Here is a 247,500-nt window from a genome sequence, read left to right on the forward strand (position 1 = left end):
AGATGTCCAGTCCCATTGCCTTTGAGGTATCAAGGTCACTTAGCACCTTCTTCACCTCCTCAGTTGTGTGCATATCATCCAGCACTTGTTGGTCTATTCCCTGTTGGTGTGTCCCTCTGTCCTGTCTTCCCAGTGTCCTTCCTGTCTCCACTGTGAATACTTCCTTAAATCTCTTGTTGAGCTCCTCGTATACCTTTTGATCATTTCTTGTGAGTTCCCCACCTTCTTTCCTCAGCATGAACACCTGGTCTTTGTTGTCTTTCTCCTAATGTAGCTAAACAGCAGTTTCAGGTCAGACTTGACTTTCGATGCTATGTCATTTTCGTACTGTCGCTGGGCCTCCCTCCTTATCTGTGCATATTCGTTTCTGGCTCTTTGACCGATCTTGTTTTCCTGGGTCCTTTGCCTTCTATACCTCTTCCATTCTCTAATGCACTTAGTTTTTGCCTCCCTGCACCTTCAGGTAAACCAAGGACTCGCTTTGGTCTTCCCATTGTTTCTGTTGCCCTTCGGAACAAACCTTTCCTGTGCCTCCTTGCCTTTTGTTGTTACATATTCCATCATTTCATTTACTGACTTTCCTACCATTTCTCTGTCCCACTGCACCTCCCGCAGGAAGTTCCTCATACCTGTGTAGTCCTCCCTTTTATAGTTTGGCTTTTCCCCCTTCGACTCCTGTTACCCTCTCCACTTGTAACTCTATGTAATCAAAACTCAGGACTACGTGGTCACTAGCTCCGAGGGGCCTCTCATATGTGATGCCATCAATGTCTGAGCTACTCAGGGTGAACACAAGGTCCAGTCTTGCTGGTTCATCCTTCCCTCTCTCTCTGGCAGTGTCCCTGATGTGTTGATACATGAGGTTTTCCAGTACCACATCCATCATCTTGGCTCTCCATGTTTTGGGGCCCCCATGAGGCTCCAGGTTTTCCCAATCGATCTCCCTGTGGTTGAAATCACCCATAACCAGTAACTGTGCTCTGCACAATTGAGCTCTTTGTGCCACCTCAGCCAGTGTATCCACCATCACCCTGTTGTTCTCATCATATTCCTCTCTTAGCCTTCTGCAGTTTTGTGGTCTGTTACACATCACTGCAATGACTACCTTATGTTCCCCAGATTGAATTGTACCTATGTAGTCCCTTTCTCCAATCTCATCCATGCCTTCCATTTCCTCAAAACTCCATTGTTTTTTTATGAGCAGTGCAACACCTCCTCCCCCTCTGCTCCTTCTATCTTTCCTCAGGATCTGATATCCGTGGGAAGACTGCGTTTGTTATTGTCTCAGTGAGTTTTGTTTCTGTGACTGCTATGATGTCTGGGGACTTCTCGTTGATTCTTTCATGCCATTCCTCATAATTATTTGCTATTCCATCTGCGTTTGTGTACACCTTCAGCTTCTTGTCTATCATGGTGGACCTGGGAGAATAGTGGGGTTGGGGGAACAGGAGGGCCTATGGGGGTTTGTGGTGTGGGTGGGGTAGTGATGGGGGGTGAGGGCAGAGTGCCCATAGGGAGCTGCTGTAGCAGTGGGGTTTGTGATGTGGGGGTTGGGGGCAGAGGGAACAGTGTGTGGGTTTTGGTTGAGCTTGTTCAGCTGCATTGGGGTTGTCATGGAGTGGGTGGGGTTTGTGGTGGGGGGTGGGGGCAGTGCCCATAGGGGGCTGCTGTAGGGGTGGGGTTTGTGATGAGGGTGGGGCAGAGGAAACAGCGTGCGGGTTTTGGTTGAGATTATTCAGTTGCTTTGGGGTTGTTGTGGTTGGAGTCCTTCTGCTGGTGTCTCTGTAGGGTTCATTTGTCCTTCCACCTGAGTCTGGGTTCTGCTCATCTTCATCGATGCATCCCATTCCTCCTTCCATCTTTGTACCCTCTCTCTCAGTATCATCCTTTCCTGCTGTGTTCTGTTGCAATCTAGGTACACTCTCTGGTACTCTGGTTTGTCCTGCAGTCATGCTTTCACCTGCAGGACCCTGGTTCGAGCTGATTCTGCCTTGAAGATTACTTTGACAGTCCATCTCTTTCCTCTCACAAACCACCCAATTCTCTGAAAATTTGCCACCTGGGTCATGTCTCCCTCACCTATTGCTTTCATGATACCTTCGATCGCTTTCTTCTCCCCCTGGTTTCTTTCATCGTAGGTTTCCCCCTCGACTTCTTGGAGCCCGTAGACAAACACTGACCTCTCCCTCTCCTCCTCTCACTGTGTCTCTCCTTGCATCCTCTGAGGTGCTTTAGCTCTTTCCATCGAAATGTTCCTGGCTTCAACTCCTGCCATTACTGCAGCCCCTATGCTCAGTGGACTGTCTTCCCTGCCCAGCTGTTCCCTGCCATTGTAGTTGACTGTCAGAGTCTCTGCATATGTCATGTCTCCTTTGTTGTCTTCAGGCTTCTCATCTGGTCTTCCTGTACTCATCTTTACCTGAATCCCCTTGTCTGTGACTGGTATAGAAGTTCCTGATGTCATGTCTGCACTGTCATTTGTCTCTCTAGTCTGTTTCAGGTTTTTTAGCTCCTCTTCTAAGCACTTTATCTTATCATCTGCTGCTAAGACTTGTAGTCCCCACTTGCTGCTCTCTTCAGCTATCCTCTCCTCCATTACCCTGCCGAGCTCTGCTAGCTTCCATCCCCACTCTTCCTCCATTTTTGTGAGCTCTAACTCCCAATCTTCCCTCCCAGGTTCCTCCCTCCTGGGTTCGGCCTCCAGACCCCTGGGTCTCCGCCCTCTTGGGTTACCCTTTTTTTTACGACAGAAAGGAGCTTGTGTGAGAGAGAGGGGAATAGAGAAAGAGGGAGAGAGAACGATAGGGAGAAGGCTAGGGATGACTAGTGGAAAGGGAGGGAAGTGAGGGGAAGCCAGGGGGAGGGGTAGGACCCCAATGGAAATAAGTCACTCTGTCTGACTTTTTTGGGTTATCCTAGGTTCTCTACACATATGCTGCTATGTATGATAATTCTATGTAACTGTATTGTGTATACCTGAATAAATTTACTTACTTACTTACTTACTTACTTACTAGGAGGAAAGAGAAGATGAAAGGAAGGTGTGTGAGGAGAGATAGAGAGAACGAGAGGTGGAGAGAGAAAGATAGAGGAGAGGGAGGGGAAAATGGACAGAGGAGAGAAAGTTAGAGAGAAAGGTAGAGAGAGAAAGGTAGAGAGGGAGGGAGAGTGCAGGGGAGAGAAATTGAGGGAGAGAGAGAGGGGGTGGGGAGGGAGGGATGGAGGGAGGTAGGGGGTATGCAAGATGTATGTGTGTGTGTGTGCCCAGGAATAATGCTCCTCACTTCTAAGAATTCATACTGCTAATAAATACCAGTAGTAATACCAGTAATTCTAAAACTTACCAATAGTAATTCTAACACTTATCAATTCTACTTATAGAATACCGAAAGTAATACTAGGTTCTAAAACTTAGCCTCTCTCAACTTCTACAAATGTCTACCCATGTGTGTGTGCGTACTCACCTATTTGTACTCATCTATTTGTGGTTGCAGGGGTCGAGTCATAGCTCCTGGCCCTGCCTCTTCACTGATTGCTACTAGGTCCTCTCTCTCCCTGCTCCAGGAGCGTTATCATACCTCACCTTAAACCTATGTATGGTTCCCACCTCCACTACTTCACTTTCTAGGCTATTCCACGGCTTGACTACTCTATGACTGAAGAAATACTTCCTAACATCCCTTTGATTCATCTGAGTCTTCAACTTCCAATTGTGACCTCTTGTGTCTGTGTCCCATCTCTGGAACATCCCGTCTTTGTCCACCTCGTCTATTCCGCGCAGTATTTTATATGTCGTTATCATGTCTCCCCTGACCCTCCTGGCCTCCAGTGTCGTCAGGCCGATTTCCCTCAACCTTTCTTCGTAGGACAATTCCCATAGCTCTGGGACTAGTCTTGTTGCAAACCTTTGCACTTTCTCTAATTTCTTGACGTGCTTGACTAGGTGTGGATTCCAAACTGGTGCTGCATACTCCAGTATGGGCCTGACGTAAATGGTATACAGAGTCTTGAACGAATCTTTACTGAGATATCGGAACGCTATCCGTAGGTTTGCCAGGCGCCCGTATGCTGCAGCAGTTATCTGATTGATGTGCACCTCGGGAGATATGCTCGGTGTTATACTCACCCCCAGATCTTTTTCCTTGAGTGAGGTTTGCAGACTTTGGCCGTCTACACTATATTGTGTCTGCGGTCTTCTTTGCCCTTCCCCAATCTTCATGACTTTGCATTTGGCAGGGTTAAACTCAAGGAGCCAGTTGCTGGACCAGGCTTGTAGCCTGTCCAGGTCTCTTTGTAGTCCTGCCTGATCCTCATCTGATTTGATTCTTCTCATTAACTTCACATCGTCCACAAACAAGGACACTTCTGAGTCTATCCCTTCCGTTATGTCATTCACATATACCAAGAACAGCACAGGTCCTAGGACTGACCCCTGTGGAACCCCGCTTGTCACAGGCGCCCACTCTGACACCTCGTCACATACCATGACTCGTTGTTGCCTCCCTGTCAGGTATTCTCTGATCCATTGCAGTGCCTTTGCAGTAACCTCTTGTGAGGAACTGTATCAAAGGCCTTCTTGCAGTCCAAAAAAATGCAGTCGATCCACCCCTCTCTCTCTTGTCTTACTTCTGTCACCTTGTCATAAAACTCTAGCACGTTTGTGACACAGGATTTTCCCTCCCTGAAACCATGCTGGTTGTCAATTATACACTTGTTTCTTTCCAGGTGTTCCACCACCCTCCTCCTGATGATCTTCTCCATGACCTTGCATACTATACACGTTAGTGATACAGGTCTGTAGTTTAGTGCCTCATGTCTGTCTCCCTTTTTAAAAATTGGGACTACATTTGCCATCTTCCATACCTTGGGGAGTTGCCCAGTTTCAAATGATGTGTTGAAGATCTTTGTTAACAGTACACACAATATCTCTGCTCCCTCTTTAAGGACCCACGGAGAGATGTCTGGTCCCACCGCCTTTGAGATGTCAAGTTCGCATAGCAGCTTCTTCACCTCCTCCTTGGTTATATGTACCTCATCCAGCACTTGCTGGTGCACCCCCCTGCTCTGATTTCCTGGAGTCCTACTCGTTTCCACTGTAAATACTTCTTTAAATCTTGTGTTGAGCTCCTGACATACCTCCCGGTCGTTTCTCGTGAATTCCCCATCACCCTTCCTCAGTCTGATTACCTGGTCCTTGGCTTTTGTTTTCCTCCTGATATGGCTGTACAACAGCTTCGGGTCAGACTTGACTTTCGATGCTATGTCATTTTCGTATTGCTGCTGAGCCTCCCTTCTTATCTGTGCATGTTCGTTTCTGGCTCTTCGGCTAATCTCTTTATTTTCCTGAGTTCTCTGTCTTCTGTACCTTTTCCATTCTCTAGTACACCTAGTTTTTGCCTCCCTACACCTTTGGGTGAACCAAGGACTCGTTCTGTTCTTCCCATTATTTCTGCTTCCCTTGGGAACAAACCTCTCCTCTGCCTCCTTGCATTTTGTTGCCACATAGTCCATCATTTCTTGTACTGGTTTTCCTGTCAGTTCCCTCTCCCACTGAATGTCTTGAAAGAAGTTCCTCAAGCCTGAGTAGTTCCCCCTTTTGTAGTTTGGTTTTTCCCACCCTATTCCTGCTGCTCTCTCCACTTGGAGCTCAACTATGTAGTCGAAGCACAGAACCACATGATCACTAGCTCCCAGGGGCCTTTCATACATGATATCCTCGATGTCAGAACTACTCAAGGTGAATACAAGGTCCAGTCTTGCTGGTTCATCCTCTCCTCTCTCTCTGGTAGTGTCTCTAACATGTTGATGCATGAGGTTTTCCAGTACCACATCCATCATCTTGGCTCTCCATGTTTCGGGACCCCCATGGGGCTCCAGCTTTTCCCAGTCAATCTCCTTGTGATTGAAATCACCCATAACTAGTAACTTTGCTCCCCCATGTGTGCTCTCCTGGCCACCTCGGCTAGTGTGTCGACCATTGCTCTGTTGCTCTCATCGTATTCTTCTCTTGGCCTCCTGCAGTTCTGTGGTGGGTTGTACAAATTGTACCAAATTCAACTTCAATAACAAAAACATAAAGTGGGACCAAGTAAACCAAGTCCTAACCGATATAAGCTGGGAAGATATACTAAGCAACACAGACCACAACTTATGCCTAGAACAGATTAACTCGGTGGCACTCGATGTATGCACAAGGCTTATTCCTCTAAGAAAAAGGAGGAGTAGATGTAAAATAGAAAGAGACAGGCGCTCCCTTTACAGGCGACGAAAAAGAAAAACAGAGCGGCTAAAAGAGGTCAATATATCTGAAATGCGTAGGGAGACACTGGTCAGAGAAATAGCAAGCATCGAACTTAAGCTAAAAGAATCCTTTAGGAGTCAGGAATCGCGGGAAGAACTAAAAGCCATAAATGAAATCGAAAGAAACCCAAAGTATTTCTTCTCCTATGCCAAATCAAAATCGAGAACAACGTCCAGTATTGGGCCCCTACTTAAACAAGATGGGTCCTACACAGATGATAGCAAGGAAATGAGTGAGCTACTCAAGTCCCAATATGACTCAGTTTTTAGCAAGCCGCTACCCAGACTGAGAGTCAAAGATCAAAATGAATTTTTTATGAGAGAGCCACAAAATTTGATTAACACAAGCCTATCCGATGTTATCCTGACGCCAAATGACTTCGAACAGGCGATAAATGACATGCCCATGCACTCTGCCCCAGGGCCAGACTCATGGAACTCTGTGTTCATCAAGAACTGCAAGAAGCCCCTATCACGAGCCTTTTCCATCCTATGGAGAGGGAGCATGGACACGGGGGTCATCCCACAGTTACTAAAAACAACAGACATAGCCCCACTCCACAAAGGGGGCAGTAAAGCAACAGCAAAGAACTACAGACCAATAGCACTAACATCCCATATCATAAAAATCTTTGAAAGGGTCCTAAGAAGCAAGATCACCACCCATCTAGAAACCCATCAGTTACACAACCCAGGGCAACATGGGTTTAGAACAGGTCGTTCCTGTCTGTCTCAACTATTGGATCACTACGACAAGGTCCTAAATGCACTAGAAGACAAAAAGAATGCAGATGTAATATATACAGACTTTGCAAAAGCCTTCGACAAGTGTGACCATGGCGTAATAGCGCACAAAATGCGTGCTAAAGGAATAACAGGAAAAGTCGGTCGATGGATCTATAATTTCCTCACTAACAGAACAAAGAGAGTAGTCGTCAACAGAGTAAAGTCCGAGGCAGCTACGGTGAAAAGCTCTGTTCCACAAGGCACAGTACTCGCTCCCATCTTGTTCCTCATCCTCATATCCGACATAGACAAGGATGTCAGCCACAGCACCGTGTCTTCCTTTGCAGATGACACCCGAATCTGCATGACAGTGTCTTCCATTGCAGACACTGCAAAGCTCCAGGCGGACATCAACCAAATCTTTCAGTGGGCTGCAGAAAACAATATGAAGTTCAACGATGAGAAATTTCAATTACTCAGATATGGTAAACATGAGGAAATTAAATCTTCATCAGAGTACAAAACAAATTCTGGCCACAAAATAGAGCGAAACACCAACGTCAAAGACCTGGGAGTGATCATGTCGGAGGATCTCACCTTCAAGGACCATAACATTGTATCAATCGCATCTGCTAGAAAAATGACAGGATGGATAATGAGAACCTTCAAAACTAGGGAGGCCAAGCCCATGATGACACTCTTCAGGTCACTTGTTCTATCTAGGCTGGAATATTGCTGCACACTAACAGCACCTTTCAAGGCAGGTGAAATTGCCGACCTAGAAAATGTACAGAGAACTTTCACGGCGCGCATAACGGAGATAAAACACCTCAATTACTGGGAGCGCTTGAGGTTCCTAAACCTGTATTCCCTGGAACGCAGGAGGGAGAGATACATGATTATATACACCTGGAAAATCCTAGAGGGACTAGTACCGAACTTGCACACGAAAATCACTCACTACGAAAGTAAAAGACTTGGCAGACGATGCACCATCCCCCAATGAAAAGCAGGGGTGTCACTAGCACGTTAAGAGACCATACAATAAGTGTCAGGGGCCCGAGACTGTTCAACTGCCTCCCAGCACACATAAGGGGGATTACCAACAGACCCCTGGCAGTCTTCAAGCTGGCACTGGACAAGCACCTAAAGTCAGTTCCTGATCAGCCGGGCTGTGGCTCGTACGTTGGTTTGCGTGCAGCCAGCAGCAACAGCCTGGTTGATCAGGCTCTGATCCACCAGGAGGCCTGGTCACAGACCGGGCCGCAGGGGCATTGACCTCCGGAACTCTCTCCAGGTAAACTCCAGGTAAACATTACTGCAATTATCACCTTATGTCCCTCAGACTGGATTGTTCCTACTAAGTAGTCCCTTTTGCCCGTGCCATCCATTCCTTCCATTTTCTCAAACCCCCACTGGTTTTTAATGAGCAGTGCAACTCCTCCTCCCCCTCTCCTCCCTCTGTCTTTCCTGAGGATTTGATATCCGGATGGAAAGATTGAATCTGTTATTATTCTGGTGAGTTTTGTTTCTGTGAGTGCTATTATGTCTGGGGATGTCTCCTTGATTCTTTCGTGCCACTCCTCATACTTATTTGTTATTCCATCTGCATTTGTATACCACACCTTCAACTTCTTTTCTAAGATTGTGGTCTGGGAGGTGTATTGGGGTTGGGGAAGTGGGAGACCTGATAAGGAACTATGGGTGGTTGCTGTGGGGGTGGAGTTTGTAATGCAGTGGGTGGGGGCATTGGATGTGGCATGGGTGTTTTGGTTTAGAGTGTTTGGTTGCACTGGGGTTGACCTGGTTGGGAGGCTTCTATAGGAAGTTGTGAGGGAGGCTGTATTTGATCTTCCTGTGTCTGGGATCTCCTGTCTGTCTTCTCCATCCCCTCTCTTTCCTCCTTTCGCCTTTGTACCATCTCTTTCTGTTTCTGCCTTTCTGCTTGTGTTCTGTCGCGGTCGAGATACACCTTCCTGTATGCCGGCATGTCCCTTAATCGTGCTTTCTCCTGCAGGATCCTGTTCCGAGTCGATTCTGCCTTGAAGGTCACTTTCACTGGCTGGGTTCTTTTTTTTACAAACCCCCCTATTCTCCGAAAATTTTCCAGCTGGGTCATGTCGTCTTCTCCTATTGTTTTCATGATGCTTTCAATTGCTTTTTTTTTCCCTTGTTTTCTTGCTTCATATGTTTCCCCTTCAACTTCCTGGAGCCCATACACAAAGACTGACCTCACCCTTTCATTCTCCCACTGCATATCCCTGTGCATCCCCTCATTAAATTTGATTTCCTCCATTGCAGCTTTCCTTTCTTCAGTTTCACTAGGTAATGTACTTGGGCTCAGTGGCCTGTGTGTGTGTGTGTGTGTGCACACGTGTGTCTAATGTTACCCCTCACTAGCTACCCATTTCCCTCTCCTCACCCCTGATCAGGGGGAGACATGGTTAGGGAGAGGGGAAGGGGAGGGGTAGTTGGTATGTGGTTGAAAAGTAACTGTTACATGCACTCTGTCATGTAGGCTCAAATTTGTAATCCCATCTCTCTTTCCTAGTAATGTTACCTTCTCCACTTATTGCACTTTCTGGATTTAAGTACCAATTACTGATGGTTATTATCCTATTCCTTGCTCACACTGAGAGAGGACCTCCTCGCTTACAGTTGGCAGGACCTAGATAATTACCCGACCCCCAGCACCACGTTTAGCCAAGTACATATGTCTGGCAGCACTGAACTCATTCACTCTTGACTCCTGGTTACACTTCAGTTTCTTCTCTATCTGTATTTTGATCCCATTTACAATGCTTCAATCACAGCACAAGATTTGCACTTCACTGACTGCCTTGGGGTCACACCTTATCACTTATCATTTATGATGGCTGGCACTGATGCCTGGCCGCATGAGACCACGACTCAATGTTGTACCACTTGTTATTATCTAACATGCTGTTATTATCTAATACACTTGTTAGTTCTAATACACTGTTGTTATCCAATACACTTCCTATTATCTAATGCATTGCACTATCAAGATGTGAACTTTACTGATTAGTTGGACGCTTTCATTCTTTATTATGGACACCGTTGCTTCGAGAAAAATATCAACGTCCCAATTGCTAGTTATTTTTTTTCCTTTCTTTTCCCTCACTTTATGCACTACCTCATCTGTCCTTGACTTGCACTTAACTCTCTGGCTTGGATCACACTTATTATTTTGAATTTGTAGTAGTGTTGGCTTATGGCAACACTCCTGTGCCCGGCTCTAGGCCTACTCTCCCCGCTTCTGGCACTGATTTCACTTTCAAAATTATTTAAGTAATTTGTAGCCCTTGCCTCCCTTTTCTGGCTTAGGCAGCTTGTATTTCACTTCCCGACTTGTTCACTCAGCTCTAACACTATATGATCCCTCCAATATCCTTGGATAGGCCAGAAAGAGCCCAAAACCCGTGAACACTGTTACTCCCGCCGTGTGTGTGTGTACTCACCTAATTGTGGTTGCAGGGGTCGAGACTCAGCCCCTGGCCCTGCCTCTTCACTGAGTGCTAATAGGTCCTCTCTCTCCCTTCCCCATTAGCTTTATCTTACCTCATCTTAAAGCTATGTATGGTTCCTGCCTCCACTACCTCACTTGCTAGGCTATTCCCTTCCTGACTACTCTATGACTGAAGAAATACTTCCTAACATCCCTTTGACTCATGTGGGTCTTCAACTTCCAATTGTGGCCCCTTGTTTCTGTGTCCCCTCTCTGGAACATCCTATCTCTGTCCACTTCGTCTATTCCATGAAGTATTTTGTATGTTGTTATCATGTCTCCCCTAACCCTCCTGTCCTCCAGTGTCGTCAGGCCGATTTCCCTTAACCTTTGCACTTTCTCTAATTTCTTGACATGTTTGATCATGTGTGGATTCCAAACAGGTGCTGCATACTCCAGTATCAGCCTGACATACACGGTACAGTGTCTTGAACGATTCCTTACTAAGATATCGGAATGCTATTCTCAGGTTTGCCAGGCGCCCATATGCTGCAGCAGTTATCTGTTTGATGTGTGCTTCCAGAAACGTGCTCGGTGTTATACTCACCCCAAGATCTTTCTCCTTGAGCAAAGTTTGCAGTCTTTGGCCACCTAGCCTTTACTCCATCTGCAGTCTTCTTTGCCCTTCCCCAATCTTCATGACTTTGCATTCGGCAGGGTTAAATTCAAGAAGCCAGTTGCTGGACCAGGAGTCCAGCCTGTTCAGGTCTCTTTGAAGGTCTGCCTGATCCTCATCTGATTTAATTCTCCTCATTAATTTCACATCATCTGCAAACAGGGACACCTCTGAGTCTATCCCATCCATCATGTCATTCACATATACCAAAAATAGCACTGGTCCTAGGACTGACCCCTGTGGGACCCCGCTCATCACAGGTGCCCACTGTGATACCTCATCACGTACCATGACTCGTTGTTGCTTCCCTGTCAGGTATTCTCTGATCCGTTGAAGTGTCCTTCCCGTTATATGCGCCTGATCCTCTAGCTTATGCACTAATCTCTTGTAAGGAACTGTGTCGAAGGCCTTCTTGCAGTCCAAGGAGATGCAATCAACCCACCCCTCTCTCTCATCTCTTACTTCTGTTACTTTATCATAAAACTCCAGGTTTGTGACACAGGATTTGCCTTCCAGGAAACCGCGCTGGTTGTCATTTATACTTTTGTTCTGTTCCAGGTGCTCCACCACTCTCCTCCTGATAATCTTCTCCATGACTTTGCATACTATTCATGTCAGTGACACTGGTCTGTAGTTTAGTGCCTCTTTTCTGTCTCTTTTTTTTTAAAAATGGGAGCTACATTTGCCATCTTCCATACATCAGGCAGTTGCCAAGTTTCAAGGGATGTGTTGAAGATTGTAGTTAATGGGACATACAGCATTTCTGCTCCCTCTCTAAGGGCCCATGGGGAGATGTTGTCCGGTCCCATTGCCTTTGAGGTATCAAGGTCACTTAGCACCTTCTTCACCTCCTCCTCAGTTGTGTGGATATCATCCAGCACTTGTTGGTTTATTCCCTGTTGGTGTCCCCCTCTGTCCTGTCTTTCCAGTGTACTTCCTGTCTCCACTGTGAATACTTCCTTAAATCTCTTGTTGAGCTCCTCACGTACCTCTTGATCGTTTCGTGTGAGTTCTCCACCTTCTTTCCTCAGCCTGATCACCTGGTCTTTGTTGTCTTTCTCCTAATATGGCTATACAGCAGTTTTGGGTCAGACTTGACTTTTGACGCTATGTCGTTTTCATACTGTCACTGGGCCTCCCCCCTTATTTGTGCATACTCGTTTCTGACTCTTCGACTGATCTCCTTATTTTCCTGGGTCCTTTGCCTTCTGTACCTCTTCCATTCTCTAATGCACTTAGTTTTTGCCTCCCTGCACCTTCGGGTAAACCAAGGACTCACTTTGGTCTTCCCATTAATTCTGTCGCCCTTGAGAACAAACCACTCCTCTGCCTCCTTGCATTTTGTTGTTACATATTCCATTATTTTGTTTACTGTACTCGCCTATATGTGGTTGCAGGGGTCGAGTCATAGCTCCTAGCCCTACCTTTTCCCGCTCCATGGGCTTTATCATACCTCTTCTCAAAGCTATGTATGAATCCTGCCTCCACTACATCACTACCCAGACTATTCCACTTCCTGACAACTATGTGACAGAAGTAATAGTTCCTAACATCCCTGTGGTTCATCTGAGTCTTCAACTTCCAATTGTGACCCCTTGTTTCTGTGTCCCACCTCTGACACATCCTGTCTTTGTCCACCTTGTCTATTCCACACAATATTTTATGTGTCATTATCATGTCTCCCCTGACCATCCTGTCATCCAGTGTCGTCAGGCCAATTTCCCTTAACCTTTCTTTGTAGGACAATCCCCTTAGCTCTGGGACTAGTCTTGTTGCAAACCTTTGCACTTTCTCTAATTTCTTGACATGCTTGACCAGGTGTGGATTCCAAACTTGTGCTGCATACTCCAGTATGGGCCTGATGTATATGGTGTACAGAGTCTTATTCATATTCATATAGTTTATTTGGACATGATACATAGTTGTACAAGAATTATAGTAGTTGGGTGTACATGCCAAAAGCCCCTTGTATGCAGAGCATTATGGGCAAGCTTAAAATTAACTTAAAATTAACAAGCAATGAAAGGTTTAGAGGTATCAGAATGCTATCCTTAGGCTTGCCAGACGCCCATATGCTACAGCAATTATCTGATTCATGTGCGCCTCAGGAGATGTGCTCGGTATTATCCTCACCCCAAGATATTTTTCCTTGAGTGCGGTTTGCAGTCTTTGGACACCTAGACTATACTGTGTCTGCAATCTCCTTAGCCCTTCCCTAATCTTCAGGAGCCAGTTGCTGGACCAGGCTTGTAGTCTGTCCAGGTCTCTTTGTAGTCCTGCCTGATCCTCAACTGATTTGATTCTCCTCATTAACTTCACATCATCTGCAAACAAGGACACTTCTGCGTTTATCCCTTCCGTTATGTCATTCACATTTAACAAAAAACAGCACAGGTCATAGGACTGACCCCTTTGGAACCCCACTTGTCACAGGCACCCACTCTGACACCTTGTCACCTGTCAGGTATTCTCTGATCCATTGCAGTGCCTTTCCTGTTATGTGTGCCTGATCCTCTAGCTTTTGTATTAAGCTCTTGTTAGGAGCAGTGTCGAAGTCGTTCTTGCAGTCCAAGAAAATGCAGTCTATCCACCCCTCTCTCTCTTGTCTTCTGTCACCTTATCATAAAACTCCAGTAGGTTTATGACAGGATTTTCCTTCCCTGAAACTGAGCTGGTTGTCGATTACATGCTTGTTTCTTTCCAGGTGCTCCACCACTCTCCTCCTGATGATCTTCTCCATGACTTTGCATACTATACATGTTAGTGACACAGGTCTGTAGTTTAATGCCTCATGTCTGTCTCCTTTTTTTAAAAAACTGGGACTACACTTGCCATCTTCCATACCTCAGGTAGTTGCCCAGATTTAATGGATGCGTTGAAGATCTTTGTTAGTAGCACACACAGTACCTCTGCTCCCTCTCTAAGGACCCATGGAGAGATGTCTGGTCCCACCACATTTGAGGTATCAAGTTCACCTAGCAGCAGCTTCACTTCATCTTCGGTTATGAGTACCTCATCCAGCACTTGTTGGTGTACCTCCCTGTTCTGATTTCCTGGAGTCCTACTCGTTTCCACTGTAAATACTTCTTTAAATCTCATGTTGAGCTCCTCACATACCTCTTGGTCATTTCTTGTAAACTCCCCATCATCTTTCCTCAGTCTGATTACCTGGTCCTTGACTGTCGTTTTCCTCTTGATGTGGCTAAACAACAGCTTCGGGTCAGACTTGACTTTCGATGCTATGTCATTTTCGTATTGTCGCTGAGCCTCCCTTCTTATCTGTGCATATTCGTTTCTGGCTCTTTGGCTGATCTCTTTATTTTCCTGGGTCCTGTCTTCAGTACCTTTTCCATTCTCTAGTACACCTAGTTTTTGCCTCCCTACACCTTTGGGTGAACCAAGGACTCGTTCTGGTCTTCCCATTATTTCTGTTTCCCTTGGGAACAAACCTCTCCTCTGCCTCCTTACTTTTTGTTGTTACATAGTCCATCACTTCTTTTACTGGTTTTCCTGTCGAATTCTCTCTCCCACTGAACGTTTTGCAGGAAGTTCCTCATGCCTGTGTAGTCCCCCCCCCCTTTTGTAGTTTGGTTTTTCCCATCCTATTCCTGCTACTCTCTCTACTTGTAGCTCAACTATGTAGTCAAAGCAAAGAACCACATGATCACTAGCTCCAAGGGGCCTTTCATCCACGATATCCTCGATGTCTGAACTACTCAAGGTGAATATAAGGTCCAGTCTTGCTGGATCATCCTCACCTCTCTCTCTGGTAGTCTCTAACATGTTGATACATGAGGTTTTCCAGTACCACATCCATCATCTTGGCTCTCCACATTTTGGGACCCCCATGGGGCTCCAGGTTCTCCCAGTCAATCTCCTTGTGATTGAAATCACCCATAACTAGTTCCCCCCATGTGAGCTCTTCTGGCCACCTCAGCTAGTGTGTCAACCATTGCTCTGTTGCTCTCGTTGTATTCTTCTCTTGGCCTCCTGCAGTTCTGTTTCGGGTTGTACATTACTGCAATTAGCACCTTATGGCCCTCAGACTGGACTGTCCCTTTCGCCCATATCATCCATTCCTTCCATTTCCTCAAATCCTCACCGGTTTTTAATGAGCAGTGCAACTCCTCCTCCCCCTCTCCTCCCTCTATCTTTCCTGAGGATTTGATATCCAGGTGGAAAGATTGCATCTGCTATCATCCTGATGAGTTTTGTTTCTGTGAGTGCTATTATGTCTGGGGATGTCTCTTTCTTTCATGCCACTCCTCACACTTATTAATTACGTCTACATTTGTATACCACACCTTCAACTTCTTTTCTAAAACTGTGGTCTGGGGGATACACTGGGGTTGGGGAAGTGCGAGACCTGATAAGGAACTATGGGTGGTTGCTGTGGGGGTGGAGTTTGTAATGAGGTGGGTGGGGGCACTGGATATGGCACGTGTGTTTTGGGTTAGAATGTTTGCCTGCATTGGGTTGTCCTGGTTGGGGGCTTCTGTAGGTGGTTGTGAGGGAGGTTGTATTTGATCTTTCTCCTGAGTCTGGGTTCTCCTGTCCATCTCCATCTTTACCTCTCTTTCCTCCTTTTGTCTTTGTACCATCTCTCAGTTTCTGGCTTTCTTCTTGTGTTCTGTCATGGTCAAAATACACCTTCTGGTATGCTAGCATGTCCCTTAGTCTTGCTTTCTCCTGCAGGATCCTCTTCCGAGTCGATTCTGCCTTGAAACTCCCTTTCACTGGCCGGGTTCTTCTTGCAAACCCCCCTATTCTCCAAAAATTTGGAAGCTGGGTCATGTCATCTTCTCCCATTGCTTTTATGATACTTTCGATTGCATTTTTTCTCCCCTTGTCTTCTTGCTTCGTAAGTTTCCCCGTCAACTTCCTGCAGCCCATAAACAAAGACTGACCTCTCCCTTTCATTCTCCCACTGCATATCCCTATGTATCCCCTGATTCAATTTAGTTTCCTCCAGTGCAGCTTTCCTTTCTTCAGTTTCTTCACTATCTGTTGTCCTTGGCCCCAGTGGCCTGTCATTTTACCTTCTCAGCTTTCCCTGGGCTCTGCTGTGGTCTGTTAGGGCCTCCACACATAGCTTAACTCTTTCATTTTCTACAGTCCCCTCGATTGCTCCTGATGTGATTCTTTTTCTCGGGCTTCACAAAGGTCTGATAGGTCTTCTGTATATAGTTTCACTCCTTTATTTGTGTATGTGTGTCTATGAGTGTTGTCTGTGTGTGTGTGTGTGTGTGTGTGTGTGTGTGTGTGTGTGTTTGTGTGTGTGTGTGTGTGTGTGTGTGTGTGTGTGTGTGTGTGTGTGTGTGTGTGTGTGTGTGTGTGTGTGTGTGTGTGTGTGTGTGTGTGTGTGTGTGTGTGTGTGTGTGTGTACTCACCTAATTGTACTCACCTAGTTGTAGTTGTAGGGGTCGAGACTCAGCTCCTGGCCTCTTCACTGAACACTACTAGGTCCTCTCTCTCTCTGCTCCATGAGCTTCATCATGCCTCATCTTAAAGCTATGTATGGTTCCTGCCTCCACTACATCGCTCACCAGACTGTTCCACTTCCTGACCACTCTATGACTGAAGAAATGCTTCCTAACATCCCTGTGGCTCATCTGAGTCTTCAACTTCCAAGAGTGACCCCTTGTTTCTGTGTCCCTTCTCTGGAACATCTTGTCTCTGTCCACCTTGTCTATTCCATGCAGTATTTTGTATGTCGTTATCATGTCTCCCCTATCCCTCCTGTCCTCCAGTGTCATCAGACCGATTTCCCTTAACCTTTCTTCATAGGACATTCCCCTTAGCTCTGGAACTAACCTTGTCACAAACCTTTGCACTTTCTCTAATTTCTTAATGTATGTGCCTGTGTGTGTGTGTGTGTATGTGTGCATATGTGAGTATGTGTTGTGTTGTGTTAGTGTATGTATGTACTCGTCTAGACCCAACTCTTTGCTAGTTGCTATTAGGTCCATTCTCTCCCTGCTCCAAGAGCCTTATCATACCTCTTCTTAAACCATGTATAGATCCTGCCTCCACTACTTCACTCTCCAGATTGTTCCACTTCCTGACAACTCTAAGGCTAAAGAAATGTTTCCTAACATCCCTATGACTCATGAGTTGTTAACTTCCAGTTGTGTCTCCTTGTTCCTGTATCACATCTCAAATATTCTGGCCCTGTCCACCTTGTCAATTCCTCTTATTATTTTATACATCATTATCATGTCATCCCTATCCCTCCTGTCCTCCAGTATTATCAGGTTGAGTTTTCTTAACCTTACCTCATAGGACATGTCCCTTAGCTCCAGGACTAGTCTTGTTGCAAACTTTTACACTTTTTCCAATTTCTAGATGTGTTTGACCAGGTGTGGGTTCCATACTGGTGCTATATGCTCCAATATAGACCTGACTTACATGGTGTACAGTGTCATGAATGACTCCTTACTTAGATGTCAAAATCCTGTTCTTAGTTATGCCAGGCACTCATGTGCTGCAGCAGTTATTTGGAGATTTTATCATAAATAGGTACCATACACGTATCTTTATCCTGCTGATGTGTTGGGTAAGTGGCCTTGATGTGGCCAGGCTTATATCATTAGTAAAAGGTTATGGGCTTGGTTCTTGTTGGTTTTGAGGCAGGCATCATTTTTCAACTTCGCATGTCTTCGGATGAAATTCAGAGGTTCATCAATGAATCTCTGTCCATACCAAGCTGGTGGAAAGAAAGGAGGCTGCTTGGACAAGTAGTTAGCCTCAAATGCGTCTGCAAGCCTATTCGCCTCTATAGCAGTTGCCCTAGATTGTTCTTGTAAGAAACCCCTTATATCTGGTTCAACTGACTCAAAGAGATTGTCACTGAGGATCATTTGCACTAGCTCACTGAAATTCAAGACACAAGTGGCCTTGTACCACTTAGTGAAAGTTTTAGATTGTGTATGAAAAAGTCCACATGGGACTGACCCAAATGGCACTTGCTAAGTTTATTTTTCTGACTATAGTTGGCCTGGCTACACTTCACAATGCCGTAATTAGTGAAATCTTCATCACTCACACCAGATGTGAATTCCTGCACTTTGCCATATAATACTGTATGAGCTAGTGCTGCTGTATGAACCAGTGCTGCTGTATGAACCAGTGCTGCTGTATGAGCCAGTGCTACCCAGTACAGGAGTGGCCATCATAAGGCTCAAGCATGATTTTCTAAAGACTCAAAAAACTGTTCAGGCTCAGAATCAGAAGACTGGAGTACTAGCAGCACAGATTTCTGGATACTACTTTTGTCATCAATAGTGTGCCAAAACTCTCTCCTCTCCTTCTCTCTATCAAATTCCTCCTTAGCAAAGTCTAGCTAACAAAGCTGATTACCCCCTCGAAATGAATCTGATTCACCACCTGTTTCCTCAAGTGGATAGTTGTCTTGTTGCTCTGGAATTTGTCCCCCTCCCCATTATAATTAAACAGTCAGAGCAAGGAGTGGCTCTCAGCAGCTGAAGTCTCAGGTTGGAATGCCATGTTGTATACGTTCATGAAGCTGTGCAGCAGCAAGTTTGTTGATACTCTATACAAAAAGAATGAGCAATTCACCAGCAGCACTGTAGAGATAGTCTGGGCAAGTTTTGCAAGGTATATTCAGTCACCAAACGCCTAATACATGTCGATGGCATTACCAACCAGCACTTTAACACTAACCTTTGCAATACACTCAGTGCAATACACCGCAGTAGCACATGATGACTTTGCATATTTGCAATGCAACATTGTAGGCAGGCTTGTAGAGATAATGCAAAGAATGCAGCAAACAATGGATCCTGGAGAGGCACCCATATTATAAACACAGGTGTAGTCTTGTAGCCAGTATATCTGCTTATAGCTGCGTCAGTGCAATAACCAAGGCAGGAGTGAGCAAAAAGGCAGCAAAGAGTAAATACTTAATACATTTCCTTCACCAAATATGAATGCAAGTATACGTACAATGTATATATACTGTATACAGAATACAGTGGACCCTTGAATTTCATGATTAATTCGTTCCAGAGAGTCCGCCAGAATTCAAAATTCATGATTTTCAAAACCATTTTCCCCATAAGAAATACTGTAAATCAAATTAATCCATTCCAGACACCCAAAAGTATTAAAAAAATATTTTTTTACATTAAATGTACATTTATCTACACAGAAAACAATGAAACATGAAGAATAAAATAATAACAACTTGACATTTACCTTTATTGAAGAGTTGTTGATGTGTGGAGGACGGGAGAGGATGGAAGAGCTAATATTGTTTGAAAGGGGGATCCCCTTCCATACAGACTTCAGGTACCAAGTCCTTTTCTGGGGTTACTGCTCTTCTTTGTTTTTTAGTGCAACTAGGACCAGCCTGAAAGTCACTGGACCCCTGTCACTCAAAAAAATTTGTTCCAGAAAGGTCTGTTTCTGGCGTTTCTTTAAAATTTGCCTAAAATGAGACGAGACATTGTCACTGAACCTGTCACATACACAGCCTGCAACGGCTTTGTCAGGTTGATGTTCCTCCACAATTTTTTCCATCCTAGTCCACATTGCACACATCTTAATCTCTGAAGAAGGCAACTTCTTCCCTCTCCCTCCTCCTGAGTTGTGGTCTGTTGCTGTTGCAGATTAAGGTCTAGCAGCTCTTCAGTGGTTAGCTCTTCATTGTGGTCCTCCTCCACCAACTTTTCCACATCCTCGCCACTAACCTCCAACCCCATGGACTTCCCCAATGTTACAATAGATTCAGCATCTGGCATAGGTTCCTCAGGGTCAGCCTCAAACTCTTCAAAATCTTTGTCGAGGCCACATTCTAGCCACAATTTTCTCCAAGCAGCATTCATCATCTTGGAAGTCACTCCCTGTCAATCCTTACCTATAAGGTTTATGCAATGGAGGATACTGAAATGATCTTTCCAGAACTCTCTTACGGTCAATTCAGAGTCTGAGGTTATGTTAAAGCACCTTTGAAACATTGCTTTGGTGTAGAGTTTTTTGATGTTTGTAATGATCTGATGGTCCATAGGCTGGAGGAGAGGAGTGGTATTAGGGGGCAAGAACTTCACTGTGATGAAATTAAACTCCTTCACCATTTGCTCTTCCAAGTCTAGAGGATGAGCAGGAGCACTGTCCATTACCAGGAGGCACTTGGGTTCTAATTTATTTTCCAGGAGGTATTTCTTCACACTGGGGCCAAACACTTCATTGAACCAATCAAGGAAAATGTCCCTCGTGACCCATGCCTACTGTTAGCCTTCCACATCACACATAAATTAGCCTTCGCGACACTGTTTTTCTTGAACACTGGGATTTTCAGGGAGATACACCAGTAGCATTACCACACAACATGAGAGTTAGCCTGTCTTTCATAGGCTTGTGTCCTAGCAGTGCCTTTTCCTCCTGCATGATGCAGGTCCTCTTTGGCATTTTCTTCCAAAAGAGGCCTGTTTTGTCACAACTGAACACTTGTTGGGGGACGAATCCTTCAGCCTCTACAGAGTCCTTGAATTCAGTTACGAATTTTTCAGCTGCTTGTTTGTCTGAACTGGCAGCCTCACCATGCCTTACAACACTGTATGCCACTTCGCTTCTTGAAATTTTCGAACCAGCCTTTGCTGGCCTTGAATTCACCTATATCAGCACTTATTCCAGGCCTTTTCTTTATGAGATCATCATGTAACTGCCTTGCCTTTTCACAAATTATCGACTGTGTAACACTATCTCCTCCTAACTCTTTTTGTTTGATCCACACCAGCAACAACTTCTCAACATCTTTGATTATTTGCGATCTCTTTTTCGTTAGCATATTCACCCCTTTCACAACATCAGCTTCCTTGATTTCCTTTTTCTTCGCCACAATGGAAGTGGTGGTTAAATGGGCCTTCCTATACATCCTGGAGAGCTCCGCCACACTCCACTTTCATATTTTTCTATGATCTCTTTCTTTACTTCAATTGTGTTTCTCACTTTCTTTACCAAAGGGCTGGCACTAGCTTTCCTTGGGCCCATGGTGGCTTATTGAGCAGTTGCAAGCACTAAAACAAATGAAGTATTTTAAGAAATGTATCGTATGAACATGTGAGGTAATCATCACTCACCGAGATACAATGCCAGACTGACACTGAATGGTGTTTGTGTGCCCACGGTGGCTGGGAGGTCGCTCGGACGTGTTTCATATGACCGCTGATTTCTAAGCCAAATCACAAAAATCAAACCAATATTTTGACAAAAAAAGTCGCTGATTTCCAAAATTCATGATACTCAAGGGGGATGAAATTCAAGGGTCCACTGTAACAAATTTGCAAGGAAGAGACAGTGAAAACTGTGAGCAACCAGACTTGAGGTAAGTCTGTCAATGTTGCTTCATAAGTCAGACATTGCTTCAGAATTTTGGCAGACTTCCTTGTGATTGACTGGTTGAACAGAACTGTTTAGCATAATAAGTGGGCTCCCCTGTCATACCCTTAACAGCTGGTTCACTGACCTGAAGGGCATGCCTATAAAGGTGTGTGATATACATCAAATAAATGCAACATACTCTTTGATTGCCACACCATGCCTATGATGATCCTCTTCAAATCACTTGTTCTCACTAGGCTGGAATACTGCTGTACACTGGGACCATTTGAAGTCCCTTGACCTGTACTCCTTGGAATGCAGGCAAGAAAGATACATCATAATTCACACTTGGAAAATCCTAGAGGGACTAGCCCTCAATCTACCCACAGAAAGCACTTCCTGTGAAAGCAAAAAAATGGCAAGTGGTGCAACATCACCCCCAATGAAAAAAAAGGGTACCTTGAGTCTTTTAAGAGATAAATACAATAAGTGTCAGGGGAGCCCAAGACTGTTCAACTGCTTCCCAGCATACATAAGAGATATTACCAACAGACTTGAACAGATCTGAACAGATACCTAACGTCAGTACCTGACCAACTGGGCTGTGGTTCATACACTGGATTGAGTGTGACCAGCAGTTGATCAGGCCTTGATCTACCATGAGGCCTAGTCATGGACCTGGCCATGGGAGTGTCAATCCCTGGAATATAAGAACATAAGAACATAAGAATGGAGGAACACTGCAGAAGGCCTACTGACCCATACAAGGTAGGTCCTTATTAAAACAACCTCTACCCAAAGCTACCCAAGAATTAATTCCCGTACCCAATGACATTAATCAAACCCAGCCCCTCCCACTCATATATTTGTCCAATCTCTTCTTAAAGCTACCCAAGGTCCTAGCCTCTATCACCCCACTGGGAAGATTGTTCCACGCATCCACAACTCTGTTAGAAAACCAGTACTTACCTATGTCCTTTCTAAATCTAAATTTATCCAACTTAAATCCATTATTTCTGGTTCTTACCTGGTTCGACACCCTCAATACCTTATTAATATCTCCTTTGTTTATGCCCGTCATCCACTTATACACCTCAATGATATCTCCTCTCATTCTACGTCTCTCCAGAGAGTGAAGATTTAAGGCTTTAAGTCCATCTTCATATGGGAGATTCCTTACACAGTAAATCATTTTAGTCATTCTTCTCTGTATGTTCTCCAATGAGTCTATATCCATCCTGTAGTAAGGAGACCAAAACTGAGCAGCATAATCTAAATGAGGCCTCACCAGTGATGTATAGAGCTGTAAAATAACTTTTGGGCTTCTGTTACTTATACTTCTTGAGATAAATCCAAGTAATCTGTTTGCCTTGTTGCACACACACTTAGGCACTGCTGCCTTGGCTTTAGGTTTCTGCTTACCATGACTCCCAAGTCCTTTTCACACTCTGTATGATGAAGCTCTACTTCACCTAGTTTATAGCTTCGAGGGTTATTTTCATTACCAAGGACCAGTACCTTACACTTATCCACATTGAACTTCATCTGCCATTTTTCAGACCAAGACATTAATTTGTCTAAATCCTCCTGCAGTTCATTGCTATCCTCCTCAGAATGAATCATACGGCCTATCTTTGTATCATCAGCAAACTTGCTCATGTCACTCGTAATCCCTTCATCAAGGTCATTAATGTAAATTATGAACAAGAGAGGGCCTAAAACTGATCCTTGTGGAATGCCACTAATAACTAAGCCCCATTCTGATTTGAACCCATTAATGGAAACTCTCTGCTTTCTATTGGTAAGCCATGCCTCTATCCATGCTAGAACTTTACCTCCTATACCATGAGCTGCCACTTTTCTTAAGAGTCTCTTGTGAGGTACTCTATCGAAGGCTTTACTAAAATCCAAATAAACAATATCATATTCTTTATCACTGTCTACTGCCTCAAATGTTCTACTGAAGAACGTCAGTAAGTTTGTCAGGCAGGAACGACCTCTCGTAAACCCATGCTGAGATTCATTTATCAAGTTATGCTCTTCAAGGTGACTTCTAATAATGTCAGCTATAATTGATTCTAGTAATTTGCCAACTATAGATGTCAGGCTTATTGGACGGTAATTTGAAGGAGTGGACTTATCCCCTGATTTGAATATAGGAACCACATTGGCCATCTTCCACAACTCTGGCACAACACCAGTAAGGATGGATGCATTGAACACACTCGTTAATGGCTGACTAAGTTCCATCTTGCATTCCTTAAGTACCCTGGAAAATAACTCGTCGGGCCCCTGGGACTTGTTTAGCTTCAGTTTGTCTATTTGTTTGATAACCATGTCCCTTGTGACAGTAATATTAGTCAATTTGAATTCGTCAGGAACTGAATAATTGTTAATTTCTGGAATCTCATTTATGTCTTCATGTGTAAAAACTGACAAAAAATAGTCATTAAATATGGAACACATTTCCAGTTCGTTATCCGTCAGCTGTCCATTCCCAATTTTCAGAGGTCCTACTTTTTCCTTAACCTTTGTCCTATACACTTGAAAGAACCCCTTTGAATTGGTCTTTGATTCATTAGCAACTCTAATTTCATAGTCACATTTAGCCTTTCTAATCCCCTTTTTTACTTATCTTTTAAGCTGAACATATTGGTCAGTAAGGTTAAACTCTCCCCTTCTGATGCGCCTATATATTCCCCTTTTCTCCCCTAATAAATGCTTTAGCCTCCTGGTAACCCATTTGGGATCGTTATTATCAGATCTAATTTCTCTCTGGGGAATGTATATACTCTGAGCACGGTGTACAGTATTAAGAAAAGAATCATAAACGCAGATCCCTTCGTAATCATAAGTATGATCATCATCAATAGAATCATTAGCTAGATAACCCCAATCAAGATTTGACAGGTGTTCCTTAAGTCCATTATTATCGGCAGAACGAAAATCAGGAATTTTTACTGCATTATCATTATTCCTGTATTCCCAGTTAATGCTAAAAGTGATGGATTTGTGATCACTTGCGCCAAGCTCTTCAGTGATTTCCAGATTATTTATGAGTGTTTCCTTATTTGACAAGACTAGGTCAAGCAAATTATTACCCCTGGTAGGCTCTGTTACACACTGCTTCAGAAAACAGTCTTGAACTGTTTCCATAAAGTCACTGGACTCCAGATTACCGGTCAAAGAATTCCAGTCTATTTGACTAAAGCTAAAATCCCCTACAATCACTATGTTATTGTGTCTAGAAGCCCTAACAATTTCGTCCCAAAGAAGTCTCCCTCTATCGTGATCCAAGCCTGGAGGTCGGTATATTACACCTAGAATTAGCTTTTCTTGACCTTCTACAAACTCTACCCAAACAGATTCTGTTGCTGTTCCATCTATTTTTATACCTGTTTTTATGCAACAGTTAATATTTTCTCGAACATATAATGCAACTCCTCCCCCCTTCCCACAGCATCTATCCACATGGAACAACTTAAACCCTTGAATATTACACTCAGCAATCATATCCCGACTCTTTAAATCATACCACGTTTCAGTTAATGCAATGACATCGAAGTTCCCAGCACATGCTATCAAATGTAGTTCATTAATCTTATTTCTTGCACTTCGACTGTTAGCATAAAATACCATTATATGTTTTTTCTTCTGCACATTTTTCCTATTCATCTTTGTTTTTATGCAATTTCTGAAATTATCATTACCTAGGATTACTCCATGACAGTTACTATTAAGATTCTTAATATCAGAGCATAAGTCAATATATCCATACTCATTTTTTATCATTTCTAAACCCATACCTCTAACTAATCCTAGTTTAAAGTCCTAACAACCCCATCAACTGAGCTAGCAAGAAAACCCACACCTGCCCTGAATAAGTGAACCCCATCCCTGGCATACATGTCATTTCAGCCATAGAAGTTGTCCCAGTTGTCAATGAATGGTACTGCATTATCCTTACAGCAATTAATACCAATTGCTCTGGACAACCATTCAATTCCAACACCCCTTCTTGGCAAAATGCCACATATAACAGGGTGCCCCCCCTTCTTCCTAATTATATCTATTGCTGTCTTGAACCTTCTAACTAAGTCCTCACTTCTGCGCTTGCCTACATCATTGCCTCCAGCACTGAGGCAGATGATGGGATTGATCCCATTACCGTTCATGATGTTGTCAAGCCGGCTAACAATGTCCTCCATCCCAGTCCCAGGAAAGCAAATTATCTGTCTCCTACTCCTGTCCTTCAAGCAGAAAGCCCTATCCATATATCTAACCTGGCTATCCCCAACAACAACAATATTCTTACCTTCCTTGGTGTTGTTTGTAGTGGCGTTCCCAGTAGTCGATTCACATTCGTTGGGTAGCACTAAGAATGCATTGGATGTTTCCACAACAGTTTCCACAGCAGTCTCTTTCTTCTTCATCGTTTCTGGCTTTCCATTCGTCTTCTTGATCGTCAACTTCGTCTCATGCTGTCCAGCCACTGTCCACATTCCCTTCTTGACCTGAGGACTCGAAACAGGAGGACTACTACGAATCCTCTTGTTTTCCTCAGTCAATCGCCGTATCTCCATCTTCGCTACCCTCAATTCTTCCTTAAGCTGCTGGTAAAGTTGCTCGATTGAGGGCATCTTGGTTCAGTCCACGGGGAGCACACAAGACACTTCTTCACAGAGTTAAGTACAGGCCACCAGTGAATACCTCCAGGTAGACAGGTACTGACTCATAGTATCGTGTGAAATGATCTACCATCACACGTAAATGCTTATAGCCTTGGAAGAAATGTAGGAAATTGGTCAACAGGCCAATGATACTCTTTCTCATGGTTCAGTGGTAGTAGCATAAACCTGAATGTATTTAGGGCCTCCAGTGTTTAGAACATAAGAATGGAGGAACACTGCAGAAGGCTTACTGACCCATACAAGGCAGGTCCTTCCCAGAGCTACCCAAGAATTTAGTGCCATACCCATGACACCAGACACACCCAGCCCCTCCCGTACTCACAACACCAGACACACCCAGCCCCTCCCGTACCCACGACACCAGAAATACCCAGCCCCTCCCACTCTTGAACAAATTTTTTTACGTACTCCAAAATATGTTGGCATGTGAAAACAAAAATATTTCGACCTAGCTTGTTTGACAGAACAATCCATGCTAATAACATGGTACATGGAGATAAATGGTATAAAATACCAACACGATGGAAAAAATAAACACAAATGCAGTATACAGTGATCGTTTATTGACAACGTTTCACCAGCACAGTGGACTTTATCAAGTCACAACCAGATCTACCTGAGTGAATAGTACATGAGTCAGGTGGAGAATGCTGGGTAGGTTGGATCTGAGATGGACCTGTAAGGGATGGGCCACTCTTTCTAAATGGTCCAAGTCAGACCGAAACGTTGTGGTAAGCTCCACTCTCTTATGTGCGGGGTATTTGTGTACTGTTCCAGTCACGGTATTGTGCCTTCTTGTTATTTATGAGTGTTTGTTGTTGTGTAGGATAACGATGAAGAAGTGTCTTGGCAAGGAGCTCAGCTATGTTATAGAAGCTGTTGTTAGATTTTATTTATTTATTTATTTAATGTCTTTGCAAACAGTACATTGAGATTGTGTATATACAATAGTGGGTTGCAATGCAAAGAGAGCCTCTATTATGCCTAGGCATTATGGGCCAACTTAACATTATTGGCTTACATTCTACTTAATACTAAGGAGAAGTATATCATAGTTGTACAGTAGGATAGTAATTATTTCATAGTTGTACAGAAGAATATTAATTATAAATGAATCAAAATTTGTATAATACAAAGATATAGGTATTCTAAAATGCTTTTGTGAAAAACAATGATTCAATTATATTCCTGTCAACAATGGATAAAATGTTCAATATGATTGTTTCAGTTATGATGTGGTAGTACATAGGTGAGTAAATATGTACTGAGTATTTAGCATTTAGTCTAGGGTGATTAAGTGGCTTTTGAGAAGAGTCTTAAATTGATTTTCAGACTGGGTTACTTTAATATCTTCTGGTAATGAATTCCATATTTTGGGGCCCTTTATGTGCATAGAGTTTTTACACAGTGTGATATGGACACAAGGTATATCAAAAAGAGATCTGTGTCTTGTGTTGTGGTCATGCAGATATACAGATAAGTGATGATTGTTAGATATACAGATAAGTGATGATTGTTAGATATACAGATAAGTGATGATTGTTAGATATACAGATAAGTGATGATTCCAGGATTCTGCAATATTTAGTGTTGTCTTCTCTAGCAATAAGTTTTGCATTTCAGTAGTTGATTAAATGGTTGTTGAAGTTTGGGTGTTGAACTCAAGTGTTCCATGGATCGTCAGATCTGCCTGTGTACTGGTGTTCTCAAATACGTGTATGGAGGTCTCTGGATGTTTGGCCCATGTATAACTGGATGCAATCATTGCAAGGGATTATGTATACACCTGCAGTGGATTGAACCTTGTCCTGTCTATTACTTGTAATGTCCTTGATGGTGGTGGATGTGGAGGTAGATACTTGGAATGAGGTATCGGAGATGTTGGAAATGTGTTTGGTAATGCAGCTGATGGGGAAGACTATGTGTCTCTTCTGGGCAGTGTCTTCTCTGGGCAAGTTAAAGATGCCCGATGTCTGCAGTCTCTAATAAAGTGACGAGGATCCTGAAGTTTAAAAAAAAAAAACTTGTTCGATGAGAGAGCATTCCTCCTCTAGGAAGTCTTTGCTGCAGATTCGGAGTGCACACAGGAACAAGCCTATAATTACACCATGTCTGGTTTTGTTGTGATGGTGAGAGTAGAAGTGGAGAAGATGGTGTTGGTTGGTAGGTTTTCCATAGACTTTATAACAAAGTTCTTGGTCAGATTTGCAGAGACATCCGTAACAAATCTAGAGTTGAGAAAACTCAGTTGTCACCTTATTACATAATAAGTCACCAACAACTTTAAGTGAAAAATGAACAAGAATCGTTTTAGCTTTCAGCTTAGAAAACTAATCATCACTGACAGATACCATCTTTCTTGGGAACATTACAAGGCAACTGCCATGAGTGATGACACTGTCATCAGTTGCAGCAGTAGTTGTTGTAGTAGCATTAACTAGTAACAGCAGCACTATCAGAATAGCAACAGTGGTGGTAGCACTAACAGAATCATAAACAATGGTGGTAGCAACAGTGGTAGTGGTAACAGTGGTGGTGGCAACAGTGGTGGTAGCAACAGTGGTGGTAGCAACAGTGGTGGTAGCACTATCAGAATCATAAACAATGGTGGTAGCAACAGTGGTGGTATCAACAGTGGTGGTAGCACTAACAGAATCATAAACAATGGTGGTAGCAACAGTGGTGGTAGCAACAGTGGTGGTAGCAACAGTGGTGGTAGAAGCAGTGGTGGTAGCAGCAGTAGTGGCAGCAACAGTGGTGGTAGCACTAACAGAGTCATAACAATGGTGGTAGCAATAGTAGTGGTATACCTGGAGAGGGTTTCGGGGGTCAATGCCCCTGCGGCCCAGTCTGAGACCAGGCCTCATGATGGCTCAGGGTCTGATCAACCACACTCTTACTGCTGACTGCACACAAACTGACGTGCGAACCACAGCCCGGCTGGTCAGGTACTGACTTTAGGTGCTTGTCCAGCACCTTCTTGAAGACGGCCAGAAGTCTATTGGTAATCCCCCTTATGTATGCTGGGAGGCAGATGAACAGTCTTGGGCCCCTGACACTTATTGTGTTTTCTCTCAGTGTACTCATGGCACCCCTGCTTTTCATTGGGGAAATGTTGCATCTCCTGCCGAGTCTTTTGCTTTCATAGGGAGTGATTTTCGAGTCAAGTTTGGTACTAATCCCTCTAGGATTTTCCAAGTGTATATTATCATGTATCTCTCTTGCCTACATTCCAGGGAATACAAATCAAGGGACTTCAATGGTTCCCAGTAATTTAGGTGCTTTATCATACTTATGTGTGCCATGAAAGTTCTTCGTACACTCTCCAGGTCAGCAATTTCACCTGCCTTGAAGGGGGTTGATAGTGTACAGCAATATTCCAGCCTAGAGAGAACAAGCAATTTGAAAAGAATCATCATGGGCTTGGCATCCCTAGTTTTGAAGGTTCTCATTATCCATCCCATCATTTTTCTTGCAGATGAGGTAGATACATCGTTATGGTCTTTGAAGGTGAGATCCTCTAACAGATCCAGGTCCTTCACATTACTTTATCGCTCTATTGTATGGTTAGAATTTGTTGTTTACCCTGATACAGTTCTAATTTCCTCAAGTTTTCCATATCTGAGTAGTTGAAATTTCTCTTCATTAAATTTCATATTGTTTTGAGTGGCCCATTTGAGGATTTGGCTGATGTTCACTTGGAGTCTTGTGGTGTTTTCGATGGAGGTCACTGTCATGGTAATTCAGGTGTCATCCACAAAGGAAGACACAGTGCTATGGCTTACTTCTCAGTCTATGTCAGATAAGAGGATGAGGAACAGGATGGGAGCAAGTACTGTACCTTGAGAAACAGAGCTTTTCACTGTAGCTGCCTCAGACTTTACTTTGTTTGTTATTACTCTTTGTGTTCTATATGTTAGGAAGTTACAGATCCATCTACCAACTTTTCCTGTTATTCTTTTTTCATGCATTTTGTGTGCTATTGCACCATGGTCACACTTGTCGAAAGCTTTTACAAAGTCTGTGCATACTACATCTGTATTTTATTTATCCTCTACAACATCCAGGACCCTGTCATAGTGGTCCAGTAGTTGGAACAGGCCAGAGCGACCTGCTCTATACCTGTGTTGCCCTGGGTTGTGTAACTGATGGGTATCCAGGTGGTTGGCAATCTTGCTTCTTAGAACCCTTTCAAAAATTTTTATATGGTAGCACTAACAGTATCACAAACAGTTATGGTAGCAACAGAGGTGGTAGCACTAACAGCATCGTAAACAGTTATGGTAGCAACAGAGGTGGTAGCACTAACAGCATCGTAAACAGTTATGGTAGCAACAGAGGTGGTAGCACTAACAGCATCATAAACAGTAATGGTAGCAACAGAGGTGGTAGCACTAACAGAATCATATACAATGGTGGTAGCAACAGTGGTGATAGCAACAGTGGTGGTAGCAACAGTGGTAGCAACAGTGGTGCTAGCAACAGTGGTGCTAGCAACAGTGGTGTAGCAACAGTGGTGCTAGCAACAGTGGTGCTAGCAACAGTGGTGCTAGCAACAGTGGTGGTAGCACTAACAGAATCATAAACAGTAATGGTAGCAACAGAGGTGGTAGCACTAACAGAATCATATACAATGGCGGTAGCAACAGTGGTGGTAGCAAGTGGTGGTAGCATTAACAGAATCATATACAATGGTGGTAGCAACAGTGGTAGCAACAGTGGTGATAGCAACAGTGGTTGTAGCAACAGAGTGGTAGCAACAGTGGTGGTAGCAACAGAGTAGTAGCAACAGTGGTGGTAGCAACAGTGGTGGCAGCAACAGTGGTGGTAGCAACAGTGATGGCACCAATTGATAGTAGCAAGAGTCATGGTAGCAACAGTGATGGCAGCAACAGTGGTAGCAGCAACAGAGGTAGCAGCACTACCATCAACAGAGCTTGTATTACTGGACTGTTCCTTCACAGATGGCGGCGGTGACGGCGACGGCGGGGCAGGTGGTGGCGGAGCAGGTGGTGGCGGGGCAGGTGGTATCAACGGTAGTCGCGAGGTACACAAGAACGGTTGGCTCAAGAGGATGCCTAACCAAGAACGACGACTCTCTGTCATGACTCCTTTTGCTAAGGTGAGTGGTCCTGGACCCTTTGTTATTGGTCCTGAAACCTTTCTTAGTGGTCCTGGACCCTTTGTTTGTGGTCCAGGACCCTTTGCTAGTTATCCTGAATCCTTCGTTAGTGGTTCTTGACCCTTCGTTAGTGGTCCTAGACCCTTCGTTAGTGGTACTGGAACCATGTTAGTGGTCCTGGAACCTTATTAGTGGTCATGGACCTTTTGTTAGTATTTGTGGACCCATATTGTTAATCCTGGAGCTTTGTTAGTGATTCTAAACCTTTGCTAGTGGTCCTGGAACCTTGTTAATGATACTGGAGCCTTCGTAGTTGTCCTGGAGCCTTCTTAATGATCTTGAAGCCTTCATAATTGTCCTGGAGCCTTCTTGGTAGTCCTGCAGCCTTCTTAATGATCCTGAAGCCTTCATAGTTGTCCTGGAGCCTTCTTAATAGTCCTGGAGCCTTCTTAATGATCCTTGAGCCTTTTAGTGGTTCTGGAAACTTCTTAATGATCCTGATGCTTTCTTAGTGGTCCTGGATCCTTTTTAGTGGGCCTTGAGCCTTTTAGTGGTCCTGTAGCTTTTTTAGTGGTTTTGGAGCATTTTTTAGAATACCTTCCCAGTTTGTTTCATTTAGGACATGGTTAAGTTGATCCTACTAGATGTTTGTGTTACTGAAGTTGACTTTGTTGATGGCAGCCTCATAACTGATCACTTTATACTGGTCAGGAGCCCTGCACATATACATCTGTGTTTATATTATGTTGTGATCTGAGAGTATTGTCTTTGATACTCTTATATTTCCTACCAGGTCATTATTATTAGTGAAGATGAGGTCAAGTGTAGTTTCCAGTTTTGTTGGCTCCACTATTTGTAGCAAAGATTTAATAAGAAAGAATGAACACTGCAACAGGCCTACTGACCCATGCAGAGCAGGTCCTTGTCCCCCCCCCTGGATTAACCCAATGACTCACCCCCCCAGATTAGCCCAATGACCCACCCAGTCTGGTCACCTCCACTCAAGGAAGGAGCACGGCACCAGACCCAGCAGCACAAGCTAGTCAGGTCCAACTCACACCCACCCACACCCACTCATGTATTTATCTAACCTATTTTTAAAACTACACAATGTTTTAACATAAAAAGTCTGGGCTAAATGGTACTGCCCTTGATACTGGCCATGTAGCCAGAAACTGTAAGGCTGGAGGTGATGTCCTGGTAGTCAGTAAATGTGGGGCTGATAGTGCTGTCCTGGGAGACAGTAATAATGAAGCTGGAGGTGCTGTCCTGGGAGACAGTAATGGTGAAGCCGGAGGTGCTGTCCTGGGAGACAGTAATGGTGAAGATGGAGGTGCTGTCCTGGGAGACAGTAATAGTGAAGCTGGAGGTACTGTCCTGGGAGACAGTAATGGTGAAGCTGGAGGTGCTGTCCTGGGAGACTGTAATGGTGAAGCTGGAGATTTTGTCCAGGTAGTCGGGAATTATACGCAGGAAGGAATACATATAAATGACCTCAAAGGGGACAGGAACCGTAGTGGGGAAACAAGTGTAGTCAAAGATAAGATAAAACCAATATTGCAAACTAGAAATACCACAGGAAATAGCAAACAAGAGGACTCCACTAGCTATAGTGAGGATATATTACCAAAAACAACTGGTGGGAGCTCCATTGTTGGTGCTAGAGAGGATAGGAATAAGACAGGGAAACATGCACCAACAGGGAATACAGTCACAGAAACCCAAGGCAAACGGAAACCAAGCCTGTGCACGCACATACTTGGTATCTGCAGACATGGGAAATCTGGAAAAAAAGACAGGACGTGCAACTATGACCACCCTAGAAAATGCCATGCCCATATGACAACAGGAAAATGCAAACTCCCTTCCTGTAAGCTTTTTCACCCTGAAATGTGTACCTCTTCAGTACAGGAAAGACTGTGCTATAACTTAAATTGCCAGGCACACCATCTAAAGGGTACAAAAAGATACAAAACATCCACAGCCACTCAAGAGGGAGAGGTTTTTTAGTGCCAGGAAGGAAAAAAAAAAACTGGCAAGAAATGGCAGAAATCGTACACCAAATCCAGTCATTCCTGGAGTGGAACCACAGTCGATGGCCTCCACTCCAAACCAACAGATACAGATACTAATGCCGGAAAAAAAATCTCCCCCCAGTACCAACAATACCACCAGTCCGATGACATTCTTCTTTGCAAATATACAGGGTCTAAAGCCAGCAACAAACAACAAAATACCATTCATCCGTGGACTGCTTGCAGAGGCAAAGGCAATGTTCGCGGCTTTCACTGAGACCCACATAAAGGATCACTTGGACAACGAAATATGGATCCCAGGTTACAACCTATACAGATGTGACAGAGTGAACAGGCAAAAGGGGGGGGTTGGCCTGTACATTGCAGAGTCACTTGTTTGCACAGAACTGCTAAATGCCTCAAATGATGTAGTGGAAGTTTTAGCAGTAAAGGTCGAGAACCAAAACCTAGTCATTGTGGTAGTCTACAAGCCTCTGGATGCAACATCCCAGCAATTCCAGGAACAGCTGTTAAAAATTGACCACTGTCTGGAAAATCTTCCAGCTCCTGCACCCAACATCTTGCTCCTGGGGGATTTCAACTTAAGGCACCTAAAATGGAGGAATATAGCAAATAATATTGTTGCAGTAACAACACCAGGAGGCAGCTCTGATGAAAACTCACACTCACACGAGCTTTTAAATCTCTGCACAAAATTCAATTTAAACCAGCAAATAATAGAGCCTACTAGACTGGAGAATACACTAGACCTCATCTTCACTAACAATGATGATCTGATAAGAAATGTCACCATATCAAAAACAATATACTCAGATCACAACATAATTGAGGTTCAGACATGTATGCGTGGAGCCCCAGACCGACATAATGAGACTAGTCACGAGGGAGCATTCACCAAATTCAACTTCAATAACAAAAACATAAAGTGGGACCAAGTAAACCAAGTCCTAACCGATATAAGCTGGGAAGATATACTAAACAACACAGACCCCAACGTATGCCTAGAACAGATTAACTTGGTGGCACTCGATGTATGCACAAGGCTTATTCCTCTAAGAAAAAGGAGGAGTAGATGTAAAATAGAAAGAGACAGGCGCTCCCTTTACAGGCGATGGAAAAGAATAACAGAGCGGCTAAACGAGGTCAATATATCTGAAATGCGTAGGGAAACACTGGTCAGAGAAATAGCAAGCATCGAACTCAAGCTAAAGGAATCTTATAGGAGTCAGGAATCGCGGGAAGAACTAAAAGCCATAAATGAAATCGAAAGAAACCCAAAGTATTTCTTCTCCTATGCCAAATCAAAGTCGAGAACAACATCCAGTATTGGGCCCCTACTTAAACAAGATGGGTCCTACACAGATGACAGCAAGGAAATGAGTGAGCTACTCAAGTCCCAATATGACTCAGTTTTTAGCAAGCCGCTAACCAGACTGAGAGTCGAAGATCAAAATGAATTTTTTATGAGAGAGCCACAAAATTTGGTTAACACAAGCCTATCCGATGTTATCCTGATGCCAAATGACTTCGAACAGGCGATAAATGACATGCCCATGCACTCTGCTCCAGGGCCAGACTCATGGAACTCCGTGTTCATCAAGAACTGCAAGAAGCCCCTATCACGAGCCTTTTCCATCCTATGGAGAGGGAGCATGGACACGGAGGTCGTCCCACAGTTACTAAAAACAACAGACATAGCCCCACTCCACTAAGGGGGCAGTAAAGCAACAGCAAAGAACTACAGACCGATAGCACTAACATCCCATATCATAAAAATCTTTGAAAGGGTCCTAAGAAGCAAGATCACCACCCATCTAGAAACCCATCAGTTACACAACCCAGGGCAACATGGGTTTAGAACAGGTCGCTCCTGTCTGTCTCAACTATTGGATCACTACGACGAGATCCTAAATGCACTAGAAGATAAAAAGAATGCAGATGTAATATATACAGACTTTGCAAAAGCCTTCGACAAGTGTGACCATGGCGTAATAGCGCACAAAATGCGTGCTAAAGGAATAACAGGAAAAGTCGGTCGATGGATCTATAATTTCCTCACTAACAGAACACAGAGAGTAGTCGTCAACAGAGTAAAGTCCGAGGCAGCTACGGTGAAAAGCTCTGTTCCACAAGGCACAGTACTCGCTCCCATCTTGTTCCTCATCCTCATATCCGACATAGACAAGGATGTCAGCCACAGCACCGTGTCTTCCTTTGCAGATGACACCCGAATCTGCATGACAGTATCTTCTATTGCAGACACTGCAAGGCTCCAGGCGGACATCAACCGAATCTTTCAGTGGGCTGCAGAAAGCAATATGAAGTTCAATGATGAGAAATTTCAATTACTCAAATATGGTAAACACGAGGAAATTAAATCTTCATCAGAGTACAAAACAAATTCTGGCCACAAAATAGAGCGAAACACCAACGTCAAAGACCTGGGAGTGATCATGTCGGAGGATCTCACCTTCAAGGACCATAACATTGTATCAATCGCATGTGCTAGAAAAATGACAGGATGGATAATGAGAACCTTCAAAACTAGGGAGGCCAAGCCCATGATGACACTCTTCAGGTCACTTGTTCTATCTAGGCTGGAATATTGCTGCACACTAACAGCACCTTTCAAGGCAGGTGAAATTGCTGACCTAGAAAATGTACAGAGAACCTTCACGGCGCGCATAATGGAGATAAAACACCTCAATTACTGGGAGTGCTTGAGGTTCCTGAACCTGTATTCCCTGGAACGCAGGCGGGAGAGATACATGATTATATACACCTGGAAAATCCTAGAGGGACTAGTACCGAACTTGCACACGAAAATCACTCACTACGAAAGCAAAAGACTTGGCAGACGATGCAACATCCCCCCAATGAAAAGCAGGGGTGTCACTAGCACGTTAAGAGACCATACAATAAGTGTCAGGGGTCCGAGACTGTTCAACTGCCTCCCAGCATACATAAGGGGGATTACCAACAGACCCCTGGCAGTCTTCAAGCTGGCACTGGACAAGCACCTAAAGTCGGTTCCTGACCAGCCGGGCTGTGGCGCGTACGTTGGTTTGTGTGCAGCCAGCAGCAACAGCCTGGTTGATCAGGCTCTGATCCACCAGGAGGCCTGGTCACAGACCGGGCCGCGGGGGCATTGACCCCCGGAACTCTCTCCAGGTAAACTCCAGGAATAACTGTACTCGGGAGTTTATTCCACTCATCCACAACTCTATTACCAAACCAGTGCTTTCCTATATCCTTCCTGAATCTAAATTTTTCCAACTTGAAACCATTTAGACTCCATGATGAGGCCTCAATAAGGAATTTCACAGCAGACCTAGAGACTGTTCACTGGCCTACAGAATTCTCCATTGCCAATGGTATTGATGATTGGACAGACATTTTTCTTAACAAAATACTTAGACAATACAACAAACATTGTCCTATAAAAACGAAACAGATCACGAATAAATGGCTCGGTTGCCCATGGCTAACCAGCAGCATTCTGAAATCCATTGATAAGAAACACCAATATGAAAAGCAATATAGACAGGGCTTAATACACAAAGATATTCTCAAACAATATTCAACAGATCTCACCAAACTAATAAAAAAAGCCAAACAACTGTACTACTCCAGCAGATTCACTGACACAAGAGGAGATATAAAAAAGACCTGGAAAACACTTTCCCAGATTCTGGGGACCCACAAACTGAAAAAAACTTAAGAATATTGTTCTAACCAAACCTCATGAAACACCACTACATCCCACTGATACAGCTAACAAGATAAACAACTTCTTCTCAAACATAGGATCTAATCTCGCCAGTAAAATCCCACGTACCAATGCCCGTGCCGGGGACTACCTAGATGGGAATTTCCCAAATTCCTTCTATCTTGTACCAACTGAGCCCACGAAAGTCACCGCAATCATAAAGTCACTTAAAAATAACTTGGGGAATCTGTCTCACATGACTCACGAAATCGTAATGACACGATTGCAAACAAACCATACCCCGGCCGAGATTGAACCCGCGGTCAGAGAGTCTCAAAACTCCAGCCCGTCACGTTAGCCACTAGACCAGCTAGCCACAATAAGATTCGTCCAACTAGGTATATTTCTACACCATAGGAAGGTTAGCACAGGCACCACTGTGACCACAAATGCAAGTTTTTACAGACGAATCTCCAGCTAGCGTGGCCGTGACGAACTCTAGCTCAAGTCCCTTCACTGCCGTCAACATGACTCACGAAATCGTAATGACATGATTGCAAACAAACCATACCCCGGCTGGGATTGAACCTGCGGTCAGAGAGTCTCAAAACTCCAGCCCGTCGCGTTAGCCACTAGACCAGCTAGCCACAATAAGATTTGTCCAACTAGGTATATTTCTACACCATAGGAAGGTTAGCACAGGCACCACTGTGACCACAAATGCAAGTTTTACAGACGAATCTCCAGCTAGCGTGGCTGTGACGAACTCTAGCTCAAGTCCCTTCACTGCCGTCAACATGACTCACGAAATCGTAATGACACGATTGCAAGCAAACCATACCCTGGCGGGTTCAATCCCGGTCGGGGTATGGTTTGTTTGCAGTGGTGCCTGTGCTAACTTTCCTATGGTGTAGAAATATACCTAGATGGACGAATCTTATTGTGGCTAGCTGGTCTAGTGGCTAACGCGACGGGCTGGAGTTTTGAGACTCTCTGACCGCGGGTTCAATCCCGGCCGGGGTATGGTTTGTTTGCAATCGTGTCATTACGATTTCGTGAGTCATGTTGATGGCAGTGAAGGGACTTGAGCTAGAGTTTGTCACGGCCACGCTAGCTGGAGATTCGTATGTAAAAACTTGCATTTGTGGTCACAGTGGTGCCTGTGCTAACCTTCCTATGGTGTAGAAATATACCTAGTTGGACGAATCTTATTGTGGCTAGCTGGTCTAGTGGCTAACGCGACGGGCTGGAGTTTTGAGACTCTCTGACTGCGGGTTCAATCCCGGCTGGGGTATGGTCTGTCTCACATCCCACCATTATTGTACAAGCGAGTGGCCCATGCCCTTTCGCATGCTATTACATTACTTTTTAACAAGTCACTAGAAACTAGCACCTTCCCGACACTACTCAAGACAGCAAGGGTTACACCAATACATAAAGGTGGTGACCCTACAGACATAAACAACTATAGGCCAATATCAAACTTACCATTGCTATCCAAAATCTTCGAGAAACTCATGCACAGGAGACTATATTCATTTACAACGTCACAAAACACACTCAACCCCTGCCAATTTGGATTCAGGAAAAATAAAAGCACTAATGATGCAATTATAAAAATGCTAGACCTGCTCTACACAGCATTGGAAAATAAGGAATATCCGCTAGGAATTTTTATTGACCTAAGAAAAGCGTTTGACACAGTAGACCACGGCATCCTACTCCACAAACTTGACCACTATGGTATAAGAGGCCATGTGCTTGCATATCTTAAATCCTACCTTTCTAATAGGTATCAGTATGTCACCATTAAAGACACAGCCTCATCAATACGGCCACTTGATACTGGAGTTCCGCAGGGAAGTGTCCTTGGACCCCTGCTCTTCCTCATTTACATCAATGATCTTCCAAACATATCCCAACACCTGAAACCCATTCTCTTTGCTGATGACACGACTTATGCCATCTCCCACCCTAATCTTGCCACCCTCAACACCATTGTTAATGAGGAGCTGCTCAAAATATCGACTTGGATGACAGCCAATAAACTTACACTTAACGCTGGCAAAACCTACTATATTATGTTTGGTAGCAGAGCAGGTGTTGCGCAACTTAACATTAAGATCGACAACACTCTAATTGCCAGACATAATGAGGGCAAATTCCTTGGCCTATACCTCGACAACAACCTAAATTTCAGCACCCATACCCAACACATAACAAAAAAAAGTATCCAAAACGGTGGGTATCCTCTCCAAGATACGATACTACGTACCGCAAACTGCCCTTCTCACACTATACCATTCACTTATATATCCATACCTCACCTATGCTATCTGTGCTTGGGGTTCAACTGCAGCAACACACCTAAAGCCAATAATAACCCAACAAAAAGCCGCAGTAAGAATAATCACTAAATCCCATCCCTGGCAACACACCCCCCCACTCTTCATAGAATCTAAACTTACTCCCTGTTCAGAACATCCACATTTACTACTGTGCAATCTATATCTACAGGATCTTAAATTCCAATATTAACCTTGACCTAAAATTCTTTCTTGATAGTTGTGACAGGATCCACAGGCATAACACCAGACACAAACATCTCTGTGACATTCCCTGTGTTCGACTAAATCTTTACAAAAATTCAATGTATTTCAAAGGACCTAAAATCTGGAACACCCTACCTGAAAACTCTAGAACTGCAGACACATTCATCACCTTCAAAACTACAGTTAAAAAACATCTTATCTCCCTGATCCACCCCGACAACTAACTACATGATAACCACCTGGTGGTTCACAATTACACTCACTCACCCACTGACTATAAACCCAGAAATACTAATCTTAATTTAAAAATAATAAATCCTAACTAGTCATAAGTTTGCCTATGATACTCCAATATAGACACCTTGTATTGTGCCAAAACAAAAGCATTCACATTGCTAAACTCACAAATTATGATGTAGTCACTTAGCCTTAATACCATAATCTGTAAGGATTTAATGTTAAGAATTAATCTAAGTCTGCTCGAAATGCCTAGCCATGCTAGGTGTCCTAGTGGCCCCCTCTGTAATTAGTATTTTATAACATGTAAACCACACAATACCCAAAACCTGTAAACCCCACATTGTAACCCTTATAGAGAATAAACTTGAATTGAATTGAATTGAATTGAATTGTTGCAAGTCTTGTCTTGGCTGGAAATTTTCAGCACGCTATTTACATCCCCTTTATTTATTCCTGTTTTCCATTTATACACCTCGATCATATCCCCCCTAATTCTATGCCTTTCGAGAGAGTGCAGATTCAGGGCCCTCAGTCTATCCTCATAGGGAAGATTTTTGATACACGGGATCATCTTTGTCATCCTCCTCTGTACGTTTTCCAGAGCATTTACATCCATTCTGTAATACGGTGACCAGAACTGAGCAGCATAGTCTAAATGAGGCCTAACCAAGGATATAATAGCTCATGTGTGTGTGTGAATATTCATCTGAGCTGCTGCTGCCTCCTGGGGTTATCTCTGCTAAAACATTATTTGCTACATTCCTTCATTTTAGGTGTCTTAAGTTGAAATCCCCCAACAGCAAGATGTTTGGGGCAGGAGTTGGAAGATTTTCCAGTTTTCAGAACTGTTAGTTGAATTGTTGGGAAGGTTTTGTTTTTCAGTCTTTACTGCCAAAACTTCAACTACATCATTTGTGATGTTAAGTAATTCTGAGCAAATGAGTGACTGTGACATAAGGGCCACACCCTTCCTCTTCCTCCCTTATTACCTGTTCTTTCTGTCACATCTGAATAAGTTATAACCTGGGATCCATATTTCCTTATCAAAGTGATCCTTTATGTGGGTCTCTGTGAAAGCCACAAACATTCCATTTGACTCTGTGAGCAGTCAACTGATGAAAGGTATTTTGTTGTTTGTTGATAGCTTTACACCCTGTATATTTGCAGAGATAACTGTTGTACTGATTGTCTGTAACAACATAATTGTTCACAAGAACATAATTGCTGTAAGAAAATAAGATTGTTTGAAAGAACATAATTGGAAATAAATGATATAAAATACCGACACAATGGAAATAAAAACACAAATGCAGTATAATGTGATCCTTTATTGACAACGTTTCACCCACACAGTGGGCTTTTTCAAGTCACACACGGATCTACCTGGGGTTGGAAGGTACGGGAGTATTTATAGTCATGTTCAGAATGTTGAGGTCAGGTGGAGAATGCTGCATCTGATGATCTACCGGGTGGGGTTATAGAGTCTTGGGTAGCTAGGCAGGGGTATTGGACAAGTTGTGAGTAGACCTTCTGCAGTGTTCTATGTTCTTATGTGGGATAGCGATGAAGAAGTTTCTTGGCGAGTGGTTCAGCTATGTTATAGAAGCCATTGTTCTGGTTGAAATTGTTGGTTATAGAGATAAGCGATGATTCCAGGATTCTTCTGTATTGAGTGTTGTCTTCTGTGGCTATAAGTCTTGAGTTTCTGTAGTTAATTAAATGGTTGTGTGAATTGCGATGTTGTACACAGGCATTCCTTGTATCGTCAGTCCTGCTTGCATATTGGTGTTCTGAAATACGTGTTTGCAGGTCTCTTGATGTTTCGCCCACATATAATTTGTTGCAGTCATTACAAGGGATTATGTATACCCCTGCAGAGGATGGAGGCTTGTCCTGTCTACTACTGGTGATGTCCTTGATGGTCGTGGTTGTGGAGGTAGATACTTGGAATGATGTTTTGGCAAAGATGTTGGAAACATGTTTAGCAATGGAGTTGGTGGGAAGGACTATGTATCTCTTCTCGGCAGTGTCTTCTCTGGGTGTGTTGAAGATGTTTAATGCCTGCCGTCTGCAGTCTCTGATGAAGTGACGAGGATAGTGGAGTTTAGAAAATACTTGTTCAATTATAGTGCATTCTTCCTCAAGGAACTCGTTGCTGCAGATTCTGAGTGCACGCAGGAAGAAGCCTATAATTACACCACGTTTGGTTTTGGTGTCGTGGTGAGAGTAGAAGTGGAGAAGATCGTTTTGGTTGGTGGGTTTTCGATAGACTTTAAAACGAAGTTCGTGGTCAGCTTTGCAGAGCAGACCCCAGACCTGCCAGAATGTACGGCCTGCCAAAGACTCACAAGCCTGGTATCCCACTGAGGCCCATATCCTCGGGAATAGGCAGTGCTCCCCACCAGCTCTCAGGAATTCTCGCCAAACACCTCTCTAAACTCTTGGGCACTATCAGTCCAGCACATCTCAAACACTCAGGTGATCTTCTCAATCGCATTCGCAACATCAACATCAGGAACAAGAAACTTTCCAGCTTTGACGTGACTTCCCTATTCACCAAAGTACCTACTACACAAGCCATCGATCTCTTGCGCAGGAAAATTGACGATTCACTTGATCTTCCCATTCCAGCCAGTGATTTCATCGACCTTGTTGAACTATGTGTTGGCTTTACGTGTTTCTCTTTTGAAAATCACCTATTTCAGCAGACTTTTGGACTACCCATGGGTTCGCCACTCAGTGCAGTCCTGGCGAACCTATACATGGAACATCTAGAAGCCGAACGTTTCTCCACCATTATTCCTTCATCTGTCACCTGGCTCCGTTATGTTGACGACATTCTCCTCATAACTCCTAAACTCTTCAACATTCAAGCTCTCCAAGACAAGCTCAACCAGGTCGAGCCTTCAATCCAGTTCACACTTGAAGAAGAAGTCGACAACACTCTTCCTTTCCTTGATGTTCTGCTCTGCAAAGCTGACCACGAACTTCGTTTTAAAGTCTATCGAAAACCCACCAACCAAAACGATCTTCTCCACTTCTACTCTCACCACGACACCAAAACCAAACATGGTGTAATTATAGGCTTCTTCCTGCATGCACTCAGAATCTGCAGCAACGAGTTCCTTGAGGAAGAATGCACTATAATTGAACAAGTATTTTCTAAACTCCACTATCCTCGTCACTTCATCAGAGACTGCAGACGGCAGGCATTAAACATCTTCAACACACCCAGAGAAGACACTGCCGAGAAGAGATACATAGTCCTTCCCACCAACTCCATTGCCAAACATGTTTCCAACATCTTTGCCAAAACATCATTCCAAGTATCTACCTCCACAACCACGACCATCAAGGACATCACCAGTAGTAGACAGGACAAGCCTCCATCCTCTGCAGGGGTATACATAATCCCTTGTAATGACTGCAACAAATTATATGTGGGCGAAACATCAAGAGACCTGCAAACACGTATTTCAGAACACCAATATGCAAGCAGGACTGACGATACAAGGAATGCCTGTGTACAACATCTCAATTCACACAACCATTTAATTAACTACAGAAACTCAAGACTTATAGCCACAGAAGACAACACTCAATACAGAAGAATCCTGGAATCATCGCTTATCTCTATAACCAACAATTTCAACCAGAACAATGGCTTCTATAACATAGCTGAACCACTCGCCAAGAAACTTCTTCATCGCTATCCCACATAAGAACATAGAACACTGCAGAAGGTCTACTCACAACTTGTCCAATACCCCTGCCTAGCTACCCAAGACTCTATAACCCCACCCGGTAGATCATCAGATGCAGCATTCTCCACCTGACCTCAACATTCTGAACATGACTATAAATACTCCCGTACCTTCCAACCCCAGGTAGATCCGTGTGTGACTTGAAAAAGCCCACTGTGTGGGTGAAACATTGTCAATAAAGGATCACATTATACTGCATTTGTGTTTATATTTCCAAAGAACATAATTGTTTGTATGAACATAATTGCTTGTAAGAACATAATTGTAAGAATATAATTGTTTGAAAGAATATAACTGTTTGTAAGTATGTAAATGTTTGTAGAAAGAACATATTTGTTTGTTCTTCAGGCGTCCAGAGCAGAGAAAGTGTGGGTATCCTTCTGTGTTCACCATGAGAGTGAAGGATGGCTGGAGTTCTATGAGAACAGACGTTCAGCTTTCAGTCATAACCCCATGTACAGAACATCACTGAACAGATGCTTGCACGTCTCACCAGCCATACGTGTTCACCAGGACAATGAACACGTGTTCGCTATAACCATGGAGACAGAGGTTATCAAACTTGGTGCACAGAACAGGTTAGTTGGTACACCATGCACTGGTGCACTCTGGCATTAGATTAGTCAACTCTATGATATGTTAGGCACTCTGGCACTAAGTACACTCTCTGGTAAATGTTTTGAACTCTGGCACTAAGTTAGTACACTCCCTGGTAAATGTTTTGAACTCTGGCACTAAGTACACTCTCTGGTAAATGTTTTGAACTCTGGCACTAAGTTAGTACACTCTCTGGTAAATGTTTTGAACTCTGGCACTAAGTACACTCTCTGGTAAATGTTTCGAACTCTGGCACTACGTTAGTACACTCTCTGGTAAATGTTTTGAACTCTGGCACTAAGTTAGTACACTCTCTGGTAAATGTTTTACACTTTGACACTAAGTTAGTACACTCTCTGGTAAATGTTTTACACTCTGACACTAAGTTAGTACACTCTCTGGTAAATGTTTTACACTCTGACACTAAGTTAGTACACTCTCTGGTAAATGTTTTACACTTTGACACTAAGTTAGTACACTCTCTGGTAAATGTTTTACACTCTGACACTAAGTTAGTACACTCTCTGGTAAATGTTTTACACTCTGACACTAAGTTAGTACACTCTCTGGTAAATGTTTTACACTCTGACACTAAGTTAGTACACTCTCTGGTAAATGTTTTACACTCTGACACTAAGTTAGTACACTCTCGGGTAAATGTTTTCAACTCTGGCACTAAGTTAGTACACTCTGGTAAATGTTTTACACTCTGACAATAGGTTGGTAAACAGAAGCCTGGCACTAAAACATTTCCCATGCTTCAGAGAACAGATGCTGGAGTGGATAGATGCCCTCAGGACCCGCCTGAGAGAATTAGGTGTTCTGACACCTAAGGACAATCTATACAGCAGGGAACCTGAGTCTCTGAGGTCGCCCCTACTGAGGAATCCTAATTCCCCTCTCCCACCGACACCTACTGCCTTCCACTTCCCTCCACATGCGCTGGAATTCAGAGGTATGCCTATATGGAATGTTTCATGGCCTCGTAACTTTACTGGGAACGAATATGTTGAGATTTAAATAGAAGTAGGTACCTGAATATTAGTGGACTGTTATGGGGTAGCATCCTGGGGGGAGGACTTTTGTCCACACTAGCAATAAGCCACAATCCTTGGTTTTCTTGGATTAACCTGGGTTAACCCTCCCAGATCAATAACGGCAGGAAAATCTACATCTACTGCTACTCTCCCTGCTAGAACAACTAGGTGCACAGGCTCTAGGTTGTAGAACACCTAGACTGGCTCTAGTAAACATAACATCAGCACACCTTTACAGCTGAACTAACATGACTCATTTTTTCTTTAGAATTACGAACACAGGTAAATAATGGCCTGTGAGACCTGGTCATTATGGGAAATAAAGCAAACAAAACTCAACAGTAGACTATAATTTATATATGCCTTCACCAGATGGTATATACAAGTATGTACACTATGTACAATATGTATAGATAGAATAATAAGTGTACACCACAGTGACAGATGGCAAAGCAGAAGCCAGAGAGTGTGCACTGTGCTCAACCAGCAGCTAGGCGTCTCTCTTGATTTTGTGGCTGGCGCCACTTGGGGTACTGACATTGTTGTTCACCAGGTTGACTGTGAGTTTGATGTCGTTGCTCACCAGACGACTTAGTTGGTTGGCATCGTTGTTCACTTTCAGCCTGCCACTTCGTCCTCTAGTCAGGGAATCATTCATGACGATCTATATTCATGCCAGGCTGTTGGGAAAAAGAATTAGACAGCTCGGACAAGGAGCGATTGGCGTCAAATGCAGGAGCCAACCTGGCTGCTTCTAATGGAGCAGTCAACAAATGATCTTCACGGCTTTAACCTCTGGTCCAACAGATTCCAGCAGATTATCCACTAAAAGTAACTGCACCAAGTCGGAGTAATTGACGACTTAGTCAATTTGTGAAATTTTTGAACTGCTGCCTTACAAAGTCTACACGAGACTGACCCAGCTGACACTTGCACAATCTGAATTCTCCTCTGTACTTGGCGGGAATACACTGATATGCCCCAAGAACCGTTGTTTTAACAACTTGATAATCAGCAAAATCTTCATCATCCAAAACAGCTGTGAACTCCTATGCTTTGCCATACAATGCTGTATGCACAAGTTCTGCCCAATGCTCCCCAGGCCACCTCAGTGCAAGAGCCTGGTTTTCAAATGCCTCGAAAAACTGTTCAGGCCTGGACTCAACAAAGCGAGGTACTACTGCCTCCTGCACAAAAGTTGTAATCAAGCCTGCTTAAATTGCCTCCTCTCCTTCTCTCTATCAGACTCCTTTTTTGCAAATGCACGTTGCTCTCTGGTTGTTTCAAGACTGAGTTTAGCTAACTCAAGCATCACTGAAGCTGACTCACCCTGAGAAAAACCCGGTGCACCACCTGCTTCACAAGACTGCTGGTCTGATTGCTCTGGTGTTGGCCCTCCAACATTACAAAGGAACCTAAGTGGAGATCAGCAATTAATAGCTCCTGTAGCAGGAGATACCTCAGTTTGGTGCACCATAGTTGCTTCAACCTTTAATTTAGTACGAATAGCATCACGAGGCTACACAGCAGTAAGATTTCATTGGTATTCTATGCCAATGGAACAAGCAATTCACCAGCAAAGCTGTAGAGATAGCTTGGGTAGATTAAGTAGAGTATACTCAGACACCAACTGCCTCACCCATTTTGGTGGCATAACCCACTATAAAGCGTTATTTGCAATGCATTCAACAAGCAGCAATAGCACAGTATGACTTGCAGGATACACACACAGTAGCAGGACTGACAGACAATACAAAAAAGCAATAGCAAGGCAATCTGAAAAATACCAAGACCAGCTCTAGCTCCAGTTCCAGCTCCAGTTCCTGGACAGAGCTCCCATATTACGACCAGGTCTCACAGGCCATTCTTTACTTGTATTAGTAATATTTAGTGTCTCCTATTATCTCTGCTAGGAAAGCAGCTAGGAACTCTAGATTTCTAGAGATACTATGGTACCTATTATTCTATCACCACAGAGGATGCCAGCAGTCTACACTCGATGCGTGTTGGTCTGAGTCCGGCTGGGTCTATGACCCTCTCTACAGCCTCTGGTCTCTCAGCCATGTCGGCCTTGTCTTCCATGCAAAGCCTCAACTCAGTGTCATCAGGTTCCGACCCTAACACCTCACCTTCCTCTGTCGTCACCTACGTCAGGCACCACCACGACCCTTCTCTAAACAGGTAAGCATCTAATATATCCTTACCCACAGGTGCTAAACCCTCAGAGGCTCTGCAAGCACTCAGTTAATGTGACATAATTGCTCATCTCTTTTAGGAGGTCATCGTTCAGAGCGTCGCTTCCTAGTTCACCCACTACACCCTCCACTACTGCTGCCTCCCTCACCTTCCTCAGGTCTCCTCCAGGCCCACAGGTAAGCCACCTACCTCTAAAATTACACCAGGTCCACAGGTAAGCCAGGTTTGTAGGTAACCCAGCTCGCATATTTTTTAGCTCCCCAACATGGGGAACTATTCTAAGCTCCACAAGTTGGTAGATAAGAATAGTTCCTAAGTTGGACTTACTGGTTATTCCTCCTTACTGCTCTCACCTAGCCGTGCTTCGTTGTGCTCCGGGTTTTCTCGTGTTTTTACGGTCGCTCTTACGTGCTAGAACTTTAATTTGTGTCATCAATCCTATACGATACATCCCTCTAGCGCCTGAAACCAATCTTGGGCGGAAAACATTATATACTGAGTCAAAAAGGGAGAATTAGTGTGCACTACCTAGAAGAGTTTACTGCCAGAGGGGAATCATAGGCCTGTGTCCCGTGTGGAAAATATAATAATAATTGAACTTTTCGTGTCAGAGGAAAGAAAGTCTCCCTGATAACATTGAGTATACATAGTGTATAGCGTATACTACAGTGGCTCCCTAGTCATTTGAAAACAGGTGAATTTGTAAATGAAGTGATAAGCCTATAGAGGCAGGTGCCAGAAGTCGCCAGAAACTTACCACAGGTCAGCTGTTTTAATAATCTTCCTGGCTTGCTAGTGTACTCGCATATAATCTAGTGATACCAGTGAATAGCAGAATACAGTGTTGTAGTAGCAACTAACCAGTATTATAATGGTACTTAGTGCAGTGGAGTGACTTTCATTAGTTTCTTTTTTCTTGAAATACCAGACGTATACTGTGAATTTCATATAACCTGTAGTTACCAGCGGTCGCAATATACACAACGAGAAGCAAATATTACTACAGAAAAAGCGTCCTTCCTCCAAAATTTCCACCAGTCAACTATAGTGATAATATAGCATTTATTGTGGTGGAGACGGAAAAAAAACAATAGAAAAGCTAGATACAGCGATTGATAAACAAGGGTTGAGGTCGACCGTTCGTCACTGTAGGAGCTGCCAGCAGTCACCGGCTCTTCAACACGCAAGTTATACTTTTGTATCAATCAAATCACATATTACTCGGGTAGATAATTTCCAGTAGATCCTTCATGTGTTAGCTCAAATCACCGACCAGTATGTTTTAAATAAGCGATCACTGATCAGATCAGATCGACTGGTCCGAACCCTTGACTGGTCCGAACCCTTGACTGGTCTCAAACGGTTTCGTTGGACAATAAAGCAGACTGTAAACGGATGGGGTTGTAGGCGCCCTTATAAACACAAACATTAAATATATATCAGGAACGTGCACAGTAAGCTGTCCAATATACAAAAACAGTTAGAAACAGAAATACAAATAACTAGAGCTTCATTTAAGGAGGTTATTAATAGAATATTCAAGAGGTTGCTAGTAGAATTGCAGTAAATCAACCATTCAAATCATTATGAAGCTGTGTGTAGTCTGTGGTCAGTCAAACAAACGGGCTTCCACATTGATAAATTGTCATTTTTGTGGAAATTGGTGTCACGCCCCTTGTGCAGATATCCAAGAACTAGCTACAAGCAGTATTAAAACAGGGAAATGCTTTTGGGTATGCCCGAATGAGATAAATCTGTGGACTAAAATCACAAGGGTATTAAAAGAGGACAACATCAAAGCTGCTTTCATAGAAAACCTTGAAGCTTTCTACAACAGATGGGAACATAAAAAGTCTGGGCTGAATGGTACTGCCCTTGATACTGGCCATGTAGTCAGAAACTGTAAGGCTGGAGATGAAGTCCTGGTAGTCAGTAAATGTGGGGCTGATAGTGCTGTCCTGGGAGACAGTAATGGTGAAGCTGGAGGTGCTGTCCTGGGAGACAGTAATGGTGAAGCTGGAGATGCTGTCCTGGGAGACAGTAATGGTGAAGCTGGAGATTTTGTCCAGGTAGTCGGGAATTATACGCAGGAAGGAATACATATAAATGACCTCATAGGGGACAGGAGCCATAGTAGGGAAACAAGTGTAGTCAAAGATAAGATAAAACCAATATTGCAAACTAGAAATACCGCAGGAAATAGCAAACAAGAGGACTCCACTAGCAATAGTGAGGATATATTACCAAAAACAACTGGTGGGAGCTCCATTGTTGGTGCTAGGGAGGATAGAAGTAAGACAGGGAAACATGCACCAACAGGAAATACAGTCACAGAAACCCAAGGCAAATGGAAACCAAGCCTCTGCACATACTATGCACTTGGTATCTGCTGGCATGGGAAATCTGGAAAAACAGATGGGACGTGCAACTATGACCACCCTAGAAAATGCCATGCCCATATGACAACAGGAAAATGCAAACTCCCTTCCTGTAAGCTTTTTCACCCTGAACTGTGTACCTCTTCAGTACAGGAAAGACTGTGCTATAACTTAAATTGCCAGGCATACCATCTAAAGGGGACAAAAAGATACAAAACATCCAGGCCATGGGAAAACCTGGGTAGCCACAGCCACTCAAGAGGGAGAGGTTTTTTAGTGCCAGGAAGGAAAAAAAACTGGCAGGAAATGGCAGAAATCGTACACCAAATCCAGTCATTCCTGGAGTGGAACCACAGTCGATGGCCTCCACTCCAAGCCAACAGATACAGATACTAATGCCGGAAAAAAAATCCCCCCCAGTACCAACAATACCACCAGTCCGATAACATTCTTCTTTGCAAATATACAGGGTCTAAAGCCAGCAACAAACAACAAAATACCTTTCATCCGTGGACTGCTTGCAGAGGCAAAGGCAATGTTCGCGGTTTTCACTGAGACCCACATAAAGGATCACTTGGACAACGAAATATGGATCCCAGGTTACAACCTATACAGATGTGACAGAGTGAACAGGCAAAAGGGGGGGGTTGGCCTGTACATTGCAGAGTCACTTGTTTGCACAGAACTGCTTAATGCCTCAAATGATGTAGTGGAAGTTTTAGCAGTAAAGGTCAAGAACCAAAACCTAGTCATTGTGGTAGTCTACAAGCCTCCGGATGCAACATCCCAGCAATTCCAGGAACAGTTGTTAAAAATTGACCACTGTCTGGAAAATCTTCCAGCACCTGCACCCAACATCTTGCTCCTGGGGGATTTCAACTTAAGGCACCTAAAATGGAGGAATATAGCAAATAATATTGTTGCAGTAATAACACCAGGAGGCAGCTCTGATGAAAACTCACACTCACACGAGCTTTTAAATCTCTGCACAAAATTCAATTTAAACCAGCAAATAATAGAGCCTACTAGACTGGAGAATACACTAGACCTCATCTTCACTAACAATGATGATCTGATAAATGTCACCATATCAAAAACAATATACTCAGATCACAACATAATTGAGGTTCAGACATGTATGCGTGGAGCCCCAGACCGACATAATGAGACTAGTCACGAGGGAGCATTCACCAAATTCTACTTCAATAACAAAAACATAAAGTGGGACCAAGTAAACCAAGTCCTAACCGATATAAGCTGGGAAGATATACTAAGCAACACAGACCCCAACTTATGCCTAGAACAGATTAACTCGGTGGCACTCGATGTATGCACAAGGCTTATTCCTCTAAGAAAAAGGAGGAGTAGATGTAAAATAGAAAGAGACAGGCGCTCCCTTTACAGGCGATGGAAAAGAATAACAGAGCGGCTAAAAGAGGTCAATATATCTGAAATGCGTAGGGAGACACTGGTCAGAGAAATAGCAAGCATCGAACTTAAGCTAAAAGAATCCTTTAGGAGTCAGGAATCGCGGGAAGAACTAAAAGCCATAAATGAAATCGAAAGAAACCCAAAGTATTTCTTCTCCTATGCCAAATCAAAATCGAGAACAACGTCCAGTATTGGGCCCCTACTTAAACAAGATGGGTCCTACACAGATGACAGCAAGGAAATGAGTGAGCTACTCAAGTCCCAATATGACTCAGTTTTTAGCAAGCCGCTAACCAGACTGAGAGTTGAAGATGAAAATTAATTTTTTATGAGAGAGCCACAAAATTTGATTAACACAAGCCTATCCGATGTTATCCTGACGCCAAATGACTTCAAACAGGCGATAAATGACATGCCCATGCACTCTGCCCCAGGGCCAGACTCATGGAACTCTGTGTTCATCAAGAACTGCAAGAAGCCCCTATCACGAGCCTTTTCCATCCTATGGGGAGGGAGCATGGACACGGGGGTCGTCCCACAGTTACTAAAAACAACAGACATAGCCCCACTCCACAAAGGGGGCAGTAAAGCAACAGCAAAGAACTACAGACCAATAGCACTAACATCCCATATCATAAAAATCTTTGAAAGGGTCCTAAGAAGCAAGATCACCACCCATCTAGAAACCCATCAATTACACAACCCAGGGCAACATGGGTTTAGAACAGGTCGCTCCTGTCTGTCTCAACTATTGGATCACTACAACAAGGTCCTAAATGCACTAGAAGACAAAAAGAATGCAGATGTAATATATACAGACTTTGCAAAAGCCTTCGACAAGTGTGACCATGGCGTAATAGCGCACAAAATGCGTGCTAAAGGAATAACAGGAAAAGTCGGTTGATGGATCTATAATTTCCTCATTAACAGAACACAGAGAGTAGTCGTCAAAAGAGTAAAGTCCGAGGCAGCTACGGTGAAAAGCTCTGTTCCACAAGGCACAGTACTCGCTCCCATCTTGTTCCTCATCCTCATATCCGACATAGACAAGGATGTCAGCCACAGCACCGTGTCTTCCTTTGCAGATGACACCCAAATCTGCTTGACAGTGTCTTCCATTGCAGACACTGCAAGGCTCCAGACGGACATCAACCAAATCTTTCAGTGGGCTGCAGAAAACAATATGAAGTTCAATGATGAGAAATTTCAATTACTCAGATATGGTAAACATGAGGAAATTAAATCTTCATCAGAGTACAAAACAAATTCTGGCCACAAAATAGAGCGAAACACCAACGTCAAAGACCTGGGAGTGATCATGTCAGAGGATCTCACCTTCAAGGACCATAACATTACATCAATCGCATCTGCTAGAAAAATGACAGGATGGATAATGAGAACCTTCAAAACTAGGGAGGCCAAGCCCATGATGACACTCTTCAGGTCACTTGTTCTATCTAGGCTGGAATATTGCTGCACACTAACAGCACCTTTCAAGGCAGGTGAAATTGCCGACCTAGAAAATGTACAGAGAACTTTCACGGCGCACATAACGGAGATAAAACACCTCAATTACTGGGAGCGCTTGAGGTTCCTAAACCTGTATTCCCTGGAACGCAGGAGGGAGAGATACATGATTATATACACCTGGAAAATCCTAGAGGGACTAGTACCGAACTTGCACACGAAAATCACTCACTACGAAAGCAAAAGACTTGGCAGACGATGCAACATCCCCCCAATGAAAAGCAGGGGTGTCACTAGCACGTTAAGAGACCATACAATAAGTGTCAGGGGCCCGAGACTGTTCAACTGCCTCCCAGCACACATAAGGGGGATTACCAACAGACCCCTGGCAGTCTTCAAGCTGGCACTGGACAAGCACCTAAAGTCAGTTCCTGATCAGCCGGGCTGTGGCTCGTACGTTGGTTTGCGTGCAGCCAGCAGCAACAGCCTGGTTGATCAGGCTCTGATCCACCAGGAGGCCTGGTCATAGACCGGGCCGCGGGGGCGTTGACCCCTGGAACTCTCTCCAGGTAAACTCCAGGTAAACTGCTTTCAGAGCAGAGATTACTGCTTGAAAGAACTTCCTGCTTCCAAAGAACCTACTGCTTGCAAAGAATCTACTGCTTGCAAAGCAGGGACTGTTTGCTTTCACAAGACTGTTGTTTATCTGTGGTCCAATTACACACACACACATATATATGTGTGTGTGTGTGTGTGTGTGTGTGTGTGTGTGTGTGTGTGTGTGTGTGTGTGTGTGTGTGTGTGTGTGTGTCTGTGTCTGTGTGTGTGTGTCTGTGTGTGTGTGTGTGTGTGTGTGTGTGTGTGTGTGTGTGTGTGTGTGTGTGTGTGTGTGTGTGTGTGTGTGTGTGTGTGTGTGTGTGTGTGTGCGCATCAATAACAGCCCCACGCAGCACGTTTCAACAGCACTGCACAGGCACACGCAGGAGACCACTAAGGCACACGTCTGAGAATGCCTGCCTGAGGTTTGAGGAATAGAATGTGATGCTACAGTCAAAAGTAAGGTCGAAAACTGGTGCACCAGCTCATCAATAGAGGATGAAGAAGGGTCCTCAGATAAAGCAGTAAGATGAGATTATAAGTCCCAATTTCCTCGTCGAAATTAATTATAATAATAATTATAATAATAATTTATTTTGACATGATACATAGTTGTACAAAGGAATGTAATACATAACTGGGTGTACATGCCAAAAGCCCCTTTGTATGCAGAACATTTTGGGCAAACTTAAAATTAACTTAAGATTAATAAGATAATAACAGTTCATATGGTCATTAGATGAGTTACGAGTACAAGACAAATGAGTATTATCAGGTATTATCTAGTACAGAAATTCAGTACAGAATAATTACAATATTCAATTACTTTAATAAAAATTACAATAGAACAATTTAAAATAATTTACAATATGATGTACAGTGGAACCTCGGTTTTCGTGATTAATTCGTTCCAGAAAGTCTGATGAAAACCGAATTGTAAGAAAACTGAAGCAATATTTCCCATAAGAAATAATGTAAATTCAGTTAATCCGTTCCACACACCCAAAAATATTAACAAAAAATACATTTTATAGAGAATAACTATAGTTTTACATACAGAAAACAATGAGAAATAAATATAAATGACTAATGAAATGGATAAATGAACATTTAACATCACTTTTACCCTTTATTGAAGACTTTTGTTTGCATATGGAAGACGGCGAGGAGGGGAGAGGGAGGAGGAGAGGTTATTGTTTGGAAGGGAAATCCCCTTCCATTAGGACTTCAGGTATCAGGGCCCTATCCAGGGGTACTTCCCTTCTTTGTCTTTTACTGGCACTAGGACCAGCTTGAGAGTCACTGTACCCCTGTGGCACAACATCACTTTTACCCTTTATTGAAGACTTTTGTTTGCATATGGAAGACGGCGAGGAGGGGAGAGGGAGGAGGAGAGGTTATTGCTTGGAAGGGAAATCCCCTTCCATTAGGACTTCAGGTATCAGGGCCCTATCCAGGGGTACTTCCCTTTGTCTTTTACTGGCACTAGGACCAGCTTGAGAGTCACTGTACCCCTGTGGCACAAAAAATCTGTCCAGAGAGGTTTGTTTCTGGCATCTCTTTAAGATTTGCCTAAAATGGAACAAGGCATTGTCAATGAACATGTTGCAAATACGGCTTGCAACAGTTTTGTTAGGTTGCCAATAGGATGCAGTAACAAAAAGGGGCCTGGGAGGAGGAGGGTTATCACGGAACGAAGACTCCATGAAAGAAAAAAAAAAGAAAAGAAAGGGACAGTGGAGGGACAATCACTAGAAGGTATGAAAGGGTCGTAAGTTCCTCCACTTATCTGAGAGGACCTTGAGACCACCAGCAGTGCAGATGCAGCGTGGAACCCGTGTCATACCCTACCCTTCATCCCGGTAAACCAGCGCTCTGGGATAGCAACCTCGCATCTACCGAGCCACCTCAGCAGACAAAAGGAAGGGTGGTTGGAAACCCACCACAAAGCATAACTCCTTTGGCTGCCACCTCCCAGAACTGACAGGTAGCCTCTGGAGATACATCCATCACCTGCAGGACACCCTGCCTCACCCCCCAGAAATCCGGGAAGGGAGCAGGGCACCTCCGATAATCCAGATTCTACGGCAAACTACACCACACCCAAGAAACTCCACAGAGCAGGATGAACCCTGGTACACTTCACCCCATCTAGAAGCTGTAATGATAGAGGGGACCACCCCAGAGGCTACAAACAGGATGAGGAAAAGGGAAGGTTGGGAGGGGAGAGGAAAGGGAAAAGGGGGAATGGGGAGGATGGGATAGGGAAGGGGAGATTGGGGGGGGGGTAATTAGGTTCGGTCTGAGGAAAGAGACCAAAAGGTCTAATTCCTCAAACCAAGAGCCTCTTCACCATGCCAAGAACCCCCATTGAAGAGGAGTGTTGTGTTAACCTTCATATTCTTCTCCAAGTCTCCTGTTGTTTAGCAGAGGGTTGTATATTCTGGAAATTAGTTTTGTGGTGGTTGATTGATGCAGTATTGTTATGCAGGTGTCACCCGCAGCAGCAGCAGCAGTGAGAGAGCATGTCACTGTCATCAACGTACCATCAACTACTTCAGTGTTCAGCTTCGACAGTGTCGGTGCGGCACTAGAGTCCAGTGGTGCCATGGCCAACTCTGAGCTTTACGGTGCTGTCTACCCCACCGACCCAACCCTTGCTGGCTCCACCGATGCCCTCGACATGGTTGGGGACCCGACTTACTCCCTTGCTGACCCTAATGCTGTACACCTCAGGGTGGGTAATTCTCTAGGGGCAGCAGGGCGGCCCCCGCTCCCCCCAGGCCAGCGGGCCAGTGGGTACGGTGGACTGTGTGGCACTCCTGGCATCAGTGCTTATGGCAGTTCTGCAAGTGCCTCTGGTCTTGCTAGTGGTGCTTATGGTGGTGCTGCAAGTCCCTCTGGCATCGCTGGTGGTGCTGCAAGTGCCTCTGGCATCGCTAGTAGTGCTTATGGTGGTGCAACAGGTGGATCCAGTATGGCTCCCTCTGGCGGTGCTTACAGTGGTGCTGCCGCTGCCGGCAGTGGTGGAAGCTGGAGCAACGTGAACCTGGATGAGGGTTCATATGAAGCACTCTTCCTGGCCAGTAGTATGCCGCCCATGTTGCCACCCACCTCACCGCCCACACTGCCACAGGCACCACAGACTGGACTACTCCGGCGTCGCTCTGAACAGCGACGCTCAGGACGACGTGACCACGGACGTCGCGCAGCTTCTGTAGGTCCCTCCATCACTCCCAAACAGCCACAACAACCACAACAACAACAACCACAACAACAACCACAACAGCAACAACAACAACAACAGGTACGTATTCTCCAAGCTATACTTAAAAAATGCTCATGTTCTGACATATGAGAATTATTACTCTGCAGCTTCATGTTTAGGTATGGAATGGTCAAAAATATTACCTGCTTGTTTCAGCAACAGCAGCAGCAGCAGCAGCAGTTCCAGGTGGGGCAGGATGGCAGGTTAATGAGTCTGAGAGAACAACAGGTGGTGAGGCTACAGAGAGAGATATCTCACCAGGCTGGTGTTAGACTCACTCTAAGAAAGAAAGACTGCTCTAATTCTGTGGCTTTTGTTAATATATGTAACCAGGTCAGTCTCACTTTAACTCTCTCACTCTAACACTCACTCACTCTCTCTCTCTCTCTCTCTCTCTCTCTCTCTCTCTCTCCCTCTCTCTCTATCTCTCTCTCTCTATCTCTCTCTCTCTCTCTCTCGTTATTACTGTATATGTGTACAAGTGTATATGTGCATGTGTGTACAATATTACAGGTGTACATGAGTAAAGAGACATATATGGTTGTACAAGAGGTGTACATGAGTGTAAAAGAGGTATACATGAGTGTACAAGAGGTGTCCAGGAGTGTACAAGAGGTATACATGAGTGTACGAGAGGTGTTCAGGAGTATACAAGAGGTGTACACAGGTGTACAAAGATATACATGAGTATACAAGAGGTGTACATGGGTGTATATGAGGTGTCCAGTATACAAAAGGTGTACACGGGTGTACAAGAGATGTAGACGAGTGAACAAGAGGTGTACATGGGTGTACAAGAGGTATTGAGGAGTATACAAGAAGTGTACATAGGTGTATAAGAGATGTACATGAGTAACCAAGAAGTGTACATGCATATACAAGAGATGTACATGAGTAAACAAGAGGTATACACTAGTAAACAAGGTGTACAATATTACAGGTTTATGTGGCCGGCTGGAAGCAACGTGAACACCCCTACCTTCACAACACCTTCCACATAGGTGATAGGTTGCTCAGTGTGTCTGGTGTACCTATCACCACAGCTGCTGACGTACACACCATCATCAAAAACGAGTCTACGCCTATGGTTAGTACCTATTTCTTACCTTAGTTGGCATTTGTACCTATTTACAGGCCATAGGTAACACCTATGGCCTTGTAATGGGTTCATACCTATTTCTATTACATCTGTATTAACATTGATGCTACAATAATAGATGACATCTGTACCTATTACGTACCTGTCAACAGTAAGGTTTGAACATAATTTCTAAAATAACATTATCAAGAATGAACATATAGGTTAGTACCTACTTTCTGTCACAGGTGAGGTCTGTACCTATTAATATGCCATAGATAAAAGTTAGAACCCATGTTAGTGTACTTATTAAGTTACAGTTATAGTCAGTATCTGAGTATACCTTATCCCTGTCACAGGTGATATCTGTACCTATTTACCTGCCACAGGTAGTAATGAGTGATGTTTTGCCCCCTCAGGTTGAGTTCATAATAAGAAGAGTTCCTTATGGCAAGGTGTTCGCTCTTAAGAGACAAACAGAGGGACAGACTCTTGGTTTATTACGAGAGGGCAATACTGCTGAGATAAGAGAGGTAATAGTGTAAGAGAGAGCAATACTGCTGAGATAAGAGAGGTAATAGTGTAAGAGAGAGAGCAATACTGCTGAGATAAGAGAGGTAATAGTGTAAGAGAGAGCAATACTGCTGAGATAAGAGAGGTAATAGTGTAAGAGAGAGCAATACTGCTGAGATAAGAGAGGTAATAGTGTAAGAGAGAGAAATACTGCTGAGATAAGAGAGGTAACAGTGTAAGAGAGAGCAATACTGCTGAGATAAGAGAGAGAAATACTGCTGAGATAAGAGAGGTAATAGTGTAAGAGAGAGCAATACTGCTGAGATAAGAGAGGTAATAGTGTAAGAGAGATCAATACTGCTGAGATAAGAGGTAACAGTGTAAGAGAGCAATACTGCTGATATAAGAGATAATAGTATAAGAGACAGCAATACTGCTGAGATAAGAGAGGTAACAGTGTAAGAGAGAGCAATACTGCTGAGATAAGAGAGGTAACAGTGTAAGAGAGAACAATACTGCTGAGATAAGAGAGGTAATAGTGTAAGAGAGATCAATACTGCTGAGATAAGAGAGGTAACAGTGTAAGAGAGAGCAATACTGCTGAGATAAGAGAGGTAACAGTGTAAGAGAGAACAATACTGCTGAGATAAGAGAGGTAATAGTGTAAGAGAGATCAATACTGCTGAGATAAGAGAGGTAACAGTGTAAGAGAGCAATACTGCTGAGATAAGAGATAATAGTATAAGAGACAGCAATACTGCTGAGATAAGAGAGGTAACAGTGTAAGAGAGAGCAATACTGCTGAGATAAGAGAGGTAACAGTGTAAGAGAGAGAGCAATACTGCTGAGATAAGAGAGGTAACAGTGTAAGAGAGAGCAATACTGCTGAGATAAGAGAGGTAATAGTGTAAGAGAGAGAAATACTGCTGAGATAAGAGAGGTAACAGTGTAAGAGAGAGCAATACTGCTGAGATAAGAGAGAGAAATACTGCTGAGATAAGAGAGGTAATAGTGTAAGAGAGAGCAATACTGCTGAGATAAGAGAGGTAATAGTGTAAGAGAGAGCAATACTGCTGAGATAAGAGAGGTAATAGTGTAAGAGAGATCAATACTGCTGAGATAAGAGGTAACAGTGTAAGAGAGCAATACTGCTGAGATAAGAGATAATAGTATAAGAGACAGCAATACTGCTGAGATAAGAGAGGTAACAGTGTAAGAGAGAGCAATACTGCTGAGATAAGAGAGGTAATAGTGTAAGAGAGATCAATACTGCTGAGATAAGAGAGGTAACAGTGTAAGAGAGATCAATACTGCTGAGATAAGAGAGGTAACAGTGTAAGAGAGCAATACTGCTGAGATAAGAGATAATAGTATAAGAGACAGCAATACTGCTGAGATAAGAGAGGTAACAGTGTAAGAGAGAGCAATACTGCTGAGATAAGAGAGGTAACAGTGTAAGAGAGAGAGCAATACTGCTGAGATAAGAGAGGTAACAGTGTAAGAGAGAGCAATACTGCTGAGATAAGAGAGGTAATAGTGTGAGAGAGCAATACTGCTGAGATAAGAGATGTAATAGTGTAAGAGAGAGCAATACTGGTGAGATAAGAGAGGCAATATTGTTGAGAGAGTAATACTGCTGAGATAAGAGAGGCAATATTGTTGAGAGAGTAATACTGCTGAGATAAGAGAGGCAATACTGTTGAGAGAGTAATACTGCTGAGATAAGAGAGGTAATAGTGTACTGCTGAGATAAGAGAGGTAACAGTGTAAGAGAGAGCATTACTGGTGAGGTAAGAGAGGTAATATTGTTGAGATAGCAATACTGCTGAGATAAGAGAGTTAATAGTGTACTGCTGAGATAAGAGAAGTAATAGTGTAAAAGGGAGCAATACTGCTGAGATAATAGTGTAAGAAGGAGCAATACTGCTGAGTTAAGAGTTGTGGTATTATTATTATTACAAGACTGGTCTACCAGTACAATAAGTAAAAGTTGACATTATTGGGACAGATAGTGGCAGGTGGCCTGGCAGCACAACACGGGGTACCCGCCCGGGCACACACCATGGATGGTCTCTCTCTCTGCCCCTGGGTACTGACTGAGATCAACCACAGACCGCTCAACCTCTTCTTCAAGGTATAACTCTAAGTTGCACTCTGGCGACTGCAACTTCCAGTGTTTGTTGTGTAGTTTTGGTGGTAATGTGTGTGTCTTTTGCCTGTTCTGTTTACATTATGTTTTATACACTGCTAACATATATGTGTGCTTGTAATACAGCTAACATGCAAGTGTGCTTGTAACACAGCTAACATATATGTGTGCTTGTAACACAGCTAACATGTATGTGTGCTTGTAACACAGCTAACATGTACATGTACTTGTAACACAGCTAACATGCAAGTGTGTTTGTAACACAGCTAACATGCACGTGTGTTTGTAATACAGCTAACATGAAAGTGTGCTTGTAACACAGCTAACATGCAAGTGTGCTTGTAACACAGCTAACATGCACGTGTGCTTGTAATACAGCTAACATGCAAGTGTACTTGTAACACAGCTAACATGCACATGTGCTTGTAGCACATCAATAGATCTAAACTTACTCCCAGTTCAGTACATCCACACTTACTACTGTGCAATCTATATCTACAGGGCCTTAAACTCTAATATCAACCTTGACCTAAAACACTTTCTTGATAGTTGTGACAGAACCCACAGGCATAACACCAGACACAAACATCTCTACGACATTCCCCGTGTCCGACTAAACCTTTACAAAAATTCAATGTATGTCAAAGGCCCTAAAATCTGGAATACCCTACCTGAGAACTCTAGAACTGCAGACACATTCATCACCTTCAAAACTACCATTAGAAAACATCTTATCTCCCTGATACACCCCGTCAACTAACTACACGAATACCACCTGGTGGTTCACACTTACACTCACTCACTCATTTCACCATAAACAGAAATATTAATCTCAGTCTTAAAATAATGAATCCTGTGATACTCCAATACTGAAACTATGTACTGTGCCAAAACAAAAGCATTCACATTGCTAAACTCACAAACTAGTATTTAGTCACTTAGCCATAATACCAACTTACCTCATAATTTGTAATATTTTACAATTAAGAATAAAACTAAGTATGCCCGAAATGCCTAGCCATGCTAAGCGTTCTAGTGGTACACTCTGTAATCACAATTTTACTACATGTAAACCAAACAATAACCAAATTTCTGTAAACTCAGCATTGTAATCCTTATAGAGAATAAACTTTGAATTTGAATTTGTACTCTTAGCAGAGGACAGATTATGTTATACACAGCTAACATATGTATGTACTCTTAGCAGAGGACAGATTATGTTATACACAGCTAACATATGTATGTACTCTTAGCAGAGGACAGATTATGTTATACACAGCTAACATATGTATGTACTCTTAGCAGAGGATCGATTATGTTATACACAGCTAACATATACACTCAAAACAGAACACAATGTGTACAGATATATATATGTATCTTAGATTTACATAAAAACATTCACTAATAATTGCTTCTGCTTCATTTGTCTTTTGTTTTTAATACAATGGAACCTCGGCTTACGAGTGCCCCAACATGCGAGTTTTTCAAGATACAAGCAGTCACTCAGTTGATTTTTTGCTTCCAGATGCGAGCGCAATTTCAAGATGCAAGCAGACCTCAAGGGAGGTTCCTTGATGCTGGTGAGGGGCTCTTGATCTTGATTTAGGGAATTGGATCTCAGTTGTTTGTTGGACTATCTTATTGAAACTTGGGCAATGTATGATGGAAAGATGCTTCTTAATGTACACCAAAAATGAAAGAAATCGGACCATAAATAATGGAGTTCACTTCTCAGCCATTAGCCGTCCCTTAGCTGTATATTTTCGTATAGTTTTTATGGCTGTGTTCTTGTTTTTTCAGTCTCATTTGATAGAATGGAAAAATATTTACATAAATAATTATGATTTTGATTGGTTTCACAACGAAAAGTACCTTGAAACTGAGCTCAAAGTAACAGAAATGTTCGATTCTTTGGCGATGTTCAAGAGTAAACAAATGACGTCACTGTCCAGTAGCTGTCCAACAGGCCATTCCTATAAGCAGTCATAAATGGGTTGACGTTATTTATACAACTATTACAATAATGCAGTAGTCTTCTATTTTTTGTGTGAATAAAAATTACAAATGGTAAGCAAGAGTATTATTATAAGAATACGTATGTACTAATAAATAATAATAATAATAACAATACACCTACCATCCGACTTATGACCTGCTCGACATACAACCACTCGACTTACGACCATGTTTTTTATGCCAGATTTCTGGGAAAAAAACAAGTGTTTGTGTTGTACACAGTGTTTATCCTAAACCTTATGGTATGAAATACAGTACTAATAGCATAAAAAGTAAAGTAAAAAATGAAATACCAAAATAAAACAATAAAATAAAATCATTAAAACAAGAGTGATGTTGATATTCAGTAGTAAAGTTCGACTTACGTCCATTCTGACTTATGACCGGTTGGTCGGAACCAAGCTTGGTTGTAAGTCGGATGGTACCTGTATGTATATAATAATTATATAATAATATACGTAATATAATAATATAAATTATTATCAGAATATGTACATACTAATAAATAATAATACTAATAATACTGTACATATAATAATAATAGTATAATAATATAATATAATAATAATAATACAATACGTATAATAATAATACACCTACCATGCGACTTACGACCGAGTTCGGTTCCGAGAAACCGGTCATAAGTCGAAATGGACGTAAGTCGAACTTTACTACTGAATATCAACATCACATTTTCGTGATGTTGGGCCACCCTGCCTTGGTAGGAATCAGCCAGTGTGATAATAAAAAAAAAAAATTTTTGTAATGACTTTATTTTATTGTTTTATTTAGGCATTTCATGTTTTACTTCACTTCTCACAGTGATAAACATCTACAGAGTTCCACAATCAAACATTAGCCAATTTAGTCAAAACCTAGGAAGTATGATAACTGATGCACGCATGAACAAAGATCACTTACTACTCTCAGGTGACTTCAATATAAATCTCCTGCAAGACCAGGACCCACACGTTACTGAATTCACAAACACAATGAGTAACTGCATGTTGCTACCAACAGTAACAAAACCTACAAGAGTTACGGAGACTAGTGTTTCCCTACTTGACCACATCTGGACCAACACCATATCCCCTTTAAAATCAGGCATAATTACAGATAATACCACAGACCACTACCCTACTTTCCTCATAACAACTCTTGGTAAATTACCCCAAGACACTACTAAAGTCACCTTCAGACTTAACAATGAGGCAGCCATTAATAACTTCACAACAGCACTAACAAACATTGACTGGCACACTGAGCTAGAAATCTATACAGATATTGACGAATGTTTTAATAATTTTCTAAAAAAGACCCAATACCTCTATAACAAGCACTGCCCTAAAAAAAACTAAACAGATGACAGCTTAGAGACTGAACAGTCCCTGGCTAACACCCAGCATTCTCAAATCCATAAATACAAAACACCGATATGAAAAACAGTACAGAATGGGTCACATAACCAGAGACCAAACAAAACGTTACTCATCAATCCTAACCAGCCTGATAAGAAGGGCAAAAAAATTGTATTATGAGAACAGATTATCCAACTTACGAGGTGATATAAAAAAGACCTGAAAGACCCTATCAGAAATTCTGGGAACAAAAAAGATATCACGAAATAGCGAAATAAAATTAGCAAAATCAGATGAACCCCAACTCCCACCAACAGAAACAGCAAACAGACTCAATGATTTCTTCTCCACTATAGGACAAAACCTTGCCAATAAAATCCCAAGCTCAGATACCCCACCAAATGACTACCTCACTGGCAACTACCCGAACACACTGTTCCTAGCTCCGACTAACCCATACGAAGTCTCCCTTATTATCAACGCACCAAAAAACAAGGCAGGAGATTTAAATACCTTACCACCCTTTATATACAAAAAAATGTCACAAGTACTATCACCAATCATTGCAACACTCTTTAACAAATCCATTGAATCCTCCACCTTCCCTACAGTTCTCAAAATAGCAAGGGTCACCCCGATCCACAAAGGAGGAGACCAAACAGAGTTGAATAACTATAGGCCAATATCCAATTTACACCCTCTCTCAAAAATCTTCGAAAAATTAATTCATAAACGAATCTACTCCTACCTCATCTCCCAAAACATACCCAACCCCTGCCAATTTGGATTCAGGCCTAATAAAAATACTAATGATGCTATTATACACATGCTAGAACATATATACACTGCAATAGAGAAAAAAGAAGTCCCACTGGGGATCTTCATTGACTTACGTAAAGCTTTTGACACAGTTGACCATGACTTGCTCCACGTAAAATTGTCACACTATGGTATAAGAGGGCACTCCCTCAACTACCTCAAGTCATACCTCAGCAACAGAAGCCAATATGTGTACGCAAATGGGGCAAGCTCGTCCGCACAACCAATTACAGTTGGTGTCCCACAGGGAAGTGTCCTTGTCCCTCTTCTCTTTCTCCTATACATAAATGACCTACCAAATGCTTCGCAATTACTCAAACCCACACTTTTTGCAGATGACACTACATACGTCTTCTCTCACCCGAGCCCAGTCACGCTAGCCAATACTGTAAATACCGAATTACAGAAAATATCTACCTGGATGAGGACTAACAAACTTACACTAAACATTGACAAAACCTACTTCATTCAGTTTGGTAACAGAGCTACAGATGTCCCTCTTAACATAACAATAAACGGATCACCTATCACAAAGCTAACAGAGGGAAAATTCTTAGGAATCCACCTTAATAATAGACTCAAATTTCATACACATATACAACAAATTTCTAAGAAAATTTCCAAGACTGTAGGCATACTATCGAAGATACGGTACTATACTCCACAGTCAGCCCTCCTGGCCCTTTATCACTCTCTTATTTACCCCTATCTCACCTATGGAATTTGTGCATGGGGCTCAACAACAATTAACCATCTCAGACCACTAATTACCCAACAAAAGGCTGCAGTTAGAATGATAACAAATTCTCACTACAGGCAGCACACTCCACCAATATTCAAAACACTCAACCTACTCACCATACAAAACATCCATACTTATTACTGCACCTATTACATACATAGAACACTTAACTCTGATATTAACCCTCCCCTCAAACATCTCCTTGCCAACCTCAACAGAACACATGACCATAACACAAGGCACAGATCACTCTTTGATGTTCCTCATGTCCATCTCACGCTATGCAAAAACTCAATGCACATAAAAGGCCCTAAAATCTGGAATTCATCACCTGTAAATATAAAAGAAACACTACCTGTTTATAAATTCAAGTCTCTTCTCAAAGATCACTTACTCACCCAAAACCAAATAAATACTGAATAACTGAACCTTATAAATTGTATATCCTAAATGTTTCTCACAATTATATCACATAAATGTTAAACCTAGGACCCAATCTAACTTTGTTATTTTTTAAATACACTACCTAACAGAATACTCCATTCTACTGAATGTACAGCAATGCATGCAACTATATGACCTGTCTTTGTAATACTCATTTGTGCTTTATAGTTATCTGTTTACAATAATGTCTTATCACTGATTTCATCATTGCTTAGTTAATCTTAAGTTAATTTTAAGCCAGCCCATAATGCTATGCATATAAGTGGCTTTGGCATGCTGCTCTTACCTGTATTTTTTTGTACCTCTGTATGTATGCTAAAATTACTAAATAAATAAATTACTTTTTATGCTGTTAGTACTGTATTTTATACTGTAAGGTTTAGGATAAACACTGTGTATAACACAAATAGTAGTTTATTTCCCAGAAATTTGGCATAAAAAACACAGTCGTAAGTCGAGTGGTCGTAAGTCGAGCAGGTCGTAAGTTGGATGGTAGGTGTACATGCAAAACAACCACTTTGAAAGAATAGAGAAATTCCAAGCACTTTCGTGACTACTCACATTATCAAGGAACTGTGATCTTATTGCATAATAATAATATATGTATAATGATAATGTACTATACAATAATAATTATAATAGACAGCTTCGAAAGGCCGTCACTAGATGGCAGTGATTACCCCAACAATGATGGAGCGGTTGTGGCTGCCTCCACTTCTCACATAATGACATTTTATTCATTCTAGAGTATATATCAGGTTTCTATGTTATTTATATTGTTTATTATGTTTATTATATCACAAAATAGCGAAACTGAATTAACAAAACCAGATGAACCCCAACTCCCACCAACTGAAACAGCAAACAGACTCAATAATTTCTTCTCCACTATAGGAAAAAACCTTGCCAATAAAATCCCAAGCTCAGGTACCCCACCCAATGACTACCTCACTGGCAACTACCCGAACACACTGTTCCTAGCTCCAACTAAGCCTACTGAAGTCTCCCTTATTATCAACACACTAAAAAACAAGACAGGAGATTTAAATACCTTACCACCCTTTATATACAAAAAAGCATCACAAGTGCTATCACCAATCATTGCAACACTCTTTAACAAATCTATAGAATCCTCTACCTTCCCTACAGTTCTCAAAATAGCAAGGGTCACCCCAATCCATAAAGGAGGAGACCAAACAGACTTGAATAACTATAGGCCAATATCCAACTTACACCCTCTCTCTAAAATCTTTGAAAAATTAATTCATAAGTGAATCTATTCCTACCTCATCTCCCACAACATACTCATCCCCTGTCAATTTGGGTTCAGGCCTAATAAAAATACTAATGATGCTATTATACACATGCTAGAACACATATACACTGCAATAGAGAAAAATGAAGTCCCACTGGGGATCTTCATTGACTTACGTAAAGCTTTTGATACAGTTGACCATGACTTGCTCCACATAAAATTGTCACACTATGGTATAAGAGGGCACTCCCTCAACTACCTAAAGTCTTACCTCAGCAACAGAAGCCAATGTGTGTACACAAACGGGGCAAACTCTTCTGCACAACCAATTACAGTTGGAGTCCCACAGGGAAGTGTCCTAGGCCCTCTTCTCTTTCTCATATACATACATAAATGACCTACCAAATGCATCACAACTACTCAAACCCACACTATTTGCAGATGACACTACATACGTCTTCTCTCACCCGAGCCCAGTTACGCTAGCCAATACTGTAAATGCCGAATTATAGAAAATATCTACCTTGATGAGGACTAACACACTTACTCTGAACATTGACAAAACCTACTTCATTCAGTTTGGTAACAGAGCTACAGACGTCCCTCTTAACATAATGATAAACAGATCACCTATCACAAAACTCACAGAGGGAAAATTCTTAGGAATCCACCTTGATAATAGACTCAAATTTCAAGCACACATACAACAAAGTTCCAAAAAAATTTCCAAGACCGTAATCATACTATCGAAGATACGGTACTATGTTCCACAGTCAGCCCTCCTGGCCCTATATCACTCACCTATTTACCCCTGTCTCACCTATGGAATTTGTGCATGGGGCTCAACAATAATAAACCATCTCAGACCACTAATTACCCAACAAAAGGCTGCAGTCAGAATGATAACAAATTCCCACTACAGGCAGCACATTCCACCAATATTCAAAACTCTAAACCTACTCACAATACAAAACATCCATACTTTTTACTGCACCTACTACATACATAGAACACTTAACTCTGATATTAACCCTCCCCTCAAACATCTCCTTACCAACCTCAACAGAACACATGACCATAACACAAGGCACAGATCAATCTTTGATGTTCCTCGTGTCCATCTCACGCTATGCAAAAACTCAATGCACATAAAAGGCCCTAAAATCTGGAATTCATTACCTGTGAATATAAAAGAAACACTGTCTGTTTATAAATTCAAGTCTCTTCTCAAAAGTCACTTACTCACCCACAACTAAATAAATACTGAATAATTGTATCTCATAAATTGTATCTCATAAATGTTTCTCATTATTGTATCTCATAAATGTCTAACCTGTGACCCAATTAAACTTTGTTATTTTTTAATTACATTACCTAACAGAATACTCCATTCTATTGAATGCTCAGCAACTTAGTAAATGACCATATGACCTGCCTTTGTAATACTCATTTGTGCTAATTTGTTATCTGTTTATAATAATGTTGTTACCACTGAATATATCATTGCTTAGTTAATCTTAAGTTAATTTTAAGCCTGCCCATAATGCTCTGCATACAAGAGGCTTTGGCATGTTACACTTTAATAACTGTATTCCTTTGTACTTCTCTGTATCATGTTCAAATTAATAAATAAATAAATAATTAGATGAATTGTGACAGATAAACAAGCCATAGAGTTGATATTAGCGAAATACTCTAGTATTCTGTCATGCCTCCGGAGAGCCGGAATGGATTAATTGCATTTCAATTAATTTAAGTGAGGAAAACTGACTCAGCATGCAAGCAAACCGGGATACAAGCAAAGTCATGGAATAGAATACACTCGTAACTAGAGGTTCCACTGTATTTTAAGTGGCAAAATATTAACCCCATGGGTGTGTGTGTTCTTCCTTAGCTGTGTCAGCTTACACACACTTGGGAAAGATCTTCCAATGTTTACTGTGGGAATGTCTGGCCAGCCAGTAGCTTCTTCAGTCCATTGTAGAGAACAGTGGGAGATGAGGAGGAGTTTGAGATGATAAGTCCCTCTGTAATAGACTGAAGAAGCCACTGGCTGGCCAAACCTTCCCACAATAAACATTGCCAGATCTTTCCCAAGTGTCTCATTCGTCAAAGATGACATAGCTTTGATCCAACGTAATGGACCTGTGCCACCATACCCTACCTAGCCCCCACCTGCCCTATGTAGGTTTACTGCTTCATGACTTATTTCCATTGGGGGTCCTTGCAATAACTATTATTTATATTTACTAGTTAAAAACACCTAAATATCTTAACTATGTAAAAGCAGTTACAATAAGAGAAAATATACTAGGGGAAAGGTAAAATTAGTTATTTTCACTGACATTAAAGATAGGATCAGATTATAGTATATACAGTGGACCCCCGCATACCGATTTTAATCCGTGCAAGAGGGGTCATTGGTATGCGAAATAATCGGTATGCGAATGAATTTTCCCCATAAGAAATAATGGAAATCAAATTAATCCGTGCAAGACACCCAAAAGTATGAAAAAAAAAAAATTTTACCACATGAAATGTTAATTTTAATACACACAAACTGAAAAAGGCATGCACAATTACATGACACTTACTTTTATTGAAGATCTGGTGATGATTGATGGGATGGGAGGAGGAGTGTGTGTTAGTGTTTAGAAGGGGAATCCCCTTCCATTAAGACTTGAGGTATCAAGTCCTTTTCTGGGGTTACTTCCCTTCTTCTTTTAATGCCACTAGGACCAGCTTCAGAGTCACTGGAGTTCTGTCGCACAACATATCTGTCCATAGTGGCCTGTACCTCTCGTTCCTTTATGACTTCCCTAAAGTGTTTCACAACATTGTCAGTGTACAGGTTGCCAACACGGCTTGCAATAGCTGTGTGAGGGTGATTTTCATCAAAAAAGGTTTGCACTTCAAGCCACTTTGCACACATTTCCTTAATCTTTGTAGTAGGCAACTTCTTCAATTTCTCTCTCCCCTCCTCTGAACCAGTTTCCTCAGGTCTGGCCTCTTGCTGTTGAAGTTGATCTATCAGCTCATCAGTGGTTAGTTCTTCATTGTCCTCCTCCACCAACTCTTCCACATCCTCCCCACTAACCTCCAACCCCAAGGACTTTCCCAATGCCACAATGGATTCCTCAACTGGCATAATCCTCTCAGGGTTAGCCTCAAACCCTTCAAAATCCCTTTTGTCTACACATTCTGGCCACAGTTTCTTCCAAGCAGAGTTCAAGGTCTTCTTAGTCACTCCCTCCCAAGCCTTACCTATAAGGTTTACACAATTGAGGATATTAAAGTGCTCTCTCCAAAACTCTCTTAGAGTCAGTTGAGTTTCTGAGGTCACTACAAAGCACCTTTCAAACAGAGCTTTTGTGTACAGTTTTTTGAAGTTTGCAATAACCTGCTGGTCCATGGGCTGCAGGAGAGGAGTGGTATTAGGAGGCAAAAACTTGATGTTAATGAGTTTCATGTCCCCATAAAGTCGCTCTGCCACGTCTGTAGGATGACCAGGGGCATTGTCTAACACCAGGAGGCACTTAAATTCTAATTTCTTTTCAGTTAGGTAATCTTTCACATTGGGGGCAAATGCATGGTGTAACCAGTCATAGAAAAAGTCCCTAGTGACCCATGCCTTACTGTTTGCCCTCCACAGCACACACAAATTCTCCTTGAGGACATTCTTTTGCCTGAACGCTCTGGGAGTTTCAGAGTGATACACTAATAAAGGCTTAACTTTGCAATCACCAGTAGCATTGGAACACATCAACAAAGTAAGCCTGTCTTTCATAGGCTTATGTCCTGGGAGTGCCTTTTCCTCCTGAGTAATGTAGGTCCTGCTTGGCATTTTCTTCCAAAACAGGCCTGTTTCATCACAATTAAACACTTGTTCAGGTTTCAGTCCTTCAGTCTCTATGTACTCCTTGAATTCATGCACATATTTTTCAGCCGCTTTGTGGTCCGAACTGGCAGCCTCACCATGCCTTATCACACTATGTATGCCACTACGTTTCTTAAATCTCTCAAACCAACCTTTGCTGGCCTTAAATTCACTCACATCAGCACTAGTTGCAGGCATTTTTTTAATTAAATCCTCATGCAACTTCCTAGCCTTTTCGCTTATGATCGCTTGAGAGACGCTATCTCCTGCTAGCTGTTTTTCATTTATCCACACCAATAAGAGTCTCTCAACATCTTCCATCACTTGCGATCTTTGTTTCGAAAACACAGTTAAACCTTTGGCAAGAACAGCTTCCTTGATTGCCTTTCTGGTGCCCACAATAGTAGCGATGGTTGATTGGGGTTTCTTGTACAACCTGACCAGGTCGGCGATACGCACTCCACTTTCATACTTATCAATGATCTCTTTCTTCATCTCTATTGGAATTCTCACCCTTATTGCTGTAGGGTTGGCACTAGAAGCTTTCTTGGGGCCCATGGTCACTTATTTTCCAGAAAAAGCACCGAAAACACTGTAATAATACGAAATATTCCGATTGTATGCTTGGATGTTACCTCGGAGGCTGGCTGGTAAACAATGCCACCGGCGGCACATGTGAGGCTGGCTGAGGGCGCACACTGGACGCGTCTCGGACGAAAATCGGTGAGCGGGTTTTTAAGCGGTATGCGAGGCAAAATTTTTGCGATTAAAGCAAGCGGTATGAGGATTAATCGTTATGTGATGCCATCGGTATGCGGGGGTCCACTGTATATGTTAGATATACCAGAAATCACTCTCCTCCCTTTCTGTAGCCTTATTCATGATTTACATTCTGGCTGTCTTCTTGAACTGGCTCATGCTATGACTGGCTTTGACATGTACAGGCAATCTATTCCACTCTTTTATTGCTGTATAGAAAAATGACTCTGAAGCCTGACCACTGAGTCTAGGTACTGCAAAGTTGTTCTCCCTTCCCCTAGTTCTACAATTGCATTGGTTCCCGGCCTTAACATAACTGGCAGTAAGATATTGGGAACTGATGGACTGAACACATCGATTCCAGGCAAATATCGAACTTAAGCTGAAGGAATCTTACAAGAGACAATAATCACAGGAAGAACCAAAAGCCATAAAGGAATTTGAAAAAAAAAAAAAAACTTCTTCTCTTATGCCAAATCTAAGGGAAAACAACATCCAGTATTGGGCTGCTGCTTAGGCAGGATGGGACATACACAGATGATAGCCAAGAAATGAGTGAGATACTAAAGTCCCAGTACGACTCAGTGTTCAGCGAGCCACTGCCCAGACTAAGGGTCAACAATCCAAGTGAATTCTTTATGAACAAAACCCAAAAATTGGTCACCTCAAAAATCTCAGATATTATTCTAACTCCACAAGACTTTGAAGAGGCAATTAATGACATGCCCATGCACTCTGCCCCAGGCCCAGACTCGTGGAACTCCATGTTCATCAAGAATTGCAAGAAGCCCCTATTGCATGCCTTCAGCATTTTATGGAGAGGGAGCATGGACACAGGGGGTCATCCCGCACACACTAAAAACAACAGACATAGCCCCACTCCACAAAGGTGGCAGTAGAGCAACTGCAAAGAACTACAGACCAATAGTACTAACATCCCATATCATAAAAATCTTTGAGAGGGTTCTATGAAGCAAGTTAGCCAACCACCCAGATAACCATCAGTTACACAACCCAGGGCAACACGGGTTTAGAGCAGGTCACTCCTGCCTGTCCCAGCTACTGGACCACTATGACAAGGTCCTGGATGCTGTAGAGGATAAACAAAATACAGATGTAGTATACACAGACTTTGCAAAAGCATTCGACAAGTGTGACCATGGTGTAATAGCACACAAAATGCGTGATAAAGGAATAACGGGAAAAGTTGGTAGATGGATCTACAACTTCCTAACAAACAGAACACAAAGAGTAAAGTAAAGTCCCAGGCAGCCATGGTAAAATGCTCTGTTCCACAAGGCACAGTACTTGCTCCCATTCTATTCCTCATCCTCATTTCTGACATAGACAGAGATGTAAGCCATAGCTCCATGTCTTCCTTTGCAGATGACACCCGAATTACCATGGCAGTGACCTCCAAATTCAAATTCAAATTCAAATTCAAATTTATTTATTTCTTTGCAAGTAGTACATTGAGATTATTTACAATAATTGGTTGCAATGAAAAGAGAGCCTCTATTATGCCTAGGCATTATGGGCCGACTTAATTTATTAGCTTACTGACTACTTAACACTAAAGAAATTAATCATAGTTGTACAGTAGTTCTATTAATTATAGATGAATCTAATTTATATTAACCAAAGGATATATTCATACATTCAAAAATGCTTTTTGTGAAACATGATTCAATTTATTCCTGTCGACAATGGACAGTAGCTTCAAGAATAAATATTGAAATTTTGTTATTGGGATACTGAGTATTGAGCATTTAGTCAAGGGTGATTAAGGGTGGGAAGAGTCTTAAATTGATATTCAGACCGGGTTACTTTAGTATTTTCTGGTAATGAATTCCAAATTTTGGGGCCCTTTATGTGCACAGAGTTTTTACACACTGTGATATGGACATGGGGTACATCAAAAAGAGATCTGTGTCTTGTGTTATGGTCGTGTCCTGTTAAGGTTGGTGAGGAGAAGTTTGAGTGGAGGATTTATGTTTGTGTATATTGTTCTATGTATGTAGTAGGCACATGAATAAGTATGGATGTTCTTAATGGTGAGCAGATTTAGACTTTTGAAAATTGGTGGAGTATGCTATCGGGAGTGGGAATTTGTTATCATTCTGACTGCTGCCTTTTGCTGGGTTATTAATGGTCTCAGGTGATTTAATGTTGTTGATCCCCATGCACAAATTCCATATGTGAGATAAGGGTAGATGAGTGAATGGTACAGTGCCAGGAGAACTGGTTGTGGAACATAGTACCGTATCTTTGATAGTATGCCTACAGTCTTAGAGATTTTCTTGGTGATTTGTTGCATATGTGTCTGGAACTTGAGGCTACTGTCAAGGTGGATTCCTAGGAATTTTCCCTCTGTGAGTCTTGTGATGGGTGATCCATTTAGCGTTATGTTAAGTGGAACATGTGCAACTTTATTTCCAAACTGAGTGAAATAGGTTTTATCAGTATCCTGGGTAAGTTTATTAGTCATCATCCAGGCAAATATTTTCTGCAATTCGGCACTGACAGTGTTGGCGAGTACGAGTGGGTCTGGGTGGGAGAAGACGTATGTAGTGTCATCTGCAAATAATATGGGTTTGAGTAGCTGTGATGCATTCGGTAGGTCATTGATGTACGTACATGAGAAAGAGGAGTGGTCCAAGGACACTTCCCTATGGGACTCCTACTGTGATTGGTTGAGTGGAAGTGTTTGCATCACCTGTGTACACATATTGGCATCTGTTACTAAGGTATGACTTTAGGTAGTTGGGGGAGGAAGTGGCCTCTTATACCATAGTGTGTTAATTTAGGGTACAGCAGTTCATGGTTGACTGTATCAAAAGTTTTACGTACATCAATGAAAATTCCCAGTGGGACTTCTTTCTTTTCGAGAGCGGTATATATTAGTTCTAGCATGTGTATGATAACATCATTTGTGCTTTTATTATTCCTGAATCCAAACTGACAGGGGTTTAGTATGTTGTGTGACATGAGGTAGGAATAGATCCGTCTATGAATTAATTTTTCAAAGATTTTAGAGAGCAGTGGTTAGTTAGATATTGGTCTATAGTTATTCAAGTCAGCTTGGTCACCTCCTTTGTGGATCGGAGTGACCCTCGCTATTTTGAGGATTGTTGGGAAGGTAGATGATTCAATGGATTTGTTAAAGTGTTGCAATAATTGGTGACAATATTTGAGAAGCTTATTTTGTACATAAAAGTTGGCAAGTTGTTTATCTCTCCTGCTTGTTTTTAAGGGCACTGATGATGAGTGAGACCTCTGTTGGGTTGGTTGGAGCTAGGAATAGTGTATTCAGGTAGGTGCTTGTGAGGTAATCTGATGGATGGGTGTTTGAGTTTGGGATTTTGCTCGCTAGGTTCTTTCCAAGGTGGAGGAGAAAACATTGAGTCTGTTTGCTATTTCAGTTGGTGGGAGTACGGGTTCATCTGATTTTGTTAATTTGATTGTTTTGTTTTTGGATAACTTTTTAGTTCCAAGAATTTCAGATAGAGTTTTCCAGGTCTTTTTCATATCACCTTTGATGTTATGTAATCTATTTTCATAATACAATTTTTGTAGATCTTATCAGGCTGGTAAGTGCTGATGAGTAATGCTTAGACTGGTCTCTAGTTATCTGACCCATTCTGTACTGTTTTTCATATTGGTGCTTTGTGTTAATGGATTTAAGGATGCTTGGTGTTAGCCAGGTACTCTTCAGTCTCTTAGCTGTGATCTGTTTAGTTTTTTTAGGGCAATGTTTGTTATATTGGTAATGGGCTTTTTTTTTAGAAAAATATTTATACATTCATTCATGTCTGTATATGTTCCGAGCTCATTATGCCAGTCAATGTTATTCATAGCTGCTATAAAGTTGTTAACAACTGTCTCATTATGTAGTCTGAAGGTAACTTTAGTAATGTCTTTGGGCAATTTACCTAGAATGGTTATGAGAAAGGATGGGTAGTGGTCTGTGGTGTTGTCTGTAATTATGCCTGATTTTAAAGGGAATATGGTGTTAGTCCAGATGTGGTCTATTAAAGAGATACTAGTCTCAGAGATTCTTGTAGGTTTAGATATTGTTGGTAGCAACAAGCAGTTGCCCATAGTGTTTGTGAATTCGGTTACTTGTGGGTCCTGATAAGAAGGGCAAAAAAATTGTATTATGAGAACAGATTATCCAACTTACGAGGTGATATAAAAAAGACCTGGAAAACCCTATCAGAAATTCTGGGAACAAAAAAGATATCACGAAATAGCGAAATAAAATTAGCAAAATCAGATGAACCCCAACTCCCACCAACAGAAACAGCAAACAGACTCAATGATTTCTTCTCCACTATAGGACAAAACCTTGCCAATAAAATCCCAAGCTCAGATACCCCACCAAATGACTACCTCACCGGCAACTACCCGAACACACTGTTCCTAGCTCCGACTAACCCATACGAAGTCTCCCTTATTATCAACGCACTAAAAAACAAGGCAGGAGATTTAAATACCTTACCACCCTTTATATACAAAAAAGTGTCGCAAGTGCTATCACCAATCATTGCAACACTCTTTAACAAATCCATTGAATCCTCCACCTTCCCTACAGTACTCAAAATAGCAAGGGTCACCCCGATCCACAAAGGAGGAGACCAAACAGAGTTGAATAACTATAGGCCAATATCCAACTTACACCCTCTCTCAAAAATCTTTGAAAAATTAATTCATAAACGAATCTACTCCTACCTTATCTCCCAAAACATACTCAACCCCTGTCAATTTGGATTCAGGCCTAATAAAAATACTAATGATGCTATTATACACATGCTAGAACATATATACACTGCAATAGAGAAAAAAGAAGTCCCACTGGGGATCTTCATTGACTTACGTAAAGCTTTTGATACAGTTGACCATGACTTGCTCCACGTAAAATTGTCACACTATGGTATAAGAGGGCACTCCCTCAACTACCTCAAGTCATACCTCAGCAACAGACGCCAATATGTGTACGCAAATGGGGCAAACTCTTCTGCGCAACCAATTACAGTTGGTGTCCCACAGGGAAGTGTCCTTGGCCCTCTTCTCTTTCTCCTATACATAAATGACCTTCCAAATGCTTCGCAATTACTCAAACCCACACTATTTGCAGATGACACTACATACGTCTTCTCTCACCCGAGCCCAGTCACGCTAGCCAATACTGTAAATACCGAATTACAGAAAATATCTACCTGGATGAGGACTAACAAACTTACACTAAACATTGACAAAACCTACTTCATTCAGTTTGGTAACAGAGCTACAGATGTCCCTCTTAACATAATGATAAACGGATCACCTATCACAAAACTAACAGAGGGAAAATTCTTAGGAATCCACCTTGATAATAGACTCAAATTTCATACACATATACAACAAATTTCTAAGAAAATTTCCAAGACTGTAGGCATACTATCGAAGATACGGTACTATGTTCCACAGTCAGCCCTCCTGGCCCTATATCACTCTCTTATTTACCCCTATCTCACCTATGGAATTTGTGCATGGGGCTCAACAACAATTAACCATCTCAGACCACTAATTACTCAACAAAAGGCTGCAGTTAGAATGATAACAAATTCTCACGACAGGCAGCACACTCCACCAATATTCAATACACTAAACCTACTCACCATACAAAACATCCATACTTATTACTGCACCTATTACATACATAGAACACTTAACTCTGATATTAACCCTCCCCTCAAACATCTCCTTGCCAACCTCAACAGAACACATGACCATAACACAAGGCACAGATCACTCTTTGATGTTCCTCGTGTCCATCTCACACTATGCAAAAACTCAATGCACATAAAAGGCCCTAAAATCTGGAATTCATTACCTGTAAATATAAAAGAAACACTACCTGTTTATAAATTCAAGTCTCTTCTCAAAGATCACTTACTCACCCAAAACCAAATAAATACTGAATAACTGAACCTTATAAATTGTATATCTTAAATGTTTCTCACAATTATATCACATAAATGTTAAACCTAAAACCGAATCTAACTTTATTATTTTTTAAATACACTACCTAACAGAATCACTACCTAACTGAATGCAACCATATGACCTGTCTTTGTAATACTCACTTGTGCTTTATAGTAATCTGTTTACATTAATGTTTTATCACTGATTTCATCATTGCTTAGTTAATCTTAAGTTAATTTTAAGCCAGCCCGTAATGCTATGCATAGTATAAGTGGCTTTGGCATACTGCTCTTATCTGTATTTTTTTGTACCTCTGTATGTGTGCTCAAATTGGAAATAAATGTTGAAATCTCCTGTTAGCAGCAGATGGTCTTTGTTCATGTGTACATCAGTTATCATGTTTCCTAATTTTTCACTAAAGTGGTATATGTTTGACTGTGGTACTCTGTAGATGTTTATGACTGTGAGGGGTTTTTGCAGGTCTTTTGATTAAAATTTGGCTATGACATATTCACCGTGCTCATCCCTTGTGCAAGATTTTTTTTATTTTTTGAGTGGTGACATGTACTTAGCTCTATGAAGACCTGTTTGTGTGCTCTCTGTGAATCTGAACCAGGATGCCCTCTCTTGAGCAACTTTATCAGCAGCTGAAAGAAGAGCTTAGAGTTGCTAAGCTGGAGACATGGCAATTAACGGAGGCGAACAAGAGAATTCGTAGTAATCCTCCTGTTGTGAGTCCCCAGGTTAAGAGGGGAACTTGGTCAGTGGCCGGGCAACATGTAACCAAGCTGAGGATCAAGAAGACTGTTGGAGAGGCAGAAACAACAAAGAACAAAAAAACTACTGTGGAAACTTCCAACCCATTTTCGGTGCTACCTGACGAATGCGGGTGTTCTACTGGGAATGTCACAATGGGCACCAAGGAAGCATTGGCAGACGTAAGTGAGACATCCCTAGAAACCCCAACGAAGACCATTGAGAACGTCTTGACGAATTCCACAAGTGAAGGTGTAGTGCTACCTGACGAATGTGAATCGATTACTGGGAGCATCATGACGGACGATGCCAAGGAAGGTAAAAACGTTGTTGTTGGGGATAGCCAGATTAGGTACATGGATAGGGCATTCTGCTTAAAGGATAGAAGTAGGAGGCAGAGAGTGTGTTTTCCTGGGGCTGGGATGAAGGATATTGTTAGCTGTCTGGATGACATTATGAGAGGTAATGGGAACAATCCTATTATCTGTCTCAGTGCTGGAGGCAACAATGTTGGCAGACGTAGGAGTGAGGACCTGATTAGCAGGTATAGGTCAGCAATAGAGATAATTAGGAGGAAGGGTGGGAACCCTGTCATATGTGGTATTTTGCCAAGGAGAGAAGTTGGAAATGAATGGTTGTCCAGGGCAATTGGTGTCAATTGCTGGCTGGACAAATACTGTAAGGAAAAAGCAGTAACATTCATTGACAACTGGGACCTCTTCTATGGCAGAAATGACATGTATGCCAGGGATGGGGTTCACTTATCTAGGTTTGGGGTGGGAGCACTGGCCAATGCAGTGGAGGGAGCTGTTAGGTCTTTAAACTAGGAATAGTTAGTGGTATGGGTTTTGGCGGGAAAACAGTGAAGTCCCAGTGTGGTAATATGAGTACAGTGGAACCCCGGTTAACGTTATTTTTTCATTCCAGAAGTATGTTCAGGTGCCAGTACTGACCGAATTTGTTCCCGTTAGGAATATTGTGAAGTAGATTAGTCCATTTCAGACCCCCAAACATACACGTACAAACACACATAAATACACTTACATAATTGGTCGCATTGGGAGGTGATCGTTAAGCAGGGGTCCACTGTACTAGGAGAACTATTAACCCTTTGGGGGTCGGCAGATCCTCTCAGAGACTTGTTCTCAGGGTCGGCCAAATTTCAAAAAAAAAAAAATTAATTTTTCTTATGAAAAGATAGGGCGTCTTTTCCCGATCATAATGACACCAAAAGTATGAAATTTGATGGAAAACTTACGGAATTACGCTCTCGCGAAGTTAGCGGTCTCGACGATGTTTATGCATCGGCGATTTTGACCACTTTGAGCCCTATTTTCGGCCAATTCCAGTGTACTAGTTGACAAAAATCATAACTATTTTGCTAGAACTACATTTTTTCTATCAAATGAGTACAAGAAACCACCCATTTACTGATTTCAACTATCCAATAAAGTGGTCAGAATTTAGCAATTTTGCCAATTTCACACAAATTTCAAAAGATGCCAATTTCCGAATAGGGTCCAGAATAAACAAGAAAGACATTCCTGGTACTAAAATAACAAGTTCTCTGTTCGTTAGTCACATCCCCAGGCCCCTCTTATATTTCTTTGGCTTTCCACTTTGAATTTTTATTCTTACAAAAAAAATAAGATTTACTGTTATGCAGACTACTGCATTAGTGTACAAATGGTATAAATAATATCAGCGCACTTGTGAAAGAATATTAGATTCACCAGTTGATGTGTATTGGGCGCTTGGCATGAGTTGTTTACTTTTGAACTTTGGTAATAATCGAACATTTCTGCTACTTTGAGCTCAATTTCAAGGCACTTTTCATTGTAAAACCTGTCAAAATCATCTCAATTTCTGTAATATGTCTTCCATTCTATAAAATGAGACCAAGAAAACTAGAATACAACAATAAATACCATATGAAAATGCAGTGCAAAGTCGCTGTTTTAATCCAAAAACACGGTCAAAGTTTTTTTCTCTCATTACGCACTGTGTGCTGCAGGATTTTTTTTATACTGCGCACACTGACCACATAGACCCATTCTTTCATATGTAGGCCTACCAGCTTTCTCTCACTAGATTTGAGGGCGCTAGAATTTAGGCGTACTAGTACGTCAAAAACCCTGGGTCGTAAGCCATACTAGTACGTCCAAAACCCCCAAGGAGTTAATAGGCAAAATGAGGTGGATATTGGAAAGCCAGTGGCACTAGGTGACAAGAACAGTAATAGGTTTAGTGGAATAACAGAAAGGAGCAGGAAGGGTAAAGAGAAAGGAGGGTCCTTAAATATATATTACACAAATAGTCGTAGTGCTAGGAATAAGATGGACAAGTTGAGATTAGTTGCTAGTGCAGGTAACATTGATGTATTTGCCTTAACTGAGACGTGGTTCAATACGAAAAATCGGGACATGCCTGCTGAATGTCACATACAGGGTTTTAAATTGTTTCAAGTAGACAGAAGTATAGGGAAGGGGGTGGGGTGGCACTGTATGTCCAAGACTGCTTGAACTGTTGTATAAAAATGGGTATTAAGTCTGAAGTAACACATACAGAGTCTGTTTGGATAGAATTTTCAGAGGGACATGAAAAATTTATTTTAGGTGTGATATACCATCCCCCAAACTTAGATAGAGACCAAGGGAGACTACTATGGGAGGAAATTGTTAAGGCCACAAGGCACGATAACGTAGTAATTCTAGGAGACTTTAACTTTAGTCATATTGATTGGAATTTCCTGGCTGGGAATTTAGAATCAAACGACCTCTTAGAAGTAGTTCAGGATTGTTTTCTGAAGCAGTTTGTGACAGAGCCTACAAGGGGAAATAACCTGCTTGACTTGGTTTTGGCAAACAAGGAAACCCTTGTTAATAATTTAGAAATTACAGAGGGACTCAGCACAAGCGATCACAAATCAATTACCTTTAGCATTGAATGGAAGTATGATAGTAGGGATAATTCAGTAATGGTCCCAGATTTTTGCTTAGCAGATTACAATGGGCTTAGAGAACACTTATCATCTGTGGACTGGAGTAACGAAGAGAGCTATCAGTATGACAGCTTTCTTGACACAATACATACTGCCCAAAGGACATTTATCCCATATAAGGAAATTAGATCGAATAGAAATGACCCAAAATGGATGAATAATAGGCTCAAATATCTTTTAGGACAGAAAAAAGGAATTTATAGTCATATCAAAAGAGGTGAAGGTCATCTTATGAATCAGTATATTGACATTAAGAGGGACATTAAAAAGGGGATAAGAAAAGCTAAACGGGACTATGAAATTAAAGTTGCTATGGATTCGAAAACTAACCCGAAAAGTTTTTTCCAGGTTTATAGAACAAAAGTTAGGGATAAGATAGGTCCTCTTAAAAATAACTCTGGGCATCTTACTGACAAGGAGAATGAAATGTGCTCTATTCTTAATAATTATTTTCTCTCAGTTTTCACTCAGGAGGACACTAACAATATCCCAGTAATAAATTTTTATAGTGGGATTGAAGATGACAAATTATGTAATATCATAGTCACTAGCGAAATGGTTATCAAACAGATAGACTGACTGAAGCAAAATAAATCCCCGGGCCCTGATGAACTTTTTTCTAGGATTCTAAGAGTGTAAAATGGAACTTTGTGAACCACTGACTAATATTTTTAATATTTCTCTTCAAACAGGTGTAGTGTCTGATATGTGGAAGATGGCTAATGTAACTCCTATTTTTAAAGCAGGGTACAAGTCGTTACCGTCAAATTACTGCCCAATAAGCCTGACCTGAATTGTAGGCAAATTACTAGAGTTAATTATAGCTGATAATATAAGAAGCCATCTGGATAAGCATAGCTTGATTAATGATACTCAGCATGGATTCACGAGGGGCCGTTCCTGCCTAACTAATTTATTAACCTTCTTCAGTAAAGCTTTTGAGGTCGTTGATCATGGTAAAGAATTCGATATTGTTTATTTAGATTTTAGTAAGGCTTTTGATAGAGTACCACACCAGAGACTGTTAAAGAAAGTGGCAGCTCATGGCATTGGGGGAAAAGTGCTGTCATGGATCGAGTCATGGCTCACTAATAGGAAGCAGAGAGTATGCTTAAGTGGGGTTAAATCTGAGTGGGGATCTGTAACAAGTGGCGTACCACAGGGATCAGTTTTAGGCTCGTTGTTGTTTATAATATATATCAATGACCTTGATGAGGGTATTACTAGTGATATGAGTAAATTCGCCAATGATACAAAGATAGGTAGGATAATTGATTCAAACGCAGATGTTAGGGAACTCCAGGAGGATTTAGACAAACTCTATTCTTGGTCAGAAAAGTGGCAAATGCAGTTCAATGTAGATAAATCCAAGGTTCTTAAGCTCGGGAGTGTCCATAATCCTAGCATAACCCTAGTTAAATAATGTAGAACTTAGCCGTACAGATTGCGAAAAGGACTTGGGGGTTATGGTAAGCAGCAACCTTAAACCAAGACAGCAATGCCTAAGTGTACGTAATAAGGCAAATAGATTATTGGGATTTATATCAAGAAGTGTAAGCAACAGAAGTCCAGAGGTTATACTGCAGCTTTATACATCATTAGTAAGGCCTCACCTAGATTACGCAGCTCAGTTCTTGTCTCCATATTACAGAATGGATATAAATTCGTTAGAAAACATTCAGCATAGAATGACTAAATTAATACAAGCATTAGAAATCTTCCTTATGAAGAAAGATTGAAGACTCTTAAATTACATTCACCTGTTAGACGAAGAATAAGGGGAGACATGATCGAAGTGTATAAGTGGAAGATGGGTATTAATAAAGGGGATATTAATAAGGTCTTGAGGATATCTCTTCAAGAGAGAACCCGCAGCAATGGATTTAAATTAGACAAGTTTAGATTTAGAAAGGACATAGGAAAGTATTGGTTTGAAAATAGGGTAGTTGATGAGTGGAACAGTCTACCTAGTTGGGTTATTGAGGCTAGGACTTTGGGTAGTTTCAAATTTAGGTTGGATAAGTACATGAATGAGAGGGGGTTGGATTTGAGTGGGATTTGCATATGAGCGGATAGAGTTATCAGAACTTATTTCTTCGGTGGTATTGAAAATTGGGTTTGGCAAATATTTTGTTAGTGGGATGGATTATAAAGGACCTGCCTAGTATGGGCCAACAGGCCTGCTGCAATGATCCTCCTTTCTTATGTTCTTATTCAACCAACCAACGGCATTAATCCGTTCCAGAGGGCTTGCTGTTGGTCGAGTTAATTTTCCCCATAAGAAATAATGGAAATAGAATTAATCCGTTCCTGACACCCCAAAGTCTGAAAAAAATTTTTACATGAAATATACATTTCCTTATATGGAAAGGGATGCGACATGCAAAATAAACAATAATTAAATGCCACTTAGCTTTATTGTGGAGTTGTTGACGAGTGATGTGCCAGCAGCAGGAGAGATTCAGGATTGTCTATTGCTTGGAAGGAGAATCCTCTTCTATAAAGACTTCAGGTACCAAGTCCTTTGGTGAGGTTACCTCCTTGGTTTTTTAATGCCACTAGGACCAGCTTGAGAATCACTGGACCACCCTCTACCACCATCACTACCACCCTCTACCACCATCACTACCACCCTCTACCACCATCACTACCACCCTCTACCACCATCACTACCACCCTCTACCACCATCATTACCACCCTCTACCACCATCACAACCAGTACCACCCTCTACCACCATCATAACCACTACCACCCTCTACCACCATCACAACTAGTACCACCCTCTACCACCATCACTACTACCATCACAACCACTACCACCCTCTACCACCATCACTACTACCCTCTACCACCACCACTTTTGTATTTTTCTACAAACTTTTTCTTGAATTCTATCATGTTTCTCACATCCTTTACCAAAGGGCTGGCTTTAGAAGCTTTCGTGGGGCCCAGGTTGCTTATTTAGCGGTTACAAGCACTAGAAACGGTGGAATAATCCAAAATGTATGGGAGGCACACATGGAAACCGATTGCAACAGCTTATAAACAATGGCACACTGATGTCGTTGGTTAAGTTTTTCGCCGTTGGTTAAGGCATTTTTCTATGGCAAAAAGCACCGTTAGACAAAATTGTCGTTACTTAATGCCGCCGGTAGTTGAGGGTCAACTGTATATAGCTGTTCCACCCCCTTGCTGGTCTGTCCTACAGTTGTGTATGGCCGTGTAACCAGGAATGGCATAGACATCTGTAATATCAGGCTTTAGCCTGGTTTCTGTGAATATGATGATTGGCATACTGGAATGAATAGAATGGAATAATGCTGTGAGGTCATCATAATGTTTGCTCAAGGATCTGACATTGTTATTAAAGATAGTTATGTTATTGTTTGCTCTGAGTAATGTCTTTGCTTGGTCTGCTGTATAATAATTACAGTTGCTGTTTGATTCGTGAAATTCATTTAGTAAAAAGTTTACATCAGGGTCAATGCCTGTAGTCATAAGAATGACTCATCGAAGACACCACGAGACTCCAAGTGGATACAGGAAGGCCCCACTTATACGGCGGGTTAGGTTCCAGGCTACCGCCGTAAAGCGGAAATCGCCGTAAAGTGGAACACCCTTTTTTTCCACTTATAAATGCATACAAACACTAGATAACAAGTTTACACTAACATATATTAAGTTAGCAATAGAACCAGGCATCAAAAAACAATAAAAAGGTACAATACACACATAGTGCACTCATTACTTACCTTAAAATATTTATAGTCTTAATCTAGGGTGAGACAAGTAGTATTTATTGTAAGAAATCAAGTGTGGTATGTATTGTAATAGCCAGGCTACCTCACCAGGCCACCCCACCCACACATACTATTCTATGATATTTAAGCATCCCAGAGCGATAAAATGTATATACAGTTCACTCATTACTTACCTTAAAATATTTGTAGTCTTAATGTAGGGTCAGGAGTAAGTAAATGAGATAAAACGAATAAATGAGAGAGAGAAAGAATGAGTACATGAGGTAACAGAAGCAGAGTTATGTAAACAAACCAGGCTCCCACATCTTATATTTATGTTTATTTATTCTATTGTGGGGTGTATTTATCATCTTTTTATGTTATGTATCGTGTTTATTATATAATTTTGAAAAAAATATCATGGCTGGATTAATGAAAATGTGTATATTACCGTAATATACGACATTTAATGAGACTCCGTGACTATTGTTATTATGGCGTCACTTGTGGAAGTCGTCTGCTTCCACAGCTCACATTTATGTTTATTTATTCTACTGTGGGGTGTATTTATCTTATTTATATGTTATGCATCGTGTTTATTATATAATTTTGAAAAAAATATCATGGCTGGATTAATGAAAATGTGTATATTACCGTAATATACAACATTTAATGAGACTCAGTATTGTTATTATCACCACTTGTGCAAGTCGTCTGCTCACATCTCACATTTGTTTATTTATTCTACTGTGGGGTGTATTTATCTTATTTATATGTTATGCATCGTGTTTATTATATAATTTTGAAAAAAATATCATGGATGGATTAATGAAAATGTGTATATTAACGTAATATACGACATTTAAATGACTCGATGTATGTAAGTTTATTTAGGTACAGGTATACATAAGTATAATTATCAGAGTATATATAAAATATGAAATAACTTTTAAAAACATTTGAAATTTTGGAGTTTCCAGACAAAATGGAGAGACTTAGTGCTTACTGAGCTCATGGAGAATGTAAACAAACAGGGTGGGGCACGGTGACCGTATTAGAAAGTCAGGTGGGGGGAGCCGTATAGTGAGTTTTGGTCATAATTTGAAATGTCCGTATTAGCGGAACGCCGTAAAGTGAAACGCCGTAAAGCGGGGCCTTCCTGTATCAACCAAATGGGCCACTCAAAACAATATGAAGTTCAATGAGGAGAAATTTCAACTAATCAGATATGGGAAACTTGAAGAAATTAAAAATGTGTCAGGGTATATGACAAATTCTAACCATACAATAGAGCGGAAAAGTAATGTGAAGGACCTGGGAGTGATAATTATCAGAGGATCTCGCTTTCAAAGACCACAACAATGTATCTACCTCATCTGCTAGGAAAATGATAGGATGGATAATGAGAACCTTCAAAACTAGGGATGCCAAGCCCATGATGATTCTCTTCAAATCACTTGTGCTCTCTAGGCTGGAATACTGCTGTACACTAATGGCCCCCTTCAAGGCTGGTGACATTGCAGACCTGGAGAGTGTACAAAGAACTTTCACGGCACACGTAAGTATGATAAGGCACCTAAACTACTGGGAATAGTTGAAGGTCCTTGATCTGTATTCCCTCGAATGCAGGTGAGAGAGATACATGATAATATATACTGGGAAGGTCCTGGAGGGATTGGTACCAAACCTGTACACGAAAATCACTCCCCACGAAAACAAAAGACTCAGTAGGAGATGCAACATTCCCCCGATGAAAAGCAGGGGCACCACGAGTACACTGAGAGACAACACAATAAGTATCCGGGGTCCAAGACTGTTCAATTGCTTCCCAGCATACATAAATATCCGCTAGGAATTTTTATTGACCTAAGAAAAGCTTTTGACACAGTAGACCACGGCATCCTACTCCACAAATTTGATCATTATGGTATAAGAGGCCATGCGCTTGCATATTTCAAATCCTACCTTACTAATAGGTATCAGCATGTCACCATTAAAGACACAGCATCATCAACACGGCCACTTGATACTGGAGTTCCGCAGGGAAGTGTCCTTGGACCCCTGCTCTTCCTCATTTACATCAATGATCTTCCAAGCGTTTCCCAACACCTGAAACCCATTCTCTTTGCTGACGACACGACTTATGTCATCTCTCACCCTAATCTTGCCACCCTCAACACCATTGCTAATGAGGAGCTGCTCAAAATATCAATTTGGATGACAGCCTGTAAACTTACACTTAACACTGACAAAACCTACTATATTATGTTTGGTAGCAGAGCAGGTGCTGCGCAACTTAACATTAAGATCGACAGCACTCTAATTGCCAGACAAAATGAGGGCAAATTCCTAGGCCTATACCTCGACAACAACCTGAATTTCAGCACCCATATCCAACACATATCAAAAAAAGTATCCAAAACAGTTGGGATCCTCTCCAAGATATGATACTATGTACCGCAAAATGCCCTTCTCACACTACACCATTCACTCATTTATCCATACCTCACCTATGCTATTTGTGCTTGGGGATCAACTGCAGCAACACACCTAAAGCCAATAATAACTCAAAAAGCCACAGTAAGAATAATCACTAAATCCCATCCCTGGCAACACACACCCCCACTCTTCATAGATCTAAACTTACTCCCTGTTCAGAACATCCACACTTACTACTGTGCAATCTACATATACAGGACCCTAAATTCCAATATTAACCTTGACCTAAAATGCTTTCTTGATAGTTGTGACAGGACCCACAGGCATAACACCAGACACAAACATCTCTACGACATTCCCCATGTCAGACTAAACCTTTACAAAAATTCAATGTATGTCAAAGGCCCTAAAATCTGGAACACCCTACCTGAAAACTCTAGAACTGCAGACACATTCATCACCTTCAAAACTACCGTTAGAAAACATCTTATCTCCCTGATAACTACATAAAAACCACCTGGTGGTTCACACTTACACTCACTCACTCACCCATTTGACTATAAGCACAGAAATACGTATCTTAATCTTATAATAATGATTCCTGACTAGTCATAAGTTTGCCTGTGATACTCAAATATAGAAACTATGTATTGTGCCAAAACAAAAGCATTCACAGTGCTAAACTCACAAACTAGTATTTAGTCACATAGTATTTAGTCAGCTTACTCCACAATTCATAATAATTTAGGGTTAAGAATTATTCTAAGTTTGCCCAAAATGCCTAGCCATGCTAGGTGTTCTAGTGGCCCCCTCTGTAATTAGTATTTTATTACATGTAAACCACACAATAACCAAAATCTGTAAACCCTGCATTGTAATCCTTATAGAGAATAAACTTTGATTTGATTGACTGATAAAGGGGATTACCAATAGACCCCCTGGCTGTCTTCAAGAAGGCACTGGACAGGCACCTAAAGTCAGTACCTGACCAACCGGGCTGTGATTCATACGCTAGCTTGCTTGCGGCCAGCAGTAACAGCCTGGTTGATCAGACCCTGATCCACCATGAGGCCTGGTCTCAGACCGGGCCGCAGGGGCGTAGATCCCCGAAACTCTCTCCAGGTAAACTCCAGGTAAACCTCAAACTCCTCCACTCCTTACACCTTTCTGCTCTGTATTGGACTGATGAAGCTACTGTGTGGTGAAACGCTTCTTCAATAAAGATTCCCATATGTTGTGTAAGTGTCTCCATCTTCAGGCTTATAGCTGCTGACATCAGACCTATTTTTCTTGACGACAGAAGTAACTCTGGCCTCCTTGAATCCCTCCAGGATAGTATTTGTGGCTATGAACAAATTTATTATGTGCTTAATGGGAATTGGTAATTCAGAGGTGCCATCTTTCAGGAACTTAGGCAGGATGTTATCAGCACTGGTGCTCTTAGTTGGGTTTAATTTACTTAGTTCTTTCCATACGAAGTCATAAAATACTCCTACTAGTTGGCAGCTGTCTGGGATGGTGCCTTTATTAGAGAAATATATTCTAAATTTATCAGAGTCTGTTAAAGGTATTTGATGCAACTGGCAACTTACTTACTAGTGTTGATGCAACGGAAGTGTAGTATGAATTAAAACAATTTGCCACCTAGTTGTCTCGTGGCATACCTTGTTATTAGTATTTAGCACTATGTTAGATCTAACTGCAGGTTTATGGATTTACTCCAAATGTTTTAGTTGTCAGAGCTTTCTGTGGTTATTCTTTTGCTCTTCGATTTTTGAGCAATTAGTGCCTTGTCTCTGCTCCTTTTATGAGCCCTGTGCTCTGTTCCTAACTCTGTGGAATTCATTTAAAGCTGCAATATCCTGCCTGTTTATCTTAAATCTTTTTAGTAACTGGTCCCTGATTTTCATATTATCTAATACAGTGGCCCCCCGACATTCAATGGCATCGACATTCGATAAATCCGACATTCAATGAATTTTAACGCAAAAAATTTCGCCTCAACACTCGATGGAAAACCCGACATTCAATACGATTCGTACGAGACGTGTCCACATGTGGCCTGAACTGCACCGTGTGTGCCAGTGCTTACAAGCCAGCCAGTGTGCGTGCATCTAAGGATACATTCGGTACATTCCATATTATCCACATTATCACTGTTTTTGGTGCTTGTTTCTGCAAAATAAGTAACCATGGGCCCCAAGAAAGCTTCCAGTGCCAACCCTTCGAGAAAAAAGGTGCTAATGACTATTGAAATGAAGAAAGAGATAATTGCAAAGTACGAAAGTGGAGTGCATGTGTCGGAGTGCATGATGATTTGGTAAAGAAATTGCCTGCAACTAGTGGTGATGTGAGTGAATTTAAGGCCAGCAAAGGTTGGTTTGAAAGATTTAAGAATAATAGTGGCATACACAGTGTGGTAAGGCATGGTGAGGCTGACAGTTCAAGTCCTAATGGAAGGGGATTCCCCTTCTAAACACTAACACCATCCACACTCTCCCCTCCTCCCATCCCATCAATCATCACCAGATCTTTATTAAAGGTAAGTGTCAATTATTCTATTGTTATTAATCTATTGTTATTGTTGTTATTGTAATTATTCTATTGCATTAAACTTAATATTTCATGTGGTAAATTTTTTTTTTTTTCATATCGAATGTCGAGGGTCCACTGTATCTCAGTAGTCATCCAGAGTTTGGTTCTTCGTTGAATCCTAACCTCTTCAACTGGTGTAATATTTTCAAGGATGGCAGTGAACATTGTTTTGAATTTTTCCCAGACATCATTTACATCCGTGCAACTTATAATCACTGTCCAATCACAATTTTGTACCCTATTTACCGGTATTTGCTGTAGTTTCTAGTTAACCTCATTTTAATCATCCTGTGTAGGCCTGTCCGATCCCTAATGATTTTCCTGGTACAAAAAAAATGATGAAATGATCACTAAGACCTGTGGTAATGATACCTGACTGACTAATGTTGTCAGAACAATTACAAAGGATGTGGTCTAATATGCTGACTGAGAACTGTGTGATCCAGGGTGATGCATTAATTAGTTGAGTGTAACTATTAATCCCAGAATTTGCTTATACCTGTAAAACAACCCATTATTTTACTGTTGGAAACAGATATTGAAGTCTCCCAACATCACGGTCTCAGAATTGCCATCAATTCTGGAATAGACTCTCAAAAAATCCTCTAAAAACTGATCATGGGGGGGAGGGGAAGGAAGTAACTAGTTCCTACTAGGACTGGTTTAGTCTTGGGTAACAACACCTCAAGCCATAGAATCTCCAGTCTATTATCATTCAAATCAGGTCTTGGGTTGTAGGTTAAGTCATTCCTTGCATAGGCACATACCCCACTGCCTTTTCTATTCCTATCTAAGTGCTGTATATTATAACCTTCTATTTTACCCTCGTCGTCAGTCACCGTATCATGCGACCAAGATTCAATTACCACCCTGGTTCTGTTAGCTAGTATCCTAATTCCAGATATTTTGGATAAAAGTGACCTTGCACTGACATGAATTAAGTGAAAGCCTGTCTTTTTGAAGCATTTATAATCAATATGTGGCAGGAGATCATTTGTATAAAAAGGTTAGGTAGATCAATACATGTATCAACATTACTAAATGGTAATTTTCCTAACATGTTGCATCTTTGCAACACATGAATCACTTATAACACCTGGAGTATGCTTGGAGGAGGTTTTGGGGGTCAATGCCTATGCAGCCCAGTCAGTGACCTTGCATGGCAGTGGATCAGTGCCTGATCAACCAGGATGTTATTGCTGGACGCAAGTAAACCGTTGTACGAGCCACAGCCTGGCTGGTCGGGCACTGACTGTAGGTGCCTGTCCAGCACCTTCTTGAAGACAGCCAGGGGTCTATTGGTAATCCCCCTTATGTATGCTGGGAGGCAGTTGAACAGTCTTGGGCCCCTAACACTTATTGTACTGTCTCTTAGTATACTTGTGGCACCCCTGCTTTTCAGTGGGAGGATGTTGCATCTCCTGCCAAGTCTTTTGCTTTCGTAGGGAGTGATTTTCATGTACAAATCTGGGACTAGTACCTCTGGAATTTTCCAGGTGTGTATTATCATTATCTTTCTCACCTGCATTCCAGGAAGTATAATCAAGGAACTTCAACCTTTCCCAGTAATTTAGGTGCTTTCTCATACTTATAAGTGCCATGCAAGTTTTCTGTATATTCTCCAGGTCTGCAAATTTACCTCTCTTGAAAAGGGCTGTCGTGTACAGCAATATTCCAGCCTAGACAGAACAAGCGATTCAAAGAGAATCATTGGCTTGGCATCCCTATACGTATTTGAAGGTTCTCATTATCCATCCTATCATTTTCCTAGATGTAGTAGATACATTGTGATCTTTGAAAATGAGATCCTCTGACATTATCACTCCCAGGTTCTTCACATTAGTTTTTCTCCTTACTGTGTGATTGGAATTTGCTTTATACTCCAATATAGTTTTAGTTACCTTGAGTTTCCCATAACAGAGGAATGGAAATTTGTCTTCATTGAACTTCATATTGTTTTCTGCAGCCCATGTAAAGATTTGGTTGATGTCAGCTTGGAGACTTGCAATGTCTTCGATGGATGACACCATGCAAATTAGGGTGTCATCCACAAAGGATGACACAGTGCTGTGGCTTACATCTCTGTCTGTGTCAGATATAAGGATGATGAACATGATGGAAGTGAGTACTGTACCTTGTGGAACAGAGCTTTTCACTGTAGCCACATCAGACTTTACTCTGTTTACTATTACTCTGTGCATTCTGTTTGTTAGGAAGTTGTAGATCCATCTACCAAATTTTCCTGTTATTCCTTTATCACACATTTTGTGTGCTATTACACCATAGTCACACTTGTCCAAGGCTTACACAAAGTCTGTGTATACTACATCTGCATCTTGTCTGTCTTCCAGAGCATCCAAGACCATGTCATAGTGGTCCAGTGGTCCTGCTCTAAATTCATGCTGCCCTGGATTGTGAAACTGATGGGTATCTAAGTTGGTGGCGATCTTGCCTCTTAAAATCCTTTCAAAGATTTTTATGACATGGGACGTTAGTGCAATTGGTCTGTAATTCTTTACAATTGCTATACTGCCCACTGTGTGGAGTGGGGTTTTGTCTGTTATTTTTAGTGACTGTGGGATGACCCCTGTGTCCATGCTCCCTCTCCACAGAATATTTAAGGCACATGATAGGGGCTTCTTACAGTTCTTGATGAACATGGAGTTCCACAAGTCTGGGCCTGGGGCAGAGTTCATGGCCATGTCATTCACTTCCTTTTCAGTTTTGTGATATTAGGATAATATCAAAAATTTTTGAATTAACCAAGTTTTAGGACTCAGTCATAAAAAAATTCACTTACACTGTCGACTCTTAGTTTGGTCAATGGCTCACTAAATGCTAAGTCATATTGGGACTTCAGTATCTCGCTCATTTATTTGCTGTCATCTGTACAAGTCCCAACACTTCTAACCAGGGGTCCAATACTGGATGTTGTTTTTGCCCTAGATCTAGCATAAGAAAAGAAGTATTTTGGGTTTCTTTCAATTTCATTTATGGCTTTAAGTTCTTCCTGTGTTTGTCTCCGGTGTGATTCCATCAGCTTAGGTTCAATATTTGCTATTTCTGACCAGTGCCCCCTTTTGTATTTAAATATACTGGCCCCTTTCAACAGCATCTCTCTCTTTTTATTTACATCTTCTCTTCTTTTTTCTTTAAGGAATGTGCCTTGAGCATACCTCAAGTGCCACAGAGTTAGTTCTTTCTAGGCAAAAGTTCGGATCCATGTTGTCTAGAATACCTTCCCAGTTTGTTTCATTTAGGACATAGTTAAGTTGATCCCACTAGATCTTTATGTTATTGAAGTTGACTTTGGTGATGGCAGCCTCATAACTGATCACTTTATACTGGTCAGGAGCCCTGCACATATACATCTGTGTTTATATTATGTTGTGATCTGAGTGTACTGTCTTTGATACTCTTATATTTCCTACCAGGTCATTATTATTAGTGAAGATGAGGTCAAGTGTAGTTTCCAGTCTTGTTGGCTCCACTATTTGTAGCAAAGATTTAATAGCCCATGTGTGTGTGTGTGTGTGTGTGTGTGAATATTCATCTGAGCTGCTGCTGCCTCCTGGGGTTATCTCTGCTAAAACATTATTTGCTACATTCCTCCATTTTAGGTGTCTTAAGCCGAAATCCCCCAACAGCAAGATGTTTGGGGCAGGAGTTGGAAGATTTTCCAGACAGTGGTCAGTTTTCAAAAGCTGTTCCTTGAATTGTTGGGAAGTTGCATCCAGAGGCTTGTATACAACCACAATGACAAGGTTTTGTTTTTCAGTCTTTACTGCCAAAACATCAACTACATCATTTGAGGTGTTTAGTAATTTAGAGCAAATGAGTGACTGTGACATACAGGCCAAAACCCCCTTGTTACCTGTTCTTTCCACTGCATCTGAATAAGTTATAACCTGGGATCCATATTTCATTATCAAAGTGATCCTTTATGTGGGTCTCTGTGAAAGCCACAAACATTGCATTTGACCCTATGAGCAGTCCACTGACGAAAGGTATTTTGTTGTTTGTTGATGGCTTTACACCCTGTATATTTGCAAATACAAATGTTGTATTGATGGTTTATCGGGGAGATTTGTTCGCTAGCACTAATATCTGTTGTTCTGAAACAGAGGACACTGACTGTGCCTCCACTCCAGTAGTGATCCAAGTTGGTGTAATATTACTGTCATTTCTTGCCAGTTTTTTTTCTTCCTGTCACTAAAAAACCCTGTCTCTGGAGTGGTAACTGTCTGGCTTGCTTCCCATGGTCTGAGTGATCTCTATCTTCTTGTCCCCTGAATTATATATATGTGTGATCTTTGCAATATCTGAATTATTTACAACATTTATGATCTTTGCAGCATCTGGAGATTGCTGATCGTCTCAACGCTGTGGGCAGAGACATATCCATCCTCATCCAGCCAATGGACCTAGTCAAGGCTCTCAAGAAAGGCCTAAAGGCTATTAAAGGCTATAAAGACTATATTGTTATGTGAAGAGGCTTAAGAGACAGTCATATAACCTGGAACTTAGTACAGCACATCAGAGCATATCAAAACACGTCAGCGCACGTTATAGGACACATCAGTGCTTCAACCACACCATAAGACTCATTTCTACTAGAGATGTATCGGATGTGAAAATTCAGATATCCGCGGATGCGGATGTGTACGAGGATGTCTTACTTATTTTGCGGATGTGGATGCAAGAAATCGTGCAGATGTTCCGTGGATGTTGATGCGGATACGAGAAATTGTGCAAATATTCCGCGGATTCAGATGCGGATGCATATGCGGATATCTGTTTACAGTAAAATGCGGATGCAGATGTGGATGTAAGAAATTGTGCGGATGTTCTGTGGATGCAGATATCCGATACATCACTAATTTCTACCATCGTTGAGACCTAATGGTATAAGCTTTCAAATTTTTATACCCCCCCTCCCTCCCCAACTTTAATTCCACATACTGAATGTTCAAAATTTTGTAGGCCTATTGACCTCTAAATTTTGGAAGGACTATTAAAATTTGTAGGTGTTAGGCCTATGACTGTTAATGTTAGGACTTGAGTTCAGGAAACAGTGTTGTTAAGGTCAACTTTCAGAAAGTGACCTTGTTGAACATGAGCTCAGGAAAGTGCTGTAATTAAGGTCAACTCGGTAAGTGACCTTATTTAAGTGGTTGAGTGCCTTGGGGCAGAAGGTAAAGTTGTTAGCTTTGATCTGAGGACCAGGAGGGCACCTCCAGTGCCTTGGATCAAGAGCCAATCATAAATGGTGACAAAAAAACAGAGGCTAATTATATTATTTTATTATTGTTAAGAGACTAGTGACCAACCCCCCATGAGTTGAGCTATAGCTTTTGGACCACTGCTGCTAGTGTTGGGATATAGCTCCTGGACCACTGCTGCTAGTGTTGGGTTATAGTTCCTGGACCACTGCTGCTAGTGTTGGGTTATAGTTCCAGGACCACTGCTGCTAGTGCTGGGTTATAGCTCCTGGACCACTGCTGCTAGTGTTGGGTTATAGCTCCTGGACCACTGCTGCTAGTGTTGGGTTATAGCTCCTGGACCACTGCTGCTAGTGTTGAGTTATAGCTCCTGGACCACTGCTGCTAGTGTTGGGTTATAGCTCCTAGACCACTACTCCTAGTGTTGGGTTATAGCTCCTGGGCTACTGCTGCTAGTGATGAGCTATAGCTCCTGAGCCCACTATTGTTCAGCAATGATCAACAAGTTTGTTTTCAATAAAAGATCCATTTCTAAGTTCATTTATCTTACCAGTAACAACAGTCTGATTGATCATGAGACCTTGGTCCCCCAGGAAGCCTGGTTTGGGACCAGTCCAAGGGGTCAGTGACCCCCAGAAGCACCTTTCAGGGGATTATTAAATTAAACTAAGATAATCCAGGAAACCCTGCACTTAAGGTCCTGTCATGCAAGATGCCACCCATAATAGTCTACTAGTACAGGCACTTGCTCTCATTTACAAAAATATGCACTACATCTAAGGGCTATTTACTAGCACACTTTGCTTCACAATTCAAGGGGGCGGCTGCACATTAAGGGTAAATATTTACAAAGGTTTTATAAAGCTAGTTTGCCGTGCGTTGCTGGAGCAGCAACAGCGGCTTGTCATCATCTAACGACCCTTCCTCTTCATCCGTTGAAGGTTGTTCCTCGTCTGACGTCGCTGCATCTTTGGTGACATCATAGCTTCCTTCGACGTCGTCCTCATCGTCATCTAGAGTTATCCCCTCGTCATCCACTGGCTCTTCTTCCATGGCAATCAGGCTGCTGCTCTCTACAAGTGTTCTTCCTGCTTCCCTTAATGATGATCTATATTCTTCCACAGCCTCACTTTCCCTCTCACCACCAGCTGTTCCCACCTTACCACCAGCTGTTCCCACCTCACCACCAGTTGTTCCCACCTCACCACTAGCTGTTCCCACCTCAACACCAGCTGTTCCCACCTTACCACCAGCTGTTCCCACCTTACCACCAGCTGTTCCCACCTCACCACCAGTTGTTCCCACCTCACCACTAGCTGTTCCCACCTCAACACCAGCTGTTCCCACCTTACCACCAGCTGTTCCCACCTCACCACCAGTTGTTCCCACCTCACCACTAGCTGTTCCCACCTCACCACTAGCTGTTCCCACCTCAACACCAGCTGTTCCCACCTCAACACCAGCTGTTCCCACCTCAGCACTAGCTGTTCCCACCTCAACACCAACTGTTTTTTCCACCTCAGTACCAGCTGTTCCCACCTTCCCCTCGCCGACCATATTCATGGAGATATGCCAGAGCTTGGTGGCAGCAGTAGGATCCTGAGCAACTTCCGCCAGCTTATCAATCTTACACTCACGCACGAAGGCCCATTCAATGCCCTCCAGCTCCTCTGATACAGCGCAGTGAATTACGCTCTGAGCACCCTGACCAAAAATATATGAGATATTAATTTCTGTGTGATGTAAATAATAATTATATTAATTACAGTAGAGCCTCTTACAGAGGATTTATAAATCATGATATCTGGATGAGTTCCTTGAGAAATTATTGTATTAGTTTATAAAGAATGCCTTAAAACTTGTATAGGATGGCATAAGTTTATATAGAACATGGTAGAACTGGTATGGTATGACAAATTTATATAGGATGACAGTAAAGCTGATATAGGATGACTTCAGTTTAGTGGACAATACATCACACCACGAGATCTGTCTCATCTGCTCCTTGTCAAGAAAAGTCTTCTTTCTTCCTCCATGTCTTCCTCCTTGTCCTCCATGTCACCCTCCATGTCTTCCTCCTTATCCTCCACATCACCATCCAATTCTTCTTCCTTATCCTCCATGTCACCCTTCATTTCTTGACTCAGAAGTCTCTACTCTTCAGAGCTGGTTCTCTGACACCCTTGACTATCCTTCAGGTGTCATAAAAATCTGTCTATTCTTATGCTCAACACACTTCCTTCTCCTTAAAACATTCTATTCTTTGCTTTTCCTGTCATCAAAATCTCAGCAACATCTTCCATCATTTATCTATCAAAGTTACATTCAGTCACAGTAATACCCTTCACAGTAATTTAGTTTATGCTTCTCCAGTCACTGATGTTTCCGGTGTCTACTCCATTTCCTTCTCTTCTTGTCCTAAGTGTGGCCAGTAGTAACAGCCTGGTTGATCAGGCCCTGATCCAATGGGAGACCTAGTCATAGACTGGACTGTGGGAGCATTGACCCCCAGAACACCCTCCAGGTAGACTCCAGGTAGATTTTAATACAGTGGACCCCCGCCTTACGATGGCATCACATTACGTTAAATCCGCCATACGATACATTGTAACGCAAAAATTTTTGCCTCGCCTCACAATAAAAAACTCGCCTTACGTGATTCGTCCGGGACGCATCCCACGTGTGGCCTCAGCGCCAGTGTTTACAAGCCAGCCAGTGCGGTCGCATCTATGCATACATTCAGTACATTTCACACTATCCCAGTGTTTTTAGTGCTTGTAACTACAAAATAAGTCACCAAGGACCCCAAGAAAACTTCTAGTGCCATCCCTGTGGTAAAAAGGGTGAGAATTAGTATGGAATTGAAAAAAGACATTAAGGAAATGTGTGCAAAGTGGGTTGAACTGCAAACCTTTACGGATGAAAATCACCCTCACACAGCTATTGCAAGCTGCGCTGGTGACTATTACAATGACAATGGTGTGAACCACTTTAGACAAATCATAAAGGAACGAGAGGTACAGAGTTCTATGGACAGATACGTTGTGCGACAGAGGTCCAGTGACTCTCAAGCTGGTCCTAGTGGCATTAAAAGAAGAAGGGAAGTAACCCCGGAAAAGGACTTGATACCTCAAGTCCTAATGGAAGGGGATTCCCCTTCTAAACAATAACAACTTCCACACTCTCCCCTCCTCCCATCCCATCAATCATCACCAGATCTTCAATAAAGGTAAGTGTCATATATTCTATTCTTAGTAGAGTATTAACTGTGCATGTCTTCTTCAGTTTGTGTGTATTAAAATTAATATTTCATGTGGTAAAAAAAATTTTTTTTCATACTTTGGGGTGTCAGGAACGGATTAATTTGATTTCCATTATTTCTTATGGGGAAAATTAATTCACCTTACGATAATTTCGGCATACAATGAGCTCTCAGGAACGAATTAATATCGTTAGGCAGGGGTCCACTGTACTTTGGTGCCACTGGCCACTCTCTCTTTCTGACAGACTTAAAGAACACAAAAGAAGTGTTCACCTTGCTGACACTAGCAGTTCACTTGACTGTCATATTAGAGATCACAGTCATCCTTTAATTGGTTCTCTGCTTAAATTGTCTACCCTTCTTTTAACTTCAAAGATGCCATCTCGTTAAAACAGTCTTATATTCAACTTCTTTAACATTAATTATTATCCTGGCTTTGTTTGTTAAGATATCTCCAGCAGTTCTTAATATGTCAAACGTTTTAATGTTCAGAGCACTTGTGACTGCCTCTGCCTCCACCTCATCCTCCTCTGCCTACTCCTCTTGACTGGTCTCCTGCATTTTCTTTACCTTACCTGTGTTGGGTTTTGCACTATGTACATGACTCAGTAGCTCTTCTACAGTGCTCCTGTGTTCTTGTATACTACCACTACTATTACTTTCACAACTACTACAGTCCTCAGCAGTAGGCTGATAGACAGCAACCACCCAGAGAGGTACTACCATCCTGTGGTAGTAGGTTGGTAGACAGCAACCACCCAGGGAGGTACTGCCATCCTGTGGTAGTAGGTTGGTAGATAGCAACCACCCATGGAGGTACTACCATCCTGTGGCAGTAGTACCGCCCAAGGAGGTACTACTGTTCTGCTAAGTGAGTGTGAAATGAAAACCCATAATTGTTTTACATGATGGTAGGATATCTGGCTTTTTTTTTTTTCTGTCTAATAAACATGCAAGGTTTCAGGTACGTCTTGCTACTTCTACTTACACTTAGGCCACACTACACATGCATGTATAAGCATATACAGTCTGTCCTCACTAAGCGACGCACTCGTTTACCGACGCCTCGAACTTACAACGGGCTCAATGACCAGTATTTATACCTAAATAATGTATATTAGAGCTGAGTTCCTCTACTGTTTATTTCAATACACAGTACACTACTGTATAAACATTTAAAAATATACCAGAAATGTTATAAATGGTGCAAAGATGACTTTAAAACAATATCAAAGATGGTTGACACAAACCCACTACCATTATACAGTGGACCCCCGCCTTACGATATTAATCCGTTCCTGAGAACTCATCATAAACCGAAATTATCGTAAGGCAAATTAATTTTCTCCATAAGAAATAATGGAAATCAAATTAATCCGTGCAAGACACCCCAAAGTATGAAAAAAAAAAAATTTTACCACATGAAATATTAATTTTAATACACACAAACTGAAGAAGACATGTACAATTACTACTCTACTAAGAATAGAATACATGACACTTACCTTCATTAAAGATCTGGTGATGATTGATGGGATGGGAGGAGGGGAGAGTGTGGAAGTTGTTATTGTTTAGAAGGGGAATCCCCTTCCATTAGAAATTGAGGTAGCAAGTCCTTTTCCGGGGTTACTTCCCTTCTTCTTTTAATGCCACTAGGACCAGCTTGAGAGTCACTGGACCTCTGTCGCACAACAAATCTGTCCATAGAGCTCTGTACCTCCCATTCCTTTAAGATTTGCCTAAAATGGGCCACAACATTGTCATTGTAATAGTCACCAGCACAGCTTGCAATAGCTGTGTGAGGGTGATTTTCATCCACAATGGTTTGCAGTTCAACCCACTTTGCACACATTTCCTTAATCTTTGAAGTAGGCACAATGGATTCCACAACTGGCATAGGCTTCTCAGGGTTAGCCCCAAACCCTTCAAAATCTTTCTTAATTTCCATATTAATTCTCACTCTTTTTACCACAGGGTTGGCACTAGCTTTCTTGGGGCCCATGGTGACTTATTTTGCAGTTACAAGCACAAAAAACACTGGGATAAGGTGAAATGTACCGAATGTATGTGTGGATGCAACCGCACTGGCTGGCTTGTAAACACTGGCACTGAGGCTACACATGGGACACGTCCCGGACGAATCGCATGAGGCAAGTTTTTTAGCATGAGGCGAGGCAAAATTTTTGCATTCAAATGTATCGTATGGCGGATTTAACGTAACGCGATGCCACTGTAAGGCGGGGGTCCGCTGTAGTATGCTCCTCACTTAGCGATGAATTCGTTTAACGATGTGGTCTTAGGAATGGGACTCCGTCATTAAGTGAGGAAAGGCTGTATATACACTAGTTCTTGTTCTTGTTTATTTCCTCTTATCTCCATAGGGAAGTGGGAAACAATTCTTCCTCCGTAAGCCATGCGTGTCTTAAAGAGGCAACTAACATGCCAGGAGAAAGGGGCTACTAACACCTTCTCCTGTATACATAATTAAATTTAAAAAGACAAACTTTCATTTTTCTTTTTAGGTCACCCTGCCTCAGTGGGATATGGCAGGTTTGATGAAAAAAAAAAGCTACAACATTCTCTACTATTGCTTCTACTGCTTTTAACCCTTTGACTGTCGCAACCCCCAATGGTGTCGCAAAATTTCAAAAAAAAAACGAAAAAATATTTTTTCTTATAAAATGATAGAGAATCTTTTCCCGGTTGTAATGACACCAAAAACATGAAATTTGATGAAAAATTGACGGAATTACGCTCTCTCGAAGTTAGCGACCTCAGCGATATTTACAAATCGGCGATTTCGCCCACTTTGAGCCCTATTTTCGGCTAATTCCATTGTTCCAGTTGTCCCAACTCATAGCTATTTCTTTAGAACTCCATTTTTTCTATCGATTGAGTACAAGAAACTGCCCATTTACCCATTTAAACTACCCAATAACGTGGTCAGAAATTTGCAATTTGGCCAATTTCACGAAAATTAAAAAATATGACAATTTCAAAATAAGGTCCAGAATGAACAATGCAGACATTCCTGGCTCTAAAATAACATATTCTTTGTTCATCAGTCATGTCTCCAGGCCCCTCTGATATTACTCTTGCTTTCTATTTTGAATTTTTATTCAAGCAAACAATAGAAGATTTACTGTTATGCAGACTACTGCAATACTGTAATAATTGTATAAATAATGTCAACCCATTCATGACTGCATATTAGAATGGCTAGTTGGACATTTATTGGACAATGACATCACTTGTTTACTGTTGAACATTGGCAAAAATCAAACATTTCCCCTACTTTGAGCTCCATTTCAAGGTTCTTTTTATAGTAAAATCAATCAAAATCACCTCTATTTCTATAATATGTTTTCCATTCTATCAAATGAGACCAAGAAAACGAGAATACAACCATAAATACTATATGAAAATAGACCACAAAGTCGGCATTTTAATTACAAAAAATGGTCGGAGTTTTTTTTTTTTTTCTCATTATGCACTGCGTGCTCCAGGATTTTTTTATATGGTGCACACTGACCACACAGACCCATTCTCTCACATGTGGGCCTACCAGCTTTCTCCTGCTTGATTTGAAGCCGCTATAATTTATGAGTATATATACGTCGAACACGGTACCTCGTAAGACGTATATATATGACTATAACAGTCAAAGGGTTAACCCATAAATGGTCCAAACATATATATACGTTCACTACCGTACTACCCCAACTTTTTTGAGGAAAAAACATTGTTGTTTTTTTTTTAAAAAAGAGCATATGGTACCCAGGCATCCCCAATTATTTTAATATGGCGCACAGTGAGTGCTCACACCCATTCTCTCATGTCTAGGTGACTCAGGCTTATCGTGGCAATGTTAAATGTATGACACATAAAACGTATACAGTACAGTGGACCCCCGCATAACGATCACCTCCGAATGCGAACAATTATGTAAGTGTATTTATGTAAGTGCGTTTGTACGTGTATGTTTGGGGCTCTGAAATGGACTACTCTACTTCACAATATTCCTTATGGGAACAAATTCGGTCAGTACTGGCACCTGAACATACTTCTGGAGTGAAAAAATATCGTTAACCGGGGGTCCACTGTATATACGTTTGGGGCACTAGCAGTAAAAACGTATATATACGTTAGGACCGTTTACGGGTTAATACTCTTAATACTTCAGCTGCTAATACCTCATTACTACTTTTGCCACTACTTTTTCCCCTACCTCCACCCATTTTTACCCACCTTACACACTACACAAATAACCCACTCACAGGAGACTCAAACTTATGATAATATTTTGGTATGACTTGGATCATTAACCTCTTGACTGTCATAACCCCAAATCCTGAGGTGTCTCCTGGTGTCGCAAAATTTAAAAAAAAAAAAATGATTTTTCTTATGAAATGATAGAGCATCTTTTCCCAATTGTAATGACACCAAAAGAATGAAATTTGATGGAAAACTGATGGAATTACGCCTTCGCGAAGTTAGCGACCTCAGCGATATTTACGAATCGGCGATTTTGTCCATTTTGAGCCCTATTTTCGGCTAATTCCATTGTTCCAGTCGACCAAACTCATAGCTATTTCTTTAGAACTCCATTTTTTCTATCGTCTGAGTACAAGTAACTGCCCATTTACTGATTTCAGCTACCCAATAACGTGGTCAGAAATTTGCAATTTGGCCAATTTCATGAAAATTAACCCTTAAACTGTCCAAACAGATCTACGTTCAAGTGCGTAGCGCTCCAAAAGTAGATTAATGTTTTTTTACATATTTTCAAATATAAAAAAAAAAAACGTAGATCAAAGTTTTTTTACACGCTTTCAAATGTAAAAAAAAAAAGGTCTATGTTTTTTTACATACTTTCAAATGTTGAAAAAACGTAGATCTACGTTTGGACAGTTTAAGGGTTAAAAATATGACAATTTCAAAATAGGGTCCACAATGAATAATGCAGACATTCCTGGCTCTAAAATAACATTTTCTATGTTCATCAGTCACATCTCCCAGCCCCTCTGACAGTACTCTTGCTTTCTATTCTGAATTTTTATTCAAACAAAAAATAGAAGATTTACTGTTATGCAGACTACTGCAATACTGTAATAATTGTATAAATAACATCAACCCATTCATGACTGCATATTAGAATGGCTACTTGGACATTTATTGGAAAATGACATCATTTGTTTACTTTTGAACATCGGCAAAAATCAAACATTTCCCCTAATTTGAGCTCCATTTCAAGGTTCTTTTCATATAAAACCAACAAAATCACCTCTGTTTCTATAATATGTTTTCCATTCTATCAAATGAGACCAAGAAAGCGAGAATACAACCATAAATACTATATGAAAATAGACCACAAAGTCGGCATTTTAATTAAAAAAAACGGTCGGAGTTTTTTTTTTTCCTCATCATGCACTGCGTGCTGCAGGATATTTTTATATGGTGCACACTGACCACACAGACCCATTCTCTCACATGTGGGCCTACCAGCTTTCTCCTGCTTGATTTGAAGCCACTAGAATTTATGAGTATATATACGTCAAAAACGGTGGCTCATAAGACATATATATGTGACCGAAGCAGTCAAAGGGTTAACTGGGCACATAGAGACATATGAAGGGACACAAGATAGTTAAAGCCTTCTCTACATGTTTTTGGTTCATTTGTGGCTTGACAATGGTCCTGGAAGGACTGAAACATGTTTCCCTCCTTATTGCTGGTCATTAATGAAGAGGTGATTGTCTTAATAAAGGAGGCCTAGTTAACAGCCTCTAATGGCATCAGTTCTTGGTGCGTATGTGTCCCATAAGATATCCAGTTGTGCTTCAGTCAATTTTTTTTTATAAAATCATCTCAATGCATCAGTAGATAGCAACCATGGCAGCTAAGAGGAGTGTTGGTGATGCCAGAGATGCCAAGAACAAAAATGCATGGAAGACTGGAGTATTTTGAAAAAACTGAGATATTAGATCAACTTAAAAGTGGAAGATGTATGATGGAGACAGTACAAAAGTTTGGTATGACTGAGACAGCAACTATTAAGAGGAATGAAGGGAAAATAATAGTTTGTGTGATGAGTGGTCCAGCTTGTGACCTGACAGAGATCAATATCCTATGTCAAACACTGCATTTAAGAACCTATCATCTTACACCTCGGTCTACTGCTACTGCTGCAGCTGCTGCTGCTTCTGCCACTGACGCCGCCGAGTAGTAAGCTTTAACACTCTTCTTAATGATTTATATACATGTCTTAGCTAAAAACTGAAGAACATCAGACTAAGAATAAAAACAAATAATCTCACCTGCTCTGAATTCCTCATAAAGAGGAAAATAATTGGGGTGAAGCAGAGTTTCTTGAACCAGTTGTACTTGTGCAGAGTGTAGCGCATGAGACCCGTGTACACGAACCCTGGGCACACCACCAGTACCCCGACACCAGCACCTGCCAACACACGAGAAGAAAACTTGTTAACCATCACTCAAGTCAGTAACCATCTTGCCATAAAAAAGTCAGTTGCCTCTCTTATGAAGATCCTTCATACAGTGGATCTTATGAAGATCCTTCATACAGTGGATCTTATGAAGATCCATTATATAGTAGATCTTATGAAGATCCTTCATACAGTGGATCTTATGAAGATCCTTCATACAGTGGATCTTATGAAGATCCTTCATACAGTGGATCTTATGAAGATCCTTCATACAGTGGATCTTATGAAGATCCTTCATACAGTGGATCTTATGAAGATCCTTCATACAGTGGATCTTATGAAGATCCTTCATACAGTGGATCTTATGAAGATCCTTCATATAGTGGATCTTATGAAGATCCTTCATACAGTGGATCTTATGAAGATCCATTATATAGTAGATCTTATGAAGATCCTTCATACAGTGGATCTTATGAAGATCCTTCATACAGTGGATCTTATGAAGATCCTTCATATAGTAGATCTTATGAAGATCCTTCATACAGTGGATCTTATGAAGATCCTTCATACAGTGGATCTTATGAAGATCCTTCATACAGTGGATCTTATGAAGATCCTTCATACAGTGGATCTTATGAAGATCCTTCATATAGTGGATCTTATGAAGATCCTTCATACAGTGGATCTTATGAAGATCCTTCATACAGTGGATCTTATGAGCAAATGCAACTGAAAGAGCAGATGTCATATATATGGACTTTACTGACTGACCTGGGACTAACTGGACTTTACTGACTGACCTGGAACTAACTGGACTTTACTGACTGACCTGGAACTAACTGGACTTTACTGACTGACCTGGGACTAACTGGACTTTACTGACTGACCTGGGACTAACTGGACTTTACTGACTGACATGGGACTAACTGGACTTTACTGACTGACCTGGGACTAACTGGACTTTACTGACTGACCTGGGACTAACTGGACTTTACTGACTGACCTGGGACTAACTGGACTTTACTGACTGACCTGGAACTAACTGGACTTTACTGACTGACCTGGGACTAACTGGACTTTACTGACTGACCTGGGACTAACTGGACTTTACTGACTGACATGGGACTAACTGGACTTTACTGACTGACCTGGAACTAACTGGACTTTACTGACTGACCTGGGACTAACTGGACTTTACTGACTGACCTGGGACTAACTGGACTTTACTGACTGACCTGGAACTAACTGGACTTTACTGACTGACCTGGGAACTAACTGGACTTTACTGACTGACCTGGGACTAACTGGACTTTACTGACTGACCTGGGACTAACTGGACTTTACTGACTGACCTGGGACTAACTGGACTTTACTGACTGACCTGGAACTAACTGGACTTTACTGACTGACCTGGGACTAACTGGACTTTACTGACTGACCTGGGACTAACTGGACTTTACTGACTGACATGGGACTAACTGGACTTTACTGACTGACCTGGGACTAACTGGACTTTACTGACTGACCTGGGACTAACTGGACTTTACTGACTGACCTGGGAACTAACCGGACTTTACTGACTGACCTGGGAACTAACCGGACTTTACTGACTGACCTGGGACTAACTGGACTTTACTGACTGACCTGGGACTAACTGGACTTTACTGACTGACCTGGGACTAACTGGACTTTACTGACTGACCTGGGACTAACTGGACTTTACTGACTGACCTGGGACTAACTGGACTTTACTGACTGAACTGGGACTAACTGGACTTTACTGACTGACCTGGGAACTAACTGGACTTTACTGACTGACCTGGGACTAACTGGACTTTATTGACTGACCTGGGACTAACTGGACTTTACTGACTGACCTGGGACTAACTGGACTTTACTGACTGACCTGGGACTAACTGGACTTTACTGACTGACCTGGGACTAACTGGACTTTACTGACTGACCTGGGACTAACTGGACTTTACTGACTGACCTGGGACTAACTGGACTTTACTGACTGACCTGGGACTAACTGGACTTTACTGACTGACCTGGGACTAACTGGACTTTACTGACTGACCTGGGAACTAACTGGACTTTACTGACTGACCTGGGACTAATTGGACTTTACTGACTGACCTGGGACTAACTGGACTTTACTGACTGACCTGGGACTAACTGGACTTTACTGACTGACCTGGGACTAACTGGACTTTACTGACTGACCTGGGACTAACTGGACTTTACTGACTGACCTGGGACTAACTGGACTTTACTGACTGACCTGGGACTAACTGGACTTTACTGACTGACCTGGGACTAACTGGACTTTACTGACTGACCTGGGACTAACTGGACTTTACTGACTGACCCAGGACTAACTGGACTTTACTGACTGACCCAGGACTAACTGGACTTTACTGACTGACCTGGGAACTAACTGGACATTACTGACTGACCTGGGACTAATTGGACTTTACTGACTGACCTGGGACTAACTGGACTTCACTGACTAACCTGGGACTAACTGGACTTTACTGACTGACCTGGGAACTAATTGGACTTTACTGACTGACCTGGGAACTAACTGGACTTTACTGACTGACCTGGGACTAACTGGACTTTACTGACTGACCTGGGACTAACTGGACTTTACTGACTGACCTGGGACTAACTGGACTTTACTGTAAGACTGACCTGGGACTAACTGGACTTTACTGACTGACCTGGGACTAACTGGACTTTACTGACTGACCTGGGACTAACTGGACTTTACTGACTGACCTGGGACTAACTGGACTTTACTGACTGACCTGGGACTAACTGGACTTTACTGACTGACCTGGGAACTAACTGGACTTTACTGACTGACCTGGGACTAATTGGACTTTACTGACTGACCTGGGACTAACTGGACTTTACTGACTGACCTGGGACTAACTGGACTTTACTGACTGACCTGGGACTAACTGGACTTTACTGACCTGGGAACTAACTGGACTTTACTGACTGACCTGGGACTAACTGGACTTTACTGACTGACCTGGGACTAACTGGACTTTACTGACTGACCTGGGACAAACTGGACTTTACTGACTGACCTGGGACTAACTGGACTTTACTGACTGACCTGGGACTAACTGGACTTTACTGACTGACCTGGGACTAACTGGACTTTACTGACTGACCTGGGACTAACTGGACTTTACTGACTGACCTGGGACTAACTGGACTTTACTGACTGACCTGGGACTAACTGGACTTTACTGACTGACCTGGGACTAACTGGACTTTACTGACTGACCCAGGACTAACTGGACTTTACTGACTGACCCAGGACTAACTGAACTTTACTGACTGACCTGGGAACTAACTGGACTTTACTGACTGACCTGGGACTAATTGGACTTTACTGACTGACCTGGGACTAACTGGACTTTACTGACTAACCTGGGACTAACTGGACTTTACTGACTGACCTGGGAACTAATTGGACTTTACTGACTGACCTGGGAACTAACTGGACTTTACTGACTGACCTGGGACTAATTGGACTTTACTGACTGACCTGGGAACTAACTGGACTTTACTGACTGACCTGGGACTAACTGGACTTGACTGACTGACCTGGGACTAATTGGACTTTACTGACTGACCTGGGACTAACTGGACTTTACTGACTGACCTGGGACTAACTGGACTTTACTGACTGACCCAGGACTAACTGGACTTTACTGACTGACCCAGGACTAACTGGACTTTACTGACTGACCTGGGACTAACTGGACTTTACTGACTGACCTGGGACTAATTGGACTTTACTGACTGACCTGGGAACTAACTGGACTTTACTGACTGACCTGGGACTAATTGGACTTTACTGACTGACCTGGGAACTAACTGGACTTTACTGACTGACCCAGGACTAACTGGACTTTACTGACTGACCTGGGACTAACTGGACTTTACTGACTGACCTGGGACTAACTGGACTTTACTGACTGACCTGGGACTAACTGGACTTTACTGACTGACCTGGGACTAACTGGACTTTACTGACTGACCCAGGACTAACTGGACTTTACTGACTGACCCAGGACTAACTGGACTTTACTGACTGACCTGGGACTAACTGGACTTTACTGACTGACCCAGGACTAACTGGACTTTACTGACTAACCTGGGAACTAACCAGACTTTACTGACTGACCTGGGACTAACTGGACTTTACTGACTGACCCAGGACTAACTGGACTTTACTGACTGACCCAGGACTAACTGGACTTTACTGACTGACCCAGGACTAACTGGACTTTACTGACTGACCCAGGACTAACTGGACTTGACTGATCAAGCAAGTATGGGAGAATAATAATTGTGGTATCCTTCATCAAGAAGTGTTGGTAGACCTGTCTAACAAATATATGGATTGTATTACGAGGAAGGGTAATACTAGGAATAATACTAGCAAGTACTAGAATAACAAAAAAAGGCACAATACCGTGACTGGAATGATACACAAATAACCCGCACATAAAAGAGAGAAGCTTACGATGACGTTTCGGTCCGACTTTCCATTCTTGTACTTCTACAACCACTACCTCTTCCTGCCTATATATAGCCGTCCTACTCCACTTCAAGTACTAGAGTGTAATACTAGCAAGTAATACTAGTAATAATGGCAAGTAATAGCTGGAATACTAGCAAGTAATAACAGGAAAAAATACTAGAAAGTAATACTAGCAAGTAATACTAGAAAGTTATACTAGTAAGTAGTACTAGAAAGTAATGCTAGCAAATAATACTAGAAAGTAATACTAGCAAGCAATACTAGCAAGTAATAGCAGGAAATTTTTCTAGAAAGTAATACTAGCATGTAATACTAGAAAGTAATATGACTAAGTAATACTAGCAAGCAAGAGCAGGAAAAATACAAGAAAGTAATACTAACAGGTAATACTAGCAAGTTATATGAGCAAGTAATGCTAGCAAGTAATACTAGTAATAGTAGAAAGTAATAGCTGCAAGTAATATTAGCAAGTAAAACTAGCAGGTAATAGCAGGGGAAAATACTAGAAATACTAGAAAGTAATACTAGCAAGTAATAGGAAAAAATATTAGAAAGTAATACTAGCAAGTAGTAGCTGGAAGTAATACTAGCAATAGGAAAATACTAGCAAGTAATACTAGTAATACTAGCAAGTAATAGCTGGAAGTAATACTAGCAAGTAATAGCAGGAAGTAATACTAGCAAGTAATAGCTGGAAGTAATATTAGCAAGTAATAGCTGGAAGTAATATTAGCAAGTAATAGCTGGAAGTAATATTAGCAAGTAATAGCTGGAAGTAGTACTAGCAAGTAATAGCTGGAAGTAATACTAGCAAGTAATACCAGGAAGTAATACTAGCAAGTAATAGCTGGAAGTAATATTAGCAAGTAATAGCTGGAAGTAATATTAGCAAGTAATAGCTGGAAGTAATATTAGCAAGTAATAGCTGGAAGTAATCTTAGCAAGTAATAGCTGGAAGTAATATTAGCAAGTAATAGCTGGAAGTAATACTAGCAAGTAATAGCTGGAAGTAATATTAGCAAGTAATAGCTGGAAGTAATACTAGCAAGTAATAGCTAGAAGTAATACTAGCAAGTAATAGCTGGAAGTAATATTAGCAAATAATAGCTGGAAGTAATACTAGCAAGTAATAGCTAGAAGTAATACTAGCAAGTAATAGCTGGAAGTAATATTAGCAAGTAATAGCTGGAAGTAATATTAGCAAGTAATAGCTGGAAGTAATACTAGCAAGTAATAGCTGGAAGTAATACTAGCAAGTAATAGCTGGAAGTAATATTAGCAAGTAATAGCTGGAAGTAATACTAGCAAGTAATAGCTGGAAGTAATATTAGCAAGTAATAGCTGGAAGTAATATTAGCAATAGCTGGAATACTAGCAAGTAATAGCTGGAAATAATATTAGCAAGTAATAGATGGAAGTAATACTATCAAGTAATAGCTGGAAGTAATATTAGCAAGTAATAGCTGGAAGTAATATTAGCAAGTAATAGCTGGAAGTAATATTAGCAAGTAATAGCTGGAAGTAATGTTAGCAAGTAATACTAGCAAGTAATACTAGTAATATTAGCAAGTAATAGCTGGAAGTAATATTAGCAAGTAATAGCTGGAAGTAATATTAGCAAGTAATAGCTGGAAGTAACATTAGCAAGTAATAGCTGGAAGTAATATTAGCAAGTAATAGCTGGAAGTAACATTAGCAAGTAATAGCTGGAAGTAATATTAGCAAGTAATACTAGTAATACTAGCAAGTAATAGCTGGAAGTAATATTAGCAAGTAATAGCTGGAAGTAATATTAGCAAGTAATAGCTGGAATACTAGCAAGTAATAGCTGGAAGTAATATTAGCAAGTAATAGCTGGAAGTAATACTAGCAAGTAATAGCTGGAAGTAATATTAGCAAGTAATAGCTGGAAGTAATACTAGCAAGTAATAGCTGGAAGTAATATTAGCAAGTAATAGCTGGAAGTAATACTAGCAAGTAATAGCTGGAAGTAATATTAGCAAGTAATAGCTGGAAGTAATATTAGCAAGTAATAGCTGGAAGTAATATTAGCAAGTAATAGCTGGAAGTAATGTTAGCAAGTAATACTAGCAAGTAATACTAGTAATATTAGCAAGTAATAGCTGGAAGTAATATTAGCAAGTAATAGCTGGAAGTAATATTAGCAAGTAATAGCTGGAAGTAACATTAGCAAGTAATAGCTGGAAGTAATATTAGCAAGTAATAGCTGGAAGTAACATTAGCAAGTAATAGCTGGAAGTAATATTAGCAAGTAATACTAGTAATACTAGCAAGTAATAGCTGGAAGTAATATTAGCAAGTAATAGCTGGAAGTAATATTAGCAAGTAATAGCTGGAATACTAGCAAGTAATAGCTGGAAGTAATATTAGCAAGTAATAGCTGGAAGTAATACTAGCAAGTAATAGCTGGAAGTAATATTAGCAAGTAATAGCTGGAAGTAATACTAGCAAGTAATAGCTGGAAGTAATATTAGCAAGTAATAGCTGGAAGTAATACTAGCAAGTAATAGCTGGAAGTAATATTAGCAAGTAATAGCTGGAAGTAATATTAGCAAGTAATAGCTGGAAGTAATACTAGCAAGTAATAGCTGGAAGTAATACTAGCAAGTAATACTAGTAATACTAGCAATACTAGCAAGTAATAGCTGGAAGTAATACTAGCAAGTAATAGCTGGAAGTAATATTAGCAAGTAATACTAGTAATACTAGCAAGTAATAGCTGGAAGTAATATTAGCAAGTAATAGCTGGAAGTAACATTAGCAAGTAATACTAGTAATTCTAGCAAGTAATAGCTGGAAGTAATACTAGCAAGTAATAGCTGGAAGTAATACTAGCAAGTAATAGCTGGAAGTAATACTAGCAAGTAATAGCTGGAAGTAATATTAGCAAGTAATAGCTGGAAGTAATATTAGCAAGTAATACTAGTAATACTAGCAAGTAATACTAGTAATACTAGCAAGTAATAGCTGGAAGTAATATTAGCAAGTAATAGCCAGAAGTAATACTAGCAAGTAATAGCTGGAAGTAATATTAGCAAGTAATAGCTGGAAGTAATATTAGCAAGTAATAGCTGGAAGTAATACTAGCAAGTAATAGCTGGAAGTAATATTAGCAAGTAATAGCTAGAAGTAATACTAACAAGTAATAGCTGGAAGTAATATTAGCAAGTAATACCTGGAAGTAATACTGGCAAGTAACAGAAGTAATAATAGCAAGTAATAGCTGGAAGTAATATTAGCAAGTAATAGCTGGAAGTAATACTAGCAAGTAATAGCTGGAAGTAATATTAGCAAGTAATAGCTGGAAGTAATACTAGCAAGTAATAGCTGGAAGTAATATTAGCAAGTAATAGCTGGAAGTAATACTAGCAAGTAATAGCTGGAAGTAATATTAGCAAGTAATAGCTGTAAGTAATACTAGCAAGTAATAGCTGGAAGTAATATTAGCAAGTAATAGCTGGAAGTAATATTAGCAAGTAATAGCTGGAAGTAATACTAGCAAGTAATAGCTGGAAGAAATATTAGCAAGTAATAGCTGGAAGTAATACTAGCAAGTAATACTAGTAATACTAGCAAGTAATACTAGTAATACTAGCAAGTAATAGCTGGAAGTAATATTAGCAAGTAATAGCTGGAAGTAATACTAGCAAGTAATAGCTGGAAGTAATATTAGCAAGTAATAGCTGGAAGTAATATTAGCAAGTAATAGCTGGAAGTAATATTAGCAAGTAATAGCTGGAAGTAATATTAGCAAGTAATAGCTAGAAGTAATATTAGCAAGTAATAGCTGGAAGTAATATTAGCAAGTAATAGCTGGAAGTAATACTAGCAAGTAATAGCTGGAAGTAATACTAGCAAGTAATACTAGTAATACTAGCAAGTAATAGCTGGAAGTAATATTACCAAGTAATAGCTGGAAGTAATACTAGCAAGTAATAGCTGGAAGTAATATTAGCAAGTAATAGCTGGAAGTAATATTAGCAAGTAATACTAGTAATACTAGCAAGTAATAGCTGGAAGTAATACTAGCAAGTAATACCTGGAAGTAATACTAGCAAGTAATAGCTGGAAGTAATACTAGTAATACTTGCAAGTAATACTAGTAATACTAGCAAGTAATAGCTGGAAGTAATACTAGCAAGTAATAGCTGGAAGTAATATTAGCAAGTAATACTAGTAATACTAGCAAGTAATAGCTGGAAGTAATATTAGCAAGTAATACTAGTAATATTTGCAAGTAATAGCTGGAAGTAATACTAGCAAGTAATAGCTGGAAGTAATATTAGCAAGTAATAGCTGGAAGTAATATTAGCAAGTAATAGCCGGAAGTAATACTAGCAAGTAATAGCTGGAAGTAATATTAGCAAGTAATAGCTGGAAGTAATACTAGCAAGTAATAGCTGGAAGTAATATTAGCAAGTAATAGCTGGAAGTAATATTAGCAAGTAATAGCTGGAAGTAATATTAGCAAGTAATAGCTGGAAGTAATATTAGCAAGTAATAGCTGGAAGTAATATTAGCAAGTAATAGGTGGAAGTAATACTAGCAAGTAATAGCTGGAAGTAATAATAGCAAGTAATAGCTGGAAGTAATATTAGCAAGTAATACTAGTAATACTAGCAAGTAATAGCTGGAAGTAATATTAACAAGTAATAGCTGGAAGTAATACTAGCAAGTAATAGCTGGAAGTAATATTAGCAAGTAATAGCTGGAAGTAATATTAGCAAGTAATAGCTGGAAGTAATATTAGCAATAGCTGGAATACTAGCAAGTAATAGCTGGAAGTAATATTAGCAAGTAATAGCTGGAAGTAATACTAACAAGTAATAGCTGGAAGTAATATTAGCAAGAAATAGCTGGAAGTAATACTAGCAAGTAATAGCTGGAAGTAATATTAGCAAGTAATACTAGTAATACTAGCAAGTAATAGCTGGAAGTAATACTAGCAAATAATAGCTGGAAGTAATACTAGCAAGTAATAGCTGGAAGTAATACTAGCAAGTAATAGCTGGAAGTAATACTAGCAAGTAATACTAACAATACTAACAAGTGGAGACAATGATGCAGGTGTGGTGGAGACAATGATGCAGGTGTGGTGGAGACAATGATGCAGGTGTGGTGGAGACAATGATGCAGGCGTGGTGGAGACAATGATGCATGTGTGGTGGGGATAATGATGCAGGTGTGGTGGCCACAATGATGCAGGTGTGGTGAAGACAATGATGCAGGTGTGGTGGAGACAATGATGCAGGTGTGGTGGAGACAATGATGCAGGTGTGGTGGAGACAATGATGCAGGTGTGGTGGGGACAATGATGCAGGTTTGATGGGGACAATGATGCAGTTGTGGTGGGGACAATGATGCAGTTGTGGTGGGGACAATAATGCAGGTGTGGTGGGGACAATAATGCAAGTTTGGTGGGGACAATGATGCAGGTGTGGTGTGGACAATGATGCAGGTATGGTGGCCACAATGATGCAGGTGTGGTGGGGACAATGATGCAGGTGTGGTGGAGACAATGATGCAGGTGTGGTGGAGACAATGATGCAGGTGTGGTGGAGACAATGATGCAGGTGTGGTGGAGACAATGATGCAGGTGTGGTGGGGACAATGATGCAGGTGTGGTGGAGACAATGATGCAGGTGTGGTGGAGACAATGATGCAGGTGTGGTGGAGACAATGATGCAGGTTTGGTGGGGACAATGATGCAAGTGTGGTGGAGACAATGATGCAAGTGTGGTGGAGACAATGATGCAGGTGTGGTGGCCACAATGATGCAGGTGTGGTGGGGACAATGATGCAGGTGTGGTGAAGACAATGATGCAGGTGTGGTGGCCACAATGATGCAGGTGTGGTGGGGACAACGATGCAGGTTTGGTGGGGACAATGATGCAGGTTTGGTGGGGACAATGATGCAGGTTTGGTGGGGACAATGATGCAGGTTTGGTGGGGACAATGATGCAGGTGTGGTGGAGACCAGATGCAGGTGTGGTGGAGACAATGATGCAGGTGTGGTGGGGACAATGATGCAGGTTTGGTGGGTTCAACGATGCAGGTTTGGTGGGGACAATGATGCAGGTTTGGTGGGGACAATGATGCAGGTTTGGTGGGGACAATGATGCAGGTTTGGTGGGGACAATGATGCAGGTGTGGTGGAGACCAGATGCAGGTGTGGTGGAGACAATGATGCAGGTGTGGTGGAGACAATGATGCAGGTTTGGTGGGGACAATGATGCAGGTTTGGTGGGGACAATGATGCACGTGTGGTGGAGACAATGATGCAGGTTTGGTGGAGACAATGATGCAGGTTTGGTGGGGACAATGATGCAGGTTTGGTGGGGACAATGATGCAGGTGTGGTGGAGACAATGATGCAGGTTTGGTGGGGACAATGATGCAGGTGTGGTGGGGACAATGATGCAGGTTTGGTGGGGACAATGATGCAGGTGTGGTGGGGACAATGATGCAGGTTTGGTGGGGACAATGATGCAGGTTTGGTGGGGACAATGATGCAGGTTTGGTGGGGACAATGATGCAGGTGTGGTGGGGACAATGATGCAGGTTTGGTGGGGACAATGATGCAGGTTTGGTGGGGACAATGATGCAGGTGTGGCGGAGACAATGATGAAGGTGTGGTGGAGACAATGATGCAGGTTTGGTGGGGACAATGATGCAGGTGTGGTGGGGACAATGATGCAGGTGTGGTGGGGACAATGACGCAGGTGTGGTGGCGACAATGATGCAGGTGTGGTGGGGACAATGATGCACGTGTGGTGGGGACAATGATGCAGGTGTGTTAGGGACAATGATGCAGGTATGGTGGCCACAATGATGCAGGTGTGGTGGGGACAATGATGCAGTTGTGGTGGAGACAATGATGCAGGTGTGGTGGGGACAATGAGGCAGGTGTGGTGGGGACAATGATGCATGTTTGGTGGGGACAATGCTGCAGGTGTGGTGGGGACAATGATGCAGGTATGGTGGCCACAATGATGCAGGTGTGGTGGGGACAATGATGCAGGTGTGGTGGGGACAATGATGCAGGTGTGGTGGGGACAATGATGCAGGTGTGGTGGGGACAATGATGCACGTGTGGTGGGGACAATGATGCAGGTGTGGTAGGGACAATGATGCAGGTATGGTGGCCACAATGATGCAGGTGTGGTGGGGACAATGATGCAGTTGTGGTGGGGACAATGATGCAGGTGTGGTGGGGACAAAGGTGTGGTGGGGACAATGATGCAGGTATGGTGGCCACAATGATGCAGGTGTGGTGGGGACAATGATGCAGGTATGGTGGCCACAATGATGCAGGTGTGGTGGGGACAATGATGCAGGTATGGTGGCCACAATGATGCACGTGTCTTGGGGACAATGATGCAGGTGTGGTTGGGACAATGATGCAGGTTTGGTGGGGACAATGATGCAGTTGTGGTGGGGACAATGATGCAGGTGTGGTGGGGACAATGATGCAGGTTTGGTGGAGACAATGATGCAGGTATATTGGCCACAACGATGCAGGTGTGGTGGGGACAATGATGCAGGTGTGGTGGGGACAATGATGCAGGTGTGGTGGGGACAATGATGCAGGTGTGGTGGAGACAATGATGCAGGTATGGTTGCCACAATGATGCAGGTGTGGTGGGGACAATGATGCAGGTATGGTGGGGACAACGATGCAGGTTTGGTGGGGACAATGATGCAGTTGTGGTGGGGACAATGATGCAAGTGTGGTGGGGACAATGATGCAGGTTTGATGGGGACAATGATGCAGGTGTGGTGGGGACAATGATGCAGGTATGGTGGCCACAATGATGCAGGTGTGGTGGGGACAATGATGCAGGTGTGGTGGGGACAATGATGCAGGTTTGGTGGGGATAATGATGCAGTTGTGGTGGGGACAATGATGCAGGTGTGGTGGGGACAATGATGCAGGTTTGGTGGGGACAATGATGCAGTTGTGGTGGGGACAATGATGCAGGTGTGGTGGGGACAATGATGCAGTTGTGGTGGGGACAATGATGCAGGTTTGTTGGGGACAATGATGCAGGTGTGGTGGGGACAATGATGCAGGTGTGATGGGGACAATGATGCAGGTGTGGTGGGGACAATAATGCAGGTTTGGTGGGGACAATGATGCAGGTGTGGTGTGGACAATGATGCAGGTATGGTGGCCACAATGATGCAGGTGTGGTGGGGACAATGATGCAGGTGTGGTGGGAACAATGATGCAGGTGTGGTGTGGACAATGATGCAGGTATGGTGGCCACAATGATGCAGGTGTGGTGGGGACAATGATGCAGGTGTGGTGGGAACAATGATGCAGGTTTGGTGGGGATGATAATAATAGAACTTTTCTTTGTCAGAGGAAAGAAAGTCTCCCTGATAACATTGTGTATACATAGTGTATACTACAGTGGTCCCTAGTATATTGTTGATAAAGGCTAAAGTGTCATTTGAAAACAGGTGAATTTCTAAATGAAGTGATAAGCCTATAGAGGCAGGTGCCAGAAGTCACCAGAAACTTACCACAGACGTATACAGTGAATTTCATATAACCTGTAGTTACCAGCGGTCGCAATATACACAACGAGAAGCAATTATTACTCCAGAAAAAGCGTCCTTCCTCCAAAATTTGCACCAGTCAACTATAGTGATAATATAGCATTTATTGTGGTGGAGACGGAAAAAAAAAATAGAAAAGCTAGATACAGCGATTGATAAACAAGGGTTGAGGTCGACCGTTCGTCACTGTAGGAGTTGCCAGCAGTCACCGGCTCTTCAACACGCAAGTTATACTTTTGTATCAATCAAATCACATATTACTCGGGTAGATAATTTCCAGTAGATCCTTCATGTGTTAGCTCAAATCACCGACCAGTATGGTTTAAATAAGTAACCCACTGATCAGATCAGATAGACTGGTCCGAACCCTTGACTGGTCCGAACCCTGGACTGGTTTCAAACGGTTTCGTTGTGCACTACCTAGCAGGTTATTAATAGAATATTCAAGAGGTTGCTAGTAGAATTGCAGTAAATCAACCATTCAAATCATTATGAAGTTGTCTGTAGTCTGTGGTCAGTCAAACAAACGGGCTTCCACATGCATAAATTGTCATTTTTGTGGAAATTGGTGTCACGTCCCTTGTGCAGATATCCAAGAACTAGCTACAAGCAGTATTAAAACAGGGAAGTGTTTTTGGGTATGCCCAAATGAGATAAATCTGTGGACTAAAATCACAAGGGTATTAAAAGAGGTCAACATCAAAGCTGCTTTCATAGAAAACCTGGAAGCTTTCTACAACAGATGGGAACATCATAAAAAGTCTGGGCTGAATGGTACTGCCCTTGATACTGGCCATGTAGTCAGAAACTGTAAGGCTGGAGATGATGTCCTGGTAGTCAGTAAATGGGGGGCTGATAGTGCTGTCCTGGGAGACAGTAATGGTGAAGCTGGAGGTGCGGTCCTGGGAGACAGTAATGGTGAAGCTGGAGGTGCTGTCCTGGGAGACAGTAACGGTGAAGCTGGAGATGCTGTCCTGGGAGACAGTAATGGGGAAGCTGGAGATGCTGTCCTGGGAGACAGTAATGGTGAAGCTGGAGATTTTGTCCAGGTAGTCGGGAATTATACGCAGGAAGGAATACATATAAACATGCACCAACAGGGAATACAGTCACAGAAACCCAAGGCAAACGGAAACCAAGCCTGTGCACATACTATGCACTCGGTATCTGCTGGCATGGGAAATCTGGAAAAACAGATGGGACGTGCAACTATGACCACCCTAGAAAATGCCATGCCCATATGACAACAGGAAAATGCAAACTCCCTTCCTGTAAGCTTTTTCACCCTGAACTGTGTACCTCTTCGGTACAGGAAAGACTGTGCTATAACTTAAATTGCCAGGCATACCATCTAAAGGGGACAAAAAGATACAAAACATCCAGGCCATGGGAAAACCTGGGTAGCCACAGCCACTCAAGAGGGAGAGGTTTTTTAGTGCCAGGAAGGAAAAAAAACTGGCAGGAAATGGCAGAAATCGTACACCAAATCCAGTCATTCCTGGAGTGGAACCACAGTCAATGGCCTCCACTCCAAACCAACAGATACAGATACGAATGCCGGAAAAAAAATCCCCCCCCCCAGTACCAACAATACCACCAGTCCGATAACATTCTTCTTTGCAAATATACAGGATCTAAAGCCAGCAACAAACAACAAAATACCTTTCATCCGTGGACTGCTTGCAGAGGCAAAGGCAATGTTCGCGGCTTTCACTGAGACCCACATAAAGGATCACTTGGACAACGAAATATGGATCCCAGGTTACAACCTATACAGATGTGACAGAGTGAACAGGCAAAAGGAAGGGGTTGGCCTGTACATTGCAGAGTCACTTGTTTGCACAGAACTGCTAAATGCCTCAAATGATGTAGTGGAAGTTTTAGCAGTAAAGGTTGAGAACCAAAACCTAGTCATTGTGGTAGTCTACAAGCCTCCGGATGCAACATCCCAGCAATTCCAGGAACAGCTGTTAAAAATTGACCACTGTCTGGAAAACCTTCCAGCTCCTGCACCCAACATCTTGCTCCTGTGGGATTTCAACTTAAGGCACCTAAAATGGAGGAATATAGCAAATAATATTGTTGCAGTAATAACACCAGGAGGCAGCTCTGATGAAAACTCACACTCACACGAGCTTTTAAATCTCTGCACAAAATTCAATTTAAACCAGCAAATAATAGAGCCTACTAGACTGGAGAATACACTAGACCTCATCTTCACTAACAATGATGATCTGATAAGAAATGTCACCATATCAAAAACAATATACTCAGATCACAACATAATTGAGGTTCAGTCATGTATGCGCGGAGCCCCAGACCGACATAATGAGATTAGTCACGAGGGAGCATTCACCAAATTCAACTTCAATAACAAAAACATAAAGTGGGACCAAGTAAACCAAGTCCTAACCGATATAAGCTGGGAAGATATACTAAGCAACACAGACCCCAACTTATGCCTAGAACAGATTAACTCAGTGGCACTCGATGTATGCACAAGGCTTATTCCTCTAAGAAAAAGGAGGAGTAGATGTAAAACAGAAAGAGACAGGCGCTCCCTTTACAGGCGACGGAAAAGAATAACAGAGCGGCTAAAAGAGGTCAATATATCTGAAATGCGTAGGGAGACACTGGTCAGAGAAATAGCAAGCATCAAACTTAAGCTAAAAGAATCCTTTAGGAGTCAGGAATCGCGGGAAGAACTAAAAGCCATAAATGAAATCGAAAGAAACCCAAAGTATTTCTTCTATGCCAAATCAAAATCGAGAACAACGTCCAGTATTGGGCCCCTACTTAAACAAGATGGGTCCTACACAGATGACAGCAAGGAAATGAGTGAGCTACTCAAGTCCCAATATGACTCAGTTTTTAGCAAGCCGCTAACCAGACTGAGAGTCGAAGATCAAAATGAATTTTTTATGAGAGAGCCACAAAATTTGATTAACGCAAGCCTATCCGATATTATCCTGACGCCAAATGACTTCGAACAGGCGATAAATGACATGCCCATGCACTCTGCCCCAGGGCCAGACTCATGGAACTCTGTGTTCATCAAGAACTGCAAGAAGCCCCTATCACGAGCCTTTTCCATCCTATGGAGAGGGAGCATGGACACGGGGGTCGTCCCACAGTTACTAAAAACAACAGACATAGCCCCACTCCACAAAGGGGGCAGTAAAGCAACAGCAAAGAACTACAGACCAATAGCACTAACATCCCATATCATAAAAATCTTTGAAAGGGTCCTAAGAAGCAAGATCACCACCCATCTAGAAACCCATCAGTTACACAACCCAGGGCAACATGGGTTTAGAACAGGTCGTTCCTGTCTGTCTCAACTATTGGATCACTACGACAAGGTCCTAAATGCACTAGAAGACAAAAAGAATGCAGATGTAATATATACAGACTTTGCAAAAGCCTTCGACAAGTGTGACCATGGCGTAATACCGCACAAAATGCGTGCTAAAGGAATAACAGGAAAAGTCGGTCGATGGATCTATAATTTCCTCACTAACAGAACACAGAGAGTAGTCGTCAACAGAGTAAAGTCCGAGGCAGCTACGGTGAAAAGCTCTGTTCCACAAGGCACAGTACTCGCTCCCATCTTGTTCCTCATCCTCATATCCGACATAGACAAGGATGACAGCCACAGCACCGTGTCTTCCTTTGCAGATGACACCCGAATCTGCATGACAGTGTCTTCCATTGCAGACACTGCAAAGCTCCAGGCGGACATCAACCAAATCTTTCAGTGGGCTGCAGAAAACAATATGAAGTTCAACGATGAGAAATTTCAATTACTCAGATATGGTAAACATGAGGAAATTAAATCTTCATCAGAGTACAAAACAAATTCTGGCCACAAAATAGAGCGAAACACCAACGTCAAAGACCTGGGAGTGATCATGTCGGAGGATCTCACCTTCAAGGACCATAACATTGTATCAATCGCATCTGCTAGAAAAATGACAGGATGGATAAGAGAACCTTCAAAACTAGGGAGGCCAAGCCCATGATGACACTCTTCAGGTCACTTGTTCTATCTAGGCTGGAATATTGCTGCACACTAACAGCACCTTTCAAGGCAGGTGAAATTGCCGACCTAGAAAATGTACAGAGAACTTTCACGGCGCGCATAACAGAGATAAAACACCTCAATTATTGGGAGCGCTTGAGGTTCCTAAACCTGTATTCACTGGAACGCAGGAGGGAGAGATACATGATTATATACACCTGGAAAATCCTAGAGGGACTAGTACCGAACTTGCACACGAAAATCACTCACTACGAAAGTAAAAGACTTGGCAGACGATGCACCATCCCCCCAATGAAAAGCAGGGGTGTCACTAGCACGTTAAGAGACCATACAATAAGTGTCAGGGGCCCGAGACTGTTCAACTGCCTCCCAGCACACATAAGGGGTATTACCAACAGACCCCTGGCAGTCTTCAAGCTGGCACTGGACAAGCACCTAAAGTCAGTTCCGGATCAGCCGGGCTGTGGCTCGTACGTTGGTTTGCGTGCAGCCAGCAGCAGGAGGCCTGGTCACAGACCGGGCCGCGGGGGCGTTGACCCCTGGAACTCTCTCCAGGTAAACTCCAGGTAACTCCAGGCATTTGTGGTGGGGACAATGATGCAGATGTGGTGGGGACAATGATGCAGGTTTGGTGGGGACAATGATGCAGTTGTGGTGGGGACAATGATGCAGGTGTGGTGGGGACAATGATGCAGTTGTGGTGGGGACAATGATGCAGGTGTGGTGGGGACAATAATGCAGGTTTGGTGGGGACAATGATGCAGGTGTGGTGGGGACAATGGTGCAGGTTTGGTGGGGACAATGATGCAGGTGTGGTGGGGACAATGATGCAGGTATGGTAGCCACAATGATGCAGGTGTGGTGGGGACAATGATGCAGGTATGGTGGGGACAATGATGCAGGTATGGTGGCCACAATGATGCAGGTGTGGTGTGGACAATGATGTGGGTATGGTGGCCACAATGATGCAGGTGTGGTGGGGTCAATGATGCAGGTGTGGTGGGGACAATGATGCAGTTGTGTTGGGGACAATGATGCGGGTGTGGTGGGGACAATGATGAAGGTATGGTGGCCACAATGATGCAGGTGTGGTGGGGACAATGATGCAAGTGTGGTGGGGACAATGATGTAGGTGTGGTGGGGACAATGATGCAGGTATGGTGGCCACAATGATGCAGGTGTGGTGGGGACAATGATGCAGGTGTGGTGGGGACAATGATGCAGGTTTGGTGGGGACAATGATGCAGTTGTGGTGGGGACAATGATGCAGGTGTGGTGGGGACAATGATGCAGGTGTGGTGGGGACAATGATGCAGGTGTGGTGGGGACAATGATGCAGGTGTGGTGGGGACAATGATGCAGGTTTGGTGGGGACAATGATGCACATGTGGTGGGGACAATGATGCAGGCGTGGTGCGGACAATGATGCAGGTGTGGTCAGGGCCGGATTAAGAAGTCTCCGGGCCCTAGGCTATTCAGATTGGCGGGGCCCCTTTGAGTTACGGGTAAGCGAAGCGACCCCTTCCAGCTTGGGGGTGGGGGGGGTCGGTGTGAGCCTGTTTAAGGTCTAATTAAATACATTCTGGCTATTTAGATTAAATTTAATAGGGAAAGTACATCAAGACAACCAAAACCATTTACCAACAGCCATTATAACTATCTTGTTAAATCATGCATTTTAAAGAGAATAAACTCAAGACAGCATAGTATTACTAGATTAGGCTATTAAAGTAGTGACATCACGTACCTATTATATTCAGCATAACCACTACAGCACTATTATTCCCTTTATAAATCACTGACCATTATTGTTATCATTGCATCATGCATAAGATTATCAAATCATATAAACTCAAGAAAGTAAAGAATTGTTTATATTCACAGGCACTTCTTAAATAAACTTTTTTCTGGATTTCATATTGGCAAAATCATCAATTATATTCTGAAAATCAATATTTCTTGTTAGATCAGACTCAATGGTCAACAAGGCTAGGTTACACAATTTGTCTTGGCTCATTGTTGAACGGAGCTGGTTTTTCACTCTTTTCAAAACAGAAAATGAACGTTCTCCTTCACAGTTAGTAGCTGGAAGTGTTAGATAAAGGCGATACACTATGTCAACATTAGGGAAGGTTTCTGATACACTATGTCAACATTAGGGAAGGTTTCTGATACACTATGTCAACATTAGGGAAGGTTTCTGAGATACCTGCATTTCTTAAATGTTTCAAAGCAGCTGAGGGCGCACATTTTTCAGGTGGAGCTTTAATCTGATTCATATACCCAGAAAAATTAACTATTTCTTCAACAAATGTGTCCTGAACATCTGCTGAAAGGTGTTGTTGCAACTTTAATGCAGCTTCTCTCAATTCTGCATCTGGCATAGTAGTAGTAATTTTGAACAGAAATCCAAACTTGTCATTGAGATTCTGGTAGATTTCTTTTCTTTTCACCAATTCTGTAATCAGTGAATCCAGAATGACGAAGTATGTAGCTGTCTTACATTTCTGCCTTGGTAGCAACACAATTTCATTGTCTGGCTCTTCAACATTGCGTTTCCTCTTCCTTGACCGCTGATGATCAGCCCGGTAACTGTAGTCTTTCACCAGCAGTTTAGCTTTCTCTTCAAACATTTCAAAAGCTTCATCATTGCGAAGTGAGCTTACAAATTCCACTAAGCCTGCATAGAGGTTAGCACAAGTAGCCATTTCAATTTCAATTTTCTGAAGTGTCTTGTTCGTGGCATTTAACCGTTCCAGTATACAGTCCCAAAGCACACAGAGTAAGGCCAATTCAAAATCTTCCAATTTTGATGCTAAGCTGGCTGCTTCGCTTCTTGTAATTGCTGTCTGGTCTTCATCCTCTGCTATTTGGATCAAAGCAGAACGTATTTCAGCAAAGCTGTCTTTCAAAGCATGTGTTGCATCATGCTGCGCTGACCACCTTGTTGTTGATAATGATTTGATGACATCTCCATGAATGGTTGACTTGAGTATACTCCACCGATGCGTTGAAGCAGAGAAAAAATTAGAGTGCTTGTTAAAGTCCAAAAAATGAAACTGCAGCGACACAACACTCCGCAGCACATGACCCAACAAGATTAAGAGAATGTGCTGAGCAGGGCACATATTCAGCAAGTGGGTTGATTTGCTTGATACGGGCTTGCAATCCATTATATTTACCCGACATGTTACTTGCATTGTCGTAGCTCTGGCCATGGCAATCCATAATAGAGAGATCATGTTTAAGCAGAGTATCCAGTACTACATTCATCATTGTTTCTCCATCATGGCCTGAAAGAGGAATGAATTTTATAAAGCGCTCTACAGGCTTACCACTGGAGTCGACAAAGCGAACAATGAATGTCAATTGATCTGTATGTGAAATATCTGGTGTTGAATCTACACTTACTGCAAAGTATTTTGCAGTTTTCACAGCTGCTATGATGTTATTGAGGACCTTCTTAGTCATCAGTTCAATAAATTCATTGCATATAGTAGATGACATGTAAGATATAGTGCCTCTTCCTGCATTCCCAAGGTGTGACACATGATTTGCTAAGAATGGATCGAATTGTGCTAACAGTTCTATGATCCCTAGGAAATTGCCATTGTTTTCCGAACCAAAAACCTCATTTTCTCCACGGAAAGCAAGTCCTCTTAGAGCTAAGAATTTTACAACAGCAACAACTCTTTCTAGAACTTTTCTCCAATAAGTGCGCTCTTTTTCAGTTTGATTTTCCAAATGAGAATCCAATAAGCCTTTTTTCTGTGCACGAAATACACTGGCTAAAATGCAGCTCCTGTGAGTGGTGCTGTTTTCATGTTCCTCGAAACGCTTGGAATTTTTCCAGTCATTGAACCCCTGTGTGAAGGTATTTTCTTTGGTAGAAAATAGCTTGCATGCTGAACAGTACACTTTTTCTGAGCTTTCAGAGTATACCATCCATGATCTTTTCACAGTTTCTGAATTTGCAAGCTTCCTATAAAACATAGATGACTTTAAACAACGACGACTTCCATCATCATAAATCCTTGCTGATTTCCTAAAGTCAATGTTCAGAGTTTGACTGAAGTTTTCTGCAATGAAAGCATTACGTAGAGATTCTGGGATTACATTTGGCCATGAGGCAGGATCTTTTAAGACAAATCCTGTGGATGAAATGTCCGTTGAGACATTGAGAGGAGACACAAAAGAAGTAGATGCTGGCTGAGAAATAATGGAGGGAGGGCTTCCTGTATGATCTGACGTATCTGCAGATTCAACTGTACTGGTAACATCAGAAACTGTTTTCGTGAGCATGTCTGTGATCTTTCTGCAGCTTCCTACATCTTTCTTTTTCTGTTCTTCTTCTTGAATTTTCTTCTTTCTTTTCTGTGACCCACTCGCATAAGAACGTCCAACATCACGTTCACGAGATGCCATAATGAGGATGTATCACTGTCTGTAATCATGCAAATACAATTTTTTATTTTTTTTATTTTTTTTTTTTATCACACTGGCCGATTCCCACCAAGGCAGGGTGGCCCGAAAAAGAAAAACTTTCACCATCATTCACTCCATCACTGTCTTGCCAGAAGGGTGCTTTACACTACAGTTTTTAAACTGCAACATTAACACCCCTCCTTCAGAGTGCAGGCACTATACTTCCCATCTCCAGGACTCAAGTCCGGCCTGCCGGTTTCCCTGAACCCCTTCATAAATGTTACTTTGCTCACACTCCAACAGCACGTCAAGTATTAAAAACCATTTGTCTCCATTCACTCCTATCAAACACGCTCACGCATGCCTGCTGGAAGTCCAAGCCCCTCGCACACAAAACCTCCTTTACCCCCTCTCTCCAACCTTTCCTAGGCCGACCCCTACCCCGCCTTCCTTCCACTACAGACTGATACACTCTTGAAGTCATTCTGTTTCGCTCCATTCTCTCTACATGTCCGAACCACCTCAACAACACTTCCTCAGCCCTCTGGACAACAGTTTTGGTAATCCCGCACCTCCTCCTAACTTCCAAACTACGAATTCTCTGCATTATATTCACACCACACATTGCCCTCAGACATGACATCTCCACTGCCTCCAGCCTTCTCCTCGCTGCAACATTCATCACCCATGCTTCACACCCAACATCACGTTCACGAGATGCCATAATGAGGATGTATCACTGTCTGTAATCATGCAAATACAATTTTTTTATTATCAATTATTATTAATTTTTTAATTATTATTAAATTTTGGACTTCCAGCAGGCATGCGTGAGCGTGTTTGATAGGAGTGAACGGAGACAAATGGTTTTAATACTTGACGTGCTGTTGGAGTGTGAGCAAAGTAACATTTATGAAGGGGTTCAGGGAAACCGACAGGCCGGACTTGAGTCCTGGAGATGGGAAGTACAGTGCCTGCACTCTGAAGGAGGGGTGTTAATGTTGCAGTTTAAAAACTGTAGTGTGAAGCACCCTCCTGGCAAGACAGTGATGGAGTGAATGATGGTGAAAGTTTTTCTTTTTCGGGCCACCCTGCCTTGGTGGGAATCAGCCAGTGTGATAATAAAATAATAATAAAATATTAATTTTTTTTTTCTGTCAATTGGGGGGATATGGCCCTTTTAGCCCCCTTTCCTCTGGCTGGGCATCTAAAAATTCAAAACGTTACCAGAAAGGAGTCATATACAGAACTTTTACCATAGATTAGATTAGTGATTTGGGCTACAAATATTTTACTAATTCATCCTCCTTGATCTCCAATTTACTTAAACAAAAATCATACCGAGTCCAAGAACAATGCACAATGGTATTTATATTACCATTTTCATAACTAAACTAATCATTATGTTTTGCATGATATATGGCCTACCACCATAGATAAGGACATGAGAATTAAAGAATGCAGGGACAATTTTCAGTTTCACCCAACCAACGATTTTCTGATGTGGCTTATGTGTTTCTGGGGAAATATGTAGTAAATTAATTGATGTTCTACATCACTTCTGTCGCAACTTGAAAACTAAGCATTTGCAACGGAAGTGATGTAGAACATCAATCAATTGAGATCTGTTATTCAAATTCAAAGTTCAAAGTTTATTCTCTATAAAGATTACAATGTTGAATTTACAGAATTTGGTTGTTGTGTGGTTTACATGTAGTTAAATAATGATTACAGAGTGTACCACTAGAACGCCTAGCATGGCTAGGCATTTCGGGCAGACTTAGTTTAATTCTTTATTTTAAAATATTACAAATTATGAGGTAAGTTGGTATTATGGCTAAGTGACTAAATACTAGTTTGTGAGTTTAGCAATGTGAATGCTTTTGTTTTGGCACAGTACATAGTTTCAGTATTGGAGTATCATAGGATTCATTATTTTAAGATTGAGATTAATATTTCTGTTTATGGTCAAATGGGTGAGTGAGTGTAAGTGTGAACCACCAGGTGGTATTCGTGTAGTTAGTTGATGGGGGTTTTCAGGGAGATAAGATGTTTTCTAATGGTAGTTTTGAAGGTGATGAATGTGTCTGCAGTTCTAGAGTTCTCAGGTAGGGTGTTCCAGATTTTAGGGCCTTTGACATACATTGAATTTTTGTAAAGGTTTAGTCGGACATGGGGAATGTCGTAGAGATGTTTGTGTCTGGTGTTATGCCTGTGGGTTCTGTCACAACTATCAAGAAAGCATTTTAGGTCAAGGTTGATATTGGAGTTTAAGGTCCTGTAGATGTAGATTGCACAGTAGTAAGTGTGGATGTACTGAACAGGGAGTAAGTTTAGATCTATGAAGAGTGGGGGGGGGGGTGTTGCCAGGGATGGGATTTAGTGATTATTCTTACTGCAGCTTTTTGTTGGGTTATTATTGGCTTTAGGTGTGTTGCTGCAGTTGATCCCCAAGCACAAATAGCATAGGTGAGGTATGTATAAATAAGTGAGTGGTATAGTGTGAGAAGGGCATATTGAAATGATAAAGACTTAAAGACAGGACAAAGTGCTTTTAAAACCTACAAACGGAAATCAGTTTGCGTTTTTAGGTTTTTCTTTATAGTATTTTTACCAAAAAATGCGTCTTTACTGGTCCATGCGTCTTTACTGGTCAAGTAACCCTATCAGGTACCTCCCTTAACATTTAGAGGCAAAAACAAACATTTATCCATACACATCATTGTCTATCAACAACACTTCAGTTAATTTGTCACAGTACAAGTCTAGATAACGTGTAATTACTACAGAAAATTAGAGAGGAATCTCCCATACTCACCCATTAGCGGGAAAACACAGCTGTTCTGATGTAAACAAAGGCGTGTTGAGTGTTGCCATCTATGGTTAGGTTTATTTATTTTTATTTTATTTCATTATTTATTTTTGTTTTGATTAATTTTTAAAAATCAATTTTACTCTCCAAACACTTGAACTTTTTAGGTAGGGACCCCTTTGTACTTGCACCATGTGCGCAATCTTGGATGAGCCCCTGAACCCCTTGGACCGCGGGGCCCCCAAATGCGCGGGGCCCTAGGCAAATGCCTAGTTTGCCTATGCAGTAATCCAGCCCTGGGTGTGGTGGGGACAATGATGCAGGTTTGGTGGGGACAATGATGCAGGTGTGGTGGGGACAATGCTGCAGGTGTGGGGACAATGATGCAGGTGTGGTGGGGACAATGATGCAGGTGTGGTGGGGACAATGATGCAGGTTTGGTGGCCACAATGATGCAGGTGTGGTGGGGACAATGATGCAGGTGTGGTGGGGACAATGATGCAGGTGTGGTGGCCTCAATGAAGCATCAGTTTGTTCAATTAAAATGGAACAAATAAGATACAGAAGAGTGTACAATAAATAACCCAGGTTGTTGTGACCTCTCATAAATAATGAAATGCAGCTCACAACACATAAATAACCCAGGTTGTTGTGACCTCTCATAAATAATAATATGCAGCTCACAACACATAAATAACCCAGGTTGTTGTGACCTCTCATAAATAATAATATGCAGCTCACAACACATAAATAACCCAGGTTGTTGTGACCTCTCATAAAGAATAATATGCAGCTCACAACACATAAATAACCCAGGTTGTTGTGACCTCTCATAAAGAATAACATGCAGCTCACAACACATAAATAACCCAGGTTGTTGTGACCTCTCATAAAGAATAACATGCAGCTCACAACACATAAATATAACACACAACTTACTAAGTGAACTAAACAAAACAACAAGAGTGTGGGATGAACAACTGAACAAGAGTGTGTGATGAACAACTGAACAACAGTGTGTGATGAACAACTGAACAACAGTGTGTGATGAACAATTGAACAAGTGTGTTTAGCACCAACTGCTCCCAGAACTTCAAGTTATATAAGAAGTTTTGTGGTAAAGTGCTCCTGCTTATGAGACAAGTGTATTTTGGAAGAAAGTGCCAGCAAGAACACACATTAGTCAGAAAGAGATCCAGGATTCACGGCAGCAAAGGATCACTTCACCTGGCTCATTTGTTTTAATGCATCAGGTGATTTTAAGTGTAAGCCCATGGTTACTTACTGCTCTAAGACTCCTTGTGCTCTGAAAGTTGTATACAAAACACCTTACCAGTAATTTAGAGGTCAAACCAATCAGCATGGATGGCAAAGGAATCATTTACTGACTGGCTTAAGTATCACTTGATTCCTGAAGTCAAGTTTTACCTGCACAGCAAGAACCTTGTATTGAAGGATCTCTTCACTCTTAACCCTTTGACTGTCGCAACCCTCAATCCTGAGGTGTCTCCTGGTGTCGCAAAATTTCAAAAAAAAAATTATTTTTCTTTTGAAATGATAGAGAATCTTTTCCCGATTGTAATGACACCAAAAAAACGAAATTTGATGGAAAACTGACGGAATTATGCTCTCGTGAAGTTAGCGACCTTGGCGATTTCGCCCACTTTGAGCCCTATTTTCGGCTAATTCTATTGTTCCAGTCGACCAAACTCATAGCTATTTCTTTAGAACTCCATTTTTTCTATCGACTGAGTACAAAAAACTGCCCATTTACCAATTTCAACTACCCAATAACGTGGTCAGAAATTTGTAATTTGGCCAATTTCACGAAAATTAAAAAGTATGACAATTTCAAAATAGGGTCCAGAATGAACAATGCAGACATTCTTGGCTCTAAAATAACATTTTCTTTGTTCATCAGTCACATCTCCAGGCACCTCTGATATTACTCTTGCTTTCTAATTTGAATTTTTATTCAAACAAAAAATAGAAGATTTACTGTTATGCAGACTACTGCAATATCGTAATGATTGTATAAATAATGTCAACCCATTCATGACTGCATATTAGAATGGCTACTTGGATATTTATTGGACAATGACATCATTTGTTTACTTTTGAACATCAGTAAAAATCACACATTTCCCCTACTTTGAGCTCCATTTCAAGGTTCTTTTTGTAGTAAAATCAATCAAAATCACTCTATTTCTATAATATATTTTCCATTCTATCAAATGAGACCAAGAAAACGAGAATACAACCATAAATACTATACGAAAATAGACCACAAAGTCGGCATTTTAATTAAAAAAATGGTCGGAGTTTTTTTTTCTCATTATGCACTGCGTGCTCCAGGATTTTTTTTATATGGTGCACACTGATCACACAGACCCATTCTCTCACATGTGGGCCTATCAGCTTTCTCCTGCTTGATTTGAAGCCGCTAGAATTTATGAGTACATGTATATATACGTCAAACACGGTACCTCGTAAGACGTATATATACGGCCAAAACAGTCAAAGGGTTAATAATTCCTGTACTTATCCAAAAGCTTTGCTGGATGTGACCCCACATGTAAAAGTTTTATTTTCACCTCCAAATACAACATATTTAATACAATCACTGGATTGTGGAGTTATTAAGTCATTCAAGTGTAACTACGCACGAAAAGTGATGAGAAAATGAGTTGCATCAATAGACTCTGACTCCAACCTGGCAGTACCAAACTTCTGGAATAAATTTAACATTGCAGATGCATCAGCTGTGTTAGAAGTGCATGGAATGAAGTGCCACAATCAACATTAAATGCAGCTTGGGGAAAGTTATGCCCTAGTGTGGTGAATACTTTCACAGGTTTCCCTTCTCTTCAGTCAGGTGCAGGTAACAGTTCAGTTAGGAAGATGATGACCAGGTGATGACTGAAGTTATGCAGGAAGATGATGTGAATCATCTCTTACAAGTTGATGGTGAAGACACAAGTCCAGAGGAAATGTTGGCAGAGCTCAATGTACAGATACATGGGAGGCAGATAACAGAGCAAGAAGAACATAAGAAAAACAGTTAATATTACAATAGTTATGTGAGCAGTTCTATGTTGCTGCTAAACTAGCAGACTTTACCACTGAACATGACAGTGACACATCCAGAAGCACTGCTGTGAAACAGTGTCTGGAGGACACTGACATATCTAGAAGCACTGCTGTGAAACAGTATCTGGAGGACACTGACACATCTTGAAACACAGCTGTGAAACAGTGTCTGGAGGACACTGACACATCTTGAAACACAGCTGTGAAACAGTGTCTGGAGCAGCTGATAATGCCTTACTGTCAGCTGTATAAATTACTGCAGAGTAAAAGAGATCAGACACACATTACAGAATTTCTCACTACTCTAGTACAATCATCCACTGTAGTGCCAAACTCAACCATCAACCTCAGTAAACAATCCACAACCATCCACCTCAGCAAACAATCCACAACCATCCACCTCAGCAAACAATCCACAACCATCCACCTCATCAAACAATCCACAACCATCCACCTCAGCAAACAATCCACAACCATCCACCTCAGCCCATTAGGGCCACAGTATCCCTCTCCACTCTGTTCACAATCAACAAACACCAGCAACACAATTTAAGGTAAGAAATATCATTTTTAAAACATTTGTAGCCTTAAGCAATGCAGTAAACATAATACTACTTCTAAACAACCAACTACAATCACATTGTTGCTTTTATTTGTTTAAAATCTGGAGACCTAAAAGAAAAAAAGTTGTTTGCTATTTTTGCCATATGTTTATCAGTTTGTTTTTGATGATTTTTGTCTTAGAAGATATTTTTGTCTTAGAAGGTATTTTTGTCTCAGGTATTTTTGTCTTAGAAGGTATTTTGTCTCAGAAGATATTTTTGTCTCAGAAGGTATTTTTGTCTCAGAAGATATTTTTGTCTCAGAAGGTATTTTTGTCTTAGAAGATATTTTTATCTCAGAAGATATTTTGTCTCAGAAGGTATTTTGTCTCAGAAGGTATTTTGTCTCAGAAGGAATTTTTGTCTTAGAAGATATTTTTGTCTTAGAAGATATTTTGTCTCAGAAGGTATTTTGTCTCAGAAGGTATTTTTGTCTTAGAAGGTATTTTGTCTCAGAAGGTATTTTTGTCTTAGAAGATATTTTTGTCTTAGAAGATATTTTGTCTCAGAAGGTATTTTGTCTCAGACGGTATTTTGTCTCAGAAGGTATTTTGTCTCAGAAGGTATTTTGTCTTAGAAGGTATTTTGTCTTAGAAGGTATTTTGTCTCAGAAGGTATTTTGTCTCAGAAGGTATTTTGTCTCAGAAGGTATTTTGTCTTAGAAGGTATTTTGTCTCAGGTATTTATGTCTCAGAAGATATTTTCAAGGAAGTAACTACTGTCATAATTAAGAGTCAGCTGTATTTGAACCTGTATTGTTCATCCAAAATTAAACAGAATGCACTATAAGTACCACTCACTTGTTGTTCAATTTTGGCTGTAGTGTTTATATTGTCTTTATAAGCAACTTCACTATGCAGAGGAGCTTTGTAAGAGAGTTGACTGTATGTCAAGGAAATATATATGAGAGATGACTGTATACAGAGAATTATAGTAGAGTTTACTGTATGTAAAGGAGATTTATAAGAAAGCTGACTGTATATAAAGGAGATTTATAAGAAAACTGACTGTATATAAAGGAAATTTATAAGAAAGCTGACTGTAATCCACATAACTATGTCTATCAACAGGAGAATTATGTATAGGAGAATAAAGAACATCAGAGAAACTGCACAACCATGCAGAGATAGACAGCAAACCTGGGATTATTGGACCAATAGGAGGAAAGGGCAGTATATTACTGATAATTATCCATAGATTCCAAATTATGGCATTTATTTTTCACAATGGTAATATAAACAGACAGAGTTGAGAGACAGCGAAGTTCATCCATCAACTCTCAACCAGACGCTGAGAATACAGCTGTTGTAACTTGTACTATAGTACAGTACCGAACTCTAAATGTTAAGAATACAAAATATTAAGTAAGAATGATTCACAAAGATACAAAATATTCAGTTAAAATGACTCATGGAATCCTAACAACACAAAAGCAAACAAATCAGGGCATGGATGGGTTAAGACACTGGCCTGTGTCTTAGGACTGACCTAACATAGCCTCAATTTCCAACCATTCTGATTCCATAAGAATATTTACCTTGTGTTTTCCTGGCCAGTTCCTGACTGTGCAAGATGTTAGCCAGTTTAGAGTCACAGTAGAGTGGGTTGTGTCGTGCCGTTGAGGTGCTGTCGTCAGTGGCAGCAGTGTTGTCATCAGCTGCATTGTCTAGGACATCATAGTCGAGACGGCCATGCACGTACAATGATGACGACACTGTCACTATCCTGTGGTGGAAAGTAATGATATGATCAGTGGAGTGGCAATGCTAAGGCAGTACAAGTAGTAGTAGCAGATAATACCATACCTGGTCAGTAAGTTTTAAGTACTTCCCTCCTACAAGGCAAGTACTGACCAAGAACTGGGAGTACTTTAATGCTGGTAAGTATGAGTACAGGCAGGCTTCGCTTTACAGTGTTTCACTAATGCAGCAGTTTTCAATTACAGTGGACCCTCCATTTTTGTCAATCTCCGTTATTGCCAATTTCGGTTTTGGCTGACTTTTCTCATTGAATTATTTGTTCCGTTTTCACTGATTACCTCTGTTTTCGTCAACTGTACAGAACCTGTCCAGTGCCCAGTGCGCAGACAAAGCCGCCTCTCACATGCATTCTCAGCCAGTGTAGCGTCGTTTCTCGGTGAGTGAACATATTCTGCCAGGTCATACAAAACATTTTGTAATAATCCATTGTTTTTGCCACTTGTTTATTGTGTGTGACTGCTAAATAAGTGACCATGGCCCCGAAGAAAGCTCCTAGTGCCAGTGCTTTGGTAAAGAAAGTGAAGAGCACCATAGAACTGAAAAAAGAAATCCTAAGAAAATATGGTAGTGGTATACACATTGCTGAACTCAGCAGGATGTACAGGAATTCACCATCAACAATCAGCTCCATTGGGGCAAAGAGAAAAGAAATCATGGAAGCTGATGTTACGAAAGGGGTGAATGCGATAACCAAACAGAGATCCCAAACAATTGTAGGTGTGGATCAGAGAGAAAGAGTAGGAGGAGACAGTGTTGTGCAGTCTATAATTTGTGAAAAGGCAAGGCAGTTGCATGATGATCTCATAAAGAAACTGCCTGAAACAAGTGCTGATGTAGGCAAATTTAAGGTCAGCAAAGGCTGGTTCAAAAAATTCAAGAAGCGAAGTGGCATACACAGTGTTGTAAGGTATGGTGAGGGTGCCAGTTCAGATAAACAAACAGCTGAAAAATTTGTGCAGGAATTCAAATGTTATATAGACGCTGAAAAATTCCAACCCTAACAAGTGTTCAGTTGTGACAAAACAGGCCTGTTTTGGAAGAAAATGCCAAAGAGGACCTACATTACGCAGGAGGAAAAGGCACTCCCAGGACACAAACCTATGAAAGACATGCTAACTCTCTTGTTCTGTGGTAATGCTAGTGGGGATTTCACAGTGAAGCCTTTCCTGGTGTATCACTCTGAAAATCTCAGAGTGTTCAAGAAAAAGTGTTGTCAAGAGTAAATTCTGTGTGATGTGGAAGGCTAACAGTAAGGCACGGATCACTAGGGAAATTTTCCTGGAATGGTTCAATGAAGTGTTTGGCCCGGGTGTGAAGAAATACCTCCTGGATAATAAATTGCCACTGCAGTGCCTCCTGTTAATGGACAATGCTCCTGCTCATCCTCCAGACTTGGAAGACCAATTGTCTATGGAATTCAGTTTTGTAACAGTGAAGTTCTTGCCTCTTAACACCACTCTCCTCATCTAGCCCATGGACCAGCAGATCATTGCAAACTTCAAAAAACTGTACACCAAAGCAATGCTTCAAAGGTGCTTTGACATAACCTTGGACTCTGAATTGACCCTAAGAGAGTTCTGGAAGAATCACTTCAATATCTTCCACTGCACAGGCCTTATAGATAAGGCTTGGCAGGGAGTGACTTCCAGGACTTTGAACGCTGCTTGGGGAAAACTGTGGCCAGATTGTGTCCAAAAGAAGGATTTTGAAGGGTTTGAGGCTAGCCCTGTCGACCCTATACCTGTTGTGCAATCAATTGTGGCATTGGGGAATTCCATGGGGTTGGATGTGAGTGGCGACGATGTGGAAGAGTTGGTGGAGGACCACAATGAAGAGCTAACTACTGATGAGCTGCAAAAGGTTCATCTGCAACAGCAACAGACCACAGGTGAGGAACTTGCTTCAGAGGAGGAGGAAGAGAGATGGAAGAAGGCGCCTTCTTCAAAGATTAAGGAGATTTGTGCAATGTGGACTAAAGTAGATTCATTTGTGGAAGAACATCACCCTGAGAAAGTTGTTGCAATCTGTGCTGGTGACTTTTACAATGACAATGTCATGTCCCATTTTAGGCAAATCTTAAAGAGACACCAGAAACAGACCTGTCTGGACAGATATTCTGTGCGACAGGGGTCCAGTGACTCTCAAGCTGGTCCTAGTGACAGTAAAAAACAAAGGAGGGAAGTGACCCCGGATAAGGGCTTGGTACCTAGTCCTTATGGAGGGGGATTCTCCTTCTAAACACTAACCTCTCTTCTCTCTCCCCTCCTCCCTGCCTTACTTCCAGCAACAACAGCCTTCAATAAAGGTAAGTGTAATGTTCATTCTTTTGTGCATGTAAATCTATCTTTAAGGTAAAAAAAATTTCTTGGGTTGATACTTCTGGGTGTCTGGAACGGATTAATTCCATTTACATTATTTCTTAAGGGGAAAATGGTTTCGGTTTTGGCCAATTTCAGTTTTGGCCGATGACTGTAACAGATTAACCCTTTCAGGGTCCAAGGCCCAAATCTGGAGTCACGCACCAGTGTCCAAGAATTTTCAAAAAAAAATTTTTTTATTTTTTCTTATGAAATCGTAGAGAATCTTTTTGTGAAGGTAATAAAACAAAAAGTACGAAATTTGGTGGAAAATTGACGAAATTATGCTCTCGCGAATTTTGATGTGTCAGCGATATTTACAAATCGGCGATTTTGCCGACTTTGACTCCCATTTTAGGCCAATTACATTATTCCAATCAACCAAATTCTTAGCTATTTCAATAGTATTACTTCTATTCTATTGATTGAGCACAAGAAATCGCCAAGTCAACTGTTTCAACTACAAAATAAAGTGATCGGAAATTGTTAATTTGGCCAATTTAACACAAAGTTCAAAATATTCCAATTTCAAAATAGAGTCCAGAATGAACAATGTAGGCATTCCTGGCACTAAACTAACATTTCCTATGTTCATTAGTTATGTTTTGAGGCTTTACAAATAAATTCCATTTTGATTTTTTATTCACATAATGAATTTTTATTCACACCAAAAAATAGAAGATTTACTGTTATGCAATACTGTAATAATTGTATAATATCATCACCATATTTGTGAATGTATATGAGACCCACCAGCTGACGTGTATTAGACGTGTGAGGTCGTTTGTTTACTCTTGAATATCGGCAAAAATTTAACATTTCCGCTACTTTGAGCTCAGTTTCAAGCCATTTCCAATGCTAAAACCAATCAAAATCATCTCTATTTCTGTAATATGTCTTCCATTCTATCAAATGAGACCAAGAAATCGCAAATACAATTATAAAAAACATACGAAAAAACACTGCAAAGTTGCTGTTTTAATTGAAAAATCATGATTTCATTTTTTTCTCTCATTATACACAGTGTGCTGCAGGATCTGTTTTATGTGGTGCACACATACCACATAGATGTATTCTCTCATATCTAGGCCCAAATGTACCACTCACAGTTTATCAGAGTGAGCTGAGCTCATGGCGTAGATCTACGGTTTGGACCCTGAACGTAAAGCCGTAGATCTACGGGACGGACCCTGAAAGGGTTAAATGCGAAAACCGAGGATCCACTGTATACCCATTCTTCATTAATTTTGACTTCCTACAACAACCACTTACTATAAGCTAAGGACAAAAATATTTTAAGGTAAGTAATATGTGTACTGTATATGCACTTTTCAGACCTAGTTCTATTATTCACTTAACCCTTTGACTGTCGCAACCCCCAATCCTTAGGTGTCTCCTGGTGTCGCAAAATTTAAAAAAAAAAAAAAAAAAAAAAATTTCTTATGAAATGATAGAGAATCTTTTCCCGATTGTAATGACACCAAAAAAACGAAATTTGATGGAAAATTGACGGAATTATGCTCTCGCAAAGTTAGCGACCTCAGCGCTGTTTACAAATCCGCGATTTTGCCCACTTTTAGCCCTATTTTCGGCTAATTCCATTGTTCCAGTCGCCCAAACTCATAGCTATTTCTTTAGAATTCCATTTTTTCTATCGATTGAGTACAAGAAACTGCCCATTTACCGATTTCAACTACCTAATAATGTGGTCAGAAATTTGCAATTTGGCCAATTTCACGAAAACTAAAAAATGTGACAATTTCAAAATAAGGTCCAGAATGAACAATGCAGACATTCCTGGCTCTAAAATGACATTTTCTTTGCTCATCAGTCATGTTTCCAGGCCCCTCTGATATTACTCTTGCTTTCTATTTTGAATTTTTATTCAAACAAAAAATAGAAGACTTACTATTATGCAGACTACTGCAATACTGTAATAATTGTATAAATAACATCAACCCATTCATGACTGCATATTAGAATGGCTAGTTGAACATTTATTGGACAATGGCATCATTTGTTTACTTTTGAACATTGGCAAAAATCAAACATTTCCCCTACTTTGAGCTCCATTTCTAGGTTCTTTTTATAGTAAAATCAATCAAAATCACGTCTATTTCTATAATATGTTTTCCATTCTATCAAATGAGACCAAGAAAACGAGAATACAACCATAAATACTATACGAAAATAGACCACAAAGTCGGCATTTTAATTAAAAAAAAACGGTCGGAGTTTTTTTTTTTCCTCATTATGCACTGCGTGCTCCAGGATTTTTTTTATATGGTGCACACTGACCACACAGACCCATTCTCTCACGTGGGCCTACCAGCTTTCTCCTGCTTGATTTGAAGCCGCTAGAATTTATGAGTATATATACGTCAAACACGGTACCTCGTAAGACGTATATATACGGCCGCGACAGTCAAAGGGTTAATCCTTTCATGGTCGGCAGACCCTCTCCTAAACTTGTTCTCCGGGTTGGAAATTTCTCGAAAAAAATAAATTATTTTTCTTATGAAATGACAGAGAATCTTTTCCCGATCATAATGACACCAAAAGAATGAAATTTGATGGAAAATTTATGGAATTATGCTCTCGCGAAGTTAGCGGTCTCAACGATGTTCACGCGTCGGCGATTTTGCCCACTTTGAGCCCTATTTTCGGCCAATTTCAATGTACCAGCCAACAAAAATCATAACTATTTTGCTAGAACTCCATTTTTTCTATCGAATTTCAACTATCCAATAAAGTGGTCAGAAATTGACAATTTTGCCAATTTCACACAAATTTTAAAAGATGCCCATTTCCAAATAGGGTCCAGAACAAACAAGACAGACATTCCTGGCACTAAAATAACACTTTCTCTGTTCGTTAGTCACATCCCCAGGCCCCTCTTACATTTCTTTTGTTTTCCACTTAGAATTTTTATTCTCACAAAAAATAGAAGATTTACTGTTATGCAGACTACTGCATTAGTGTAGAAATGGTACAAATAATATCAGTGCACTTGTGAAAGAATATTAGATTCAACAGTTGATGTGTATTGGACACATGGCATGATTTGTTTACTTCTGAACTTTGGCAAAAATCGAACATTTCTGCTACTTTGAGCTCAATTTCAAGGTACTTTTCATTGTGAAACCAATCAAAATCATCTCAATTTCTGTAATGGCTTCCACTCTATAAAATGAGACCAGGAAAACTAGAATACAACCATAAATAGCATATACAAATACACTGCAATGTCGCTGTTTTAAAGCAAAAACACGGTCAGAGATTTTTTTTTTCTCATTACGCACTGTGTGCTGCAGGATTTTTTTATACTGTGCACACTGACCACACAGACCCATTCTTTCATATGTAGGCCTACCAGCTTTCTGTCACTAGATTTGAAGGCGCTAGAATTTATGCATACTAGTACGGCACCAACCCTGGCGTGCAGGCTGTACTAGTACGGCACCAACCCTGGCGTGCAAGCTGTACTAGTACGGCACCTACCCTGGCATGCAAGCTGTACTAGTACGGCACCAACCCTGGCGTGCAAGCTGTACTAGTACGGCACCAACCTTGGCATGCAAGCTGTACTAGTACGGCACCAACCCTGGCGTGCAAGCTGTACTAGTACGGCACCAACCCTGGCGTGCAAGCTGTACTAGTATGGCACCAACCCTGGCGTGCAAGCTGTACTAGTACGGCACCAACCCTGGCATGCAAGCTGTACTAGTATGGCACCAACCCTGGCGTGCAAGCTGTACTAGTATGGCACCAACCCTGGCGTGCAAGCTGTACTAGTATGGCACCAACCCTGGCGTGCAAGCTGTACTAGTACGGCACCAACCTTGGCGTGCAAGCTGTACTAGTACGGCACAAACCCTGGCGTGCAAGCTGTACTAGTACGGCACCAACCCTGGCATGCAAGCTGTACTAGTACGGCACCAACCCTGGCATGCAAGCTGTACTAGTACATGCAAAGCTGTACTAGTATGGCACCAACCCTGGCGTAAGCTGTACTAGTACCACTGGCGTGCAAGCTGTACTAGTACGGCACCAACCTTGGTGTGCAAGCTGTACTAGTATGGCACCAACCCTGGCGTGCAAGCTGTACTAGTACGGCACCAACCCTGGCATGCAAGCTGTACTAGTATGGCACCAACCCTGGCGTGCAAGCTGTACTAGTATGGCACCAACCCTGGCGTGCAAGCTGTACTAGTATGGCACCAACCCTGGCGTGCAAGCTGTACTAGTACGGCACCAACCTTGGCGTGCAAGCTGTACTAGTACGGCACAAACCCTGGCGTGCAAGCTGTACTAGTACGGCACCAACCCTGGCATGCAAGCTGTACTAGTACGGCACCAACCCTGGCATGCAAGCTGTACTAGTACGGTACCAACCCTGGCATGCAAGCTGTACTAGTACGGCACCAACCCTGGCGTGCAAGCTGTATTAGTATGGCACCAACCCTGGCATGCAAGCTGTACTAGTATGGCACCAACCCTGGCGTGCAAGCTGTACTAGTATGGCACCAACCCTGCCGTGCAAGCTGTACTAGTATGGCACCAACCCTGGTGTGCAAGCTGTACTAGTACGGCACCAACCCTGGCGTGCAAGCTGTACTAGTACGGCACCAACCCTGGCGTGCAAGCTGTACTAGTACGGCACCAACCCTGGCGTGCAAGCTGTACTAGTACGGCACCAACCCTGGCGTGCAAGCTGTACTAGTACGGCACAAACCCTGGCGTGCAAGCTGTACTAGTACGGCACAAACCCTGGCATGCAAGCTGTACTAGTACGGCACCAACCCTGGCATGCAAGCTGTACTAGTACGGCACCAACCCTGGTGTGCAAGCTGTACTAGTACGGCACCAACCCTGGCGTGCAAGCTGTACTAGTACGGCACCAACCCTGGCGTGCAAGCTGTATTAGTATGGCACCAACCCTGGCATGCAAGCTGTACTAGTATGGCACCAACCTTGGCGTGCAAGCTGTACTAGTACGGCACCAACCCTGGCATGCAAGCTGTACTAGTACGGCACCAACCCTGGCATGTAAGCTGTACTAGTATGGCACCAACCTTGGCGTGCAAGCTGTACTAGTATGGCACCAACCCTGGCATGCAAGCTGTACTAGTACGGCACCAACCCTGGCATGTAAGCTGTACTAGTACGGCACCAACCCTGGCATGTAAGCTGTACTAGTACGGCACCAACCCTGGCATGCAAGCTGTACTAGTACGGCACCAACCCTGGTGTGCAAGCTGTACTAGTACGGCACCAACCCTGGCATGCAAGCTGTACTAGTACGGCACCAACCCTGGTGTGCAAGCTGTACTAGTATGGCACCAACCCTGGCATGCAAGCTGTACTAGTACGGCACCAGCCCTGAAAGGGTTAATCCTTCAACTGTCCAAACTTTTATCTTCATTTTCACTGCTAACACTAAATATTTTGAAAAGAACAAAATTAAAACAAAGAGACCAAAAATTACCCAAAAAAAAAAATCAGTGCCAGTACTTATCGAGATATAAGACAGCGAAGTTGGCACTGGATGCTCAACTGACGGCAATATAGAGTTCTGCCGCTTGCAGAAATGTTGCCAGTAGAGTGGTACCTTGACTTACAAGTGCCCCAACTTACAACTTAAAAGTTTTCTGAGTTACGGCCAGCCGGCTGTAACTCGGACGGCTGGCTGGCTGGCTGGTTGGCTGGCTGGATGGTTGCCTGGCTGGCTGGCTGCCTGGCTGGCTGGATGACTGCCTGGCTGGCTGGCTGCCTGGCTGGCTGGCTGGCTGGCTGGCTGGCTGCCTGGCTGCCTGGCTGGATGAGCATCCAGGGTAATGTTCACTCAAGGATAAATAATGCTAGACTGGCTCACGACACTTGTGCGGGGAGGCACACAAGCATGGGCAGGCGGACAGGTCTGGTACACCGGCCGAAACCCGGGGAACGGCTAAAACTTGGGACAAAATTTGGCCGAAAAAAGTGGTCGAAACTTGAAGCGGCCAATTCTCAGGGCGGCCGAAACTCAGGGTTCCACTGTATTAGGTACAGAAATAGTAATCAAACAGTCACAAACACAATGAGAGGTGAACATGTTCACCTGCCTTGGTCACACAATATTGTCTAGAAATACACCTACCATCCGACTTACGACCGAGTTCAGTTCCGAGAAACCTATCGTAAGTCGAAATGGTCGTTAGTCGAACTTTATTACTGAATATCAACATCACATTTTTATAAAGACTTTATTATTTTATTTTGGTATTTCATGTTTTACTTTACTTTTTATGCTGTTAGTATTGTATTTTATACTGTAAGGTTTAGGATAAACACTGTGTACAACACAAATACTGGTTTATTTCCCAGAAATTTGGCATAAAAAACACGGTCGTAAGTCGGATGGTAGGTGTATATACAAGTATTTAAAGGTTTTCAGAAGTGCTGGAGTATGGAACACCTAAGCACAATGTCAGACAAGAATGTCACTCTACACTGCTGACAGTGCAGTCACTCCACTGCTGACAGTGCAGTCACTACACTGCTGACAGTGCAGTCACTACACTGCTGACAGTGCAGTCACTCTACACTGCTGACAGTGCACTCTACACTGCTGACAGTGCAGTCACTCTACACTGCTGACAGTGCAGTCACTCCACTGCTGACAGTGCAGTCACTCTACACTGCTGACAGTGCAGTCACTCTACACTGCTGACAGTGCAGTCACTCCACTGCTGAGTGTGCAGTCACTCTACACTGCTGACAGTGCAGTCACTACACTGCTGACAGTGCAGTCACTCCACTGCTGAGTGTGCAGTCACTCTACACTGCTGACAGTGCAGTCACTACACTGCTGACAGTGCAGTCACTACACTGCTGACAGTGCAGTCACTACACTGCTGACAGTGCAGTCACTCCACTGTTGAGTGTGCAGTCACTCTACACTGCTGACAGTGCAGTCACTACACTGCTGACAGTGCAGTCACTCCACTGCTGAGTGTGCAGTCACTCTACACTGCTGACAGTGCAGTCACTACACTGCTGACAGTGCAGTCACTCCACTGCTGAGTGTGCAGTCACTCTACACTGCTGACAGTGGTCACTCTACACTGCTGACAGTGCAGTCACTCTACACTGCTGACAGTGCAGTCACTCTACACTGCTGACAGTGCAGTCACTCTACACTGCTGACAGTGCAGTCACTCTACACTGCTGACAGTGCAGTCACTCTACACTGCTGACAGTGCAGTCACTACACTGCTGACAGTGCAGTCACTACACTGCTGACAGTGCAGTCACTCTACACTGCTGACAGTGCAGTCACTCTATACTGCTGACAGTGAGGTCACTCTACACTGCTGATAGTGCAGTCACACTACACTGCTGACAGTGCAGTCACTCTATACTGCTGACAGTGCAGTCACTCTACACTGCTGACAGTGCAGTCACTCTACACTGCTGACAGTGCAGTCACTCTACACTGCTGACAGTGCAGTCACTACACTGCTGACAGTGCAGTCACTACATTGCTGACAGTGCAGTCACTCTACACTGCTGACAGTGCAGTCACTCTACACTGCTGACAGTGCAGTCACTCTATACTGCTGACAGTGAGGTCACTCTACACTGCTGATAGTGCAGTCACACTACACTGCTGACAGTGGTCACTCTATACTGCTGACAGTGCAGTCACTCTACACTGCTGACAGTGGTCACTACACTGCTGATAGTGCAGTCACACTACACTGCTGACAGTGCAGTCACTACACTGCTGACAGTGGTCACTACACTGCTGACAATGCAGTCACTATACTGCTGACAGTGAAGTCACTCTACACTGCTGATAGTGCAGTCACACTACACTGCTGACAGTGCAGTCACTACACTGCTGACAGTGGTCACTACACTGCTGACAGTGCAGTCACTCTATACTGCTGACAGTGAAGTCACTCTATACTGCTGACAGTGCAGTCACTCTACACTGCTGACAGTGCAGTCACTACACTGCTGACAGTGCAGTCACTACACTGCTGACAGTGGTCACTACACTGCTGACAGTGAACCTTGTCATATGTTTTATATTTATTCTCACTGTTACTCATAAACATGTCTGTTTGTCTGTCTTGATCTGTTTGTCTGTCTATCTTTATCTCTATCTCTGTCTGTCTTTATCTCTATCTTTATCTCTGTTTATCTCTCTCTCTCTCTCCCTTACATAGAGCCACTTATGGACCAACAGGTATTACACATTGCAGAATCGTTAATTCTGAACAAGTGGAAATGCGTATTACTTGCTAGTCATAATTATGCCTCATATCTGCGAGCACACAATACCACTTTACCTGACCTTTTCTTTTGGGTTATCCTAGGTAATTTGCACTATAAATAATAACTGTATATATGTGTACCTGTGCCTAAATAAAGTTACTTATTCCTTAATTCTGGTTCATGAGCAGCTCTCTGTGGGACATAGACAAGCAGACAGAGATAGAGACAGGCAGACAGAGATAGAGACAGGCAGACAGAGATAGAGACAGATACACAGAGGTAGCCAGCCACCCAAACATGTATTACACATGTTGCAGAGTCCTCCCTCTCTCCCTCCCTCCACTCAGAACATAGGTGACAGGACATTCTGGTAGGATGAAACTACCAGTGGTATCAAAACTGAAAGGATGTTGCACAAACATTACACATGGGTTATAATCAAAGTTTTTTATATTTCCTTGACAACTTTTGACCACATCCATCTGACAGCCACTAAGCTCAAGGTCAGCATCACTTTCCTCCTAAAAGTCGAGTGTTAATATAACATGACATTAGTGACTCCCTGGTGTCTGATAAACTGTTTGTTCAAGCTGACACTCAGTCAACTGGTGCTCCCACAAGCTACTAAGTATTTTAATACAGCACACACTGAGTGTTAACACCCATTCTATACTGTCTAGGCCTATCAGGCCTCTAGTGCCAAATTTGAAGGCAGGAAAAATAAAACATCGATGTATATTTGGAGGACTAGCAGTAAGAACGTACATCAATGTTTGGACAGTTAAACCTTAATATATGATAAGCAAAATGTTATCAGGCTTTTATATGCAATTAAAAGTGAAAATTTTTTTTTAAAATTTACAGTGATTTTTGTTTTTCAGCAGTAACTTAACCTGCTGTATAAGCAGGGCCCCCCTGTACAGCAGTAACTTAACCTGCTGTATAAGCAGGTCCCCCCTGTACAGCAGTAACTTAACCTGCTGTATAAGCAGGGCCCCCCTGTACAGCAGTAACTTAACCTGCTGTATAAGCAGGTCCCCCCTGTACAGCAGTAACTTAACCTGCTGTATAAGCAGGGCCCCCCTGTACAGCAGTAACTTAACCTGCTGTATAAGCAGGGCCCCCCTGTACAGCAGTAACTTAACCTGCTGTATAAGCAGGGCCCCCCTGTACAGCAGTAACTTAACCAGCTGTATAAGCAGGGCCCCCCTGTACAGCAGTAACTTAACCTGCTGTATAAGCAGGGCCCCCCTGTACAGCAGTAACTTAACCTGCTGTATAAGCAGGGCCCCCCTGTACAGCAGTAACTTAACCTGCTGTATAAGCAGGGCCCCCCTGTACAGCAGTAACTTAACCTGCTGTATAAGCAGGGCCCCCCTGTACAGCAGTAACTTAACCTGCTGTATAAGCAGGGCCCCCCTGTACAGCAGTAACTTAACCTGCTGTATAAGCAGGGCCCCCCCTGTACAGTAGTAACTTAACCTGCTGTATAAGCAGGGCCCCCCTGTACAGCAGTAACTTAACCTGCTATATAAGCAGGGCCCCCCTGTACAGCAGTAACTTAACCTGCTGTATAAGCAGGGCCCCCCTGTACAGCAGTAACTTAACCTGCTGTATAAGCAGGGCCCCCCTGTACAGCAGTAACTTAACCTGCTGTATAAGCAGGGGCCCCCTGTACAGCAGTAACTTAACCTGCTGTATAAGCAGGGCCCCCCTGTACAGCAGTAACTTAACCTGCTGTATAAGCAGGGCCCCCTGTACAGCAGTAACTTAACCTGCTGTATAAGCAGGGCCCCCTGTACAGCAGTAACTTAACCTGCTGCATAAGCAGGGGCCCCCTGTACAGCAGTAACTTAACCTGCTGTATAAGCAGGGCCCCCCTGTACAGCAGTAACTTAACCTGCTGTATAAGCAGGGCCCCCCTGTACAGCAGCAACTTAACCTGCTGTATAAGCAGGGCCCCCCTGTACAGCAGTAACTTAACCTGCTGTATAAGCAGGGCCCCCCTGTACAGCAGTAACTTAACCTGCTGTATAAGCAGGGCCCCCCTGTACAGCAGTAACTTAACCTGCTGTATAAGCAGGGCCCCCCTGTACAGCAGTAACTTAACCTGCTGTATAAGCAGGGCCCCCCTGTACAGCAGTAACTTAACCTGCTGTATAAGCATGGCCCCCCTGTACAGCAGTAACTTAACCTGCTGTATAAGCAGGGCCCCCCTGTACAGCAGTAACTAAACCTGCTGTATAAGCAGGGCCCCCGTATACAGCAGTAACCAGGAACTTAACCTGCTGTATAAGTAGGGCCCCCCTGTACAGCAGTAACCAGGAACTTAACCTGCTGTATAAGCAGGGCCCCCCTGTACAGCAGTAACCATGAACTTAATCTGCTGTATAAGCAGGGCCCCCCTGTACAGCAGTAACCAGGAACTTAACCTGCTGTATAAGCAGGGTCCCCTGTACAGCAGTAACCAGGAACTTAACCTGCTGTATAAGCAGGGCCCCCCTGTACAGCAGTAACCAGGAACTTAACCTGCTGTATAAGCAGGGCCCCCCTGTACAGCAGTAACCAGGAACTTAACCTGCTGTATAAGCAGGGCCCCCTGTACAGCAGTAACCAGGAACTTAACCTGCTGTATAAGCAGGGCCCCCTGTACAGCAGTAACCAGGAACTTAACCTGCTGTATAAGCAGGGCCCCCCTGTACAGCAGTAACCAGGAACTTAACCTGCTGTATAAGCAGGGCCCCCCTGTACAGCAGTAACCAGGAACTTAACCTGCTGTATAAGAAGGGCCCTCCTATACAGCAGTAACCAGGAACTAAACCTGCTGTATAAGCAGGGCCCCCTGTATAGCAGTAACCAGGAACATAACCTGCTGTATAAGCAGGGCCCCCCTGCACAGCAGTAACCAGGAGCTTAACCTGCTGTATAAGCAGGGCCGCCCTGCACAGCAATAACAAGGAACTTAACCTGCTGTATAAGCAGGGCCCCCCTGTACAGCAGTAACCAGGAACTTAACCGGCTGTATAAGCAGGGGCCCCCCTGTACAGCAGTAACCAGAAACTTAACCTGCTGTTTAAGCAGGGCCCCCAGTACATCAATAACCAGAAACTTAACCTGCTGTATAAGCAGGGCCCCCTGTACAGCAGTAACCAGGAACTTAACCTGCTGTATAAGCAGGGGCCCCCCCTATACAGCAGTAACCAGGAACTTAACCAGCTGTATAAGCAGAGCCCCCCTTTACAGCAGTAACCAGGAACTTTACCTGCTGTATAAGCAGGGCCCCCCTGTACAGCAGTAACCAGGAACTTAACCTGCTGTATAAGCAGGGCTCCCTGTACAGCAGTAACCAGGAACTTAACCTGCTGTATAAGCAGAGCCCCCCTGCACAGCAGTAACCAGGAACTTAACCTGCTGTATAAGCAGGGCCCCTATACAGCAGTAACCAGGAACTTAACCTGCTGTATAAGCAGGGCCCCCCTGTACAGCAATAACCAGGAACTTAACCAGCTGTATAAGCAGAGCCCCCCTTTACAGCAGTAACCAGGAACTAAACCTGCTGTATAAGCAGGGCCCCCTGTACAGCAGTAACCAGGAACTGAACCTGCTGTATAAGCAGGGCCCCCCTGCACAGCAGTAAACAGGAACTTAACCTGCTGTATAAGCAGGGCCCCCTATACAGCAGTAACCAGGAACTTAACCTGCTATATAAACAGGGCCCCCTGTACAGCAGTAACCAGGAACTTAACCTGCTGTATAAGCAGGGCCCCCCTGTACAGAAGTAACCAGGAACTTAACCTGCTGTATAAGCAGGGGCCCTCTGCACAGCAGTAACCAGGAACTTATCCTGCTGTATAAGCAGGGCCCCCTTGTACAGAAGTACCCAGGAACTTAACCTGCTGTATAAGCAGGGCCCCTCTGTCCAGCAGTATCCAGGAATGTAACCTGCTGTATAAGCAGGGCCCCCCTGTACAGCAGTAACCAGGAACTTATCCTGCTGTATAAGTAGGGCCCCCCTGTACAGCAGTAACCAGGAACTTAACCTGCTGTATAAGCAGGGCCCCCCTGTACAGCAGTAGCCAGGAACCTAACCTGCTGTATAAGAAGGGCCCCCCTGTACAGCAGTAACCAGGAACCTAACCTGCTTTATAAGCAGGGCCCCCCTTTACAGCAGTAGCCAGGAGCCTAACCTGCTGTATAAGCAGGGCCCCCCTGTACAGCAGTAACCAGGAACCTAACCTGCTGTATAAGTAGGGGCCCCCTGTACAGCAGTAACCAGGAACCTAACCTGCTGTATAAGCAGGGGCCCCCTGCACAGCAGTAACCAGGAACTTAACCTGCTGTATAAGCAGGGCCCCCCCTGTACAGAAGTAACCAGGAACTTAACCTGCTGTATAAGCAGGGCCCCCCTATACAGCAGTAACCAGGAACCTAACCTGCTGTATAAGCAGGACCCCCTGTACAGCAGCAGCCAGCAACTTAACCTGCTGTACAAGCAGGACTCCCCGTGTACAGCAGTAACCAGGAACCTAACCTGCTGTATAAGAAGGGCTCCCCTGTACAACAGTAGCCAGGAACCTAACCTGCTGTATAAGAAGGGCCCCCCTGTACAGCAGTAGCCAGGAACCTACCCTACTGTATAAGCAGGGCCCCCCTGTACAGCAGTAGCCAGGAACCTAACCTGCTGTATAAGCAGGGCCCCCCTGTACAGCAGTAACCAGGAACCTAACCTGCTGTATAAGCAGGGGCCCCCTGTACAGGAGTAGCCAGGAACCTACCCTACTGTACAAGCAGGGCCCCCCTGTACAGCAGTAGCCAGGAACCTACCCTACTGTATAAGCAGGGCCCCCCCTGTACAGCAGTAGCCAGGGACCTAACCTGCTGTATATGCAGGGGCCCCACCCCCATACTTACTGAGTACCACAAGTATCTTTAATGGCAGTAAGTATGAGTACTTACCAAGAACTGAGTGTACTTTTAATGTTGGTAAGTATGAGTACTTACCGAGAACCGGGAGTACTTTTAATGGTGGTAAGTAGCAGGTGGGTGAGGAGAAAGTGCCCCAGATGGTTGACTCCAAAGTGGATCTCGAAACCGTCCTTGGATTTCCTCCGTTCCTCCGGAGGGAAGTACACTCCGGCATTGTTGATCAGCACATCAATTTTGTCAAACTTTCGCAGCAAATTTGTGGCGAAGGTTCGCACTGATGCCAAGTCCCCAAGGTCCAGATCCATGACGATCTGCAGTGGAAAGTGACTTAGGGTGCTGAAAATGCCTTGAGGTGCAGAAAGTGCCTTAGGGTGTGGAAAGTGTGTTAGGGTGCAAATTTAATTATGGCACAAGCAGAGGGTCCTCTACCACTGTGAAAGTAGTGATAACATTGGTGCAGGGTCCTCCACCACTGTGAAAGTAGCTATAACACTATCACTGTGAAAAAAAAAATTGGAGCACTAAACTGTGCTCCAATTTTAAAAATGCAAAGATTTATGTACATTTAATAAGTTGTCCACTAACCAGGTCGCCATCGCCAGTAGTGGTACGTATGTCACGCACTGCCTGCAGTGCTGCCTGGCGGCTCCTGCACCCCAGAATGACAACTGCTCCTCGGGCAGCCAAGTCCCGTGCTGTTTCCTTACCGATGCCCGAGTTAGCACCTGTGATCACCACAACCTGCCCAAGCCAAGCCATTTTTAATAATGTAAGAAGGAAGAAGTGCTGTAGGCCTACTGGCCCAAGTTAAGCAGGTCCACTGCACACCCACACCTGTACCTGTCTAAGGTTCTAGTTTCAATGATACTACCTGGCAGTTTGTTCCACTCATCCACAACTCTATTACCAAACCAGTGTTTTCTTTCACTCTTTATAAACCTATTTTTTTCCAATTTGAACCACTGCTGTAACTCCTGTCTTGGTTACATATATTTAGTGCATCATTGATATCTCCTGTATTTATTCCTGATTTCCATTTATACACTTCAATCATATCTTCTCTAATTGCATGCCTTTGTAGAGGTCAAATTCAGTGCCCTCAGTCTATCCTCGTAGGACAGACAGTGCCCTCAGTCTATCTTCATAACACAGACAGTACATTCGGTCTATCCTCATAAGATAGACAGTGCCCTCAGTCTATCCTCATAGGATAGACAGTGCCCTCAGTACAGCCTCTCCTCACTTAATGATGGGGTTCCATTTCTAAGACCACGTTGGTAAACAAATTCATCACTAAGTGAGGAGCATACTATAATGGCAGTGAGTTTGTGTCAACCATCTTTGATATTGTTTTAATGTCATCTTTGCACCATTTATAACATTTCTGGTATATGTAATTTTAACATTTCTGGTATATGTATTTTTAAATGTTTATACATTAGTGTACCATATAGTGTAATAAAAAGAAGAGGACATCAGCCCTAATATACATTATTTAGGTATGCATACTGGTCAGAGAGCCCATCATAAGTCCAAGGCGCCGGTAAACAAGTACGTCTCTAAGTGAGGAGAGGCTGTATATCCTCGTAGGATAGACAGTGTTCTCCTCAGTCTATCCTCGTACTTTAGACAGTATCTTCAGTTTATCCTCATAGGAAAGATTTCTGATACACGGGATCAACTTTGTCATCCTTCTCTGTAAGTTTTCCAGCACAACTATGTCTATTCTGTAATATGGTGACCAGAACTGTGCAGCATAATCTAACTGAGGCCTAACCAATGATATATAGATCTGAAGAATAACCTGAGGACTCCTGTTATTTATTTTTCTTGATATGAAGCCAAGAATTACATTTGCTTTATTGTGAACACTTACAAACTATTGTCTTGGGTTTTAGATTACTGCTACCAAAACAACTAAACCTTTTTCACATTCTGAGTAATTAACCTTTCCAGGGTCGCAACTGCTGCTCTCAAACTTGCTCTCAGGGTCACAAAATTTAAAAAAAAAATGTTATATTTTCTTATGAAATAGTCGAAAATCTTTTTCTGAAGGTAATAAAACAAAAAAGTACAAAATTTGATGGAAAACTGACACATTTATGCTTTCACAAATTTTGCTGTGTCAGCAATATTTGTGCATCGGAAATTTTGTCCACTTTGCAAGTTATCTTTGGCCAATTCTTAGCTACTGATCAGCCTGACATCTATAGTGGGCAAGTTATTAGAATCAATTATAGCTGACATTATCAGAAGTCACCTTGAAGAGCATAACTTGATAAATGAATCTCAGCATGGATTCACGAGAGGTCGTTCCTGCCTGACAAACTTACTGACGTTCTTCAATAGAACATTTGAGGCAGTTGACAGTGATAAGGAATATGATATTGTTTATTTGGATTTTAGTAAAGCCTTCGACAGAGTACCTCACAAGAGACTCTTAAGAAAAGTGGCAGCTCATGGTATAGGAGGTAAAGTTCTAGCATGGATTGAGGCATGGCTTACCAATAGAAAGCAGAGAGTTACCATTAATGGAGTGAAATCTGAATGGGGATTAGTCACTAGTGGCGTTCCACAAGGATCAGTTTTAGGCCCTCTCTTGTTCATAATTTACATTAATGACCTTGATGAAGGGATTACTAGTGACATGAGTAAGTTTGCTGATGATACAAAGATAGGCCGTATAATTCACTCTGAGGAGGATATCAATGAACTCCAGGACGATTTAAACAAATTAATGTCTTGGTCTGAGAAATGGCAGATGAAGTTTAATGTGGATAAGTGTAAGGTACTTGCCCTTGGTAATGAAAATAACCCTCGAAGCTATAATCTAGGTGAAGTAGAGCTTGGTCATACAGAATGTGAAAAAGACTTGGGAGTCATGGTAAGCAGAAATCTAAAGCCAAGACAGCAGTGCCTCAGTGTGCGCAACAAGGCCAACAGATTACTTGGATTTATCTCAAGAAGTATAAGTAACAGAAGTCCAAAAGTTATTTTACAGCTCTATACATCACTAGTGAGGCCTCATTTAGATTATGCTGCTCAGTTTTGGTCCCCTTACTACAGGATGGACATAGACTCATTAGAGAACATACAGAGAAGAATGACTAAAATGATTTACTGTGTAAGGAACCTCCCGTATGAAGATAGACTTAAAGCCTTAAATCTCCACTCTCTGGAGAGGCGTAGAATGAGGGGAGATATCATTGAAGTGTATAAGTGGATGACGGGCATGAACAAGGGAGACATTAATAAAGTACTGAGGGTGTCGAACCAGGTAAGAACCAGGAATAATGGATTTAAGTTGGATAAGTTTAGATTTAGAAAGGACATAGGTAAGTACTGGTTTTCTAACAGAGTTGTAGATGCGTGGAACAGTCTTCCCAGTGGGGTGATAGAGGCTAGGACCTTGGGTAGCTTTAAGAAGAGACTGGACAGATATATGAGTGGGAGGGGCTGGGTTTGATTGGTGTTGGGGGGTGCGGGAGTTGTTTCTTGAGTAGCTTTAGGTAGATGTCGTTTTGATAAGGACCTGCCTCGTATGGGCCAGTAGGCCTTCTGCAGTGTTCCTACATTCTTATGTTCTTATGTACTTCACTAGTATGTCCTCCATTCTATTGAATAAGTACAAGAAACTGTCCATTCATCTATTTAAATTACCCAATAAAGTTATCAGAAATTGGTAATTTGGCTAATTTCACACAAAATTCAAGAAATGCCAATTTCAATCTAGGGTCCAGAATAACAATGCAGACATTCCTGGCACTAAAATAACATTTTCTCTGTTCATTAGTCACATCTCCTGGCCCCTCTTATATTACACTTGCTTTCCAGTTAGGATTTTTATTCACACAAATAATAGAAGATTTACTGTTATGCAGACTACTGCATTATTGTAATAATTGTATAAATAATGTCAGTGCATGCATAAATGCATATTAGACTGGCCAGTTGGATGTGTATTGGACAAGTGACGTAATTTGTGCACTCTGAAATATCAGCAAAAATCAAACATTTTCAGCTCAGTTTCAAGCTACTTTGTTCTGAAACCAACCAAAATCATCTCTATTTTTGTAATACGTATATCTTTCATTCTATTAAATGAGACCAAGAAACCGAGAATACAAACATAAAAACCATACCAAAATACACCGCGAAGTCACTGTTGTTAAACTAAAAACACACAGTTTTTTCTCATTATGCATTGCATGCTGCAGGACTTTTTTATATGCTGAACACTTACCACATAGACCCATTGTCTCATATCTAGACCCAAATTTAGTGCTCACAGCTTACCTGAGTGAGCTGAGCTCATGGCATTATGCTACAGGACTGACACTGGCTTCAAAGCTGTTATACAATGGGGCCGACCATGAAAGGGTTAAGATCAACATTATTTAGTTTATAACCTCATGGTTATTTTCTTTTCCCAGGCTTAGAACTTTGCATCTGTCTATATTAAACTGCATCTGCCACTTCTCCGACCACGACATCAGTTTATCCAGATCTTCCTGTAGCGCTCTAGTGTCCTTGTCAGAATAAATTCGATGGCCTATTTTGGTGTCATTGGCAAACTTGCTTATGTTACTGTTTATTGCCTCATCTATGTCATTTATGTAAATTGTGAACAAAGGACCCAACACTGACCCCTGTGGAACACCACTTGCGATGAGTCTCCACTCTGATTTCTCCCCATTTATGTAAACTCTCAGTTGCCTATCTGTCAACCATGCCTCTATCCAGGAAAAAATTTCTCCTATACCGTGTACCGCTACTTTCCTCAATAACCTCGAATGTGGAACTCTATGAAAAGCCTTACTAAAGTCCATATACACAATATCATATTCACTACTATGATCTACCTCCTCTAATACCTTAGTGAAAAAATTTAGTAAATCTGTGTGTGTAGGAACGACCCTTTATAAAACTGTACTTAGATTCACTGATCAATTTGTCTTTCAAGGTGACTTCAAATAACCTCAGCAATTAGTGAGTCCAATACATGTATTCCCACAATGGAGGTTAGGCTTATTGGTCTATAGTTCAAAGCTAAGACCTGTCATCTGCTTTGCAGATAAGTAACACATTTACCATTTTCCACTAATCTGGCACTATACCAATCTGTAGTGATATGTTGAAAAGACTTGCCAAAGGTTTGCAAATTCTTCCTTATGTTCCTTTATAAGCCTTGTAAACAGTTCATCAGGGCCCAGAGAATTGTTAGGTTAGGTTTTAATTTATTGATTTGTTTGAGAACCATGTCACTGGTGACTCTGTCTGTGCTTAACATATTTTCACCCTGACTCATATCTTTTTTTATTTCTGGAATTTCACTAGTATCTTGCTTGCTGCATACAAAAAAAATGAGAGGAAATAAGTGTTAAATGTTGTACACATCTCTTTGTCACTAACAGTAGGCCGACCTTAGCAACTTTTCAGTAGGCCTAGTCTTGTCCCTCATCTTACTCCTATAAACCTGAAAGAAACATTTTGGGTTAATCGTCAAATAACCTGTGACTAACTTCATAATCTCTTTTGGCTTTTATTTCTCTTTTATTACTCTTTTTAACCCTTAAATGGTCCAAACGTATATATACGTTCACGAATATTTTGAAAAAAAAAATCGTTTTTTTTTTTTACAGAAAAAAGAGCACATTTTTTTAACTATTTTAGAATAAAAAAAAATTTAGGGTCAGCACTTACCGAGATATGAGGCTGAGAAGTTGGCACTGGATGCTCGTGTGACAGCAACATGGAGTCCAGCCGCTTGCAGAAGTGTTGCCGATATACCTTTTTTTCTATTTTTCATATTATTTTATGTAATTTTTATATTCTGATAATTACAATTTGTAGTAGTTCTTGTCATTTATAACCAATCTTTGTTCTGACACTAGTATTAGGTACTGAAATTGTACTCAAATTGTCACAAAAACACTGACAGGTCAGTGGACATTTACACCTGCCTCAGCCATTTACTATTGTCTTGGAATATATACAAAGTATTTATATGTCCCAGCAATGTTTTGGATATGTGGAAGTATATAATAACAGTGAGGAGGAGGAGGAGGAGGAGAAGGAAGAGAAGGAGGAGGAGGAGAAGGAGGAGAAGGAGGAGAAGGAGGAGAAGGAGGAGAAGGAGAAGGAAGAGGAGGAGGAGGAGGAAGAGGAAGAGGAAGAGGAAGAGGAAGAGGAAGAGGAAGAGGAAGAGGAAGAGGAGGAAGAGGAAGAGGAGGAAGAGGAGGAAGAGGAGGAAGAGGAGGAAGAGGAGGAAGAGGAGGAGGAGGTGGAGGAGGAGGAGGAGGAGGAGAGGAGGAGGAGGAGGAGAAGGAGAAGGAAGAGGAGGAAGAGGAGGAAGAGGAGGAAGAGGAAGAGGAGGAGGAAGAGGAGGAGGAGGAGGAGGAAGAGGAAAAGGAAGAGGAGGAGGAAGAGGAGGAGGAAGAGGAGGAGGAAGAGGAAAAGGAAGAGGAGGAGGAAGAGGAGCTGGAGGAAGAAGAGGAGGATGAGGAGGAGGAGGAGGAGAACGAGGAGTAGGATGAGGAGGAGGATGAGGAGAAGGAGGGAGAAGGAGGTGGAGAAGGAGCAGGAGGGAGGAGGAGGAGGAGGAGGGAGAAGGAAAAGGAGGAAAAGGAGAAGGAGGAGGAGGAGGAGGAGGAGGAGGAAGGAGGAAGAGGAGGAGGAGGAGGAGGAGGAGGAGGAGGAGGAGGAGGAGGAGGAGGAGGAGGAGGAGGAGGAAGATGAGGAGGAGAAGGAGGAGGAGGAAGAGAAGGAGGAAGAGAAGGAGGAAGAGAAGGAGGAGGAGGAGGAAGAGGAGGAGGAAGAGGAGGAGGAGGAAGAGCAGGAGGAGGAAGAGCAGGAGGAGGAAGAGAAGGAGGAGGAAGAGAAGGAGGAGGAAGAGAAGGAGGAGAAGGAGGAGGAGAAGGAGAAGAAGAAGGAGAAGAAGAAGGAGAAGAAGAAGAAGAAGAAGGAGAAGAATAATACATGATAATAATAATAATGATAATAATAATAATAATAATAATAATAATAATAATAATAATAATAATAATAATAATAATAATAATAATAGTAAGTTCCCTTGAAGCATGAAAAACAAAGTCCACCCCTGACAGTGACATGATGAGATAACAACTGATAAGAGCTGACATTTGATGAGCATACACGAGGGTGGGGGAGGGTGCAGCTGATAAGAAAAGATTTGAGGTGATATTTGATGAGCATCGCCCCACTTCGTTTTTGCTGGTACACAAACATGTCTGTCTGTCTATTTGTCTGTCTGTCAAGCTCCCTGTCTATCTGTCTATCCGTCTAGCTCTCTGTCTCAGAGAGAGCCACAAGACTGCGTCGTCATCACGTCTACTCACATCTTCAAGCAGAGTATAGCACTTTGTCTGGATTTTTTGGGTTATCCTAGGTAATTTATACTATGTATACTTGTATTTATGTGTACCTGTGAGACAGAGATAGACAGACAGATAGAGAGGCAGATTGAAAGAGATAGAGAGACAGATAGACAAAGACAGATAGAGACAGAGACAGATAGACAGAGACAGACACAGACAGAGACAGAGGTAGACAGAGACAGGGATAGACAGAAATTGACAAATAGACAGAGGAAGACAGATAGAGATAGACAGATACAGAGATAGACAGATACAGAGATAGCAGACCCTAAACTTGGGGTTAACATCACTTTCCTCTTAAAAGAGGAGTGTTAATATGACATTATATCAGTGAATCCTTGGTGTTTGCCCAACTGTTTGCTCTAGCTGGCACTCAATTAACTGGTGCTCCCACAAGGTACTATGTGGTCCCAGATTTTTTTAATACTGCGCACACTGAGTGTTAGGACCCATTCTATGCTGACAAGGCATCTCAGGCCAATTGCACCAAATTTGAAGGCAGGAAAAATAAAACATACACATTTGGGGCATTACGTGTAAGAACGTATATATACGTTTGGACCGTTTAAGGGTTATCTGAATATATTGATGTCTTAAGTATCTCTCACCTGTATTGATTCACCTGTTAATGACTCTCTTGACCTGTCAGGTGTTTTAATCTGTTATTTATCCATTTATGGATATTTCTGCTTCATCTAATTTCCCCTGTTCGGGACATAAGTAGTCTGGGGCAGCCTTAACTAGATTAGTATGCTTAGTAATGACTTGACTGACCAGTGACAGTCATGGATAGTTTATGAAGTCTATCAGATAGTATGATTATACTGATGACTTCACTGATCAGTCATAATCAGTCACAAACAACTTTTTAGCCTATCAAGATAATTCATTTAATATTCTTCATATCTGGCATATACCTGGAAAGAGTTTCAGGGGTCAATGCCCCCGCAGCCCGGTCTGTGATCAGTCCTCATGGTGAATCAGGCCCCGATCAACCAGGCCATTACTCTTGGCAGCATGCAACCCGACGTATGAACCAAAGCCCGGCTGGTCAGGTACTGACTTTAGTTGCCTGTCCAGCACCTCCTCAAAGACTGCCAGGGGTCTGTTGGTAATCCCCCTTATGTATGCTGGGAGGCAGTTGAACACTCTCGGGCCCCTGACACTTATTGTATGGTCTCTTAACGTGCTAGTGACACCCCTGCTTTTCATAGGGGGGATGTTGCATCGTCTGCCAAGTCTTTTGCTTTCGTAGTGAGTGATTTTCGTGTGCAAGTTCGGTACTAGTCCCTCTAGGATTTTCCAGGTGTATATAATCATGTATCTCTCCCGCCTGCGTTCCAGGGAATACAGTTTTAGGAACCTCAAGCGTTCCCAGTAATTGAGGTGTTTTATCTCCGTCATGCGCGCCGTGAAGGTTCTCTGTACATTTTCTAGGTCGGCAATTTCACCTGCCTTGAAAGGTGCTGTTAGTGTGCAGCAATATTCCAGCCTAGATAGAACAAGTGACCTGAAGAGTGTCATCATGGGCTTGGCCTCCCTAGTTTTGAAGGTTCTCATTATCCATCCTGTCATTTTTCTAGCAGATGCGATTGATACAATGTTATGGTCCTTGAAGGTGAGATCCTCCGACATGATCACTCCCATGTCTTTGACGTTGGTGTTTCGCTCTATTTTGTGGCCAGAATTTGTTTTGTACTCTGATGAAGATTTAATTTCCTCGTGTTTACCATATCTGAGTAATTGAGGAAAGCGCTAAACCAATAGGGATGTTATACAGCACCTAAAGGAATGTAGAGACAATCAGGTTTGATCCGAGGGAATGAAGGAGCAGATCCAGTTCCTTGGATCAAAAGCCCCTCACTCGCGTGATTATAAGATAAGATAAGATAAGATTTCGTTCGGATTTTTAACCCCGGAGGGTTAGCCACCCAGGATAACCCAAGAAAGTCAGTGCGTCATCGAGGACTGTCTAACTTATTTCCACTGGGGTCCTTAATCTTGTCCCCCAGGATGCGACCCACACCAGTCGACTAACACCCAGGTACCTATTTGCTGCTAGGTGAACAGGACAACAGGTGTAAGGAAACGTGTCGAAATGTTTCCACCCGCCGGGAATCGAACCCGGGCCCTCCGTGTGTGAAGCGGGAGTTTTAGCCACCAGGCCACCGGGCCTCCTCATTGGGAAGCGCTAAACCCATAGGATTATACAGCGCCTGTGGGGGATGGAAGGTGCTCAGGCTTAATTCAGGGAACTGGAGCACAGATCCAATTCCCAAGATCAAGAGCCCCTCACCAGCGTCAAGGAACCTTGAGAGACACTCGCCTGGAAGCTCCCATTACAGCAGTAGGTCTCACCTTGCCTTCCATGCGACGTTTACTGCTACATTTCCCCCATCTGGCCTCCCTGCACTTCCTGAGGATGTATAGCCCTACCACCACGCCCACTACCACGCCCACCACGCCCATCGTCCACGCTAAAATACGCGCCCACTCTACCCTAAGAATCCTGCTAGTCAGATACATTTGTTCGATCCCTTCAGCATCTCGCCACATCATATTTGACTCTAAATTAACATGTATCCCTCTTATTGTCATATACTTTTCTATTAACTCAAAATTAAAAGGATTTTTTAAGTAGGAAATATTTTATATTGCTTGTTTTTAAAAAATTTTGGGTCAATATGAATATTTAAGAAAAGATTCGGACACGAGAAGCTGGCAGCTTCCCTCCACAGCAACAACATAACAAATAATAAATATTGCTTATGTAATTTATTTTTATCACAAATTACATCGATTTTAATTCAAATAAAATATAACAAATAAAGCTATTTATTACATTTCATCTTATCTTTATATTTAAAGCATATTTCTAAGTTTATTTAGTATTTATTTGCTTTCTTATATAATTATAAATATCTACTTTAAAAATATTTTTTATGTAAGCCTTAAATAACTTTTCAGCACTACTTTTACGGCTTTGTAGCAGAGCCGGTCATGGTCTCAGGTAGTCTCACTTGAAACTTTTACGACTCCGAGAGAGATCCGGTTATGGTCTCAGGTAGAGTCTCACTTAATAAATTAGACACATGTGCAACTCTTGCGTACAGATAAGTGAACTATAGATATGTAGATATAAATCCATATGTATTCCTGTTAACCCTTTGGGGCCTAGTTCCTAGGCCTTTTGTGTATCCATATGCTCTCGCGCTACCGTCCACAGGATGGATATGGGCGGCACAATAAACTAGCCACTTCGGTGGCAAAATCTAATCTAATCTGTCATCCATAAATGCTCTCAACTCATTAAGCATAAATTGTGGCATGCTTGTGTCAGAAGCCAGACACAGGTATGGTAGGATTGTGGACAGTGGAGTCAGAGTGCACATGCTGTGGATTCCATCTCACATTGGTCTTCAGATGCATGATAGAACTGATAAATTGGCTAAGCTGTATGCTTTCAAAGAGGGAGTAGATTACAATCTTGGCTTGTCAGGTAGTAGTTTGAGAACAATAATACGAAAAGAACTTTAACTGAATTTTATGGACTTAAGGCTCAGGGAGATTGACACCAGTGAGTCCATCTATCATCATTCTATCATGCAGGAGGAGCCACATGTCTATGGTGCATCCAACAAAATAAGCAGACTCTTGGATGTCACTACCGCCCGGCTCCGGCTGGGTTACAAGTATCTTTGGCAGGTTAAATCACCACCACCAGATGTAGACCAAACGAAATGTAAACTTTGCCAGATGGATTATTGTCACACCCTGCGTCATTATGTACTGGAGTGCGTCACACCCTGCGTCATTATGTACTGGAGTGTCACACCCTGCGTCATTATGTACTGGAGTGCGTCACACCCTGCGTCATTATGTACTGGAGTGCGTCACACCCTGCGTCATTATGTACTGGAGTGCGTCACACCCTGCGTCATTATGTACTGGAGTGCGTCACACCCTGCGTCATTATGTACTGGAGTGTGTCACACCCCGCCTCATTATGTACTGGAGTGCGATAAAATTAATGAATTTAGAAACAACTCACTCAGAAGTGTTCAAGAAATGGCTAAGTATTTTATCCACAGTGGTATATTACAGACCATTCTGGAGAAATACCCTGACTTTGCTAGCTGTAAATAAAGCATTACCACATATGTGCATGTGTGTGTGTGTGTGTGTGTGTGTGTGTGTGTGTGTGTGTGTGTGTGTGTGTGTGTGTGTGTGTGTGTGTGTGTGTGTGTGTGTGTGTTTGTGTGTATGTGTATGAGTGTGTGAGTGTGTGTGTGTGTGTGTACTCACCTAGTTGTACTCACCTAGTTGAGGTTGCGGGGGTCGAGTCCGAGCTCCTGGCCCCGCCTCTTCACTGATCGCTACTAGGTCACTCTCCCTGAGCCGTGAGCTTTATCATACCTCTGCTTAAAGCTATGTATGGATCCTGCCTCCACTACATCGCTTCCCAAACTATTCCACTTACTGACTACTCTGTGGCTGAAGAAATACTTCCTAACATCCCTGTGATTCATCTGTGTCTTCAGCTTCCAACTGTGTCCCCTTGTTACTGTGTCCAATCTCTGGAACATCCTGTCTTTGTCCACCTTGTCAATTCCTCTCAGTATTTTGTATGTCGTTATCATGTCCCCCCTATCTCTCCTGTCCTCCAGTGTCGTCAGGTTGATTTCCCTTAACCTCTCCTCGTAGGACATACCTCTTAGCTCTGGGACTAGTCTTGTTGCAAACCTTTGCACTTTCTCTAGTTTCTTTACGTGCTTGGCTAGGTGTGGGTTCCAAACTGGTGCCGCATACTCCAATATGGGCCTAACGTACACGGTGTACAGGGTCCTGAATGATTCCTTATTAAGATGTCGGAATGCTGTTCTGAGGTTTGCCAGGCGCCCATATGCTGCAGCAGTTATTTGGTTGATGTGCGCTTCAGGAGATGTGCCTGGTGTTATACTCACAAGTGTGTGTGTGTGTATGAGTGTGTGTGTGTGTATGAGTGTGTGTGCATGTGTGTGTATGAGTTTGTGTATGTGTGTGTGTATGTGTGTGTGTGTGTGTGTGTGTGTGTGTGTGTGTGTGTGTGTGTGTGTGTGTGTGTGTGTGTGTGTGTGTGTGTGTGTGTGTGTGTGTGACTCAATAATCAATATTTGCACCAATAACTCACTACAGTTGTGACCGGGTGTGGAAGTGTGAATTGCTCATTACTCTAAAATTTGTTCATGATTGCAGCCATGTATAAACGTAAGTAACCATTCTTACAGTATTCATTACCTTTGTAACTTGTGAGTTCATTACCTTTGTAACTTGTGAGTTCATTACCTTGTACCTAGTTCAGCCATCAAAACTTTGGAGCCCAGTCCCTGGACCCATTGTGTACCTCTGTAATCTGTAAATACCTTTGTAACTTGTCATGATTGTGACTAGACCTACCTGGAGTTCATTACCTTTGTAAATTGTGAGTTCATTACCTTTGTAAATTGTGAATTCATTACCTCTGTAACTTGCTCAGCTATCAAAACTTTGAGGCCCAGTCCCTGGACCCATTATGTACCTCTGTAATCTTTTGACTACCGCCCACAGGATGGGTATGGGGTGCATAATAAACATATTAAACTTAAACTCAAGCGAGCTTTTAAATCTCTGCACAAAATTCAATTTAAACCAGCAAATAATAGAGCCTACTAGACTGGAGAATACACTAGACCTCATCGTCACTAACAATGATGATCTGATAAGAAATGTCACCATATCAAAAACAATATACTCAGATCACAACATAATTGAGGTTCAGACATGTATGCGCGGAGCCCCAGACCGACATAATGAGACTAGTCACGAGGGAGCATTCACCAAATTCAACTTCAATAACAAAAACATAAAGTGGGACCAAGTAAACCAAGTCCTAACCGATATAAGCTGGGAAGATATACTAAGCAACACAGACCCCAACTTATGCCTAGAACAGATTAACTCGGTGGCACTCGATGTATGCACAAGGCTTATTCCTCTAAGAAAAAGGAGGAGTAGATGTAAAATAGAAAGAGACAAGCGCTCCCTTTACAGGCGACGAAAAAGAATAACAGAGCGGCTAAAAGAGGTCAATATATCTGAAATGCGTAGGGAGACACTGGTCAGAGAAATAGCAAGCATCGAACTTAAGCTTAAAGAATCCTTTAGGAGTCAGGAATCGCGGGAAGAACTAAAAGCCATAAATGAAATCGAAAGAAACCCAAAGTATTTCTTCTCCTATGCCAAATCAAAATCGAGAACAACGTCCAGTATTGGGCCCCTACTTAAACAAGATGGGTCCTACACAGATGACAGCAAGGAAATGAGTGAGCTACTCAAGTCCCAATATGACTCAGTTTTTAGCAAGCCGCTAACCAGACTGAGAGTCGAAGATCAAAATGATTTTTTTATGAGAGAGCCACAAAATTTGATTAACACAAGCCTATCCGATGTTATACTGACGCCAAATGACTTCCAACAGGCGATAAATGACATGCCCATGCACTCTGCCCCAGGGCCAGACTCATGGAACTCTGTGTTCATCAAGAACTGCAAGAAGCCCATATCACGAGCCTTTTCCATCCTATGGAGAGGGAGCATGGACACGGGGGTCGTCCCACAGTTACTAAAAACAACAGACATAGCCCCACTCCACAAAGGGGGCAGTAAAGCAACAGCAAAGAACTACAGACCAATAGCACTAACATCCCATATCATAAAAATCTTTGAAAGGGTCCTAAGAAGCAAGATCACCACCCATCTAGAAACCCATCAGTTACACAACCCAGGGCAACATGGGTTTAGAACAGGTCGCTCCTGTCTGTCTCAACTATTGGATCACTACGACAAGGTCCTAAATGCACTAGAAGACAAAAAGAATGCAGATGTAATATATACAGACTTTGCAAAAGCCTTCGACAAGTGTGACCATGGCGTAATACCGCACAAAATGCGTGCTAAAGGAATAACAGGAAAAGTCGGTCGATGGATCTATAATTTCCTCACTAACAGAACACAGAGAGTAGTCGTCAACAGAGTAAAGTCCGAGGCAGCTATGGTGAAAAGCTCTGTTCCACAAGGCACAGTACTCGCTCCCATCTTGTTCCTCATCCTCATATCCGACATAGACAAGGATGTCAGCCACAGCACCGTGTCTTCCTTTGCAGATGACACCCGAATCTGCATGACAGTGTCTTCCATTGCAGACACTGCAAAGCTCCAGGCGGACATCAACCAAATCTTTCAGTGGGCTGCAGAAAACAATATGAAGTTCAACGATGAGAAATTTCAATTACTCAGATATGGTAAACATGAGGAAATTAAATCTTCATCAGAGTACAAAACAAATTCTGGCCACAAAATAGAGCGAAACACCAACGTCAAAGACCTGGGAGTGATCATGTCGGAGGATCTCAACTTCAAGGACCATAACATTGTATCAATCGCATCTGCTAGAAAAATGAAAGGATGGATAATGAGAACCTTCAAAACTAGGGAGGCCAAGCCCATGATGACACTCTTCAGGTCACTTGTTCTATCTAGGCTGGAATATTGCTGCACACTAACAGCACCTTTCAAGGCAGGTGAAATTGCCGACCTAGAAAATGTACAGAGAACTTTCACGGCGCGCATAACAGAGATAAAACACTGGTTTTAGCGCTTGAGGTTCCTATACCTGTATTCCCTGGAACGCAGGAGGGAGAGATACATGATTATATACACCTGGAAAATCCTAGAGGGACTAGTACCGAACTTGCACACGAAAATCACTCACTACGAAAGCAAAAGACTTGGCAGACGATGCACCATCCCCCCAATGAAAAGCAGGGGTGTCACTAGCACGTTAAGAGACCATACAATAAGTGTCAGGGGCCCGAGACTGTTCAACTGCCTCCCAGCACACATAAGGGGGATTACCAACAGACCCCTGGCAGTCTTCAAGCTGGCACTGGACAAGCACCTAAAGTCAGTTCCTGATCAGCCGGGCTGTGGCTCGTACGTTGGTTTGCGTGCAGCCAGCAGCAACAGCCTGGTTGATCAAGCTCTGATCCACCAGGAGGCCTGGTCACAGACCGGGCCGCGGGGGCGTTTACTTCTCTTACAACCCCATCCATAAATATATTAAACAACCACGGTGACATCACACATCCTTGTCTAAGGCCTACTTTTACTGGGAAATAATTTCCCTCTTTCCTATGTACTCTAACTTGAGCCTCACTATCCTCGTAAAAACTCTTCACTGCTTTCAGTAACCTACCTCCTACACCATACACCTGCAACATCTGCCACATTGCCCCCCCCCCATCCACCCTGTCATACGCCTTTTCCAAATCCATAAATGCCACAAAGACCTCTTTAGCCTTATCTAAATACTGTTCACTTCTGTATTTCACTGTAAACACCTGGTCCACACACCCCCTACCTTTCCTAAAGCCTCCTTGTTTATCTGCTGTCCTATTCTCCGTCTTACTCTTAATTCTTTCAATAATAACTCTACCATACCAGGTACACTCAACAAACTTATCCCCCTATAATTTTTGCACTCTCTTTTGTCCCCTTTGCCTTTATACAAAGGAACTATGCATGCTCTCTGCCAATCCCTAGGTACCTTACCCTCTTCCATACATTTATTAAATAATTGCACCAACCACTCCAAAACTATATCCCCACCTGCTTTTAACATTTCAATCTTTATCCCATCAATCCCGGCTGCCTTACCCCCTTTCATTTTACCTACTGCCTCACGAACTTCCCCCACACTCACAACTGGCTCTTCCTCACTCCTACAAGATGTTATTCCTCCTTGCCCTATACACGAAATCACAGCTTCCCTATCTTCATCAACATTTAACAATTCCTCAAAATATTCCCTCCATCTTCCCAATACCTCTAACTCACCATTTAATAACTCTTCTCTCCTATTTTTAACTGACAAATTCATTTGTTCTCTAGGCTTCCTTAACTTGTTAATCTCACTCCAAAACTTTTTCTTATTTTCAACAAAATTTGTTGATAACATCTCACCCACTCTCTCATTTGCTCTCTTTTTACATTGCTTCACCACTCTCTTAACCTCTATCTTTTTCTCCATATACTCTTCCCTCCTTGCATCACTTCTACTTTGTAAAAACTTCTCATATGCTAACTTTTTCTCCCTTACTACTCTCTTTACATTTTCATTCCACCAATCGCTCCTCTTCCCTCCTGCACCCACCTTCCTGTAACCACAAACTTCTGCTGAACACTCCAACACTACATTTTTAAACCTACCCCCATACCTCTTCGACCCCATTACATATGTTCTCATTAGCCCATCTATCCTCCAATAGCTGTTTATATCTTACCCTAACTGCCTCCTCTTTTAGTTTATAAACCTTCACCTCTCTCTTCCCTGATGCTTCTGTTTTCCTTGTATCCCATCTACCTTTTACTCTCAGTGTAGCTACAACTAAAAAGTGATGTGATATGTCTGTGGCCCCTCTATAAACATGTACATCCTGAAGTCTACTCAACAGTCTTTTATCTACCAATACATAATCCAACAAACTACTGTCATTTCGCCCTACATCATATCTTGTATACTTATTTATCCTCTTTTTCTTAAAATATGTATTACCTATAACTAAACCCCTTTCTATACAAAGTTCAATCAAAGGGCTCCCATTATCATTTACACCTGGCACCCCAAACTTACCTACCACACCCTCTCTAAAAGTTTCTCCTACTTTAGCATTCAGGTCCCCTACCACAATTACTCTCTCACATTGTTCAAAGGCTCCTATACATTCACTTAACATTTCCCAAAATCTCTCTCTCTCCTCTACATTCCTTTCTTCTCCAGGGGCATACACGCTTATTATGACCCCCTTTTCGCATCCAACCTTTACTTTAATCCACATAATTCTTGAATTTACACATTCATATTCTCTTTTCTCCTTCCATAACTGATCCTTCAACATTACTGCTACCCCTTCCTTTGCTCTAACTCTCTCAGATACTCCAGATTTAATCCCATTTATTTCCCCCCACCGAAACTCCCCTACTCCCTTCAGCTTTGTTTCGCTTAGGGCCAGGACATCCACCTTCTTTTCATTCATAACATCAGCAATCATCTGTTTCTTGTTTTCCGCACTACATCCACGCACATTCAAACATCCCAGTTTTATAAATCATTTCTTTTTTTTGTTTTTTAGTAAATGTTTGCAGAAGGGGTTACTAGCCCATTGCTCCCGGCATTTTAGTCGCCTCCTACGACACGCGTGTCTTACAGAGGAAAGATTCTTTTCCACTTCCCCATGGACAACAGAGGAAATAAAGAAGAACAAGAGCTATTTAGAAAAAAGAAGAAAACCCTAGATGTATGTACATATATATATATATATATATATATATATATATATATATATATATATATATATATATATATATATATATATATATATATATATATATATATATATATATATATATATATGCACACTAACAGCACCTTTCAAGGCAGGTGAAATTGCTGACCTAGAAAATGTACAGAGAACCTTCACGGTGCGCATAACGGAGATAAATCACCTCAGTTACTGGGAGCGCTTGAGGTTCCTAAACCTGTATTCCCTGGAATGCAGGCGGGAGAGATACATGATTATATACACCTGGAAAATCCTAGAGGGACTAGGACCGAACTTGCACACGAAAATCACTCACTACGAAAGCAAACGACGGGAGAGATACATGATTATATACACCTGGAAAATCCTAGAGGGACTAGGACCGAACTTGCACACGAAAATCACTCACTACGAAAGCAAAAGACTTGGCAGACGATGCAACATCCCCCCTACGAAAAGCAGGGGTGTCACTAGCACGTTAAGAGACCATACAATAAGTGTCAGGGGCCCGAGACTGTTCAACTGCCTCCCAGCACACATAAGGGGGATTACCAACAGACCCCTGGCAGTCTTCAAGCTGGCACTGGACAAGCACCTAAAGTCGGTTCCTGACCAGCCGGGCTGTGGTTCGTACGTTGGTTTGCGTGCAGCCAGCAGTAACAACCTGGTTGATCAGGCTCTGATCCACCGGGAGGCCTGGTCACAGACCGGGCCGCGGGGGCGTTGACCCCCGGAACTCTCTCCAGGTAAACTCTAGGCATGTACGTGTCTTGAAGTGTGACCAAAGTGTAAGTAGGAGTAGCAAGATATCCCTTTATCTATTTATTAAAAACCTATGAATTTACTTGATAAATAAATAATTAATTTATTTCTCATGTAGATAGCTTATTTTATTTAATATTTTATTATGAAAATAAGTTAATTATTGCATTTTTTCTCAGAAAAATAATTTAAATGATAAAGAGTCAGAATATCATGGCTGGAACAAATTCAAATTCAAATTCAAATTCAAAGTTTATTCTCTATAAGGATTACAATGCTGAGTTTACAGAAATTTGGTTATTGTTTGGTTTACATGTAGGAAAATTGTGATTACAGAGTGTACCACTAGAACGCTTAGCATGGCTAGGCATTTCGGGCATACTTAGTTTTATTCTTAATTGTAAAATATTACAAATTATGAGGTGAGTTGGTATTATGGCTAAGTGACTAAATACTAGTTTATGAGTTTAGCAATGTGAATGCTTTTGTTTTGGCACAGTATATAGTTTCAGTATTGGAGTATCACAGGATTCATTATTTTAAGACTGAGATTAATATTTCTGTTTATGGTCAAATGAGTGAGTGAGTGTAAGTGTGAACCACCAGGTGGTATTCGTGAAGTTAGTTGACGGGGTGTATCAGGGAGATAAGATGTTTTCTAATGGTAGTTTTGAAGGTGATGAATGTGTCTGCAGTTCTAGAGTTCTCAGGTAGGGTATTCCAGATTTTAGGGCCTTTGACATACATTGAATTTTTGTAAAGGTTTAGTCGGACACGGGGAATGTCGTAGAGATGTTTGTGTCTGGTGTTGTGCCTGTGGGTTCTGTCACAACTATCAAGAAAGCGTTTTAGGTCAAGGTTGATATTAGAGTTTAAGGCCCTGTAGATATAGATTGCACAGTAGTAAGTGTGGATGTACTGAACTGGGAGTAAGTTTAGGTCTTTGAAGAGTGGGGGGTGTGCTGCCAGGGATGGGATTTAGTGATTATTCTTACTGCAGCTTTTTGTTGGGTTATTATTGGCTTTAGGTGTGTTGCTGCAGTTGATCCCCAAGCACAAATAGCATAGGTGAGGTATGGATAAATAAGTGAGTGGTATAGTGTGAGAAGGGCATTTTGCGGCACGTAGTATCGTATCTTGGAGAGGATCCCAACAAGACAAATAACCCGCAGATGAGAGAGAAGAGGTGCTTAACACAACGTTTCTGTCCGACTTGAACTTTGTAAATGGTTCAAGTTGGACCGAAACATCGTCATAAGTTCCTCTCTCTTGTGTGTGGCTTATGTAGGTAAAAATAATTTAAATAAGGCGCGTCTCAGGGCGGCCATCGTCTGCACTTGATTAAGTATGAAAAGTTACTCGTGCAAAACTAAATAACTCTCTCTCTCTCTCTCTCTCTCTCTCTCTCTCTCTCTCTCTCTCTCTCTCTCTTCTCTTATTATTTACACATTTACAATGTACATCAATACTCTTAAAAGTTAATTATTTAATAAGTAATATATGTATAATTATATTTAGTAATAATGGTGGTGCGTGTCATAGTTGAGTCAGCTGGAGACACCGGCGGCCGCCACTCTCCTCCTCTTATTTACTAATATATGGCGAGAATATCAGTAGTGTGAGAGTCACCATATATCAGCAGTGTGAGAGTCACCATATATCAGCAGTGAGAGTCACCAGAGGCAGCAAGGAGAGGCAGATAACAGCAGTAATATGCCTCGTAGAGGAGCAAGACCACCTCCGTCAGTATTATTATTATTATTATTATTATTATTATTATTATTATTATTATTATTATTATTATTATTATTATTATTAACTGACTTAAACATTATTAACTGACTTAAACATTATTAACTGACTTAAACATTATTAACTGACTTAAACATTATTAACTGACTTAAACATTATTAACTGACTTAAACATTATTAACTGACTTAAACATTATTATTAACTGACTTAAACATTATTAACAAACTTAAACATTATTGTTAACTGACTTAAACATTATTAACTGACTTAAACATTATTAACTGACTTAAACATTATTAACTGACTTAAACATTACTAACTGACTTAAACATTACTAACTGACTTAAACATTATTAACTGACTTAAACATTATTATTAACTGACTTAAACATTATTAACTAACTTAAACATTATTGTTAACTGACTTAAACATTATTAACTGACAAACATTATTAACTAACTTAAATATTATTAACTGACTTAAACATTATTAACTGACAAACATTATTAACTAACTTAAATATTATTAACTGACTTAAACATTATTAACTGACAAACATTATTAACTAAAACATTATTAACTAACTTAAACATTATTAACTGACTTAAACATTATTAACTGACTTAAACATTATTAACTAACTTAAACATTATTAACTAACTTAAACATTATTGTTAACTGACTCTTAAACATTAACTGACTCTTAAAAATTATTAACTGACTTAAACATTATTAACTGACTCTTAAACATTATTAACTGACTCTTAAACATTATTAACTGACTTAAACATTATTAACTGACTTAAACATTATTAACTGACTCTTAAACATTATTAACTGACTTAAACATTATTAACTGACTTAAACATTATTATTAACTGACTCTTAAACATTATTAACTGACTTAAACATTATTAACTGACTTAAACATTATTAACTGACTTAAACATTATTAACTGACTTAAACATTATTATTAACTGACTCTTAAACATTATTAACTGACTCTTAAGCATTATTAACTGACTCTTAAACATTATTAACTGACTCTTAAACATTATTAACTGACTCTTAAGCATTATTAACTGACTCTTAAGCATTATTAACTGACTCTTAAACATTATTAACTGACTCTTAAACATTATTAACTGACTCTTAAGCATTATTAACTGACTCTTAAACATTATTTCTTCGTAATATTTTAATTTTATTAAATACAAATCATTATTATGGCGAGGTATTTCTGGCAGACTTTTTTACTACATAATAATTTACACAAGAATGTTTATATTAAAATGTTTATTTAATGGGAGGTTGTCAGTGTTTATATTAATGTTTATAATAAAGTTCAAAATAATAATAATAATTATAAACTTTATTATAATGTTCAACTTAATAATAATGTTTATAATAAACTTTATAATAGTTATTGTTTTTATTACTGTTTAATTATTATAAACATTTTTTTATTACTGTTTAATTATTATGAACATTGTTTTTATTACTGTTTAATTATTATAAACATTGTTTTTATTACTGTGTAACTATAAACATTGTTTTTATTACTGTGTTTATAGTTTCACAGTAATAAAAACAATGTTTATAATAGTTACACATAGCAATAACATTATAAGTTATGGTTCAGACAGTAATATTTTATGTATCGGCGGATGTTTAATATAAGAGTGTTAATGTAAACTGTTTAATATAAGAGTGTTAATGTAAACTGTTTAATATAAGAGTGTTAATGTAAACTGTTTAATATAAGAGTGTTAATGTAAACTGTTTACAAGTTCTAGTTTACAGGTCGACCATCAGTAATCCAGCAGTCAGTTCCATCAGTAATCCAGCAGTCAGTTATCCGGTTCCATCAGTAATTCAGCAGTCAGTTATCCGGTTCCATCAGTAATCCAGCAGTCAGTTATCCAGTTCCATCAGTAATAGAGCAGTCAGTTCCATCAGTAATCCAGCAGTCAGTTCCATCAGTTATCCGGTTCCATCAGTAATCCAGCAGTCAGTTCCATCAGTAATCCAGCAGTCAGTTATCCGGTTCCATCAGTAATCCAGCAGTCAGTTATCCGGTTCCATCAGTAATCCGGCAGTCAGTTATCCGGTTCCATCAGTAATCCAGCAGTCAGTTCCATCAGTAATCCGGCAGTCAGTTATCTGGTTCCATCAGTAATCCAGCAGTCAGTTCCATCAGTAATCCAGCAGTCAGTTATCTGGTTCCATCAGTAATCCAGCAGTCAGTTATCTGGTTCCATCAGTAATCCAGCATCCGGTTCCATCAGTAATCCAGCAGTCAGTTCCATCAGTAATCCGGCAGTCAGTTATCTGGTTCCATCAGTAATCCAGCAGTCAGTTCCATCAGTAATCCAGCAGTCAGTTATCTGGTTCCATCAGTAATCCAGCAGTCAGTTCCATCAGTAATCCAGCAGTCAGTTATCGGTTCCATCAGTAATCCAGCAGTCAGTTCCATCAGTAATCCGGCAGTCAGTTATCTGGTTCCATCAGTAATCCAGCAGTCAGTTCCATCAGTAATCCAGCAGTCAGTTATCGGTTCCATCAGTAATCCAGCAGTCAGTTCCATCAGTAATCCGGCAGTCAGTTATCTGGTTCCATCAGTAATTCGGCAGTCAGTTATCTGGTTCCATCAGTAATCCAGCAGTCAGTTCCATCAGTAATCCAGCAGTCAGTTATCCGGTTCTATCGGTAATCCAGCAGTCAGTTCCATCAGTAATCCAGCAGTCAGTTATCCGGTTCCATCAGTAATCCAGCAGTCAGTTCCATCAGTAATCCGGCAGTCAGTTATCCGGTTCCATCAGTAATCTGGTAGTCAGTTATCCGGTTCCATCAGTAATCCAGCAGTCAGTTCCATCAGTAATCCAGCATTCAGTTCCATCAGTAATCCAGCAGTCAGTTATCCGGTTCCATCAGTAATCCAGCAGTCAGTTATCCGGTTCCATCAGTAATCCAGCAGTCAGTTATCCAGTTCCATCAGTAATCCAGCAGTCAGTTCCATCAGTAATCCAGCAGTCAGTTATCCAGTTCCATCAGTAATCTGGCAGTCAGTTATCCGGTTCCATCAGTAATCCAGCAGTCAGTTCCATCAGTAATCCAGCAGTCAGTTATCCGGTTCCATCAGTAATCCAGCAGTCAGTTATCCGGTTCCATCAGTAATCCAGCAGTCAGTTATCCAGTTCCATCAGTAATCCAGCAGTCAGTTCCATCAGTAATCCAGCAGTCAGTTATCCGGTTCCATCACTAATCTGGCAGTCAGTTATCTGGTTCCACCAGTAATCCGGCACTAATTTCGGTTGGCATAATTTCAATTTTCATCATTATACTGACCTAGAAATTGTGGAGATGGTTGTAAGTCCACAGCAGCAAGCCAGTGGAGGAGAAAGCAGTGATGAAACTGAGGAAGATGTTGCAGAAAGAGTCTCGATTGATGTGTTAATTAAGTGTATTCTAACTTAACCACTCTGTAATCCAGCAAACTCACTAATTCGACACACTACAGGTACCAGTGATGCCAGATTAATGATGGCTGACCTGAAGTTAATATTGAGATAATTATTGTGAGGATCTTTTACCAGACGCTTGTTATAATAAACCCAGACTCTTGTTATAATAAACCCAGATTCTTGTTATAATAAACCCAGACTCTTGTTATACAACAATAACAGTTAAAACTTCTTGTTAAAGTCTCCAATTTCAGAAATTGTTTTCTGAATTGATAGGAACTGATATTTATTTTGCAAATTAAGCTTAAAGTTGTGAAAGAAAAGTGTTGACAAGTGTGACGGCAAGTTTAGACGTTACCGATTTTCAACAAAACATTAATATTACCTATGTTAAGTTAATCAGTTTAAGGCTCTTCTTAACCCTTTGAGGGTTGACAGGCCCTCTCCAAGACTCGTTCTCAGGGTCAGCCAAATTTAAAAAAAAAAAAAAATTCTTATGAAAAGATAGAGAAACTTTTCCCGATCATAATGACACCAAAAGTATGAAATTTGATGGAAAACTTACGGAATTATGCTCTCGCGAAGTTAGCGGTCTCCGCGATGTTTACACATCGATGATTTTGCCCACTTTGAGCCACATTTTCGGCCAATTCCACTGTACTAATTGACAAAAAACATGAATATTTCGCTAGAACTCCATTTCTTCTATTGAATGAGTGCAAGAAACCACCCATTTACCAATTTCAACTATCCAGTACAGTGGTCAGAATAGGGTCCAGAATAAACAAGAAAGACAGTCCTGGCACTAAAATGACATTTCCTCTGTTCATTAGTCACGTCTCAAGGCCCCTGTTACATTCTTTTGCTTTCCACTTTGAATTTTTATTCTCACAAAAAATAGAAGATTTACTGTTATGCAGACTACTGTATTAGTGTAAAAAATGGTATAAATAATATTGGCGCACTTGCGAAAGAATATTAGACTCACCAGTTGACGTGTATTGGACGCTTGGTGTGATTTGTTTACTTTTGAACTTTGGTAAAAATCAAACATTTCCGCTACTTTGAACTCAATTTCAAGGTACTTTTCATTGTAAAACCAGTTAAAATCATCTCAATTTCTGTAATATGTCTTCCATTCTATAAAATGAGACCAAGAAAACTAGAATACAACAATAAATACCATATGAAAATACAGTGCAAAGTCGCTGTTTTATTCCAAAAAACGGTCAAAGTTTTTTTTTCTCATTATGCACTGTGTGCAGGATTTTTTTTATACTGTGCACACTGACCACATAGACCCATTCTTTCATATGTAGGCCTACCAGCTTTCTCCCACTAGATTTGAGGGCACTAGAATTTAGGCGTACTAGTACGTCAAAAACCCTGGGTCATAAGCCGTACTAGTACGGCCGAAACCCTCAAAGGGTTAATAATGTGATTTTTCCTTAAAAGACGAATTACAGCAGCATCTTTCCTGTTCTTCATACATTGTTTAAAAAAAGTAAAGAAGCTTCGTGTTGCAAACAGATTCTTGATTCTTCATTGAGCCTCAAACCTGAGCAGTTATGTAACAGCTCCCGGGCTTTACCTTCAAAAATCCTTGAAAAACTTGAAGCCTATTTTCTTTGCATAAATTTTCATAGAATGAGACCTTGTTGAATTGTCAGGTATTGGAGTGACACGTAGATCCAGCTGCCAGGTGGAGTTTCCCTCACTTTCACATCTGATAACCTCTGCACATTTCATATTTTTTTCTGCTTACAGAAAATAATTTTTTTCACTTGTTCAGTTGTAATAAACACCAAACATCAAATTGGGGCATAAATATTACAGCTCAAATATACAAGTGAATGTTACACTGTAAAAAAAAAAAAAGTCCATTGAAATATTTTCTTCATATACTATATCATAATGAAACATAAGCAGCAATGTATGATCAAGCTGCATAAAATAACCAACTTTCACAAAATTTTCTGTTATATTAATGTTTTGTTGAAAATCAGTAATGTCTAAACTTCCCGTCACACTTATCACATCACTTTTTTTTTTGACAACTTTAAGCTTCATTTGCAAAATAAATATCAGTTATCAGCATTTCAGAAAACAAGTTCTGAAATTGCCACTGAAAATTGTATAAGGAGACTTAAACACGAAGTTCCAGCTGTTGTTGCTCTATAACAAAACTCTGGGTTTCATTATAATGTTGTCCAAGCCAAAATTCACCTTATTTTAAGGCCTATTTTCTTCCACCAAGGGTAAAAGGCCTATCCAGAAAATAGACATCTTGTAGTTTAGAATCTGCTCTTTCTAATTTTTTTTTTTATTTTTTTTTAAAGAAAATTTGTTGTGCTGCTAAAATTCACCGTGAAGTTTGTGAGGATATTTTTAGGTACCATTAACCCTTTGAGGGTCCGTCCCGTAGATCTACGGCTTTATGTTCAGGGTCCAAACCGTAGATCTACGGCTTTATGTTCAGGGTCCAAACCGTAGATCTACGTCTTGAGCTCAGCTCACTCTGATAAACTGTGAGTGGTACATTTGGGCCTAGATATGAGAGAATACATCTATGTGGTATGTGTGCACCACATAAAACAGATCCTGCAGCACACTGCGTATAATGAGAGAGAAAAACTAAAATCATGATTTTTCGATTAAAACAGCGACTTTGCAGTGTTTTTTCGTATGTTTTTTATATTTCTATTTGCGATTTCTTGGTCTCATTTGATAGAATGGAAGACGTATTACAGAAAGAGATGATTTTGATTGGTTTTCGCACTGGAAATGGCTTGAAACTGAGCTCAAAGTAGCAGATATGTTAAATTTTTGCCGATGTTCAAGAGTAAACAAACGACCTCACACGTCTAATACACGCCAGCTGGTGGATCTAATATACATTCACAAATGTGGTGATGATATTTATACAATTATTACAGTATTGCATAACAGTAAATCTTCTATTTTTTGGTGTGAATAAAAATTCATTATGTGAATAAAAAATCAAAATGGAATTTATTTGTAAAGCCTCAAAACGTAACTAATGAGCAGAGGAAATGTTAGTTTAGTTCCAGGAATACCTACATTGTTTATTCTGGACCCTATTTTGAAATTGGAATATTTTGAACTTTGTGTTAAATTGGCCAAATTAACAATTTCCGATCACTTTAATTTGTAGTTGAAACAGTTGACTTGGCGATTTCTTGTGCTCAATCGATAGAATAGAAGTAATACTAGTGAAATAGCTAAGAATTTGGTTGACTGGAATAATGTAATTGGCCTAAAATGGGAGTCAAAGTCTGCAAAATCGCCGATTCGTAAGTATCGCTGACACATCAGAATTCGCGAGAGCATAATTTCGTCAATTTTCCATCAAATTTCGTACTTTTTGTTTTATTACCTTCACAAAAAGATTCTCTACCATTTCATAAGAAAAAATAACAAATTTTTTTTTTGAAAATTTTTGGACACTGGGGCACCACTTCAGATTTGGGCCTTGGACCCTGAAGGGATTAACATAGTAACTAAAAATGTTTGGTGTCTAATATTGTAGGATTGTAACAATGTCCACTTGAGTAGCTCCCTACAGTAATGTCCACTTGGGTAGCTGGCTACAGTAATGTCCACTTGGGTAGCTGGCTACAGTAATGTCCACTTGGGTAGCTGGCTACAGTAATGTCCACTTGGGTAGCTGGCTACAGTAATGTCCACTTGGGTAGCTGGCTACAGTAATGTCCACTTGGGTAGCTGGCTACAGTAATGTCCACTTGGGTAGCTGGCTACAGTAATGTCCACTTGGGTAGCTGGCTACAGTAATGTCCACTTGGGTAGCTGGCTACAGTAATGTCCACTTGGGTAGCTGGCTACAGTAATGTCCACTTGGGTAGCTGGCTACAGTAATGTCCACTTGGGTAGCTGGCTACAGTAATGTCCACTTGGGTAGCTGGCTACAGTAATGTCCACTTGGGTAGCTGGCTACAGTAATGTCCACTTGGGTAGCTGGCTACAGTAATGTCCACTTGGGTAGCTGGCTACAGTAATGTCCACTTGGGTAGCTGGCTACAGTAATGTCCACTTGGGTAGCTGGCTACAGTAATGTCCACTTGGGTAGCTGGCTACAGTAATGTCCACTTGGGTAGCTGGCTACAGTAATGTCCACTTGGGTAGCTGGCTACAGTAATGTCCACTTGGGTAGCTGGCTACAGTAATGTCCACTTGGGTAGCTGGCTACAGTAATGTCCACTTGGGTAGCTGGCTACAGTAATGTCCACTTGGGTAGCTGGCTACAGTAATGTCCACTTGGGTAGCTGGCTACAGTAATGTCCACTTGGGTAGCTGGCTACAGTAATGTCCACTTGGGTAGCTGGCTACAGTAATGTCCACTTGGGTAGCTGGCTACAGTAATGTCCACTTGGGTAGCTGGCTACAGTAATGTCCACTTGGGTAGCTGGCTACAGTAATGTCCACTTGGGTAGCTGGCTACAGTAATGTCCACTTGGGTAGCTGGCTACAGTAATGTCCACTTGGGTAGCTGGCTACAGTAATGTCCACTTGGGTAGCTGGCTACAGTAATGTCCACTTGGGTAGCTGGCTACAGTAATGTCCACTTGGGTAGCTGGCTACAGTAATGTCCACTTGGGTAGCTGGCTACAGTAATGTCCACTTGGGTAGCTGGCTACAGTAATGTCCACTTGGGTAGCTGGCTACAGTAATGTCCACTTGGGTAGCTGGCTACAGTAATGTCCACTTGGGTAGCTGGCTACAGTAATGTCCACTTGGGTAGCTGGCTACAGTAATGTCCACTTGGGTAGCTGGCTACAGTAATGTCCACTTGGGTAGCTGGCTACAGTAATGTCCACTTGGGTAGCTGGCTACAGTAATGTCCACTTGGGTAGCTGGCTACAGTAATGTCCACTTGGGTAGCTGGCTACAGTAATGTCCACTTGGGTAGCTGGCTACAGTAATGTCCACTTGGGTAGCTGGCTACAGTAATGTCCACTTGGGTAGCTGGCTACAGTAATGTCCACTTGGGTAGCTGGCTACAGTAATGTCCACTTGGGTAGCTGGCTACAGTAATGTCCACTTGGGTAGCTGGCTACAGTAATGTCCACTTGGGTAGCTGGCTACAGTAATGTCCACTTGGGTAGCTGGCTACAGTAATGTCCACTTGGGTAGCTGGCTACAGTAATGTCCACTTGGGTAGCTGGCTACAGTAATGTCCACTTGGGTAGCTGGCTACAGTAATGTCCACTTGGGTAGCTGGCTACAGTAATGTCCACTTGGGTAGCTGGCTACAGTAATGTCCACTTGGGTAGCTGGCTACAGTAATGTGCACTTGGGTAGCTGGCTACAGTAATGTCCACTTGGGTAGCTGGCTACAGTAATGTCCACTTGGGTAGCTGGCTACAGTAATGTCCACTTGGGTAGCTGGCTACAGTAATGTCCACTTGGGTAGCTGGCTACAGTAATGTCCACTTGGGTAGCTGGCTACAGTAATGTCCACTTGGGTAGCTGGCTACAGTAATGTCCACTTGGGTAGCTGGCTACAGTAATGTCCACTTGGGTAGCTGGCTACACTACTGTCCACTTGGGTAGCTGGCTACACTACTGTCCACTTGGGTAGCTGGCTACACTACTGTCCACTTGGGTAGCTGGCTACAGTAATGTCCACTTGGGTAGCTGGCTACAGTAATGTCCACTTGGGTAGCTGGCTACAGTAATGTCCACTTGGGTAGCTGGCTACAGTAATGTCCACTTGGGTAGCTGGCTACAGTAATGTCCACTTGGGTAGCTGGCTACAGTAATGTCCACTTGGGTAGCTGGCTACAGTAATGTCCACTTGGGTAGCTGGCTACAGTAATGTCCACTTGGGTAGCTGGCTACAGTAATGTCCACTTGGGTAGCTGGCTACAGTAATGTCCACTTGGGTAACTGGCTACAGTAATGTCCACTTGGGTAGCTGGCTACAGTAATGTCCACTTGGGTAGCTGGCTACAGTACTGTCTGTCCACTTGGGTAGCTGACTATAATAATGTTTACCTTCAGAGTTATAGGCCTACTCTGGCTTCATACTGTGAAAAAAGTGTAAGTTTTAGTACTGTGAGTTTTTAAATTGTCTCCAGAAGTTGTATTGGTAAGTGTACTTAGACAACTTGAAGATGTGCCACCACAATAACATGAACGTTGTGTGCCACAGGTCGGTCAGATTTTCACTTTCCTCCACTCTGAAGGTCATAGCATTACTATTATTGTATAGCATCAACTATAACTTTACCAAACATACTATGACATACACAAATAACCCGCACATAAAAGAGAGAAGCTTACGACAACGTTTTGGTCCGACTTGGACCATTGACAAAGTCCAAGTCGGACTGAAACGTCGTCGTAAGCTTCTCTCTTTTATGTGCGGGTTATTTGTGTATCGTTTCAGTCACGGTATTGTGCCTTTTTGTTATTTATACTATGACATGTATGACAACCTTCATGTTAACCCTTTCAGGGTCCGTCCCGTAGATCTACGGCTTTACGTTCAGGGTCCAAACCGTAGATCTACGCCATGAGCTCAGCTCACTCTGATAAACTGTGAGTGGTACATTTGGGCCTAGATATGAGAGAATACATCTATGTGGTATGTGTGCACCACATAAAACAGATCCTGCAGCACACTGTGCATAATGAGAGAAAAAAAATGAAATCATGATTTTTCGATTAAAACAGCAACTTTGCAGTGTTTTTTCGTATATTTTTTATAGTTGTATTTGCGATTTCTTGGTCTCATTTGATAGAATGGAAGACATATTACAGAAATAGAGATGATTTTGATTGGTTTTAGCATTGGAAATGGCTTGAAACTGAGCTCAAAGTAGCGGAAATGTTAAATTTTTGCCGATATTCAAGAGTAAACAAACGACCTCACACGTCTAATACACATCAGCTGGTGGGTCTAATATACATTCACAAATATGGTGATGATATTTATACAATTATTACAGTATTGCATAACAGTAAATCTTCTATTTTTTGGTGTGAATAAAAATTCATTATGTGAATAAAAAATCAAAATGGAATTTATTTGTAAAGCCTCAAAACATAACTAATGAACAGAGGACATGTTAGTTTAGTGCCAGGAATGCCTACATTGTTCATTCTGGACCCTATTTTGAAATTGGAATATTTTGAACTTTGTGTTAAATTGGCCAAATTAACAATTTCCGATCACTTTATTTTGTAGTTGAAACAGTTGACTTGGCGATTTCTTGTGCTCAATCGATAGAATAGAAGTAATACTAGTGAAATAGCTAAGAATTTGGTTGATTGGAATAATGTAATTGGCCTAAAATGTGAGTCAAAGTCGGCAAAATCGCCGATTCGTAAACATCGCTGACACATCAAAATTCGCGAGAGCATAATTTCATCAATTTTCCACCAATTTTCGTACTTTTTGTTTTATTACCTTCACAAAAAGATTCTCTACGATTCCATAAGAAAAAATAACAAATTTTTTTTTTTGAAATATCTTGGACACTGGTGCGTGACTCCAGATTTGGGCCTTGGACCCTGAAAGGGTTAAATTGCATTGAAATTTGAAATGGTCAGGTGGGGACGATTTTCAAAACTGGTCCACTTGACAAGGAATGACCCTTAAGCTGATTTAGTTAAGTTTTTAGCCACTGTTGTTGTATGTTGTATTTAATATAACTTTCATGAGGGACAAGGTGCCCAGTGGATGAACCTGGTTACTTCCCTTGTTACCTGGACTTGCTATCACCGAGCTGCCAGCTACTCCTCTAATATCATGAACTCTGATAATGTTGATGTGTTGCAGGCGTGCAGTGCCATCCCGGCCACCTCCGCCACCTCCTCGGGCGGCACCACCACCACCACCACCGGCATCTGTCCCACCGCCAGCAGCGGCAGCGCCAAGACAACCTGGACTCTTTGCACAGATGGCGGCAACTGCTGGCGGTGTTGCTGTAGGGTCGGCAGTGGTAAGTTTATTTTGTGGCAGTCATTGACTGAATGATGGTTAATGTGTTTTTCTTTGTTTCAAAACCTTGGTGGTACAGTGGTGATTTATACCCAAAATTTAATACCTAAGTGCTAGGTCTCAATTAATGCGAGTTCCAACAGTGCAAATTATGATTTAGTGCAAAATTAATTAGTTCCCCCTAACTCTTAAATCATGAACAGAAATTACATAATTTGAAATGGGTCCAGAACCCCGATCTGAAACTTGTCCACATAGTCCAAGAATTAAAAAAAAAAAAAAAATTAATTTTTCTTATGAAATGATATTATGTTTTTCTGAAGGTAATAAAATAAACAATGTAAAATTTGATGGAAAACTGATGAAATTGTGCTATCACGAATTTTGCTGTGTCGGGGGTCTTGACCCTTTGAGGGTTGAGACCCCCGATACATAACTCACTCTCAGGGTTGAAAGATTTTCAAAAAAAAAAAAAAAAAATTCTTATGAAATGGTACTCTTTTTCCCAGTGGTAATGACACCAAAAGTACGAAATTTGGTGAAAAACTTAAGAAATTATGCTCTTGCAAAGTTAGTGATATCGGTGATATTTATGCATCGGCGATTTCGCCCAATTTGAGCCCTATTTTCTGCCAGTTCATTGTTCCAGTTGACTAAAAATCATAGCTATTTTGCTAGAACTCCATTTGTTCTATCGATTGAGTACAAGAAACGGCCCATTTACTGATTTCAGCTACCCAATAAACTGGTCAGAAATTGGCGATTTGGCCAATTTCACACAAATTTCAAAAGATGCCAATTTCAAAATAGGGTCCAGAATAAATAAGACAGACATTCCTGGCACTAAAATAACATTCTCTATGTTCATTAGTCACATCTGGCCCCTCTTTTATTACTCTTGCTTTCCATTTTGAATTTTTATTCTCACAAAAAGTAGATTTACTGTTATACAGACTACTGCATTATTGTAAAAATAGTATAAATATTATCAGCGCACTTGTGAAAGAATATTAGTCTCACCAGTTGACGTGTATTGGACGTGCGGCATGATTTGTTTACTCTCGAATATCAGCAAAAATCGAACATTTCTGCTACTTTGAGCTCAATTTCAGTCATAATCCTATCTATTTCTGTAATATATCTTCCATTCTGTCAAATGAGATCAAGAAAATGAGAATACTACCATAAATATCATACGTAAATACGCTGCAAAGCCATTGTTTTAAACCTAAAACAGTCAGTTTTTTTTTTCTCATGCACTGCGTGCTGCATGATTTTTTTTGTACTGTGCACACTGACCATGCAGACCCATTCTTTCATATATAGGCCTACCAACTTTCTTCCACCAGATTTGAAGGCGCTAGAATTTTGGCATACAAGTACAGGACTGACCCTGGCTTTCAAGCTGTACATATACAGGACCAACCCTGAAAGGGCTAATGCATGAGTAATTTTGCCCGCTTCAACCCCCTATTTTAGGCCAATTACATTGTTCCAGTCAACCAAATTCTTAGCTATTTCACTGGTATGTCTTCCATTTTATTGATTGAGCACAAGAAACTGCCCAATCAACTGGATCAACTACCTAATAAAGTGATCAGAAATTGGTAATTTGGCCAATTTCACACAAATTTCAAAATATACTAATTTCAGAATGGGGTCCAGAATAAATAATGAAGACATTTCTGGCACTAAAATAACATTCCCTCTTCATCAGTTATGTTCCCAAACTTTACACGTGAATTCCATTTTTAATTTTAATTCACACAAAAAATAGAAGATTTACTGTTTGCATTATTTCAATAATTATATAAATAACGTCAGCACATTTGTGAATGCATATTAGACCGACAAGTGGATGCATATTGGACGAGTTACGTGATTTGTTTACTCTGGAACATTAGCAAAAATTGAATTTCTGCTACAGATAGCTCAATTTCAAGCTATTTTCAGTCAAGCCAATCAAAATCATCTCTGTTTCGGTAATATATCTTCCATTCTATCAAACGAGACCAAGAACTTTGAATACAACCGTAAAACCATACAAAAATGCACTACAAAGTCACTGTTTTTAACCAAAAAGTCGGTGGCAGTTGTTTCTCATGCACTGTGTTCTGCAGGATTTTGTTATATGGTGCACACTGACCACATAGACCTATTATCTCTTATCTAGGCTCATATTTAGCACTGACGGCTCATCTGAGTGAGCAGAACTCGTGGCATAGTACTATGGCAGTTCAAAACCATAGAACTATGGCACTGACCCCTTAAGGGGTTATGTGATTCATTATTGGCACTAATGTAGCTGTGGCTACTTACGTTGAAGGTTCAGCACAGTGATCCCTGATCTTTGTGTCATGACCTTCCTCCACACCTCAGTTTGATGTCTTCCTCTGATATAAAATGTATTTAGGTGTTGAGAAAGTATAATATAGCATGAAACTACAATACAACAAAATTGAATTTCTTTTAGTAACACTCCAAGCTCAAGTTTAGATTCAAGTTTGAGTACCTGAAGTTAGTGAGATCCTTGAACTTGATGTTTACTAAAAATAGCTTTGATTTCAGGCAATAATATACTTTGTCTGAAGTCTCTGTTTCGTGATGTAAAGTCAGTTTCTTTTATGTTTACCTGGAGAAGGTTTTGGGGGCCAACGCCCCCACGGTCATTTACAACACTAAACCTCATTCCAGCAAACACACTGATAAATAAATTGAATTTGTATATTTCATCACTGGCTCATCACAGAGCCACAGAGTGGCTGCTGCTGGCTCGTCACAGAGCCACAGTGTGGCTGCTGCTGGCTCGTCACAGAGCCACATCATGGCTGCTGCTAGCTCATCACAGAGCCACATCATGGCTACTGCCGTGGTCCACTTCAGATGATCCACTACCAATGCATGAGTTAGCCAAGATGGAAAATCTATTTCCTTTAGATCAGAAAATCTGCCATTAAAGTCACAGGTCAGTATTTTCAAATGATACACAATGACAAGTGCAGGAGTCACAGCAGGAGGAGCAGCAACAGCAGCAGCAGCAGTTAGTTTGCCAAATTTCTCTTTTCTAACCTTGGGTCCTAAGAAAGTTAGTGCAAAGGACAGTGCTGAGAAGAAAAAGAGGATGTCCATGGAATTAAACCATGAAATCACAGATAAACACAAGTGAGGTGTTGAGGTGCGGGTTGTTTGCGAGGCAGTACGAGCATACGTGTAGTACGTACTTTTACTATGCTGGTACTGCCTCGTATTAAGCATTAAGTGTGTAGCAAGTAGCCTATCTTCCACCCTCCATCTCTGCCAGCGTACATACACTTTATAAAACCAGTTTATTTCTTTACATTGTTATGTTTTACTATGTTTTATGCAATATTTCTTATTTGTAAATACAATGGAACCTTTACTTATGAGTTTAATCCGTCCCATGACCTTGCTCGCATCTGGATTTGCTCGTTTGCAGTCAATTTTCCTCATTTAAATTAATTGAAATGGAATTAATCAGTTCCCGTGGAATTCCAGGCACGACAAAATACTTCAATAATTTCCCTAATATCAATTCTGCGGCTTATTTATCTATCACAATTCATCTAATATGGCATAATAAACACTATTAATAACAATAAAACATGTTATATACACTAGAATGAATAATATATTTTGCATGTGAGAAATGTTAGTGGAGGCGGCACAACAGCTTTCGTTGTTGGGGTGTATAGGACCACCTTCCCATGCTTTTATTATAACAGAAAATGGAGTGTTTGTAAGGCAAATGCCATTAGATCACTACATACATAGTTTTATGAGGAAAACAATAATAATGTAAAGAAATTATGTAGTAACACAGCATTTACCTTGGAGATGGAGAAGAGATGCTAGGCACATCAGCATATGCTAAAATGTACGTAGTACATACATATTATTATAATTATTATTATAGTAGTATTATGTATTATATTTTTTTTAACAAGTTAGCCGTCTCCCACCGAGGCAGGGTGACCCAAAACGAAAGAAAATCCCCAAAAAGAAAATACTTTCATCATCATTCAACACTTTCACCTCACTCACACATAATCACTGTTTTTGCAGAGGTGCTCAGAATACAACAGTTTAGAAGTATATATACGTATAAAGATACACAACATATCCCTCTAAACGTATTATAATGTATTATTATTATTACAGTGGACCCCCGCATACCGTTGGCATCACATAACGTTAAATCCGCATACCGCTACATTTTATCGCCAAGATTTTGCCTCGCATACCGCTAAAAAACCCGCTCAATGCTGTTCGTCCGAGACGCGTCTAATGTGCGCCCTTAGCCAGCCTCGCATGTTCCGCCGGTGGCATTGTTTACCAGCCAGCCTCCGTGGTAACATCCAAGCATACAATCGGAACATTTCGTATTTTTACAGTGTTTCTGGTGATTTTATCTGCAAAATAAGTGACCATGGGCTCCAAGAAAGCTTCTAGTGCCAACCCTACAGCAATAAGGGTGAGAATTACTATAGAGATGAAGAAAGAGATCATTGATAAGTATGAAAGTGGAGTGCGTGTCTCCGAGCTGGCCAGGTTGTATAGTAAACCCCAATCAACCATCGCTACTATTGTGAGCAACAAACAGGCAATCAAGGAAGCTGTTCTTGCCAAAGGTTTAACTGTGTTTTCGAAACAGAGATCGCAAGTGATGGAAGATGTTGAGAGACTGTTATTGGTGTGGATAAATGAGAAACAGATAGCAGGAGATAGCATCTCTCAAGTGATCATAAGTGAAAAGGCTAGGAAGTTGCATGAGGATTTAATTAAAAAAATGCCTGCAACTAGTGATGATGTGAGTGAATTTAAGGCCAGCAAAGGTTGGTTTGAGAGATTTAAGAGGCGTAGTGGCATACATAGTGTGATAGGGCATGGTGAGGCTGCCAGTTCGGACCATAAAGCAGCTGAAAAATATGTGCAGGAATTCAAGGAGTACATAGAAACTGAAGGACTGAAACCTGAACAAGTGTTTAATTGTGATGAAACAGGCCTGTTTTGGAAGAAAATGCCAAGCAGGACCTACATTACTCAGGAGGAAAAGGCACTCCCAGGACATAAGCCTATGAAAGACAGGCTTACTCTGTTGATGTGTTCCAATGCTACTGGTGATTGCAAAGTGAAGCCTTTATTAGTGTATCACTCTGAAACTCCCAGACCGTTCAGGCAAAAGAATGTCCTCAAGGAAAATTTGTGTGCTGTGGAGGGCAAACAGTAAGGCATGGGTCACTAGGAACTTTTTCTATGACTGGTTACACCATGCATTTGCCCCCAATGTGAAAGATTACCTAACTGAAAAGAAATTAGAACTTAAGTGCCTCCTGGTGTTAGACAATGCCCCTGGTCATCCTACAGACGTGGCAGAGCGACTTTATGGGGACATGAAATTCATTAAGGTGAAGTTTTTGCCTCCTAATACCACTCCTCTCCTGCAGCCCATGGACCAGCAGGTTATTGCAAACTTCAAAAAACTGTACACAAAAGCTCTGTTTGAAAGGTGCTTTGTAGTGACCTCAGAAACTCAACTGACTAAGAGACTTTTGGAGAGATCACTTTAATATCCTCAATTGTGTAAACCTTATAGGTAAGGCTTGGGAGGGAGTGACTAAGAGGACCTTGAACTCTGCTTGGAAGAAACTGTGGCCAGAATGTGTAGACAAAAGAGATTTTGAAGGGTTTCAGGCTAACCCTGAGAATCCTATGCCAGTTGAGGAATCCATTATGGCATTGGGAAAGTCCTTGGGGTTGGAGGTTAGTGGGGATGATGTGGAAGAGTTGGTGGAGGGGGACAATGAAGAACTAACCACTGATGAGCTGATAGATCAACTTCAACAGCAAGAGGCCAGACCTGAGGAAACTGGTTCGAAGGAGGGGAGAGAGAAATTGAAGAAATTGCCTACTACAAAGATTAAGGAAATCTGTGCAAAGTGGCTTGAAGTGCAAACCTTCATGGATGAAAATCACCCTCACACAGCTATTGCAAGCCGTGCTGGTGACTATTACACTGACAATGTTGTGAAACACTTTAGGGAAGTCATAAAGGAACAAGAGGTACAGGCCACTATGGACAGATATGTTGTGCGACAGAACTCCAGTGACTCTGAAGCTGGTCCTAGTGGCATTAAAAGAAGAAGGGAAGTAACCCCAGAAAAGGACTTGATACCTCAAGTCTTAATGGAAGGGGATTCCCCTTCTAAACACTAACACACACTCCTCCTCCCATCCCATCAATCATCACCAGATCTTCAATAAAAGTAAGTGTCATGTAATTGTGCATGCCTTTTTCAGTTTGTGTGTATTAAAATTAATATTTCATGTGGTAAAAAAATTTATTTTCATACTTTGGGGTGTCTTGCACGGATTAATTTGATTTCCATTATTTCTTATGGGGAAAATTAATTCGCATAACGATAATTTCGCATAACAATGAGCTCTCTTGCACGGATTAATATCGCTATGTGGGGGTCCACTGTATCATTATTATTAATTAGTATGTACGTATTCTTATAATAACTTGCTTACCATTTGGAATTTTTATTCACACAAAAAATAGAAGATTTACTATTGTGCAGACTACTGCATTATTATAATAATTGTATAAATAATGTCAACCCATTCGTGACTGCATATTAGACTGGCCAGTTGGACACACATTACTTTACTCTTGTGTTTACTCTTGAGCATCAGCAAAAATCAAACATTCTGCTACTTTGAGCTCATTTTTACGGTACTTTTCATTGTGAAAGCAATCAAAATCATATCTATTTCTGTAATATATCTTCCATTCTATCAAATGAGACCAAAAAAATGAGAATACAATCATAAAAACCCTACAAAAGTATACCACTAAGGGGCAGCTAATGGCTGAGGAATGAACTCTGTTATTTATGGTCTGATTTTTTCAATTTCGGTGTGCGTTAAGAAGTATCTTTCCATCATATATTGCCCAAGTTTCAATGAGATAGTCCAACAAACAAATGAGATCCAATTCCCTAGATCAAGAGCAAGAGCCCCTCACCAGCGTCAGGGAATCTCCCTTGAGTCCCGCTCGGATCTGGAAATTTCGCTCGCGTCTGGAAGCAAAAAATCGACCGAGCATCTGCTCGTATCTGGAAGAGCTCGCACGTTGATACACTTGTAAGTAGAGGTTCCACTGTACATTGTTTTGCTGTTTCCCTTATGAAAGTAGTGATGTAGTGCAGTTAGCCTCACAAACACTCCATTTTCAGAAAAGGAAGAATGGGAAGATATGGTCAGTGCAGCAGTGGCAATGGTCGCCACCACTCATCACATAATAGCATACTATTTTATTCGTTCTAGAGTATATATCATGTTTCATATTACGTATTTATATTGTTTATTATGTCATATTAGATCAATTATGATAGATAAATAAGCCGTAGAGTTGATAGCGTAATATTGAAGTACAGTGGTCCCTCGTTTTTCATAATTAATCCATTCCTGGAAGTGTGACTATTATCGAAATTGACGATTTTCGAATCCATTTTCCCCATAAGAAATAATGTAAATTCAATTAATTCATTCCAGACACCCAGAAGTCTCAACAACAATTTTTTTTTTTTGCCTTAACCCTTAAACTGTCCAAGCAGATCTATGTTCACATGCATAGTGCTGCAAAAGTAGTTTTACTTTTTTTTTTACATGTTTTCAAATGTAAAAAAAAAAAAAAAGAAAAGATCTACTTTTTTTACATACTTTCAAATTTTTAAAAAACGTAGATCTACATTTGGACAGTTTAAGGGTTAAAGATAGATTTACATGGACAAAAGAATGAACATTCAACATGACAGTTACCTTTATTGAAGGCTGTTGTTGATGAATGGAAGACAGGGAGGAGGAGAGTGGGAAGAGAGGTTATTGGTAGATAAGACACATAGGCAACATTTAGGCAACTTTATTCCGAAACATTTCACCTACACAGTAGGCTTCTTCAGTCGAGTACAGAAAGTAGGCAGGAGCAGTAGAGATGTGAAGACGATGTAATCAGTCCATCACTGATGTAATCAGTCCATCACTTGATGGACTGATGACATCGTCTTTACATCTCTACTGCTCCTGCCTACTTTCTGTACTCGACTGAAGAAGCCTACTGTGTAGGCGAAACGTTTCGGAATAAAGTTGCCTAAATGTTGCCTATGTGTCTTATCTACCAACCTGTCGATATTGTATACCATTTGATAATCAAGAGAGGTTATTGTTTGGAAGGGAAATCCTCCATAAGGACTCTAGGTCACTTCAGGGGTCACTTCCCTAGCTTAAATATAGATTTACATGCAGAAAAGAATACCAAATAAATGTAAAGCACTAATAAAATTAAATGAACATTGGTAATAGGGGTAGTTGATGAGTGGAACGGTCTACCTAGTAGGGTGATCCAAGCTAAAACATTGGGTAGTTTCAAATTTAGGTTGGATAAATACATGAGTGAGAGGGGTTGGATTTGAGTCGGACTTGCACCTGAGCTTATTGCTTGAGTAGCATTTGTTCTGTTAGTTGGTGAAGGACCTGCCTAGTATGGGCCACCAGGCCTGTTGCAGTGTTCCTTCTTTCTTAAGTTCTTATGTTCTTATTTAACATCACACTTACCTTTATTGAAGACTTGGTTGTGTGAGGGAGGGATGGCGAGTTTATTGTTGGAGAATGTGACACTAATATCAACTCTGCGGCTTATTTATCTATCACAATTCAACTAATATGACATAATAAACAATACTAATAACATAGAAACATGGAATATACTCTAGAATGAATAAAATAAGTCATTATGTATGTCACAAGGTGTTGTGTTGTTGTTGGGTGTATAAGTGCCACTGAGAGCATAAGCCGTCCATAATGGTGGTGAAGCAGCAGCTGAGGCAGCGGTGTTTTCTGTAGCCCTATATAACTCCAACAACATTGGAGGAGTTAGTAGTATTGCTGAATCACTGAAGAAGGCACCCTCAACCACCATCACAACCATTACCACCGTCTACCACCATCACTACCACCTTCTACCACTTGCAACTGCTACCACCATCACCACCACCCTATACTACCATCAACCACTATCACAACTGCTTCCACTCTACCACCACCACCTTCGTATTTTTCTACAACCTTTTTCTTAAATTATGTGCGTTTCTCACATTCATTACCAAAAGGCTGGCACTAGAAGGTTTCTTTGGAGCCATGGTGACTTATTTAGCAGTTGCAAGCACTAAAATAAATAAGTAGGAGTGAGGAAGAGCCAGTTGTGAGTGTGGGGGAAGTTGGTGAGGCAGTAGTTCGTGAGGCAGTAGTTCGTGAGGCAGTAGGTAAAATGAAAGGGGGTAAGGCAGCCGGGATTGATGGGATAAAGATAGAAATGTTAAAAGCAGGTGGGGATATAGTTTTGGAGTGGTTGGTGCAATTATTTAATAAATGTATGGAAGAGGGTAAGGTACCTAGGGATTGGCAGAGAGCATGCATAGTTCCTTTGTATAAAGGCAAAGGGGACAAAAGAGAGTGCAAAAATTATAGGGGGGATAAGTCTGTTGAGTATACCTGGTAAAGTGTATGGTAGAATTATTATTGAAAGAATTAAAAGTAAGACGGAGAATAGGATAGCAGATGAACAAGGAGGCTTCAGGAAAGGTAGGGGGTGTGTTGACCAGGTGTTTACAGTGAAACATATAAGTGAACAGTATTTAGATAAGGCTAAAGAGGTCTTTGTGGCATTTATGGATTTGGAAAAGGCGTATGACAGGGTGGATAGGGGGGCAATGTGGCAGATGTTGCAAGTGTATGGTGTAGGAGGTAGGTTACTGAAAGCAGTGAAGAGTTTTTATGAGGATAGTGAGGCTCAAGCTAGAGTATGTAGGAAAGAGGGAAATTATTTCCCAGTAAAAGTAGGCCTTAGACAAGGATGTGTGATGTCACCGTGGTTGTTTAATATATTTATAGATAGGGTTGTAAGAGAAGTAAATGCGAGAGTCTTGGCAAGAGGCGTGGAGTTAAAAGATAAAGAATCACACATAAAGTGGGAGTTGTCACAGTTGCTCTTTGCTGATGACACTGTGCTCTTGGGAGATTCTGAAGAGAAGTTGCAGAGATTGGTGGATGAATTTGGTAGGGTGTGCAAAAGAAGAAAATTAAAAGTGAATACAGGAAAGAGTAAGGTTATGAGGATAACAAAAAGATTAGGTGATGAAAGATTGGATATCAGATTGGAGGGAGAGAGTATGGAGGAGGTGAATGTATTCGGATATTTGGGAGTGGACGTGTCAGCGGATGGGTCTATGAAAGATGAGGTGAATCATAGAATTGATGAGGGGAAAAGGGTGAGTGGTGCTCTTAGGAGTCTGTGGAGACAAAGAACTTTGTCCTTGGAGGCAAAGAGGGGAATGTATGAGAGTATAGTTTTACCAACGCTCTTATATGGGTGTGAAGCATGGGTAATGAATGTTGCAGCGAGGAGAAGGCTGGAGGCAGTGGAGATGTCATGTCTGAGGGCAATGTGTGGTGTGAATATAATGCAGAGAATTCGTAGTTTGGAAGTTAGGAGGAGGTGCGGGATTACCAAAACTGTTGTCCAGAGGGCTGAGGAAGGGTTGTTGAGGTGGTTTGGACATGTAAAGAGAATGGAGCGAAGCAGAGTGACTTCAAGAGTGTATCAGTCTGTAGTGGAAGGAAGGCGGGGTAGGGGTCGGCCTAGGAAAGGTTGGAGGGAGGGGGTAAAGGAGGTTTTGTGTGCGAGGGGCTTGGACTTCCAGCAGGCATGCGTGAGCATGTTTGATAGGAGTGAATGGAGACAAATGGTTTTTAATACTTTATGTGCTGTTGGAGTGTGAGCAAAGTAACATTTATGAAGGGGTTCAGGGAAACTGGCAGGCCGGACTTGAGTCCTGGAGATGGGAAGTACAGTGGACCCCCGGTTAACGATATTTTTTCACTCCATAAGTATGTTCAGGTGCCAGTACTGACCGAATTTATTCCCATAAGGAATATTGTGAAGTAGATTAGTCCATTTCAGACCCCCAAACATACACGTACAAACGCACTTACATAATTGGTCGCATTCGGAGGTAATCGTTATGCGGGGGTTTACTGTACAGTGCCTGCACTCTGAAGGAGGGGTGTTAATGTTGCAGTTTAAAAACTGTAGTGTAAAGCACCCTTCTGGCAAGACAGTGATGGAGTGAATGATGGTGAAAGTTTTTCTTTTTCGGGCCACCCTGCCTTGATGGGAATCGGCCAGTGTGATAATAATAAAAAAAAATTATGAAATGTATCATATGAACTCGTGGGATCATCCTCACTCACTGATAAACAATGGCACACTGACTGGGAATGGAGTGTGAGGCGGCTCAGGGCTGTGTGCACATGTCCCAGATGAACGATTATTTGCGAGTCAAATGACGATTCACGAGCCAATGTTTTGATGAAAATAACGTTATGATTTTTTAAAATTACGACTCTCGAGCCTTAGGATTATCGAAGGACCACTGTATTTTGTCCTACCTCCTGAAAGCAGGACTTCCACTCTCAGGAGGGGATTAAGGGGGCTGTAGGGCAAATTTCGTAACTCATTTATTTACCGTCCGATTTTCTCCAGTTTTGGTGCACAAGACAAAGTGTTCTCACTCTTTCTCGAAAATATTTATAAAAAATATACCTCAAACAACAACTGAGAAAAGACTGATTTACTGAAAATGCCCTTGATTTTGATGTAACTCTTATATGCGGCTACGTAAGGTGGTTTGGACACTTGGTGCCGAGAGAACAATGCTAATACTAATTCGGACCGTAGGATTTCCCTCTAAATACCTTATCGTTATTTCACAAAAAAATAAAGTTTGTTAGTTTCTGGAATATTGCAAAAAAATCTGCCCTTTACTCCCACATAACTCCCGAACTATTTGGAATATTTTCAAAAACTCTACGGTCAGGATAAGAGAAATCATTATTCTACAATATCTGTGAATATTATTCCATTTAATTAAGTAATAAAGGAGCCACATCGAATTATAGGTGAATAAGTTACTTCCGAGATATCGGCCGGGAACGCCGGCCGGCCCCCGTCTCAAAAAAAAAAAAAAAATTCGCGAAAATCGCGTTTGTTTGGGTGTATTTCTTAGTAAACTGATGTTCTAGTGCAGTTATCCTCTTCAAAACACCGTTTTCTCTTACTCAGAGACGACAGGTGACCAGTTACACTTTTATATCGAAATATTCCCGATAATCTCTGGGCCATATTATGGCCTATTTTATTCAGTCTAGAGTATATAACATGTTTGTATGTTATTTAGAGTGTTTATTATATCATATTAGATCAATTCTGATAGACAAATAAGCCGTAGAGTTGATATATAAGCTGATATAAGCGTAATAATGGGTGATTCCTGGCTGGCACCTCGAGCGGTGGCACACTGCTGAGCGTTCCCATCTGGTTCCCGGCAGTCACTAAGTCTCAGGATAAGTCCCGCCTACTGTTTTATGATGCCAAATAGTCAGTTATTATATTAGAAAGAATAATGCAAGAAAAGGCGATAAAAAACAAGAAAATAACTCCAAAAAATATATAGGCCGTGAGCAGACTCGGTACCAACATCGCCGTCACCATACCTGATATAAATGACTATAATTTCTTGTAGAAACGTCGTAGAACATTCATTCTGGTACCATTGTGTTGCCAAAGAGTTGAGCTTTTTTTCAGTATATATAACTCAATATCCATATTTTTCCGATTTTTCGGTGAGCGCGCGCGGCCAATTGCCCTACAGCCCCCTTAATGGCATTTCAGTTAATTTAAGTGAGGAAAATTTATTTGATATACGAGCAAATTGAGTTACTAGCTAGGTCACAGAACAGATTAAACTCGTAAGTCGAGGAAGGGATTAAGGGAAACCTGTCGGCTGGAATTGTGTCCTGGAGGTTGGAAGTACAATGCCTACATTTTAAAGGAGGGGTTTGGGATATTGGCTTTTGGAATGACATTTAAACTGTCATATCTGAGTGCCTCCACAAAGACCGTGATTGTGTGTGAATGATGTTGAAAGGGTTTCTTTTTTTGGGTCACCTGCCTCGATGAGAGATGACTGACATGTTGAAAAAAAAAAGTTCAAATTGCCCTAGGTTGGGACTCTCTATTCTAGCACCTCCAATTATGCGTGTATTAATGCATGAAACTACATAGATGATAGTGACGTGAGAGAAAAATAATGCCTTGTTTTCATGCATTTACGTAATGTCTGAAAGACTTATCTTTGAAGACTTGTAAATTCACGAAGTCTCAGAGAACATCTCATTTATATTTTTTGTTATTTTAAAGTAAAGCCATATTGATTTACACTAGCAGTAAATATGCACTTGGATGCTAGTTTCTTTTCACTTCTTACCTGTCTTCTAGCAGTAAATAGGGCAGAGCTTTGAGCTGAGTAGGATAACATCTCTTAACCCTTTCAGGGTTTCCGACGTACTAGTATGTCTTACGCACCCGGGTTATTGACGTACTAGTACGCGTAAATTCTAGCACCTTCAAATCTAGCGAGAGAAAGCTGGTAGACCTACATATGAAAGAATGGGTCTATGTGGTCAGTGTGCACAGTATAAAAAAAATCCTGCAGCACACAGTGCATAATGAGAAAAAAAAACTTAGACCATATTTTTGGTTTAAAACAGTGACTTTGCACTGTATTTTCGTATGGTATTTATGGTTGTATTCTAGTTTTTCTGGTCTCATTTTACGGAATGGAAGACATATTACAGAAATTGAGATAATTTTGATTGGTTTTTGCCAAAGTTCAAAAGTAAACAAATCATGCCACACGTCCAATACATGTCAACTGGTGAATCTAATATTCTTTCACAAGTGCGCTGATATTATTTATACCATTTCTACACTAATGCAGTAGTCTGCAGTAAGTCTTCTATTTTTTGTTGAGAATAAAAGTTCAGAGTGGAAAGCAAAAGAAATGTAAGAGGGGCCTGGGGATGTGACTAATGAACAGAGGAAATGTTATTTTAGTGCCAGGAATGTCTGTCTTGTTTATTCTGGACCCTATTTGGGAATTGGCATCTTTTGGAATTTGTGTGAAATTGGCAAAATTGCCAATTTCTGACCACTTTATTGGATACAGTGGAACCTCAAAAATCGAACTTAATCCATTCCAGGAGCTAGTTCTAAATTTGAAAAGTCTGAAATTCGAAGCAATATTTCCCATAAGAAATAATGGAAATACTATTAATTCGTTCCAGAAACCCAAAAATATTCACACGAAAAATACACTTTATAGAGATTAATTATAGTTTTACATACAACAAATACTATAGTTTTTAATTATGTATAGTAATACATATAAAATAACATTTTTACTTACCTTTATTGAAGATTGGTGATGGCATCTGGAAGATAGGGAGGAGAGAGGGAGTTGGGGTTAGTGTTTGGAAGGAGAATCCCCCTCCATGAGGACTTCAGGTAAAGCCCTCTCTGGGGTTACTTCCCTTCTGTCTTTTAATGCCACTAGGACCAGCTTGAGAGTCACTGGACCCGTCTCACAAAATAACTGTCCACAGTCCTATGTTTCTGGCGCCTCTTTAAGATTTCCCTAAAATGTGACATGGTTCTGTCACTGAACTTGTTGCAAAGATGGCTTGTTTCAGCTTGCTCAGGGTGGTACTTCTACACAAACATTTGGACATCATTCCACTTGGCACAAATCTCCTTAATCTTTGAAGAAGGCACCTCATCCACTCCCTATATTAACACCTTTCGCAACATCAGCTTCCTTGATTTGTTCTTTCTTTGACAGGATAGAACCGATGGTCGACTTGTTTTTCCCATACATCCTGGCAAGCTCAACAAGTCTCACACCACTCTCATACTTCTGTATTATTTCCTTCTTCACATCTATGGTGTTTCTCACTTTCTTTATCACAGGGGTACCACTAGCAAGTTTCTTTGGGCCCATGGCAGCTTATTTCACAGTCCCACAAGCACTAAACACAATGAAATAATCGTAAAATGCGTGAATGAGAGCGCAGGTTAGTGTTCACTCAAGCATAAACAAAGCTAGACTGCTCACGGCGCCTACGCGGGGACGCGGACAGAGCAGGGGGCAGACAAGTCCCATACCCGACGGTCCAAAAATAGGGGCGCGCTCGATAATAAGGACACAGTTTGTCCAAAAAATGGTCCTATTTTCGAAACTTTCGGTATGTGATATGTTCGATTTTTGAGGTTCCACTGTAGTTGAAATAGGTAAATGGGTGGTTTCTTGTACTCATTCAATAGAAAAAATGGAGTTCTAGCGAAATACAGTGGACCCCCGGTTAACGATATTTTTTCATTCCAGAAGTATGCTCAGGTGCCAGTACTGACCGAATTTGTTCCCATAAGGAATATTGTGAAGTAGATTAGTCCATTTCAGACCCCCAAACATACACGTACAAACGCACTTACATAAATACACTTACATAATTGGTCGCATTGGGAGGTGATCGTTAAGCGGGAGTCCACTGTAGTTATGATTTTTGTCGACTAGTACACTGAAATTGGCCAAAAATAGGGCTCAAAGTGGGCGAAATCGCCGAAGTGTAAACATTGTTGAGACCGCTAACTTTGAGAGAGCAAAACTATGTAAGTTTTCCAACAAATTTTATACTTTTGGTGTCGTTATGATCGGGAAAAGATTCTCTATCATTTCATAAGAAAAAATCTTTTTTCTTTTTTTTTCTCCAAAAAATTTTCGACCCTGAGAACAAGTTTGGGAGAGGGCCTCTCGACCCTGAAAGGGTTAACTTGTAAAACAACTGAGGTAAGAGAACTAATGTCAAACTATAAATTTACCAGTAAATTCAGCAGTGTAAAAAAAATTTGTAATATGGTTTATTGTGAGAAGTTTAATATGGTTTATTGTGAGGCATTTAATGTGGGGTATTATGAGACATTTAATATGGTTTATTGTGAGAAATTTAATGTGAAGTTTTTAATTTGTTTTGTAAAAATATTTGCTGGTTTTAGGGTCATGTTGTTGGTCACGCGCTGACCAGCGGGGGCAGCAGTTCCGAGCAGCCAGTCCAGCAGCCTGCTGCTACTTCCCCTGCACACAACCAGGACTACCCTCAGTACCAGGGCTACTCACAGCACTACCCTCCACACCAGGTACAATAACCTCCTCTTGCTTGTGTGTACAGTTGTGTCAATGATGGTGAATGTAGTTTCTTTTTTATGGTGTTCTGTAGCTGGTTGGTAGTGCACTCAGCTCGCACATTGAGGTCTGTGGTTCAATCCCCAGTACGGGTGGAGACATTGGATGTGTTTAATTGCCTTGCATAACAATGGGCTTTCTGTATAGTAGTACGTCACTGATGTCAGCTAGGCCAGTATAAGTTGTATCTTGTACTTGTAGAAATAAAAATTATTATTGATTGTATAAATGATGGTAAATGTGGTTTCCTCTTTGGGTCAGTGAATGAATGATGGTGAATGTGGTTTCTTCTTTGGGTCCTCCTGCCCTGAGCAGGAGATGGCCATTGGGGTAAAAATTATTCTAAATGCATTGTTTTCCGTGTTTTTTAAGCTACTTTGCATTTTCAGGGCGGTCCAAGCGAACCACATGGACCGTGTGCCTGGGAGGTGAAACAGTTTCTTCAGTGCGCTCAAACACAGTCTGATGTGTCTGTCTGTGAAGGCTTTAATGAAGCTTTACGTCAGTGCAAGGCTCAACACAACCGTAAGTATTGTGAGTTGAGATGTTAGGTCAGTGCAAGGCTCAACACAACCGTAAGTATTGTGAGTTGAGATGTTAGGTCAGTGCAAGGCTCAACACAACCGTAAGTATTGTTTCTCCCTCTGCAGTACAACAATTTTCAGATTGCCCACACATCTCACAATAGACCATCTCTGGTCCCCCAACGAAATGACTGTGACCAATAACAACTAACGCTGTCCCAGTTACTTCTCGCTCCTCCCAAAAACTACCTGCATGACATTTCCCCTGTACGTTACGTTTTAAGGTACCCGACGAACTAAATTCTTTACAACTGACATCTCCCACTATCTTTTAGATCATAGTATCAGCAAGGTGCACCTACATCATATTGGACAAAATATTTTATGTTCTTATGAGTGGTATACACATCATCATGGTGCAGAATGCTGGATAGCTGTCTTTCCATTTTTACCATCATTGATAGTATTCCTGTCACCTTTTCGTAAATGAATTTATCTCAGTTCTTGCAGCAGAGCTGTTGTTTTTCCATACCATTGTTCAGTGTGATTTCCTGATGTGTGATGCCCACATTATGGAACAACTTGTGCTCCAAGACCTCCCAGTTCTTTAAGTGGACACATGTACTTCCTGTCCTAGGTAGTAGGTTGGTAGACAGCAACCGCCCAGGGAGGTACTACCGTCCTGCCAAGTGAGTGTAAAATGGAAGCCAGTAATTGTTTTACATGATGGTAGGATTGCTGGTATCTTTATTCTGTCTCATAAACATGCAAGATTTCAGGTACGTCTTGCTACTTCTACTTGTTTATTTCCTCTTACCTCCATGAGGAAGTGGAACAGAATTCTTCCTCCGTAAGCCATGCATGTTGTAAGAGGCGACTAACATGTCGGGAGCAAGCGGCTAGTGACCCCTTCTCCTGTATATACAGCCTCTCCTCACTTAATGACAGAGCTCCTTTCCTAAGACCTCGTTGGTAAACGAATTCGTCACTAAGTGAGGAGCATACTATAATGGTAGTGAGTTTGTGTCAACCATTTTTGATATTGTTTTAATGTCACCATTACACCATCTGCATATAACATTTCTGGTATATTTTTAAATGTTTATACAGTATATTATTTTTTTTATTTTTTTTTATTATCACACTGGCCGATTCCCACCAAGGCAGGGTGGCCCGAAAAAGAAAAACTTTCACCATCATTCACTCCATCACTGTCTTGCCAGAAGGGTGCTTTACACTACAGTTTTTAAACTGCAACATTAACACCCCTCCTTCAGAGTGCAGGCACTGTACTTCCCATCTCCAGGACTCAAGTCCGGCCTGCCGGTTTCCCTGAATCCCTTCATAAATGTTACTTTGCTCACACTCCAACAGCACGTCAAGTATTAAAAACCATTTGTCTCCATTCACTCCTATCAAACACGCTCACGCATGCCTGCTGGAAGTCCAAGCCCCTCGCACACAAAACCTCCTTTACCCCCTCCCTCCAACCCTTCCTAGGCCGACCCCTACCCCGCCTTCCTTCCACTACAGACTGATACACTCTTGAAGTCATTCTGTTTCGCTCCATTCTCTCTACATGTCCGAACCACCTCAACAACCCTTCCTCAGCCCTCTGGACAACAGTTTTGGTAATCCCGCACCTCCTCCTAACTTCCAAACTACGAATTCTCTGCATTATATTCACACCACACATTGCCCTCAGACATGACATCTCCACTGCCTCCAGCCTTCTCCTCGCTGCAACATTCATCACCCACGCTTCACACCCATATAAGAGCGTTGGTAAAACTATACTCTCATACATTCCCCTCTTTGCCTCCAAGGACAAAGTTCTTTGTCTCCACAGACTCCTAAGTGCACCACTCACTCTTTTTCCCTCATCAATTCTATGATTCACCTCATCTTTCATAGACCCATCCGCTGACACGTCCACTCCCAAATATCTGAATACGTTCACCTCCTCCATACTCTCTCCCTCCAATCTGATATTCAATCTTTCATCACCTAATCTTTTTGTTATCCTCATAACCTTACTCTTTCCTGTATTCACCTTTAATTTTCTTCTTTTGCACACCCTACCAAATTCATCCACCAATCTCTGCAACCTCCCTTCAGAATCTCCCAAGAGCACAGTGTCATCAGCAAAGAGCAGCTGTGACAACTCCCACTTTGTGTGTGATTCTTTATCTTTTAACTCCACGCCTCTTGCCAAGACCCTCGCATTTACTTCTCTTACAACCCCATCTATAAATATATTAAACAACCACGGTGACATCACACATCCTTGTCTAAGGCCTACTTTTACTGGGAAAAAATTTCCCTCTTTCCTACATACTCTAACTTGAGCCTCACTATCCTCGTAAAAACTCTTCACTGCTTTCAGTAACCTACCTCCTACACCATACACTTGCAACATCTGCCACATTGCCCCCCTATCCACCCTGTCATACGCCTTTTCCAAATCCATAAATGCCACAAAGACCTCTTTAGCCTTATCTAAATACTGTTCACTTATATGTTTCACTGTAAACACCTGGTCCACACACCCCCTACCTTTCCTAAAGCCTCCTTGTTCATCTGCTATCCTATTCTCCGTCTTACTCTTAATTCTTTCAATTATAACTCTACCATACACTTTACCAGGTACACTCAACAGACTTATCCCCCTATAATTTTTGCACTCTCTTTTATCCCCTTTGCCTTTATACAAAGGAACTATGCATGCTCTCTGCCAATCCCTAGGTACCTTACCCTCTTCCATACATTTATTAAATAATTGCACCAACCACTCCAAAACTATATCCCCACCTGCTTTTAACATTTCTATCTTTATCCCATCAATCCCGGCTGCCTTACCCCCTTTCATTTTACCTACTGCCTCACGAACTTCCCCCACACTCACAACTGGCTCTTCCTCACTCCTACAAGATGTTATTCCTCCTTGCCCTATACACGAAATCACAGCTTCCCTATCTTCATCAACATTTAACAATTCCTCAAAATATTCCTTCCATCTTCCCAATACCTCTAACTCTCCATTTAATAACTCTCCTCTCCTATTTTTAACTGACAAATCCATTTGTTCTCTAGGCTTTCTTAACTTGTTAATCTCACTCCAAAACTTTTTCTTATTTTCAACAAAATTTGTTGATAACATCTCACCCACTCTCTCATTTGCTCTCTTTTTACATTGCTTCACCACTCTCTTAACTTCTCTCTTTTTCTCCATATACTCTTCCCTCCTTGCATCACTTCTACTTTGTAAAAACTTCTCATATGCTAACTTTTTCTCCCTTACTACTCTCTTTACATCATCATTCCACCAATCGCTCCTCTTCCCTCCTGCACCCACTTTCCTGTAACCACAAACTTCTGCTGAACACTCTAACACTACATTTTTAAACCTACCCCATACCTCTTCGACCCCATTGCCTATGCTCTCATTAGCCCATCTATCCTCTAATAGCTGTTTATATCTTACCCTAACTGCCTCCTCTTTTAGTTTATAAACCTTCACCTCTCTCTTCCCTGATGCTTCTATTCTCCTTGTATCCCATCTACCTTTTACTCTCAGTGTAGCTACAACTAGAAAGTGATCTGATATATCTGTGGCCCCTCTATAAACATGTACATCCTGAAGTCTACTCAACAGTCTTTTATCTACCAATACATAATCCAACAAACTACTGTCATTTCGCCCTACATCATATCGTGTATACTTATTTATCCTCTTTTTCTTAAAATATGTATTACCTATAACTAAACCCCTTTCTGTTGTCTTTAATACTCCATTATACCTGTATGGTTCCCATATCCCCTAACGTGATAATGGTCAGATTTCTCAGTCTTTTGTTTGATTGCCGGGAAACCTCACATTACCTTCCTGAAAGTAACTTACCACAGCCGGCTGAACCTACTAAAAACCCTCGCCCATCTTTCTTGAGGGCTGATAGACGAATGCTCCTCATCTTCACTCTGCCCTAATCTTATCAAAACTAGATTATGGCAACCAGATATATTCTTCAGCCTCTTCCACAACTCTTTTCTAAACTTGATCCCATTCGTCAGGAATTATGTTCATGTCAGAGTGCTTTTCGTTCCTTCCCTGTCAAGAGCCTATATGCAAAGGCAAATGTTCCATCTTTGCATGGTTAGTGTGATGCCCATTGTCTCCAATATTTTGCCTACTGTCATGACCCTGTTTACTCCATCCCTTTTCTCTTCATTTACCCTCTTTGTATTTTCTTTCAATAACTAGCTTTTCTCTTTTCCCCTTTGGGAGGTTCCAACAATTCAAGTCTGTTCTTCCCCGCTGCCATTCATGAAAGCTCGACTACCTACAGTTGCTTTTCGCTCCCCTTTTCTTAACCACTTCTGATCTCATTCTCATGAAGTTTACACTGATGGTTCTAAATCCTCTGATGGTGTCAGGTTTGCAGCAGTGTTACTAGACAGTGTTGTGTGAGGTCATTTATTACTCGGCATTTTCACAGCTGAACTGTGTGCAGTTCTCATCCCTGTTATACATACTGAATCCATGTCTACTTCAACATTCATGGTAGTTTGACTCCTTTAGTGCTTTGCAGGCAGAAAAAAAAAATTGATTCTTCTCATTCCCTAGTTTTTCATGTACAAATTTGGTTGTGCCACATTTCTGGTAAAAACAGAAATCATTTTCAACTGGGTCTCTGGTCCTGTGGATGTTCAGCAGACACACTGCTGTGTGGCCAACTGTACATGACCTCTGCATTTTTCACAGGGGTATCCCCTTCTCAGACTACTTTGCCATAATCTCTAGATGCCTTCACACCCATTGGCAACAACGATGGTCTGAGTTGATTCATAAAATATATTCTATCAAACAGCATTTAGGCTTCTGTTCTTATCACCACTGTCATGTTTGAAAGATTACCTTCTCCCTCCTTTACATAGGACTCGCATGCCTTTCTCATGGGTATCTCTTGGAGAAGCACCCAGTGCCACTTTGATAGTTGTCAAGTTCTGTTGTCAGTTTGCCATATACTGTACTGTCCTGTCTATCAGCGAGCACACGGAATTTACCTCCAGCATCAACACACTAACTCCCTTTATCTGACCTCGCTGATGGCCCCACCTTTGACACAGACTCCCTCTTTAACTTTTTTGTCAGCTACAGCTTTATTACACTTTCCCTTTAGTACTCTTCTCCACCCTTTCTGACTGCCTCCAGCATCCTTTTCATCCTAACTGGTCTCTGATCTGGCATATTACATCTTTAGCACATCCTACCCTGCAGTGCTGTATGACCCTTGTGAGCTTAGTGCTTAGTTGCAATTATGATAATGACCCCGTCATCAACATTATAGATCTAAGAGTGACCCTGGCATCAGTAATGTAGATCTGAGTGACCACAGCATCAGTAATGTAGATCTGTGAGTGACCCTGGCATCAATAATAGAGATCTCTGTGAATTACCCTGGCATCAGTAATGTAGATCTGCATGAGGGACCTTGGCTTTGGACCAAGTTTGTCTGGTGCTTACCTGGTCAACCAGATGGTCTTGGACCAGGCTTGTTTGGTTAACCAGCTTGCTGGTGCTGGCGGCCCACTGGTCCACGTGTCTATCATAGCTTAATATTACTCTGTATAGTTTTCAATCTTTGGTGAAAAACAGAAATCTCAGTGACCACTTGCTAAAATTAAAATTTTATTTTCTTTCAGAGATGACAGCATAGTGATGGGCAGCAGGAACACAAGCAGCAGCAGCAACTTGTGGCCTCTATGACCAATATTATAGATGTACAGTTGTAGAAATAACAGTTTATAACCATTGAAGCTTATGTGAATTGTAATAAATAATACTTTAATTGTGGAAAATCAGTGTATTGTGTAGACCACTGAAGACTATTGTGTAACTTGCAATTATTAGTCATGGGGGGGGAGTGCTAAACCTATATGGGTCATACAGCACCTGAGGGAACGGGAGATGTTCAAGTTTAAGGAACTGGAACAGAGGTTCACTTGAAGCCTCAGCAGTGTTAAGGAACATTGCAGGCTCCTTAACCTCTAGATATAGTAACCTCCACTCAAGAGGCAACAATAAAACATTTAGTACAGCAAATTGCTTTTATTATTTGTGTAAATTGTAAGAGTAGGTGAAGTACCCTTGTACATAAGATACTTTATTTCAGCTTGACACAATGTTTGTACAAAGGTGAATGACATTTAGGTGTGTATGCAGAAAGCCCATTAACCCTTTCAGTGTCTCAACCCCTGTTCGAAAACTTGCTCTCAGTGTCGAATTTAAAAAAAAAAAAATTATGATGGAGAATCTTTTTCCAAAGGAAATGAAATCAAAGGTATGAAATTTGATGGGAAACTTATGGAATTATACTCTTGCAAAGTTAGTGGTCTCAGGGATATTTACACATCAGTGATTTCACCCACTTTGAGCCCTATTTTGGGCCTATTCCCCTCTTCAAAGAGGGCTCCTTGATGTGGCAAAGAGGCCCTTGGTCTAAGGAATTAAAAACCCTTTGGTCTCCTTCCTCAGACTGAACCTAAGTACAGAGGACCCCCAACCTTATGATATTAATCCGTTCCTGAGAGCTCATCGTATGCTGAAATTATCGTAAGGTGAATTAATTTTCCCCATAAGAAATAATGGAAATCAAATTAATCCGTTCCTGACAACTCAAAGTATGAAAAAAAAAATTTTTTACCACATGAAATATTAATTTTAATACACACAAACTGACACCTTAATTGAAGATCAGGTGATGATTAATGGGATGAGAGGAGGGGAGAGTGTGGAAGTTGTTAATGTTTAGAAGGGGAATCCCCTTCCATTAGGACTTTAGGTAGCACGTCCTTTTCCGGGGTTACTTCCCTTCTTTTAATGCCACTAGGACCAGCTTGAGAGTCACTGGACCTCTGTCACACAACATATCTGTCCATAGAGGCCTGTACCTCCCGTTCCTTTATGATTTGTCTAAAGTGGTTCACAACATTGTCATTGTAATAGTCACCAGCACGGCTTGCAATAGCTGTGTGAGGGTGATTTTCATCCATAAAGGTTTGCACTTCAAGCCACTTTGCACACATTTCCTTAATCTTTGAAGTAGGCAACTAATTCAATTTCTCTCTCCCCTCCTCCGAAGCAATTTCCTCAGGTCTGGCCTCTTGCTGTTGAAGATGATCTTGCAGCTCATCAGTGGTTAGTTCTTCATTGTCCTCCTCCACATCCTCCCCACTAACCTCCAACCCCAAGGATTTCCCCAATGCCACAATTGATTCCACAACTGGTAAATGCTTCTCAGGGTTAGCCTCAAATCCTTCAGAATCCCTTTTGTCTACACATTCTGGCCACAGTTTCTTCCAAGCAGAGTTCAAGGTCCTCTTAGTCACTCCCTCCCAAGCCTTACCTATAAGGTTTACACTAACTGAGGATACTAAAGTGATCTTTCCAAAACTCTCTTAGTCAGTCGAGTGTCTGAGGTCACTACAAAGCACTTTTGAAACGTAGCTTTTGTGTAGAGTTTTTTTGAAGTTTGAAATGACCTGCTGGTCCATGGGCTGCAGGAGAGGAGTGGTATTAGGAGGCAAAAACTTGACCTTAATGAAGCTCATGTCCCCAGAAAGTCTCTCTCCCAACTCTGAAGGATGACCAGGAGCATTGTCTAATACCAGGAGGTACTTAAGGTCCAATTTATTTTCCAGGAGGTAATTTTTCACAGTGGGGGCAAATGCATGGTGTAACCAGTCATAGAAAAAGTCCCTAGTGACCCATGCCTTACTGTTTGCCCTCCACAGCACACAAATTAGCCTTGACGACATTGTTTTGCCTGAACGCTCTGGGAGTTTGAGTGATACACCAATAAAGGCTTCACTTTGCAATCACCACTAGCATTAGCACACATCAAGAGAGTAAGCCTTTCATAGGCTTATGTCCTGGGAGTGCCTTTTCCTCCTGAGTAATGTAGGTCCTGTTTGGCATTTTCTTCCAAAACAGGCCTGTTTTGTCACAAACACTTGTTCAGGTTTCAGTCCTTCACTGTCTATGTACTCCTTGAATTCCTTCACATATTTTTCAGCCTTATCACACTATGTATGCCACTACGATTCTTAAATCTCTCAAATCAACCTTTGCTGGCCTTAAATTCACTCACATCACCACTAGTTGCAGGCATTTTTCTAATTAAATCCTCATGCAACTTCCTAACCTTTTCACATACGATTTCTTGAGAGATGCTATCTCCTGCTATCTGTTTTTCGTTTATCCACACCAATAACAGTCTCTCAACATCTTCGAGTACTTGCGATCTCTTATTTGAAAACAAAGTTGCACCTTTTGCAAGAACGGCTTCCTTGACTGCCGTTTTGTTGGCCATGAGAGTAACGATGGTTGATTGGGGTTTGGTATACAACCTGGCCAGCTCCGAGACGCACACTCCACTTTCATACTTAGCAATTATCTTTCTTCATTTCCATAGTAATTTTCACCTTTTTTACTGCACGGTTGGCACTAGAAGCTTTCTTGGGGCCCATGGTGACTTATTTTGTAGGTACAATCACTAAAAACACTGTGATAATATGAAATGTTCCGATTGTATGCGTGGATGTGATCGCACTGGCTGGCTTGTAAACACTGGCACCCACAGGGCACCTGAGGCGCGCTTGGGCCACACGTGGGACGCGTCTCAGACGAATCACGTGAGGTGATTTAGCGTGAGGCGAGGCAAAATTTTTGCGTTAAAATTTATCATATGGTGGATTTAATGTAACGTCATGCCATCATAAGGTGGGGGTCCACTGTACATGTACCTCCCAATCCTCCCTTCCCTATCCTATTCTCCCCATCCCCCACCTTTTCCCCCCCTTTCCTCCTCCCTCTTAACTCTCCCCTTTCCCAGTCCTATTTGTTGTCTGTAGGGTCCTCCCCTCAGGCATTATGGTTTCTAGGTAGAAGGTAGTGTGCTGGGGTTTGTCCCACTCTGTGGAGTCCCTTGGGCATGGTGTAGTTTGCCATGGAATCTGAATTGTCCGGAGGTGCCCTGCTTCCTTCCCAGATTTCTGAGAAGTGGATGGGGTGTCCTGCAGAAGCTGGGTGTATCTCCAGATGCTGCCTGTCAGTTCTGGGAGGTGACAGCTGAAGGAGGTATGCTTTGTGGCGAGTTTCCGACCACCCTTTTTTGTCCGCCAAGGTGGCTTGGTAGATGTGCGGTTGCTATCCCAGAGCACTGGTTTAGTAGCATGAAAGGTAGGGTATGGCACGGGTTCCATGCTGCATCTGCACTGCTTGTGGGCTCGAGGCCCTCTCAGATGAAAAGACGAACTTACGGCCCTTCCATGCCTTCTAGTGACTGTCCCTCCCGTCCCTCTTTTTTTCTTTAAAATAACAAGAAAGTGTTGAATGATGAAAGTATTTTCTTTTTGGGTCACTCTGCCTCGGTGGGAGACGGCCGACTTGAAAGAAAGAAAAAAAAAAAAGCACCATTATCATGAACTGTTCATTCTGTGATAAACTAACAAGAAGCACCACTGTCATGGAGTGTTTGTTCTGTGATAAACTAACAAGAAGCACCACTGTCATGGAGTGTTTGTTCTGTGATAAACTAACAAGAAGCACCACTGTCATGGAGTGTTTGTTCTGTGATAAACTAACAAGAAGCACCACTGTCATGGAGTGTTTGTTCTGTGATAAACTAACAAGAAGCACCACTGTCATGGAGTGTTTGTTCTGTGATAAACTAACAAGAAGCACCACTGTCATGGAGTGTTTGTTCTGTGATAAACTAACAAGAAGCACCACTGTCATGGAGTGTTTGTTCTGTGATAAACTAACAAGAAGCACCACTGTCATGGAGTGTTTGTTCTGTGATAAACTAACAAGAAGCACCACTGTCATGGAGTGTTTGTTCTGTGATAAACTAACAAGAAGCACCACTGTCATGGAGTGTTTGTTCTGTGATAAACTAACAAGAAGCACCACTGTCATGGAGTGTTTGTTCTGTGATAAACTAACAAGAAGCACCACTGTCATGGAGTGTTTGTTCTGTGATAAACTAACAAGAAGCACCACTGTCATGGAGTGTTTGTTCTGTGATAAACTAACAAGAGGCACCACTGTCATGGAGTGTTTGTTCTGTGATAAACTAACAAGAAGCACCACTGTCATGGAGTGTTTGTTCTGTGATGACCCCTTCCCCCCTCCTAGACCAAACCCTTTTCTGTTCCCACATCCTGTTCTGACCTGGCTTCATTATTGGATCATTCTCTAGGCTCTTCTCATACCCCTGTACCTTCTGCTGGTGACGTTTCGTCACCTCCAGGTGCTGAGGCACCACCCGTTTCTGTTAATACCTCTGCCTCTTGCACACTTTTAACAATGCGTCCGGCTTCCCCGAATATGGTGTGACGGTCTTTGGATCACCCACCTCCCTTAGGTCGGACCGCCTGCAGTACTACAGTGGAACCTCTACTTGTGAGCGCATCCATGTGCGAGTTTTTCTAAATATGAGCAGTCGATGGGTCGATTTTTTGTTTCCACAAGCGAGCAGACCTCAAGGCAGGTTCCTTGAAGCTGGTGAGGGGCTCTTGATCTTGATCTAGGGAATTGTATCTCATTTGTTTGTTGGACTATCTTATTGAAACTTGGGCAATGTATGATGGAAAGATGCTTCTTAATATACACCAAAAATTAAAGAAATCTAAGCATAAATAATGGAGTTCACTTCTCAGCAATTAGCCACCCCTTAGCGGTATTTCTGTATGGTTTTTATGGTTGTATTCTCAATGTTTTGGTCTCGTTTGATAGAATGGAAGGTATATTACAAAAATAGATACGATTTTGATTGCTTTCATGACAAAAAGTACCTTGAAATTGAGCTCAACACAGGAGAAATGTTAGATTGTTTTGGCTGTGTTCAAGAGTAAACAAATGATGTCACTGTCTATTCCACTATGCAATCGTGAATTGGTTGACATTATTTATGCAATTATTGCAATATGGCATAACAATAAATCTTATATTTTTTTTATTATTTTTTTTTATTATCACACTGGCCGATTCCCACCAAGGCAGGGTGGCCCGAAAAAGAAAAACTTTCACCATCATTCACTCCATCACTGTCTTGCCAGAAGGGTGCTTTACACTACAGTTTTTAAACTGCAACATTAACACCCCTCCTTCAGGGTGCAGGCACTGTACTTCCCATCTCCAGGACTCAAGTCCGGCGTGCCAGTTTCCCTGAACCCCTTCATAAATGTTACTTTGCTCACACTCCAACAGCACGTCAAGTATTAAAAACCATTTGTCTCCATTCACTCCTATCAAACACGCTCACGCATGCCTGCTGGAAGTCCAAGCCCCTCGCACACAAAACCTCCTTTACCCCCTCTCTCCAACCTTTCCTAGGCCGACCCCTACCCCGCCTTCCTTCCACTACAGACTGATACACCCTTGAAGTCATTCTGTTTCGCTCCATTCTCTCTACATGTCCGAACCACCTCAACAACCCTTCCTCAGCCCTCTGGACAACAGTTTTGGTAATCCCGCACCTCCTCCTAACTTCCAAACTACAAATTCTCTGCATTATATTCACACCACTCATTGCCCTCAGACATGACATCTCCACTGCCTCCAGCCTTCTCCTCGCTGTAACATTCATCACCCATGCTTCACACCCATATAAGAGCGTTGGTAAAGCTATACTCTCATACATTCCCCTCTTTGCCTCCAAGGACAAAGTTCTTTGTCTCCACAGACTCCTAAGTGCACCACTCACTCTTTTTCCCTCATCAATTCTATGATTCACCTCATCTTTCATAGACCCATCCGCTGACACGTCCACTCCCAAATATCTGAATACATTCACCTCCTCCATACTCTCTCCCTCCAATCTGATATTCAATCTTTCATCACCTAATCTTTTTGTTATCCTCATAACCTTACTCTTTCCTGTATTCACCTTTAATTTTCTTCTTTTGCACACCCTACCAAATTCATCCACCAATCTCTGCAACTTCTCTTCAGAATCTCCCAAGAGCACAGTGTCATCAGCAAAGAGCAGCTGTGACAACTCCCACTTTGTGTGTGATTCTTTATCTTTTAACTCCACGCCTCTTGCCAAGACCCTCGCATTTACTTCTCTTACAACCCCATCTATAAATATATTAAACAACCACGGTGACATCACACATCCTTGTCTAAGGCCTACTTTTACTTGGAAAAAATTTCCCTCTTTCCTACATACTCTAACTTGAGCCTCACTATCCTCGTAAAAACTCTTCACTGCTTTCAGTAACCTACCTTCTACACCATACACTTGCAACATCTGCCACATTGCCCCCCTATCCACCCTGTCATACGCCTTTTCCAAATCCATAAATGCCACAAAGACCTCTTTAGCCTTATCTAAATACTGTTCACTTATATGTTTCACTGTAAACACCTGGTCCACACACCCCCTACCTTTCCTAAAGCCTCCTTGTTCATCTGCTATCTTATTCTCCGTCTTACTCTTAATTCTTTCAATAATAACTCTACCATACACTTTACCAAGTATACTCAGCAGACTTATCCCCCTATAATTTTTGCACTCTCTTTTATCCCCTTTGCCTTTATACAAAGGAACTATGCATGCTCTCTGCCAATCCCTAGGTACCTTACCCTCTTCCATACATTTATTAAATAATTGCACCAACCACTCCAAAACTATATCCCCACCTGCTTTTAACATTTCTATCTTTATCCCATCAATCCCGGCTGCCTTACCCTCTTTCATTTTACCTACTGCCTCACGAACTTCCCCCACACTCACAACTGGCTCTTCCTCACTCCTACAAGATGTTATTCCTCCTTGTCCTATACATGAAATCACAGCTTCCCTATCTTCATCAACATTTAACAATTCCTCAAAATACTCCCTCCATCTTCCCAATACCTCTAACTCTCCATTTAATAACTCTCCTCTCCTATTTTTAACTGACAAATCCATTTGTTCTCTAGGCTTCCTTAACTTGTTAATCTCACTCCAAAACTTTTTCTTATTTTCAACAAAATTTGTTGATAACATCTCACCCACTCTCTCATTTGCTCTCTTTTTACATTGCTTCACCACTCTCTTAACCTCTCTCTTTTACTCCATATACTCTTCCCTCCTTGCATCACTTCTATTTTGTAAAAACTTCTCATATGCTAACTTTTTCTCCCTTACTACTCTCTTTACATCATCATTCCACCAATCACTCCTCTTCCCTCCCGCACCCACTTTCCTGTAACCACAAACTTCTGCTGAACACTCTAACACTACATTTTTAAACCTACCCCATACCTCTTCGGCCCCATTGCCTATGCTCTCATTAGCCCATCTATCCTCCAATAGCTGTTTATATCTTACCCTAACTGCCTCCTCTTTTAGTTTATAAACCTTCACCTCTCTCTTCCCTGATACTTCTATTCTCCTTGTATCCCTTGTATCCTTGTGAATAAAAATTACAAATTACTTATATTGTAATAATAATAGTAATACTAAGTATAATAATATAATACAATAATAATGAATTTGGTAGGGTGTGCAAAAGAAGAAAATTAAAGGTGAATACAGGAAAGAGTAAGGTTATGAGGATAACAAAAAGATTAGGTGATGAAAGATTGAATATCAGATTGGAGGGAGAGAGTATGGAGGAGGTGAACGTATTCAGATATTTGGGAGTGGACGTGTCAGCAGATGGGTCTATGAAAGATGAGGTGAATCATAGAATTGATGAGGGAAAAAGAGTGAGTGGTGCACTTAGGAGTCTGTGGAGACAAAGAACTTTGTCCTTGGAGGCAAAGAGGGGAATGTATGAGAGTATAGTTTTACCAACGCTCTTATATGGGTGTGAAGCGTGGGTGATGAATGTTGCAGCGAGGAGAAGGCTGGAGGCAGTGGAGATGTCATGTCTGAGGGCAATGTGTGGTGTGAATATAATGCAGAGAATTCGTAGTTTGGAAGTTAGGAGGAGGTGCGGGATTACCAAAACTGTTGTCCAGAGGGCTGAGGAAGGGTTGTTGAGGTGGTTCGGACATGTAGAGAGAATGGAGCGAAACAGAATGACTTCAAGAGTGTATCAGTCTGTAGTGGAAGGAAGGCGGGGTAGGGGTCGGCCTAGGAAGGGTTGGAGGGAGGGGGTAAAGGAGGTTTTGTGTGCGAGGGGCTTGGACTTCCAGCAGGCATGCGTGAGCGTGTTTGATAGGAGTGAATGGAGACAAATGGTTTTTAATACTTGACGTGCTGTTGGAGTGTGAGCAAAGTAACATTTATGAAGGGATTCAGGGAAACCGGCAGGCCGGACTTGAGTCCTGGAGATGGGAAGTACAGTGCCTGCACTCTGAAGGAGGGGTGTTAATGTTGCAGTTTAAAAACTGTAGTGTAAAGCACCCTTCTGGCAAGACAGTGATGGAGTGAATGATGGTGAAAGTTTTTCTTTTTCGGGCCACCCTGCCTTGGTGGGAATCGGCCGGTGTGATAATAAAATAAATAATAATAATAATACGTATAATAATAATACATATATAATAATAATGTACTACATAATAATTATAATGATAGACGGCTTTAAAAGGCCGTCACTAGATGGCAGTGTTACCACAACATAGAGGGAGCGGTTGTGGCTGCCTCCACCTGTTACATAATGGCATATTTTATTCATTCTAGAGTATATATATCAGGTTTGTGTTATTTATATTGTTTATTATTTCATATTAGATGAACTGTGATAGATAAATAAGCCGTATAGATGTATTAGCGAAATATTCAAGAAGTATTTTGTCATGTCTCCAGACAAACACTCATCGGCCACCGCCGCCACATATATAATGAAATATTTTATTCATTCTAGAGTATATATCAGGTTTCTGTTATTTATATTGTTTATTATGTCATATTAGATGAACTGTGATAGATAAATAAGCCGTATAGATGTATTAGCGAAATTATTCCAGACGTATTTTTGTCCTGTCTCCAGACAAACCCATCCACCACCGACACTGCCCATACCACTACATGAATTACATATTTTATTCATTTTAGAGTATATATATCAGGTTTCTATGTTATTTATATTGTTTGTCATATTAGATGAAGTGAGATAGATAAATAAGCCATAGAGTTGATATTAGCGAAATTATTGAAGCACACAATTCCACTGGAACGGATTAATTGCATTTCAGTTAATTTAAATGAGGAAAATTGACTCTGCAAATGAGCAAATTCAGTTGCGAGCAAGGTCATGGAATGGATTAAACTCACAAGTAGAGGTTCCACTACTCCTACATGCCCCAGACCACCTACTGTTGACGGTTCTTCAATGTCTTCCCAAAAACAACCTATGCTACACCCACTTCCTCTGCACGCCATGTTTACAAGTACACAGTGGACTAAATTCTTTTCCCTACAACCATTATCTCCAACTGATTATCTTTCTGGCCATAGTATTGGTAAAGCTCCTTTATGACACATTGGCCAAAATATCTCCTTTCATGCTCTTCGAAGCTGTATGTGCATTTACAGTTCAGAATTCAGAACAAGCTCATGATCTTTCCCATCTTACTTCCATTGATAACATTGCAGTTACAGTTCATAAGCACGCTACTCTCAATTCTTGCAGTGGTACGGTAGTTTTACCACGTACCATTGTACAGAATGATTTTCTGTCTTGTGGCGATATTTTAGAGCAATTAGTCCTTCAGGACGTTCCTATTCTCAAAGTGGATACATACATCCTGCCCACTCGTGGGTGGAGGCGCTCTCCCAGTAACATCACCCGCTTAACCTTCGACTGCCGTGAACTCCCGTCCTCCGTTTATATTGCGGGCCATTGTCTAGAGGTCCATAAAGTAGTCCCTACTCCCCAACAGTGTCAAAATTACTGGCACTTCAGACACTCCACTAAACACTGCAGATCTGCAGCAGAGTGCCCAGTCTGTGGTGCCGCAGATCATGCTGGTGCAGCAGAGTGCCCAGTCTGCAATGCTGCAGATCATGCTGCTGCATCTTGTAGTCTTCCCTCATCTTATCTCAGTTGCAATGAATCTCGTCCTTCTTTTTCACGCTGTTGTCAAGTCTCTCATAATGAATGAGAAATCTGTTATGAGTGAAGCCTTATACTGGCTGTCTCTCGGCTTTGCCTTCAGGGAAATCTTCCTAGTGTTCCTTATTCTCGAGTAGCTCGGAGACCTCCATCCTTGATGATCCTCCTGCCTACCAGCTCCTCTGCTATCATGTCTTCCGGGGTCACCTTCATTTCTAATTCTTTTGTGGTTTTACCCTCTGAAACTCCTACCTCTATATCTCTTCCTACTTCTACTTCATCTAACTCGCTAGTTTCTCAATCTGTGAGACCTCGCAAACCTACACCTTTGCGCCTATCATTTGTGAAGTTGAATCTATCTTCTACCTCGGTGCCTAGTTCTCACTCCCTTTGACTCTCACATGAAGGTGGAGGTCCCCCCCCCCCGTGTGAGTAGTCCCCTCTTCTGCCCCCCCTCCTCCTTCCCTTGTTACCTTCCACCCTCCTTCCTCTCCTGTTCCACTGCAGGACTCTTCTGCTCCCGCCAGCGCATCTCTCCAGGTTCATACTCCCCGCCCCTCTCAGACCTTTTTGGTTCCCTCCATAGTCTCCCCAGTCTCTACCTGCTCTACCTCACCTGTCTTTGAATTCATGGCACTGTATTGGCATCTTCCTTATCCGCCAAGACACTTGACGCTATCTCCAACTATATTGCGGAGATGAAACCCTCGATGGACACCAACGCGCCTTCTTCTGCCCCTTCTTTTTCATGATCCTCGCAACAGTCTTTTCCTTCACAGCATTCTGATTCCTCCTTGCTTACACGCTTACCATTGCCCCCATACGTTGACTTCACTGACCCTAATAGCCCATAGATTTTATCGCTTACTATTGTTGGCATACCTGTCTTTGTAAATAATGTCATATTTACAATGGAATATTCGTAGCCTCGGGTAATTGGGAAGAGCTCCAAGTGTTGCTCTCCCAGTTTTCCCCAACATGTGTCGGGTTACAAGAGCCCAAAATTCGTTCAGCTGTTATTCGTCCCATTTCGGGCTATGTGCTGTTACATTCTTCTGATCCCTTTCCTGATGAATTGTTTAATGAGAGTGCGCTTCTTGTGCTCGTTGGTATGCTGTATCAGCAAGTTTTTGTTCGTTCTCTACTGCATTATACTGCAGCTCATATTTATTTGCACAGATGGTATACAGTTTGCTCTCTATACCTTTCCAGTTCCCATGCAATCTGTATCTTAGATATTGTATTTTTGATCTCTCCTCTACCCCTACCCATCTTTTTAGGTAATTTTAATGCTCACCATTATCTGTGGGGAGGGTCCTACTGTGACTCGTGGTGATCAGTTGGAGACTCTTCTCACTTCTCATTCTCTTCATGTTTTAAATATGGGTGCTCCCACCCGTTTTGACTCTCGCACTCAATCTCTCTCTTGCATTGATCTTTCTATCTGTTCGTTGTCAATTGCCCGTGATTATGCTTGGTCTGTTCTCCCAGATTTACACGACAGTGATCGTTTTCCTGTTCTTCTTACTTCTACTACGTATTCCTGACCGCCTCGTAGCCCTCGTTGACAATTTGCACGAGCGAATTGGGACTTATACTCTCATCTTACCACCTTTTGTGGGGACCCTCTTTCATCCTCTATCGATGAACTGGTGCACCAGTTTTCAACCTTAGTTTTGACTGCAGCATTACGCTCTGTTCCTCAAACCTCAGACAGGCATTCTCAGACATGCGTGCCTTGGTGGTCTCCTGTGTCCCCGTGCAGTGCGTTTGAAATGTGCTGCGTGGGGCTGTTATCCATGTAATTGGACCTCAGATCGTCTTTTGGATTTTAAGCAGGCAAGGGCAGTTGCTCGCCTCGTCATTCCCGATGCTAAACGCACTTGTTGGCAAGACTACGTGTCTACCATTACCTCGTCTTCCCCTGTGTGCAGTTTGGAAGAAAGTACAAAAGTTGTGTGGTAAGTACACTCCAGACTCGGCTCCCGTTTTGTGGGTTGCTGGTGTTAGTGTTGCAGAACCTCTTGAAGTTGCCACAGACATCGGGAACTACCTTGTCCGTGTCTCCCAAGGGCTTCACCTTTATCCTTCATTTCTTGCATCAAAACCTACCAAGGAGCAATTGCCCTTGAATTTCTCCTCTAATGGAATGGAGCCGCATAACGTACCTTTCACTCTCCTAGAGCTAGAGTCTACACTTTCCGCTTGCCAGTCATCGGTAGCTGGGCCTGATTCTATGGCCCTTACAGTCGTTTTTGCATCTTTTCAATCTTGTTTGGACATAGGGGTTCTCCCTCAACAATGGAAATCTGCCATTGTACTACTGTTTCACAAACCAGGCACCTCGGGGCTTGATACCTCTCACTATTGTCCCATTGCCCTGACCAGTGTAGTCTGTAAGGTGATGGAACAATTGGTGAATAGACGTGCAATGTGGTTCTTGGAGACTCTCAATAATCTTTCCCCTCTCCAATATGGCTTTTGCAAGGGCCACTCTACTTTTGACCTCTTGCTCCACCTACATACGTATGTGCAAACGCCTTTGCTAACAAACACTCCATCTTAGTGGCCTTTTTTGATCTCGAGAAGGCATGTGATACCACTTGGGGGTATAACATTTTACACCAAGCCAACTCCTTAGGCCTCCACAGTAATCTACCAACTTTCCTTATTGCTCTCTTATCTGACAGACATTTTCATATACGTGTTGGCGCCTCACTTTCCTCAGACTTCGTTCAGGTTGAGGGTGTCCCACAAGGTTGTGTCCTTAGCACTACCCTTTTTCTCTTAGCTATAAATGACCTACCTTCTGTTCATCCATCACATATTTGGTCATCACTTTATGTGGATGACTTTGCTGTAGCTTACGCAGGCACTGACTGTCGCCTGGTAGCAGCCTCCCTTTAGGATGCGATTGGCCAATTTTTCCATTGGACCACTTCTCACGGATTTAAATTTTCTAGTACAAAAACCCATTTCATTACCTTCACTAGACGTCCTCTTGTCCCAGATACTCCATTTTATTTACACGGCTTTTGTATTCCAGTATGTAATACATACAGTCAAGTTTCTTGGTCTTCTCTTCGATCGCCAGTTGACATGGAAACCTTACAGTTCCTTTTTGAAAGCAGCTTGCCATGGTCAGCTGAATCTCCTTAAAATTCTTGCACATTGTTCATGGGGAGCAGATCATCAGACTCCTCTGTTTGCATTCCGCCCTAATCTTGTCCAAGCTGGATTGTGGCGACCAAGTCTATTCTGCAGCTTCTACCGCTCTTTCTAGGTTAGATACCCTTCACTCTCAGGGTCCATGTTTATGCCTTGGTGCCTTTCGTTCATCCCCTGTTGAAAGCTTCTATGCTGAGGCAAATGTTCCTTCCTTATCTGATCATCAGGATGCTCATTGCTTTCTTTACTTTGTCTGTTCTCATGACTTTTTTGGGGCTCCCAGGAACATAACCCTATTTTTCCCATAAGTTCTTCAGTTAAATAACAAAAAGGCACAATACCGTGACTGGAACGATACACAAATAACCCGCACATAAAAGAGAGAAGCTTACGACGACGTTTCGGTCCGACTTGGACCATTGACAAAGTCACAAGTTCTTCAGTTCATCTTACATGATTTTTTACCTAACACAGCATTTTCAGGAACATAACTACCATACTAAATGATGGTCTACTGTATTTTATATATACTCTGATAATTATACTTGTGTACTATACCTAAATAAACTTACACACTGCTGGCATGCAGGTACACATTAAAATCATTAAGAGTGTCTTATTAGTCTTGAATATGCCATAATAATAACACAATAATAATCACTCTGAGGCACCTTAAATGTTGTACAGATATGTTAACCCCTTAACTGTCCAAATGTAGGTCTACGTTCTCTTGCCCAGATCTCTCAATATTTTGAGAAAATTTTTTTTTTATTAAAATAGAGGACATTTTTCTACATTTTATTTTTTTTTCAACAAGTCGGCCGTCTCCCACCGAGGCAGGGTGACCCAAAAAAGAAAGAAAATCCCCAAAAAGAAAATGCTTTCATCATCATTCAACACTTTCACCACACTCACACATAATCACTGTTTTTGCAGAGGTGCTCAGAATACAACAGTTTAGAAGCATATACGTATAAAGATACACAACATATCCCTCCAAACTGCCAATATCCCAAACCCCTCCTTTAAAGTGCAGGCATTGTACTTCCCATTTCCAGGACTCAAGTCCGACTATATGAAAATAACCAGTTTCCCTGAATCCCTTCACTAAATATTACCCTGCTCACACTCCAACAGATCGTCAGGTCCCAAGTACCATTCGTCTCCATTCACTCCTATCTAACACGCTCACGCACGCTTGCTGGAAATCCAAGCCCCTTGCCCACAAAACCTCCTTTACCCCCTCTCTCCAACCCTTTCGAGGACGACTCCTACCTCGCCTTCCTTCCCCTATAGATTTATATGCTTTCCATGTCATTCTACTTTGATCCATTCTCTCTAAATGACCAAACCACCTCAACAACCCCTCTTCTGCCCTCTGACTAATACTTTTATTAACTCCACACCTTTTCCTAATTTCCACACTCCGAATTTTCTGCATAATATTTACACCACACATTGCCCTTAGACAGGACATCTCCACTGCCTCCAACTGTCTCCTCGCTGCTGCATTTACCACCCAAGCTTCACACCCATATAAGAGTGTTGGTACTACTATACTTTCATACATTTCCTTCTTTGCCTCCATAGATAACGTTTTTTGACTCCACATATACCTCAATGCACCACTCACCTTTTTTCCCTCATCAATTCTATGATTAACCTCATCCTTCATAAATCCATCCGCCGACACGTCAACTCCCAAGTATCTGAAAACATTCACTTCTTCCATACTCCTCCTCCCCAATTTGATATCCAATTTTTCTTTATCTAAATCATTTGATACTCTCATCACCTTACTCTTTTCTATGTTCACTTTCAACTTTCTACCTTTACAGACATTCCCAAACTCATCCACTAACCTTTGCAATTTTTCTTTAGAATCTCCCATAAGCACAGTATCATCAGCAAAAAGTAACTGTGTTAATTCCCATTTTGAATTTGATTCCCCATAATTTAATCCCACCCCTCTCCCGAACACCCTAGCATTTACTTCTTTTACAACCCCATCAATAAATATATTAAACAACCATGGTGACATTACACATCCCTGTCTAAGACCTACTTTTACCGGGAAGTAGTCTCCCTCTCTTCTACACACCCTAACCTGAGCCTCACTATCCTCATAAAAACTCTTTACAGCATTTAGTAACTTACCACCTATTCCATATACTTGCAACATCTGCCACATTGCTCCCCTATCCACTCTATCATATGCCTTTTCTAAATCCATAAATGCAATAAAAACTTCTCTACCTTTATCTAAATACTGTTCACATATATGCTTCAATGTAAACACTTGATCTACACATCCCCTACCCACTCTGAAACTTCCTTGCACATCCGCAATCCTACATTCTGTCTTGCCTCTAATTCTTTCAATTATAACCCTACCGTACACTTTTCCTGGTATACTCGATAAACTTATTCCTCTATAATTTTTACAATCTCTTTTGTCCCCTTTCCCTTTATATAAAGGGACTATACATGCTCTCTGCCAATCCCTAGGTACCTTCCCCTCTTTCATACATTTATTAAACAAAAGTACCAACCACTCCAACACTATATCCCCCCCTGCTTTTAACATTTCTGTCATGATCCCATCAGTTCCAGCTGCTTTACCCCCTTTCATTCTACGTAATGCCTCGCATACCTCCCCCACACTTACATTCTGCTCTTCTTCACTCCTAAAAGATGGTATATCTCCCTGACCAGTGCATGAAATTACCGTCTCCCTTTCTTCCTCAACATTTAAAAGTTCCTCAAAATATTCTCGCCATCTACCTAATACCTCCATCTCCCCATCTACTAACTCCTCTACTCTGTTTTTAACTGACAAATCCATACTTTCCCTAGGTTTTCTTAACTTGTTTAACTCACTCCAAAATTTTTTCTTATTTTCATTAAAATTTCTTGACAGTGCTTCTCCCACTCTATCATCTGCTCTCCTTTTGCACTCTCTTCACCTTTCTTTTACTCTCCATATACTCTGCTCTTCTTATAACACTTCTGCTTTGTAAAAACCTCTCATAAGCTAACTTTTTCTCTCTTATCACACCCTTTACTTCATCATTCCACCAATCACTCCTCATTCCTCCTGCCCCCACCCTCCTATAACCACAAACTTCTGCCCCACATTCTAATACTGCATTTTTAAAACTATTCCAACCCTCTTCAACCCCCCCACTACTCATCTTTGCACTAGCCCACCTTTCTGCCAACAGTCACTTATATCTCCCCCGAACTTCCTCCTCCCTTAGTTTATACACTTTCACCTCCCTCTTACTTGTTGTTGCCACCTTCCTCTTTTCCCATCTACCTCTTACTCTAACTGTAGCTACAACTAAATAATGATCCGATATATCAGTTGCCCCTCTATAAACATGTACATCCTGGAGCCTACCCATCAACCTTTTATCCACCAATACATAATCTAACAAACTACTTTCATTACGTGCTACATCATACCTTGTATATTTATTTATCCTCTTTTTCATAAAATATGTATTACTTATTACCAAATCTCTTTCTACACATAGCTCAATTAAAGGCTCCCCATTTACATTTACCCCTGGCACCCCAAATTTACCTACTACTCCCTCCATAACATTTTTACCCACTTTAGCATTGAAATCCCCAACCACCATTACTCTCACACTTGATTCAAAACTCCCCACACATTCACTCAACATTTCCCAAAATCTGTCTCTCTCCTCAACACTTCTTTCTTCTCCAGGTGCATACACGCTTACTATAACCCACTTTTCACATCCAATCTTTATTTTACTCCACATAATCCTTGAATTAATACATTTATAGTCCCTTTTCCTGCCATAGCTTATCCTTCAACATTATTGCTACTCCTTCTACATGTAATAGGATAAAAAAAAATATTTAGGTTCAGTACCTACTGAGATATAAGACCGCGAAGTTGGCGCTGACGGCAACATGAAGTATTACCACTTGCAAAAGTGGTCCCGATACACTTTTTTTTTCTCATTTTTTTTTTTTAAATTTTTATAATTTTTATGTTCTGATAATTACAATTTGTAGTAGTTCTTGTGATTCCATAGCCAATCTTTGCTCTGACACTAATATTAGGTACTGAAATAGTACTCAGTCACAAAGTGACAGGTGAACATTTTCACCTGCCTTAGTCACACACTATTGTCTAGAAATATATACATAATATTTATAGGCCCCAGCAATATTTTAGACACGCAGGAGTATATATGAAACTCCTTGAAGTATGGTGTAAGACGTGTGTCATTCCACTGCTGACGGTGCAACAGTGGAGTGACACTTGGCTTTATTTGTTTTCACTGTTACACATAAACATGTGTCTGTCTGTCTAGCTCTCTGCTTATCTGTCTGTCTTCCTGTCTCCCTGTCTGAGAGAGAGCAACTCATGAATCAACAGATATTACGTACGATGCAGAGTCGTCACGTCTGATCCCTGAACAAATGAAAATGTGTATTGCTTGCCAGTCATGCTTATTATGCATTATATCTACAAGTACAGTATAGCACTTTGTCTGGATTTTTTGGGTTATCCTAGGTAATTTACACATGTATAATTGTATTTATGTGTATCTATGAGACAGAGATAGATACAGACAGACCGAGAAAGAGACAGCCAAAGTCAATCAGCTAGCCAGCCCACTGAACACGTATTACACGTTCCAGAATTTTCTCTTTACTTAGGGCATAGGCTGTAGGACATTCTGGCAGGATGACACTACCAGTGGTATCAAAATTGAAAGGATGTTGCATAAATGTTGCACGTGGGTTATTATCGAGGTTTTTTATATTTCCTCAACCACTCGTGGCCACATTCGTCTCAAAGCCACTAAACTCTGGTTCATCACTTTCCTCTTAAAAGGGAGTGTTAACAGAACATAGCATCAGTGAATGTATAGTGTTTACCGTGCTGTTGCTCTAGCTGGCACTGGATTGAACTGGTGCTCCCACAAGGCACTAAGTGGTCCCAGATTTTTTTAATATTGTGCACATTGAGTGTTAAGACCCATTCTATGCTGACCAGGCATCTCAGGCCAATCATGCCAAATTTGGAGACAGGAAAAATATAACATTGATCTACGGTTGGAGCACTAGCGGTAACAATGCAGATCTAGTGCTCGCCATGTCCACCACACATGAACCACTCTTAAGCTTGTCTAATATCTTGATTTTCTTCATAATTTCAAGACAGACTTTTTCTTGCCTCTTCCAGTATCATTCTTGAGTGCCATGGTTGATTCGCAGATGCAATGTATGGCAATAAAAATACCAAAACCCGATTTGCAAACACAAATCTAGGAATTGAACGAGATGTGTATGTACAGAGACTTGGATGGGGGTGTCAGGGAAGGAAGCTGGGCCTTCCCTGTAAAGACAATGGCCTGACCCAGAGGCAGCCTGCCCCAAGAGAAATATCTCTCACTCCAGCTCGCAGCACTTCAAATTTTTTCCCCACCCAGAAATGAAACCAAATTAATTGAAGTGTTATATAAAAATATGCCGCAATAGTGTAATAACCAAAACACAGTAAATAAACCTTTGTAATATAAGTCTACTGTGTGTGTAAATTACTGCAACTTTTTTTCTAAATTTTTTCACTAATTAAAATCATCATTTGTCTTCAGAAAGTGGGAGAAGCTATCCCAGGCAAGGCAAACACTTAAGATTAAGTCTCAGTAGTGCTGGAGATGCCATGATATTGGTACTACGTCTATGTCTCTCTGGAACCTATAAAATATATGTTTACAATATTTTTTACATTTTAATTATTCCAGTTATCACGTTTCATGATTATATAAGAAATGTGTTACATATATAAATATAATACAGACAGCCATACAAAAACAAATTGACATAACCATGAGGAGTGGTAGCCATGTATGTATAAAGGAGTGTATGGCAAGTAATGTAATATTACACTGACCCACTACCACCAGAGAAACTGTTTATTGAACATTAAAATGGTATAAAATACCGACAGGTTGTTAGGTAAGACACATATGCAACAGTTAGGTATCTTTATTACGAAACGTTTCGCCTACACAGTAGGCTTCTTCAGTCGAGTACAGAAAAGTTGATTGAAGCAGAAGAGACTTGAAGACGATGTAATCAGTCCATCACCCTTAAAGTTTTGAGGTGGTCAGTCCCTCAGTCTGGAGAAGAGCATTGTTCCGAAGTCTGAAACAATATGAAACATATTGTTTCAGACTTCGGAACAATGCTCTTCTCCAGACTGAGGGACTGACCACCTCAAAACTTTAAGGGTGATGGACTGATTACATCGTCTTCAAGTCTCTTCTGCTTCTATCAACTTTTCTGTACTCGACTGAAGAAGCCTACTGTGTAGGCGAAACGTTTCGTAATAAAGATACCTAACTGTTGCATATGTGTCTTACCTAACAAACTGTTTATTACTGAGGTAAGTGAACAACAATACTCCTCTTGCATGCTTTTACACAAAAATTTGTTGGCAATTGACACTAACAGTACATATTTTTTCATTCATTATTTTATACAAAATACTTCCATGATTCATTATTGGGTCATATACAGAAGTTAGATTACTGTCTAGTATTGAAACACTTCGATGAACATTAAAATGGTATAAAATACCGACAGATTGTTAGGTAAGACACATATGCAACAGTTAGGTATCTTTATTTCGAAATAAAGATACCTAACTGTTGCATATGTGTCTTACCTAACACATTGAAACACTTCACTAGGCTTAGGTTGAGGCTTAAGAGCAATGTAATCTTCGGCCTCCAAGATGCTGGGTAAATTTTTGAGACATTTTTGAAAATTTGTCTTTAATGTTTTAAGATACAGTATATTTTCCCCTTTAACACTGCCCACTACTCTTACTGACACTGCCTCTTGCATACTCCTCACTTGTCTCTAATCTTTAGGTATTTCACCTTTAGCACATCCTGCCCTGCAGTGCTGTATGACCTTGTGGGTTTAGCACTTAGTTTTAATTGTAATAATAATTATACCCTTGGTCAACCCTACATCACCTTTGAAGTTCTACACTGAATTCTCTACATAATATGTAGTCACATTGCACATCAAACCTGACATCTTGACTACCTCCTCCTGACTCTGTTTAAAACCCACACTTCACATCCACATAAGTGTTGGTACCAATGGACCTTGGTATTGACAGGTAGCAAGCCCAGCATTGTACCACAAAACATATAATGTGCCCAATATAGTGGTACAGTGAAGTATATTGTAAGCTTTGTGGTTAAGTAGTAGAGTGATGGGTCATAGTTCAATCTTGTGATTGTTCATTGACAGTCATTCATCGCAACATATTGGCTGCTAGTTTGTAATTGTTCAGCACAAACAATGGTACGACCACCGGGGAAATGCTATGGTATCCTTAATGTTGCTGATGCCCAGCATGAACTGAAGCAGTCGCTCGAAGCCGAGACCAAAGCCAGCGGTGGGCGGACAGCCACCCAGTCTTCGCAACTCCAGGTACCACCCCAGTGTCTCCAAGAGTTGTTGTTGTTGGAGACGATGGTGGAGGACAGCCACATTGTTCTCCCTCACTCCTCCACCAGCAACCTCTCCAACCCCAGGTAACAGCAAGTCAACAGCCAACACCTGTGGAAACAATACTATTACTACTAGTAATAATCTTTATTCATTATTAGTCATGAAATCATAATAACACTATTGCAAATAAATCTAGGAACAGGTGGGGCTTGAACTTCTGGCAAGTGAGTGCAAAAACTTGCAGGCCAGTGTGTTAACAACTTAGCCAGCTGGCTATAAAAAGATTTTTACAACTATATTTCTATACACCATAGCTGTATAACCCTGGTGGGTTTAGTGCTTAGTTTTGATTATAATAATCTATACACCATAGGGAGGGTAGCATGGGCTATCACTGTGACCACAAACACTGGTGTGGAATTTGTCTGTGAAAACCTGCATTTATAGTCACAGTAGTGACCCATACCAACATCCCTATGGTGTATAGAAATATACCTAGTTGTACGAGTCTTCTTAGAGCTAGTTGGTCAAGTGGTTAACACACTGACCTGAGTTTTATTATTGACTTGTCCTGGCTTCACTTCCCCCACCTGTCAGTGTTGCTTTCTTCACATTCACACTATTTAATTATGTAATTTTTGAACACAAGTTATATATACCTGGAGAAGAGAGAAGTGTAGAGGAGAGAGAGAGAGATTTTGGGAAATGTTGAGTGAATGCGTGGGGAGTTTTGAACCAAGTGTGAGAGTAATGGTGGTTGGGGATTTCAGTGCTAAAGTGGGCAAAAATGTTGTGGAGGGAGTAGTAGGTAAATTTGGGGTGCCGTGGTAAATGAAAATGGGGAGCCTTTAACCCTTTGACTGTCGCGGCCGTATATATACGTCTTACGAGGTACCGTGTTTGACGTATATATACTCATAAATTCTAGCGGCTTCAAATCAAGCAGGAGAAAGCTGGTAGGCCCACATGTGAGAGAATGGGTCTGTGTGGTCAGTGTGCACCATATAAAAAAAATCCTGGAGCACACAGTGCATAATGAGAAAAAAAAACTCCGACCGTTTTTTTTAATTAAAATGCCAACTTTGTGGTCTATTTTCGTATAGTATTTATGGTTGTATTCTCGTTTTCTTGGTCTCAATTGATAGAATGGAAAACATATTATAGAAATAGAGGTGATTTTGATTGATTTTACTATAAAAAGAACCTAGAAATGGAGCTCAAAGTAGGGGAAATGTTTGATTTTTGCCAATGTTCAAAAGTAAACAAATGATGTCATTGTCCAATAAATGTCCAACTAGCCATTCTAATATGCAGTCATGAATGGGTTGATGTTATTTATACAATTATTACAATATTGCAGTAGTCTACATAATAGTAAGTCTTCTATTTTTTGTTTGAATAAAAATTCAAAATAGAAAGCAAGAGTAATATCAGAGGGGCCTGGAGACATGACTGATGAACAAAGAAAATGTTATTTTAGAGCCAGAAATGTCTGCATTGTTCATTCTGGACCTTATTTTGAAATTGTCATATTTTTTAGTTTTCGTGAAATTGGCCAAATTGCAAATTTCTGACCACATTATTAGGTAGTTGAAATCGGTAAATGGGCAGTTTCTTGTACTCAATCGATAGAAAAAATGGAGTTCTAAAGAAATAGCTATGAGTTTGGGCAACTGAAACAAGAGAATTAGCCGAAAATAGGGCTCAAAGTGGGCGAAATTGCCGATTTGTAAACAGAGCCGAGGTCGCTAACTTCGCGAGAGCATAATTCCGTCAGTTTTCCATCAAATTTCGTTTTTTTTTGGTGTCATTACAATCGGGAAAAGATTCTCTATCATTTCATAAGAAAAAATAATTTTTTTTTTTTAAATATTGCGACACCAGGAGACACCTCAGGATTGGGGGTTGCGACAGTCAAGGGGTTAATTGAGGTATGTGTAGAAAGAGGTTTGGTAATAAGTAATACATATTTTATGAAGAAGTGGATAAATAAATATACAAGGTATGATATAGCATGTAATGAAAGTACTGTAGTTTGTTGGATTATGTATTGGTGGATAAAAGGTTGATGGGTAGGCTCCAGGATGTACATGTTTATAGAGGGGCAACTGATATATCGGATCATTATTTAGTTGTAGCTACAGTTAGAGTAAGAGGTAGATGGGAAAAGAGGAAAATGGCAACAACAAGCAAGAGGGAGGTGAAAGTGTATGAACTAAGGGAGGAGGAAGTTCGGGTGAGATATAAGCAACTATTGGCAGAAAGGTGGGCTGGTGCAAGTATGAATAGTGAGGGGGGGTTGAAGAGGGTTGGAATAGTTTTAAAAATGCAGTATTAGAATGTGGGGCAGAAGTTTGTGGTTATAGGAGGGTGGGGGCAGGAGGAATGAGGAGTGATTGGTGGAATGATGAAGTAAAGGGTGTGATAAAAGAGAAAAAGTTAGCTTATGAGAGGTTTTTACAAAGCAGAAGTGTTATAAGAAGAGTAGAGTATATGGAGAGTAAAAGAAAGGTGAAGAGAGTGGTGAGAGAGTGCAAAAGGAGAGCAGATGATAGAGTGGGAGAGGCACTGTCAAGAAATTTTAATGAAAATAAAAAAAAATTCTGGAGTTAACCCTGTCAGGGTCCGTCCCATAGATCTACGGCTTTACGTTCGGGGTCCAAACCGTAGATCTACGCCATGAGCTCAGCTCACTCTGATAAGCTGTGAGTGGTAAATTTGGGCCTAGATATGAGAGAATACATCTATGTGGTATGTGTGCACCACATAAAACAAATCCTGCAGCACACAGTGTATAATGAGAGAAAAAAAACTGAGACCGTGATTTTCGATTAAAACAGCGACTTTGCAGAGTTTTTTCGTATGTTTTTTATAGTTGTATTTGTGATTTCTTGGTCTCATTTGATAGAATGGAAGACATATTACAGAAATGGAGATGATATTCATTTGTTTTAGTACTGGAAATGGCTTGAAACTGAGCTCAAAGTAGCGGAAATGTTAAATTTTTGTCGATGTTCAAGAGTGAACAAACGACCTCACACGTCTAATACACGCCAGCTGGTGGGTCTAATATACATTCACAAATGTGGTGATGATATTTATACAATTATTGCAATATTGCATAAGAGTAAATCTTCTATTTTTTGGTTTGAATAAAACTTCATTATGTGAACAAAAAATCAAAATGGAATTCACTTGTAAAGCTGAAAATATAACTAATGAGCAGAGGAAATGTTAGTTTAGTGCCAGGAATACCTACATTGTTTATTCTGGACCCTATTTTGAAATTGGAATATTTTGAACTTTGTGTTAAATTGGCCAAATTACCAATTTCTGATCACTTTATTTTGTAGTTGAAACAGTTGACTGGGCGATTTCTTGTGCTCAATCGATAGAATAGAAGTAAAACTAGTGAAATAGCTAAGAATTTGGTCGACTGGAATAATGTAATTGGCCTAAAATGGGAGTCAAAGTCGGCAAAATCGCCGATTCCTAAATATCGCTGACACATTAAAATTCGCGAGAGCATAATTTCATCAATTTTCCATCAAATTTCGTACTTTTTGTTTTATTACCTTCAGAAAAAGATTCTCTACCATTTCATAAGAAAAAATAACAAACTTTTTTTTTTAAATTCTTGGACACTGGTGCACCCTTTGAAATTTGGCCTCTGGACCCTGAAAGGGTTAAACAAGTTAAGAAAGCCTAAAGAACGAATGGATTTGTCAGTTAAAAACAGAGTAGGGGAGGTAGTAGGTGGGGAGATGGAGGTATTGGGTAGATGGCGAGAATATTTTGAGGAACTTTTAAATGTCGATGAAGAAAGGGAAGCGGTAATTTCATGCACTGGCCAGGGAGGTATACCATCTTTTAGGAGTGAAGAAGAACAGGATGTAAGTGTGGAGGAGGTGCGTGAGGCATTATGTAGAATGAAAGGGGGTAAAGCAGCTGGAACTGACGGGATCATGACAGAAATGTTAAAAGCAGGGGGGGATATAGTGTTAGAGTGGTTGGTATTTTTGTTTAATAAATGTATGAAAGAGGGGAAGGTACCTAGGGATTGGCAGAGAGCATGTATAGTCCCTTTATATAAAGGGTAGGGGGACAAGAGAGATTGTAAAAATTATAGAAGAATAAGTTTACTGAGTATACCAGAAGGGTTATAATTGAAAGAATTAGAGGTAAATGACAAAAAAGGCACAATACCGTGACTGGAACGATACACAAATAACCCGCACATAAAAGAGAGAAGCTTACGACGACGTTTCGGTCCGAGTTGGACCATTGACAAAGTCACACAGTGTGACTGTCAATGTGGAGTCCAAGTCGGACCGAAACGTCGTCGTAAGCTTCTCTCTTTTATGTGCGGGTTATTTGTGAATTAGAGGTAAGACAGAATGTAGGATTGCGAATGAGCAAGGAGGTTTTAAAGTGGGTAGGGGATGTGTAGATCAAGTGTTTACATTGAAGCATATATGTGAACAGTATTTAGATAAAGGTAGGGAAGTTTTTATTGCATTTATGGATTTAGAAAAGGCATATGATAGAGTGGATAGGGGAGCAATGTGGCAGATGTTGCAAGTACAGTGGACCCCCGGTTAACGATATTTTTTCACTCCAGAAGTATGTTCAGGTGCCAGTATTGACCGAATTTGTTCCCATAAGGAATATTGTGAAGTAGATTAGTCCATTTCAGACCCCCAAACATACACGTACAAACGCACTTACATAATTACACTTACATAATTGGTCGCATTCGGAGGTAATCGTTATGCGGGGGTCCACTGTATATGGAATAGGTTGTAAGTTACTAAATGCTGTAGAGAGTTTTTATGAGGATAGTGAGGCTCAGGTTAGGGTGTGTAGAAGAGAGGGAGACTACTTCCCGGTAAAAGTACGTCTTAGACAGGGATGTGTAATGTCACCATGGTTGTTTAACCCTTTACCGGGTTGTAAAAGAAGTAAATGCAAGGGTGTTCGGGAGAGGGGTCGGATTAAATTATGGGGAATCAAATACAAAATGGGAATTGATACAATTGCTTTTTGCTGATGATGCTGTGCTCATGGGAGATTCTAAAGAAAAATTGCAAAGGTTAGTGGATGAGTTTGGGAGTGTATGTAAAGGTAGAAAGTTGAAAGTGAACATAGAAAAGAGTAAGGTGATGAGGGTATCAAATGATTTAGATAAAGAAAAATTGGATATCAAATTGGGGAGGAGGAGTATGGAAGAAGTGAATGTTTTCAGATACTTGGGAGTTGACGTGTCGGCGGATGGATTTATGAAGGATGAGGTTAATCATAGAACTGATGAGGGAAAAAAAGGTGAGTGGTGCATTGAGGTATATGTGGAGACAAAAAACGTTATCTATGGAAGCAATAAAGGGAATGTATGAAAGTATAGTAGCACCAACACTATTGTATGGGTGTGAAGCTTGGGTTGTGAATGCAGCAGCGAGGAGGCGGTTGGAGGCAGTGGAGATGTCCTGTCCAAGGGTAATGTGTGGTGTAAATATTATGCAAAAAATTCGGAGTGTGGAAATTAGAAGAAGGTGTGGAGTTAATAAAAGTATTAGTCAGAGGGTTGAAGAGGGGTTGTTGAGGTGGTTTGGTCATTCAGAGAGAATGGATCAAAGTAGAATGACATGGAGAGCATATAAATCTTTAGGGAAAGGAAGGTGGGGTAGGGGTCATCCTCGAAAAGGTTGGAAGGAAGGGGTAAGGGAGGTTTTGTGGGTGAGGGGCTTGGACTTCCAGCAGGCGTGCATGAGCACGTTCGATAGGAGTGAATGGAGACGAATCGTACTTGGGACCTGACGATCTGTTGGAGTGTGAGCAGGGTAATATTTAGTGAAGGGATTCAGGGGAAACGGTTATTTTTGTATAGCCGGACTTGAGTCCTGGAAATGGGAAGTACAATGCCTGCACTCTAAAGGAGGGGCTCGGGATATTAGCAGTTTGGAGGGATATGTTGTGTATCTTTATACGTACGCTTCTGAACTGTTGTGTTTCTGAGCACCTCTGCAGAAACAGTGATCATGTGTGAGTGAGGTGAAAGTGTTGAATGATGATGAAAGTATTTTCTTTTTGGGGATTTTCTTTCTTTTTTGGGTCACCCTGCCTTGGTGGGAGATGGTCGACTTGTTAAAAAACAAAAGTTATGGGAGAGCTAGCATTAAATTCGCACTGTTCGAATTTGCTCTAATCAAGACCTGGCAGTATTTTGTCCTGGGGTCAGAGTGATACACCATCCCACTGAACTTAGACAAACTCTGCCAGTCCTGGGGTCAGAGTGATACACCATCCCACTGAACTTAGACAAACTCTGCCAGTCCTGGGGTCAGAATCATACACCATCCCTCTGAACTTAGACAAAGTCTGCCAGCCGTGGGGTCAGAGTGACACACCATCCCACTGAACTTAGACAAACTCTGCCAGCCGTGAGGTCAGAGTGACACACCATCCCACTGAACTTAGACAAACTCTGCCAGCCATGGGGTCAGAGTGATACACCATCCCACTGAACTTAGGCAAACTCTGCCAACCATGGGGTCAGAGTGATACACCATCCCACTGAACTTAGACAAACTCTGCCAACCATGGGGTCAGAGTGATACACCATCCCACTGAACTTAGACAAACTCTGCCAGCCATGGGGTCAGAGTGATACACCATCCCACTGAACTTAGACAAACTCTGCCAACCATGGGGTCAGAGTGATACACCATCCCACTGAACTTAGACAAACTCTGCCAACCATGGGGTCAGAGTGATACACCATCCCACTGAACTTAGACAAACTCTGCCAGCCGTGGGGTCAGAGTGATACACCATCCCACTGAACTTAGACAAACTCTGCCAGCTGTGGGGTCAGAGTGACACACCATCCCACTGAACTTAGACAAACTCTGCCAGCCGTGGGGTCAGAGTGATACACCATCCCACTGAACTTAGACAAACTCTGCCAGTCCTGGGGTCAGAGTGATACACCATCCCTCTGAACTTAGACAAAGTCTGCCAGCCGTGGGGTCAGAGTGACACACCATCCCACTGAACTTAGACAAACTCTGCCAGTCCTAGGGCCAGAATGATACACCATCCCACTGAACTTAGACAAACTCTGCCAGCCGTGGGGTCAGAGTGATACACCATCCCACTGAACTTAGACAAACTCTGCCAGCCGTGAGGTCAGAGTGACACACCATCCCACTGAACTTAGACAAACTCTGCCAGTCATGGGGTCAGAGTGATACACCATCCCACTGAACTTAGACAAACTCTGCCAACCATGGGGTCAGAGTGATACACCATCCCACTGAACTTAGACAAACTCTGCCAGCCGTGGGGTCAGAGTGATACACCATTCCACTGAACTTAGACAAACTCTGCCAGCCGTGGGGTCAGAGTGATACACCATCCCACTGAACTTAGACAAACTCTGCCAGTCCTGGGGTCAGAGTGATACACGATCCCACTGAACTTAGACAAACTCTGCCAGTCCTGGGGTCAGAGTGATACACCATCCCACTGAACTTAGACAAACTCTGCCAGCTGTGGGGTCAGAGTGACACACCATCCCACTGAACTTAGACAAACTCTGCCAGCTGTGGGGTCAGAGTGACACACCATCCCACTGAACTTAGACAAACTCTGCCAGCCGTGGGGTCAGAGTGATACACCATTCCACTGAACTTAGACAAACTCTGCCAGTCCTGGGGTCAGAGTGATACACCATCCCTCTGAACTTAGACAAAGTCTGCCAACCATGGGGTCAGAGTGATACACCATCCCACTGAACTTAGACAAACTCTGCCAGCCGTGGGGTCAGAGTGATACACCATCCCACTGAACTTAGACAAACTGCTAACCGTGGGGTCAGAGTGATACACCATCCCACTGAACTTAGACAAACTCTGCCAGCCCTGGGGTCAGAGTGATACACAATCCCACTGAACTTAGACAAACTCTGCCAGTCCTGGGGTCAGAGTGATACACCATCCCACTGAACTTAGACAAACTCTGCCAACTTGGGTTTAGGCAGAAAAAAAAATTATGAATGATGCAGTCATACAAATGCTTGAACTGCTTTATGCAGCACTTGAAAAAAATTAATATCCTCTGGGAGTCTTCAATGACCTAGAGAAAGTATTCAATTAAGTAGACAAAAATATCCTGCAACTTAACCCTTTGACTGTCGCGGCCGTATATATACGTCTTACGAGGTACCGTGTTTGACGTATATATACTCATAAATTCTAGCGGCTTCAAATCAAGCAGGAGAAAGCTGATAGGCCCACATGTGAGAGAATGGGTCTGTGTGGTCAGTGTGCACCATATAAAAAAAATCCTGGAGCACGTAGTGCATAATGAGAAAAAAAAAACTGACCGTTTTTTTTAATTAAAATGCCGACTTTGTGGTCTATTTTCGTATAGTATTTATGGTTGTATTCTCGTTTTCTTGGTCTCATTTGATAGAATGGAAAACATATTATAGAAATAGATGTGATTTTGATTGATTATTCTATAAAAAGAACCTAGAAATGGAGCTCAAAGTAGAGGAAATGTTTGATTTTTGCCAATGTTCAAAAGTAAACAAATGATGTCATTGTCCAATAAATGTCCAACTAGCCATTCTAATGTGCAGTCATGAATGGGTTGATGTTATTTATACAATTATTACAGTATTGCAGTAGTCTGCATAATAGTAAGTCTTCTATTTTTTGTTTGAATAAAAATTCAAAATAGAAAGCAAGAGTAATATCAGAGGGGCCTGGAGACATGACTGATGAACAAAGAAAATGTTATTTTAGAGCCAGGAATGTCTGCATTGTTCATTCTGGACCTTATTTTGAAATTGTCATATTTTTTAGTTTTCGTGAAATTGGCCAAATTGCAAATTTCTGACCACATTATTAGGTAGTTGAAATCGGTAAATGGGCAGTTTCTTGTACTCAATCGATAGAAAAAAATGGAGTTCTAAAGAAATAGCTATGAGTTTGGGCAACTGGAACAATGGAATTAGCCGAAAATAGGGCTCAAAGTGGGCGAAATCGCCAATTTGTAAACAGCGCCGAGGTCGCTAACTTCGCGAGGGCATAATTCCGTCAGTTTTCCATCAAATTTCGTTTTTTTGGTGTCATTACAATCGGGAAAAGATTCTCTATCATTTCATAAGAAAGTTTTTTTTTTTTTCAGATTTTGCGACACCAGGAGACACCTCAGGATTGGGGGTTGCGACAGTCAAAGGGTTAAACTAGAACATAACCCTGGTGGTTTAGCACTGAATTTTGATTATTATAATAAAAAACATAAGAATGAACACTGCAACAGGCCTATTGGCCCATACTTGGCAGGTCCTTGTCCTATCCAACTCACTAACAAAAATATCTGCCCAACCCATTTTCAATGCTACCCAAGCAATAAACTTTGATAACCCTTTTAACTCCTGTGCACATCCCATTTAAATCCAACCCTTCTCACTCATGTATTTATGCAACCTAAATTTGAAGCTACCCAAGGTTTTAGCTGCAATAACCCTACTAGGTAGACTGTTCTCCCTCGTCAGCTACTCTATATTCAAACCAATACTTTCCTATATCCTTTCTAAATCTAAACTTATCCCATCTGAATCTATTATTACGGGTTCTCTCTTGGAAGGATATCCTCCAGACTTTATACCTCTATTAATACCCATCTTCCACTTATACACTTCAATCATGTCTCCCTCTCATTCATCTTACAACAGAATGTAATTTTGAGGGATTACAATCTTTCTTCATAAGGAACATTTCTTATTCTATGTATTATTTGTCATTCTTTGCTGAATGTTTGCTAACAAATCTATTTTTTTTTATTAACACATCGGCCGATTCCCACCAAGGCAGAGTGGCCGCCAAGGGAAGGTGGCCTGAAAAAGAAAAACTTTCATCATCATTCATTCCATCACTGTCTTGCCAGAGGGGTGCTTGACACTACAGTTATAAAACTGCAACATTAACACCCCTCCTTTATATCCATTCTATAATATGGAGACCAAAACTGAGCTGCATAATCTAAGTGAAGCCTTACTAATGAAGTGTAGAGCTGTAGTATAACCTCAGGACTTCCATTGCTTATACTTATGGACATACCCTTGCATACCTAAAATCTTATCTTAGTAACAGACACCAGTGTCTCCACAAACAGCATAACCTCATCAACTCAGCTTAAGAAATCCCAATTAAACAACCATGGTGACATATGGTCATTCAACGAGTTACAATGAATACAAGAGAACTGAGTATTCTATTAAGTCATGTTATATGGCCTTAATAAGACTTGTGCTTAACATCTGAGGTGAGTACAGATATTGAGAATAAGTACACCTACCATCCGACTTACGACCTGCTCGACATACGACGACTCGACTTACGACCGTGTTTTTTATGCCAAATTTCTGGGAAATAAACAAGTGTTTGTGTTGTACACAGTGTTTATCCTAAACCTTACAGTATAAAATACAGTACTAACAGCATAAAAAGTAAAGTAAAACATGAAATACCAAAATAAAACAATAAAATAAAGTCATTACAAAAATGATATGTTGATATTCAGTAGTAAAGTTCGACTTACGTCCGTTTCGACTTACAACCGGTTTCTCGGAACCGAACTCGGTCGTAAGTCGGATGGTAGGTGTATATACTGACTCAAAGTTTTACCTATGTTCATGATATTGAGCAAATGCATGTACAGTTTTTACATGTGTAGTATTTATGATGGGCTGGGATAAGTTAAGGAGATAAAGTGTTTTTTAAGTGTAGTTTTAAAAATGCTGAACCAGTGGTTCTGGAGATTTCTAGCAGAGTTTTCCAGATTTTGGGCCATTTTATGTCAGAGGCTCTTGTGCCTAGTGTTGTGTCTATGAGTCCTGTTGCAACTGTTAAGAAAGTGTTTCAGGTCGGGATTTATATTAGAATTGATTGTTCTGTAAATGTAGGTTGTACAATAGTATGAGTGAATGTTTTGTATAGTCAGTAGGTTTATGTCTTTGAAGAGTTGGGGGAAGGGGGGTTGTTGAGCAATGGATTGTGTAATAATTCACACTGCGGCTTTTTGTGTATTAATGATTTTAGGTGGTTTTCTGTTGTAGAACCCCAGGCACAAATAGCATAGTTGAGATACTGGTAGATCAGTGAATAGTATAATGTAAGTAGTGGTGTTTGTGGTACATAGTAACATATAGTGCAAGTAGTGGTGTTTGTGGTACATAGTAACATAGTGTAAGTAGTGGTGTTTGTGGTACATAGTAATGTATCTTTGAGAGGATGACAACTGTTTTAGGAACTTTTATTGTGTGTTGGATATGGGTGTTGAATTTCAGGTTGCTATCAAGGTGAAGACTCAGGAATTTTCCCTCATTATGTTTAGCAATAAGGGTATTGTTAAGCATAATGTTTAGTTGGTCCTCACTTGCTCTACTCCCAAACATAATGTTTTGTCAATATTAAGTGTAAGTTTATTGACAGTCAATCAGGTTGCTATTTTTGCGAGTTCTTCATTAACAATAGTGTTAAGTGAGGCTAGATTTGGGTGGGAGATGAAAGTCGTCTCATCAGCAAGAGAATAGGCCTAAGTTGTGATACGCTTGGAAGATCATTGATGTATAAAAGGAAAAGGAGGGGGGCCAAGAATGCTACCTTGTGGTACACCAGTGTCCAGGAGTCTTGCTGAGGAGGTTGTGTCACTGACAGACACATATTGCTTTCTATTAGTGAGGTAGGACTTGATAAATGCAAGTGCATGGCCTCTTATACTGTAATGATCAAGCCTGAGGAGTAGGATGCTGTGATCTACTGTATCAACAGCTTTCTTAAGGTCGATAAAGGTCCAAGTGAGTATTCATTTTTTTCCAGTGCTGTGTAAAGTAGGTCTTGCATTTTTAATATTGCATCATTTGTGCTTCTGTTTCTCCAGAAACCAAACTGGCAGGGGTTGAGGATGCTTTTTGATGTTATGAAGAAGTATAATCTTTTGTGTATGAGTTTCTCAGAGATTTTGGAAAGTAAAGGCAAGTTTGATACTGACTGATAATTGTTGACATCTGTTGGGTCACCACCTTTGTGTACTGGTGTAATCCTTGCTTGCTTGAGGGATGCCAGAAAAGTGTTGGTTTTAAAAATTTTGAAAATTACCAGAATACAACAGTGGGACAAAATGCACAAGTGTTGTAAGGAGACTGAGCGCCACTAACAAACTGCCGCCACTCACCTAATGTGCGCCTCACTGCCAAAAATAATAAATGTGAATATAATTGAAAAGTGCTGTATTAGCGAGGCACCTTTAAGCAAGGTACTTCTGAAATTCCTATTTTTACACACACAGATAAGTCATTACCAGTCAGATTACTGCCCAATAGGCCTAACTTCACAAATTATCAGGATGAATTATAGCAGATATTATGTGAACTTTTAATAAGCCAACTTGAGAAATATAATTTGATTTAGAAAGAACATAAGTAAGGTCTGGCTTTCAGAGCATTGATGAGCAAAACAATGTACCAAGTAGGCTACTAGAGGCTCAAACCTTGGGGCAGCTTTAAAAGTTAGACGAATACATGAGAGGGATCGGGTTTAACTGGGACCAGCCCAGCTTGACTTAGTAGTTACTTAAGCTTAAGTTCTGGGCAACTTTGTGAATTTGTTGGATAAATATTTCAATTAAAAGGTTTGGATTTAAGAAGGACTTGCTTAGTATTGGGCAGTAGGCTTACTGCAGTGTTCTATCATTCTTGTGTTCTTGACTAGTGGTGTACAGGTAATATGTAGTCTTAACGACCTCGTGAAGTAGAGTACAAATGTTTGTTTAACTCACCAGCTTGGGGTCGTGGTGACAGTGACACATGTAGAAAGGTTTAGTTTCAGCAGGGAAGTGAGTGAGGATGACCGGGGTGTCACCCAGGTGCCTAGTTAACCTCAGTTCCTGGTCCCGTGAGAGGTCACTGCCAAACACTGAGGCACTCCCCTGCACTGAAGCACTCTGGACTGAGGCACTCCCCTGCACTGAGGCACTCTGTTCTTCAAGTATGGTGAGTGCTTCAGTGTAGGACAAGCGTGTGAAGGGTCGGTCCAGTGCTCTCATAACTCTCTCCTGAAACAAATTATTACTGTAACAGGCCTAGTGTATATAGGCTCACTGATGCTACTCAAGGGCTCTTAACTTCCTCCTAGTTAAAGGTATAAAATATTGGTGTTTATTCTGTAGGCTCAGCTAATACTTTGTGATCTCAGTGTTTAAGAAATAACTTTGATTTTGACAACTAGCAGTATTATAACCTGAGTGGCAATATTATAACTTGAGTGGCAGTATTACTACATGAGTGGCAGTATTCTTACCTGAGTGGCAGTATTCTTACCCAAGTGGCAATATTCTTACCTGAGTGACAGTATTCTTACTTACCTGAGTGGCAGTATTCCTACTCACCTGAGTGGCAGTATTCTTACTTACCTGAGTGGCAGTATTCTTACCTGAGTGGCAGTATTCTTACCTGAGTGGCAATATTCTTACCTGAGTGGCAGTATTCTTACCCAAGTGGCAATATTCTTACCTGAGTGACAGTATTCTTACTTACCTGAGTGACAGTATTCTTACTTACCTGAGTGGCAGTATTCTTACCTGAGTGGCAATATTCTTACCTGAGTGGCAGTATTCTTACTTACCTGAGTAGCAGTATTCTTACTTACCTGAGTGACAGTATTCCTACTCACCTGAGTGGCAGTATTCTTACTTACCTGAGTGGCAGTATTCTTACCTGAGTGGCAGTATTCTTACCTGAGTGGCAGTATTCTTACCTGAGTGGCAGTATTCTTACATGAGTGGCAGTATTCTTACCTGAGTGACAGTATCCCTACTCACCTGAGTGACAGTATTCTTACTTACGTGAGTGGCAGTATTCCTACTCACCTGAGTGGCAGTATTCTTACTTACCTGAGTGGCAGTATTCTTACCTGAGTGGCAGTATTCTTACCTGAGTGGCAGTATTCTTACCTGAGTGGCAGTATTCTTACCTGAATGCCAGTACTCCTACTCAACTGAATGGCAGTATTCCCACTTACCTGAGTGGCAGTATTCTTGCTCCAGTGTGCCGCGATGTCGTCTGGTCGAGCATCAATCACACTCTGGATTGATGTCTTGACCAGAGCCTCGAGTCTGTCCATCAAGGAGTGTAGGCCACTGCCACCTCCACTTCCACCTCCGCTGTCACCTCCACCACCTCCGCCGCCACTGCCACCACCTCCTTCCTGGTGGTCATCACTGGACACAAAGGCCTCCTCAACTTCCACCATCCAGAACTCAGCCAAGTGTCTGCGAGTGTTGGCGTTCTCTGCTCGGAACGCCGGGTTGATGGTGTACACCTTCCACAGTCCGCTGTAAACAACAATAATCTCACATTTACATAGCATTTTTACTCCTACTGTAACATTTACAGAGGATTTTCATCCTTTACGTCATTGTTCACTTTAGAGTCAAAAGGTAATTTACACTATGTATGATAATTGTACTTTTATGTACCTGTGCCTAAATAAACTTACTGAAGTAGGCCTACTGGCCTATACTACAAAAGAATATAAGAATGAAGGAACAATACTGTAGGCCTACTGGCCCACACTAGGCAGGTCTTTCTCAAAACCAACCACTGTCACCCACATATCTGCACAATCTATACTCAAAGATATACAAACAGTTATCTTCAATATCTATGATCCTTATTAAACCTAGACCTTCACACTCGTATATTTGTCTAACTTATTTTTCAAGCTGCCCAAGGTTTGAGCTTCTAGTACCCTACTTGGTAGATTGTTGCGCTCGTTGACAACTCTGAAAGTCAGGACTTGCCTACATCCTTTCTAAATTCTAATTTTAAATCTGTTATTTTGAGTTCTTTCTTGGTTTAACATTCTCAGTACCTTATTTATATCACCTTTGTTTATGTCTATCATCCACTTGTATACATCAATGATGTTTCCTCTTATTCTGTCTCCAGAGACAGTGAAGGTTCAAGGCTCTTAGTCGTTCAATGTCTCTCAAGACAGTGAAGGTTCAAGGTTCTTAGTCGTTCTATGTCTCTCAAGACAATGAAGGTTCAAGGTTCTTAGTCGTTCTATGTCTCTCAAGACAATGAAGGTTCAAGGTTCTTAGTCATTCTATGTCTCTCTAGACAATGAAGGTTCAAGGTTCTTAGTCGTTCTATGTCTCTCAAGACAATGAAGGTTCAAGGTTCTTAGTCGTTCTATGTCTCTCTAGACAATGAAGGTTCAAGGTTCTTAGTCGTTCTATGTCTCTCAAGACAATGAAGGTTCAAGGTTCTTAGTCGTTCTATGTCTCTCAAGACAATGAAGGTTCAAGGTTCTTAGTCGTTCTATGTCTCTCTAGACAATGAAGGTTCAAGGTTCTTAGTCGTTCTATGTCTCTCAAGACAATGAAGGTTCAAGGTTCTTAGTCATTCTATGTCTCTCTAGACAATGAAGGTTCAAGGTTCTTAGTCGTTCTATGTCTCTCAAGACAATGAAGGTTCAAGGTTCTTAGTCGTTCTATGTCTCTCAAGACAATGAAGGTTCAAGGTTCTTAGTCGTTCTATGTCTCTCTAGACAATGGCTGTATAGCCCATGTGGTTTAGCACTTCTTTTTGATTATAATAATAATAATCTCAAGACAATGAAGGTTCAAGGTTCTTAATCATATTGTCATCAGATAATTTACTGGTGTTGATCATAATTCCTTCATCAAGGTCGTTAATGTAAATTATAACCAACAAGAGACCTAAAACTGATCCTTGTGGAATTCCACTTGTGATGACTCATTATTATTATTATTATTATTACAATCAAAACCGAGTAATAAACCAACAAGGGTTGACTTGACCCTATTAACCCGTAAACAGTCCAAATGTATATATACGTTCTTACCGCTAGTGCCCTAAACATATATACTCTATACGTTTTATTTTTCCTGCCTCCAAATTTGGCACAATTGGCCTGAGATGCCTGGTCAGCATAGAATGGGTCATAACACTCAGTGTGCACCATATTAAAATAATCTGGGACCACTTAGTACCTTGTGGGAGCACCAGTTAAAATGAGCACCAGCTAGAGCAAACACCAGGGATTCACTGATGTAATGTCATATTAACACTCCCCTTTTAACACTTAAACGGTCCAAACAGATCGACGTTCAAATTCGTAGCTACAAAAGTGGATCTACTTTCTTTTACATATTTTCAAATATAACAAAAAAAAAAAATGTAGATAAAAGTTTTTTTTACACGTTTTCAAATGTAAAACAAAAAAGATCTACATTTTTTTACATACTTTCAGATGTTGAAAAAACATATATATACGTTTGGACCATTTAAGGGTTAAGAGGAAAGTGATGTTGACCCCAAGTTTAGGGTCTATCTGTCTCTGTCTGTCTGTCTATCTCTGTCTGTCTCTATCTCTGTCTCTATCTGTCTCTGTCTATCTGTCTCTATCTGCCTCTATCTATCTGTCTCTGCCTATCTCTTCTTATCTCTGTCTCACAGGTACACATAAATACAATTATACATAGTGTAAATTACCTAGGATAACCTAAAAAATCCAAAGTGCTATACTGTGCTTGTAGATATAATGCATAAGAATACCTGTTGGTTCAGAGTGGCTCTCTCTGAGACAGAGAGACAAGCAGACAGACAAGACAGAGACAGATAAGCAGAGACAGAGATGCCAATGCTCATCAAATGTCATCCCTTATCTCATCTTATCTCTGCACCCTCACAGGTACCCATCAAATGCCATCCCTTATCTCATCTTATCTCTGCCCTCCGGATGATTGTCACTGACATCATGCTTCAAGGGAACTTCTTTCTTCTTCCTTCTTCTTCTGTCATCCTTCTCTTTCTTTCTTCTTCCTTCTTCTATCATCCTTCTCCTTCCTTCTTCCTCCTTCTTCTTCTATACTCCCGTGTATCCAAAATATTGCTGGGACTTATAAATTCTTTGTATATATTCCTAGACAATAGTAAATGACCAAGGCAGGTGTAATGTCCACCTGTCAGTGTGTTTGTGACAATTTGAGTATAATTTCAGTACCTAATATTAGTGTCAGAAAAAAGATTGGTTATGAAATGATAAGAAGTACTATAAATTGTAATTATCAGAATATAAAAATTATTTTTCAAAATATTGTGGGCAGTGGCAGTAAGATAGTGATACTACCTGCAGAGCATCCCACGCCATCGTCTGGTTTACCTTAGTCTACCACTGCTGAGTGCCAACAAAGTTTTACAGTTTTTTTATTCATTATTTTATACAATACAATTTACACAATTCATTATTGGGTCATATACAGGGGCTCAGATTGCTGTTTAGTATCAAAAAACTTCTCTGGGCTTAGGTTGAGGTCACTGAGCAATGTGTGTGTGACTTGGACCTGTCTAGCATGGGCCAATGGTCCTGCTGTAGTGCTCCTTCTTATGTTCTTATGTAACCTTTAGCTTCCAAATCGCTGGGTAAATTTCCGAGACTTATTTTGGGGAAACAAAAGAGCATCTTCAACACCATAAAAATGGTAAATCCCAGTAACCTGCTAGATTTATTACTTACACCATGATACTGCTGTCTTGGTAGTAAGTAGGTACCTGGGTTTTAGTCACCTTACACCTGCTGTCACTATTCACCTAGCAGTAAATAGATACCTGGGTGTTAGTCATCTTACATCACAATGGAAGTAAGTCACACTGCTTCAACAATAATAATAATAATCTCACCAGGCGAGGGCTTCGAGATGCAGTTGGCCAGAGACTGTCAGATGGGTCCTACGTCCAAAGTAATTGGTCATCTTTGATGCATCACTGCTGGCACTGCTGCTGCTGGTAGTGCTGACACTGCTGCTGCTGGCAGTGCTGACACTACTGCTGCTGGCAGTGCCGACACTACTGCTGCTGGCAGTGCCGACACTACTGCTGCTGTTGCTGGTGTTGCTTTCATTACTGCTGCCATCACCACTGCTGCTGCTGAGATGCTAAGATAAATGCCATCAGTTAAGTCTACAATCAGCACACCAAGATGGTCATAAGTGACCTTTACAATGTTACATTGACCCTTACAAACATAATACAGGAGAGGCCAATTGAAGTGGCTAATAAACAGAGGAAAATTTTTAGTGCCAGCAATGCCTACATTGTTTATTATGGACCACATTTTTAAATTGGTATTTTCTTTTAATTTTGTATAAAGCTGGCCAAATTTACCAGGCCCTGTGGCCTGGTGGCTAAACTTCTTGCTTCACACGGCGAGTGTCCGGGTTCAATTTCCGGTCAGGGTAGAAACATTGGGCATGTTTCCTTACACCACTTGTCTATGTTCTCCATCAGTAAAATGGGTACCTGGGTGTTATTCAATTAGTGTGGGTTGCATCCTGGGATAAAACTGACCTAATTTACTCGAAATGCTCTGCAAAACAAGCGGCTTTCTATATAGTAGTATGTCACTGATGTCAGCTAGGTTTGTATACCTTGTACAAGTACTTGTAAAAATAAAGATATTGTTATTATTATAACTTTATAGTGTAACTAAATTAGTTGAATGGATGGATTTTTGTGCCAAATCAATAGAACAGAAAGCATACTAATGAAATAGCTAAGTATTTGGTCAACTGGAACAATGGAACTGACTTAAAATAGGACTCAAAGTGGGCAAAATTGTTGGTGTGTAAACTGCACCAAGACCACCAACTTTGTGCCTGCATAATTCTGTAAGTTTTCCATCGAATTTTGTACTTTTGGTGTCATTATCTTCAGAAAGACATATGGCAGGGTGGATAGGTGAGCAATGTGACAGATGTTGCAAGTGTATGGAATATTTAGTAATTTACTAAATGCTGTAAAGAGTTTTTATGAGGATAGTGAGGCTCAGGTTAGTGAGTGTAGGAGAGAGAAAGATTACTTTCCAGTAAAAGTAGGTCTTAGACAAGGATGTGTAATGTCACCATGCTTGTTTAATAAATTTATAGATGGGGTTGTAAAAGAAGTAAAAGCCAGGGTGTTGGGGAGAGGGGTGGGATTAAATTAAGGGGAATCAAATACAAAAGGGGAGTTGACACAGTTACTTTTTGCTGATGATACAGTGCTTTTGGGAGATTCTAAAGAGAAGTTGCAAAGGTTATTGGATGAGTTTGGGAGTGTGTGTCAAGGAAGAAAGTTGAAGGTGAGCATAGATAAGAGTAAGGTGATGAGGGTTGCATAGATAAGAGTAAGGTGATGAGGGTATCAAACGAGTTCGGTAAAGAAAAAAAAGTTAACCATAGAATTGGTGAAGAAAAAAAGGTGAGTGGTGTACTGAGGAGACAAAGAACATTATCCACAGAGACAAACACTGTGTAAAACACGGGTTGTAAAAGCTGCAGCAAGGAGGAGGTTGGAGGCAGTGGAGATGTCATGTCTAAGGGCAATGTGTGATGTAAATATTATGCAGAGAATTCATATTGTGGAAATTACAAGGAGGTTTGGACTTAAAGTATTATTCAGAGGGCTGAAGAGGGGTTATTCAGGTGGTTTGGTCATTTAGATAGGATGGAGCAAAATAGGTTGACTTGGAGTGTGTATAAATTTGTAGTGGAGTGGAGGAGGGGTAGGGGTCATCCTAAGAAAGGATGGAGGGAGGGGGAGAGGGAAAAAAAGGTTTAGTGTGCAAGGGGCCTAGACATGCAGCAGGCATGTGTAAGCATATGAGATAAAAGTGAATGGAGACAAATAGTTTTTGGAACCTGATGAGTTGTTAGAGTGTGAGCAGGGTAATATTTTGTGAAGGAATTGAGGTAAACTGGTTAGCCAGACTGGAGTCCTGGAGGTGGGAAGTACAATGCCTGTACTTAAAGGAGGGGTTTGGGATACTGGCTGTTTGGAGTGACATCTAAACTGTCACATCTGGGCACCTCTGCAAAGACAGTGATTATGTGGGAATGATGAAGAAAATGTTTCTTTCGTCTTTGGGTCACCTGTCTCAGTGGGAGATGGACAACGTGTTAAAAAAAAAAAACTTCAGAAAAACATTATCGACCATTTCAGATGATTTTTTTTTTTTTTTTTTTTTAAATTCGACAATGAGAAATATTAATTTGGAGATCTGGGCAGTGCAAGGTTACACAGGTTAATTATCCCATTACACAGGCTAATTATCCCATTATACAGGTTAATTATCTCATTACACAGGTTAATTATCCCATTATATAGGTTAATTATCCCATTACACAGTTTAATTATCCCATTACACAAGTTAATTACCCCATTACACATGTTAATTACCCCATTACACAGGTTAATTACCCCATTACACAGGTTAATTATCCCATTACACAGGTTATCCCATTACACAGGTTAATTATCCCATTACACAGGTTAATTAACCCATTATACAGGTTAATTATCCCATTACACAGGTTAATTATCCCATTACACAGGTTATCCCATTACACAGGTTAATTAACCCATTACACAGGTTAATTATCCCATTACACAGGTTAATTATACCATTACACTGGTTAATTAACCCATTACACAGGTTAACCCATTACATAGGCTAATTACCCTCAAATAGTACTTTTACCAGAGCCAGATTATCACTATTATTATTTCCATCAGTATAAAGTGAGAAGCACTACCCAGGGTGGTGGTTGGTGGGTGGCTCAACAGTGAAGACTTCACTGCCACCCTCACAGTACCTGAACAGTGAAAACTTCACTGCCACCCTCACAGTACCTGAACAGTGAAGACTTCACTGCCACCCTCACAGTACCTGAACAGTGAAGACTTCACTGCCACCCTTACAGTACCTGAACAGTGAAGACTTCACTGCCACCCTTACAGTACCTGAACAGTGAAGACTTCACCGCCGCCCTCACAGTCGTTGGTTGTCAACACTGGAGTATCAACATTGACAAAACCTTCCTTCTGTAAGTACTGGTGTATTGCCATCTTGGTCTGCAAGAAGATTATCATAATTATCATAACTATGGTAATTAATAATGATAGTTTATATTTGCAAAAGCATTCTGGTAGCTAATTTAACAGCAGGGAGATGGACGCAATGACCCTTGGGTTGTCACAACTCTTAACCCAACAATGTTGATAACCTGAGATGTTGTAGGGTCATCATAACCCTTAAACTGCAGGATTTTTCCCCTCCATCTAGTGGGCTTGTGGGCAGCCTGTGTGTGTCAGTCCATTGTCTTTGTGGGGAAGACCTAGCTTCCTGCCCTGCCTCCCTGTCCCACCTCTCTCATCTCATTGGTCCATACATGTGTCCCATATAATTCTGAAATCTGTTTATTATTAAATTAGTTGATTCCTGCATTCCAGTCAATACTTGCTGAGTTTTCATATCATCTGCATCACCTGTGCCCAAATGTGAGACTGCTGGAGACAATGTTTATACACAAATTGAGATGGCAGCCATGAACTGTACCTGTCCAGGAGAGGGACCTTCCCAGTGTTTATATACTCTCTGCTTATCTTACTTTGCATAATATAGATTAAAAAAATGAAAGGAACCTGGATGTAATGTGTATACAGTGGCATACCTAAGGTATTGCAAGTACCCTGGGTGCTACTTGAAAGGAAGCAGCCACCGAGCAGTTTCTATTAAGTCAGACAAGCAATCCTTGGATAGTGAAAAAAGAATTTTGTTCAGATGTATGATGTCTTTAATCATCCTGGGTGAGAAGCACTTGGATGGCTAGATTGTTAAACCACTTATATAAATTATTA

The 247,500-nt window shown here is 41.5% G+C and overlaps 4 protein-coding genes across 9 annotated transcripts in view; 2 read left to right on the plus strand and 2 right to left on the minus strand.

Moving 5' to 3' along the window:
* Positions 1–30,947: 30,947 nt before the first annotated feature.
* Positions 30,948–95,867, plus strand: LOC128694204 (uncharacterized). 4 transcript variants are annotated; one of them, XM_070093737.1, is made up of 11 exons: positions 30,948–31,325; positions 43,975–44,204; positions 44,988–45,178; positions 47,237–47,441; positions 47,536–47,632; positions 55,821–56,636; positions 56,754–56,930; positions 57,538–57,684; positions 58,095–58,208; positions 60,197–60,322; positions 61,866–62,126. In XM_070093737.1, exons 1-11 carry the CDS (start codon positions 31,071–31,073, stop codon positions 61,944–61,946), a joined length of 2,439 nt encoding a protein of 812 aa, XP_069949838.1. In that variant the 5' UTR covers positions 30,948–31,070; the 3' UTR covers positions 61,947–62,126. The 4 variants fall into 4 exon arrangements, with proteins under 4 accessions (XP_069949838.1, XP_053640173.2, XP_053640174.2 ...); XM_053784198.2 differs by lacking the exon at positions 61,866–62,126 and adding an exon at positions 94,466–95,867 and having other exon boundaries at positions 30,965–31,325; XM_053784199.2 differs by lacking the exons at positions 43,975–44,204; positions 61,866–62,126 and adding an exon at positions 94,466–95,867 and having other exon boundaries at positions 31,187–31,325.
* LOC128694205 (retinol dehydrogenase 11) lies at positions 95,398–160,448 on the minus strand. Of its 2 annotated transcripts, none has more exons than XM_070093741.1 (6): positions 160,233–160,448; positions 151,060–151,215; positions 150,550–150,785; positions 134,704–134,891; positions 104,912–105,051; positions 95,398–97,036 (listed from the first exon to the last, which is right to left on the minus strand). In XM_070093741.1, exons 1-6 carry the CDS (start codon positions 160,431–160,433, stop codon positions 96,197–96,199), a joined length of 1,761 nt encoding a protein of 586 aa, XP_069949842.1. In that variant the 5' UTR covers positions 160,434–160,448; the 3' UTR covers positions 95,398–96,196. The 2 variants fall into 2 exon arrangements, with proteins under 2 accessions (XP_069949842.1, XP_069949843.1); XM_070093742.1 differs by lacking the exon at positions 160,233–160,448 and adding an exon at positions 156,178–156,344.
* A 10,149-nt stretch (positions 160,449–170,597) lies between these two features.
* On the plus strand, positions 170,598–204,839 carry Chchd2 (Coiled-coil-helix-coiled-coil-helix domain containing 2). The gene is made up of 5 exons (XM_070093736.1): positions 170,598–170,775; positions 182,078–182,240; positions 198,270–198,410; positions 198,846–198,981; positions 204,684–204,839. The coding sequence occupies exons 1-5, from the start codon at positions 170,747–170,749 to the stop codon at positions 204,695–204,697; spliced, it is 483 nt and encodes a 160-aa protein (XP_069949837.1). The 5' UTR covers positions 170,598–170,746; the 3' UTR covers positions 204,698–204,839.
* Positions 204,840–224,711: 19,872 nt separating this feature from the next.
* Positions 224,712–247,500, minus strand: part of AsnRS-m (asparagine--tRNA ligase, mitochondrial) — an 83,798-nt gene continuing 61,009 nt past the window's right edge. For both annotated transcript variants that reach the window (XM_070093740.1, XM_070093739.1), the window contains 5 exons: positions 246,604–246,714; positions 243,505–243,758; positions 239,816–240,128; positions 238,575–238,850; positions 224,712–225,836 (listed from right to left, as the gene is read on the minus strand). In XM_070093740.1, the coding sequence (XP_069949841.1) occupies positions 225,564–225,836; positions 238,575–238,850; positions 239,816–240,128; positions 243,505–243,758; positions 246,604–246,714 (1,227 nt within the window). In that variant the 3' untranslated portion in view covers positions 224,712–225,563. The remainder of the gene's footprint in view (positions 225,837–238,574; positions 238,851–239,815; positions 240,129–243,504; positions 243,759–246,603; positions 246,715–247,500) is intronic.

The sequence above is a fragment of the Cherax quadricarinatus genome, chromosome 43 (assembly GCF_038502225.1).
Source record: "Cherax quadricarinatus isolate ZL_2023a chromosome 43, ASM3850222v1, whole genome shotgun sequence".
In the NCBI taxonomy this organism is placed as follows: Eukaryota; Metazoa; Arthropoda; class Malacostraca; order Decapoda; family Parastacidae; genus Cherax; species Cherax quadricarinatus.

Excerpts from the sequence above, each read along its gene's own strand:
- Chchd2 (XM_070093736.1), top strand. The coding sequence starts at position 170,747 with ATGCCTCGTAGAGGAGCAAGACCACCTCC. Across the intron at positions 170,776-182,077 it reads AGAGGAGCAAGACCACCTCC|GCGTGCAGTGCCATCCCGGC; the intron begins GTCAGTATTATT and ends GATGTGTTGCAG. Across the intron at positions 182,241-198,269 it reads TTGCTGTAGGGTCGGCAGTG|GGTCATGTTGTTGGTCACGC; the intron begins GTAAGTTTATTT and ends TGCTGGTTTTAG.
- LOC128694205 (XM_070093741.1), bottom strand. The coding sequence starts at position 160,433 with ATGATGTGGCGAGATGCTGAAGGGATCGAACAAATGTATCTGACTAGC. Across the intron at positions 150,786-151,059 it reads CTACTGGCGATGGCGACCTG|ATCGTCATGGATCTGGACCT; the intron begins GTTAGTGGACAA and ends TTTCCACTGCAG. Across the intron at positions 97,037-104,911 it reads TTATGAGGAATTCAGAGCAG|GGTGCTCAGAGCGTAATTCA; the intron begins GTGAGATTATTT and ends ATTTTTGGTCAG.
- LOC128694204 (XM_053784198.2), top strand. The coding sequence starts at position 31,071 with ATGGTAGCAACAGTGATGGCAGCAACAGTGGTAGCAGCAACAGAGGTA. Across the intron at positions 47,633-55,820 it reads GGTCTCCTCCAGGCCCACAG|GTGTCACCCGCAGCAGCAGC; the intron begins GTAAGCCACCTA and ends ATTGTTATGCAG. Across the intron at positions 60,323-94,465 it reads CGCTCAACCTCTTCTTCAAG|CATCTGGAGATTGCTGATCG; the intron begins GTATAACTCTAA and ends TGATCTTTGCAG.